Raw genomic sequence first — 243,793 nt, 5'->3', positions numbered from 1 at the left:
ACAGAGAAATCATCAGCACTCACAACATAGACAGTAGGTACTCCTGACCTCTATTTATTACATTACTGTTTGATCTGAAAATGGCTGAAGTTCTTCAGTTTATTTTTTGGGCTATCTGAAGTGTGTTATATAGTTTTGTATAAATGCAGTGCTACACTGTACAAGAAATACCAAATGAAATAGACAAAAGTGTTCACACACAATGAGAAGTCAACCACTGAGTACCTAGAAAGTGGAGACCAACCATCTGACTGCTACTGATGAGTTAACTCCTCCACAGATTTGTATTAGTTTAAGCACAGACAATGGGTTTTCCTTGAGTGATATTGACTTATCTCAGGCCACCTTGCCATTCCCTAAATGCTAATGGCAAATATAGTCATGTCACATCTCAGGTACCTGTGTAATGTTATCCATTTAAAGCACATAGCAGATTTTATATCTTATTAGATATTCACTGTAAAGCCTGCTAAGTTTTGATCAAGTACTTTGTCAGTCGCGATTTCATTTAGCTGCGTTAAACTTTCCTTTACATCACACTGTTCATCAGGAATGGGACCTCAAAGCCTTCATTATCACTAGTTCGCAGAAGAAGAGACTCTGGAGATAAAATTAGGAATAGCATAATTGTTTGACATACATGTTAACACTAACTCAGCCACCGATTCTGAAAGGAACAATGTTAAACTTTCTACAGCAGCAGTCATATGTTTCAGCAAGAGATCCGAAAATTCTGCAAAAGAGCGATTTTCTTAGGATGAAGGAATGGTTTGGTCGCAAATCTGATGGGAAAGAAAATCATTTTCATCTAATTTATTACGCATTTGATGTCTCACCATTGTCACACAACAGTCAAAAGGGAACACCATGTCATGTTATTTCTGAAAGAAAGTAACTGCGTTGACAAATTCAGACTGGAAATTTGAAGTGATATACACAAAAGTGAATATTTGGTGTATACTGCATCCATCAACAAATATATATATATACACTCGGACTTCCATCGCCTTTGCAGATTTTATTTCACAATTGCACAACAAAGTTATGGTTTTCATAGATTTCTGTAACTTGTTTAGGTCCATACCTGACTTTGGATAAATTATTGTTCCTGAATAAACATTGGAAAGGAGTAAAATTTCAAATTATATATGGGTGATTTCGGAAGTTACACTAAAGTTATGAAATATAAGCAATTGTGTAACAGATCTATGTTGTTCATTGGTGTTGGACAATAAGCTACCAGAAATTTAAGAAATGCGTTGCCAAATATCCCAACAGGATATGAGCTTTTCTGCAGATGCACTACTTACATACTTACAAAAATGTAACATAAATCACATATTATGTGCTTATTATAGATGGGCCATCTTCCATCCTCCAGTGATTAAGCAGTTAATCAAGGTAGCAGAAAACCGTTCATGGAACTTCCACATCTTCCATGTCATGTAACAATGAAGTTCAGAACTGTTTAGTATGGTTCCAAACAAAGAAAAATATGTAAGAACAACAAAGCAGACAATCAGCACATTTCATTCAACATACAAAATAGCAGTATGCTTTCGAGAACAAAAATACCATAAAGGAAAACTGTATTGCTCAATTTTCACATGCACAGAAAGAAACAGACTACATGTGATTTGAAAATATCCACTTGGTGAAGGTCAAAATACATGCAGCACTGAATTCCTGATGTGTACTGACACATGATCACCAGAATGGGTTACTAATATGAATACGAAACTATTAATTGAAAAGCCCTTTCAGATCTTGGATTAGTAGCAACAGTTAATTTGTACACAACCTTGATGGCCAGAAACTAATTTTTCCAACTACAATACTGTTTCTCTTGGTGATAACAAATCGTTGAGCGACAGAAGGTGGCATTAAAGAAAGCACTCCCAATTATTCAACATAGGGCAAGGCGGACTGATTGCATAGCCTTACCTGTGGCAATGATGCACCATTTAGCTCAGCATGCAGCAAACCTGTCTGCAGTAACCAAAGAGGAAAGGCTGCTGAAGTAAAATGACTATTCATTATCCACATAAAGAATACCTAGCAAGCAGGAAACATTTCGTTTGTTATTCTTTTCCTAATAAGAAAATAAAGTAACATCCAGTAGTCAGTCATCTGACAAAAAGCTATTTTACAGCTAGCAATGGATAATAAATTTAGCACTTCTTGTTACTTTTACAAAAGTTACAAAAGGTGTGTTTAGTGAAATTGTAAATTTGTTTTACTTTATTAAAAAGCAAAACAGCGGAACTAATTGTAGTATTCCTAAGGAAGAGTAATAGACAAGAATCACAATTCATTAACATAACATGGCATAAAAATCCCACCACTTAATACTATTTCAAGATATTGAAGTTATAGAAACAGCCTTGAGTAACAAATGATGAAACAAGAATTAGTTTAAAATGTCGTAAGTACACATGCGTAAAGCTGTCTCTAAAAACAGTGCTTATCTGCAGACTGATAAAACATGAAGTTTAAACGGTGTAAGCAGATACTTAAAAAGGATTCAAGTTCATAGCATATTTGAATTGCCACAAATTTTCAGAACATTATAATATATACATTTGCATTGTGAACACTACCGGAAAAATACAGGGAGTCCATGTCTTACACATAACTGACAACATATGCTAAGAGTTTTTCCACTAGACATACATCAAACAAGTTAATAAGTACACGGTTAAGAGGGCTGTTTTCAGTCAGTTTAAACATGTCACTTCTTGATAATTCTGAAAAAGAATTTTAAAAAAAAAAGGTCAATTTACATCTCCACATGCAAAAATATACATGTACATCTATGAAAAGTTAATCCCCCATACACTTGTCTTTGGTTTTTAGACACCTCCAGTAAAATATACTTGACAACCATCTGATATCTCATCCTGTAAGAAAGTGCAGAAATACTTTCCAAAACACATTAACAACCCTAACAGAGCATTTGCTCTCAACATCACACTTCTTTAGCTATTCTCATATGTCTGCTGAAAATACAGGCCTAGCTTAACCTGTAAGAAACTTATCACTGCAGCTGTCTTCCATTTATTGCTTTCACCATCTTATATTAAGATGGTCAAATATTTTTGTAAAATTTATTTCCTCTTGAATCGGTCTCCTAGGCTTAACAATAACTCCTAATTATACCTCACATTACTGGATATTTGTTTTATGATCAATATGTGTTACTGCATGGGCCTTGAGACTACCAGACTGAGTAAATGCTTTTCCACAAGCATCACATTTGAAAGGTCGCTCGCCTGTATGTATCCAAACTGGTCTCTTCAAATTACCAGACTCGGTAAACGCTTTCCCACAGGAATCACATTTATACGGTCTCTCGCCAGTATGCACTAATACATGCGCCTTCAGACCACCAGACCGATAAAAGGATTTCCCACAGACGTCACATTTGTATCGTTTTACGCCATTGTGAATTAATGCGTGTACATTGAGATTCCCACGGCTAGCAAATGATTTGCCACAAACGTCACACATGTGTCGTCTCTGGCCAGTGTGTTTCACTCTATGCGCCTCGAGGCTACCAAACTGAGTAAAGCACTTTCCACAAACGTCGCATTTGTGTGATCCCATACCAGTATGTATAAGAGCGTGCACCTTGAGCCTGCCAGGTGTAGTAAACGATTTATCACAAAACTCACATTTGTGTGGCCTTTTGTCAGTATGTATGAGCGAATGAACTTTGAGATTGCTAGAATGAGTAAATGACATACCACAAGTGTCACATTTATGTGGTTTTTCGCCAGTATGTAGTAAGATGTGCTTCTTGAAATTGCCCATCACAGCAAACGATTTCCCACAAACCACACATACGTGTGGTCTCTCGCCAGTATGTATTCGAGAATGCTCCGTGAGATGACCAACTCGAGTAAATGCTATCCCACAAACATCACATTTATGTGGTCTCTCCGCACCATGTATTAAGGAATGCTTGTTGAGACTGCTGGAATCGCAAAAACATTTACCACAAATCTCACATTTGTGTGGTCTTTTACCAGTACTTATTACTATAGTGCTCTTGAGATGTCCAGGCTGACTAGATGATTCCTCACAAATATCAGAAGTGTATGGTATGTGACCATCTGTTTTATTGATAGGTTTACTGGAAGTACCACATTTCTGTAATTTATTGCCACTACTTACTACCTCACAGCACATGAAACCATCATATTCATTAGAAACTGTGCTACACTGATGACTTTCTACGTGTCTAATGCTTCTTTGCACAACAGAATGTTTGCTCAAGCTATCACGTGTTTCAAATACTTCACCACACGCTGTACAGACATGAGAAGGTGGCTGCACACCATCAATATGAATGAACACATGCATTATGAGACTGAATTTTGACAAAAAAGTTTGATTGCATGAACTACACATAAATTGATTAATTTCATTTTTTTTAAGTTGCTAGTTTTTCTACTACATAATGCAGTGTCCTCCTTAGACAGAAACGCTTGTACTGCAGTTCCACTACTGACGAAATGTGCTGATTTCTCTGTAGTAATGTCCAGCTTATCACCTGTTGTTCCCTGATATGTTTCATCAAATACAAAACTACCAGCCTCACTTGCCACTTTCGTCAACCTGAAACGAAAAAAATAATTAGTCAACAATCACAAATTACAATAGGTAAATATTTCCAGGATGCATGTAAGAGAATGTCTATACATTCAATGTTTATGAGATGAAACTGTTTCATCTATGGCAGGATGCTCTCTCTCTCTCTCTCTCTCTCTCTCTCTCTCTCTCTCTCTCTCAATGGAAACCCTCAGCTGCCGACCGGTGTTGTTGATATACCTCGATGGGGACACCTGAAAATGTGTGCCCCGACCGGGACTCGAACCTGGGATCTCCTGCTTACATGGCAGACACTCAATCTATCTGAGCCACTGAGGACACAGGTGAATGGCCCGACTGCAGGGACTTATCCCTTGCACACTTCCTATGAGACCCACATTCCCAACAGTTGGGAATGTGGGTCTCCTGGAAAGTGTACAGGCTTGCACACTTCCTGGTAGACATTGTGGATTGGGCTGCTGTCTTATACTTGTTGCAGAAGTTTTTACACATGCTGTGTGCTTGCTATGACAATTTCCAACTGGTGTGAAAAGAGGAAATACAACAGCTCTTGTCAGAACAGCATATAACTCTTGCTTGTTCAGATGTTCACAGAGCAGGGATAGAGCCATAAGACCTAAAGAAAAATATCCTTCTTCTGGGTCTCTCAGCCACTGATGCTCTGAAGATTGTGGTGGTCCACTGACAGATAATCCTGATGATTCTGTCTTGAGGCCTAAGAACACAGAGATACAGCTACAACAGGAGATAGCTTGGGGTTAATTTGCAATAAAGCAGAGTTCTGCCACAAGGGAAAGATAGGATGAATGTTCCTGTCCCTGTGCCAGATAACATGTTCTCATGTGATCCCTCAGTGGCTGCAGCTGAGTAAGAGGGGCAGTAACGTCTGTATACCCTTTCAACCAGCCTCATATTCAGGACACTGTGGCATAAACATAGAAAATTGATATAACACTGGTCTGTATTTCAAAGTTGTTTTTTTTTTATGCTATCAGCTTTTAGGTAATCTTTTATATTTAGTTCACGCTGAATTGAGAAATGTAATGCACTTTGCTCAATCAGGTCACATTTCTTCGCTATCTCAATATCTAACTAGTAACCTGCTAGGTATGTAAGAGACTCAAGTGTTTGAAATTTGTAAGTTTATTATGAGAAAACAGAATTATTTCCATGTCACAGAGCTCCATTTAATATAAGATATTCAAATTAAGGTAGTTAAAAGATGAAAAGAAACTTCTATTATCTATGTTTTGTTTACGATAAAATGAGATACAATAATAGCTCACAGTGGTGTATACAGAGATGGATGTGACAACTCGAGAGAGAGAGAGAGAGAGAGAGAGAGAGAGAGAGAGAGGGGGGGGGGTTGAGCTGATAGTACTTCTAACTTGTAGAGACCTGTAGGCTAGTATGACTTGAGCTCTGCAGGTGACAGCATCATCGTCACAAAATGAATCGAATGTGCAAGAATCATCCAAATGTAGCAATATAATGCTACATTTGTGGTAAAGTCATCATCCCACACAGGAAGTACAAAATTGATCCTTTTGTGAGACAAAAGTGGCATGCATACTTTGGAGTTAAAATTGGTGATGAGGATAACCACTTTGCACCACATGTATGCTGCAAAATGTGTGTTGAAAGTTTGTGGCACTGGATCAAAAAGCAGTGAAAGTGTATCGATTTGGGTGTACCTATGATTTGGAGAGAGGAAACAGATCATACTACCAACTGATATTACTGCATGTACAAATTTAGAGGTAAGTTAATGACTTGTTCTCACGAACTTAATATGTCTCTCTAGCATGCTTTTTAAATTAATTAGAAGTATCCTATCTGAATTTATTTAATGAATCAATCTACCTTTACTTCTTGGTATAAACCAAAAGAAACAAAGTGAGCATAAATATCAAGATGTTCAGTTTGCCATAAGGCCAGTGGCTCATGGACCAGGAATTCCGATTCCAACACCCCTGACAACTAAAGCGATTTTTCTGGCCAAATGATGATATGCATGAAGAGGATATTAGGTTTACTGGTGACACATATCAAGCCCCCTAAGATTCATGCCAACTAAAATCCCTAACCCAACGTGAAGTGAATGATTTGACATGGGATTTGTACTTATCCAAAGAATCTATCCAGTTACTAGGATCACATTTTCAAGAAAACAGATTGTCAGCTCCTGAAACTACCTTCTATTGGTACTGTAACTGTGAAGAAGAACTACGACGGTTTTTCAGAAAGGATGAATAAGCTTTCCTGGTTCACTGTCATGACATTGGTGTGGTTTCATAGAAGCTTTGGTATAACAAATACCTCTACTGAATGGTGACTTTTCATAGATTCGTTATGTAGAAGTCTGAAAGTTATACTAATCATTTGTAGCATAATTGCTTCTGTTCCAGTGGGTCATTCAGTACAAATCGGTGAAACCTACAGTAATATTGAACGTTTTTAACAGCTCTCAACTATAACACCACAACTGGAAGATTTTTTGAGGCATAAAGCTATGTTTCTGAGCTTAACATGTAATTTTTTTAAAATATGTACACAAGTACGCATTAACACTATTTGTTAGGCACTGTGGACATACTACAGGGTCTACAACGTGGCTACACCAAATATGCATGTTTCCTGTGACTATGGGACAGTCGGGCAGAGAAGCACTATATACCACAGACCTGGGGAGCAAAACCTATCCTGGCAGCATGTTTCCACAATAATAAATCACAAGCTCTCATGGATGCACAGAAAATTCTACTTCCACCACTGCACATTAAATCTGTTTTGTAGTGAAAAAAGAAAGGACATCTACTTTCTTAAAACAGAAGTTCCACATGTCAGTGAGGCCACACTTAATGCAGGTAGATTTGATGATTCTCTGATCACAGATCTCTGATGAAGGATCCATAATTCAATGATAGTCTGGAGGACACAGAGAGGAATGCCTGGTTAGCACTGAAATCAATAATAAAAGTCTTTCTTGGCAGCTATAGGAGTCCAGAGTATGAAAATGCTGTCAAGGAACTCCTGTAAAACTTCCAGGTTCTTTGTGCTTGTACGTCAATAAAAATGGTGCTCAATTCACATTTAGATTACTTCCAACTGTGGAAATTATAGCAAGAAGCTCGGTGAGCAATTTCAGAGAGACATGAAAGTGAATGAGGTGAGATACCTGTATCGCTGTGATGTGAACATGCTTGTGGATTATTGTTGGCGCCCCATGAGAGACATTTCAGATGCAAAACACATTCAAAAGTCCTTGAAGATAGCCTATCCTCCATAAAATGACATTAACGTATGATCTTACGTACATAATTTAGATTTCATCCAAATGCAAGACTGTTTCCAAACTATTATCAGCATATATACTACATTAAAAAAGTTTCTTTGATGTCATATTTTAAAAAGAGGAATAGCACCAAAACTAGAACTGAATGAACAAAATGAGTTACATTTCTGAATTCAGTATGCATGAAATATTAAGAAGCACCTTAAAAAGCTTTCCCTCAAAAATGATGCAGACCAGTGTAATAATACTAAAAAACAAATGGTTAAGAGTTATCACAATGTCATAAAACATATGAGTCATGCAGAGAGAAGTTCAACATTAATGAATTTCCACCAACTGCATGTCAGTACTCAAATAATGCACTTTTTTCTCAGGAAATGTTAAATGTGCTTACAATTCTTCCTTTTCTTTACAATTTCCTACTGCTGTTATATATTCCCACACTTTCCAGTGCCACAGTGAAACTATCCCAAGCAACTATGCAATTTGGACTTAAACAGTGAATATAATGGGGACTGAATACTTTGAAACAGTGGATCATACACTACACAATCAACATAAGTCATTCAAACATTAGCAACATAAAGGTAAACTCCAAGACTCACTCATTAGACATAGGTTATGAAAGTTAGGTTAGGAAACAAAACTTATACTAGGCCTATGTTGTTTTAAATATTTTCAGGGTTTTAATATAGTTATGTGGAACTACAGTTCTCCCTAGCTTTGTACTTCAGTGAAATGTGTAGTTAGTATGGTTTAATTAATATATTTGGTGGAGCTACTGCTATTAAGAATAAAGAAAGACGAAAAAAGCTTCCAGAATGAGATTTTCACTCTGCAGCGGAGTGTGCGCTGATATGAAACTTCCTGGCGGATTAAAACTGTGTGCCCGACCGAGACTCGAACTCGGGACCTTTGCCTTTCGCGGGCAAGTGCTCTACCAACTGAGCTACCGAAGCACGACTCACGTCCGGTACTCACAGCTTTACTTCTGCCAGTACCTCGTCTCCTACCTTCCAAACTTTACAGAAGCTCTCCTGCGAACCATGCAGAACTAGCACTCCTGAAAGAAAGGATATTGCGGAGACATGGCTTAGCCACAGCCTGGGGGATGTTTCCAGAATGAGATTTTCACTCTGCAGCGGAGTGTGCGCTGATATGAAACTTCCTGGCAGATTAAAACTGTGTGCCCGACCGAGACTCGAACTCGGGACCTTTGCCTTTCGCGGGCAAGTGCTCTACCAACTGAGCTACCGAAGCACGACTCACGTCCGGTACTCACAGCTTTACTTCTGCCAGTACCTCGTCTCCTACCTTCCAAACTTTACAGAAGCTCTCCTGCGAACCATGCAGAACTAGCACTCCTGAAAGAAAGGATATTGCGGAGACATGGCTTAGCCACAGCCTGGGGGATGTTTCCAGAATGAGATTTTCACTCTGCAGCGGAGTGTGCGCTGATATGAAACTTCCTGGCAGATTAAAACTGTGTGCCCGACCGAGACTCGAACTCGGGACCTTTGCCTTTCGCGGGCAAGTGCTCTACCAACTGAGCTACCGAAGCACGACTCACGTCCGGTACTCACAGCTTTACTTCTGCCAGTACCTCGTCTCCTACCTTCCAAACTTTACAGAAGCTCTCCTGCGAACCATGCAGAACTAGCACTCCTGAAAGAAAGGATATTGCGGAGACATGGCTTAGCCACAGCCTGGGGGATGTTTCCAGAATGAGATTTTCACTCTGCAGCGGAGTGTGCGCTGATATGAAACTTCCTGGCAGATTAAAACTGTGTGCCCGACCGAGACTCGAACTCGGGACCTTTGCCTTTCGCGGGCAAGTGCTCTACCAACTGAGCTACCGAAGCACGACTCACGTCCGGTACTCACAGCTTTACTTCCGCCAGTACCTCGTCTCCTACCTTCCAAACTTTACAGAAGCTCTCCTGCGAACCATGCAGAACTAGCACTCCTGAAAGAAAGGATATTGCGGAGACATGGCTTAGCCACAGCCTGGGGGATGTTTCCAGAATGAGATTTTCACTCTGCAGCGGAGTGTGCGCTGATATGAAACTTCCTGGCAGATTAAAACTGTGTGCCCGACCGAGACTCGAACTCGGGACCTTTGCCTTTCGCGGGCAAGTGCTCTACCAACTGAGCTACCGAAGCACGACTCACGTCCGGTACTCACAGCTTTACTTCTGCCAGTACCTCGTCTCCTACCTTCCAAACTTTACAGAAGCTCTCCTGCGAACCATGCAGAACTAGCACTCCTGAAAGAAAGGATATTGCGGAGACATGGCTTAGCCACAGCCTGGGGGATGTTTCCAGAATGAGATTTTCACTCTGCAGCGGAGTGTGCGCTGATATGAAACTTCCTGGCAGATTAAAACTGTGTGCCCGACCGAGACTCGAACTCGGGACCTTTGCCTTTCGCGGGCAAGTGCTCTACCAACTGAGCTACCGAAGCACGACTCACGTCCGGTACTCACAGCTTTACTTCTGCCAGTACCTCGTCTCCTACCTTCCAAACTTTACAGAAGCTCTCCTGCGAACCATGCAGAACTAGCACTCCTGAAAGAAAGGATATTGCGGAGACATGGCTTAGCCACAGCCTGGGGGATGTTTCCAGAATGAGATTTTCACTCTGCAGCGGAGTGTGCGCTGATATGAAACTTCCTGGCAGATTAAAACTGTGTGCCCGACCGAGACTCGAACTCGGGACCTTTGCCTTTCGCGGGCAAGTGCTCTACCAACTGAGCTACCGAAGCACGACTCACGTCCGGTACTCACAGCTTTACTTCTGCCAGTACCTCGTCTCCTACCTTCCAAACTTTACAGAAGCTCTCCTGCGAACCATGCAGAACTAGCACTCCTGAAAGAAAGGATATTGCGGAGACATGGCTTAGCCACAGCCTGGGGGATGTTTCCAGAATGAGATTTTCACTCTGCAGCGGAGTGTGCGCTGATATGAAACTTCCTGGCAGATTAAAACTGTGTGCCCGACCGAGACTCGAACTCGGGACCTTTGCCTTTCGCGGGCAAGTGCTCTACCAACTGAGCTACTGAAGCACGACTCACGTCCGGTACTCACAGCTTTACTTCTGCCAGTACCTCGTCTCCTACCTTCCAAACTTTACAGAAGCTCTCCTGCGAACCATGCAGAACTAGCACTCCTGAAAGAAAGGATATTGCGGAGACATGGCTTAGCCACAGCCTGGGGGATGTTTCCAGAATGAGATTTTCACTCTGCAGCGGAGTGTGCGCTGATATGAAACTTCCTGGCAGATTAAAACTGTGTGCCCGACCGAGACTCGAACTCGGGACCTTTGCCTTTCGCGGGCAAGTGCTCTACCAACTGAGCTACCGAAGCACGACTCACGTCCGGTACTCACAGCTTTACTTCTGCCAGTACCTCGTCTCCTACCTTCCAAACTTTACAGAAGCTCTCCTGCGAACCATGCAGAACTAGCACTCCTGAAAGAAAGGATATTGCGGAGACATGGCTTAGCCACAGCCTGGGGGATGTTTCCAGAATGAGATTTTCACTCTGCAGCGGAGTGTGCGCTGATATGAAACTTCCTGGCAGATTAAAACTGTGTGCCCGACCGAGACTCGAACTCGGGACCTTTGCCTTTCGCGGGCAAGTGCTCTACCAACTGAGCTACCGAAGCACGACTCACGTCCGGTACTCACAGCTTTACTTCTGCCAGTACCTCGTCTCCTACCTTCCAAACTTTACAGAAGCTCTCCTGCGAACCATGCAGAACTAGCACTCCTGAAAGAAAGGATATTGCGGAGACATGGCTTAGCCACAGCCTGGGGGATGTTTCCAGAATGAGATTTTCACTCTGCAGCGGAGTGTGCGCTGATATGAAACTTCCTGGCAGATTAAAACTGTGTGCCCGACCGAGACTCGAACTCGGGACCTTTGCCTTTCGCGGGCAAGTGCTCTACCAACTGAGCTACCGAAGCACGACTCACGTCCGGTACTCACAGCTTTACTTCTGCCAGTACCTCGTCTCCTACCTTCCAAACTTTACAGAAGCTCTCCTGCGAACCATGCAGAACTAGCACTCCTGAAAGAAAGGATATTGCGGAGACATGGCTTAGCCACAGCCTGGGGGATGTTTCCAGAATGAGATTTTCACTCTGCAGCGGAGTGTGCGCTGATATGAAACTTCCTGGCAGATTAAAACTGTGTGCCCGACCGAGACTCGAACTCGGGACCTTTGCCTTTCGCGGGCAAGTGCTCTACCAACTGAGCTACCGAAGCACGACTCACGTCCGGTACTCACAGCTTTACTTCTGCCAGTACCTCGTCTCCTACCTTCCAAACTTTACAGAAGCTCTCCTGCGAACCATGCAGAACTAGCACTCCTGAAAGAAAGGATATTGCGGAGACATGGCTTAGCCACAGCCTGGGGGATGTTTCCAGAATGAGATTTTCACTCTGCAGCGGAGTGTGCGCTGATATGAAACTTCCTGGCAGATTAAAACTGTGTGCCCGACCGAGACTCGAACTAGGGACCTTTGCCTTTCGCGGGCAAGTGCTCTACTAACTGAGCTACCGAAGCACGACTCACGTCCGGTACTCACAGCTTTACTTCTGCCAGTACCTCGTCTCCTACCTTCCAAACTTTACAGAAGCTCTCCTGCGAACCATGCAGAACTAGCACTCCTGAAAGAAAGGATATTGCGGAGACATGGCTTAGCCACAGCCTGGGGGATGTTTCCAGAATGAGATTTTCACTCTGCAGCGGAGTGTGCGCTGATATGAAACTTCCTGGCAGATTAAAACTGTGTGCCCGACCGAGACTCGAACTCGGGACCTTTGCCTTTCGCGGGCAAGTGCTCTACCAACTGAGCTACCGAAGCACGACTCACGTCCGGTACTCACAGCTTTACTTCTGCCAGTACCACGTCTCCTACCTTCCAAACTTTACAGAAGCTCTCCTGCGAACCATGCAGAACTAGCACTCCTGAAAGAAAGGATATTGCGGAGACATGGCTTAGCCACAGCCTGGGGGATGTTTCCAGAATGAGATTTTCACTCTGCAGCGGAGTGTGCGCTGATATGAAACTTCCTGGCAGATTAAAACTGTGTGCCCGACCGAGACTCGAACTCGGGACCTTTGCCTTTCGCGGGCAAGTGCTCTACCAACTGAGCTACCGAAGCACGACTCACGTCCGGTACTCACAGCTTTACTTCTGCCAGTACCTCGTCTCCTACCTTCCAAACTTTACAGAAGCTCTCCTGCGAACCATGCAGAACTAGCACTCCTGAAAGAAAGGATATTGCGGAGACATGGCTTAGCCACAGCCTGGGGGATGTTTCCAGAATGAGATTTTCACTCTGCAGCGGAGTGTGCGCTGATATGAAACTTCCTGGCAGATTAAAACTGTGTGCCCGACCGAGACTCGAACTCGGGACCTTTGCCTTTCGCGGGCAAGTGCTCTACCAACTGAGCTACCGAAGCACGACTCACGTCCGGTACTCACAGCTTTACTTCTGCCAGTACCTCGTCTCCTACCTTCCAAACTTTACAGAAGCTCTCCTGCGAACCATGCAGAACTAGCACTCCTGAAAGAAAGGATATTGCGGAGACATGGCTTAGCCACAGCCTGGGGGATGTTTCCAGAATGAGATTTTCACTCTGCAGCGGAGTGTGCGCTGATATGAAACTTCCTGGCAGATTAAAACTGTGTGCCCGACCGAGACTCGAACTCGGGACCTTTGCCTTTCGCGGGCAAGTGCTCTACCAACTGAGCTACCGAAGCACGACTCACGTCCGGTACTCACAGCTTTACTTCTGCCAGTACCTCGTCTCCTACCTTCCAAACTTTACAGAAGCTCTCCGGCGAACCATGCAGAACTAGCACTCCTGAAAGAGAGGATATTGCGGAGACATGGCTTAGCCACAGCCTGGGGGATGTTTCCAGAATGAGATTTTCACTCTGCAGCGGAGTGTGCGCTGATATGAAACTTCCTGGCAGATTAAAACTGTGTGCCCGACCGAGACTCGAACTCGGGACCTTTGCCTTTCGCGGGCAAGTGCTCTACCAACTGAGCTACCGAAGCACGACTCACGTCCGGTACTCACAGCTTTACTTCTGCCAGTACCTCGTCTCCTACCTTCCAAACTTTACAGAAGCTCTCCTGCGAACCATGCAGAACTAGCACTCCTGAAAGAAAGGATATTGCGGAGACATGGCTTAGCCACAGCCTGGGGGATGTTTCCAGAATGAGATTTTCACTCTGCAGCGGAGTGTGCGCTGATATGAAACTTCCTGGCAGATTAAAACTGTGTGCCCGACCGAGACTCGAACTCGGGACCTTTGCCTTTCGCGGGCAAGTGCTCTACCAACTGAGCTACCGAAGCACGACTCACGTCCGGTACTCACAGCTTTACTTCTGCCAGTACCTCGTCTCCTACCTTCCAAACTTTACAGAAGCTCTCCTGCGAACCATGCAGAACTAGCACTCCTGAAAGAAAGGATATTGCGGAGACATGGCTTAGCCACAGCCTGGGGGATGTTTCCAGAATGAGATTTTCACTCTGCAGCGGAGTGTGCGCTGATATGAAACTTCCTGGCAGATTAAAACTGTGTGCCCGACCGAGACTCGAACTCGGGACCTTTGCCTTTCGCGGGCAAGTGCTCTACCAACTGAGCTACCGAAGCACGACTCACGTCCGGTACTCACAGCTTTACTTCTGCCAGTACCTCGTCTCCTACCTTCCAAACTTTACAGAAGCTCTCCTGCGAACCATGCAGAACTAGCACTCCTGAAAGAAAGGATATTGCGGAGACATGGCTTAGCCACAGCCTGGGGGATGTTTCCAGAATGAGATTTTCACTCTGCAGCGGAGTGTGCGCTGATATGAAACTTCCTGGCAGATTAAAACTGTGTGCCCGACCGAGACTCGAACTCGGGACCTTTGCCTTTCGCGGGCAAGTGCTCTACCAACTGAGCTACCGAAGCACGACTCACGTCCGGTACTCACAGCTTTACTTCTGCCAGTACCTCGTCTCCTACCTTCCAAACTTTACAGAAGCTCTCCTGCGAACCATGCAGAACTAGCACTCCTGAAAGAAAGGATATTGCGGAGACATGGCTTAGCCACAGCCTGGGGGATGTTTCCAGAATGAGATTTTCACTCTGCAGCGGAGTGTGCGCTGATATGAAACTTCCTGGCAGATTAAAACTGTGTGCCCGACCGAGACTCGAACTCGGGACCTTTGCCTTTCGCGGGCAAGTGCTCTACCAACTGAGCTACCGAAGCACGACTCACGTCCGGTACTCACAGCTTTACTTCTGCCAGTACCTCGTCTCCTACCTTCCAAACTTTACAGAAGCTCTCCTACGAACCATGCAGAACTAGCACTCCTGAAAGAGAGGATATTGCGGAGACATGGCTTAGCCACAGCCTGGGGGATGTTTCCAGAATGAGATTTTCACTCTGCAGCGGAGTGTGCGCTGATATGAAACTTCCTGGCAGATTAAAACTGTGTGCCCGACCGAGACTCGAACTCGGGACCTTTGCCTTTCGCGGGCAAGTGCTCTACCAACTGAGCTACCGAAGCACGACTCACGTCCGGTACTCACAGCTTTACTTCTGCCAGTACCTCGTCTCCTACCTTCCAAACTTTACAGAAGCTCTCCTGCGAACCATGCAGAACTAGCACTCCTGAAAGAACGGATATTGCGGAGACATGGCTTAGCCACAGCCTGGGGGATGTTTCCAGAATGAGATTTTCACTCTGCAGCGGAGTGTGCGCTGATATGAAACTTCCTGGCAGATTAAAACTGTGTGCCCGACCGAGACTCGAACTCGGGACCTTTGCCTTTCGCGGGCAAGTGCTCTACCAACTGAGCTACCGAAGCACGACTCACGTCCGGTACTCACAGCTTTACTTCTGCCAGTACCTCGTCTCCTACCTTCCAAACTTTACAGAAGCTCTCCTGCGAACCATGCAGAACTAGCACTCCTGAAAGAAAGGATATTGCGGAGACATGGCTTAGCCACAGCCTGGGGGATGTTTCCAGAATGAGATTTTCACTCTGCAGCGGAGTGTGCGCTGATATGAAACTTCCTGGCAGATTAAAACTGTGTGCCCGACCGAGACTCGAACTCGGGACCTTTGCCTTTCGCGGGCAAGTGCTCTACCAACTGAGCTACCGAAGCACGACTCACGTCCGGTACTCACAGCTTTACTTCTGCCAGTACCTCGTCTCCTACCTTCCAAACTTTACAGAAGCTCTCCTGCGAACCATGGAGAACTAGCACTCCTGAAAGAGAGGATATTGCGGAGACATGGCTTAGCCACAGCCTGGGGGATGTTTCCAGAATGAGATTTTCACTCTGCAGCGGAGTGTGCGCTGATATGAAACTTCCTGGCAGATTAAAACTGTGTGCCCGACCGAGACTCGAACTCGGGACGTTTGCCTTTCGCGGGCAAGTGCTCTACCAACTGAGCTACCGAAGCACGACTCATGTCCGGTACTCACAGCTTTACTTCTGCCAGTACCTCGTCTCCTACCTTCCAAACTTTACAGAAGCTCTCCTGCGAACCATGCAGAACTAGCACTCCTGAAAGAAAGGATATTGCGGAGACATGGCTTAGCCACAGCCTGGGGGATGTTTCCAGAATGAGATTTTCACTCTGCAGCGGAGTGTGCGCTGATATGAAACTTCCTGGCAGATTAAAACTGTGTGCCCGACCGAGACTCGAACTCGGGACCTTTGCCTTTCGCGAGCAAGTGCTCTACCAACTGAGCTACCGAAGCACGACTCACGTCCGGTACTCACAGCTTTACTTCTGCCAGTACCTCGTCTCCTACATTCCAAACTTTACAGAAGCTCTCCTGCGAACCATGCAGAACTAGCACTCCTGAAAGAAAGGATATTGCGGAGACATGGCTTAGCCACAGCCTGGGGGATGTTTCCAGAATGAGATTTTCACTCTGCAGCGGAGTGTGCGCTGATATGAAACTTCCTGGCAGATTAAAACTGTGTGCCCGACCGAGACTCGAACTCGGGACCTTTGCCTTTCGCGGGCAAGTGCTCTACCAACTGAGCTACCGAAGCACGACTCACGTCCGGTACTCACAGCTTTACTTCTGCCAGTACCTCGTCTCCTACCTTCCAAACTTTACAGAAGCTCTCCTGCGAACCATGCAGAACTAGCACTCATGAAAGAAAGGATATTGCGGAGACATGGCTTAGCCACAGCCTGGGGGATGTTTCCAGAATGAGATTTTCACTCTGCAGCGGAGTGTGCGCTGATATGAAACTTCCTGGCAGATTAAAACTGTGTGCCCGACCGAGACTCGAACTCGGGACCTTTGCCTTTCGCGGGCAAGTGCTCTACCAACTGAGCTACCGAAGCACGACTCACGTCCGGTACTCACAGCTTTACTTCTGCCAGTACCTCGTCTCCTACCTTCCAAACTTTACAGAAGCTCTCCGGCGAACCATGCAGAACTAGCACTCCTGAAAGAAAGGATATTGCGGAGACATGGCTTAGCCACAGCCTGGGGGATGTTTCCAGAATGAGATTTTCACTCTGCAGCGGAGTGTGCGCTGATATGAAACTTCCTGGCAGATTAAAACTGTGTGCCCGACCGAGACTCGAACTCGGGACCTTTGCCTTTCGCGGGCAAGTGCTCTACCAACTGAGCTACCGAAGCACGACTCACGTCCGGTACTCACAGCTTTACTTCTGCCAGTACCTCGTCTCCTACCTTCCAAACTTTACAGAAGCTCTCCTGCGAACCATGCAGAACTAGCACTCCTGAAAGAAAGGATATTGCGGAGACATGGCTTAGCCACAGCCTGGGGGATGTTTCCAGAATGAGATTTTCACTCTGCAGCGGAGTGTGCGCTGATATGAAACTTCCTGGCAGATTAAAACTGTGTGCCCGACCGAGACTCGAACTCGGGACCTTTGCCTTTCGCGGGCAAGTGCTCTACCAACTGAGCTACCGAAGCACGACTCACGTCCGGTACTCACAGCTTTACTTCTGCCAGTACCTCGTCTCCTACCTTCCAAACTTTACAGAAGCTCTCCTGCGAACCATGCAGAACTAGCACTCCTGAAAGAAAGGATATTGCGGAGACATGGCTTAGCCACAGCCTGGGGGATGTTTCCAGAATGAGATTTTCACTCTGCAGCGGAGTGTGCGCAGATATGAAACTTCCTGGCAGATTAAAACTGTGTGCCCGACCGAGACTCGAACTCGGGACCTTTGCCTTTCGCGGGCAAGTGCTCTACCAACTGAGCTACCGAAGCACGACTCACGTCCGGTACTCACAGCTTTACTTCTGCCAGTACCTCGTCTCCTACCTTCCAAACTTTACAGAAGCTCTCCTGCGAACCATGCAGAACTAGCACTCCTGAAAGAAAGGATATTGCGGAGACATGGCTTAGCCACAGCCTGGGGGATGTTTCCAGAATGAGATTTTCACTCTGCAGCGGAGTGTGCGCTGATATGAAACTTCCTGGCAGATTAAAACTGTGTGCCCGACCGAGACTCGAACTCGGGACCTTTGCCTTTCGCGGGCAAGTGCTCTACCAACTGAGCTACCGAAGCACGACTCACGTCCGGTACTCACAGCTTTACTTCTGCCAGTACCTCGTCTCCTACCTTCCAAACTTTACAGAAGCTCTCCTGCGAACCATGCAGAACTAGCACTCCTGAAAGAAAGGATATTGCGGAGACATGGCTTAGCCACAGCCTGGGGGATGTTTCCAGAATGAGATTTTCACTCTGCAGCGGAGTGTGCGCTGATATGAAACTTCCTGGCAGATTAAAACTGTGTGCCCGACCGAGACTCGAACTCGGGACCTTTGCCTTTCGCGGGCAAGTGCTCTACCAACTGAGCTACCGAAGCACGACTCACGTCCGGTACTCACAGCTTTACTTCTGCCAGTACCTCGTCTCCTACCTTCCAAACTTTACAGAAGCTCTCCTGCGAACCATGCAGAACTAGCAGTCCTGAAAGAGAGGATATTGCGGAGACATGGCTTAGCCACAGCCTGGGGGATGTTTCCAGAATGAGATTTTCACTCTGCAGCGGAGTGTGCGCTGATATGAAACTTCCTGGCAGATTAAAACTGTGTGCCCGACCGAGACTCGAACTCGGGACCTTTGCCTTTCGCGGGCAAGTGCTCTACCAACTGAGCTACCGAAGCACGACTCACGTCCGGTACTCACAGCTTTACTTCTGCCAGTACCTCGTCTCCTACCTTCCAAACTTTACAGAAGCTCTCCTGCGAACCATGCAGAACTAGCACTCCTGAAAGAAAGGATATTGCGGAGACATGGCTTAGCCACAGCCTGGGGGATGTTTCCAGAATGAGATTTTCACTCTGCAGCGGAGTGTGCGCTGATATGAAACTTCCTGGCAGATTAAAACTGTGTGCCCGACCGAGACTCGAACTCGGGACCTTTGCCTTTCGCGGGCAAGTGCTCTACCAACTGAGCTACCGAAGCACGACTCACGTCCGGTACTCACAGCTTTACTTCTGCCAGTACCTCGTCTCCTACCTTCCAAACTTTACAGAAGCTCTCCTGCGAACCATGCAGAACTAGCACTCCTGAAAGAAAGGATATTGCGGAGACATGGCTTAGCCACAGCCTGGGGGATGTTTCCAGAATGAGATTTTCACTCTGCAGCGGAGTGTGCGCAGATATGAAACTTCCTGGCAGATTAAAACTGTGTGCCCGACCGAGACTCGAACTCGGGACCTTTGCCTTTCGCGGGCAAGTGCTCTACCAACTGAGCTACCGAAGCACGACTCACGTCCGGTACTCACAGCTTTACTTCTGCCAGTACCTCGTCTCCTACCTTCCAAACTTTACAGAAGCTCTCCTGCGAACCATGCAGAACTAGCACTCCTGAAAGAAAGGATATTGCGGAGACATGGCTTAGCCACAGCCTGGGGGATGTTTCCAGAATGAGATTTTCACTCTGCAGCGGAGTGTGCGCTGATATGAAACTTCCTGGCAGATTAAAACTGTGTGCCCGACCGAGACTCGAACTAGGGACCTTTGCCTTTCGCGGGCAAGTGCTCTACCAACTGAGCTACCGAAGCACGACTCACGTCCGGTACTCACAGCTTTACTTCTGCCAGTACCTCGTCTCCTACCTTCCAAACTTTACAGAAGCTCTCCTGCGAACCATGCAGAACTAGCACTCCTGAAAGAAAGGATATTGCGGAGACATGGCTTAGCCACAGCCTGGGGGATGTTTCCAGAATGAGATTTTCACTCTGCAGCGGAGTGTGCGCTGATATGAAACTTCCTGGCAGATTAAAACTGTGTGCCCGACCGAGACTCGAACTCGGGACCTTTGCCTTTCGCGGGCAAGTGCTCTACCAACTGAGCTACCGAAGCACGACTCACGTCCGGTACTCACAGCTTTACTTCTGCCAGTACCTCGTCTCCTACCTTCCAAACTTTACAGAAGCTCTCCTGCGAACCATGCAGAACTAGCACTCCTGAAAGAAAGGATATTGCGGAGACATGGCTTAGCCACAGCCTGGGGGATGTTTCCAGAATGAGATTTTCACTCTGCAGCGGAGTGTGCGCTGATATGAAACTTCCTGGCAGATTAAAACTGTGTGCCCGACCGAGACTCGAACTCGGGACCTTTGCCTTTCGCGGGCAAGTGCTCTACCAACTGAGCTACCGAAGCACGACTCACGTCCGGTACTCACAGCTTTACTTCTGCCAGTACCTCGTCTCCTACCTTCCAAACTTTACAGAAGCTCTCCTGCGAACCATGCAGAACTAGCACTCCTGAAAGAGAGGATATTGCGGAGACATGGCTTAGCCACAGCCTGGGGGATGTTTCCAGAATGAGATTTTCACTCTGCAGCGGAGTGTGCGCTGATATCAAACTTCCTGGCAGATTAAAACTGTGTGCCCGACCGAGACTCGAACTCGGGACCTTTGCCTTTCGCGGGCAAGTGCTCTACCAACTGAGCTACCGAAGCACGACTCACGTCCGGTACTCACAGCTTTACTTCTGCCAGTACCTCGTCTCCTACCTTCCAAACTTTACAGAAGCTCTCCTGCGAACCATGCAGAACTAGCACTCCTGAAAGAAAGGATATTGCGGAGACATGGCTTAGCCACAGCCTGGGGGATGTTTCCAGAATGAGATTTTCACTCTGCAGCGGAGTGTGCGCTGATATGAAACTTCCTGGCAGATTAAAACTGTGTGCCCGACCGAGACTCGAACTCGGGACCTTTGCCTTTCGCGGGCAAGTGCTCTACCAACTGAGCTACCGAAGCACGACTCACGTCCGGTACTCACAGCTTTACTTCTGCCAGTACCTCGTCTCCTACCTTCCAAACTTTACAGAAGCTCTCCTGCGAACCATGCAGAACTAGCACTCCTGAAAGAAAGGATATTGCGGAGACATGGCTTAGCCACAGCCTGGGGGATGTTTCCAGAATGAGATTTTCACTCTGCAGCGGAGTGTGCGCTGATATGAAACTTCCTGGCAGATTAAAACTGTGTGCCCGACCGAGACTCGAACTCGGGACCTTTGCCTTTCGCGGGCAAGTGCTCTACCAACTGAGCTACCGAAGCACGACTCACGTCCGGCACTCACAGCTTTACTTCTGCCAGTACCTCGTCTCCTACCTTCCAAACTTTACAGAAGCTCTCCTGCGAACCATGCAGAACTAGCACTCCTGAAAGAAAGGATATTGCGGAGACATGGCTTAGCCACAGCCTGGGGGATGTTTCCAGAATGAGATTCTCACTCTGCAGCGGAGTGTGCGCTGATATGAAACTTCCTGGCAGATTAAAACTGTGTGCCCGACCGAGACTCGAACTCGGGACCTTTGCCTTTCGCGGGCAAGTGCTCTACCAACTGAGCTACCGAAGCACGACTCACGTCCGGTACTCACAGCTTTACTTCTGCCAGTACCTCGTCTCCTACCTTCCAAACTTTACAGAAGCTCTCCTGCGAACCATGCAGAACTAGCACTCCTGAAAGAAAGGATATTGCGGAGACATGGCTTAGCCACAGCCTGGGGGATGTTTCCAGAATGAGATTTTCACTCTGCAGCGGAGTGTGCGCTGATATGAAACTTCCTGGCAGATTAAAACTGTGTGCCCGACCGAGACTCGAACTCGGGACCTTTGCCTTTCGCGGGCAAGTGCTCTACCAACTGAGCTACCGAAGCACGACTCACGTCCGGTACTCACAGCTTTACTTCTGCCAGTACCTCGTCTCCTACCTTCCAAACTTTACAGAAGCTCTCCTGCGAACCATGCAGAACTAGCACTCCTGAAAGAGAGGATATTGCGGAGACATGGCTTAGCCACAGCCTGGGGGATGTTTCCAGAATGAGATTTTCACTCTGCAGCGGAGTGTGCGCTGATATGAAACTTCCTGGCAGATTAAAACTGTGTGCCCGACCGAGACTCGAACTCGGGACCTTTGCCTTTCGCGGGCAAGTGCTCTACCAACTGAGCTACCGAAGCACGACTCACGTCCGGTACTCACAGCTTTACTTCTGCCAGTACCTCGTCTCCTACCTTCCAAACTTTACAGAAGCTCTCCTGCGAACCATGCAGAACTAGCACTCCTGAAAGAAAGGATATTGCGGAGACATGGCTTAGCCACAGCCTGGGGGATGTTTCCAGAATGAGATTTTCACTCTGCAGCGGAGTGTGCGCTGATATGAAACTTCCTGGCAGATTAAAACTGTGTGCCCGACCGAGACTCGAACTCGGGACCTTTGCCTTTCGCGGGCAAGTGCTCTACCAACTGAGCTACCGAAGCACGACTCACGTCCGGTACTCACAGCTTTACTTCTGCCAGTACCTCGTCTCCTACCTTCCAAACTTTACAGAAGCTCTCCTGCGAACCATGCAGAACTAGCACTCCTGAAAGAAAGGATATTGCGGAGACATGGCTTAGCCACAGCCTGGGGGATGTTTCCAGAATGAGATTTTCACTCTGCAGCGGAGTGTGCGCTGATATGAAACTTCCTGGCAGATTAAAACTGTGTGCCCGACCGAGACTCGAACTCGGGACCTTTGCCTTTCGCGGGCAAGTGCTCTACCAACTGAGCTACCGAAGCACGACTCACGTCCGGTACTCGCAGCTTTACTTCTGCCAGTACCTCGTCTCCTACCTTCCAAACTTTACAGAAGCTCTCCTGCGAACCATGCAGAACTAGCACTCCTGAAAGAGAGGATATTGCGGAGACATGGCTTAGCCACAGCCTGGGGGATGTTTCCAGAATGAGATTTTCACTCTGCAGCGGAGTGTGCGCTGATATGAAACTTCCTGGCAGATTAAAACTGTGTGCCCGACCGAGACTCGAACTCGGGACCTTTGCCTTTCGCGGGCAAGTGCTCTACCAACTGAGCTACCGAAGCACGACTCCCGTCCGGTACTCACAGCTTTACTTCTGCCAGTACCTCGTCTCCTACCTTCCAAACTTTACAGAACCTCTCCTGCGAACCATGCAGAACTAGCACTCCTGAAAGAAAGGATATTGCGGAGACATGGCTTAGCCACAGCCTGGGGGATGTTTCCAGAATGAGATTTTCACTCTGCAGCGGAGTGTGCGCTGATATGAAACTTCCTGGCAGATTAAAACTGTGTGCCCGACCGAGACTCGAACTCGGGACCTTTGCCTTTCGCGGGCAAGTGCTCTACCAACTGAGCTACCGAAGCACGACTCACGTCCGGTACTCACAGCTTTACTTCTGCCAGTACCTCGTCTCCTACCTTCCAAACTTTACAGAAGCTCTCCTGCGAACCATGCAGAACTAGCACTCCTGAAAGAAAGGATATTGCGGAGACATGGCTTAGCCACAGCCTGGGGGATGTTTCCAGAATGAGATTTTCACTCTGCAGCGGAGTGTGCGCTGATATGAAACTTCCTGGCAGATTAAAACTGTGTGCCCGACCGAGACTCGAACTCGGGACCTTTGCCTTTCGCGGGCAAGTGCTCTACCAACTGAGCTACCGAAGCACGACTCACGTCCGGCACTCACAGCTTTACTTCTGCCAGTACCTCGTCTCCTACCTTCCAAACTTTACAGAAGCTCTCCTGCGAACCATGCAGAACTAGCACTCCTGAAAGAAAGGATATTGCGGAGACATGGCTTAGCCACAGCCTGGGGGATGTTTCCAGAATGAGATTCTCACTCTGCAGCGGAGTGTGCGCTGATATGAAACTTCCTGGCAGATTAAAACTGTGTGCCCGACCGAGACTCGAACTCGGGACCTTTGCCTTTCGCGGGCAAGTGCTCTACCAACTGAGCTACCGAAGCACGACTCACGTCCGGTACTCACAGCTTTACTTCTGCCAGTACCTCGTCTCCTACCTTCCAAACTTTACAGAAGCTCTCCTGCGAACCATGCAGAACTAGCACTCCTGAAAGAAAGGATATTGCGGAGACATGGCTTAGCCACAGCCTGGGGGATGTTTCCAGAATGAGATTTTCACTCTGCAGCGGAGTGTGCGCTGATATGAAACTTCCTGGCAGATTAAAACTGTGTGCCCGACCGAGACTCGAACTCGGGACCTTTGCCTTTCGCGGGCAAGTGCTCTACCAACTGAGCTACCGAAGCACGACTCACGTCCGGTACTCACAGCTTTACTTCTGCCAGTACCTCGTCTCCTACCTTCCAAACTTTACAGAAGCTCTCCTGCGAACCATGCAGAACTAGCACTCCTGAAAGAGAGGATATTGCGGAGACATGGCTTAGCCACAGCCTGGGGGATGTTTCCAGAATGAGATTTTCACTCTGCAGCGGAGTGTGCGCTGATATGAAACTTCCTGGCAGATTAAAACTGTGTGCCCGACCGAGACTCGAACTCGGGACCTTTGCCTTTCGCGGGCAAGTGCTCTACCAACTGAGCTACCGAAGCACGACTCACGTCCGGTACTCACAGCTTTACTTCTGCCAGTACCTCGTCTCCTACCTTCCAAACTTTACAGAAGCTCTCCTGCGAACCATGCAGAACTAGCACTCCTGAAAGAAAGGATATTGCGGAGACATGGCTTAGCCACAGCCTGGGGGATGTTTCCAGAATGAGATTTTCACTCTGCAGCGGAGTGTGCGCTGATATGAAACTTCCTGGCAGATTAAAACTGTGTGCCCGACCGAGACTCGAACTCGGGACCTTTGCCTTTCGCGGGCAAGTGCTCTACCAACTGAGCTACCGAAGCACGACTCACGTCCGGTACTCACAGCTTTACTTCTGCCAGTACCTCGTCTCCTACCTTCCAAACTTTACAGAAGCTCTCCTGCGAACCATGCAGAACTAGCACTCCTGAAAGAAAGGATATTGCGGAGACATGGCTTAGCCACAGCCTGGGGGATGTTTCCAGAATGAGATTTTCACTCTGCAGCGGAGTGTGCGCTGATATGAAACTTCCTGGCAGATTAAAACTGTGTGCCCGACCGAGACTCGAACTCGGGACCTTTGCCTTTCGCGGGCAAGTGCTCTACCAACTGAGCTACCGAAGCACGACTCACGTCCGGTACTCGCAGCTTTACTTCTGCCAGTACCTCGTCTCCTACCTTCCAAACTTTACAGAAGCTCTCCTGCGAACCATGCAGAACTAGCACTCCTGAAAGAGAGGATATTGCGGAGACATGGCTTAGCCACAGCCTGGGGGATGTTTCCAGAATGAGATTTTCACTCTGCAGCGGAGTGTGCGCTGATATGAAACTTCCTGGCAGATTAAAACTGTGTGCCCGACCGAGACTCGAACTCGGGACCTTTGCCTTTCGCGGGCAAGTGCTCTACCAACTGAGCTACCGAAGCACGACTCCCGTCCGGTACTCACAGCTTTACTTCTGCCAGTACCTCGTCTCCTACCTTCCAAACTTTACAGAACCTCTCCTGCGAACCATGCAGAACTAGCACTCCTGAAAGAAAGGATATTGCGGAGACATGGCTTAGCCACAGCCTGGGGGATGTTTCCAGAATGAGATTTTCACTCTGCAGCGGAGTGTGCGCTGATATGAAACTTCCTGGCAGATTAAAACTGTGTGCCCAACCGAGACTCGAACTCGGGACCTTTGCCTTTCGCGGGCAAGTGCTCTACCAACTGAGCTACCGAAGCACGACTCACGTCCGGTACTCACAGCTTTACTTCTGCCAGTACCTCGTCTCCTACCTTCCAAACTTTACAGAAGCTCTCCTGCGAACCATGCAGAACTAGCACTCCTGAAAGAAAGGATATTGCGGAGACATGGCTTAGCCACAGCCTGGGGGATGTTTCCAGAATGAGATTCTCACTCTGCAGCGGAGTGTGCGCTGATATGAAACTTCCTGGCAGATTAAAACTGTGTGCCCGACCGAGACTCGAACTCGGGACCTTTGCCTTTCGCGGGCAAGTGCTCTACCAACTGAGCTACCGAAGCACGACTCACGTCCGGTACTCACAGCTTTACTTCTGCCAGTACCTCGTCTCCTACCTTCCAAACTTTACAGAAGCTCTCCTGCGAACCATGCAGAACTAGCACTCCTGAAAGAAAGGATATTGCGGAGACATGGCTTAGCCACAGCCTGGGGGATGTTTCCAGAATGAGATTTTCACTCTGCAGCGGAGTGTGCGCTGATATGAAACTTCCTGGCAGATTAAAACTGTGTGCCCGACCGAGACTCGAACTCGGGACCTTTGCCTTTCGCGGGCAAGTGCTCTACCAACTGAGCTACCGAAGCACGACTCACGTCCGGTACTCACAGCTTTACTTCTGCCAGTACCTCGTCTCCTACCTTCCAAACTTTACAGAAGCTCTCCTGCGAACCATGCAGAACTAGCACTCCTGAAAGAAAGGATATTGCGGAGACATGGCTTAGCCACAGCCTGGGGGATGTTTCCAGAATGAGATTTTCACTCTGCAGCGGAGTGTGCGCTGATATGAAACTTCCTGGCAGATTAAAACTGTGTGCCCGACCGAGACTCGAACTCGGGACCTTTGCCTTTCGCGGGCAAGTGCTCTACCAACTGAGCTACCGAAGCACGACTCACGTCCGGTACTCACAGCTTGACTTCTGCCAGTACCTCGTCTCCTACCTTCCAAACTTTACAGAAGCTCTCCTGCGAACCATGCAGAACTAGCACTCCTGAAAGAAAGGATATTGCGGAGACATGGCTTAGCCACAGCCTGGGGGATGTTTCCAGAATGAGATTTTCACTCTGCAGCGGAGTGTGCGCTGATATGAAACTTCCTGGCAGATTAAAACTGTGTGCCCGACCGAGACTCGAACTCGGGATCTTTGTGCCTTTCGCGGGCAAGTGCTCTACCAACTGAGCTACCGAAGCACGACTCACGTCCGGTACTCACAGCTTTACTTCTGCCAGTACCTCGTCTCCTACCTTCCAAACTTTACAGAAGCTCTCCTGCGAAACATGCAGAACTAGCACTCCTGAAAGAAAGGATATTGCGGAGGCATGTCAAAATTCTGGAAAACCTTACACGAATGAAAAAGAAAATGATGGGTGTATAAAGGCAAAACTGCTAAAAAAAAGCCATTTCACGTGACAGTTGACTGTGATCCAAAATGCAGATTTCTTACCCGTGTCACTTGAAAAGTTTGTAATGCAATGCAAAAGAACCATTAATGAAAGGATATAAAATGTGGAGGGGCCAGACAAATGTGTGTTCATAGAGAGGCCTTTTCAGTAGTTGTGAGGGCAACAGTCTGGATGATTGGCCAATATGGTCTAGTAATGTTAGACAACACAGCCTTGCTGTGCTGATACTGCAAATGGCTGAAATCAAGGGGTACTAACAGCTGTAATTTCTACACAGTGCATGCAACTCTTCTATACAGTTAAATAATCCTCCTTGGCAAAATATTCTGGAGGTAAAATAGTCCTCCATTAGGATCTCATGGTGAGACTATTCAGGACAATGTTGTCATCAAGGAAAACAAGACTGGCATTCTAGGGTCAGTGCATGATTCCTTCATCAGGTAGATGAATTAGAAGATTTAAAAAACAAAATCGAAAGGTTGAAGGTAAACATAGTGGAAGATAGTGAAGTGTGGTGGCAGAAAAAACAGGAATTATTGTCATGTACGTACACAGTTGTAAACAAAACGTCAAACAGGGATGACAAAGGGGTAGGTGTAAAAATGAATCCGAAAATAGGAATGCAGATAACAAATTATCATAGTCAAGACAGAAATGAAGCAAACACTCACCACAGTAGTGAAAGTTGTACATCAACTAGCTCTACAGATGATGAACAGATTGAAAGAATGTATGATGAGTTAACAGATATACAGATATTTAAAGAAGATGCGAAATTAATTATGATGGGAGACTGGAATCTGGCAGTGGGAAAAGTACAGAAGAAAAAATTGTAGGAGAACGCTGACTGGGAGAAAGGGATAAAAAAGGAGTAAAAGAGAAAGCCACCTAAAAAGAATTATGCACAGATCATAATTTAATTCAGTTAAGAATCATGTAAAGGGACTGTGTACATGGAAGAGACCTGTGGGCACTAGAAGTTTTTATATTGATTATGTAATGGCACAGAAGAGATTTTAAAGCCAGATTTCAAACTGTATGACATTTACCAGACAAGATATAGACTTTGACCACTATTTATTGGTAATGAACTGTAAATTAAAACCTAGGAAATAGCAAAATGGTACGAAATTTAGGAAATAAGATGCAGATAAATTGAAAGAACCAGAGGATGCTGCATGTTTCACACGAAGTATTAGGCAATGATTGACAGGAAAGGATCACAAAAGAAAATGAACTGGTAGCTTTGAGAGATGAAATACTGATGGCAGCACGTGATCAACAGATAAAAGGGCAAGGTTTAAGAGAAATCTCTGGATACCGCAAAAGATATTTAATTTTATTTACCAAACAAGAAAGTACAAAAATGCAGCAAATGAAGAAGGCAAATGAATACAGGAGTCTGAAAAATGAGACTGCCAGAACGTCCAAAATATCTAAGCAGGAAAGGCTAGAGCGCAAATGTAAGGTTGCAGAATTTGCATGACTAAGGGAAACATAGACACCATCTATAGAAAGCTCTGACAGAACTCTGAAGAAATTAGGGAAGATACAAAATGCTGACAGGTAACGGCAACATAAATATTTCTGAACAAGAGAAATTTGTTAACATGTAATACAAATTTAAGTAGTCATGTGAGATGGTTACTTCCCCATCAGGCACCTCTCCAGGTGTCAGTTAGGGGAAAGCCTCTCATATATACACTCCTGGAAATGGAAAAAACACATTGACACCGGTGTGTCAGACCCACCATACTTGCTCCGGACACTGCGAGAGGGCTGTACAAGCAATGATCACACGCACGGCACAGGGGACACACCAGGAACCGCGGTGTTGGCCGTCGAATGGCGCTAGCTGCGCAGCATTTGTGCACCGCCGCCGTCAGTGTCAGCCAGTTTGCCGTGGCATTCGGAGCTCCATCGCAGTCTTTAACACTGGTAGTATGCCGCGACAGCGTGGACGTGAACCGTATGTGCAGTTGACGGACTTGGAGCGAGGGCGTATAGTGGGCGTGCGGGAGGCCGGGTGGACGTACCGCCAAATTGCTCAACACGTGGGGCGTGAGGTCTCCACAGTACATCGATGTTGTCGCCAGTGGTCGGCGGAAGGTGCACGTGCCCGTCGACCTGGGACCGGACCGCAGCGACGCACGGATGCACGCCAAGACCGTAGGATCCTACGCAGTGCCGTAGGGGACCGCACCGCCACTTCCCAGCAAATTAGGGACACTGTTGCTCCTGGGGTATCGGCGAGGACCATTCGCAACCGTCTCCATGAAGCTGGGCTACGGTCCCGCACACCGTTAGGCCGTCTTCCGCTCACGCCCCAACATCGTGCAGCCCGCCTCCAGTGGTGTCGCGACAGGCGTGAATGGAGGGACGAATGGAGACGTGTCGTCTTCAGCGATGAGAGTCGCTTCTGCCTTGGTGCCAATGATGGTCGTATGCGTGTTTGGCGCCGTGCAGGTGAGCGCCACAATCAGGACTGCATACGACCGAGGCACACAGGGCCAACACCCGGCATCATGGTGTGGGGAGCGATCTCCTACACTGGCCGTACACCACTGGTGATCGTCGAGGGGACACTGAATAGTGCACGGTACATCCAAACCGTCATCGAACCCATCGTTCTACCATTCCTAGACCGGCAAGGGAAGTTGCTGTTCCAACAGGACAATGCACGTCCGCATGTATCCCGTGCCACCCAACGTGCTCTAGAAGGTGTAAGTCAACTACCCTGGCCAGCAAGATCTCCGGATCTGTCCCCCATTGAGCATGTTTGGGACTGGATGAAGCGTCGTCTCACGCGGTCTGCACGTCCAGCACGAACGCTGGTCCAACTGAGGCGCCAGGTGGAAATGGCATGGCAAGCCGTTCCACAGGACTACATCCAGCATCTCTACGATCGTCTCCATGGGAGAATAGCAGCCTGCATTGCTGCGAAAGGTGGATATACACTGTACTAGTGCCGACATTGTGCATGCTCTGTTGCCTGTGTCTATGTGCCTGTGGTTCTGTCAGTCTGATCATGTGATGTATCTGACCCCAGGAATGTGTCAATAAAGTTTCCCCTTCCTGGGACAATGAATTCACGGTGTTCTTATTTCAATTTCCAGGAGTGTAGATGGTTTTAAGGACACAAAATGAGTAGTGTGGATCAAATACTAACATGGACCTAAGTCCCTTAGCGTCTATTTTGATATCCAACAGCAAGTGCTCAATGTCTGTTCATCAAGTTGGTGAAACTGTATACAAGTATGTCTTGTTCTCACAGTCCAGTCCTTAACAAAAGTAATCTCTAGCACAGATCATCACTTCCATCTGTAACTTGAAAAGAATCATTATGGAACAATAGGAAAGATATCCACTATTGCAGGTCCAAGAAAATGTACTGGGATTTCCTGATCATTAGATTTTGGGGGACAAGAAATATTATGAAAAGGAGAGTGAGAGCTTGTCAAATCCTCTTCACAGACTTTACTGGCACACTCAACACAAATTTACTGCTCAAATTAGGCAAACCTAAACAGCTTACCTGTACACTACAAAAATTTGACATCAACATCCTCAAAATAGAAGAGATGCATTTCACAGACAAAAACCACTTCAACACAGAAAACTGCAGGATATACAGGGGAAAACTGCCATCAGAAGGGTAACACAAGGTTTGGTACAGATTTTGAAGCACACAAATCAGTCATAGACAAAATATAATATTTCTGCTCAAAATCGGAAAGGATCTTCACAATAACCTTCAAATCAGGAAGCAGGGCATACACAATCATTAACACACATGCACCAAGAATTACCAAAGAAACAGATTACAAGTAACCGAGAATTTTCGAGAAGACATGGAGGAAATAAACAAAATACCACAAAGACAAATTAAAATTATATTAAGAGACTTCAGTTCACAACTAGTAGTAGGAAAAAGGTACAAGCAAATAACAGGCCCACACACAGTACAAAAAAATGTAGGAACAAAAATGGGTAACATCTCATATATTATTGTCAAAATTTTAAGTTAAAATTTATGTCAACACAATTTCAAAAGCCACGACAGAGATTCACAACATGGAAACACCCAAGAACATATGATGAACATTCCAAATAGATCACATAGCCATAACAAACAAAAACACAAGGGAAATTTTGAATGCGAGAATATGTGAAGTTTTCTTGAAGTCCAGCCATCATTTACTAAAAATTAGGTCATTTCCTGGAAACAGAGACAAACAAAAATTTATAAGATTTTATCTGGAATATTTGGAGATAAGCAAAGGCAAAATTATGCATGAAATTAATGAAAATGATACAGAAAATTGAACAGATCTCACATTGAGAGGTCAAACTCGCAGAAAATGCTAAGATAGATGGTAGAAATCAACTTGTGATTAGGCCATTGAACTAACAATCTGGGCATGGAAGAAGTTTAGCAGCAATAAAACTACTGAAACATGGCAGCATTTCAACTAAGTACAAAATAATTCTCAAAATATATCAGAAGAGTGAAAAAAGCATACATCAAACGTAAAATAAATGAAATTTACGAAAATTTCAAGAGAAATATCTACAGAATAATCAGAAAAAATATAAAAAGTTATCAGACTCCAAACATATGTTTCAAAAGATCAGATCGATCTCTAAAAACAAAGACTGGAAAATTCTGAAAAAAATACTTTGATAAACTGGTCAACTGTGCAAAGCCTAAAAAATTAATTAAACATCAAGAAAATGATACCAAATACAGGTTCTAAACGTCCCACTATCACAGATGTAGAGGGGGCTATAGTTCCACAGGAATGGAAATATGCATTAACCCACACACTGCAGCAAAAAAGCAACAAGACAAGACCTAAATAATTACAGAGTCATCTCATTATTAGTAGTCACTAACAGAATTCTCTCAAGGCATTACTCATGAGACTAGAACAGCAAGGTCATATAATAACAAATGAATACCAAGCACGTTTCTGGAAAGGAAGATCATGTAGTCAATAGATTTGGATCTTGTGAACACTCCTGAAGATCAGCCAGGCAAACAATGCTGTACTCACATTTGTGGATTTTAAGAAGGCCTACAACTCCATAGACAGGCAAGCTACTTGTCACACTAAAACAGAATAACTAGGGCACTCCTATAACAATAACTAACAGGCCCAACATCCAAAGTGAAACTGATGGGGGTAACTTCAGAACCATTTGAGAAACACACAGGTATCAGGGTAGGAGATGGATTCTCACCACTTTTCTTGAACATATTCTTGGGCAACACTGTCCAACAATGGGATAAAAAGCAAAAAGGATTCAGTTAGGGATAACATTTGTAAAGAAAACAGTGACAAAATGCTACACATTTGCAGATGACCTGCCAAAATTCAGCAACAACAGGCAAGAAGCATTATAGCACTTACATGAAGTCTCCACCGAAACAAATCTACATATACCATACAAGAAAACACAAAATCAAGTATCTAAGGGAAAATATACAAAATGTAGGTTAAATTAAGGAATCCAACATAGAAAGAACAGCAAACCTTCAGGAAGCATACAAATTCACATGGACACACTAAAATAAGAGAAAAATATCAAGACACACCAAGTTCAAGACACACCAAGTTCAGGGCACTACAATACAGCTGCACTACCAGAAGCACTCTACAGATAAGAAACAGCCACAGTTGGAGTATCAAGCATTACAGCAGCAGAAAAAAAAATAGAAACCTCAGAAAAAGTTTTTTGAGCCATACTCAATGATGGTATATGGATGAAGAGACAAACCAAAGAATTGTATGAATACACAAACAGGGCCACCAACATGGTAAAAAATGATGGTTTAACATTCTACAGAGGCATGCTTGGAATGAACAACAGATTCACTAAGAGTATTTTTGATGTAGTCACAGTTCAATTAAAAAAACAAATTGGCATCAATAAAACAAATGAAGGTCTAAAACAAGTATGAATCAATAGTACATTTATACATAAAAGGGAAATTGAGAAACAAAATTGTGGACAAGAATTCTAAAGCAAAAGAAAAGAAAAGAAGAAAAGAGGAAAATATGGACAGAACAAAGAAAATGGGAACACAGTCAAAGAGTGGAGAGATTTTGGGAAGAAAAAATAAAGAAGGAAATAAGAAAAATTGAATAAACATGTGACATCCAAATTCAGATGCAGTCTTAAGTATGATGATGATGATAGCAATAACAACATTTAAGTCTAAGGAAATCCTTCCTGAAGGTATTTGTCTGGCGTGTACCCGAACAGAAGCTTCGGACTGTGATGCTACAGGAGAATGCTAAAGATTAGATTGGAAGATCAAATAAAAAAGAAGAGGAAGTGAATTGAATTGGAGAAAATAATTATTTATGTCACTACATGAGTAAAAGAAGTGATCAGCTAATAGGACACATTCCGATGCATCAATGAACTGTCAATTTTGTACAGAATGTAAAAATTGTCAAGGGAGACTGGAGCTTGAATACAATAATCAGGTTGAAATGGATGAGGGCTGTTGTAGTTATGCAAAGGTAAAGCAGGTTGCATAAATAGACTAGCATGGAGAACTGCATCAAACAACAACAACAACAACAGTTCTTCATTATTGAATAGATACTGTCAAAAGCATCCAACATTATGCTAACACTGATAAGAGACGTTACTTTCAATTGTTAAATCCCTTCCAATGGGAGTATATTTAAATGAAGAATTGAGAACTACATTATTTCCACGAGTAGGAGAGTCCACTCAACAGAGTTCAGAATGCCTGATCAAATCTAGCTCTGTCAAGCTGAGACTGTGCCCTGATATTGCCAAGTGAAAAAAAATGCTCATTAACAAGTGTTTTGGTTAAATATTTGTAATCCACATGATCCAGCACCTACAAAAATGCACTGTAAGAAATGGCAGTTATCTGCAGAAATAGGTATTCAAATTTTAAAATGAAGCATTGGTTAATGAAATTAAATGTTGGTTGGAAGACGATATTTTTGTGCTCACTCCCGCTTAAAAGACAATAAATATGCATGTATTCCATATTGTAAAATAAAAGGAGCTTCAGCAAATTACAGAATAATCCAATCACAGGACCATTCTCAAGATACTCCAAAATTATAGTGATATGTTATGGCGATCAACAGACCAAACAATGTTAAGTGAGAAATGGATGAGACACCTTCTGAAGTAGTTGTAAGTGCTCTGATATTGATAACATGAACCCATAGTTGGACGTGTACTCACTGATGGCTCATCTCTGGTGGCAGGATATGCATGTAGACCCAAACATGAGTAACTGTTATTCATTTATTTTTTGGGTCTGAGCACTATGGGACTTAACAGCTCAGGTCATCAGTCTCATTTATTTTTTATTTTTTTTATTTTTTTTTGTGCATGCCGAAAGTTAATATTTGCTTTGTCAGGGATATGTAAGCAGCAGTATCTAGTGTTTGGTGTGAGAAAAGTGAGACAAGTTCAGAGAGCAATGAGGTACAAGAGGTTAAGAAATCAAATTTCCATAACACAAGCAACAATATTTACAACGATTAATTAAAGCTAATATTGTTTTATGATGCAAATTAAGTTGAGCAGATAGTAAACCAATGGTCAACTTCAAATCATTACTGTTGAGTGAACTAGGTGGTAGGGTATCCATTTTTTGGAACAATAAGCTGGTATGCATGATTTCCCTTTGTTAGCCTTCATTCCAACTGTTGGATTACCAAGGTTGATATGTGCCAATTTAAGGTCAAAGTACATATAAAAATGAAACAGATTGTTATAACTGGCTTACTGGGATCTGACACACAGTTTTATGAACAAAAATGTAGTTTTCAAAGATAGGAACATTCAGGTAGCTGAAAGCATGAAAAGGTACAACAAAACTACAAAGAAGGTTGCAGCAACTACCCTTAGAATTTACAGTTGTTTCACTACACTAGAACATGGCAAACAGTGTAGCAGAATGGCAAATGTAAATGTTCCAATTTGCTATTTGCGAGAGGTGCAAGAAATGTTTTCATCCTTCTGATGGAGGTCCATGTATTGATAAATAAAAGAAGGAGACTTTTACAATCTTTCTGGAAATTAGTGCATACAATGTTGACATAGAAGTATTGAAGACTAAAAATAAGTATATAACCTAGAAGGCATTACTGACTTTAGAGCAGAGGCAGAGATTAATTTGGAATTTATAGATCAGGGATTGGACAGTTTAGGCAACATGGAATCAGTCACAACACATAACTTCATGGAAACTAGAGCTGAAAGAATGTTCACAAACTTAACAAAAGGTGGAAAGAAGCATTTGAAAAGCTAAATGACAGAAAAATAAAGATTGGAGGGCTGCCAAATATCAAGCTGTAAAGCATACTGTGTCTGTCTGAGATGATCGCAAAGATTTGCGTAGAACCCCCAAGAAAAATTCATCACAGAGATAAAATATGTAACAGAAAGGGTAAAATACAATTTTAAATGTGACATAAACTCGGTTAAGGAGGGGCTAATAGCCAGATGAGTTAGAATGCTGGAGGTCTCAAGAACAGAAAAACAAGAAAGAATGAAAGACCTTTAAAGTGAGTAAAAATTTTAAAATTTAAGAGAAACAATTACATTAAACAACTGGTTAGAAAAAAAGAATTACAAACCAAATTAAGAATATCACAGTGGATGTGACCGAAACAGGAGAGGAAGCAGGCAATATAAATCAGCTCATACAGGTTGTGCAACAAAACATCAAGGAATCCATACAACAATCTGCGAGCCAACTGTTTAGTATCCATACATTGCTAAAAATTCATGAAATTCCGCTCAAGAGGCAAACTGCTCCCCATTACTTTTGTAAGGAACTAAAATGGATTGTTCCCAGAAATAAAAATGACAAAACACAGATTGCATATGTTGCAAATGAGACAGACAGAGAGTGTGTGACAATGTTTCTGAGTAAGTATAAGTTGAACAGCAGTGCGGTCAGTGTCATAAATTTTGTCTGTAGCTAATCCTATGATAGGATGCATAATGAATGACACACTAAGTTACTGGAAACGTAAGAGGAGTATATGTGGAATGCACATGAGTAATTTTTATGCTGGATGATAGTTTGAAGTCCTCTGATGAACTCCGAGGCACCATTAGAGAAATATATCAGATAGCATACAGGGTATAGGCACTTCAGCTGTCAAAATTTTACAAGAAATTGCCATAGTATTTGTACTAAGTTCCTGAATTTACCTCCCTCCAGGAAAGTTGTCACACTTAAAATACTTTCAGATTGAGACTGGATGAAATCTCCAAAATATTTTATGAGGCATGGGACATTTAGTGGAAAGATAGGACAGATGTCACAGGAGGGTAAGTCGAGAGCGCGACCTTCCTCTGCCCTGTGTAGAATATGCATACAGCTCTCAATATTGCCTACAGTGTCACCGGTTTCTGACAAATGCATTCCCGATGCCGTTTTGTTATGTGCCTGCAAATGCTCCCTGAACTTGCTGGGAGAGCTGGAGATTTACAAGGCCAAAAAGCATGAGTCCACTAGGGTACTCAATGGACAAAGCGATTTTGTGCCCAACACCTACTTTGCTTTGTTCGATAACATACTACGATAACCAAAAAATGCCTCGTGTATTTATACCTTGCCTTGCTTGATGATTTGTGTAGAAAACAGTATGCATTTTCTTTACTTCCATACATTCGTTGTTCTAATCCTGTAACTGATTAAGTCATACCTATTCATGGATTGTATGGCCAGACTAGATAATTTTGTTTATTGACTGTTAATATGTAGTTTAAACGTTTTCTGTGGGAGAAATATCATGATGTATGTAAAGCCCTCTGGTGGTTAAGTACTTATGATCGGCGTGTGCCTACATAACATTCTGGCGACCGACCCAACAGAGGGCACTGATCATTGATCTGTCTTTTCTTCAGCTGTCATTTAGAAATTTTATCTTTCATAGGTAATTTATAGGTTGCTACAGGCAATTTATTATGTATATTAATTTTTGACTGTATAATTCACCATAAAAGTGACAGACCTATTATTTTTATATATTTCCTTTTAATAATTTTATATGGGTAACTGTATTCATCTTTTACTGTATCACAATTTGTTTCTATAATAACTATCAATATTTAAAAGTCTGCTACACGTAATTGACCTAATGTATTTTTATCACATTACATTTCTTACGTAAATGGTGGCTACATCTAAACCCACAGTAGCGACATCTATGTAGGATGTAGGCAAACATATTTCTGGTAGCTACTGTACTTCAGTAGCCAGTTGAAAAAATGACTGTGTGGATGATGTGGCCTATTCTACACCTTATTTTAGATCTGTGTGACGATGCTGTGCCGAGTATATTTATTTGTTTTGATGAAGCCATTATGGCCTTATCACTTTAGGACATGGTGTAGAAAAGGTACGTTTTACCGTATTTTGTCTGCACATTTCCCTGGTTGTGTGATAGTATATTGTGACATGTAATGCTGTATTGCGTTGAAAGATACACTGCTCACAAGGTGTATGTATTTGTATACTGTAGATCTGAGGATGGTCATTACTGTCTGAAACCAGTCATCGTCAAAAGAATTGATATTCTGATCAAAGACTGGAATAAAAAACATTTGGTGAAGAAGTCATAACGGCTAACAAAACTTCACTTCATGAGGGAGTCTGTTTTGCATTGATACACAAGGAAGAAGAGCAACTTGTTGCCAACCCTATTTGGAACAGTGTTGTACTCAGTGTGTTCACTGAACCTATAACAGGAGGAATGGGCGATTTAATCAGGAAAATTAAGGGGGGGGGGGGCTGGCAGTATACTCAATTCCACCCTCAGTAACAGTACTGAAGCCCTTAAATTACCGAGATGTAGAGGAGGTGGCAAGGGTGATTGTGAAGGAAGAGATTACAGGAACTCCAGCTCTAATTTTCACGGAAAGAGGCACTCCGATACATTTAGTTTTTCTTTTCCCTGGCAACAAGTGGCCACTAAAATTGCCCCACTTTTGTATTAGTGCTTTGGGTGCTGAAGTAATAAAGCTTGTAGGAATTGCTCATTTAAGGTAGAGATGACAATACCATATGTGATTTTGATTTGAAGAAAAATATGAGTTTGGTGACATGACTTTCTATAATGTTATCAGGATGTGATAACTCGCATAATGTTTGATTCAGTGTGGCAACTCATCGTTTTGTCACAAAAATGTGAGAGACGACCACAGAAAAAAGCTCTATTTTCCAAATTCTGGCTAAATCACATATTATGATCTAAGAGCCAAACCTCTATGACTATCAATGGCAGTACTGGAAAGGTTCTACATCTACATCTACATTTAAACTCCGCAAGCCACCCAACGGTGTGTGGCGGAGGGCACTTTACGTGCCCCTGTCATTACCTCCCTTTTCTGTTCCAGTCGCGTATGGTTCGCGGGAAGAACGACTGTCTGGAAGCCTCTGTGCGCGCTCGAACCTCTCTAATTTTACATTCGTGATCTCCTCGGGAGGTATAAGCAGGGGAAGCAATATATTCGATACCTCATACAGAGCCGACCACGGTGGCCGTGCGGTTCTAGGCACTCCAGTCCGGAGCCGCGCTGCTGCTATGGTCGCAAGTTCGAATCCTGTCTCGGGCATGGGTGTGTGTGATGTCCTTAGGTTAGTTAGGTTTAAGTAGTTCTAAGTTATCGGGGACTGATGACCACAGCAGTTGAGTCCCATAGTGGTCAGAGCCATTTTGAACCTCATCCAGAAATGCACCCTCTCAAAACCTGGTGAGTAAGCTCCACCGTGATGCAGAGCACCTCTCTTGTAGAGTCTGCCACTTGAGTTTGCTAAACATCTCCATAACGCTATCACGGTTACCAAATAACCCTGCGACGAAACGCGCCGCTCTTCTTTGGATCTTCTCTATCTCCTCCGTCAACCTGGTCTGGTACGGATCCCACACTGATGAGCAATACTCAAGTATAGGTCGAACGAGTGTTTTGTAAGCCACCTCCTTTGTTGATGGACTACATTTTCTAAGGACTCTCCCAATGAATCTCAACCTGGTACCCGCCTTACGAACAATTAATTTTATATGATCATTCCACTTCAAATCGTTCCGCACGCATACTCCCAGATATTTTATGGAAGTAACTGCTACCAGTGTTTGTTCCGCTATCATATAATCATACAATAAAGGATCCTTCTTTCTATGTATTCGCAATACATTATATTTGTCTATGTTAAGGGTCAGTTGCCACTCCCTGCACCAAGTGCCTATCCTTTGCAGATCTTCCTGCATTTCGCTACAATTTTCTAATGCTGCAACTTCTCTGTATACTACAGCCGCATGGAACTTCCGACACTATCTACTAGGTCATTTATATATATTGTGAAAAGCAATGGTCCCATAACACTCCCCTGTGGCACGCCAGAGGTTACTTTAACGTCTGTAGACGTCTCTCCATTGATAACAACATGCTGTGTTCTGTTTGCTAAAAACTCTTCAATCCAGCCACACAGCTGGTCTGATATTCCGTAGGCGCTTACTTTGTTTATCAGGAGACAGTGCGGAACTGTATCGAACGCCTTCCGGCAGTCAAGGAAAATAGCATCTACCCGGGAGCCTGTATCTAATATTTTCTGGGTCTCATGAACAAATAAAGCGAGTTGGGTCTCACACGATCGCTGTTTCCGGAATCCATGTTGATCCCTACAGAGTAGATTCTGGGTTTCCAAAAACGGCATGATACTCGAGCAACAAACATGTTCTAAAATTCTACAACAGATCGACGTCAGATATGTAGGTCTATAGTTTTGCGCATCTGCTCGACGACCCTTCTTGAAGACTGGGACTACCTGTGCTCTTTTCCAATCATTTGGAACCTTCTGTTCCTCTAGAGACCTGCGGTACACGGCTGTTAGATGGGGGGCAAGTTCTTTCGCATACTCTGTGTAGAATCGAACTGGTATCCAGTCAGGTCCAGTGGACTTTCCTCTGTTGAGGAATTCCAGTTGCTTTTCTCTTGTTGATCTCCAAATTTCAAGAACCTACAGGTACTGTCTTTATCGTGACCCACTCAACCAAAATGACATTATTGATAGACTGCATTTGCATCTAAGGTGGAGCTTGTATGAGGCAGAAACTGTGGGGAAAAGGACAACCATCAATATATGTTTAAAACTTCCTGGCGGATTAAAACTGTGTGCCAGACCGAGACTCAAACTCAGAACCTTAGCCTTTCGCGCACAAGTGCTCTACCACGTATGACTCATGCCCCATCCTCACAGCTTTACTTCCGCCAGTACCTCGTCTCCTACCTTCCAAACTTTATAGATGCTCTCCTGCAAAGTTCACAGATTTAATCTTCCAGGAAATTTCATATCAGTAACACTCCGCTGCAGAGTGAAAATCTCATTCTGGAATATATGGTTAGATCATTTTGGAGTATGTGACACAGCAATACTGTGTAGAACAGTAATGGCCAGCACACAGAAAATAACTGAGAATGAGCAACCCCTTTCTGAAGAAAGAACTGAGAGCAGAAGCAGTAAGAAGCCGTTGTCAGAGAGGTATACCGAGTTTCACCACTTCTTAGCAGTTGCAAATTAAGTTTTCACATGTCACTGGCATCAAGTGGAGTCTGTTGTATCCATTTCTGGAAGAGCATTCATGGTTATTTGAGGAAAGGCAATACTTGGCTGCTAATACTTATCTGCTAATGACCACCTTTACTGTGACATTACTACTGGGAATGCCGGGCCAATAGTGTAGAAACTATAAAGAAATCTACACTACTTACAGTCTGTTGTGGAAGAAACACTCCAGCAACATCTCAGTGCAGGAATTATCCAACCATATGTCAGTACATGGTCACTTCCAATCATAGCTGTACCGAGAAAAAACAATCAATGGAGCAAAGATCTATTGCCTATGTGTAGACGTGAGTGCAGTAAATGAGGTTACCACCCCTTACACTTACCCCTTGCCATGAACTCGTGAAATGCTGGGCTAAGTGGGAAACTGCAATTCTTTCACTACAAAATCAGGATACCAACAGATTCTGATAACCCTCAGGACTGCTGAACGACAGCTTTTGGGATATTGTCTGGATAATGTGAGTTTTTATGGATGCCTTTTCGTACATTGAATGTACCCTTCACATTTCAAAGATTTGCCGATTTGTTCTTATGATGGTTGAAATCCACTTCCGGGTTGGTCTATTTAGATGTTACTTTAGTGTTCTCTTGAACCATCGAAGAGCACACTGAGAGGTTAAGAAATGTATTAGACAGGTTGCAAAGTGCCCATCTGAGTTTTAAGTAGGATAAATGTTCCTTTAAGACATCACAAGTTCAGTATTTCGACCATGATATTAGGTTTAAGCTGGATCTGTGGCTTTCAGAAGCAGCAGGCAAGTTCCTTGCTCCTACTAATGCAAATAAGCTACAGTCTTCTAGGGATGGAAAACTACTACTGTTGTCTTGAAAAAGATAATGGTACTGTGAATATGTCTTTAAAAAGCTACTGAAGAAAGAAGTAACCTTTGAATGGTCTGCAAGTGTGAAACCACTATGTGACAAGCTAATGATGTATTGACAAGCCTCAGATTTTGCCAAGAGCATGATGGCAAAGAAAAACCGATAGGTAAAAAACTGTAGGAAAAAAAACTCTGAATCTATGTCAAGAACCCAGTGTGGTGAAATATTTTATTCTTATATTGCTTCATCCCTTTGCATCACAGGTTAATCCTTCTGTATTCAAAAATTGAAAATTGAACCATTAATTAGTTTCAAATATCTGTCTGGCAAAATAATTTTGAACACCTTTTTAAGTCACTTGATGACTATCATTCACACAGATCTATGAACAACAAATACCTACACAAATGCAAGAATGTGTCAAAACTATCAAAAAATAGGTATCTTACCAATAACAAAGTGCTTTGTGTAAGTGGAAAACCTGTTATACATGAATATAAGAAGAAACAATTAAAACAAGTTTCGAATGATAAACACAATTGAACTATAATCATCTATGAAAATAATGATGTTAGTTGCAAACAAAACAACAAAAAAATATATGAAGTGTCAAGAAATTGAAGAGGCTGGTTGTTTGATGCATATCTGACAACTAGGGACAAGCTTAAAAAGTGTAGATGCTACATTTGTTATCGAATATATGGGAAAAATGAACAAAATGTTAAAGTGATGTGTATCTGTTGGGCAGAAGTACATAGGGGAAAAAATCTACTAATAGGTAGGCACACAAAATTAACAGATCGCAGGTCTAAACCTGTTTTTGTAAGTGCTGAAATACAAGAAAAATGATGTTTGATAAAAGTTATCTGAACTGTGTCCATTATATTGCATACATTTTTTAAAATTTTCAGTCTATATTATCTGTTGTGCATCGTATGTGAAATTTTTGTTGCCACACATGATTAAGTAAAAAAGTGTATCATTCCATATATTTGCTATGAAACTCAGTGAAAATACAGTATGCCTTCAGAGAGTTGTTTAATGGATCTAAGTGCCTAAGTTTCTTGACAAAGAACTGCATTTCCTCCATTCTTCAGGTAGACATTCTGTAGCCTCCCATGATCAAATAATGAAGAACCAACCAATTAGTTATTTTTACAATTTGTCTGAAACACAATGAACATGAAATATGTCATGTCAAACTCTGCAGAATTATAGCAATTTGTGACACCTACTTTGAAATTTTTCTACTTCCCAGTCCTGCAATTTCTATGGTTTGTTCTTCAAAGAAAGATATTGGAATCTTTAAAAAAAAATCCGCCAATCATGTTCTTGTCAATGAAGCACTGCATTTTTCTAACTTTTTATTTTCCATTGTGGAGTATATGCCCTTTCATACATAACTCATTGGGAAGGGATGAAGTAAAATGCAACAAAACTGTTGAAGAAATAAAGGGGTGTTCCATTATAGACAAATTATTATTTCCTTTCTTTATGATCATGAAGTTGAATAGCTTTGCCACATAGTTATGAACCAAGTTTTTATTTGATTTTCCATCATATGTTGGATAATCTTGGAGGGTCATAATGACATATCTACAAAACTGGCCACATTGACATATCTGGCCCACCACTGCCTTAATGTTAAAGCTGGGAAACTACTGAATGAATGTAAATCCATTGTAAGAGACATGAGGTATCATGATTATTAGTAAAGTGAATTTGATGGTAGCAGTGATAGTGTTTCTACTGTTGGAAAATTTCTTGTGTCTTCATTTGAAAACACACATACCACAGATATGTTCTTGTGACTCTAAACCCCTAATCTTGCCCCAATGGTCTGAACAACTCTAAGTAATGTAAAACTGGGCATGACTGCAATGAACCCAACCATCACAAACATGGATGTTGATGTCCATATCTTTGTTATGAATATTTAGATCATTTCGTCTTCTCATTCACAGGGAATGAATAGAACCGGTAGCTTTTGACTCATCATTTTCATCAGTTATGGCTACTTCTAAATCCTAAATCTTGTCATGGATTGGAACAAATACAGTATGATGTGGCTCATAAGTTATTGCAAAGTCAACTTTTGGCTTAAAATTAACATTTATTAACTCAAATGGTATAATATCTGAAAGGTCATTAGTGATGGTTTTTTCATTGACAGGAATAGTTTGGTCAGCAAATGCTACAACACTTCCAATACAATCTTTTATGTCCATTTATAACAAAATTCTTGATACGGACTATGCATTCATCTGCTTTTACATTTACGTTAGACTTGTATGTATAAATAAAGTTTTCTAATTTTTTCAACGGTTATTGGCTGACAGGAATCACTATTGTTTTTCCACCACAGTACAGTTTATTTTTTTCATGTGACATGTGGAGCCGAAAATGGCTATAGAAAGCAACCAGTGATACATTTTTGTAACTGCTGTTACAGGTCCAATCAACATTTTCTTGAGGACTGATGACTTGTCACTCAACTGAAATAAGCAGTTCATTTATTACTATAAAAACTGCTAATTAAACGAAAAAAGTATAGTAACCAAAGGTAAGAACTCTCAAGAAAAAGTAAAAATAGAAACTTGATAAACTATAACCAAATTCCATTCAATGTGCAATCATACAACAAAGAGGATGTGAAAAAAACAAGTTTTATGATTGATAACTATATTTTTAATTCAGGATGGTTGAACTGGGGCAGAATCGGTCATCTGAATGTTTACTCTAAAAGTTTGGAACAAGAAAATAATAAGAATTTAGGAAAATGTGCAGAAAAGTCAAAGAGAAAAATAAGAAAAAGTTCCCACTTTTATTGAAAATAAAATGTTATGAACGGATTTTCAAAATTTGCATGGGCTATGCCAGTTAAAGACAAAATATGTACAAATATGACTCTCTTTTGAAATACTTCTGTACCTAAAATGTCCAAGAAATCTATGAACAGATAGTAGTACAGAACTCTACAACAAAGGATTTCAAGAACTGATGAAGAAACATCACATCAACTGTTACTCAAATTTTACAGGTATGAAAGCGTCTATTCTCAAAAGATTTAACAGAACATTGAAAGAAAAGATATGGAAGTGGTTTGCTCTTCAAAGGCAATTATAAATGAGTTCAACTGGTTGATGAGTACAACATAAAACATTAGACAATAAAGATGAGGATAAAAGATGTGAAAAAAGAAAATGAGAAGGACTTGCTGAAGACAGTTTATGTAACAGACTCTGAAGATGCTACATGCAAGTACAGAGTGGGTGATAAGGCTACAATCAGCAAACTTATGGGAATTTTTGAAAAAGGTACACAGCCAACTGGCCAACCGAAATTTTCACAGTTGGAAGTGTTATTGTATCTAGCCCAGTTGCATACAAGTTAACAGCCTTGTACAGTGAAGAATTGAAAGGAAATTTTTATGAACATGAGTTACAGAAAACCACCTATCTTTATGTACATTTGTTGAGAACATTTTCAAAAAGGAAGGCTCTCAAAGTTTGTGTCAACTGGTTAGACTTTGATGATCCACAGAATAATTATGTTAGTACACAGAAAATTATTTTATGATTTTTTTAAAATATAAATGTGTGCACTACGGATGAAAAATTTGCTCTTTCATTCTTTCTAGCCATATGTTACTGCATGGCCACGTGTCTACATTCACAAGTCAGTGAACTGATGACTGTGAATTATCTATTTGACCTAGACAGTGATGAAATGTTTATAAGTATTACAAGTAACAGACAACTATCTGTGGACTGCATTCAATAATTTAAATTTAATTTTGCATCACATAATGTCCATATGGTAGTGCATCTATTTTATTTTCCAAGATGTGTCTTCTCTTGTTGTGGGAGGCCAACACCTTTTTAATGACCTAAATTGAGTAAATTTACTGTTTAACATATCCTTCATGGTTCCATATTTTTCAGACTCAGTATACATATTTTACTTTTTACAAAAAATTTTACTTTTTATGAACAATGAAGACAGATGCTTTAGTTTTGGCAAGAAGACAGAAAATCTAAAAATGAGATTTATTGATGCATTTAGGTTTATGGCCTCTTGCCTCAACTAAGTTTCATTAAAATTGGAAAAAGAAAAAATGACAAACATTATAATATTTTCCAAGAAAATCTAGTCAGTCTAACAATTAGAAGGGGTATCTATCCCTACAATTACATGGGCAGTTGGAAGAAATTTGAAGGAACACAGTTTGCTCCAAAGGAAGAATTTTACAATGAACTGCATGACTGTGAAGAAAGAGATGAAGACTACAAACATGTAAAAATTATCTGGAAAAAACTTGTCAAGAATCATACTGGCTACCTATATCTCTTAAGTGATGTTTTGTTGTTGGCAGACGTCTTTGATAATTTTAGAAAAATGTGCATGAAAACCTACTAGTTGGATCCATCTTGGTACTATACTGCACCGGATTTATGTTGGGATGCGGTTTTAAAAATGACTGAACAACCATTTCAATTAATACATGAACATAGAATGATTCTGATCGAAAAAAAATAATTAGAGGCAGCATATCTCAATGTTGTAGGAGGCATGTGGAAGAAAATAACAAGAATTTGAAAAATTATGACAAAAAAAGAAAAGAAATCAAACTATCTAGCATATTTTGATGCAAACAGTGTCTGGTGTGAGGCATGTGCCAATCTTTGCCATATGGTGGCTTTGAATGGGATAACCCACATGCAATCTTTTGGTGTAAAATATGACAAATTGCAGTCAAATCTTCTATGGGATATATGCTTGAGGTAGACTTAGAACATTTGAAGGAATTGCATTATTTACATGAAGATTTACCACTTGCTCCTGAAAATAAAATTGTGCCTCAGACCAAAGAAAGCAAGTTGTTGACTACTTTGAGTAGCAAACACAACTATGTGGTCAAACACAGAATTCTTAAAAACCATCTGTCTCTAGGGATGAAGATAACAAAATACAGAGTATTACAATTTAACCAGTCTGACTGGCTGAAAAAGTACACAGAGGTGAACACATGAATGTGGACCAAAGCAAAAAATGGATTTGAGAAAAGATTTCTCCAAGATGATGAACAACTCTATGTTGAGGAACACGACAGAACACAAAATACAGAGTGGACATAAAATTGATCTCAGATGTGGACAAGTGTGAAAAACTTGTAGCAAAGCCAAATTTCAAAGGAAGAACAATTAGTAACGAAAATTCGTTGTCCATCCACATGAATAAGACCAAAACTATATTCAAAAAGCTAATTTACATTGTAATGAGCATACTTGATCTATCTATACAACATATGTATGAGTTCCACTAGAATGTTATTAAACCAAAATATTGAGAAAAAAATTAAACTTCATTATCAAGAAACAGACAGCAGCATATACAGCATACAGACTTCTATGAAAACATAAAGTCAGTGATTGATCATTTTGATACAATTGACTACTTAACAGAAAATATCAACAACATTCCACAAGTAAACAAGAAAGTTTTAAACGAGATCGGAGATGAATGCAATGGAAAAAGTTTGTGGTCTTAGAGCAAAAATGTATATGCATAAGGTTATTGATCAAGAGGAGAAAAAATTGAAAGGAGTCAAGATTTTAAGCTACACTAGCTACTCGGTGAGACTACACATTTTCCAGTTAGAAGGCCATGGTGACAAACTTTTCTGTTTTTACACGAATAAGAAAATCCATACAATGAATGTCTTTCAGATAATAGTGTCTTAATTGTTCTTGAGACGCTAATGGTCTCATTTGTTCAATTTCAGAATAAATTCTACCAATTTCTTCAACCCCATTTTGTACATTTGATGAATTTTTTTTGGATATTTTGCTCTTCTGTACACAACTGGGTCTTCACGTATTAAAAATGCCACTTGGTTTGTGTTTTCATCACACACAAGGTTTCTAGGTTTGGTTGGCCTTCAAACGCAAACTCCCAAAATAGGCATAAATAATGAATGGAACCTTTATTGTATGCTGATAATTTTTAAAAATCTATGTATATCTCTCTTCCTGACAATTAACACTTAGTGGTTTGTTCACTAAGCAATTTTCTGTGAGATCATAGAATTTTTCCTTGTTGTAGCAGACCCATGTCACAAATTTTGGTTCTTTATGTTGTGTCAATCGAGTTGAAACAAGAGATGATAGATTTTTCATCCAACAAGAGTGGGGGGGTTCTCCTCTTCTTTAAAATGTAGTAAATTTACATGTTTTTCTTTTTTGCATTTTGTTATATTTGGTGCACGTGCTTGGATGCAATCTGAAGACTTATCTCCATTCTTACCCCTTCGGGGTGACTTCTTTAGTGGTTGTTGTTGTTGACATTTCTCTTCAAATAAACAAACCTTGATGGGAAATTTTTTTCAAAATTTTTGGAATGGCATGTACAACTGAAGACTCAGAATTTTCAAGTTTTTTTTATCAATATCAGCACATACATTTTTGCTCTAACTAACCCTTTATCGATCTTGTTTTACAGGAATGAAAGCAGATTTTATAGACCATATGAAGAATTTTTGATCAGTATTTTTAACACTCTTATTTTTCTGGTAGTTCAGTGTATGATGTGGCTCAATCAATTGTCAGTTATAGACAAATAATTCTGTTTAATGTCTAGCCTGAGCCATGGATAGGCTTCAAAATCAGACTTTTTCACATTCTCTCTTTTCCTCTTTTACAGAATTTAGTCAAATCTCTCTTTTATTATCCTATAGTTCTGTGTTTGAAACTAGGCGCTCAGTCCGGAGCCGCGCGACTGCTACGGTCGCAGGTTCGAATCCTGCCTCGGGCATGGATGTGTGTGATGTCCTTAGGTTAGTTAGGTTTAAGTAGTTCTAAGTTCTAGGGGACTTATGACCTCAGCAGTTGAGTCTCATAGTGCTCAGAGCCATTTGAACCATTTTGTGTTTGAAACCTAAATTCCATAGTTCTTTTGCTTATCTGCATTTTGTAGTCACAAAAGAGGATAACCCTGACCTAGAGTTCAAGATGACTTTGTAGATAATCTTTTACTATTTTTAAAATTGTTTCAAGGAAGTGTATGTTGTCGTCATAATTTATAATTTTCAGTCTGTGAGTAAATGCTTTATTAACAAGATATTGATTAACCATTGTTCTATATCTTTGTCCCTCATACACACTGGTAGAAAATGGGAAGATTTCTTTCGAGGTCTTAGTTTCACCACTTTTGAAGATTTTATCATGATTCTCAGAAAGGTAGATATCGCCAACTTTTTTTCACATGTTTCTTGATAAATGCAATTAAATAGCTTTTTCGTTTTTTAATTAGGAATTAAAAATAACTGTTATGAAGAGAAAAATTGGATAAAAATGCGTAAATTTATGGACTAGAAGTGACATGATGATAGCCAGTTATTATCAAAACCATGTCTTCCAATCTGATCTCTCTCTAGTTTTCACAGTAACTGCATTACAGCCACACATGCTTCAAACTGCTTACAAAATCTGACAACAGAAGGATTCGAGGCAGCTTCCATTCACATTAATATGGGAATGTGTTTCATTTCACGCACAAAATATTCTTCTTCAGTTTTAATTTGAGAGTTCACATTCACATATTGTTTATTTTTACCTCATGTTTTTGTACCCAAAATAACTCCCTCTCCCTCTCTCTCTCTCTCTCTCTCTCTCTCTCTCTCTCTCTCTCTGTGTGTGTGCGTGTGTGTGTGCGCGCGCGTGTGTGCGTGCACGCGCGCACAACCATGCGCACACATGCATGCCAGCAAACTCTATGTCAAGTGAGAGCAAAAAGACCTTCAGCCTCCCTTATTGTCTTAATAAACACCCGAATAAATGAAGCACTTCAGTTAATTCTGAAGTTGGTCTTCATATAGCATCATGAATATAGAGTCAGATGAGTCAAAAACACAAGTTGTTTGTAGGACATTGTGCAACTGGAGCTCATTTTGCACTTTTTGTTTGGAAAAATGATTAAAAATACCCCGTTCCATCATGCACCATGTTTTCTCTTACTTGATTGAGAGTTTATTGCTAAAATTCCCTCATTTTTCCTAGATTTTCCCCAATTTGTTTAAAATGAGCTACATCTCCCTAAAATCGACCATTTCCCTTCCTTAAAGCTTGTAAAATTACAGATAGCTTTGCAGCCCTATGTCTTGGTATTTCATCAACATGACTGTGTCAAGTGACACACTAGAAATTACGTGTAAGTAATCTTGTATTCTCCTACATTTAGTCAATGACCGTACCTTACCATACACCACACCATCATCAGTAAACAGTTGCTGCAGATTGCTGCTCACCCTGTCTGTCAGATCATTTATGTATGTAGAGAATAATCCCAATTCTCCAAAGCACTCTAGACAACATGAGGATAATATAATGAGTTACATTACTTAAGAAGCCTTCAAGCTACTCCCATACCTCAGAAACTACTTTGTACCCTCATACCTTTGTTAACGGTCTGTAATGGGGCATAGTGTCAAATGGTTTCTGAAAATCCAGCTGGACATAATCAGCCTGTTGTCCTAGGAAATCTAGGAATATGAAATCAGCCTATTGTTCTTCATCCCTGATTCAATGAATGTTATTCAAGAAAAGGACAAGTTGAGTTTTACATGAACAATGCTGTCTACATCTGTGCTGATTTATGGACAGAAGCTTTACTGCTTTAAGAAAATTCATTGTACTCAAACTCAGAATATGTTAAGGGTATTAGCCTCTAATTATGTGGGTCCATTTACAGGAGTGGCCTGCACTTTTTTTTTTTTTTCAGTTGATTGGGACTTTCGTTGGACATGAGATTAGCTACAAATGCAAGCTAAGTAAGAGGCCAATGCCACAGCATAGTCTCCATAAAACTGTAGTGGTATTCCATCTGGATCTGTGGACTTACTTGTTTTCAACTCTTCCAGTTGCTTTTTTAAGGCAGGGATGCCTACTTCTACTTCAAGTGGGAGTCTGTGCAACAGTCAAACAAAGGTATGTTTGCACAGTAATCCAGTGTGAATGATTTCTTAAATGGCACATTTAAAACTTCAGGTGATTGGACAGAAGCCTCTGACTGATGTAGTGATTTCGCATAGCACCAGAATTTTGTGGGAACTTGGAAATATCATTTGCGAAGGTGTGACAGTGAAAGTAGTTTTCTGCTTCATATTCAGTCTTCTACATGCAGCAGTTTCTATTAACTTTTCCCTGCTGATATTAGTGCATCCTTTTTTTAAAAAAAACAACAGTGCAACAATCTCTGCCCCTAATTATTTTCTGCATTTTATTATTAAACACCAGTAGATCTTTTTCATCCTTGATCCATTTACCCAGTACACACTTATCCACAGCACATTTTATAGTTAGTTTAAACTTTTCCATAATTTCTCGCTGTCCAACATACTGGAACTCAATGGTCTCCATTAATTGTCTAAGCCAGATGCTAACAACTGCTTATCTGCTGGGTTCGGCCTTAGGTTCTTAGTTTTCATGATTTTTCTGACGTTTTCCCAGCATGTGTGGCCAGTATTGTCAAAGCTTCACCCTCCATGATGCGATTATACCAATGTCATTGTGCCATCATCTTAATTTTATGTATTAGACTTACACTTCTATTCACTCTGGACCACATGCTAAGTGTTCACACAGACACAGCCCTGATCCCTTCGAGGCGTTTGGGAGCAGAGTTCCCTTGTACCATGTTGCACCCACATTTCTTGTTACCATTATTACCTACCTACCATGCTGGTGCCAAGGCCCCCCATCTCCTCTCATGTGCCATGGTGTTGATAAGTCACCCTGGTCTTGCTGTTGGGTGTGATATCTTTCCTTTTATGCCTCATCAAACAAATGACCAGTGCTGCTACCTTGTGCTAAAGAGACTGCACCCTCAGTATCAACTCTAAGATTGAAACATTTTGATGTGTGTTTCGTTTGTTGCATTTTTCTTCTCATCAACACTCGTCACTGCTGCCAGTTTACAGTAAAAGAGTGCTGATGCTTTGTCTAGTATCAACCCATGTTCAAACAGCAAAAAAACTGCCAGTCAATCTATTACATCTGTAATCCACTTGAATCCCCATTTCCAGTCTGGTCCCGAATTGCCAATCTTACATATGCACAATACCCAATATATGGATTGACCAGAAAGCTAGGGTTTGGACAGGAACCACCTACCGCAATACCATTAAAAATGCTTCATTTTCTCTGTAAAGTTTTCCAGAACTAACTATTTAAACTAAATAATTTTCCTTGGCCCAAGCATAGCAACAAACTGGTCAGCGTAAGTCTTCAGCAAAATTACATTGCAGATGCTGGCTTCATATTCCATTTCCTTTCACACCCATCAGCAGTGCAGAAAATTGAACCCTGCCCTGTCAGTGTCTCAGATTATGTACGCCAATTCTTGGTTCTCAGCCAATACTCACCAGGAAAATCTGTGTGCCAGAACTTTACAGCAGTTTCAAGCTGACAATGTGCCAACTACAAACACTGTTAGTAAAATAATCAGAGGACTGATCAATGGATGACCACAAGTCTGTGTTATCATTTGCCTAGTAATAGCCAGCTGTCACTGCACCTACCAATGTGCATAGGTAATTATCTATGCCTTTTCCATCAGGACAGACAATCTGCATTAACAACTCAATGCTACTACTGTAAACCATAGTCTTCTCGGTAACTGAACATATCATTGTCATCCTTCTGTGTGCCTACTCTCAAAACTAAGTCTGCTGCATTACTGCTAACTACCATGTGGATTTCTGCCATTCCACATCCAGCCCTCCAAATCCAAATTCAGACAGTTGCCTCTGGAGTGAAACAATATTAAAAGTGCAAAGATGTCATTGATCAAGATTTACCTTCAACACATGAGGACATATACAACCTCACAACTGCATCGCAAATAAAGTAAGCTATATTGATTCTTATTTACAACACCCATGCAGCTCAAATTCATGCAAATACACTGTGAGTTAGGGCTACAGCACCAAATTAGCCCTATCCTGATGCTTCCAACTTATAAATGCATGTCTTAACTAATACTGAATCACTGGTCACATTATGGCACCACTATAGATGACATTTCCCATTATGGGATCTCTCTTATTATTGCACTGCTGCACATGTGTAAATAATCAGGCTTCACAGCGGTCTTATTGTACCTGTAAATCTAGCAATTACTTGTAACACTTGTGAATTTGAATGCAATAGGCTGCATACTTTTTCTGCTGCATGGGAAACCAGATGGAACTGCATTACCTGGCAGATCCACAATTTCTTGACTGTCAGCACAGACTGGAAAAAACATTACACCATAATGCTTACTGATTTGCAATGCTCTATTCGAATACAGAATTATTTGTGTTCGAGTTTAGCTACTTGGACAGATGGTTCAGACTGTCAGATAGCCCTTATACTGGCAGAATTCACCAACATTCATGTTCCTGAGCTATGTCTGGATTTCAGGCACCCATATTTATTCTTGGCAGTAAGTCTACTGTACTCTATGCATAAGCCATCAATTGTTACCTTTGTCAGTTATGACCACACACTCATCCCCCAGACCTACTGTGTTGCCAATACATCACACAGGTGAGTAATAACAACAACCAATAAGGCATGGGCTTTTCTTTAGAATTTTATAGTTAGTCATATGTTCATTCATGTGGGTCTCCACTACCAGTGTAAGAAAGAGCAAAGTTTGGTTGGTTACGTTCAGTGTGAACCGTTCTCTGCTGGACTAATACCATCTACATCAGCAACCTTATACCTAGGGCATAAAACACAGCTGTTGCCTAACTGTTGTTATACTTGGGCCCAGTTATTCTGCAAGGGATTACATGCAAGTGCATATCTTGGACAACATTACCAATTGATAGATTATGTGAAGAAATAGCTGAAAAAAGAAAGGGAAAATATAGGCAATTTTAATGATTACTGGGATTAGCCTGGAAACAGTTCATAGTTTAGTTGGCTTTTAGAATTGGTTCAAATAAAACTCACTGTTAGATTCATTCCATTAGTTTTAAGCACTACAACCAATATTTTAAAAAAACTCTTCTGCAACCAAACTCCTTCGTATTACATAAACACCCCCCCCCTTATCTCCTAATCAGTACCTGAGGGAGAGTGTGTCACAGTTTATAAACCATTTGTGGGGCAAAACATACTCAGAAAATGCCATACACAGCTGCACCACTGTTGTGTGGCCATTCTCTGCACCCAAGTGCAAATGCATCCTTTGTGGCCTACTGCCACCAGCCATGTGGCCACCACACCACATGTGACACACTACCTGACTCTCTCTCCCCCCCCCCCCCCAACACAATGAAAATATTTGTTTGTAATTATTCATATCGACCATACTCAGTAATGGTAAGTAAGCACCATCAAGACACTACCTTTGTAAACATTGTTGCTCCTTAAGTTATTCAAGACATTTGTACAAACAAAAATTGTAAAATCACCCACAAACACAATGATATACTATACACAGTTACTGTCATGTGATAGTAATGATCCTCCTTTAATTTGTAAGGACACACTTATTTTCAGCTGGGGGAAAATGTTCACACAGACATAAATTTTTGTACAGTGGCAGTGCGGGGTATCAAGAATAACATACTAGAAATCATGGCCAGTGGTGTGTATTTCACACAGTGTGTGTTAACACCATCTTAAATACAGATACGAGCTGCTAATAATACAAATGAAAGAAAAACACATGGACAGATTCTATGTAAACCTCTGCGCACATTTCTACACTGCTATAGGGGGAATGTGTTCCTAGTCACCTGTGTGGCAGTTGTAGTAACGTGAGAAATGCGATTTCCTCCACCACATGTGCTACTTGTTTTTTCAGTTTACAGACATTGTATTTCCCAGCATTTTCTGTCCAGCTCTCATGTGTAAACAGACATAATATGAGTTATTTCCTGTTTACTGAATACTGATTTGAGTTGTTGTGTGAGATTTTATGGCAAATAAGTTCCTATAAACAATGGTAGAAAAGCACTTAATTTGTAAGTGTGATGTTGTCAGTGACCTATGTAGTACTGATGCAAAAGGGATTGGATTGTTAAATGTGGCAGCTTGGTGCTGTATGTTGTTGACAGCATATTGTAAAGCCATGTAAATGTTTGTAGTCACTTGGTGGTACATTGACACATGAGCAAAAAATTACTGCACTTTTCTCACCATTAACTGTTTTATTGGTAAACAGCATAAATCGCTTGCATTCAGGTATTATTGCCACTTATAGAGTGGGCTGCATTGAGAGAAGCTACTTATCACTTGTCTACAATATATCCTCCAAGGTGAGTGTGAATATGTATGATTGAATAGGACTGAGCATGATTAAATCTTGCTGCAGAGGGAGCCAATTTAAAGCTCTGGGTCTCTTCAGATGTTGTGAGTAATGACCCTGGTATGATGCATATGACACCCTTAATCTTCGAAAAGTATTCCAGCCACTGATAGTGGAGAGTGTAAAATCAACATTGCTGAATGCATATCAACAACATGTTACACTTGTGGAGGCACTTCAGTGTAGTATGCAGTTAACAGCTACAGCTGTGGAGCTTTTGTACATAATAGCTCATTCAACAACTGCAAATGAATACTCAATATGCTGAAAATAACTCCACTATATGAACATGACCTCAGTGAACTTATTTTGTCTACTAACATGAGAGAATGAGAGAACTGGACAGAAAATGCTGCAGAGGTACAGTCTGCCTGTAAACTGAAAAGCTAGCAGCACTCAGGATGTGGGAAGTTATCTTTCCTGGAAGAAAGCTACAGCTGCCATACAGGATGACTAAAATCAATTTTACACTAGCAGGTTAGAAAAGTGTGTACAAATTTATGTAGAGCCTGTACATATGCATTTTTTGTGTTAGCATTATTAGTAATTCATATCTGTTTCCATGTAGTGTTAACATACATTGTGGAAAATAATCTATAAACAGATCGATGCTTGAACCATACAATGGCTTCCACCACCATACCTTAGCAAAAAATCTTGTGGACAACCTGAGAAAATTCTGAACCTACATAAAATCACCACCTGGATACAAGACTTCTATTCAGTTACTCATCAACCAGTGTGGGGTCCCAATAGAAGACAGAAAAATGAAAGATGAAGTCTTAAATTTTGCATTTAAAAGTTATTACCAATTTACCATTGTTTGACTGTCACAGACTCGCATATGAAGGACATACAAATAGGCATCCCTGGCATGGAGAAGCAACTGAAAATGTTTAGAACAAGCAAATTGCTAGGTCTGGGCGGAATCTCAATTTGGTTTTGGCAGAGAGTACTTTTCAGCATTCTTAGCTTGTAATTGTCACTGAGCATTCACCCAACACGAAGTACCAAGTAACAGGAAAAACGTGCAAGTAACACATGTATACGAGAAGGGTACAACAAAAGACCAATGAAATTATAGACCCACATGCTTAATGTCAGTTTGCTGCAGAATTCTTGGCTGTATTCAATGTTCCAGTACAATAAATTTTCTCGAGAGGGGAAAGCATGTTTCCACAAATCAGCATGGATTTGGAAAGCATCGCTCATGTGGAACTCACCTTGCCCTTTTCTCACTTGATATGCTACGAACCATGCATGAAGGATGTGGGCAGATTCCACACTAATGTATTTCCAGAAAACATTCAGCATGGTCCCCTACTGTAGACTGCGAACAAAGGTCCGAGAATACAGAATGAGTTCCCAAACATGTGAGTGGCTCAAAGCCTTCTCATGTAATAGAACCCAGTATCTTGTTATTGACAGTGAGTGTTCATCAGAGAGAGAAGTATCATCAGGACCACCCTAGCAGAGTGTGATAGGATTGATTTTGTTTCCTATATACATATATGATGTGATTGATAGAGTGAGCAGCAATCAACGACTTGTGCTGATGATGCTGTAATGTACGGGAAAGCATCATCATTGAGTGACTTTAGAAGGTTACTGGATAAACTAAGTAGAATTTCTGTTTAGCATGATGAATGGCAACTACCTCAAAATGCAGAAAAAAATGTGAGGTAATGCAGATGAATAAAGGAACAACCATGTGAAGCTCAAATATGCTATTAGTGGTGTGCTCCTTGACGAAGTCACAGTTTAAATATCTGAGCATAATGTTACAAAGCGATATGAAATGGGTGTAGCATGTAAGGATGGTAGTATGGACGGCAAATGGGTAAATTCAGTTTATGGGGAGGCTCAATAACTATGCAAGTGTTACAAACATGCTTTGTTAACTCAAAAAGGGAATCCACGGAGGGAAGACAACTTTCTTTCACAAAAAAATTTGGGGGAAATTTAGAGAACAGGCATCTGCAGCAAACTGATAAGAGAAATTCGGGCTCATATGGAGGAATACAGGCGATCATTTTCCCCTAATTCCATCAGCGAGTACAACAGGAAAGGAAACGACTAACAGTGGTATATGGTACTCTCTGCTATACACCATATGGTGGCTTCTGTAGTATGCATGTAAATGTCGAATTTCTCTTACAACAGTATTTTATAAATCCCTATTTATTATTTGTATATTATTTAAATGTCGTTTCTGTATATTTTGATACAGAAAATACATAAAAATTATTTACATATACATGATGTTATTTCATAAGTACTAAACATATTTAATGACTAATGTGAAACTAGCTACATTGGTTATTACTGCTGTTGTTATTACTATTATTATTACTATTACTATTATTATTATTCTTTCCTGTCTCAGACGTTATGTCTGGTTAAAAATGGAAAGTGATGCGGACCTTGATCAAGCGTGACATTCTTGTAACTGTACAGTATGTGTGACATTGTATTTAGGAACTTTCGGGTAATTTAACATGTCTCAATAATTACAGATTTCTGTAGCTGTATATATACATTTGGATGAGCTGCATTGCACTGATGTACTGGTGGATATTGGGTGGTATGACTCCTGTAGTTGATAGTATAATTGGTATGATGTCAACAATATCCTGATGCCACATGTCTTTGACTTCCTCAGCCAGTTGGATGTATTTTTCAATTTTTTCTCCGGTTTTCTTCTGTATATTTGTTGTATTGGGTATGGATATTTCGATTAGTTGTGTTAATTTTTTTTATTGGTGAGTATGATGTCAGGTTAGTTATGTAGTGTTGTTTTATCTGTTATAATGGTTCTGTTCCAGTATAATTTGTATTCATCATTCTCCAGTACATTTTGTGGTGCATACTTGTATATGGGAACATGTTGTTTTATTAGTTTATGTTGTATGGCAAGATGTTGATGTATTATTTTTGCTACATTGTCATGTCTTCTGGGGTATTCTGTATTTGCTAGTATTGTACATCCGCTTGTGATGTGATCTACTGTATCTATTTGTTGTTTGCAAAGTCTGCATTTATCTATTGTGGTATTGGGATCTTTAATAATATGCTTGCTGTAATATCTGGTGTTTATGGTTTGATCCTGTATTGCAATCATGAATCCTTCCGTCTCACTGTATATATTGCCTTTTCTTAGCCATGTGTTGGATGCGTCTTGATCGATGTGTGGCTGTGTTAGATGATACGGGTGCTTGCCATGTAGTGTTTTCTTTTTCCAATTTACTTTCTTCGTATTTGTTGATGTTATGTGATCTAAAGGGTTGTAGAAGTGGTTATGAAATTGCAATGGTGTAGCCAATGTATTTATATGAGTGATTGCTTTGTGTATTTTGCTAGTTTCTGCTCGTTCTATAAAGAATTTTCTTAAATTGTCTACCTGTCCATAATGTAGGTTTTTTATGTCGATAAATCCCCTTCCTCCTTCCCTTCTGCTTAATGTTAATCTTTCTGTTGCTGAATGTATGTGATGTATTCTATATTTGTGGCATTGTGATCGTGTAAGTGTACTGAGTGCTTCTAGGTCTGTGTTACTCCATTTCACTACTCCAAATGAATAGGTCAATATTGGTATAGCATAAGTATTTATAGCTTTTGTCTTGTTTCTTGCTGTCAATTCTGTTTTCAGTATTTTTGTTACTCTTTGCCTATATTTTTCTTTTAGTTCTTCTTTAATATTTGTATTATCTATTCCTATTTTTTGTCTGTATCCTAGATATTTATAGGCATCTATTTTTTGCATCGCTTCTATGCAACCGCTGTGGTTATCCAATAAGTAATCTTCTTGTTTAATGTGTTTTCCCTTTATTATGCTATTTTTCTTACATTTGTCAGTTCCAAACGCCATACTTATATCATTGCTGAATACTTCTGTTATCTTTAGTAATTGGTTGAGTTGTTGATTTGTTGCTGCCAGTAGTTTTAGATCATCCATGTATAGCAAATGTGTGATTTTGTGTGGGTATGTTCCAGTAATATTGTATCCATAATTTGTATTATTTAGCATGTTGGATAGTGGGTTCAGAGCAAGGCAGAACCAGAAAGGACTTAATGAATCTCCTTGGTATATTCCACGCTTAATCTGTATTGGCTGTGATGTGATATTATTTGAATTTGTTTGGATATTAAGTTTGGTTTTCCAATTTTTCATTACTATGTTTAGGAACTGTATCAATTTAGGATCTACTTTGTATATTTCCAATATTTGTAGTAACCGCAAGTGGGGTACACTATCAAAAGCTTTTTGGTAATCAATGTATGCGTAGTGTAGCGACCTTTGTTTAGTTTTAGCTTGATATGTGACCTCTGCATCTATTATCAGTTGCTCTTTACATCCTCGTGCTACTTTGCAACAGCCTTTTTGTTCTTCATTTATAATTTTGTTCTGTGTTGCATGTGTCATTAACTTCTGTGTAATGACTGAAGTTAATATTTTGTATATTGTTGGTAGGCATGTTATGGGGCGATATTTAGCTGGGTTTGCTGTGTCTGCTTGATCTTTAGGTTTCAGACAAATTATTCCTTGTGTAAGTGTATCAGGGAATGTGTATGGGTCTGCAATGTAACTGTTAAATAATTTAGTTAGATGTGAATGTGTTGAGGTGAACTTCTTTAGCCAGAAATTTGCTATTTTATCTTTTCCAGGGGATTTCCTAATTGTGCGTAGAATTAATTGCTTGGGTGACTTCATGTTGCAAAATTATCACTTCAGGCATTTGTGGTATCTTGTATCCACCGTGCATGCCTGTTATGTTGTACTGGGTTTGACCATATGTTGCTCCAGAAGTGTTCCATGTCTGTTATGTTTGGTGGATTGTCTATTTTAATGTGTGTGTTATCTATTGTCTGATAAAATTTCTTTTGGTTTGTGTTGAATGTTTGGTTTTGTTTCCCTCTATTTTCACTTTTTTTGTATCTTCTAAGTCGTTTGGCCAATGCTTGTAATTTCTGCTTCTTTTGATCTAATTGCTCTATCGCTTCTTGTTGTGAGATTTTACCTAACCTTTTTCGTTTTTTTTTCCTCTGACATTTCATTTCTTATAAATTGTGTTAGCTGTCCGAAGTCTTTTCTCAGTTTTTCTATTCTGATCTGTAGCCTGTGTTGCCATTCTGGTTTTGTGGGTTTCTTCTGTGTGTTGGTTGGTTCTGATCTCTGCCTAGTGTGTATATTTAGTGTAGTGAGTGCTCCTATATAAACCAGCAGTTGTAACTCTTCCATAGTTGTGTTTTCATTTATTTTGTTGTGTATGATTGTGTTGATAGTTTTTGTTGTTGTTTCGACTTGTGGGTTATTTGGCGGTCTATGCAAGAATGGTCTAATGTCTGTATTTGCGTCATTGTATTCTATATATGTCAGCTGAAATTTTTCTTCTATATCTAACATGTATGTCACTTCGTGTTCTATTTGTGCTTGTTCTGGTGGCTGTCTTATGATTTTGTTTTCCTCTGATTGTTTAATTGATGCGTGTTGTTCTTTGTTTGTTTGCTCTGGGATGTTTGAGTCCATTACTGTATTTTCTTCTTCTTCTGATTGCACATTATTTTGTTCCAGTATTTGTTGTACTTGTTGTTTGATGTTTTCTAATTCTGACTGGGGTATCCTGTTATTTTTTATTATTACACGGATCTGATCAGCTAGTCACTGTTCTGATAAAAATTTTAATTCTGGGTAATCTGGTAATAAATGTTGTGTATACTTGTGATCTGTATCCAGTTGTGTTGGTTCCTAGGTTTGTTGCTTGGTAATAACAGAACATGAGGTGTCGATTAACTTCATCTGACCATCTCATCCTCTGTCTTTGTTTTCCTTCTAGGGTGGTTGCAGGAAGCATATCCTGCAAAACACCTCTATTTGGATTTAAATCATTTTCCAGTTGGCTAGCAGTGTCGTTACCATTGTGGGCGGGCATAGGGTTCAAGTGTCGTCCCCGACCATGACGGAGCTTGTCCGAGGCTTCTTTAGTTCTCTCCTGAACCAACTATTCACACTAAAAGGGGGGTCAGCCCTATTAGTGGTTTGTTCTTTTCGTCGCCTTTTACGACTGGCAGAACATACCGGAGGCCTATTCGTTTCCTGGGCCTCCACGGGATTTATTATTATTATTATCATCTTTCCTTTCTCAGACCTTAGGTCTGGTTCAAAATGTAAAGTGACGCGGACCTTGATCAAGCGTGACTTCTTTTTAACTGTACGGTATATGTTACATTGCGTTTAGGAACTTTCGGGTAATTGAACATGTATTATTATTATTATTTCTTTACTTTCTCAGACGTTAAGTCTGGTTGAGAATGGAAAGTGACGCGGACCTTGATCAAGCGTCACTTCCTATTAACTGTACGGTATGTGTTATATTGCATTTAGGAACTTTCGGGTAATTGAACATGTATCAATAATTACGGATTTCTGTAGTTGTATATATGTGTTTGGATGTAGCTGTATTGCATTGATGTACTGGTGGATATTGTGTGGTATGACTCCTGTAGTTGATACTATAATTGGTATGATGTCAACTTTATCCTGATGCCACATGTCTTTGACTTCCTCAGCCAGTTGGATGTATTTTTCAATTTTTTCTCCTGTTTTCTTTTGTATATTTGTTGTATTGGGTATGGATATTTCGATTAGTTGTGTTAATTTCTTCTTTTTATTGGTGAGTATGATGTCAGGTTTGTTATGTGGCGTTGTTTTATCTGTTATAATGGTTCTGTTCCAGTATAATTTGTATTCATCATTCTCCAGTACATTTTGTGGTGCATACTTGTATGTAGGAACTTGTTGTTTTAAAAGTTTATGTTGTAAGGCAAGCTGTTGATGTATTATTTTTGCGACATTGTCATGTCTTCTGGGGTATTCTGTATTTGCTAGTATTGTACATCCGCTTGTGATGTGATCTACTGTTTCTATTTGTTGTTTACAAAGTCTGCATTTATCTGTTGTGGTATTGGGATCTTTAATAATATGCTTGCTGTAATACCTGGTGTTTATTGTTTGATCCTGTATTGCAATCATGAATCCTTCTGTCTCACTGTATATATTGCCTTTTCTTAGCCATGTGTTGGATGCGTCTTGATCGATGTGTGGCTGTGTTAGATGATACGGGTGCTTGCCATGAAGTGTTTTCTTTTTCCAATTTACTTTCTTCGTATCTGTTGATGTTATGTGATCTAAAGGGTTGTAGAGGTGGTTATGAAATTGTAGTGGTGTAGCCGATGTATTTATATGAGTGATTGCTTTGTGTATTTTGCTAGTTTCTGCTCGTTCTATAAAGAATTTTCTTAAATTGTCTACCTGTCCATAATGTAGGTTTTTTATATCGATAAATCCCCTTCCTCCTTCCTTTCTGCTTAATGTGAATCTTTCTGTTGCTGAATGTATGTGATGTATTCTATATTTATGGCATTGTGATCGTGTAAGTGTATTGAGTGCTTCTAGGTCTGTGTTACTCCATTTCACTACTCCAAATGAGTAGGTCAATATTGGTATGGCATAAGTATTTATAGCTTTGGTCTTGTTTCTTGCTGTCAATTCTGTTTTCAGTATTTTTGTTAGTCTTTGTCTATATTTTTCTTTTAGTTCTTCTTTAATATTTGTATTATCTATTCCTATTTTTTGTCTGTATCCTAGATATTTATAGGCATCCGTTTTTTCCATCGCTTCTATGCAGTCGCTGTGGTTATCCAATATGTAATCTTCTTGTTTAGTGTGTTTTCCCTTGACTATGCTATTTTTCTTACATTTGTCTGTTCCAAAAGCCATACTTATATCATTGCTGAATACTTCTGTTATCTTTAGTAATTGGTTGAGTTGTTGATTTGTTGCTGCCAGTAGTTTTAGATCATCCATGTATAGCAAATGTGTGATTTTGTGTGGGTATGTTCCAGTAATATTGTATCCATAATTTGTATTATTTAGCATGTTGGATAGTGGGTTCAGAGCAAGGCAGAACCAGAAAGGGCTTAATGAGTCTCCTTGGTATATTCCACGCTTAATCTGTATTGGCTGTGATGTGATATTATTTGAATTTGTTTGGATATTAAGTGTGGTTTTCCAATTTTTCATTACTATGTTTAGGAACTGTATCAATTTAGGATCTACTTTGTATATTTCCAATATTTGTAGTAACCATGAGTGGGGTACACTATCAAAAGCTTTTTGGTAATCAATGTATGCGTAGTGTAGCGACCTTTGTTTAGTTTTAGCTTGATATGTCACCTCTGCATCTATTATCAGTTGCTCTTTACATCCTCGTGCTCCTTTGCAACAGCCTTTTTGTTCTTCATTTATAATTTTGTTCTGTGTTGTGTGTGTCATTAATTTCTGTTTAATGATTGAAGTTAATATTTTGTATATTGTTGGTAGGCATGTTATGGGGCGATATTTAGCTGGGTTCGCTGTGTCTGCTTGATCTTTAGGTTTCAGATAAGTTATTCCATGTGTAAGTGTATCAGGGAATGTGTATGGGTCTGCAATGTAACTGTTAAATAATTTAGTTAGATGTGAATGTGTTGAGGTGAACTTCTTTAACCAGAAATTTGCTATTTTATCATTTCCAGCGGCTTTCCAATTGTGAGTAGAATTAATTGCTTGGGTGACTTCATGTTGCAAAATTATCACTTCAGGCATTTGTGGTATCATCTTGTATGTGTCTGTTTCTGCTTGTATCCACCGTGCATGCCTGTTATGTTGTACCGGGTTAGACCATATGTTGCTCCAGAAGTGTTCCATGTCTGTTATGTTTGGTGGATTGTTTATTTTAATGTGTGTGTTATCTATTGTCTGGTAAAATTTCTTTTGGTTTGTGTTGAATGTTTGGTTTTGTTTCCTTCTATTTTCACTTTTTTTGTATCTTCTGAGTCGTTTGGCTAATGCTTGTAATTTCTGCTTCTTTTCGTCTAATTGCTCTGTCGCTTCTTGTTGTGAGATTTTACCTAACCTTTTTCGTTTTTTTTTCCGAGATTTCATTTCTTATAAATTGTGTTAGCTGTCCTATGTCTTTTCTCAGTTTTTCTATTCTGATCTGTAGCCTGTGTTGCCATGCTGGTTTTGTGGGTTTCTTCTGTGTGTTGGTTGGTTCTGATCTCTGTCTAGTGTGTATATTTAGTGTAGTGAGTGCTCCTATATAAACCAGTAGTTGTAACTCTTCCATAGTTGTGTTTTCATTTATTTTGTTGTGTATGATTGTGTTGATAGTTTTTATTGTTGTTTCGACTTGCGGGTTATTTGGTGGTCTATGCAAGAATGGTCTTATGTCTGTATTTGTGTCTTTGTATTCTATATATGTCAGCTGAAATTTTTCTTCTATATCTAACATGTGTGTCACTTCGTGTTCTATTTGTGCTTGTTCTGGTGGCTGTCTTAAGATTTCGTTTTCCTCTGATTGTTTAATTGGTGCGTGTTGTTCTTTATTTGTTTGCTCTGGGATGTTTGAGTCCATTACTGTATTTTCTTCTTCTTCTGATTGCACATTATTTTGTTCCAGTATTTGTTGTACTTGTTGTTTGATGTTTTCTAATTCTGACTGGGGTATCCTGTTATTTTTCATTATTACACGGATCTGATCAGCTAGTCGTTGTTCTGTTAAAAATTTTAATTCTGGGTATCTGGTAATAAATGTTGTGTATACTTGTGATCTGTATCCAGTTGTGTTGGTTCCTAGGTTTGTTGCTTGGTAATAACAGAACATGAGGTGTCGATTAACTTCATCTGACCATCTCATCCTCTGTCTTTGTTTTCCTTCTAGGGTGGTTGCAGGAAGCATATCCTGCAAAACACCTCTATTTGGATTTAAATCATTTTCCAGTTGGCTAGCAGTGTCGTTACCATTGTGGGCGGGCATAGGGTTCAAGCGTCGTCCCCGACCATGACGGCGCTTGTCCGAGGCTTCTTTAGTTCTGTCCTGAACCAACTAATCACACTAAAGGGGGGTTAGCCCTATTAGTGGTTTGTTCTTTTCGTCGCCTTTTACGACTGGCAGAACATACCGGAGGCCTATTCTTTTCCCGGGCCTCCACGGGTTTTATTATTATTATTATTATTATTATTTCTTTACTTTCTCAGACTTTTTAGAAGTCTGGTTAAGAATGGAGTGACGCGGACCTTTATCAAGCGTCACTTCCTTTTTGCTGTACGGTACATGTTATATTGCATTTAGGAACTTTCGGGTAATTGAACATGTATCAATAATTACGGATTTCTGTAATTGTATATATATGTTTGGATGTAGCTGTATTGCATTGATGTATTGGTGGATATTGTGTGGTATGACTCCTGTAGTTGATAGTATAATTGGTATGATGTCAACTTTATCCTGATGCCACATGTCTTTGACTTCCTCAGCCAGTTGGATGTATTTTTCAATTTTTTCTCCAGTTTTCTTTTGTATATTTGTTGTATTGGGTATGGATATTTCGATTAATTGTGTTAATTTCTTCTTTTTATTGGTGAGTATGATGTCAGGTTTGTTATGTGGCGTTGTTTTATCTGTTATAATGGTTCTGTTCCAGTATAATTTGTATTCATCATTCTCCAGTACATTTTGTGGTGCATACTTGTATGTAGGAACGTGTTGTTTTATAAGTTTATGTTGTAAGGCAAGCTGTTGATGTATTATTTTTGCGACATTGTCATGTCTTCTGGGGTATTCTGTATTTGCTAGTATTGTACATCCGCTTGTGATGTGATCTACTGTTTCTATTTGTTGTTTACAAAGTCTGCATTTATCTGTTGTGGTATTGGGATCTTTAATAATATGCTTGCTGTAATACCTGGTGTTTATTGTTTGATCCTGTATTGCAATCATGAATCCTTCTGTCTCACTGTATATATTGCCTTTTCTTAGCCATGTGCTGGATGCGTCTTGATCGATGTGTGACTGTGTTAGATGATACGGGTGCTTGCCATGTAGTGTTTTCTTTTTCCAATTTACTTTCTTCGTATTTGTTGATGTTATGTGATCTAAAGGGTTGTAGAAGTGGTTATGAAGTTGCAGTGGTGTAGCCGATGTATTTATATGAGTGATTGCCTTGTGTATTTTGCTAGTTTCTGCTCGTTCTATAAAGAATTTTCTTAAATTGTCTACCTGTCCATAGTGTAGGTTTTTTATGTCGATAAATCCCCTTCCTCCTTCCTTTCTGCTTAATGTGAATCTTTCTGTTGCTGAATGTATGTGATGTATTCTATATTTGTGGCATTGTGATCGTGTAAGTGTATTGAGTGCTTCTAGGTCTGTGTTACTCCATTTCACTACTCCAAATGAGTAGGTCAATATTGGTATGGCATAAGTATTTATAGCTTTGGTCTTGTTTCTTGCTGTCAATTCTGTTTTCAGTATTTTTGTTAGTCTTTGTCTATATTTTTCTTTTAGTTCTTCTTTAATATTTGTATTATCTATTCCTATTTTTTGTCTGTATCCTAGATATTTATAGACATCTGTTTTTTCCATCGCTTCTATGCAGTCGCTGTGGTTAACCAATATGTAATCTTCTTGTTTAGTGTGTTTTCCCTTGACTATGCTATTTTTCTTACATTTGTCTGTTCCAAACGCCATACTTATATCATTGCTGAATACTTCTGTTATCTTTAGTAATTGGTTGAGTTGTTGATTTGTTGCTGCCAGTAGTTTTAGATCATCCATGTATAGCAAATGTGTGATTTTGTGTGGGTATGTTCCAGTAATATTGTATCCATAATTTGTATTATTTAGCATGTTGGATAGTGGGTTCATAGCAAGGCAGAACCAGAAAGGACTTAATGAGTCTCCTTGGTATATTCCACGCTTAATCTGTATTGGCTGTGATGTGATATTATCTGAATTTGTTTGGATATTAAGTGTGGTTTTCCAGTTTTTCATTACTATGTTTAGGAACTGTATCAATTTAGGATCTACTTTGTATATTTCCAATATTTGTAGTAACCATGAGTGGGGTACACTATCAAAAGCTTTTTGGTAATCAATGTATGCGTAGTGTAGAGACCTTTGTTTAGTTTTAGCTTGATATGTCACCTCTGCATCTATTATCAGTTGCTCTTTACATCCTCGTGCTCCTTTGCAGCAGCCTTTTTGCTCTTCATTTATAATTTTGTTCTGTGTTGTATGTGTCATTAATTTCTGTGTAATGACTGAAGTTAATATTTTGTAGATTGTTGGTAGGCATGTTATGGGGCGATATTTAGCTGGGTTTGCTGTGTCTGCTTGATCTTTAGGTTTCAGATAAGTTATTCCATGTGTAAGTGTATCAGGGAATATGTATGGGTCTGCAATGTAACTGTTAAATAATTTAGTTAGATGTGAATGTGTTGAGGTGAACTTCTTTAGCCAGAAATTTGCTATTTTATCATTTCCAGGGGCTTTCCAATTGTGCGTAGAATTAATTGCTCGGGTGACTTCATGTTGCAAAATTATCACTTCAGGCATTTGTGGTATCTGTGTCTTTGTATTGTATATATGTCAACTGAAATTTTTCTTCTATATCTAACATGTGTGTCACTTCGTGTTCTATTTGTGCTTGTGCTGGTGGCTGTCTTAAAATTTCATTTTCCTCTGATTGTTTAATTGATGCGTGTTGTTCTTTGTTTGTTTGCTCTGGGATGTTTGAGTCCATTACTGTATTTTCTTCTTCTTCTAGTTGCACATTATTTTGTTCCAGTATTTGTTGTACTTGTTGTTTGATGTTTTCTAATTCTGACTGGGGTATCCTGTTATTTTTGATTATTACACGAATCTGATCAGCTAGACGTTGTTCTGTTATAAATTTTAATTCTGGGTATCTGGTAATAAATGTTGTGTATACTTGTGATCTGTATCCAGTTGTGTTGGTTCCTAGGTTTGTTGCTTGGTAATAACAGAACATGAGGTGTCGATTAACTTCATCTGACCATCTCATCCTCTGTCTTTGTTTTCCTTCTAGGGTGGTTGCAGGAAGCATATCCTGCAAAACACATCTATTTGGATTTAAATCATTTTCCAGTTGGATAGCAGTGTCATTACCATTGTGGGCGGGCATAGGGTTCAAGCGCCGTCCCCGACCATGACGGCGCTTGTCCGAGGCTTCTTTAGTTCTGTCCTGAACCAAGTAATCACACTAAAAGGGGGGTTAGCCCTATTAGTGGTTTGTTCTTTTCGTCGCCTTTTACGACTGGCAGAACATACCGGAGGCCTATTCTTTTCCCGGGCCTCCACGGGGTATTATTATTATTATTATTATTATTATTATCACTATTATTACTATTATTCTTAATTATTGAAAGAATTAGAAATGGTAAATTAAATATGAGTTAAGCGAAAATTTTTCTCTTAAAATGTTAACATGAAAATACTGAAATAACTTTATAATGTAGTACCTTGGCAGTAAAAAAAGTTATTACATCACATATGCACTTGTAAAGTTATTAAGTTTGACCTTGTGATGTATAGTAGTTCAGTGAGAAGAAATGCATTAGGAGTGTTGAAAAATGATGGCATACATGTACAGTCCTTCCTAAAGCCTAGAAAAAAATTTTGTAAACTCATATATCATACAGCTTAAACTGAAACTCTGCCAACAATAAGATCAAGGTGCAATGAGCAGAAGTCAACTGAAACATAATCGTTTGTAATACTGTCAGTTTAAAATGCACAGGAATTTCTACTCTATTAACATTCTAAATAACAGAAGGTACTTGTTAGGAATGTTACTTAAAATAACATTTGTAGATAATTAATACTGACTTGCTAAAATACAATTATATTTAAACCTTGCACGAGTCAGCCAAGGTAGAATAAATGATAGTATGTACTAACAAAATGAAAATGGTAGGGGAAATAATAAAAGTGAAATATATGAATGATTACGTTGAAGACTGAAAAATGTATACATTTAACAACAGGGACTAGAGACTTCACACCAATGTGAGGATTAAATAACTGTGGTACAAGCAGATGTGTACAATTATAAAACTTTTAATAGAGCAGTTCTTGTACGTATTTTTTCGTTTACTTCGAATCTGAAGAAAATTATCAAACATGATTATGGAATGATAACCATTAAACATGAATTTTCCAAAAGTAATGAACAAGTTAACAACCTGCTCTGAACAATCAGCTGTAATTAATGCAAGGTCTGTAATGATTTTCAGACCATGTAGCAAAATCCAGTAAACAAGAAATTGGTGTTAAAATTGATACAGAAAATTTAAAAACTGTAAAGGTTAGTTGAGAGGGAAGAGATATAAGTGCAAATTCTCAAGCAAATATATTGATAATAGACCAAAATAAAGGTGATATTAATGTTGAGATTGTCCATTACAAAATCAGAAATGTAGGCAAATCAGGGAGCCTGAGCTCGACTTCAGTTTGGGAACAGAAACTAACAGTATCAAAAATCTGAAAACTTTAATGTGTCTTATGTAGTTAGTAAAAACGAGAAAACAGTTGATTATAAAATGATTCTGTAGTGGCTAATGAGGGTAAAGTATCAGATGCTGAAGAAGATATAAAATATTTTCTTTTTCTGAATGATGAATTTTTGTCTCAGAAAAATGAAAATGTGTATCAGAGTTGTCAGCAGTAGATAAGTTTTCAGTATTTAGGGCAAAACGTTATTCTAAATCAATTGCCTGTACAAATTGAATCTGGCAAAAATTATCTGACTTTTGTAAACCACTTCAGCCTGACTGGTAGGAGAAATACCTAAATGAATTTTGAAACCAGTTCAAAATTAGCTGGAAAAAGATCTGTGGTAATGTAGTAAATGATGTTCATTTATAAACATATAAATTTGTGTGTGATAGAAACACAACACTGATGTATAAAAAAATCTGCCAATAAGGAAGAATTGAAACACTCTTTCCTCATTTCACTTTTGGTAATGAACTGTTTGATCTTGCTATGTTGCATTGTGTGTATGGATTATGCTTTGCTATGATGACGTGATAATCATTTGATATTTCAGTCTATATTATACTATTATTTATGCTGTGTTATGACTACTTGATAATTATTTGATGGATTTACTACTGATATTGTACTAGGATTGATTGATGACTTGATGTTATGCCTTTTCCTAAGAAATAGTTTGTATTATACTTGCTTCACTTATGAATTATGTTTCATTAATATGAGTTGTTGATATGATGACAATGCTGTGTTCCGTAGTATGATACAAACTATTCTGTGTTTATTTGGTAGTTACTTGGCAATTCCATTAACATGTCAAGGATTTTACTACACAAACGCACAGGCTAACATTCTCACTTTGCATCTCGTGTGTGTGCGAATGCAGCCCTGAGTTGTGCGGCACTATGTTCCATTTTTGTTCTCCAAATACATTATTCTTCATGTTTTCTGTTCATCTGTTACAGTAATACCTTTCCATCATTCCTCTCTTCTCTTTGGCAAGAGGTTGTGGTAATGAAATGAAATTATTATAATTTTACTGTGACTGGACATATCCTAAGATATGGATACATATTTTGCTTATCTTGTGAAATTAAATGTCATTTAGAAAATGAAACCACATTTTGTGCTTACTTAAACATTATGTTTGTAATTCATTTGACATAACTTTCATTATGATTGATTTTGGAAGGGATGAACAAGGTTTTTGTTACTTTTTTGAACAACATTAAATAATTACTGTGTTTTCACAAGATTACAATTACAGTAAAATCATTTAATAGGAAGTTAGGTCTGTTGTTTCTACAGTCTATGATTAATGATTACAGTTATGGACCAAAATAAGAGGGTGTTAAATTTTGTGTTAATGACAGATCAGGATGGAATAATGTTATACAGAACAGCTTGCCCTAAATACCCCATTTCAGCCTTGATGTAACTGTTAATCACTTGAAGATTAGGAAAGTTGTGTGTGAACTGAAGCCATGTAAAGTTACTAAAAATCTTTTGAGAAGTAATGTTTGCATCTGTCATGTTGAGAAATTGTACCAGTTATGATGTTAAAAATGTTTATCAGTTATGAAGTTATATTGAAATGGATACTGATTTGGTGTATTCACAATGTTCCTGGTATATGAGAGGTAACCGTCAGTTCCAGTATTGAGGATTATTATGAAGTAGTAATTGTTATAAAATGAAATGATTATCATGAGCCAGCCACTGTGGCCGAGTGGTTCTAGACATGTAAGTCCGGAACCGCGCTGCTGCTATGGTTGCAGGTTCGAATCCTGCTGCAGGCATGGATGTGTGTGTTGTCCTTAGGTTAGTTAGGTTTAAGTAGTTGTAAGTCTAGGGGAATGATGACCTCAGATGTTAAGTCCCATAGTGCTTAGAGACATTTGAACCATTTAATTATCATAACTTGTTGACATTTTACATGGACAATGATGATGATTGTGATTTTTGAGGAAGATTGTGAGATGATGTGAACAGGATAAGGTCGGTAATGCAACACACACTTTTCTTAGCCAATTTTGGTTTAAAAATGCAGAATTTGTTGTGGTACATCTAAGGAATATTCCCACTTCAGCCCCTTCAGTTTCATGAGGGTGTCAAAAACGACTTTATTTTTGTGCAAACCCACAACATTGCACAGATATTCACAAGCAGCTAGAGTATGTCTACAGAGACCTGCCAGTGAATAGAACATGGAGAGTTGTTGGCTGAGGTATTTGTCATCATCCCAACAAGGTCACTGAAACCTGTCTGATCTTCCATGTGCCAGCCAGCTGTACATAGCTATGACTCCTGCAATGTTGGAACATGTGGACAGACTCACTCACTCAAGGTAATCAGTGAATCACAGTCAAACACCGCACTGCACAACTGGACATTACTGTTGGCAGCTCTGAGATATTTGTCCACCAAAGATGTGTGCCCATTTTGTTCCTCGCTGCCTAACAGAAGAGCATAATGAGCAATGAAGGACCATCTGCGTGGAATTGCTTGTGCATTATGAGGCTGTTTGTGACAACTGTTTGTCAAACAACATCACAGGCAATGAAACACTGGGTCATTACTTTGAACTGGAAACAAAGCCGCAATCCATGGAGTGCCATCACATCATCTCTCCCCTGAAAAAAATCTTCACCCTCAGCTGCTCAGCTGTTAAAGTCATGTTGATGATCTTCTAGGACTGTGAAGGGGTTATTCTGTTTGATATCTCCCTTCATGGTGCAGTGATCAACTCTGAAGAGGATTGTGCTACTCTCAGGAAATTGAAGAAATGAATTCAATGTGTTTGTCTTCCCAAAAAGACAAACAAACTTGGAATTTTCCATGACAATTCAAGGCCTCACATAAGTCTGTGCACCTGAGAGAAGCTCACAAAACTTCAGTGGACCATTCTTCCTCATACATCCTACAGACTGGATCTCGCACCTTCAGAGTTCCATGTGTTTGGCCTACTGAAGGATGCACCCTGCTGGAAGCAGGACATGAATGACAATGAGATTATTGATGCAGAAGGATGTTGGCTCTGACATCAACCTGTAGAGTGTTACCATGTGGGCACACAGGCTCTCCCAATAACGTGGCATAAGACCATTGGATTGATGGAGATCATGTTAAAAAACAGGATTTTGTAGCCAAAAGAGCAGAGAAATATATGGTGTATTACAATCCAGAATAAAACCAACCTGCTTTCAGAAAAAAAACTGTTACATAAATATTGAACACTCCTTGTATTTTAATGTAGTCCGAGACATAACATAGAACATATGGTTAGGGATTATCTGACATGAAATATTGTGGATTATCTTCACTGAGTCATGTAGCATGTATTTAAAGAAAAAAAAACATGTATAATTTATGTGGATAATGCAAAGAGTGCAAGTGGAAAGTGCTTTACATGATGTGTCACACAAATCAAAAACCAATGTATTTCTTTTAGAACAGAACTAATTTGTAACCAAAAACTGAGAAAGTATTATGATGCAACAGAGTTATGTTGTCCACATCACCACTACAAAAAGTAATGAGACAATTAGAAATTAAATAATTTATTAAGAATATTCAAAGTGCCATTCCAGGAAAATGACGCATTTTAAAATCCAATATGAAAGTTTCTGTCCAAAATGTTAGTAATACAGACGCACTGTATTTTATTTATGATATTATAAGCACTGAAATACAACAGCAATATCTGATATAGTTGAACTGAAGTCAAGAAACACTATCTCTACTTTCTTTTACATTTTTTACATGGTAAAGAAATTAAATTAAAGAAAAAATCTCACACCCTTGACTTGCATTTGTTACACAACTCCAGTCTTGGGATCAGATATTGCAATGTTTACTATACAACTCCTTGTGCTGTTCAGGAAGAAATGGCACATCATCAAACTGTCTTCTTTGCAACTGATTAACATGACTGGCCCTTTGATGACATATGGCATGGCATAAATTTGCTGTGGTCTTTCCTTTTTTAAATATATTATCACTTTTGCGCCCTTCTCTTTCAGAGTAAGAAATTTCAATAGCTATATGACATGGATACGTATTAGACAGTTTGATCATACTGCATTTGGAGATCTTACACACATGTATTCACAACAGTGTTTCAGCATTATCTTTAAAATCAAGGAAGTCAGTTGTCTTTAGTGGAATTACATGGAGAGGATTCATAACATTAGTTGACAGAATTTCGGAAGTAAGCACTCCTTGGCATGGTAAGGACCATACACTTCTTATATGACTGTTTGAAATACTTTCTCCATGATTTGACACTTGGAAGAAGTTTAGGGATAAGAAAAAGAGTACTGACAAGGGAACCTCCCCATCGCACCCCCCTCAGATTTAGTAACAAGTTGGCACAGTGGATAGACCTTGAAAAACTGAACACACATCAATCGAGAAAACAGGAAGAAGTTGTGTGGAACTACGAAAAAAATAAGCAAAATATACAAACTGAGTAGTCCAGGCGCAAGATAGGTAACGTCAAGGCAAATATGTGCTCAGGACCGCCGTAGTCGCGTGGTTAGCGAGAGCAGCTGCGGAATGAGAGATCCTTGGATCAAGTCTTCCTTCGAGTGATAAGTTTTATTTTTTATTTTCAGACAATTATTATCTGCCCGTCCGTCAGTCCAATGCGAGGTAACTGCGCCGTAGTGTGGGGACGTTACACCTAAACGGAGAAATTCGAAAACGTTAAAAACATATGTTTTGACAGAGCACAGGGAAAACTGTGCGACTGTGAAACTGTTGCATTCATTTGTTGTAGTTTATGTGAAAAACTCTTGTGTTTGCATCACTTTTTGGGAGTGATTATCACATTCACAAGAAAACCTAAATCGGGCAAGGTAGAAGAATCTTTTTACCCATTCGCCAAGTGTACAAGTTAGGTGGGTCAACAACATATTCCTGTTATGTGACGCACATGGCATCACCAGTGTCGTACAGAATGTATCAGACCTGTTTTCCCGTGCAGGAATCGGTGGACCTATGACCTTGCGATCAAATGTTTTCGGTTCCCATTGGAGAGGTACGTCCTTTCGTCTACTAATCGCATGGTTTTGTGGTGCGGTCACAAAACACAGACACTAAACTGATTTCGGTGAACAGAGACGTCAATGAACGAATGGACAGATCATAACTTTGCGAAAATAAAAAAAGTAAACTTTTCACTCGAGGGAAGATTTGAACCAAGGACTTCTCATTCCGCAGCTGCACATGCTAACCATGGGACCACGGCACTCCTGGGCTTATAGTATCCTTGATGTTGCCTATCTTGCACATTGACTACTCAGTTTATATATTTTGCTTATTTTTTTCACAGTTCCACACAACTTCTTCCTGTTTTCTCAATTGATCTGTGTTCAGTTTTTCAAGGCCTATGCTCTGTGGCAACTGACTAAATCTGAGGGGGGTGCAATGGAGAGGTTCCCTTGTGAGATCAGAATAACACAGAAAACACTGCCAAGGTGAAATGAAACAGAGTATCTGTAGAACTGCTAGTTTTGTGCTAAGGAGTAGTAATGAGAGTTTTAAACCAATAACTTAACAATTATAAATATGTGAAATAACAAATTAATTATGACTAAAGGAGTAGTTATTGATGAGATGATGTTGAATGTATCTGACCACATGATGATTATGTAGAAACATGGACTGACAGATAAAGATGTTAAATGTAGACCTAATGAATAATTAAGTACAGTTGTTTGGGTCTCTCTCTTACTGGAATAATATGGAAAACTGTGAATGCCATTAATACTGGATCCACCAACAGGATATTTTTGTCCCCTGGCACAATTGTAACCCATCTCCCTCCTCTAAGTGTTTTGGAGGTGCGTGAGATTTCATGAGATTTAATATTTCTTGCCTTAGTCCAACTTGAATTAAAAATCAAAATTTCCAGTTGCAGAGGTTTCTAGAAAAAAAAGAAATATCTAGAATTACCAGAGTGACATTTTTGTCTCACTGAATAAAATAGGTGGTGCTAACTGCTACACATTGCTGGCATTCTTTATTTGGTCTGCTGCTACAATGCAGATCTAAAACTTCAAGTGTGACATCTGTGATGGAATAAAACTTCATATAAATAGAGTGGATTAAAACTTCATATTAAACATAACATAAAGGCACTGTGAAGTATTGAGCATCAGTTATTGTCAGTTTCTTGGATGAGCAGATGTTAGTACTGATAAATAATTTTGAAGAAGTTGGATCTCAAGAAAAGTATGTAGAAGTATTTCAATCAATTCTGATTATGATGTAAAACTAAATACAACAGGGAGCTTGAATGAAATGGAGGGCAGCAATATACACCAAAATAATTTACCATTACAATTTTTACTTTGATATGTGATGGCTAGGTAAATATTGTGTACCATTATAAAAGCAATTATAAAGAACACTGAAACTCAGTATAGTCTTAACTACCAGAACATTTTTGTTAATACATTATGTGATGAATGCCTTTGTAAATGCTGACTGAGTGAGTACATAACTGACTATTAAAGTTAATATCTGTTAAAGAGAAAAAAAATCCCTAAAATAAAAAGGCTAAGAAGAAGCTGTAAACATAGCAACTAGAGATGGGATATTTTTGTCCTAAGAGTGGTTTTAGAGGGTTTGAAAAATCCAGCAGTTCCTGTGTTAAATAATTTGGATAATGTGGTTACTCGTTTGTAAACCAACACACTTTTTCAACATAATTTTCATTTAATATTCGAGATTCGTCTTGATCTGAAAGTATAATTCATTACCACGTCAATTTCTAAATTCACTGCATTACAGTATGCCAATTTTGAACAAGTACTATGTACTTGCACTGATTTTGATATGTACCTTTGACAGCTTTTTCAATTTCATTATTACTTACTGCACATACGTAAGAAGTCTACTAACTATGCGCTCTATGTAGAAGAAATAAATGAATTATCTGTAACTGTAAATGTTAATGAATAGTTTCAATGAGACAGATGGAGGTCATTGACTCTCACAACAATTATCTTTAACACTTTTACAAATGAGTCTACCTTAAAACCATTTTAAGATATATAATGTAGATGGCAATAAAAACAACAGCTATGCTTGTAAAGCTCAATAAGGAAAGTTATGCATTACATTTACATGTTGTTACACATATTTATGAAGTTAGGAAACATTTAACACTATTTGTATAAATCTGTCAATGAACTGAAAGAATATTTGAGGTGAGATGGACACAATGTCTTGCCAAGAGCACGAACAGATACAGAACAGAAGGTTTTTGCATGAAGATGAATAACTGATGACAGACTACAAGCTTTAAATGTGTGAAAAGATGAGATTTTTTATGCTTTATTTGGTATGATTATTGTGAACTGAGTGTGTGGCAGATTATGAACAGTTAAGTATTACAAATACATTGAAAAGTATTTTGTCTTACTGTTCAAGTTTATGGTGATGATGAAGTTCTGATTATGCAAGCAATATGACATTTTTGTTGTTGATGATGATGATGATGATGATTATCATGATATGTTGAGACAATTAAGAATAAAGGAAAGACAAACTTGAAATTTATGGAATTGTTATTAATATGTAAGATTTGTGGAAGAACAGACTTAAGTGAAAACACGATCCCTGGAATAGATGAGATTCTGTCCAAATTACCGATATCATGGGAGAGCTAGCCATGATTCAACTAGTCCATCTGGTGCGTAAGATATAGAAGACAGGTGAAATAACCTCAGACTCACAGAATAATGTAATAACTCCAATTCCAAAGAAAGCAAGTGCAGACAGGTGTGAATAACATAGAAATATTGTTTTAATGACACATGGTTGCAAAATATTAACACAAACTATTCACCTATGAATGACAAAACTAGACAAGCCAACATTAAGGATCAGTTTGGGTACTGGAAAAATATTGTAACACACAAGGCATTACTGATTCTGCTACTTACCTTTGAGGATCAGCTAAGGAAAAGCAAAACTACAGTTACAGCTTTTATAGATTTAAAGAAAGCTTTTCACAAGTCAACTGGAATACATGCTTTGAAATTCTGAAAGTAGTAGGGGTAAAATACAGGGAGCAAAATCTTAGATACACCTTGTATAAAAACCACACAGCAGTCTTAAGAGCTGAGGGATATGAAAGGGAAGCAGTGGCCGAGAAGGGAGTGAGACAGGCTTGTAGTCTATCCACAGTGTTACTCAATCTGTATACTGAGGAAGCTGTAAAGGGAAACAAAGAAAAATTTGGAGAAGGAGTTAAAGTTTAGGGAGAACAAATAAAACTTTGAACCTTACTGATGATATTCTAATTCTGTGAGAGGCTGCAAAGGACTTTGAAGAACAGCTGATCAGAATGGACGGTGTCTTGACAGGAGGATATAAGGTGAACGTTAACAAAAGTAAAGCAAATGTAAAGGAGTGTATTCAAATTAAATGGGGCAATATTGAGGGAATTAGGGTAGGAAATGATGTACTAAAAGTAGTAGGTGCATTCTGCTATTTGTTCAGCAAAATAGCTAATGATGCCTGAAGTACAGATGATATAAAATGTAGACTCGCAGTGGCACGAAACATCTAAAATAGATTTAAGTATTAAGATGTCTTTTCTGAAGGCATTTGTCTGGAGTGCAGTCATGTATGAAAGGGAAATGTAGACGATAAAAAGTTCAGACAAGAAGAGAACAGATGGTTTTTGAACTGTGGTGCTACAGACAGAAGAATTCTGAAGATTAGGTGGGTAAATAATGTGACTAGTGATGATGTATAGAACAGAACTAGAGAGAAAACAAGGATAGGTTAATAGGGCAAATTCTGAGACATCAAGGTCACCGATTTAGTACCACAGGTCAGTGTAGAGGATGACCATGAGATGGATACAGTAACCAGCATGTAGGTTGCACTAGTTGTTCAGAGATGAAGACTGCTTGCACACAATACAGTAACATGTAGTGCTGCATAAAATCAGTCAGTGGACTAAAAACCACAAAAACAATAGTACTGATGAAAGTAAGTAAAAGCTGTGAGGATTTTACATAGCCAATCCTAGAGCAAGAAACTAATGTAGGAGTACTAATGCCATCTATAAATAATTTATGTGGGTGGTTACACTACACTCATAAGTAATTCAAGCTAATGAAATTTGTCAAGGAAATTAATACATCTTACACTGAAACTGGAGCAAAAACTAAATCAAGATGGAATGAATGATGGGAGTTAAGTGAAACATGATAATTTTTAATAATATCAGTTTAAAATTCAAGTACACTTTTAACCACTTCCTCTTACTTGTAGTCAACATGTTACAAAATATTTCCAAAGAAATCACACAGAAGCAATTTGTGAGGTTCACTGTATTAAAGCCTAATACTGCAAGTGGTAGAACAGAAGTATGGTTAGAACTTGAGAAAGCTGAATTAATCACATCCAGATTTGAACACTACCTTTAATTTAGCCTTCAATGCTTGTGAATACAGCCTAGGAATGCAACTACTTAGTGGAGAAAGAGAATGAAGAACACAAAATAAAAATTATCAACTACAGATGCAGAATCCCAATAAACAAAAAGCAGACGTATGTGGTGACAGGAAAAAGGAGTGTTGGCAGCAGTGTTACCTAACATAGGTCTAGTCTATCTGGGTTGACGGAAATCAATTTTAGCATCTTACCACAGTGTTCTACAATTTCTATTGATACACAATTTGAGTCATGGACAGTACCATTTCAGGAATTGGGTTATGAGTTAAAATTCATAGCATGTAAACAAAACCTAATAATTCATGAGCTGCAACACTTAATAAGACGTTTAGAGAACCAAAAATGAGACCAACAACTAATAAAAATAAATCTATGTCTGTGCACAATTAAGAAAGTTATTGGCAGTGAAGTAACTGAAAGAATTGTGAAGATTTATTTCATTATCATTTGCACTTTCAAGTGCATCAAAAGCAATCATAGAAGGCAATTTATGAGTAAGGTACATACAGAACCCATGCTGAATCACAATTGGGAAATACTATTAATTCCATGCTACTGACTTTCCTCCAACTATGCAGGGTAGGTTATGAAAGAATTAAACAATTTGTGCTAGGCATATTGCTACATCAGACACTAGTGTGTTGAGTCAACTGTTGTATACATTTGAAGATGTCATTAACATCATTTCATGTTGAATCTATAGGGCACACCCTAGTATGGTCGGTTGGTTGTTTGGGGAAGCAGACCAGACAGCGAGGTCATCGGTCTCATTGAATTAGGGAAGGATGGGGAAGGAAGTCGGTCGTGCCCTTTCAAAGGAACCATCCCGGCAATTGCCTGGAGTGATTTAGGGAAATCACAGAAAACCTAAATCAGGATGGCCGGACGTGGTATTGAACCATCGTCCTCCCGAATGCGAGTCCAGTGTCTAACCACTGCGCCACCTCGCTACACCCTAGTATAGACATCACTCCAGAGAGAGGCAGATACCTTGATCAGAAGAATTCTGATGAATTTTCCAGCTGGGAGAGAAACATGGAAGGCCTAGATAGAAAAAATGGAACATCCACTCATAGAAATAGCTAGTTCCTAGAAAGCACAGTATGACAAACTTATGCACTGCATGCTGTATAAGGTAGAAGGCCTTATAGTGGTCATAAACCACAGATAATCAGCAGCAGCAAACTACAAAATAAAGACATTCCTTCTTGTTTTCAAGGGTCTATGTAGGATAATTGAAACAAAACACCCAGATACAATGGAACTGAAAAACGTTAAGAATGGAAGGAAACAGATGAGAACACAAAAATATTGCATAGGAGATGAGTCAACACAGGGAAAGCATGAAGATCACAACAAAGACAGGATATCACTACTTCTATACTTTGCATTTCTTTTAGTACCAAAAATCCTTGTTCTTAATTTCTAAAATTAAAAGATCCACAACTACATTTGCTCTTCCATGAGCAAAAGAAAAATCATCGATATTATTGAACAAAGTATGTTCTTGTTACTTCGACTGTCTTGTACATGTGGCAATTTCTGTAAATCCAATACTTTAGTATGAAATATGAACAGGTATGTAAACTCTAATCAGTTATTATTCTCTACTTTTTGTATAAATGAGGGACATTCAAAACGACTGTAATCTCTACGAATGGGTAGGCGTAACTGTGAAAGAAAGTATGTGACTGGCTCAAACACTGTCATTTCTTGGAATACATAGGCCAAAGGAGAGAAAAACAGCAATTTGTTTTCAAACAGTTCATTTTTAACTAGGACTTCATATTCAGATCTACAAGGAGAACTCAATTTATTACTCATTTGTGAGTTTGAGGATTTTCAGATATTCTATAGAAGATTATTTTAAACATTTTACTAGGGAGTTCTAAGGGTACTGGTACAACTTGCATGAAGTTACAGTTGAACTGAACCCTTACTCAACTCAGCTCAACTTTTGCAGCAGAATGCACTTGCATGCCAGAATTCTAGTAGCACTTATAGGTTCATTTTTTTGTAAACACACAGTTCTGATTTATTGGGACAGGGAGGGACAGGGAAAGCAGCCATCTGAATCTAGTGTTGATAGTGAGAGAGGTAAAAAAGATGGGCCTAGAGTGGGGGGTTATGCAAAAGATGAAGAAATCATATTTCTCTAAAATAGATTACCATGGTTAAGAATAATTTTAAAGCAATTATTGTTTTACAATTGAAATCAAACTAACCACAAAATACAGCAACAGTTAATTGCACTTTTTAGTGAGTGAACTAGGTGGTAGGGAATTCATTTGCTATTTTTTGTAAAACAGCAAACACTATTATCAATGCAGATCATTTCATTTCAGAGCACCCATTAATTTAGATCATTTACCACTGGAGAAACTCAACTATTAAGCATACTAAGGGGGCCACATATAAATATCAAGAACACAACTGGACAAAATGCAGGAGATATCAATTTCCTTCTATTACAACAGACCTTTTTTGGTATCTGATCTCAGATTTTGAGAGCCAAATTTTAGTCAAACATTCATTAAAATAAAATGTGGTACTACAAAATCAACAGTGAAGTGAAAGTTAAAATGTAGGAATTCCATCTTCAAATGCCTTTCTGAAGAAAAATTCAGCAATGTTATTATTATACAAGTACGAGGTATTAAAGAAGAGCAAACCTACATTTATAGCATTTGTAGACTTAGAGATAGCTTTTGACAATGTTGACTGGAATACTCCCTTTCATAATTTAAAGGTGGCATGAGTAAAATACAAGGAGAGAAAGGCTATGTATTATTTGTACAGAAACCAGATGGCAGTTACGAGAGTCAAGGAGCATGAAAGGGAAGCAGTGGTTAAGAAGGGAGTGAGACGGTGTTGTAGCCTATCTCCAGTGTAATTAAACCTGTATATTGAGCAAACAGTTAAAGGAAACAAAAGAAAAATTTTGATTAGGAATTAAAACTCATGGAGAAACTTTTAGGTCTGCCGATGACATTGTAATTCTGTCAGACACAGCAAAGTATTTAGAAGAGCAGTTGACTGGAATGGACAGTGTTTTGAAAGGAGGATATGAGATTAACATCAACAAAAGTAAAATGAGGCTAATGTAATGTAGTCGAAATAAATCAGGTGATGAGGGAATTAGATCAGGAAATGAGACACTTAAAATAGTTGATGAGTTTTTCTATTTTGGAAGCAAAATTACTGATGATGGTCAAAGAAGAGAGGATATAAAATGTAACTGGCAATAGGAAGAAAAGCGGTTCTCAACAATAGCCATATATGGGAGTGAAACATGGACAATAAACAGCTTAGACAAGAAGAGAATAGAAGCTTTTGAAATGCAGTGCTACAGAGGAATGCTGAAGATTGGATGGGTAGATCACATAACTAATGAGGTGGTACTGAATAGAATTGGGGAGAAGAGAATTTGTGGTACAACCTGACTACAAAAAGGGTTCGGTTAGTAGGACACATTCTGAGGCATCATGGGATTACCAATTTAGTACCAGAGGAAAGTGTGGGGGGTAAAAATCATAGAGGGAGAGCAAGAGATGAATAGAGCAAGCAGATTCAGAATGATGAAGGATGCAGTAATCACTGAGATGAAGATACTTGCACAGGACAGAGTAGCATGGAGATTTGTATCAAACCAGTCTTTGGACTGACGACCACAACAACATGTTATATCTGTTGAAAATAAAAGGATGGATTTATGGAGTTAAAGGGACCAAACTACAAAGTCATTAGTCCATTAATTCTTTCTGTGTCAATCCAGGAATAGTCCCAAGAGAGGAAGAACACAAAAGACAAATCCCAAAGGACTCAATTGCATCTGTTAATCAAAAAAAAACAAGAAAGAGAAGCAAGCAGAAGTGAGGGAAGGGATGAACGTGTGAGAGTTCCCCCTCTCCAGAAAGCAGCTGGTGGCCCCTGGGACATATGTGACTGGAGAGACACTCTCTGCACCCAACTGGTGCTTCCAGACCCTCCATTACCACATGAAAACTAGCTACAAGGACAAGATAAAATCTCAGGCAAGAAATCAATAATGACAAGTCTGTCAGCCATCAGTAGATGTAAAAGAATAACAAGAATTTAAAAGGTGGGAAGGGGTGGAGCCAGGATGGACCATCGAGTGAGGGCAGCTATGGCACTATGTTTCCGAGCAAGTGATGGGGCACTTTTCTAATCTCTCATGCAGCTGACAAGGCTAATGTGCTCTATGTTGTAGGGAAGAGTGAAAACCAGTTTCACAGGTAAAGCATAAAACCAAATCAGCCACTCTGGCATCAACAATGCTATTTTTGAGTTTTATGTTTATTTTTTCTTGGTAAATGTAAGTTGAGTCTACCTCTTGTTGCATAGTCATGGGCAGAGCTGTTTGTGCAGTAATTACCAATGTTATTTTTGATGTGTATAACTGACTGGTAAATGTATTCACATGGAGCAGTTAAAATCCCCAGTGTTTTGAACGGATCTTTACAATGAGCTCGACTAGTATTTTTGGTTATTATTCTTATGGCTCTTTCCTGGAGTTTGAAAACTGTGTTCATGTTTTGTGCATTTGTTCCCCAAAAAAGAATGCCGTAGCTAAGACCTGAGTGTACATATGAATAATATGTAACTAAAAGACACCGCATGTTACACACTGATGATAGGATTCTAAGGGCATAACATGCTGATGACATTCTGTTTGCAAGTACCTTTGTGTGTTCATACCACTTCAACTGAGAATCAATATACATTCCTAGAAATTTTGCATTCGTTACACAGTCTATAGAGGTGCCACCTACATTTAATTTAACACTGACTGTTTCCTCGTCAAACTGAAAGTCATGGCATTGGTTTTCTTTATATTCAGTATCACTTTATTGCTTATTGACCAATCATAAACTTCCTTGAGAGTTTTATTTGCTTTCTCAGCAAGGAGTTCTCTTGTTTTCTCAGTGACTATAATATTGCTGTCATCAGCGAAGAGAATTTTTCCACCATGAGTAGCACTAGTGGGAAAGTCATTGATATATCTTGGTCCTAATATGCTACCTTGTGCAACCCCTATATTAATGTATTTTGATTCTGATAAGTGTTTAATAAATGTTTGAAACTATTTGAAGTATGTGTTATCTCCACTGTTTGTACCCTATCTGCTAGGTACGATCGAAACCAGTCCTTAGCTACCCTCTCGTATTCCTAATGCTTCTTATTTGTTTAATAGAATCTTGTGGTCAACTGTATCAAAGGCCTTAGAAAGATCCAAAAATATGCCTGTGACACACTCGTCTTTATCAAGAGCACCTAGTACAACTTTTGTGAATTCTACTATGGTTCACTCCGTATTTTTGCCACTTCAGAAACCAAAATGTGATTCGCTTAAAAGATTGTATTTATTCAGGTAATTCATTAACCTGTCTTTCATAATTGCTTCTATTATTTTTGAGAATGCTGTCAGCAGGGAAATGGGCTGGTAATTTTCTATGTCTTCTGCATTACCTTTCTTAAGCAAAGGTACAACTCTTGCCTGTTTTAACTGCTCTGGCAATGTCCCTGATGTGAAGGATTCATTTATTATATTTGTTAAGGGGCCTTGTATAATCCCTATACATTGTTTCAGTACACACATTGGTACTTCATCTAAGCCTACTGACTTTTTATTTTTTAGTTTTTGAACAGTTTTATTGACTTCATTCTCTGTGGTTGGAAGTAACATAATTGTATTTGGTGCAACAGGTGTTATATTTGTTTTGGGTAATTTTTGCTGTAACTTCTCTGCAATACTTGAGAAATGCTCATTTTCTAAGTGTTGTGGATCATTTGTTACCTTATCAATCTCCCTTAGCAGTATGTTATTCTGCGATTGTTTGCCTCTCCCCGTTTCCTTTTTTATAACATCCCAGACTGCTCTGCTTTTATTCTCTGCATTATATATTTTTTGTCATTGACTTTTTTGGAGCAATCAGCACCTTCCTACAGATCTTTTTGTATCTGTTATGGAAATTTAAGAATTCTGGATCATTGCAACTCTTTTTCATGGAGCAGAGGTGATTAAGGGCTTGGGAGGACTTCCTAATACCTGCTGTTATCCATCTGTTTTTGTGAGATGTTGATACAGACAAGCATACTTTTGGAAATGCTTTTTCAAAGTTCAATTTAAACAATGTGGAGAATTTAGAGAATTTTGCATTCACATTGGTTTCGCTATACACTTTACCCCAGCTTTGTTTTTCTAGTTCTTTTGAAAAAAATCTTATTTTGATTTCTGATAGATGTCATTTGTAGGCTTGTAATATAGGGCATGACTCAATGCCTGATTTTAGTGTTTTTATTTGACAGTTATGGTCTGATAGTCCGAGATCTTTTACAGCTACATCACATTTTTCCCGGTCCATATTTGTGGCCACATGGTCAATTATGATGCAGTCATTGTAGTAACCCTTGTTGCACTATTGACCAATAGAGACATGCCACAACTTTGAAGGATGTTTATGAAGGTGCTGCTGGATTCATTAAAGATATTAGTGCTGCTGTCAACACAGAATTGTGTTGACCCCTTTGTACTTGAGATTTTATCTAGAACTTCTATTAATTTATTGAAAAAAGTATCCACACTACTGCTGGGAGATCTATACACACACAAAATGATTAATTCCCTGGTGATATCAAGTCCTGTTAATTCAACAGCTGATATTTGAAGGTGTTTGTCTTCATTTACTGTACTGAAGTCATGTCTTGATTTGAACTGTGTCCCTTTTCTGATATAAATGCGTGATCCTCCACCCCTTGAAGTAATTCTGCAGTAAGAGTTTGCCCTTTCATACAATGATAATACTACATGTTTGATTTCTGTGTCTCTACACCAGTGATCAGTAATATAAACTACTGTGCAGTTCACAGATTGGAGCTCAACTTCTAATCATTTTATTTTATTCTTTCATGATTGCATGTTTTGATGGAGGATTGTTAAGTCTGTGAAATGCCCCATGTTAACCTTTCCAATGGTTTGTTTTTCTTTGTGACATCTGGTATGTGTGATATTTGAAGTGTTAAAATCTGCCTTGTGAGTGACTGTTTCAGTATTTTTTTTAAACTGCTGGAGATACTCTTCAAGCAGGGAAACCTGTTGTCTAGATTTATCCTAAAAAAAGACCTACTTTTCCTACCTATGACAACAGGTATTTGACCATGTGTGGCCCGAGATCCACCCCCTATACTTTCATGAATCCACTGTACCAATCTTCCCTTCACAGTCCTGTTTACGTGTAGGCCATGCCTAGTGAAACCCCATTTGTTGATAGTCCCGACAGGCACTAGAAAAACATGAGCAAAGTTCACTGTCCTCAGAGCCATCCCTAACTCCACATTGATTCGCCTCACATCTACATCAAGGTGTGTTCGATCATGACACTGCAACAGCTCAACACAGTGTACGTTGGTGCCATGTGTCAGGGAAGCTATCTTGTCCTATGTCATATGCCCCATCCTTGTCCAAACTGTTTCCCACGCAACCCAATATCACTACATGGTCCTCTTTTGTAAAGTCCATACATAAAGACCCTAGGTCCTCTATCACATGACTTATCCCTACATTTGGCGTGAAGATACTGGTGGCCTGGTACGCTGCCTCTAAACTTTCCTGTAACAGAGAGCCTACACCTCGCCCATGGCTACTACCTAGCAGCAGCACTTCCTTCTTCCTAACACTTTGTACATTCCTAGGCTTCTTGGCCTCAGTTGAAGTGTGCTGCACATTTCCTGGTCCTCATGCTACCTGAGGCTCTTCTCCACTTACCTCTCACAATGGTAGATACTTATTTTTGGCGTTGATGATAAAACTGTTAGATCGCATCTTCTTTCTTCCTATCCTCCTAACAGCTGCTAGTTCCCAACCAACCTCTTCTCACGTATCTCCCTTGATCCTTATCAGTTCCTTCCTTGCTTCCTCCTAATGTGCCCTAAGGGCACAGATTTTCCTTTCCTGCTCCCCAATCAAAATGTTCCTACTGCATACTCTGCAGTTCCAGGAGAGAGCCTCTTCTGTTCTCCAAATCCCCACTGCACCTCCCCCCCCCCCCCCCCCCAGTGAAAATATTTCCTACAAGATTGCAGCAAATCCCTCTACTCACTACCCTATAACACTTACCACATTTCTCACGCATGATGAGTTTCAAAAGAATAATTAAGTTTAAAGAATGTTTTAAATTTGTCAAGGATGCAAGATTGTCTGAGTGTAAACAAAAAACAACACAAAGGTCTTATGTGCGGTGGTTGTTTTTTTTTATACCTATTTACAGATTCAATGACAGAAGAATGAATTTGTAATTACTTTGCTTTCAGAGAATTTACGTTATCAGACGTGTTTGTTCAGGTTTTTAAGCATTTATAATTTGGAAAATTTTGCCCTAGATAGCGTCTATATAACTAGTAAACAATACGAAATGTGTTAGTTAAAAACAATTTAGAAACATTTAATTACACTTTTGTTGCATCAATAGAAGCTGATGAGACTAGTAGCTATCTTTTTTAAATAATTTTGCACTATCAAGAAAACTTGAATAGAATGTTTTGCGTTTGTCACACAAAATTTCGGGTTATGTTGCGATTATCAGGGCGTCAGCTAAAGAACAAGTTTTTTCAAGAACAATCTCTGCTGGGACACTAATATTCAGATGTGTGACTAGAACAGACACTACAGCAAGTATACAGAACAAAGAAAATCTAAATTTCACACTATTTCCTCTTAAATAAGTTCTTTTAGTGGATGAAGAAAACACCTGTGATCTCACTCGGCAGCCATCTTGGACCATGCATGCAATTCTATTTTGCAACTTTTGTGTTGTATATGAAGGACATGGATATCTCTTAATAGTGCATTCACCTCCAAATCAATAGGCAGCTACTACAACTTTATATCATTTGTGTGAATGACTCAAGTGAATTACACTACTGGCCATTAAAACTGCTACACCAAGGTGACGTGCTACAGACACGACATTTAATCGACAGGAAGAAGATGCTGTGATATGCAAATGATTAGCTTTTCAGAGCATTCACACAAGGTTGGCGCGGATGGTGACACCTACAACGTGCTGACATGTGGAAAAAGTTTCCAACCAATTTCTCATACACAAACAGCAGTTGACTGGTGTTGCCTGGTGAAATGTTGTTGTGATGCCTCGTGTAAGGAGGAGAAATGCGTACCATCATGTTTCCGGCTTTGATAAAGATCTGACTGTAGCCTATCGCGATTGCAGTTTAACGTATCGCGACATTGCTGCTCGCGTTGGTCGAGATCCAAAGACTGTTAGCAGAATATGGAATCGGAGGGTTCAGGAGGGTAATACGGAATGCCATGCTGGATTCCAATGGCCTCGTATAACTACCAGTCGAGATGACAGGCATCTTATCCACATGGCTGGAACGGATCGTGCAGCCATGTCTCGACCCCTGAGTCAACAGATGGAGACATTTGCAAAACAACCATCTGCATGAACAGTTCGACAATGTTTGCAGCTCGGAGACCATGGCTGTGGTTACCATTGACACTGCATCACAGACAGGAGCGCCTATGATGGTGTACTCAATGACGAACCTGGGTGCACGAATGGCACAACATCATTTTTTCAGATGAATCCAGGTTCTGTTTACAGCATTATGATGGTCGCATCCACATTTGGCATCATCGCGGTGAACGCACAATGAAAGCGTGTATTCGTCATCGCCATACTGGCGTATCACCCGGCATGATGGTACAGGGTGCCATTGGTTACACATCTCGGTCACCTCTTGTTCACAGTGACAGCACTTTGAACAGTGGACATTACATTTCAGATGTGTTACGACCCGTGGCTCTACCCTTCATTCGATCCCTGCGAAAACCTACATTTCAGCAGGATAATGCATGACCGCATGTTGCAGGTCCTGTACGGGCCTTTCTGGATACATAAAATGTTCAACTGCTGCCCTGGCCAGCACATTCTCCACATCTCACCACCTGAATACGTCTGGTCAATGATGTCCAAACAACTGGCTCGTCACAATACGCCAGTCACTACTCTTGATGAACTGTGGTATCGTACCTGTACATGCCATCCAAGCTCAATGCCCGGGCATATCAAGGTTGTTATTACGACCAGAGGTGGTTGTTCTGGGTACCGATTTCCCAGGATCTATGCACCCAAATCGCATGAAAATGTAATCACATGTCAGTTCTAGTATAATATATTTGTCCAATGAATACCCGTTTATCATCTGCATTTCTTCTTGGTGTAGCAATTTTAATGGCCAGTAGTGTAAATCTTACTCTGAAACTTCTGTACGAACTGTTAATTTTTTAAAATTATGTTATTCACTGACTAAAAGTTTGCCAATTAGTTACAAGGAAAGATTTGGTTACTGCATTCTACAAAAATTTTGCTTAACATTTCAAAGAAGAAAAACAGAAGCAATCAAAATGTCATACAATTGATTTCATCTGTGTTCCATGCTAAAAAGAATCCCAATCTCATTCATCAGAAAACTAATGATGCAGATTTCACATTTTGTAATGTCATTAATTTTATTTTACTGCCGACTTACCTAAGAAGCAAATGGCATAGAACTATTGATATTCTCCCCTGGTGCACATAAAGAGTCAAAACCACACTTACATGTATTATGCAGCCTACTGCCTTACAAGATGTCTCGCTATCAATAGAACAACAAAGTAAGCAAGTAATCAGTATGTTGCATGTAGTTCCCCAATGAGATTATAAGAACCACAACTTCTAAAAAATAATTCAATGAATAATAAAAACGTTACCGTGGACTGTCTCGTGCACATCTTTTTGAAGCTGCCTCCTGAAATATTTCATCACACTATTAGGGAATGAATTAAAAAAGGTAAAGCAGTAGAAAATACCAACAACTAAATACTACTATTCAGGCAAAACTGATACTTCTGGTATATTCCCTATTGATAATATATAAAAAAAATACTTATAGTGTATGGTAAAAAGACAACAGCAGATGCAGAGAATATTTCTAATGAGTACTTCATTACAGATACATGCAAAAAAGTCAATGAGTGAGAAAAAGTAAATGACTCAGTGCATCCACAGAGGCAAATGAGTTCTCACTGTGTATGAGACACTTGTACATTCAGATATGATTGGAGATGAATTTCATCTATGTGTCAATAATATGCTCCATTAAGTTTAAGCATCACCCATGACAATTTAAGGAGGAGTACACATACATGATTAACTCACTGAACAAGTACCACATTCAAATCACCATCGATTTAGACAGATTTACATGTCACAAACACAATACAATGATGTGTACTCTCATTCAAATGAGAATTCAGAAACCCATAATTATGGCCAACATATTGGAATAATTTTCAGTTTGAACACAATGGTGTTGACACTCCTGACTGCAGCCTTGAGCACTTTAATACATGTTTCACATGTAAAGACACTTTCTTACTTCACACATTTAGCAAAGACATGCAGCAATGTGAAACCAGGGAAGGACGACACAGATATGTTTCTAAGCTAGTAGTTTTCCAGAATGCAGCAAATCTGAAGCATTATTTTAATTTTTTGTGGCTTGTTACATGTTTACACTCACTGTTTCTATGCTATACCCACGGGCAATACATATTCTAATGTATATATTTATCCTGAGTAAGCAGGAAACGTTACACACAACAAGGGATCATCAAATGAATGAGGTATTTTACAAGCATTGGTGACAAAATAAAATAGTGAAATGTAGGGAAAATATACAGTTCAACAGATGCAGAAAATCTTCAGCAAACAGATGCAGAAAATCTTCAGCAAACAGATGCAGAAAATCTTCAGCAAACACTAAGAAGCTCCAGTAGAAATTTTAATTCTGTAGTTTCCAGGTGACACTAGAGACCTCAGAGCATAATAAATGGTTGGTTTATATAAAGATGTAGCTAATTCAAAGGTCCTAACTCACAACAACAACAACAACAACAACAACAACAACAACCACCACCACCACCACCACCACCCATTCAACTTCTACTGCCAAATCAAAGCCTCACCTAGATTTTTCCATGCATTGTAGCATTCAGGTGTATGCATACATTTTATTCCTGAAAAGTTTACAATATTATATACCCACCTTCCATTCTTTTCTTTTCTTTTGACTGCAGCAAATAACTTTCTTGATCCATCTACCTTCATCAACACACATTTCACCCCCTGAAGTGGAAAAATGCCTTTGTACTAATGTTTGTCACTATCTTCTCTGTTTCACTTGCAAATGGAGCAAGACAAAAACAAATCTCTATATATTTCCTTACAAGCAATAACTTCTTTAACTTTCTGTTCGCTGTCTTCACTCAAGTTGTATGCTGGTGTCTGTAGAGTCATTCTGCAGTCTAGTGCAAAGGCTAATTCTCTACACTTTGTCAACAGTGTTTCATGAAAAGTGTGTCTTCTCCCCTTCAAGGATTCCTATTTGAGTCAACATAATATTTCCATTATGATTGTGCATTGAAAGAACCTACTGGCATTAGATCTAGCTGCACACTTCTTAAGTGCTGCGATGCAATCCTTTGATCCAACCTAGTGGGGATCCAAAACATTCTAGCAGTACTTAGTTCTGGGTAACACAAGTGATCTGTGTGCAGACTCCTATAAGGATGAGCAACACTTACCTAGAATAAATCAAAGTTGACCATTTGCCTTCCCTACAACCTACTTCATATGCCCATTCCATTTCATACTGCTCTGTAATATTAAGCTTAGATATTTAATTTACATAACTGTGTCAACCAGTACAGTATTATTACAGCATTTGAATGTTATATGGCTGCTTTTCTTACACATTTGTGTTCTCTAACTTTTTTCAACATTTGGAGCATGCTGAGAGTCATCACACCAAAATGAAATGGTAGCATGTTTGTGTGATCCATGTGATCCTTCTGCCTGAGTGATTTTACAAGGAGCATTAAATACTTAATGCAACAAGTTTTTTCTCAGCCAATTTCAGTAGAAAATCTGCAAAATTTGTTGTGGGACATTGTGAAATATTCCTGCTTCAGCCTCTTTCGTTTCATGAAGTTCTGATAGATGGCAGCACTATATGTAACCTTCAAAATGGCGTCTGTAATGGAAGTGGATTAAGAGCTGTCATTGAGGCACTTTTTGCAGGAAACCAGAGCATCGTGAACATTCATTGGTGCTTGCAGAATGTCTACAGAGACCTGGCGGTGAAGAGAGACATGTCAAGTCATTGGGTGAGGCAACTAGAGAAGCTTGCAAAACTTCATAGAATTATTCTACCTCATCCACCCTACAACTCAGTTCCCACAGCTTCTGACTTCCATCTATTTGACTCAGTGAAGGATGCACTCTGTCAAATGCAGTAAGTGGGCGATGGGGAGATTACTGTTGCAGCAAGCTGTTCGCACTGTCAACCAGTGGAGTGGTATCATGCAGGCATACAGGCCCTTCCAGTGAGGTGATGCAAGGCCGTCCCATTGAACAGAGGCTACATTGAAAAATAGGATTTTGTAGCCAAAAGAGTGTGGAATAATATGGTCTACTGGAATCATGAATAAAACCAATCTGCTTTAAGAAAAACAGTGTTGCATTACCTATTGAACACCTGTCTTATAAATGTAAAGTTTAAAACTTCAGCTTTCCTTTTGCTATTTTCTTTTGCTCTGCCAGTCTGGTTTAGAAATGATTGATTAGAAGGCTCCAGCTCGCTTAGCAATTTTATGTAGGTCCTGAATTTTCTACAATTCTTGGCACCTCTTTCTCTTGTCGTATCTCAAGGTCAATGCCATTACATTTAGAATATCTATTATTAAACCTTAAAGCCCAATTGACACTGTAGATTACATAACACCAAAATATTCTGCATACATTACGAACGACCCATCAATGGAACAGAATACTAAAGTCAATGAGGGAAGATTCAACATGGAAAGGGCAGTGATATTGTTTGCTAAAATGATGAGTAACCTGTTATCAACATGTTCTTGTTATCATGGTAGATTTTTGTGCTTGGATGTGTATTTAATTTTTATTTTGATGTTAGCTTAATTTTTGTGGGATACTGTGAAGGTTGCATTAACTTTAGGTTTTACAATACATGGGTGAAGTAACACCCTACACAGGGAATAAATAAGAACATAAATAGTCATTCGGTAAAACTTTGACTTAATAAAATTGCTTCAATAGTTAAAATATTACATTGAAGGATAAAAAATGTTTGTCCTTGTTACTAAGCAATTAGCAAGAAAACGAAAGCCAAGAACAAAGCAAAAGGGCAATATGAATAATCTTGGAAGTATTATTGCTCTTGCTGTTGTTATATATTCTGGAGCAAAGAGATATTGACATTTAGGAAAGCTTCTATGACACTTTAGCTATTCCTCCAGGTTTCCAGCAGTAAGTAGAAATGCTCTTATTATTTTCGTCAAGCATACCAATTGTGAGACATGCTCCAGCAATGAATTTCAACTACCACCTCTTGTCCCTTCATGTTAAAACTATATTGCAAATTTTGATAAATATGAAGGGCCCTCTAATAGAAAATTAAACATTTAGTCTTTGTAGTGCCACATGAGATGTAGTTGATGTTTCATTTACTGTGAACATACCTCTACTGTGAGTTGTCTCATAATGTGACATTCTATTAAACCCCACTGTGAAATGACATTTAGACAGAAAATGGATCGTGACCATTGACCTTCATGAAAAACTCAAGATTAATATTTATTCACTGACCTAATGTCAGTCAGCGGGTACCATCATCAGATTTTTACCTAGGAACATGAAACATGAGAAAGTCTGTACCATTTTGTTAAAAGGAATCCACTTCACAATAGTTTATTAAATATCACTGACTCTGAATTTTGTCACATTACACTTCATCTGGTGTTACTGCCAGAACACTATTATTTTGAGTGGGGTGTCTGAACCACTTTAAAATTTAAAGAAATCTTGGAATGTTTGTAGAACTACCTCTGTGTTGTTAGTTACATCCTGTATATCATTCCAACTGACTGCAAGTTGTGTGTATTCATTACAAGTTTCTGTTTTGAGTTCTTCATAGATCTATTGGTTTGAATTATTAAATTAGTCATAATTTCACTGCATTTTCTTATACACTGTCCAGTCATATTGTGACCGCCAGTTAAAAGCCTGAATAATTAGCTTTTGATTGTGGAGTTCTATGAGACATGCAGGAAGAAGGTCAATAAGTTTCTGTGAGGTACTGAGAGGGATGTGGAGCCATGTCAACTCCAATGCCATGGCCAGGTGCACTAGGTTTCTAGGTTGAGTATCCGAGGAGTGAACAGCCTGGTCCAGTTGGTACCACTGATTCTCAATCAGGATTAAATCCAGGGGGGGGGGAGGGGTGGTTTGGTAAACTCGTATTGCCGCTCTTTGAACAATGAATGTATACTGTGAGCCATGCGACATGTTGCATTGTCTTGTTGGTACATGCCTTCATGCCAAGCAAAAATAAACTGCACTAACAACAGCTGCATACTTGTGTTGATCCACTGCACCTTTCAGGATGATGAGAACCCAGGGGATGCCATGAAAACATTCCCCAGACCGTAACGCTCCAATTGTTGCAGGGTGTTTACTGTCTGATATTTTGTTGCTGTACATGCCAATGGCCATCCGTCCAACAGAGAACAAAATGTGATTCATCTGATAAGGGCATCTATCGCCACTCAGTGAACATCAGCTCTGGTACTAGTGTGGGAAATTCCAGCCTTCATTGCTGATGATAGCTGTCAACACAGCTGCTTGAATCAGACACCTGCTGTGGTGGCCCATACACAGCAACATTTGGTGAATTGTCATTGAGGACACAATATTGGTAGTCCCTCGGTTCACCACAGTACACAATTTCTTAACAGTTGCAAGTCTACTGGCTCATTCACATCTCTGCAGACATCGTTCACTCCTGTCATCTATAGCCCATGGTGCATCACAGTTGTCACAGCATTGGTTTTGGGTAGCATCATGTAGCCATGCACTGCATACTTTAGCAATGGTGGTGTGTGAACAGTTTCCAAACATAGCAATTTCAGAAATGCTTCAACCCTTGGCCTGAAAGCCAATGATCATGCCCTTTTGTATGTCAGATAAATCACTCTGTTTTTGCATTACAATGACTGGAGTTTCTTCCGTGACCTCCCAAAATATTTTATACACTCTGCACTGCTTGTGCCATCATCTGCCATCTGTGAGTGGTTAGTGCTGATATTGAAGGCAGGTGATAATCGCATTGATGTGACTGGGCTGTGTAATACATTCTCAAAGAAATTTACAAATGTTTTTATTTCTGTCATGGTCCTATTACACTTGAAACTTTCGTCTTCTTTTTCTTCAATATCTGCTTCTGTTTGAGTAAGTACCATTGTTACATAATTGCATCTTTCATCAGTCTGTTTAAGCTTCATTTCATATTTTGGGAGCTACATCACTCTTGCTGCATAAATTATTAAAATGTCAAGTTGTAACTTCCTGTCTGGAGCCTGCCTATTTCCAGCTTTGTAAACATTTTGAGATGCAAAACTCATGTAGAGGTAGATACATCAAACACTGAAGATCCAGTGACTGTCAGCTACATTTGGCAACATTATCTTACATGAAGATTAGCAAATGATTTCTATCTTTTATTAGTTTTATTTCTGTAATGAATGATGAGGAAATCAAATGGAATGAGGAAGAAGAGAGAGAGGTTCCCCAAGATGACTATGTTTGGTAAATCAAGTCAGTCATAATAGGAAATAAGATATCATTCCATTCCTGCAACAAAAATATGTTACTGAAGAAAAATTCAATACAAAGAACAAAGTATTGAAAAACTAACTGATACACCTAACAGTCCCATTGTGAACTTCCAGTGCATGCATATTTGTCAAGGGTTACCTTAAGTGCCACAGGGAAATTATCAATTTTTAGAGAGGATAGTCATATATGTGGCTGACTAGCCAGAGAAATGGCCAGATACTAACACTGACGTGCAGATTGTTCCAAACTATAAAAAATAAATGCAACAAAGGATTTGTAGATTTCTGAGATCAATAAAATATGGCAAAAATGGAGACTATGACTTAATGCCTCAATTTGTTAAATGGTGACAATTTGACAAAAAATACATTGATATGGATCTTTAAGAGATATCACTAAATAAATTAATTCCAACAAATGTATCCCATCTGGACTACTAGGAGGCATACAACTTAAGTGTTTGAAGGGACTGAATCATGTATTGTACACTGACTGCTAGTTCCCCTCACATTCATCCATAGTTTCCCCACAGTAATACGAGTCTCTTCCTTTCAAGCATCCTGATACCATGGAGGAAGGTTGTATAGTGCACTGCAATATTTCCCATAAAGCCCTTTGCTACTGGATCTATTTCACAAGCTGAATTCTCCAGCCTGGGTAATATATTGACACACACACACACACACACACACACACACACACACACACACACACACACACACACACTTTTTCCTAAAGTTACAATACGCGTTCTATTAATCACGCTACCTTTGCATCAACTGCAGCTACTGTGTTGTTCATAAGGAATTGGGAAACGACAAAAATGCAGAAAAACTCTTCACAACATAAGTACAGTTTAGTAGGTAGCTCATTATGCAAAGCATTTCATTAACATCTTAGGAAATTAGCCAAACTTAGTAACTTAATACCAGTGTTTGAGTTTTCACCATAAAAAATATGTGGTGCTATATTCATGACACTACATCTCATAAAATGAAATGATGTTTAACATATTATAAGTCTGAGAAGCTGTCCCTAAAAGCTTTTTTCTTTTTACCTTTGTAAAACTTTACTGTGCAGAAATACTGCTGCTAGCTATCTTAATAATGGACAGTATATCAAAAGTAGAGTGGAAACTTTTCTGTTCTCACTGTATGTGGAAGAAAATATTTCTTAATTTTCGAACCCACTGGTTATCACAAACTTCTCTGAGTTCCTCAGTGAAGCTAAACTCAGAAAAGCTAAAGTGAACCCAAATGACTCATATATTCCCATTTTTGTTTTCTAGGTTATCAGTATGACAGATTTCCTCTGATGTAAATCAACATTGTTGTCAACCATTTTTATTGAAAACATCAAAGAACACATTATATAACACACATAAAATGTTGTCATCTGAATTACTGGAAACATTTGTTACAAAGTGAAGCATGATTACACTCTCCTAGAGACCCAAATGCAGAGGAAGAGCACGGTTCAACATCAAAGTACTACCACTGCAGTAACTATTGCGTCTCATCAACACTGCAGTAGCAGTGGAAGTTGTGTCCCAGTCGTTAGTGTTAGTGATATGACCTGGCATCCTTGTATGCAGGTGCCACCAGTGAAGTGTAACTGTAGTAGTCCCACAGTTTATATTTTCTTTGCATCATGTGAGTTAATGGTTATCAGAATTAACTGAGTTATTGAAGTGCTCAAGTCAGCAGAAAGTTCTTTCCACAATAGAATGTCAGTACGATTTTTCAATATACAATTTTTTGCTGTTGAATGTTTACTTCCATTCCACAAGCAGTGGTAAAGAAACTGCATTAGATGAAGTGTTTCTTATTGAAATAATACTAGCCTACATACGAAACATAGAGAAAATATCCAAAAAAGTATTACGTCATGGACCCAGAGTTTCACCTTATTGGGACTGGATTTGTTTTCCTAAGTTTATAAACATAATTATTTTGCAGTAGCTTAAAAGTGAACTGCCCTTTGTGTGCTGTACATTAATCATCTTTTTTGGGTGCACAAAAAATTAATATGCAGCATGCTAAAGGCATTTTTCTTTTAAACTACTGCAGGTTATATACAGCTGCTGCCAAGATAGCCATCATAATAAACTTATCATAGATTTCTTTTATGTAGAGGAATGAGAGTGGTGTTTAGTTAACTATTACTCTTTCTCTTTTCCACTAGATTCTAATAACTTAATGTATTATTTTCCTCCATTTTCTCATCTTCTTGCTAAATACAACAGTAAGTGAAGATTTTCGTTTATTTTCCAAACATGGGCGCTACTTTACCGTGTACATTCCAAGAGCTTCTTACTGATGCATAATATAGTACTATTAATATTCTACCAAAGTAAGCTCTACCAAGATTGTAAAAGCATCCTAGTTCCATTGTTCTGGGATTGAAGAAGTGGAGGGAAACTAAAGCCACTTCTGTCATCAACCTACACAGGGTTTTCATAAGCTACAGGATTTTCACAGATTTTTAAATTTTAAAACATACAGATGTATGTGTACATCTGAGACAGCACCAGCAATAGTCTCCTAAAGTAAATCTTGCTATACTGTATTCCATCTCTTTCCTATGGAATATTCAATACACATTTACTGTGGAACCCATTATTGTGCTAACAAGCAAATGGGTAGTTCTGAATCCTTGTATCTGAAATATACAACTTTCTCAGCAATAATTTCCTTCGCTTTGATACATTCAATGCGAACTCAAACAAAAATTACAAATTTAACTGATATTTTACAAATGTTTACACAGTTATTTATTCACAATCATAACAAAATGGTTATGTCATAGCTCATGAAGACTTTTTGGGTCTTTATCAGTCGTGTTTGCATGCACAACACATGAATATTTGTACTTCCATGGTTTCAAATTATCCTATATTGTTGCTGTCAATACATGTGTCCTCAATACAAATTTATTCACTATGTAAAGAATTAAGTGGTAGCACAGAGCAAAAAATAAGATTATACCTTTAATTTATGTAGATAACTGTAATATGTAGCTTACCTCATCATCTGTTACACTCAGTGGGTCACATACATCAAGAGAATCATTTGCAGAGGTTAAGACCTGCATAAATTGAAAAGCATTAATGGCAAAATGAAAATATAACGAATTAAGAACACAGGATCATAAGCTATGTTTGTAAATACTACACAGAGAAAAAGACAATTTCACTGTTACATTACTTCTGTCTCATATTGTCGTTATAGACAGAAAGTCGAAGCTGTAATACAAACAAAACTTGAAGGTGCATCTCAACTATTGCAGAGACAAAGTTACCAACAGAACCACACATTGCTGTTGTCTAGCCAAGTGTTTCACAGTAACCCTAAGTACTCTTTAATGCAGACACAGGGCATCCCCATGCACTCTTATTTAAATCATAGCCACCTGGACTGCATGAGTCTCTTTGTGAAACTAGTGTGGCCAACAATCAGGGCATACATTAAAACAAAAAGAGTGCTTTAATTCAAATATATTTACATAAGCATCGCAATATAAACCCTTCCATTGTGTGCTACTTTTTCAAGCTGTTCTGGGTGGACTGTTTCCATTGTCATTTCACTTGAATTGTTTACAAATGAATCACTGTCGTCAGAAAAATGATTGTCACTCTTGTGTTCACTTGGACATTCCTCTAAATGTTCCACTGTCTCTTCCTCAGAAAGAACTGTGTGAGAAGAGCTAGCCATTTTGCGCCAGCTAACTTGAACATAATAATTGCAACCTTTCTCTCAACACAACTGCTACAGTTCAAGCTAATACAGGGTTCACTACACAGAAGTCCTATGCATCTCAGGATGTCTAGTACAGTGAGATTTGAGACAGAAGCTTTGAAAAATTGTGTCAAATGAGACTCAACAATGGAGTAGAAAACAAAACTCGCAATGTTGAGCACCACTTGCCACAGGAGTGGAAAGGGTTCAATAACATTAGTCTCTATAACATACATGGTTTAAATAATGTAACATAAGCCACTTCATAATCTGTTCCATAAAAACACGGGAGAACTGCCGGATATCAGTAACTTCCTGCCACGATATTTCGGCGCAGAGTCTTCTGGCCACCTTCAGGTGAATGCCACTGTAGTAGTACTGGCGAGTATGCATTGAGCTCCACTATTTAAAGCCTTCTGAGGCGACACTGCGCATGCGCTGCTCAGCGTGCGCGTTCATAACGGCTCCGTGAGCTGCGCATTGCGCCCTCTACTGTGAAAGCCTGGTGTATCGGTGTCAGGTCGATTTCCATCTTTATGCAGATAACTATGTCGACTACGAAGTTTCTCTATAACAGGATTCCAAGCAGAGTTCAGCTGATAACCGCTATCTCGATTGATGAGAGTCTCGTTGTCAGACAATCTTATTTCCACAAATTCATTGATAATCGAGCTCCAAAAGTTTGATGTATGGGCCAAAATTTTTGTGCCGTCTTAATTCATGGAATGGTCTGTGGAAATACAATGTTCGGCAATTGCGGACTTGGTGGGTTGGAGAAGGCGAGTATGCCGTTGGTGTTCCACAATGCGTTCCCGCACAGTTCGTGTTGTTTGCCCTATATATGATTTGCCGCATTCATACGGAATTTTGTAAACACCTGGTTTACGCAGGCCCAGGTCGTCTTTAACGGATCCCACTAGTGATGAAATTTTGGACTCTCACTTGATACTTTCTCAATATTCTGCCTATCTGTGAAGAAATATTCCCAATAAATGGTAGATAAACAGTCGACCTGAAGGCCTCTTCCTCTTCCTTGTTCCGTCGTTTGTAGGTCTTCATCACTCTGTTCACTTGCCTAGGTGAAAAGCCATTGTTCAAAAATACTTTTTGCAGGTGTTCCAGTTCCGTTTGAAGACTGTTGGCGTCAGAGATAGCATGGGCATGGTGGATCAAGGTTTTGAGAACGCCCATTGTTTGTGCTGGATGGTGGCAACTAGTAGCTTGTAGATACAGGTCTGTATGAGTGGGTTTTCTGTACACCAAGTGACCAAGTGTGCCGTCACTCTTCCGTCGCACCAAGACGTCTAAAAATGGCAGACAACCATCTCTCTCTATCTCCATGGTAAACTTTATGTTTCCATGTATGGAGTTCATGTGACGTAAAAATTCTTGGAGACGGTCCAGGCCACACTGTAAAAGTGTCGTCAACGTACCGCCAAAATACTGTTGGTTTAAAAGTGGCAGAGTCAAGTGCTCTCTCCTCAAAATCCTCCATAAAAAGATTGGCCACCAGGGCAGACAAAGGACTCCCCATGGCGACACCATCAGATTGTTCGTAAAATTCGTTGTTAAATATAAAATCTGTAGAGGAGAGAGTGTGCTCAAACAACGCTGTAATGTCTGCACCAAACATATTGCCAATGAGGTGTAGTGAGTCCACCAGAGGCACCTTTGTGAACTGTGAAACCACATCAAAACTGACCAACAAATCACTACTTTGCAGTTGTAGTGACTGAAGTCGACTGATAAAATCACCAGAATTCTTTATGTGATGTGCACACTTGCCTATCATTGGTTTGAGCAAAGATGCCAAGAATTTTGCTAGGTCGTAGGTGGCTGCTCCAATGTTACTCACAATTGGACGTAATAGCACATTTTCCTTATGGATCTTAGGCAGTTCATATAGCCTAGATGGAACTGAACTGTTTGGTTTCAGTCTCTTGATGACCTCCTTCGGTAGAGAACTATTTGATAAAAGTTCTGCTGTTTTTCGCACTACTCGGCTCGTGGGATCCTTATCGATTTTGTGATACGTTGAATTACATAATAAAATACTGATCTTATTAATATAGTCATCCCTTGGTGTGAGGACAGTAGCGTTTCCTTTGTCAGATTTTAAGACTACTGTATCCACATCTGCTCGTAAGTTACGGAGGGCTATCCTCTGCATGGGCGAGATGTTATTCTTCATTGTTGCACCGTTGGTCAATACATTGCAAGGCTCTCGACGAACTTCCTCCGCTTCATCTGTATCAAGACGGCGTACCACTTCTTCGATGGCACTGATGAAATCCACTAGTGGTGGTGAAACAGGTGTGGGAGCAAAATTCAGTCCTTTTGCTAGCACAGACACACTCACGTCGTCTAAAGTTTTCTCTGTCAAATTAACAACAGATCGTCGAGTTGGAACTTCCTGCTGCATCTGTTTAGAAAGCCTGTCAATCTTGGCAGTTTGCCTCGTCACAGCTTTATCATGGCTCCAGTTTGCTTTAGCCCATGTCATGCCATCCACCCAGTCCATGACAGAGAAGATAGTCTTGCTGCCAATTCCAAATGTATGTGGAACATGTCCTTCGATACAGAATCCAATTCACGCCGAGTAAAACGAATCCTTTCTCTCACCAAAGCCATGCTTGTTTTATGTTTGATGTTATTTGCAGCAGTGGTATTTATGAAATGCACAATTTTGGCAAACGTTGGAATAATGCCCTTGTCTCTGCATCTTAATAAGAATATCAATGAGCTCAGCAGCCTCGCTCTTCTTTCACGTAACTTGTCGAATCTTCGAATACATTCCATCACTTCCTCCCCGTAGAGTTGCTTGATGTGATGTTTAAACCTTTCCTGGCGTACTGATTGTCTGACAACGAGACTCTCATCAATCGAGATAGCGGTTATCAGCTCAACTCTGCTTGGAATCCTGTTGTAGAGAAACTTCGTAGTCGACGTAGTTATCTGCATAAAGATGGAAATCGACCTGACACCGATGCGCCAGGCTTTCGCAGTGGAGGGCGCGAGGCGCAGCTCACGGAGCCGTTATGAACACGCACGCTGAGCAGCGCATGCGCAGTGTCACCTCTGAAGGCTTCAAATAGCGGAGCTCAGCGTGTACTCGCCAGTACTACTACAGTGGCATTCACCTGAAGATGGCCAGAAGACTCTGCGCCGAAATATCGTGGCAGAAGTTACTGATATCCGGCAGTTCTCCCGTGTTTTTATGGAACAATCAGTACGCCGGGAAAGCTTTAAATATCACACTTCATAATCCACTCCTGCTAATGTTGTCACTCTTTTGAATTATATTTCATAGGTAACTTGTATTTCGTTATATTTTCAGTGCAAGAATAATGTACTCAGCTGTTGGCTAGAACCATTTTCACATACATTCATTATGAAATAAAGGCACTGCCATACATGTAAAAAGTAAATAAGAAGAGAAAAATTTAGAAACAAGATTTTGATATACATCAGAGCCTAGAAGCATCTTTTTTGTTGACTGTTATTGAAAAATTTATCTTATAATCTTAACAGCCTATGGATCTCCCACTCCAAACTTTTTATGAGAAAGTAACAATTGCTGTTGAGCTACCTGATAGAGAAGGAACTCAGTTAATAGTTTGTGGAACATTCAACACATATTTTTTAAAGGATTTGAACTGGGATAATAATGCATTGGAAACATTACCCCACTCTTAACGATGTGATTCCAGTGTGAATTTTCCAATGTGTATGCACCAAGACAGCACAACACACAAAATGGAAATATTTTGATATACAGAGCTCAGCCTGGGGAAAAATTAAATTTTACCTTATTGTTAAGGTAAGTGAAAATGAACATAGACTACAATGTGTTCTCACAGTGTATGGGGCTAAATGGCAGACTACAAACTCTCAGTCAGACCTTAGAATGTTTTCTGTCACCTACTGCTTCGTTAATTACTGCAATTTATTGATTAAGGTAAAAAATTACCCTAGATTTGGAGTCAACATTACAGTTTACATCCACTTTTAAGTGCCTAGGTAAGTAAATTCAAAGTCTGGGCAAAGGCATGGGCATACTGACATGGTGATAAGTCACAATTGGTTATGGTAACAGTGTGGCTAGAGGCTGACACACACACTTCTTTTAAATGTACATCAAGAGTATGTTTAACTACTATCACATTTAATAACATTCCTTTACTTGGAATTTTGGCAGAAACTCAGAAATATAAATTATTCATTAAAAGTACAAGGCAGCTAAATGTATTCCTGTAATATATTAATGAAAGTTATTGTAGGACAGAGTTTTTATCAGCCTACATAATTTATAAGAATATGGACTTGTATTAAATGTGAATTTACAGCATCTATCAAATATATGTATTACACAAAATGACTCCTAATAAGAAGGGTTACTAAAGATATTACACATATTGTTACAAGAACTGTTCCAGTTCTATTCCTGACAGTCAGTAAATAGTCTGCAAATAACTGAACATAACCATAGTAAAATAATGCAAGACTACAGGAAAATTACTAGCAGCTAATCTATGCTTCCTTAACTAATGCACCATTTACATTCAAAAATTTGCCAATGATATAATTTTACACCACATGCAATTCATCTGCAAAGTCCATACTCACAAAATTCTCACTTTCTTCTGCTTCCAAATTTAATTCTGGAGGCTCCTTGATAGAACCAAGGGACCCTGAGATTACTAATGGATCTTCAAGACACTGAAAAATGAAAATATAATCTCAATTATAATGTATTGTACACTCCTGTACATATATCACATGACACTGAATATGTTCTTACGAATATCACCATGATTCTAATCATCAATGATTATAATTCTGTATTATTGAGGAGAGACAACTAAACCAGTTTGCTGGCCAGCTATTCTACTACCACATATACATATGAGGTTATTCCAGTGCCACACAACACAATGGCCTTTCCCGTAAGATTCCAACAGGGCTTTCTCTTATGTAACACATTTCATATCATTAACAGACCTGGAATAGACACTGGCCTCACATCCTGCCTCTAGCAACACTATTAGCTATGTTTCAGTCAGTAATCTTTAAAGAAAGACTTAATTCAACCATAACTTCTGGGATCCATAAACTAGGTACATTTCCTGGGGCCTCCTTGTCCTTACAGCTTTTGTGTGAATGGCTTCAGGTATGCATGTCAAATGTCCAGCCCACTGAAGTCTTCTACAGCAGAAACGCAGTGCTGTTTCCAGCTTTCAAGTTCTGAGTGCAAACAACTGCATGCACGAACAGTAGCTATCTACAGAGCTGTGACAACAGTGAGACATTGCTACAAAGATGTTTACAAAACTACATTACATTAGTAGTTGACGTAGGTGTATAAAGCTACCACACGCAGTCCACTGCAATCATCAGTGATCAACTTATGCAGACTCAACTACACTCTTCAGTTCCTTGACAACAACAGGCTTTCTTGTGAATCTCTGGCAATTTCTGCTACTTGTTCATCTTCTTGTCCACCAATATTAATCATGCAATGAACCAAATATCTTCACCAATATTTTATGCAAAGTAACAGTTCTTGTCAAATTTCTTTCACATACTAAAGCCATCACCTTCATGTAGGTCCAATCAAACCATAACTCTTATATTCCTAGATTTTAGGATTTTTTTAAAATAGTGTGCAAAACTATTATTTTCTTATGCTAGCAATTGATCAGTGATACACACGTTTATATTCATATTTAAGCTACTGTTTTCAGACGTGTTACTTTTACATTAGATAATTTTGCCTCGTTAATCCTCTGACTGTTATGTACACGACTTGGTAGCTATGCCCTTTGGTGCTGCAGCACCATCCTTCCAGCCACGCATTGGTTGCTGAATCCTGTTAATGCATCCACAATTTGTCAGCTTCGTGTTTTATAGTAGCGTTTCCATCTATGGCCATCAAGAAAGTCAATAGGAGCAGTTTCACTACCACACCATGCATGGGGGCCTAGGTGGCTGGTTCCCACACTATGCAACATGCAACAGATCACCTGGCAAGATGCAGTTTGTGCACATATAGCATGGAGCTGAATCTTACACCAGACAGTGATTCCACTTTTATTCATTTACATAGTCCAATATTAATGAACATTTGTAATATGCAATAATATGTAAGTATGAATTCACCACATAAATTTCAAGTCAGTAGCTTTCACAGTCCTGAAAGTGTGGTCGGAAAGAATCAGAAGTGCATGTGAAGAATGAATCTTGAATTTTGCCAGCATGTCCTGGAATAGTAGAGAAAGTCATATCCTCTGATTCAGTGGAATAAATACGAAAATTGTCAGTAACTTGTAATGGATCTGGGAGATGTATTTTCTACTGGATTTGTCGATACCAAATTGTGAATGTTTTCTTATATTTTTTTGTCAGAATTTTTATTATAATTTGCCTTATTATATGTTAATTTACTTATATTTTTGAGAGTGAAAGCATATTGATTACTATTAGTAAATGTATCGAAGAATAGCAAAGAGACTGATTACAAGTGGAAGCTTGTGTGTTGTGTAAAATGTCTTTGACGCTGGAGTCGTCTTTGACTATAGTCAGTCAGCAGTTAACTCTTGGTATGTGTTGACAGTAGAACAATGTGAAGGTCGCCATCATAAATAATTTTGAATTATGTTAATATTTTTTTTATATAAACTATAAGAAGAAATTACATTCAAAGAAATGGTATTTGAAGCACCAAAAATGAGCCAAACACACTGAACCAGGTCATTTCTGCAGCCGACAAAGATCCAATGTGGAATCATACTTCCATTAGACAACTGAAGCCAAGACTAATATCGCCTTGTATACATCTAATGGAAAAGGTACTGTCACGAAATATGCCAAATTTAAGTAAATAAAAAATAGTGAGCATACTCCAACTTTGTGTCTCAGCCGGGATAGCATATTTCAACTGGGGACTGTAGCCGGGATTTTGTGTTCACGAGATCTTCAACAGTGCTACGAGGAAGAAAATTTGTGTGTGTTCATACCAGTTTTTTCAGAATGTGTGTTACAGTATTTGTGTTCATCGGGAAGTAAAAGTTTTGGCGAAGAAATGTTTCGGCAAAAAATATAATTTTCGACAGAAGAAAATACTTCAAGAATTTTGGTCAATACTCACATGGATGGAAAACGTGGATTTGCAACAGTAGAAGAGTGTTCCAGATAAGTCACGAAACCCTCGTATTTTGTTAAAACAATATTTTTATCTTGTTTTGTATTGTTGTGTATAAATTTTTTTTTCACAATGACTTATGAGATTTTCGAGAGTATTGTGCCTAAAGTAGAAAGTAGTATTTTAATAGACTTCGAAAATCAGGACAGGGCAAATGAAACAGAAAGAACCGATCAATTTGATTTAAAAAGTTTTCTTGTAAATTTCACGAAAGAAATTAAACATCAGTTGATGACAATAAGACTTACTGGGATGAAAAAATTGATAACATTTTGTTGCAAGTCCAAGCAGTTAATACCCAAGTGGGTGATCTTTCGAACAGAGTTGGCAGTGTTGAGGAAAAAATTGAATCTGTGGAAGCAAAAGTAAATGAAATTGATGCTAAATTGAGCGGTGAAATTAATACTGTAAAAAATGAGTTACTGGTAGATAGGGAAAGAAATTTAATTGATTTTAATGAGATAAAAATGGAAATTAAAAATTTGAATGAGAATACAAAAGTTTTGGTTAAAAATGTAGAACAAGAAACTGACAATCGTTGGGTTACTTGAAAAAAAAAAAAAAAGAGTGCAATGATTTAGAAAACAAAAAATCTGTCAAAGAACTTAGCGAAAAATTTGAAAGTTTTGACACTGAATTTCAAAGCAAAAATCACAATGTCAACACATGCAATCTTGTATCTAATATTCCAGTGAAGCACTTTTCGGTAGATGGACCCTTACATCCCGTTGATTTTATACAGTATTGTAAGGATTGTTTTTTACCTCACTCACCAGATGATATTAAAATTATATTTGTGAAAAAATTCTTGGAAGGGGAAGCTTTGACTTGGGCAAACCAGATTGTAACTGTGGGGATGACCTTTTCAGAATTTGAATCAAAATATCTGGAAAATTTTTGGGATGATCTTAAACAAACTAGAATCAAAAGTGAATTTTTGAATGGGAGAAACTATAGAGAATCAGATGGGAGCATGAAACAATTTTGCAAAAGTGAACTTCAAAAACTTATTCATTTAACAAAACCTTTGGATGACTTGACCAAAATTGATACCTTAAAGAGAAGATCGCCATCAGCAATGCAGTTGAGTTTAGTTCATTGTCCTGATAGTAATGTTGAGCAGTTTCTCAATTATATTGAAAAATTGGATAGGGCAACAACAATAAAACACAGTGGGTTTACTCAGAAAGGTAATGATCAAAAATGGGGAAATGATAACTTTCAAAAAAGGGAACAAAACAATTATCATGGTGTCAGTCAAAATTCAGGGGGATATAACAATTTTCAAAAGAAGGACCATAATTTTTATCCAAAACAAGAACAACATTTTCGCGGAAATAATCAACAAAATAGAGAACACTTTAGGGATCAAAATCACAGAAATTTTGCTAGAGATCAGTACAATAGAAACTACCAACAATCAGGTAATGTTTGGGATAAGAATGGGAACAGAAATGTTGATCAGAGGCATTGGCAGATCCATAATCAGCAGTTCAAGCAGGAACAAGTTGTAATTGAGGAAATAAAAAACGAGTAGACGGCCCCTTGAAGGTCCGCAAGGTTGAGGCAGAAGGTGAGCATGAAGAAAGGACCAATGGATGCGACTATCATAAACCCAAACATGACAGTTCCAAACCTAAGCTAACACATGAGGTTATTAGTTGTTACTTATTGAAAAAATTTCAAGAGGAAAATAATGATATTGATAAAGATAAAATTTTCAGTACACAAGAACATACAGTAGATAAAAGTAATTGTGATTCATTTAATTTGACAGAGTTTTACACTTGGGCAGAAAAGAACAACACTTTGTCAGATGATGTAATTTGTAGTAGTTCAGAGACGTGTGTGAATGAAAGACAGAATGCATATTGTGAGAATGAAATTATTGGTGAAAGGGATCTGGTAACTTTAGAGAGGGGAAATTATATTTTGAGGGATAATTTGAATGTGTATGACCTGAATATGTATAATGATAATGATGTTGATGATGAAGTTGATAATGATGGTAATGATATTGATGATAATGTTGAGGAAAGGTGTTTCATTAGTTTAAATAGGGAGTTGGGTATACACATGGTTGAAAATGGATTAAATAGTGAGAATATTATAGAAATTCCCAGGGATGTTACCAGGATGAATAAGGCTCACAAACTGGGTGTATGTGAAAGTGTGAATTTTGATGTTGTTGGTAAAGAATCTGACTACACAAATAATGACACATGTATAACTTCTAGCCTAAGTGAAAATTTTACAGATACTAATGACACACACACATTTCTTATGAATCTATGGCTGAACAGTGAAACTATTTCTTATGACAAGAACTTTAGAAACATGCTTATTAATGTATGTGAAACTGTATGTCCTGAGTGGTGGAAAAAGATGAGATATTTTATTTTTGAAAAGCTGAAGGATAAGTACTTCAATAGTATACAATGTGATTTGGGTGAAAATTCTTGGCTATTTGAGATAATAGAGAGTACTAATGACAATTTTGTATCTTGTGCAAATTTTATAACTGTGACAAATAATAAATATAATGGTATACCATATGATTATGATAAGTATAGGTTTGGGGAAATTGAAAGTGATTTATTACATGAGGATACAGGTTGTGAGAAAAGTGATCAATTTTGCAGTCCTTATATAAAAGTTCAAATTGGGTCATGGATTGGTAAATGTTTAATTAATACAGGAAGTGAGATCTCAGGAATATCTGAAAGGTTAAGCAAGAAATTGAAAGCAGGGAAAGATTATGTTGAAATGCCAGTTGTTGGGGTAAAGATAAAAGGTGCTACTGGGAAGAGCAGTAAATTGGTAAAAAGCAAGGTTTTAGTGACATTTTTAATTGAAGGCAAGTTTTTCACACATGGATGTTTTGTAATTCAGGAATTTAATGAGGACTTTCTTTTGGGTATGAATTGGATAGTAAAAGTAAATACAGCATTTGATTGGGTTGGGAGAAAACTTTTGATAGAAACTAATGAAAGGGAATACATTCAGACAAATTTTGTGTACACACTTGGTGATCAGAGTAATGGAAATTTTGACAGTATTAATTTACTAAAAGAAAATAGATTGGAGAATATTGAAATTCATAGATTTGATACTGATGAAGTTGAATTTGGGAATTTAGTAAATTTGAAAATTTCAGAAACACAAAATTTATCTGGGGAGCAAAAACAATAGTTAGAAAATCTGCTGTGGGAATACAGTGATGTTTTCAGTGACATACCTGGTAGGGTAAAGGGTTATCAGTGTGAGCTTCAGGTAAAATCTCATGAACCATTTTTCATAAAACCATACAGTATTGCAATATCAAAAAGACCTGCTGTTGAGTAGGAGCTGAAAAAGATGGAAGGATGTAATATAATAGAAAGGAGTATCAGTGCATATAATAATCATCTAGTAATAGTTTCGAAAAAAGATGGTGGAGTAAGATTGGTTTTGGACTCTAGACACTTAAACAAAATTTTGTTCAGACAGACAGACCATCCCGAAAATATTGATGAGTTACTCTATAACTTTACAGATATAAAATATATGTCAAGTTTGGATCTAACTTCGGGTTTTCATCAGGTACCACGTTCGGTTAATTCTAGGAAATATACTGCTTTCTTGTACAATGGTAAGAGTTACCAATACTGTGTTGTGCCATTTGGGTTAAATTCTTCCGTTTCCGAATTTATAAGAGCTTTGGATCATGTACTGGGGCAAGAACTTGCATCTAAATTGATAATTTATGTAGATGACATTTTGGTTACACGGCAAAATTGGGAGGAACATTTTTCGATTTTGAAGTCAGTTTGTGAAAAACTTAGAAAAGGGGGGATGACATTGAAATTAGAGAAATGTAAATTTGCAGTTTCTGAATTAAAATTTTTGGGTCATGTTGTCACAGACAAGAGAATTTTGGCAGATCCAGAAAAAATTAAAGCAATTTCAGAAATTCCTATTCCTAAGACTAAAAAACAATTAAAGTCGTTCTTTGGGTTATGCGGTTATTACCGAAAACATATAAGTGATCAGAGTCTGAATGCACCATGTTTAATTCAGTTACTCAAGAAAAACACTGTTTGAGTTTGGGATAAAAGTTGTCAGGAAGAGTTTGATAAAATTAAGCAAGAGTTGAGGAAGCAACACTTATTACAGAGACCTCATTTTAATTTACCATTTTGTTTGAACTCTAATAGCAGTAATTATAGGCTTGGAGCAGAGTTATTTCAAGAAAGAGTAGAGAATGAAGTTAAGATACATTGTACCACAGCATTTGCAAGCAGAATGTTACTCAAGCATGAGAAAAGTCATAGAAAATCCACACCCTAATGCTTATTGTTTGGTGTATCCTAAGTCAAAGAAATTATTTGGTCTCAGGAATGTTGTATCTTTGAAACTATATAAACAGAAATCATAATTTCAAAATTCCAATAACCTATTATCATCTAAAACAAAAGTCCTCCACTGGAATATGCTTGTTAGAACAAAAATACCTGTACAACCAAGTATGTATATTTGTAAGTATAAATTAATAATTTGAAGTCGCATGTTAATTGAAACTGATGATAAAACACTGTTGTAACAAGAGAATGAGAGATAGATTTATTTTTACTTTTTTACAAAAAAAAGTCTCCCTCGTGAGCATTTCTGAGTTTTCTTTTTTAATTTTTGGAAGCTAAGTCTTCCCTGTGGGTGAAGACATGCATGTGAAGACATGCATGCAAGGGTATAAGTTTCAAAACCAATTTTAGATAAAGCCTCATGATATATAAGCAATTTATTGTTCTTTATACTGATGTTGTGGGGAGTGAAAGTACTCTTCACAAGAATGTGACTTGTAGTAATATTGTAGTAGAGAGGCAAGTGTACATAAATAATTGCAAAAAATTTAGATAATACTGATGTATCTTTAGCTGTACTAAAAGAAGAAAATTATAAGCAAAAAAATACAAAATAAAAAAAACATGAGTAAAAAAAGTTTAAAAAGAAAATCATAATCAAAAAATATAAAAAAGTCATGACTAATAAAATATATAAAAATTAAAAAAATCAGAAGTAAAAAATATATATAAAAGGCAAATATAAAAAACTACACTATATATGTCCAGTATCAATTTTACTGTACAATATGTAAGCATAATGAAATTAACATCAATAAAAAAAATTTTGAGGGAATATTTCAGAAACCTTCTCAACTGTAAAGAACCAATTGAAAAAATGGATTTCAGCAACTCAACTTCAACAAGTCCTAACTCAGAACCACCCACCGTCGAGGAACTACAATCAATCATTTTGAATCTCAAAAACTATAAGGCTTCGGGAGAGAACCAAATTACAGCTGAACTGTGGAAAAATGTCAATAGAAATGCCATAGAATCTCTCCAAAACATATTTGAAGAAATATGGAAAACAGAAAGAATTCCGGATGAATGGAAGATGGCCCCCATTCACCCAATTCATAAGAGGGGATCCAGAACAGACCCCAACAATTACAGAGGGATTTCGCTCCTTGACATAACATACAAAATACTGTCTAAAGTCCTTTTGAACAGAGCAGAACCCCAGCTAGATTGTCAACTTGGAGAATACCAGGCAGGCTTCAGAAAGGGAAGATCCTGCCCAGAACAAATTCTAAACCTCAAAAATCTTATGGCCTACCAAAAATCGAGAGCAAAAGCGTATGTCATCACATTCATTGACTTTCAAAAGGCGTACGACTCCATAGACAGGGAATCTCTAATCTCCATATTAAAAGAATTGAACCTAGACAATAAAACTACAAACCTAATTAGAGAAACCATCACCAACACATACTCCAAAATTAAATTTATGGGAGAACTCTCAGACCTATTTGAGATAAAAACTGGAGTACGACAAGGTGATGGACTCTCTCCACTGTTATTTAACTGTGCCCTAGAAAAAATAGTAAGAGAATGGAAGAAGAAAATCAATAGTGGAATCCGACTAGGAACAAAAAACAAAGGCATCAAGGTTAATTGCCTAGCATTTGCAGATGATATGGCCCTACTAGCTGAAACATGGGAAGAAGCCAAAGAACAGATCCTCGAATTACAGAAACAAGCAGAGAAAATAGGCCTTAAAATTTCTTTTGAAAAAACCAAAATAATCACAAATATAAAAAAGCCAATGAAATATCTTAAAGTAAGAGACCAAAAGATCGAAATTGTTAAAGCATTCAAATATCTTGGTGAATGGATTAGCTGGAACGCCCTTGAGAAAAAAGCAATAGAATTAAGAAGAAACAAAGTTGAACTAGCCTTTCAGCTTACTAAAAATACTTATAATAAAAAGTCCCTCTCATGGAATTCAAAAATAAAACATTACAACACTGTCATTAAACCAGAAGCACTATATGCAGCTGAGACATTATCTATCACTAACCATGGCCCAATTGAAAGGCTAGAGATCAAAGAAACAAAAATATTGAGAAAAATTTTAGGCCCCAAATTTCATAACGACAAACTAATTCATACCAAAAATGAAACACTCTACAAAACCACAGAAAAACTTTCGGATACAATGAGGAAAAGAAGAATTGAGTTTTATGGGCACATTCTCAGAATGAATCCAAATAGACTTACAAAAAGAATGTTTGACTACTTCAGGAATAAAAAATCCAAACCAAATTGGTTTATCCAAACAGAGAAAGACTTAAGAGAACTACACATCACAGAAAAAATGCTCACGGACAGGACCGCAAAAATGATAAGCAAAGACAGAAAAGAGGGATTCCAGCTCCAAAATAGAAAGAAAAGAACGATTGTCATCTCTGATGAGGAAAGAAAAGCAAGATCAGAAAGAATGAAGCAGTACTGGGCGAAAAGAAAGGCACAGAACACACAGAAGTGATTGATTCAACGTACCCCAAAGTTGGGTGAAACGAAGAAGAAGAAGAAGAAAAAAAAAATTAGATCTTATTCTAGGAAATGAGTTTTACCTTTCTGTTATTTTCAATCTGTATGCTGTATATTAGAATATTTCTCGTGTATGTTATATACCATGTACACTCCTGGAAATGGAAAAAAGAACACATTGACACCGGTGTGTCAGACCCACCATACTTGCTCCAGACACTGCGAGAGGGCTGTACAAGCAATGATCACACGCACGGCACAGCGGACACACCAGGAACCGCGGTGTTGGCCGTCGAATGGCGCTAGCTGCGCAGCATTTGTGCACCGCCGCAGTCAGTGTCAGCCAGTTTGCCGTGGCATACGGAGCTCCATCGCAGTCTTTAACACTGGTAGCATGCCGCGACAGCGTGGACGTGAACCGTATGTGCAGTTGACAGACTTTGAGCGAGGGCGTATAGTGGGCATGCGGGAGGCCGGGTGGACGTACCACCGAATTGCTCAACACGTGGGGCGTGAGGTCTCCACAGTACATCGATGTTGTCGCCAGTGGTCGGCGGAAGGTGCACGTGCCCGTCGACCTGGGACCGGACCGCAGCGACGCACGGATGCACGCCAAGACCGTAGGATCCTACGCAGTGCCGTAGGGGACCGCACCGCCACTTCCCAGCAAATTAGGGACACTGTTGCTCCTGGGGTATCGGCGAGGAGCATTCGCAACCGTCTCCATGAAGCTGGGCTACGGTCCCGCACACCGTTAGGCCGTCTTCCGCTCATGCCCCAACATCGTGCAGCCCGCCTCCAGTGGTGTCGCGACAGGCGTGAATGGAGGGACGAATAGAGACGTGTCGTCTTCAGCGATGAGAGTCGCTTCTGCCTTGGTGCCAATTATGGTCGTATGCGTGTTTGGCGCCGTGCAGGTGAGCGCCACAATCAGGACTGCATACGACCGAGGCACACAGGGCCAACACCCGGCATCATGGTGTGGGGAGCGATCTCCTACACTGGCCGTACACCACTGGTGATCGTCGAGGGGCACTGAATAGTGCACGGTACATTCAAACCGTCATCGAACCCATCGTTCTACCATTCCTAGACCGGCAAGGGAACTTGCTGTTCCAACAGGACAATGCACGTCCGCATGTATCCCGTGCCACCCAACGTGCTCTAGAAGGTGTAAGTCAACTACCCTGGCCAGCAAGATCTCCGGATCTGTCCCCCATTGAGCATGTTTGGGACTGGATGAAGCGTCGTCTCACGCGGTCTGCACGTCCAGCACGAACGCTGGTCCAACTGAGGCGCCAGGTGGAAATGGCATGGCAAGCCGTTCCACAGGACTACATCCAGCATCTCTACGATCGTCTCCATGGGAGAATAGCAGCCTGCATTGCTGCGAAAGGTGGATATACACTGTACTAGTGCCGACATTGTGCATGCTCTGTTGCCTGTGTCTATGTGCCTGTGGTTCTGTCAGTGTGATCATGTGATGTATCTGACCTCAGGAATGTGTCAATAAAGTTTCCCCTTCCTGGGACAATGAATTCACGGTGTTCTTATTTCAATTTCCAGGAGTGTATATTTGTCATGTGAAATAATTTCTTTACTCGAATTTTTTGTGTATGAGATTGATGGGGAAGTATCATTGCAACAACAGCCAGTAACAAGTCCACAGATTCAAAGAGTCCAAATTTGGAAGAGGTTATCCGACTGCATCATTAATGTGCTAATTGTGTAATACAGATCCATTACTGAGTGTGGTCGGGATTTTGTTGTATATGTTCATAACAACAAAAGCCCTGGGGAGCAGTTGTAATGGATCTGGGAGATGTGGTATTTTCTACTGGATTTGTCGATACCAAATTGTGAATGTTTTCTTATATTTTTTTGTCAGAATTTTTATTATAATTTGCCTTATTATATGTTAATTTACTTATATTTTTGAGAGTGAAAGCATATTGATTACTATTAGTAAATGTATCGAAGAATAGCAAAGAGACTGATTACAAGTGGAAGCTTGTGTGTTGTGTAAAATGTCTTTGACGCTGGAGTCGTCTTTGACTATAGTCAGTCGGCAGTTAACTCTTGGTGTGTGTTGATGGTAGAACAATGTGAAGGCCGCCGCCATAAATAATTTTGAATTATGTTAATATTTTTTTATATAAACTATAAGAAGAAACTACATACAAAGAAATTGTATTTGAAGCACCAAAAATGAGCCAAACACATTGAACCAGGTCATTTCTGCAGCCGACAAAGATCCAATGTGGAATCATACTTCCATTAGACAACTGAAGCCAAGACTAATATCGCCTTGTATACATCTAATGGAAAAGGTACTGTCACGAAATATGCCAAATTTAAGTAAATAAAAAATAGTGAGCATATTCCAACTTTGTGTCTCAGCTGGGATAGCATATTTCAAACTGTATTGGAGACGCAAAGTCCTTATGCTGGTTCATAAGAGATGTGAAGAAATAATTATTACAAGTTTATTTGGAACAAATATTTTGGCAATTTAACAAATTATGTTTAATAAGCGTTATTAGTCAATCAGAGAGATTTTCTTCAATATCTGAGAACAAGTAGAAAACTCACTGTCCATCACTATAATCAGTCAAGCAGGGAAATACATGTTTCTGTGGAACAAGGTGGTGTACTGCACAAGCCGCACTCGGGAAGTCACAATTGAGTCATCAGTGTGTAAAGTTTTTATGCTGTGACTTCAATGATTTTATGAAAATGTTGCCAAAATGCGTTTTAATCAGTAAAAAAGACCATGGGCGGTTGAAAATTGGCATGTTTTTGGTATATTTTGTTGACATACCAACAAATTGTACACAAAATCAAATTAAAACAGTTTATATACTGACTGAATCAGTATTTAGTGACATCATGAGTTAGATGAACTATGGACTTCTAGTGTCATCTTTTATTTGAGATTAAAGCTTAAACTTTAGACAGAAATGCTTTTACAGTCTACTAGAGATTTGGTTAACATTGGAGTATGGATCTGAAAGGAGTTTTCTAATTTGGCTGTTCTGAGATTATACAACATATATTTTTTAAAACATTTATTCCAAGTAAACAAATCCTATACAGTAAAATGACATTTCATACTTTCAGTTATTTCCTGTTATCGTGCAGTCTAGATGTTTATTAAGTGCTGCCAGAGTTTTAACAGCTTTTCTTAGCTGATTACCGCCTCATGTCACCTACATCTGGAAGCGGAGTATATGGGGTTTAACAAAGTGAATGAAACCAACCATATCTTACAGGATTACAGGCCTGTGTGATATTTCTTTGTATGTACCATACCACTGCACACAGATGCCAGTAAATTTGGCAATACGTCAACAGACATGCTACTCGGCCCTGAGGGTAATCAACAATGCCTGATATAAGCAGCTGCAAGCCTGAGCACTGGCATTTCACAGTGTTCCAAAAGTTCACTACACTATGCCCAAGAATCATCTTGCTCACTGTGGACTCCACAGTTGCCATACAAGTAAATATCCTGATTCACTAACACACTATAGAGCTCTGACTTTTCTGGTGTTGACACTGCCAGGCCAACATGCTCCACACCTAATCTGCTTTGATGTCAGCCTCCATCTCTCCATATGAACCTTGGTCACCATAGATTTTCAACATTCTAGATAATGTATGAATCCTATGATCATGAAATTTTTATTTGCCTGCTTGGCTCTAAATCGGTAGCCAATTCAGTTTCAGATAAGAAGCCCTCTATTACGCGTTTTGTTCAGTCAGAAAAATGATATCTGTTAATAAACCTAATTTAATTTTACTCATGTTACTTTTTGCCACGAATACAGAACTCTTGAAAGACGGTAAATGCACTTCTAATGTAAATCGTAATAGCAATAGCATAGGAATTAAATCATGGACAAGCTATTCTCAGATATCTAGAACTTCAGAAAAAACAACAAGGGTAGCAGCAGCAGTGGGGGTATAAGACCAGCAGGTGAGCCAACATGAGCAACAACACCAACAGCTACTATACCTCGTGAGAAAGCAACAACTATCAGCCACAACACATCCACATCACCACCATTTCACCTAGCAGCAAGCAACATCAATGATGTGGACCAATGCTGTGATTAGCTCGAGGCATGCTGTCAGCCATAAGGATACCAGCTCATCAGAGAACTCTTCCTGCAAACAGGAACCTCCACCACTGAACTTCAAAGATTCAAAGAGCTGTTAGCCAAGTTGAGCAGTTACTATGACCAACAAAAGCATGAGGTATCTGAACAACTGAGCTTTCTTAACTACACCAGTCAAGCAGGTCAGATTTACTTGCAATATACTACTTGACTCCAAGGTATCAGCTGGCGTTGTAAATTTCAGTACACAGCAGATGACTGCTGTAAATCATATGCCAATGTGCTCATTCAAGACAGACTAGCACAAGACACACTGACCAGCAGGTTAAGAGTTGATGTACTGAAGTTATATCACCCCAGTTTAAAAGAGGTACTACCCATGGTGTATACCTATCAAATAACACAAAAGGCTTGAAGGCTGGGGCTCCAGGCCACAGATGGTGATGCTAGCAACAGCTCACCAGGGTTTTGTCAAATGTCACAGGTTTAAAAAACATTACCACAGAGTCTGTCTCCACCACCAAGCAATCTGCATGACTTGGGGAAAATAGTCCACTTTGCAACCTTCTGCAGCAGTACAAGAGCATTATTGGTCCCAAAAGTGGATACCATTAGCACTATCAAAGACAGGGCCTTGTGGATACACCGAGGGACTGTCAAGAAGACAATTCAGGTCCAGCTTTATTCAGTGGCCACAGCAACATTCCTATCAGCCCAAATGTAAACATCACTGGGCTCTCCTCAACTACTGGATTGTTCCACGCCATTAATTGAGTTTGGCCAAACTCCTTTTACTTTAAAAGCGAATGGTTTGGCCAAGTGACACAAATTGGTCACCATACATTTCGGATTCACAGCAGTCGAAAACAAAACTGTTCCATATTATCCAGCATGATCTCTAAACATGTTCTTGCTCACAATCATCGACTATACTCATGTCATCAATGAATTTGTACTGCCACATCAAATCAGTAATTTCTGTTCATTTACCAACCTGTTTAAACAAAAATTAGGACGTGAAAAGGGACTGTCAGCTCACATTCCACTCAGAGTCAACACCAGTCACCAATTATTGTGGACATAACCAAAATCCCATATGGTATTAGAAACCAAGCAAGGCAAAACTTGCCTAAGCGCCTGAAATGTGTTGCAAACAGTGTCATCATGTCATTGGGCTTCCCTGATGGTTATGGTTCATAAACAAGGTGGCTCTCATCAAATTTCTGGTGATTTCAAGGTTACATTGAAAGCTCAAGCCACAGCTGACACATTCTCATTGTCCAAAGTGGAACACTTACTTTCACTTGTACCTGGAGGTTATGGTTGTTCTAAAATAGATTTGTCAGAAGCTTCTAGATCAGCAGGCATAGACCATGGTCATCAACACACCATTTGACCAGTGCACAAACGAATTATTCACAAATCAGGATGGAAGTGCTTGACATAGGTGTTCAGAAGGTCATTGGGTACCTATTCAACACTAATTTTAACCTGATTACCAAACACATACCATTAAGGCAATTTTTGTTCCTGTTCGTCATCACTCAACAGAAAGTGCAGCATCTTAAGCAGTGCGCCCAATTTTGATGTACTTATCAACACAAGATTATTTTTCATTCCAGGAACTACTATGTCGATCAAAATGCACTTCCATGCTGCTAATCTGTTGCCAATAAGATGACCAGCATCCAACAGCTCTCAAAGACCTCTCATTTACAACAGAGCACTTGGCAGATGTGACAACAAGAGATGCCTTTCTCGAAAAAATCCTCACAACAATACATGTCCATGGCTGGCCTCCAATACTTCAACTCAAAAGACTAGAAAAAGAACTTCTCTCCATCCTCGACCAACTTTGGGTACACAAAGGACTCCTTTTCCTGCCAATGGCAGATGTTAGTGATAGTGTAGTTGTCCCTCAAGTTCTCTGACTGGATCTCCTGCCTTAATTAAAGAAAAAACCATTTTGGGACAACCAGAATTAAACATCTATTATGCCATTACACGTAGTGGCGTGACATAAATAACAATATCATAAAAATGATGAAGCACTGTTAGATGTGCGTGACATCACAGCCAGCGCCTTTCCAGTAGTTCTGTTCCTGGCCAGCTCCATAAGAACCACAGTGGTGGCTACATAAGGACTTCATATGACATTCAAGGGTCATATGTGGATGGTCATAATGGATAATGGACTTTCCATCTGTCATCAAGATATCAGCAGCACGTTTCAATCAGGACAACAGGGAACATATTTATTACTCAACCTTTATGTAAGTACGTGTTTCAGCTTCAAATGTGGCCAGCTGAGTTGCAGACGTTCTGTAAAATTTAAAGCATCCACCACATTCCAGCAACAACATTCCATAAACTGGCCAAAGGATATAAAAATGTCTGGTGCATGAGTACATACTGCAGGAGGCAAACTCAGAAACCCTCACCATTTTTCAGCACATAGCACAGAAGCGCCATCAATGTGAAGAGCCCAGCAGAACTACTAAACAGGTCACATGGTGAATGCTCCACATACTACAGCTAGACAACTATCAAGATGGGAACTTGTGAAGCACTCCATTCATGTTTTTCACCATGAAGACATGGTAAACGAGATATACTCAAATATAAACTGTCTGGTCAGTACAAATAAATGAACAAGTATCAGTTTCTCTGAGCATACCACATAAGAAGATAATATAATTGTGATATGGACGCACAAACTAATATTTATGATGGATGATGCCTTAGTGAAGACTTACGAATAAGACTGTTATAATATACACAATAGAACAACTTATCTAGTTGTACGCAGTAGGTGGAAAACTCAGTAATTTAATTTTTGCACAGTTTGGAACACCCACACTTCATGCCATCATGATCACTATTACTGTATTAATGTATATACTGTTTCAGTAGGTGGAAAACTCAGTAATTTAATTTTTGCACAGTTTGGAACACCCACACTTCATGCCATAATGATCACTATTACTGTATTAATGTATATACTGTTTCACTGTTTGTATTAATGAATATTTTTGGGTGTGATACTTGTATGAAAATATTGGTCTATTACAGACTCATGTATAGGAATCAATAGGCAGAAATGTACTGTTAGGGAAGGTAAATCTGAAGGAATGCTGCTCTGTGTGTAGGAGATGGTTAGTATACAAAACACACGTGGACACACAGTGAATGTGTAAATATAGGAGTGGCCATCACTCAGTTGCTAGCCTTTAGATGGTCAACGCCTTTGGAGTGGAAGCGAGGCTAAATTATCTGAAATCTTACCAAAAATAAGCCTCAGATGGATGCAAAACTAGCTTACTGCAGTGTGGAATGGTTTTGCTATCTTCTACAGTGTTTGTGGATGTAATAAAAAATCATATTAGAGAAATTTGTATGCTGAACCTTACTTGTACAACATTGGTGAATGCCATCAACACCACAGCTTAACACGTCGTCATGTCCAGGACATGAACTGTTTTGTTAGATTTGTAAAAGTGTGTGAATCATTATCTCCTTTACTGCCATCTAATAAGTGTGTGAAATTTAATCTTCATGTATTCCAAGGCACTCATTGATCTTAATAATGTAAACTGTGCTAGGAGCTTATTTCTAGACTCCAAGAGTTATGTGTCATAAATGTGAAACCTAATTATGAAAAAGCTGTTTGGTTTTGTTACTAATAATAAATGATGTTCTAACAATAGAGTAAAATCACTTGTGTAGTTAAAGAAAGATTCCATTTTGTGGCTGCATAATCTCAACTGAAATTTTGTTGTTGATGAAAATAGTTAGCATCCTATTCCACTCTATTTTGACGCCATTCTTAAATAAGAGATACCAATGTTGAATATTGTGTAATGCATTTTTGCTTTGAGGCTGTTCCAAACAAGTGTTGCCATGGGTTTATCGGTAGGGTCCCAATATTCTAGAAGTAGGTTCCCTCATTGCTTGAATGGTATTGAGAGAGGGAGGGAGGGGGGGGAGAGGGAGGGAGGGAGGGAGGGAGGGAGGGAGGGAGAGAGGGAGGGAGAGAGAGATATTCTTTCAAAGCTAGACAAACGAGTTAGCAAACATTACTGTGAGCGAGAGCTTTGCTATTCTGTTAATGAATCACATCACTGTGGAGAGCGATAGAAAAACTGTTTACAGATACAAATCACCCCACAAGCAAGATAAATACTACATTGTTCCATTTTATGTATTGAATCCCTGACGTTTTAAAATTATTGACAGGGAATTCTATGTCGAGTTTGGACTTTTGTCCATATTATTACCTGGCTACAAATAATTACAAAAGCTAGGGGAATCACTATTCAAACACTGCTGCCAAACCTATAGTCAACTGTACAAAGTAACATGTTTTTGAGACAAAACGAAACTCCAACTGCTTAAAATCTGTCAGTTGCATGATCATGATCACAAATCCTGTAAAAGGACAACACTAACTTGCTACTGATGTAATGCCGCTAAGTGGTGTATTATGTTGATATGATGAAAGTTTAAAGTCAGCATACGAAATATTATTAACACCTCTTAATCTGGTAATATAATTATTTGATATTCAGCATTAATTGTTTTTTGCCCTGCACAAATGTTCAAGGATGTGAGGAAATCTTTGGGGAAAACACAATAACCATGATAAAATGGCTCACTGAGGTATATGGAAAAGTTTTGAAATCTAGAATGAAAGGGCGGTACGTTTACATCAGAGTAAGAGTAAAAAGTAAACATTTCAAGTGGAAAAACCATGTTCAGTTAAAACATATACGAACTGATAAAGGAATTTTAATAATCATACAGGAATATGGCTGCTGCACATCTTGTAAAGTACTAAAGGTCACCATTCCACAGAAACAGAAGCAATTTTTTTTATACAAAAGGTCATTCTCAATCCTTTGACAGTAGCAGAATGCAATAGTAGTCAAAGGACACCATGTCGTAGCTGCAATTGGGAGTACAGCAACTCAGCATCAATGCATCTCTTGTGACACTGACTGGTGTAACAGTTTTGAAACATAAAATTTGTAAGGAGAACTGTTGATAACTTCATTAAAAGGCAAATATTTGGTAATGCTGCAAATATTTGGTCATAATGCAGAAGTTACACATACAAGCAAGTATATGGTAACATCTGTGCAGCATCAATAGGTCGAGGCCTTATTTTCTTGCTTGATAAGTATATCGTAGCATTATTCAATGTATATTGTGTTCATAGATTTTTTGATGTTAAATTCAATTGTTTTTCATGAACACACTACCAGGAAAACCGATCATTAAAGCTGAAACTGCTACAGAATAATGAACAGTAATTTCCACTGACAAAAGCTTTATATTGTAGTAATCATAGCATAAAACACTGCAGATCTGTGTCAATCCATTGAATGTCTCGTCTTGACAGTCTTAGGCCATGAGAATCCATTTTCATTGACATTCTGGCCCGTAGAATGAAAAACAATCTTGTTGTGGTAAGTACTATGTAACGCCAATCGCTCAAGATGCCTTGCTGTTTATTGAGCGATATGATTAGGCACAAAAAGTGTTGAACAGGTACTCGTGGAACTCATGGCATCTGATAATGTTGACTACTTCATTCATTATTCGCAAATAATTCATTTCTGTGCTGGGTATGTTGATGAAAATAATTTCTGATCTAGAGGCAGTTGCAAATAGGCTTATGGAAGATCTTATTTTGGAACTGCAATAGCCTCCAGCTATTAACTCGCCGACATATGGTATTGCTAAGCATTTATCACAGATGCTAAAACCCTTGGTGGGTTACGGTCCACACCATGTAAAAAACTCGGCTAAGTTTGTGAAAGTACTACAGGGAATGCGGCTGGAAAATGAAGAGCTACTAGTCAGCTTCGATGTGACATCCTTATTCACACGAGTACCAATAGAAGACTCCCTGGCTTTACTCAAAGAACACTTTGAGGAGGATATTATCAAGCTCTTTCGCCATGTTCTAACCACCATCTATTTCAAGTGTGGTGGGAAACCAAAAGCCTTCTACAGGTACATTGACGATACCTTTTGAGTTTGCTCACATGGCAAGCACCAACTGCTAGAGTTCCATCAACACCTCAACAGCATACATGGAAATATCAAATTTACCATGGAGATAGAAGAGAACAGAAGCTTACCCTTTCTGGATATCCTGATCACAAGAAACATGGACGGTATGCTGGGACACGCAGTGTATATAAAAAAACACACACACGGACCTCTGTCTTAACGCCAATAGCTGCCACCACCCTGTGCAACGCAATGCTGTACTCAACATCTTAGTGCACAGGGCCAGGTCCGTCTGCGATAAGGGAAGTTTGCCAGGAGAATTGCAACACCTAAAGGACACCTTCAAGAAAAATGGATACAGTGAGAGACAAATAAGGTGAGCTCTGATGACTGACCACAAGAAGAGAGAAGAGAGACCAGATGAAGACGAAGCAATGGGCTGTGCGTTCTTGCCACACGCGGGTCCTCAGACGTCCAAGATCGCGAGAATTCTCAAGTAACATAAAGTGAAGACCGTTTTCCACACAGCAGGAAAATCAAAGACCTTCACAGTTCAACCAAGGATCCACTTGGTCTGACGGCACCAGGTGTGTACAAGATCGGATGCAATATATAGGACAGACGCAGCATTGCATCTCACAGCGCCACAGTGAACACATTAGGCATGTACACTTGGGTCAGACCAAGAAATCTGCTGTGGCGGAACATAGTATTGACGAGAAGCACACCTTCGATTTCGAGGACACAAAGAAAATATGCAGTACAAACGGATTTTGGGACTCAGTAATCAAAGAGTCCATAGAAATATGGTTACACGACACCCTAATCAACCGCAACCGTGGCTACCATCTCAGCACAGTCTGGGAGCCCGCAATCAGGAAAATCAGAGAAGAACGTTCCGTTCCACCAAGGGCCACGGACGGAGCAGACAGAGACGGACGCCGGGACTCGAAAGCCGCGCAAGTGTCCCCCACCCCTCCCCCCCACTGGCCGATCCAGGCGCATCTGGAGATTCTGCGGGCGCGTGATTGGCTGGGCGCGGCAAGTGGAGAGCGGTCCAGCAGAGATATAAGCCCGCGACCAACGATAAGCCGACACTTCGTCTGAAGATGATTGAGACGCATTCCATCGAAACATTGCTACGAGACGACGATGCTACTCGGCTGACAACCCGTGAAGGTTTCATATATTAATAAACTAGTCAGCTAGGCATAGATCTGATATTTTTCTGGCTGCAGAAAAGAAACGTCTTGTCTCTCTGATAAGACATTATTTAAAGGAAGTGAAGCAGTTACGGTCTCTGATAAATTTAAGTTTGAACATGTCTGCTTCTCAGTGGCATTTTTTGCGCCTAATCATTATATCACCCAATAAACAGCAGATCATCTGGAGCGATAAACTTTATTATTAAGTACGGAGATCTGCTGTCATGATCAGCCTTCAGCAGCTCTCAAAGGCCTACCATTGTCAGAGCAGGTAGCAGATATGACAAATGCATCCTACTACTGTCTTCAGCAGATGAATGTGATAATGGGATTGTGCCTCTGGCCCACAGAATCAATGTTGTGTATTTATTATAGAAAAGCCATTGTGCAATAACTAGTATGAACAACTAGTATGCCATTGTACATATTGGTCCAGCATAAATAACATCACCACCAACACCATCAAGGATTGCATTTTGTGTGCCCCATCACACACAGTACCTTACCAGAAGTTCTACTCATTGACAGCACTACAAGAACAGAGAAGCCTGCATTATGGACTTTACAGGACAATCATGGGGTGGATTTGGGTGGGAATAGCGTACCCCATGTCTCACTTCCCATATGTCATCCAGTTATCCTCATCAGCACAGGCTTCCAGCAGAGCCCTGGGTAATAAAGGGTGGTCCATTGATCGTGACCCGTTCAAATATCTCACGAAATAAGCGTCAAACGAAAACACTACAAAGAAGGAAACTTGTCTAGCTTGAAGGGGGAAACCAGATGGTGCTATGGTTGGCCTGCTAGATGACACGGCCTAAGGTCAAACGGATATCAACTGCGTTTTTAAAAATAGGAACTCCGATTTTTTATTACATATTTGTGTAGTACATAAAGAAATACGTTTTAGTTGGACCACTTTTTTCGCTTTGTGGTAGATGGCGCTGTAATAGTCACAAACATATGGCTCAATTTTAGACAAACGGTTGGTAACAGGTAGGTTTTTTAAATTAAGATACAAAACGTAGGTACGTTTCAACATTTTATTTCGGTTGTTCCAATGTGATACATGTACCTTTTTGCACTTATTTCTGAGAATGCGTGCTGTTACAGCATGTTTACCTGTAAATACCACATTAATGCAATAAATGATCAAAATGATGTCCGTCAACCTAAAATGCATTTGGCAATACGTGTAACGACATTCCTCTCCACAGCGAGTAGTTCGCCTTCCATAATGTTCGCACATGCATTGACAATGTGCTGACGCATGTTGTCAGGCATTGTCGGTGGATCACGATAGCAAATATACTTCAACTTTCCTCACAGAAAGAAATTAGAGGACGTCAGGTCTGGTAAACGTGCAGACCATGGTATGGGTGCTTCGACGACCAATCCACCTGTCATGAAATATGCTATTCAATACCGCTTCAACCACACGCGAGCTATGTGCCGGACATCCATCATGTTGGAAGTACATCGCCATTCTGTCATGCAGTGAAACATCTTGTAGTAACGTCAGTAGAACATTACGTAGGAAATCAGCATACATTGCACCATTTAGATTGCCATCGATAAAATGGGGGCAAATTATCCTTCCTCCCATAATGCCGCACCATACATTAACCCGCCAAGGTCGCTGATGTTCCACTTGTCACAGTCATCGTGGATTTTCCGTTGCCCAATAGTGCATATTACGTCGGTTTACGTTACCGCTGTTGGTGAATGACGCTTCATCACTAAACAGAGCGTGTGCAAAAAATCTGCATCGTCCCGTAATTTCTCTTGTGCCCAGTGGCAGAACTGTACACGAAGTTCAAAGTCGTCGCCATGCAATTCCTGGTGCATAGAAATATGGTACGGGTGCAATCGATGTTTTTCAGATTCTCGATTCTCGGACAATTTGTCTGCTACTGATGTGCGGATTAGCCGTGACAGCAGCTAAAACACCTACTTGGGCATCATCATTTCTTATAGGTCATGGTTGACATTTCATATGTGGCTGAACACTTCCTGTTTCCTTAAATAACGTAACTAACCGGCGAACAGTCCGGACACTTGGATGATGTCGTCCAGGATACCGAGCAGCATACATGGCACACGCCCATTGGGCATTTTGATCACAATAGCCATACATCAACACGATATCGACCTTTTCCGTAATTAGTAAACGGTCCATTTTCACACGGGTAATGTATCACAAAGCAAAAACCCTCCGCACTGGCAGAATGTTACGTGATACCACGTACTTACACTTTTGTGACTATTACAGCGCCATCTATCACAAAGCGAAATAAGTGATCCAACTGAAACATTAATATTTCTTTACATACTACACGAATATGTAATAATAATGGGGGTTACTATTTAAAAATATGCAGTTGAAATCCATTTGCCCTATGGCAGCGCCATCTAGCGCGCCAACCATAGTGCCATCTGGTTTCCCCCTTCAAGCTAGACGAGTTTTGTTCTTTGTAGTTTTTTCGTTTGATGCTTATTTCGTGAGATATTTGGCACGGTCACTATCAATGGACCACCCTGTATATTGCTATTCAAAGCTTATGAGATGAGAACAAAAAGTGCCATCACCCAATTTCCTAGGAGCTTTGCTCAGTGGAAGAGGAGTCAAAATAAGCAGATGTGCCTCCGCTTATCCACATATACTTCACCATTTCTGCAAAAAGGAGTGTCACAATTTATGGCGTATTTTGGAGGTACTTCCTTAATTTTGCAGCCCATGTTTGAAACCCAGTCATTGTTTCTATTTATTTTATTTTTATTGTTTTCATTTATCTAAGCGTGTAGAAGGTTGCCATATGAATGTTTCTTGTCAAATAATGGGATGTACAGGGGTTATATTAATTGTAAAATTACAACTGGATTTCACAATAAGTGTCATATATTTATTACATGTGTGTGTGTGTGTGTGTGTGTGTGTGTGTGTGTGTGTGTGTGTGTGTGTGGTATATTGAGGGGTTACTATATTTTTTCTGATATTTTGTTCTCATACCAATTCCTATATAAGTTCTTATACTGTATTCATATGTTCATTCTTCAGGAAGATTTGATGAATTCCCTTACATGATACTGATCACAGAAACATTTGGAACTTAGGTGTTCTGAACACCATGAGCATCAGGCGAAGGGAGGCTTGCTACAGTGCCATTTCTCCATATAAATTGAACTTAGGAAATAATCATTAACACTGCTGAGGATTTCATGCATTGGCAATAACTTTATGGCAAACCATTGGCAGGGTATGGACACCCAAATACAGCAGATGAAGTCACAATGTCACACGTGTGTAGAAAATCAGTCCGCTCTGCCACAAAAATGCTCTGCTCAAAATCACCATGGCAATGTGTGCACAGTGCACATAGATTTTGCGGGACCTTTTTGTAACACTCCCTTGTTGATTGTGTTAGACTTTTATTGCAAGTTTCCTTTTGCTGCCAATGAACTCGACAATGTCACATAGCACAATTCACATGTTGTTGTCTACTTTCTCCTTCGAAGGTTTGCCTGAAGTCATGGTGCTCGACAAGAGCCCTCAGTTCATGTCAAATGAATGTGAAACATTCTGTGAATGCAATGGCATACAGCATCTAACTAGTGCACCATTCCATCCACAGTCAAATGGCGAAGTGGGTCGTTTTATCAGAACATTCATTCAAGCAGATGGATAAACTCCACACCACACACAACAGGGCTCAAGAATTGCCACTGTTTCTCACCTATCATTCGTGTTCATGAGATGGACCATCAGTGGTGGAATTGCTTCACAGCTGCCGCCATCGGACACTGCTCCACCTGCTCCACCGTCCTCAGTGTCCGGCAACCAAAGGAAAGCTGCAAATATCGCTTCGTGCCTCCTATTGTCCTACTGATGGAGCTGGATCCGCCCATCCTACAGCAGCCAATGCCTTCCACATCTTTGTATGTGCCTCAGGAGGTGGACGCATACCCTTCTGGGCGTTTTCCAGGGGGATGTTTCCACCAGAGTGCAGGATGGCAGCATACAACTGGAAGTCTGACATCCCCTGAAGCCACAGTTCCAGTCCATTGCAGCGTCCATGCTCCTGCCTCCCTTCCCATTGTCACAACTCTTATATGACAATGGTCTGTCACTTTTGGTGGGGAGGAATGTTATGGTGTAAGGTCAAGCGCCACCATACCAGTCGGGAATGACAAAGCAGAGAGAGCTGTGAGAAGATGTCAGCCAATTGAACGCTGCCCGACCCCTCTCCAGGACGACAACATGAAAGCAACGGCCCCTATACAAGGAGAATATATGCGACATCCCCGACTGGTCATGACCAATTGAAGAGTACCTTCAAGATTAGCGAGTTCTATAGCAGCATTGACACTAGTTACTTTGCTAGTAAAATCTATGTAACACCAACTTGGGGATTGTTATACTGAAGATGTTTCTTATTTTGTCTGTCCCCTTTGCTTGAAACACATCTCTGTAACACAAAGTTAAGTACCGCATTTTTTTTTCATTTTATAATAAAACTCATTGATACGAGTTGTTTGAATGTTGTATAGCGATTTGAGAAACCAGGTTTCCTTGACACCCTGTATTTGACTAGGCAGGATTTAACAGCAGCAATGTGCAGACACTGAGAAAATGGCAACTTTGTGCTTTCACCACTAGATGTCAGGGGTGGCGTTAACTGGTTTCATAGTGTTTTCATTTATGTTGGCTGACCGGTAAACTATTTTCCTGACATGTGCAAACAGATTAGAGCATAAACATGAAGAAGTCATGCAAGTATCAATGTTATAGTTTCATTTTTTATGTCTATTACCTACATCTTGATTTAATCATGTTTGGAATATACCAAAGTTTTGTTAGATATGACGTTTGAAATAATATCTGCCAGTTGTGTATGACACAACAGGACTGTGTGGATGCAGTTATTCTTGAAGCGTGTGTAACTTTATGAGTTATTTTTTATTAAAAATTCGATTCTATGGTGGTAATACTTGCGTTATTTTCTTTCAGTATCACCAGAAGAAATACTACAAGAGCTGGAAGCACGTCTGGACATTGATGGTGATATGTCCAATGTAGAAGGATGGTCAAGTGAAGACAATGTTGATGTGACATTTGCTGCACCTGTGAATAGCAACGGACAACAAATGTCAAGTGAATCTGAAAAGGACAATGATTCAATTGTTTTAAAACTGAACTACATGACGAGAAGTAAGCCTCCCTGGCGTCATACTGAGGTTTTCGAGATGCCTCCACCTGCTCTACAATTTGATGCATCCCTGTGGTAAGGGAAAGAAATGGAACCATATCAAATTTCGCAAAACATACCTGAATCCATGTTTGAGTTTATTTCCTCAAGTTAGACTTGTTTTTAAAGGAAACTCTCTAAAAACTAAATCACAAGAAATCGGAATATTTTTTCATTGGTTGGTTGGTTTGGAGAGTAAAGGAACCAAACTACAGGGTCATCAGTCTCTTTTTCCTCATGCAAACAGGTTTCAGTTTAAAACCATACCCAAAAGGAGTCAGAGAAAGTAAAAAGGCGTACAGCAAACTGGAAACCACACTGAAAGAAAAAACGTATGAAGCAAACCAAAAGTGGAAAACGTGCACTAAACGGAAAAAGCGGTGGAAGGCATTAAAATATAGCAGGTGGCCTGACATGGCTGATCGCAACAATAAAAGAGGATTAACCAGCCACTCTGCAACACACTAAAATCTTCAGCAGGAAAACATGAGGCTCCTGCACAGGTGAGTCCTCCGTTATTTGTAGTGACTCCATAAGCAGCCTACAAGCTCTTGACCAGTGCTTTGCTCACCATCTTTTGGTGATGACTATTTAGGAGTCTGTTTATGCCCCTGAAAACATTGGACGTTCAGTGACCCTCATCTGGACCACAAGACATGTCGGGATTCAGGGAAATGAATTTGCTGACAGGATGGCCAAACAGGCTATGGTAGAGGTTTGCATACAGGAGACTGCTCTCCAGTTAGTTTAAACCATGAAGTTTTTAGGGTCTGGAATAATGAATGGCACATCCTCAATACACCATATAAACTACATGTTACCAAAGAGACAACGAATGTGTAGAGATCATCCAAGTGAGTCACTTACAGGGAGTCTATAGTCCTTTCTCCAGCTCCACATCAGCCATGCTTGTATGACTTAGTCACCTCCTGTGTCGCGAGGATTCACTTGACTGTGGTCCACATCTTGTTGGACTGCTGCATCTTAGCTGCCCTGAGGCAGACTTTTAATCTTCCCGCACACTGCCTATGGTGTTAGAAGACAATGCATCAGTGTCTGATCTAGTTGTACATTTTCTTTGAGAGGTAGGTTTTTATTACTCAATCTAATGGCGTGTGTCTGACCTTATCTCCAAGGCCTTAACCCTCCCTCTTTCTTGATTCTTCCTCGCACTTTGCTGTTTATTCACCTTGATGTTCGTCTTTCCCCTATTTGTGTTTCTCTAGCCTCATGCTAAAGACACGATAGATGGCCACCAACTCTGCAGTGAAGACACTGCAGCCATCCAGCAAGAAGAACCATTCAGTATGTCCAGCACGAGCGTAAGCTAAGGCAACACAACCATCGACAACTGAGCCATCAGTGTAGACTATTTCTGAGCCCTGAAACTAGCTGAGAATGGAGGAAAGTTGGCAGTGGATGGCATCAGGACGAAATGAGTATTTGGTGCTCGTGATACGTCCAGACAAAGTTGTGGCCAAAGGCATGGACCATGGAGGTGTACGTGAGTCGACTCAGAGGGAAGGTGACAGAAGGGAAGACTCGAGTTCTTGAGTTCTGGGAGGAGAGACAGGACCTGGACTGCAATTGGAATTGGCAAACTGGGCTCCTGTTGTGGGAGATGGGTTGTCCTGTTAGGGAATAGGAGACAGTAATTTGGATGTTGAGGTGAACTACGAATGTTGGTGGTGTGATGTGTAAGCAGTTGTTACTGCCTTATCCACAATGCAAGAACCCCAGCTTCCACAAGGAGGCTGTTCACTGGACTCGTTTGGAAAGCCCCTGTTGCAAGTCGAGGTCCACACTGGTGTATAGGGTCCTGCAACCGCAATATTGAGGGCAATACTGAACCATATGCCAGGCTCCCATGGTCAAGACCGGACTGCACAAGGGCTTTTTACAGCTGCAGCAGTGTAGGGCAATCTGCACCCAAGTCGGTGTAGCTCAGGCATTGAAGAACGTTGAGATGCTGTCAGCACTTTTCCTTAAGCAGACAAAGATGGAGACGCCAAGATTAAGCTGGTATCGAAAACCAGTCCTAAAAATCGGAAAGTCTCCACTATATTAAGTAGCTGGTCATTGAGGTTAAGTTCCAGATGTGGGTAGACAGTACGACGACGACAGAAGTAAATGACAAGTCTTGGTGGCTGAAAATTGAAAGTCATGAGTGAGGGCCTTTTGTCAGTCAATGTTCACCACTTCAACAGTAGAGGAGCAAAAGGTAATACAAAAGTCGTCAGCATATAAATAAAGGTGATACGGAGGACCAGACTACCGTGGCAAGACCATTAATGGCCACTAAAAAGAGTGGGACACTCGGTACAGATCCCTGTGAGGCCCCATTCTCTTTGATATGATGCAAACTGTGTGAAGCACCAACTAAGTCTGAAGGTGTAAAGTGAAAAAACTTACACATAAAAATCGGGAGCTGGGCCCTGAGACCCCACTCGTGCAATGTACTGAGGATGTGGTGGCACCACGTGGTGTCACATGCTTTGGTCAGGTCAGAAAAGACGGCAATAAGGTGCTGGATGTGGGAAAAGGCCATTCTGATGGCAGACTCCAGGTACACCAAGTTGTCACTGGTGCAGTAACCTCACTGAAAACCGCCTAGGGATACAGCTAAAAGGCCCCAAGACTCAAGGAGCCAACAGAACTAATGGCTCATTATCCGTTCAAGCAGTTTGCACAGAACATTGGTAAGACTCATAGGACTATAGCTATCCACATCGAGATGGCTCTTAATGGGTTGTAGGACTGGAACGACGATATTTTCTCGCCACTGCGACGGGAATTCGTCATCACTCCAGATTCGTTTGAACTCGGCACGGAGGTGGCGCTGGTAATCCACTGACAGATGATTAATCATTTGGGGCAGATACAGTATGGTCCAGAGGATGCATCAGGACAATCGCCCAGGAATCTGAGAAATTCCCACTAACTGAAGGGAACATTATATAGCGCAGGGTGGCGTGAACCAAAAGATTTGTGTTGTCATTCCACCCATTGTTTTAGGAGACAGAAAGGTGCGAGCACAATGCTCAGCAAGATGCTCTGCAGTTGCATCTGGGTCAATGTATACAGCTCCATTTGTGGAAATGCCAGGTATACCTGCAGATGTCTGAGCTTAGCCAAAACGTGGGAAGGAGAAGTTTGTGTTCCCAACACTCATGCTTCCATCATCTGATGAGTTGACAGACCTGGGCGCAATGCTGTTTCCAGTCAACAAGGCACTCCAGGGACGGGTGCCACATATGATGTTGGAGGACCCGCTTACAGTCGCTAATGGCATCTGCAATTTCCAGCGACCACCCAGACACTGTCTTCCACCAGGGGCACCTGAGGAACAAGGGATGGCCAATGCAGCTGTAGCAACAATGGTAGTGGTAATGCTCTGCATCACCGCATCGATGTTGCTATGCAACAGACATCCAACGGCAGTATCGGAGGTGCAAATGCCCCAGTGTGTGTTGCTAAGAGCCCATCTGGGCAAGCATCAAGAGAGCTGATGCTGGGGGAGAACAAGAAGAGTGGAAAGTGGTCACTACAACACAAGTAATTGTGAGCTCTCCAGTGGATAGTCAGTAGAAGGACTGCTGATGGTGAGATCAATGGCTGAGTATGTGCCAAAAACACTGAAATGAGAGGAGGTATCTGTATTTATGAGGCAAAGGTCTAGTTGAGTCAGTAGATTCTCGACATCTTTAGCAAGGCCAGTAATTTTGGTTCTGGCCCACAAGGGTTATGGGTGTTAAAGTCACCCAGAAGTAGAAAAAATGGGGGTTGGGAAATTAGTGAGGCCAATACATGTTGCAGGTGGTAATTTTCTGTGTTGCCCTCACACTGACAGCCACAGCTTCTAAAGGTGTTTGCATGGTCACATGTGCGCTATATACAAGGTAAGGACATAGGTACAGATTCCACCTGACATCCTCTTATGGTCAGCACGATTTTTGTAACACCCCCAGTCACCACGAAGGACGGGGGTCCACATTGCTGGAAACCAGGTTTCCTAAAGAGCAACGCAAAAAGCAGGTACAATGTTTAAAAGTAGCCATAACTCAGCCAGATGGGGGGAAAAGCAAGTGGTCTGGAAATGCGTAAAGTCACCAAGCAGGCAGTTTAGGCCTCAGGGGCACGTTCTGCCACCTGCTGAGGGCTTGTGGTCTCTGTGCCTTTAGTTGTGAGGTTGCGGGGAGATCGAGTTCGTTGGGAGACATTAGGATCTCCACCACATCCTCAGAATTGGAGCCTACCAGAAGTGTTGGTGTTGGAGACACTGGGATCTCGTTCTTCTTTTTAGGCTTCATCGTTCTGTCCTACCACTTTTCTTTCAGTATCTCTGGCTGGGAGGGCTTCGCTGAGTTTGTCTCGGGAACTGATGATGATCACGAAGACCTATGACCAGCAGTGTGCGGCTCCTTCAGCAACTGGCTGGTGTCCGGTTTCACCGCAGCAGAAGCCTTGGAAAGCAAAGTCCCGAGAGATCCCTTCTTGGCCAGAGGAGCCAGGGAAGGCTGCTGCTTGTTCAGCCAAGCAGTGTGGATCAATGTCCCCAATGGCAGAGATAGCGTTGCTCCTGAACGAAATGTTAGGGGAACAACGAGGAATGCCCCCAACCAATAAGGGGGTAGGAGAAGTCCAATGGCCCTTTAGGGGCCACTGTTGGAGGTACAGCTGTTGGGGTTACCATAACCAGAGAGGGCGACATCATCATAGCTACCGCATATGAGATCATGTGCACACGGTTTAGGTGGTCATATTTCCATTTTGCCTCTATTGGTCAACCTGACCAGAGTCTTATATTCCATTATTTTCCTCTTTTTCTGAAAGACTGCGCAGTTCAGCGAACAGGGGAGGGGGGGGGGGGAATGGTGCTTTCCGGACTGCCACAAACGGGAGGAGGGGCACAAGGAATGTTAGTGTGTGAACACCATCTGCAGTCCCAACATGTGGGGCTGGCATTACAAAGGGAGGACATGTGCCCATATTCTCCAAAACTTGAAGCACTGCGTAGGGGGAGGAACATAAGGTTTAACGTCACACCGGTATATCATCACCTTGACGTTTTCAGGCAGCAAATCACCTTCAAAGACCAAGATGAAGGCACCGTTAGTAGCCCTGTTGTCCTTAGGTACCTTTACACATGCTGGACTGGAGCAGGAGATATCTATGGAATATAATGCCTTGGACCATATCTAAGATCTTATGGCAGGTGATGGAGATGGGGACATCACCCAGCTTGCCACAGATGGGCAATGCACGTAACTGGGCAAGGGATGCTGTTTGGATCAAGACTGATGCATTCCTCAGTTTTGATATTCCTGCCCCTTCCCGAAACTTGTCTTCCAAGTGCCCAACGAAAAACTGAGGCTTCATTGTTAAAAAGGATTCCCCATAAGACGTTGTAAAAACTAAGTATCGAGGAGAATACTGCTGTCCATGATCCTGAGCCCAATGTTCCTTGCATGGTGTAGCCAGGGAAGGGAATGACTTGGGGTCATATCTGTTAGCATTATAGTGCTCCTTACCCCGCTTTGACAAACAAAGATGATCCCATTTCTGGACACAACAAAAATGAGGGACTGTGTGATAAGTAAACTGAATCCATGCAGCTCTCCAGAACTTAGTTTGTACCTCTCCACGTGGGTTGCCTTTGGACTTCTTTGTGTCTGAAGGAAAAGGTGATATCATCATAGAGGGCTATGATCACCTCAATATTGGTGGGAAAATGACAATGAGACTTGTCAGATCATTGCTTCAAGGACACAAGATTTACATGGACCACAACTTTACTTCAGAAGGGATACCTGATGCCCTTCATTTGGATGCATGTTTTCTAAGAACAGAAACAATCCAAGTAAGCCATATTCCAAAAAAAGGTGGACTCATTTCAGATGCCGAAACGAAACTTTGTTTTGTTTTAGGACAAAAAACAACTGAAGTCATGAGCGCCCATGTCATCATCTTAGAACACCAATAAGCAAAAAGTTAAAAGCGATTATATGTTAAGCCCAGTCAACAGAAGGAAAGAGCTAAAAACAAGGACTTCCCCTTGGAAAAAGATCCAAAAATTACGCTATACACAGGACAGGTCCCTAACCAAAGATTACACGTCCTGCACCATGCTGCTATGATGGATACAAAGTAAAACATGATCGACAGCACACACATCATTTGTTGAAAATGCCGATAACTCAGACCGCAAACACATACTGGAACATAAGCATTAAAAAAAAAAATAAATAAAAATAAAAAAAAAAAAGGAAATCATTGGGTCAGAAAATGGCGCATCATCAAAGGTTGATGACAATGAGGACAAAGTGGTGGGAACTCACCATGTAACAAACTGCAGTGGCTAAAATGACAGTGCCAAATACACAACCTAGCTAAAGTCATCTCATGATGATACAGCCAAGACGAGGTCAGCAAGGCACAGGGAGAGGTTTAATTTCCCAGAGCTTGTTCCCGTGAAGAGAAGACCAGTGATGATGCAAAGTGACACCATCTGTTGACAGACGGCAGCATGGAGAACATCTGAAGGAATGGAAGAGATAGCAGGCTGACGTACAAGGACTGCAGTCTTGGCAGCAGCATCAGCAGTCTCATTCCCTGTCAGACTGACATGACTAGGAGCCCACATGAAAATTACGGTGGCCCTCTCAACAGCGAGCAAGTGAAGCTTTCTTAGACCCACTGCACTAAGGGATGGGTTGTGTATAGCACACAGAGGCCCTGAGGGGCACTAAGAGAATTGGATTATATGACACAATTAAAAAGCCTGTGTCCCTGGACAGCGACCTTATAGAAAAAGAGCTCTGCTGTAAAAATCGAGCAGTGTTCTGTCAGTCAAAACCGAAACTAGACAGTGCCAATGACGAAGGCACACCTGATACCACACATAGTGTAGGACATCGAGGGACTGGGTACAGTGTGCAGTCAAGTGAGACATGTGGGAGGACCAAGTAAGTTTCCCATTAAGCATGAGTCACAGGAATTTCGTAGTTTCAACAAATGGAAGAGTAACTGGCCAAAGTTATAAAGACAGTGGAAGAAACCCATTGCACTGCAAGAAATTCATACAAACAGTTTTGTCAGTGGAAAAGCAAAAGCCATTGTCGATGCTCGATGAGTAATGACAATCAAGACTTCACTGAAGACATTGCTCAGGGGAACAAGTCCATGGAGAACTGCAATAAATTGCTAAGTTGTCAATGAAAAGGGAGCTTGAAATGCCTTCTAGGAGACAATCCATAATATGGTTAATGACTATGGCAAAGAGGACAATGCTCAGGATGGAGCCTTGAAGCCCCTTCTCCTGTATAAAGGTGTCTGGCATGGCCAAACCCACATGTACCTTGAAAAGTCTGTCTCAAAAATTCATGAAGGAAATGGGGCAGGCAGCCTCAGAAGCCCCACATGAATAGTGTACAGAAGATATCAGTCCTCCAGCAGCCGTTGCAGGCATCCTCCAAATATAATAAAATAAACAGCTACAGTCTGGTATTTCCGCAGAAAACCGTTCATGACATGGTTTTACAAAGTGACAAGATGGTCAACTGCAGAAAGGCGTGCACAAAATTCACATTGTGCAGCGGTTAGTAGATTGCAAGACTCGAGCTGTCATACCAACCAATTATGAATCATCACTTCACAAACACAGTTGGTGAGACAAATGGAGCACTAGCTAAAAGGAATGTGTTTGTGCTTACTGGGTTTAGATATGGGTATGACAGTGGCTTCATGCCAGCGGTTGGGAAATGTAACATAGTCCAAATGCGATTGTACATACATATGAGAAAGTGCTTGCCCACAAGAGAAGGCTGCTGCAACATATGAATGTGAACATCATTCGGCCCTGGGGTGGGAGACGGAGATGACGTGAGAGCATGATCAACTCCCCCACAGTAAAGGCTGCAATGTAGTATTGAAAACTCTGAGTGGAGATGGGTATCACATGAGCCGCCTCCACTTGTTTCCAAGGGAGGAAGGCTGGGTGACAGTGAGTGGAGCTAAAGACCTCTGCAAAATAGCTGCCCAAGGTGTTGGAGGTAGCAATAGGTTCCACAATGACATCATCTAATATGGTCAGGGTGGAAATCAGGGAATGAATCTTAGTACCAGAGAGCCAATGGAGGTTGCCCTACTCAATAGAAGAGGGAGTGAAACTGTTAAAAGAACTAGTAAAGGAAATCCGGCTAGCTTTTTTTGCTATCCCAAAGAAAGTGACAACACTGCACATGCAACTGTTTATAATGAGTACCAGTTTTCTATCATAGGATGATGGTTAAAAATGTGGAGAGAATGTGTCTGCACACATATCACAACATGGCATGCCTCAGTCCACTAGAGACTGGGACATGGTGCAGTTGAGTAGTGGTGCCAGGTATGGAATAATTTGCAGCAGTTAAGGATAATGGTCATAAGGTAGTCTAACTGGTCATCACAACTGGGGAAATGCTGTTCATCATAGGTCCTCATGGAGGTGCCTCCGGTCGCCCTTAGAAAGCTGTCAAATGGGTTTACATGCAGGTGTGGTAGGAGTCAGCAAATGGGAAGTGGTTGCTCGAGTACAAGGCAGAGGGAATTGACCACTCAAGATGACAGGCAACGTTGGTACTGCAGAACGAGAGGTCCAAATGGGAATAGGTGTGTGTGGAGTCTGAAAGGAATGTGAATGCTGCAGTGTTAAGACAGATGAGGTTGAATTGAGTGATAGGTTCAGCAAAGAGGGAATCTCTTGGGCAGGGTCTGAAAGAGCCCCAAAGGGGATAAAGGTCATTATATCATCGAGCAGCAAAAATGGTTGAAGCTGAACTATAAGCTGGAGTAAGTCTACCCCCGTGACAGTCAATAATGACGGTATGTAAACGTTACAAAGAGGAAAGGTTAAACGAGGAAGGAAAGTGAGGACTGCAACAGCTTGCAGCAAGGCATTCAATGAGATGGTTTGGTTATGGTCATCATCCTGAATTACCGGTGTGACTCCACTGACATGGAATGCCATCCTCAGGGAAAAGTCAAACCACACCAGAAGGGTACATGAGAGGTCAAATCACTCATGAAAACATAATTTCGTTTCCTGGAGGCAGAAAACAACTGGATGCTGCATTCCAAGAGCAGCTGTAATTCTTCCACGTTGAATCTAATGTCATGAACGTTCCATAGTACAAGAGTCGTAACAGGGAATGGAGAGGAGGCAACAAACAAAGGGCAGTCATCTTAGTAGCTGCTGAATGCCAGCCTTTGAAGACTCACTGCTCCGTGTCAGGGAAGGAGAAGACTGCTAGCCTTCGTTCGATTTTTTTAAGAGCCTGTACAGTTGGTAGATGCTTGTTGGGGGAAGGACATAAAAAGTCGTTGCGGGATTGTTTGTTTTGTCCTTTGTAGGCTGCTAGTTGTGCCTGCATGTGATTTCGTCGCTGGAGGAGAAGATTTGGTGGCTTGTTGCACAGTTGTAGGTGAAGGAGATGGGAAGAGTAGGGCGATTTCACAACTGCAGTACTGAATTGGAGGCCACAAGTCTGGATGGCCATGTCCTTCGTGGAGCAAAGCACTGCAAGAACGGTACTAAGTGCCAGATGATAAAACGCAAGGCTTTTGAGTTGCCAACAACTTGCAAGTGACAGTGTGGGGTATTTTTCCTTCACCCAGATTTCCTGAATGGCCCACTTATCGAGATACATGGGACACTCATGGGATGAGTGGGCAAGGTCACCACTACAATTCATGTAGTGGGGAGGAGGGGGCAGGCAATTGCCCTCATGAGCATCCCTACCACAAGTCACCCATACAGCTGTGTTTTGACACAACCTGTGTGTAGCTCTAATGTTGACACTACTAGCAACGCATTGGGTTTGGAATATATGGTTGGACCATGATGACTTAATACCCTACCTTGATATTCGATGGAATTATTACTTGATCAAATATGAGAAAAAGAGTGCATGTAGACACTAAGTTCGCATCAACATTTTCTACTACCCGATGGACTGCAGTGACATCCTTGTCAGAGAGATGATGTTTGACTACCCTCTCGGTCAGAGTATCTAGCAGTCAAGTGTAAATAACACCATGTAAGGAGCTTAGTGTACAATGGGAGCGAAACTGTAACTAGTCGCTGGGCTTGAAAATTACAAGTGTTCTCCAGAAGCAAGACAGCAACTGTATCACCTTTATGAATAATGAATGGATTAACTGAAGCAAAAGATTGATCTCCTTTGATATGTGACACCATGAGGAATCAAGGTGCAGCTGGGAGGGTCGCCAAATCTTTAGCTGCATTCCATTTATGTATAATAGGTGCAGACAGATGATTGTGATTGGTTCACAGCGAAAAAAAAAAACAACAAACAGGATTGCCAGTGTCTCCAGTGTGTCTGATGGCACACTCGTTCTGACTGGGGGAGTGCCTTCAGAGGGAACTCACCTGCTCACCTACCTTAGGTGATCTTTCATATCTCAAGTCACGTCCCTCAAACTCCAGACAGAGGGAACAAATTTCCATTTTGGAAGGTGATAGCTCAGGCAGTCACCCCTTCCTGGGCTTCACCTGTACTGGGGTATATGTGAACCCTACCTGTCGATCCATGGCTAGGACATATGCATTACCTAGTCACCTGTTATGCATCAAACTCATGGACCGATCTTTAGGAGCACACAGGGAGGAAGAAGAAACGAATAGAGACATCAAACACTGTAGTGGAGAATAAAGAAAGAGGGAAAAATATGAGGATCTGTTCTGATGATAGGGTACTGAAACTTCACAGCACATTCCTGAAAGTACCCATGACATGTTCCCCAAGTGACGGGAAAAATGACAACGGGAGGATAGACATGCAGCACGCAAAGGGAAGAGGTGCTGAACGATAGGGGCCCTGTAATAGCCAAGCATGAACTCACCAAAGTGGTGAATTCCTGGGGTAAGAGGGGGGGCGAAATAAAAAGAAGAGAGGTCATGGTGCTATTAGCCAGTTCTCTTCGCCCAAAGTTCAAAAAATTTCACCAAACTGTCCAAACGGATATGTTAATAGTAGATCCTAAATTGATTTCTGTGGTTATTTCACAATACTCTCTATTTCACCTATACAACTCCTGTATTTATGATTGTGGAGGATGAAAAACAACAATGACAACATGTATTTCATTTTACAGTTTGGCCTATTTTCTGCTGCAGTGTTTTCACTCCTCTTATGCTTTCAGGCTTACATGTCCTCACTTTGTATGCTTTCTTCACTTTTTCAATGTTTAACTCATCTGAATCAAGATTAAAAAGTGATCACCAGTTCCCAGTACCTGTTAAAAGTTTTTCCACTGTGTTCCTGTATCTGTTATCCACCAAAGTATGATATGGTTGATACACAGTTCTTTCTCCTGGTGATATCTATGTACACGAAAAAAATGAATAAACATTTATCATCTCTCAATTCGACTACACAGTTCATATTTTAAAACAATACTTTCTTCAGTGACTTCTCCTATCACAAAATTCCAACCTTCCATTACAAACTTGCAGCTCTCTTCCTCCTGTAGAGCTTCAGCACATCTATTCTATTACGTTTTCTTTATAAGAGGGTGTTGGCGTATACACATGGACTATTAACAGATCTTTCAGTATGATTTTATTTATGACAGCGATGAGTCTATCTTCTCATAAGTTACTCGTTGTACGCAACCTGCTACCTCATTTCATTCTATAATGCCAACACAGTCGATACTTTTTGCTCTTCTCCTTGAGTAATAAATTTTAACATCTTTGCTCCTTTCGCCCTGTCCTTATCATCAAACTTCACCTAAATCTATCTCATCCATTTTATTGACCTCCATTTCCATCTTGCAGTTTTACAGCTTTCCTGGTTGAAGCAAAGTCAGAACGTTCCAAGTCACAGTAAGCAATCCTTTACACTGAGGTCACAAAAGTTATAGGATAGTGGTACGCACATACGCAGACAACAGCAGTATCATGTACACAAGGTATAAAAGGAAGTGCATTGCAGAACTGTCATCTGTACTCAGGTGCTTCATGTAAAAATGTGTCTGACATGATTATGGCTGCACAATGAGAATTGACAGACTTTGAACGTTGAATGATAGTTGGAGCTATACGCGTAGTGCATTCCATTTTGGAAACCATTGGGGAATTTAATATTCTGAGATCCACACTGTCCAGAGCGTGTCAAGAATGCCACGTTTTAGGCATTACCTCTCATTACAGACAATGCAGTGGTCGGCAGCCTTCACTTAACGACCAAGAGCAATGGCGTTTTCACACAGTTGTCAGAACAGACAAGCAATACTGCACGAAAAACCCATAGAAATCTGTGTGGAACACACGATGAACTTATCCGTTATGACAATGTAGCAGAATTGTGTGTTAATGGGATATTGCAGCATATGGCGACACAACTGCCTCTGCTAACAGTATGACATCGTCTGGAGCACCTTTCCTGAGCGTATCAGTTGGACTCTAGACGAATGAAAAACCATGGTGTGGTCAGACGATTCCCAGTTCCTGTTGGTAAGAGCTGATGGTAGTGTTCAAGTGTGGTGCAGACCCCATGAAGCCATGGAAGTTGTCCACAAGGCACTTTTCAAGCTGGTGGTGGCTCCATAATGCTGTGGGCTGTGTTTACATGAAATGGACTGGGTTTTCTGGTCCAACTGAACCGATCATTAACTGGAAATGGTTATGCTTGGCTACTTGGAGACCACTTACAGTCATTCACAGACTTCACGTCCAAAAACAATGATGGTATTTTTATGGATGACAATATGCGATGTCATCAGACCACAATTGTTTGTGACTGGTTTGAAGAATACTATGGACAATTCAAGAGAATTAATTGGCCGCACAGGTCCCCTCACATGAATTCCATCAAACATTTATGGGTCATAAATGAGAGCTCAATCCGTGCACAAAATCTTGCACTGGCGACACTTTTGCAACTATGTATGGCTGTACAGACAGCATGGCTCAATATTTCTGCAGTTCCAATAACTTGCTGAGTCCATGTCACATTGAGTTGCTAGGCAATGCTGGAGTGAAGCAGAAGGTATTCCGTGACTTCCGTCAACTTAGTGTACTTCTCCTGGGTTGATACTTCTCTAGTAGATTGGCCCATAGATCAAGCCAAGAAACTATTTTATCTCCAGAATGTCCAACAAAAGAAGACACTATCGCATTGCCTTTTACAAAAAAATAGCCATTGAATACTTAACGCATTGATTTCCTGTTGACTTCTGCATGCTAATGCCATTGGCCAAATTATGTCATGTCATCTGCCAGTAAGAGTGATTTTTCATCCCAAGACTAGTTGGGAATTAAGAGACTAACCAGCAAGGTCATCAGCCTCTCAATCCAGGGGTAGTTTATCTGGAATCAGTAATGTACCCATGAAGTAAGTGTTCTGATAATGAAAGTGGAGTGGTAAGACCACGGTACTGGAGGCAATATTGAGGCCAGAGCTGAGAAAGTGTTTATGGAGAAGTGTATGACTTGGTCAGTACATAGCTCAGAGTGAACAAGCAGTCTCCCAAGTCTCAGTCAGTCATGAGAAAATCCTTACCACACATCTGACCCCTGCCAGCCCAATAAAGGGCAAATACAGTCCCAGAGCAAAGAATCTCTTCTAGTCAGTATATTCATAGCTGTAACAGTGAAAAGACTAAAAATGTAATCCACAATAAAAACAAGAGGAAAATAGTTAACGCAGGAGGTGAGTTTCACCAGGGCTCTGCATGCTACAGGAATTGTCCCACCCACAACCATCACCCCCAGCTCCAACGCAGTCATTTCATTAAAGGCATCCACTACTCAACAGAGTGATACCTCTGAAACAGGAAACAGTGCTGCAGGAAAGAAGAAAAACCACGTCTAAAAGCAATTAAAACAGAGTAAGAGAAGGATGAAAGGGTGATCTGGTCAAGGTGATAGGATCAAGGGAATCCCAGGCCCACCATTGGAAGCTGTTCCAAGCCCAAATGTCACGCCACTGTCTTGGTAGCAGCTTAATATCTTTTACCTGAAAATAAAACCACCTTCATAGGAAAAAATGGAGAAACAGTTCAACCATCTTTGAATCATCCATCAATATTAGAGGCTTTGCGTGGAGGACCAGAAGAAGGGGACCTTCCACCAAGATATAAGCTACTGTCTGTAAGCCTCCACTACTACAATGTGGGGATGGTTTGCTATGTAACATAAAACTATGGGTTAGCATGGTGTGACCAATGTGAGGCGACATTTGACAGCGGATTTCTTCTGGGAGAAAAGAAGGAAAAGCACCACACAGTAGCAGTCTCCTTGATAGCACAGAGTTTATCAGAGGGGGCAACAGACAACAAAATGTCATTCCATCTCCCAGTGAGCAGAGGTCTTATTTGTACCCACAAATCAGCACATGGTGTCAGCAAAGCGAATGGGGACATGAGTAATAGCTCATCCAGCTAAGTGCTTGGCCAGTCCATTCCTTGGGATACCTATTTGACTTGAGGCTCAACGAAAGATAGCTGAGCAGTCAGTGTGACTGACTCCAGTGAAAATGCCATTATTAGCAGAGATCACACGGTAACAAAAGCAACACTGGTAAATGGCCTGAAAACAGCTCATTCGGTCACTACATATTAAAATGTGGTCAAGATAGCGCTTTCATTTGCAATGTAAAATCGTGAATGAGGCGTGCGGCCATATCTATATTAGATACAAGTATGGGAATAGCTATTATGGACGCTCTAATAACAGTAAAATAGCCACAGGTATTGTTGAGACTACTCTTTTTAATGACATGTTTCGAAAATATCATCATCAGACTGAATTAACTTAACTCAGTACATTGTATGGTGTCTGTTCCCTTAATTGAATCTGATGGCTTCGGTGTAACTATTTTGAAACCGAAGGCACAACCAATCTACAAATCTGGCAACCATAGTCCATTCAGCATGAGACCAGGGGCTGGTAAATATAGGGAAGAGTACCATGATCCACATCACAAGAGGTGTGGGCCAGGACACAGAGTATTACGTTTCTTCCACGCAGCTAGTCTTTAGCTGATGAGAAGGGGCTTTTTATCAAAATAGAGATCCAAAAAAATGGGACTGCGCAACAACTTCCAAGTGCTGGCTACCTGTCAGGGTTCTAGGTAAATTGACCATGATACAACGACAGAAATAAATGACTTGCACTTCTGTAGGACAGAAATTGAAACCGTGAGAAATTACGTAAATGGAGGCCCTTTGAATGGCGCCTTGGAGATGGTGTTCAGTTGAAGATACTCAGTGGCAGCTGTATCAAATACAAAAGTCGTTAACAAACAGTGCAAAAGCGAACAATGATACAAAAGAGGTCACTAGCCTTTTGAGGCAACGAAGAGTGTGACACTTAGGGCAAACCCTGCTGGACACCACTCTCTCTGCTTCATGGAAAACTGAGATAAGTACAAACTTAAACCCAGAACTAACTGTGGAATAAACATCGATGAATAAAAATCGACAGGGAGCCTCAAAAGCCTGTCATGGAGGATAAGTAAAATACGATGGCAAGTAATGTCATATGTAGGTCAAAAAGACGGATTTCGGATTGCTCTTTCGAACTGGCCCAGATGGTTGGTCATGGATCGGCCCTCCCAGAAACCACACTGAAAGGGGAACAAAACGTTCAGAGACTCGAGAACCCAGCATAATGTGTGGGCAAACCATTCTTTCAAGCAGTTTTCCGAGCATGTTGATGAGCACTATCAGTCGGTAGTTGCCAAGAGAAGTTGGGTTTCTGCCTCTCTTAAGCACTTGGATTATGAAGTATCTCACTATTGTGAAGGGAACACATCTTCAAGACAAATACGTTTTAAGACCATGAGTAGATGTAGCCTTTGACAAACATACAGGTGTTGGATAATCTAATTATGAATTGAATCAGGGCCTCAGGTTGTATCGGGAGAAGGCAAGAGCCTGAAGCAGTTCCCAGTCAGTGAAAGATTGTTTATACACCGAAGCGCCAAAGGAATTGGTATAGGAATGTGAATTCAAATACAGAGATCTGTAAACAGGCGGAATATGGCACATCTGTCGCCAAGACTATACAGGGTGGTCCATTGATCATGACCAGGCGAAATATCTCACGAAATAAGCGTCAAACGGAAACACTACAAAGAACGAAACTTGTCTAGCTTGAAGGGGGAAACCAGATGGTGCTATGGTTGGCCCGCTAGGCGCTGCCATAGGTCAAACGGATATCAACTGCGTTTTTTAAAATAGGAACCCCCATTTTTATTACATATTCGTGTAGTATGTAAAGAAACATGAATGTTTTAGTTGGACCACTTTTTTAGTTTTGTGATAGATGGCGCTGTAATAGTCACGAACATATGACTCAATTTTAGACAAACGGTTGGTAACAGGTAGGTTTTTTAAATTAAGATACAAAACGTAGGTACGTTTCAACATTTTATTTCGGTTGTTCCAATGTGATACATGCACCTTTGTGAACTTTTCATTTCTGAGAACGCATGCTGTTACAGCGTGATTACCTGTAAATACCACATTAATGCAATAAATGATCAAAATGATGTCCGTCAACCTAAAATGCATTTGGCAATACGTGTAACGACATTCCTCTCCACAGCGAGTAGTTCGCCTTCCATAATGTTCGCACATGCATTGACAATGTGCTGACGCATGTTGTCAGGCATTGTCGGTGGATCACGATAGCAAATATACTTCAACTTTCCTCACAGAAAGAAATTAGAGGACGTCAGGTCTGGTAAACGTGCAGACCATGGTATGGGTGCTTCGACGACCAATCCACCTGTCATGAAATATGCTATTCAATACCGCTTCAACCACACGCGAGCTATGTGCCGGACATCCATCATGTTGGAAGTACATCGCCATTCTGTCATGCAGTGAAACATCTTGTAGTAACGTCAGTAGAACATTACGTAGGAAATCAGCATACATTGCACCATTTAGATTGCCATCGATAAAATGGGGGCAAATTATCCTTCCTCCCATAATGCCGCACCATACATTAACCCGCCAAGGTCGCTGATGTTCCACTTGTCACAGTCATCGTGGATTTTCCGTTGCCCAATAGTGCATATTACGTCGGTTTACGTTACCGCTGTTGGTGAATGACGCTTCATCACTAAACAGAGCGTGTGCAAAAAATCTGCATCGTCCCGTAATTTCTCTTGTGCCCAGTGGCAGAATTGTACACGAAGTTCAAAGTCGTCGCCATGCAATTCCTGGTGCATAGAAATATGGTACGGGTGCAATCGATGTTGATGTACATTCTCAACACTGAAGTTTTTGAGATTCCCGCTTCTCGCGCAATTTGTCTGCTACTGATGTGTGCATTAGCGGCAACAGCAGCTATAACACCTACTTGGGCATCATCATTTGTTGCACGTCGTGGTTGACGTTTCACATGTGGCAGAACACTTCCTGTTTCCTTCAATAACGTAACTATCCGGCGAACGGTCCGGACACTTGAATGATGTCGTCCAGGATACCTAGCAGCATACATACCACACGCCCGTTGGGCATTTTGATCACAATAGCCATATATCAACACGATATCGACCTTTTCCGCAATTGGCAAACCGTCCATTTTCACACGGGTAATGTATAACGAAGCAAATACCGTCCGCACTGGCAGAATGTTACGTGATACCAACGTTTGTGACTACTACAGCGCCATCTATCACAAAGCGAAAAAAAGTGGTCCAACTAAAACATTCATATTACTTTACATACTACACGAATACGTAATAAAAATGGGGGTTCCTATTTAAAAAAAAAACCGCAGTTGATATCCGTTTGACTTATGGCTGCACCATCTAGCGGGCCAACCATAGTGCCATCTGGTTTCCCCCTTCAAGCTAGACGAATTTCGTTCCTTGTAGTTTATTCGTTTGATGCTTATTTCGTGAGATATTTGGCCCAGTCACTATCAATGGATCATCCTGTATAAGAAAACAAGTATCTGGTGCAGTTGTTAGATCAGCTACTGTTGCTACAATGGGAGGTTATCAAGATTTGTGCGAGTTCGAATGTGGTGTTATAGTTGATGTACGAGTGATGAGACACAGCATCTCTGAGGTAGTGATGAAGTGGGGATTTTCCCATACAACCATTCACATGTTTACCATGAATATCAGGAAGCCAGTAAAACATCAAATCTCCTACATCGCTGTGGCCAGTAAAAGATCCTGCAGGAATGGGACCAACGACACTGAAGAAAAACTTTCAACACGACAGAAGTGCAACTCTTCCACAAATTGCTGTAGATTTCAATGCTGGGCTGTCAACATGTGTCAGTGTGTGAACCGTTTAATGAAACATCATCGATATGGGCTTTCAGCACAGAAGCGCACTTGTGTACCCTTGATGACTCCACGACACAGATGTTTACACCTGACCTGGGCCCATCAACACCAACATTGGACTGTTGATGACTGGAAATGTGTGGCGGGACAAGTCTTGTTTCAAACTGTATTCAGCGGATGGATGTGTATGGGTGTGGAAACAACCTCATGAATCTATGGACTCAGCATGTCAGCAGGGCACTGCTCAAGCTGGTGGAGGTTCTGTAATGGTGTAGGGCATGTGCAGGTGGAGTGATATGGGACCCCTGATATGTCTAGATATGACTCTGACGGATGACATGTACATAAGCATCCTGTGTGATCACCTGCATCCATTCTAGTCCATTGTGCACTCTGACAGACTTGGGCAATGCAACACCCCACAAATTCATAATTGTTACAGAGTGGCTCCTGGAGCACTCTTCTGAGTTTAAACACATCCACTAGACACTACATTCTGCAAACATGAACATTATTTAGTATATCTGGGATGTCTTGCAACATGCTGTTCAGAAGAGATCTCCTCCCTCTTTTACTCTTACGGATTTATGGGCGACCCTACAGGGTTCATGGTGTCAATTCCCTCCAGCACTACTTCAGACATTAGTCCAGTCCAACCCATGTCATGTTGTGGCACTTCTGCACTCTCGCGGGGCCCTACACGATGTGAGGCAGATGTACCAGTTTCTTTCACTTTTCAGTGTATGATATGTCTTTGATGGAGGGGGGGGGAGGGGCAGGCTGAAACACAAAGATACATCTTCAACTTCTTGTTTCTGCAGTACAGAGGTAGCCAAATAATAAGAGGATAGAGATGCTGTCATGAAGTGTTGCACAGTGTTTAGCAAGAACTGATGCAATGGTAGATAGAACACCCTTAAGGACAAGATCAGGAACAGCTGTTGACCACTGGTAATCTAGAAAACTATGCAGCTTGGCCCACACATGGGATGAAGAAACATACAGTCCCAGGGATGAGGCTTAGCACTCCCAGCATTCGTTCTTACCGTATTTAATTAGATAGCAAGCCTTAGCACAAAGTGACTTAAAAGCACAAAGTGACTTAAAAGTGATTAGCTTGGTCTGCAAAGGATATTGCTAGAGATGTTGCAGGCTTCTTTGGTGATTTGGAACACCTATTGCAATGTCTTTGGTCTACCATGACACCAACTGGTGTAGGAGGGGACATGTAGAAAGGGAAATGGCAGTTCTAGTGGCACGGATGATCATGTCAAAGACGTCTTGCACAAACTCATCAATGCCATCTGCCAGAGAGGGGACAGAAGTAACAAAAGTATACAGGAACCAGTTGGCTCTTCGAAACAGCTGGCGGTGGAAAAGAAGTGACAGGATCACCAGAAATTCATCATTGTCACAAAAATCGTCATTTACTGACCAATGCACTGGAGCCACAAGAATGGTGAAAGATATCATTAGATGAACAGCTGAGAAAGTGTCGTGGACAGCACTGAAGTGGGTAGGAGTATCATCAGTGAGGAGAGACAGATCACTATAACAAGCTGGTAAAACAGAAGATCCCTACCAGACAAATTGGTGCTCCTGCACATAGGTATGCATGCACTAAAATCTCCAAGTGGGAGAGAGGGAGAAAAGCGCCCTACTTGGAGATATGCAAACATTGCAAATGATGATTGCTCAGATAATTTACACTTGCATATCACTACTGCTTCTGATGTGTAAATGGGAATCCACTCACTGTCCGCATGTGTGTGTGTGTGTGTGTGTGTGTGTGTGTGTGTGTGTGTGTGTGTGTGTGTGTGTTTCTCCAGTTCCAGAATAGACGTGAAGGAACCAGAAGGTTTGCTCACATCCCAGGATCACTGCCTATCACTGTGAAGATGGATGAGTAACAGGCGGCCATGGGATCCACAGCCAGCAGTTCCTTGAGCCAACGGCTGGCATTATACCTCTGATCTGTGCATTTCCAGGGAGAGGGTTCCCAAAAGAGAAGTGGTTTCTGAATATGGTTCCATGGGCAACACAAGAGAGGAGGGCAATGGGAGAAATGTTTCCTAAAATACTGAGGTAGTGGGAGTGATGGCTGTGAAATTTGCGTAATTGGTCATAATTTCAACATGATGTAGGTATTCATAGATTATCCGCCAGAAAAATGTATACACTCTTTGTCAAGCTCTATAGAGATATCGATATTGTCATTTGATTTGAGTTATGAGTGTGTTGTAGTATGGTCTTTGGCTCAACAGATGTTAGTACTTTCATTTCGGTATTGAGAAAACAAGATGGCTGGAGCACGCTTGACATTCGAGCAACAAAAATATATTGTGAAGTAGTTTTTCAAGTTTGATTATGCCACTGAAGTGCAATATCAGTGGCGGTGGGAGCTTGAAACAGAACAGCCAACCTGCCTAACAAATGCATCACTGACAAGTTTGAATTGCATGGAACTATTTGTATTACTCACAAAGGGAGACCAGGAAGACAGCGTACAACTACAAGTCCTGCTTCATCGCCTCTCATGTTGGAAACGTTTGTTAATTCTCCACAGAACTCTGCTACGCAATGTGGGGGTTAGAAGTGTAAGTGTATAGAGAATTCTGAAAGCTGCGAAGTGAAAAGTTTACATTCCATGATTACTGCACGCTATTAATGACGACAATCCTGATCGCTGAATGCAATTTTGAAAATGGTATCAGCAAATGGTAACTGGTGACGAACAATTTGTGACGAAGGTTGTATGGTGTGACGTGAATAGGAATAACAGTGTGTACTGGGCACCGGAAAATCAGTATGTTTATTTGGTTAATGTGGTCAACCTACAATGGGTTCATGAATGGCGTGGACTATCATCTAGGAGTTTAGTAGGACTCCTTTTCTTTGATGCAACTGTCACTAGAGAAATGTATCTGGAAATGTTACACACATCAATTTTGTCAGGTATACGTGCACTTTATGGAGCTGATGAAGCAGTCTTCTACCAACAGGACAGGGCGCCACCACACAATCACCCGGCTGCATGAGCTTTCCTGGATGAGAATTTTCTGGGTCATCAGATTGGACGAAGATGGTCCATTGAGTTCCCTCCAGTGTCGCCAGATCTAACACCTATGGACTTTTACTTGTGGGGAACTATTGACGTAAGCCATGCACACTGGAGGTACTTCGCCATGAGATAAAGCGACATGTGCACCAATCTCCACTGTGACACTGACTGACGTAGTTGAGGTGACTGCTCGTCATTCTGTTATGTGTAAAGCCACCAACGGTGAACATTTCGAACATTTAAAGTAACTTCTTTTCTATTTCGAAGATTAAGCAAATAGGTGAATGTGGAAGACCATGTTCTGTACAACTGACAGACACAGATGACCACTGACAGGGACTATCTTCGTTGAGTGATTGTGCACATTTGCCACATTTTGGGTCTGCTGTGCAATGGGATGACATATAGCTGAAATGCAAGCGTCAGAAGCACCTAACAGGCGGTGGGATGTAAAATTTCACTTCAGACTTGTACACCATGAATGTTTTTTTTAGAGGTAATTTCCTTCAAAGGATAAGATGGCTATATCTGTTCTATTATCCTTGGGATTTTTTTTTTTTGGACACATCAGACGAAATGTATGCAACATCACTGAAGATTACCCCATAGCTCCTAATCTGCTTGGAACAAAAGGGTTTGGTGGAAGATGATTCCTTCGACCATATTCAAGGTCTTGAGTAATGGCCACTGGTATAACTGAAACGCTGAAGGTTGGGCAGCAGAGGAGATCTACTGTGCATTATTCCCAATGTTTCAACTTCTCCACATTTATCTTCAATATGTTCCAGAAAAAATAATTGTTATGTCACAGTGAAAGTATCCCCATCAAAAAAGTATATTACTAGTAGTTAAGAGTTAAATGAGTGGAGAAGAGCTACTTTTAAATATTCTGTTTCCCTCATGTGACTGGATTATCTTTGACACTGTTTAGAAAGAAAACCGAAGTTTGTTGTGTTAAAAAGATTAGTTTTCTCTGTCTTGATGGACTATGCATTTTTTCCATCAATAATTTTGTGTGTAATTTGACAGTTTTATTCTACTCTAACAATAATTAAGTTCCCAGGAGTGCTAGTAAGAAAATTAATACTATGTTAGTATCAATTAGTCGATATAAAACTATGACAAAGATGAAACATTGGCCAATATCAACTGACTGCTTTTGTGTGACATGTTCGGAAAACATCAACTGATGCTTAACTGTGTTACTGAATCTCATGCAGAAGAAAATGAATATTCTAAACAGCAGCAAGGGAATTATTGAAGTATACACATATGAAGGGTAGAGAGAGCATTGAGAAACTAAATGGAATGAACTGAACTTCCTGGTCATGCTGGATGAAAATGATTCTAACAGATTCTGAATTATGGACTGTAACTGAGCCTGGAGGGATGTAACCCAGTGGAGGTGCATCAGTTGTTGATGAAAAGACATATACAACACATCAAGGTAAGGCACCATCAAAAATAATATTTTCAATGTGTGACAAATAGTAAATGCATACAAAAAATGATAAATTTAGTAATAGGATAGGAAGAACTTTCAAAAATTATGTGCCCCAAAGGATAGCACATTTTGCACTGTGCAACTGAGATGAAAATTATATTCATTAGGACTGAGGAATTGTGAAGCTATAAAAAATAATGTAGAAATGATAAACAAAACTTAAGCTGTTATAGCAATCATTGGTAACAAAATAAACATTCTGCAATGTCCTTGAAAGCTAATACTGATAAGCAAAGGGACCAAGAATATGTCAACTGCAGAACCATGTGACAAAGGACACTAACAAATGATAAAAGAAGCAACACAAAAAAGTTGCTTTTGCTTGTTACAACTGACACGAAGTCAGCCAGAAGGATTCCTCAAGAAGGGCCAAGAAAATCTGATTTAGAAGATAATGTTAGTATATGGACTGAAACAAAGTGACAAGCTGGAATGATCATTTAAATAACTCACTAGAAAAACTAAACAGTGGAAAATTTGGGATTGAATAAGTATAATATTACGGAAAGGACAGATGGCTGCTCACCACAAAGGGGTCATGTTGAGTCACAGACAGGCACAATAATAAGACCGCTAATCAACTAGGCTTTCAGGCAGTAAGTCTTTCTTCAGAAATAGTAAACACACACACACTGAAACCAGCACCCCCCCCCCCCTCTCTCTCTCTCTCTCTCTCTCTCTCTCTCTCTCTCTCTCTCTCTCTCTCTCTCTCTCTCTCTCTCCCCCCCCCCCCCACACACACACACACGAGACCACTGGCTCTAGTCCTGTGGCCCAACTGCAGAGTGACTATGTTCAACATGAGCATCAATCTGCAGCTGGTAGTGGGGGCAACGAGAAAAAGAGGAGCATTTAAGGGGCAAAGGGGAGGGGTAGTACAGTCGTCACGGGGAATAATTTTCTGCCTGTGAGAGCATGCAGGGACTGAAATAGGTGGTAGTGGGAGTATGGGTCAGACATATATCTCAGTAACGTGCCATAGTAGCAGCAGTAACCCATCTAACAACTGTGCCAGATACTTGCTGTCTTATATAGGCATTGCCGACTGCAAACCCATATTCTGCCTGTTTACATATCTCTGTATTTGAATACACATGCCTATACCAGTTTCTTTGGCACTTCAGTGTAGCTAAATAATGAACCACAACCACGTCATTTAAAAAACGAAGAGAGGGTAAAGTTTATGACTGATGTTGAAGGAAGGAATATATATAATCTTTGGATCTACCACTAAAAACAGAAATACAAACCATGAATAATAGTACAATGGGGATGACAAGAACATGTAATAATGAAAAGAGGTAAGGTAATTTGTAATTTGACATAGGAAATAAAGTCAACAGACACAGAAAATTTCGTATGTGTTGGGAACCAATTATGCTTGTGATGTTTTTTTGCAGATTTGCAATCTCCAGTTTACCTTGATGAGAAGCAAAGGAAGTGGAATGATGGATGGATGGATGCCACATTTCCAGTGATGTGTGATTAAGCTAATAATATAATTTCATATTGTTTATAGTCTTTTGGTGCGAATGTATATTAACTCAGGATTATCTGTAAAGCCAACTTTGAAAAAGCATAGATGAATAAGCTGGCACAATAATGGACCTGTCATGGTTAAGTTCAATTTTCACCAGCAAAGTAGATGAATGAATGTGTGATGGCTTCATTGCTTAAGTAGGAATAAATAGTAAAACATAACATGTTACCTCAGCAATCTTGATATCCTAAACAGTGTGTCAACCGAGCACGTAATCCCAATGCCGTGTAGGCCCCAAAATTTCTTTGATGTATTTGTCCTAGAGCAAGTTTTAAGCACAATGGCATCAGCATACATTTAAAAACCAAAAGGAAAGGTTGATTTTACACAACCGTGTTTTTGGAAACACAAGTAAAATCGTGATGCAAAGACATATCCAATCAAATATTTACTCGACATGAAGAAATGTGATATACGAAAGTGTACTTGTGATTGTTGGTAGCTGACTAATGTACATTAGTCAAAATTTAATTTTTTTATTCGAATGTGCCTGCCTTACATAAAAGAGAGAACGTTAAAAGCACATTGGGATGAGGTGACAGTGCCATGGAGTCACATTGGCCACCACCCTAGGAATGGTTCTTGGAAGGAAATGCTGGGGGGCATGCAGTTAATGAGTTGCAGGCCACCAGACAGTCCCTTTTGTTGTGCCGCTGCTCGAGAATTGAAGCACAGCCAAAAAAACTCAGGAAAGATCTACTGTGGTACAAGACCTCTAGCTGTGACCATTTTCTTCAACCAAGAAGGGAAATCAGAAGGGACACTATTTCTTATGAAGTCCAAGATGGCACTATTGTGCATAAAATGTAGAAAGCTGTATTTCTGGAAAGCGCTAGATGCTATAAATGCTATCTCAAAAAGAGAGTGGGGACCCACACTTTTCGGATGCTTTGATGGCACAAGACTAAAGTCAACAATAACTTCACAAAAACCAAATGTTTACACAAAATAATAACTGCCAACTGCCAGGACTGACTAATATGAATAAACTAGACATCAGACAGAGAAACTGGACAGTGCTGACAAGAACACATTCCACTGGATATATATATATATATATATATATATATATATATATATATATATATATATATATATATATATATATATATATAATATGCAAAGTTTTAAACATGGCTGTTTTGTTCAGTGACCATTTCTAAATTAAAATTGAAACATATGAGCCCTGGGTCACTATTAATTTTAGTCTTATTGACCAGGTTTCAACACTTCTAGGAGTGCCTTCATCAGAATTAAAACAATTAAAATGGCCTATAACATAGTTACAAAGACATTTTTATATAAAAAGTGTAAGTACTGACTAACAATAAGAGACAGAGGCAGTACTTACATGTCACACATAAAATCATCAACAGGCCAAAAGGGCTTTAACCACAAAATGTATAAAAAAAAAAAAGGAATGCATGAGGGCGAGCCACTATGGGCTGCTTGCACCTGTACAGCCACAGGTTGCAACGGACTGAGGCGCCCGCATTACAAGTGTGGGCAGGTGAATATGACAGTGTATCGAAAGTGCCATCTAGTAGCAGCAGGCACAACTTAGCTACTTAACATTCAAGTGTAGACAGACGAAAATTATAATGAATATAGTTCAGTGCATAATGTAAAAAGCAATATTTTGTTTAACAGCGACAGATAAAGTAAAATTTTGTCTGCATCAGAAGTACAGTGTGAGGCATAAAAACGTCATTATAAACAATACAGGAAGTTCTGAATGACACAGCTTGTACAAAGCGAAATAACATGAAATACATCCAATAAACCATTTAATAAATGAAAAATTATGCGTAAACGTAGATAAAGAAAAAAAAAACATTTCGGTAAACTGCACAAGGAGACTCGAAATTAAATGTCAAGTTAAGGCTTTATACCATTGAAGAAATTGTTACTGCACAACTACAGCTGTTAATTGAGAATGAGACTCGTTTCGAGAAAGATGTTTAAAAATCTCTAATTCTTCCAGAATATCTAATTTACGCCCTTTTTCTGAGTGTCCAAAATGTTGATATCGCAAATAGCTTTAGGCGCGTGAGCTTTAATCAGAAGATGGTCGGCAAAAGATAAATTTTGGGGGCTAGTGCAATTTTTTAAAAATGTGTTCTTTATATCTGGTTGTAAAGTCACGTCCTGTTTGCCCTCTGTAGTAAGAAGAGCAGGTATCCCAGACAATCTTATAGACGACAGAACTTTCTAAAGGGGAATGAATCGATTTTAAATTATGAATGAAGTTTTCTTTTTCCAATTATTATTGGTAGAAAATCCAACATTGCAGTTGCATTTATGACGAAGAAGGCGTTGGATCTGATAGAAGATGGGCCCCATGAAAGGAATAGGGAAATACTTTTTGGGTTGGATACAATGATAGAAGTGCCGAAAGTAGTAACTTAGTAGCTTTTTTTTATGTCATCTACTATTCTAGGTTTATACTCGCTATTAACTGCTATCGTTTTGAGTAAATTGATTTCGTCGTTGAACTTTTCTTTTGAAAGTGGAGTTGAAGCTCGGTGAATAGCAGAATGAAAGAAGGCATTTTTATGAGACTGTGGATGAATGGAAGATGGTTAATTGTCCAGAGAATAGCCCAGGGAAGAGTAGCAGCATTTCCTAATGAACATTTCTGTGCTCAGAAGATCCATGAATCAGCCAGTCCAAATGAAGAGCGAAAATGCGAGTTTTCCTTTTAGTGAGCATTCAATGCAAAATTACTTTTTCATAGGGAGCTTACTTTGCTCCATCTTGATCTCTGAGAGCCAGGTTGTGACACCGCCAGAGCAAATGCATCAAGGGACTTTGATGTGCCACCAGTGACTGATTCTGCAGCTAATTCAGTCTCCACCTACAATTTACTATGGTGAAATCGACACACAACCAAGAGATAACTGACAGGGACATTACAGCCATTTTATAAAATTTATAACTTTGAGCTTTGTTGTAAATACTTGCTTTCAGATTCAATGACCAACATGGTCTCAGCTCTGACCATAGGTTCAGCACATTCTCTTCTTTAGTACTTTCTTTTTCTTTCTTTCACTTGTGCCTGTTGTCCCACGGAGACGCAGGGTCGGCATGGTTTATTGGATGTGGCAATGTTAGTTTAACAGGTGGCCACATGGTTCTCTTCTTTAGTACTACCTGTCTTTTTTACTAATATCACTACAATTGTAGTACGACTTTGTGATTGCAACTGCTTCATACCCATGATTATTAGAAACTGATCCCACCCCCCTGATCAGATTTACCTAGATTTTACTAGAATAATATCATAGCTTGTCAAATGTTTTCTTCAATGGCTTAATGGAATAAACCAAATTAATTGTGAGTCTTGTTTCATTTAATAGTCATTTAACTCGTAATTCATTATTTTGGAGGATGAATAATAAATGTACGTCAGGTACAGGACTTAGTTTTCCCACCAACTTTGATTCACACAACTTTAACCCAGCAAAGGTCAGTGAGACCCTTGGTATATTTGGAGAGGAACTGTCAGTCACTGCCGATGCGACAACCACTGGTGGCTACAATGTACGGCAGGGACTACTTCATATGAAAAATAGTAGAGGTTCGTTGGCGGTTGGGGGGAGGAGGAGGAGGATGGTGGTACTGATGTAGCCATCCTTTATGTAGACGTCAACATACAGAAAAAAGGCTTGATGGGTTGAGGAAGATCACATGAAATGAATGAGCAAGAAGCTATTGAGGTTTTGGAGGGATGTGGATAGGGCGTCTCACCCTCAGTCCATATCATAAAGATACCGTCAATGAATCTGATTTAGGTGAGGGATGTGGGATTCTGGGTAGTTGGAGGATTCCTTCAGATGTCTGATTAATAGTTTGGCATGGGATGGTACCACAAAGACACTAATTGTGGTACCATATATTTGTTTGTAGGTGTTGCCTCCAAAGGAGAATTAATTTGTGGGTAAGGACATAGTTGGTCATGGTGACCAGGAAGGAGGCTGTATGTTTGGAGTCAAGACAGTTGGAAAGGTAGTGTTCCATAGCAGCAAGGCCATGGGCATTGGGGATGTTAGTGTATAGGATACAGCATTCACAGTGAATGATTGGCAGTAAAAGAACAGCATCTGTGGAGAGTTTTGGAGATAATGGTTGGTGTCTATATGGCAGCGTAGGTTACAAGTAATAGAATAAATGTATTGGTCCATAAGGGCAGAGATTCTCCCTATGGAAGCACAGTAAGCACTTACAATGGGGATGTCTTGGGTAGTTGGATTTATGGACTTTAGGAAGCATTTAGAAGGTAGGAGCACAGGAATGGTGGGAGTGAACAGAGTGACAGACACAAGAGAAAGGTTCTGGGATTTGAGGAGGGACTGGAGATTTTGCTGGATTTCTGAAATGGTGTCACTGTGTCAGGGTTCATAGGTGGACATATTTGACATTGCATTTCTAACAACAACAAGTCCTGTGGTGGAGCCTTATAAGCAGATAAGATTACAAGGCCAGGATGAGTTGAGGGTGGTGTACTGCAGCTCTTTCTGCTTGTCTAAGGTTGATTTCTTCAATAACAGTGTACATCTACCTCTGCAAGATTATGCTGTAGTTTGTAATTAAATGCCATGCAGAGGGTTCCCTGAACTACCTTCAGGCTATTTCTCTATGGGTCCTCTCTTGAATGGCACATGGGAAATGTGAGCACTTAAACTTCCTGTTCAAGCTCTGATTTATTTTATTATGAAGATCATTATTCCTTAAGCCAGTGGACGTCCACCTCCAGTCCCATCTGATGCAGATCCCACAATACATAGCAACATTCCAAGATAGGGTAGACAAGTGTGGTGTCAGCAGTCTTTTAGTAGACATGTTGCACTTTCTAAGTGTTCTGCCAATAAATCACTGTCTTATTTATGTGACCGTTCCAATTTAAGTTGTGTGTCATTGTAATGCCTAAGTATTTAGTTGATTTACAGCCTTCAGATTTGTGGATTTATAATGTACCAGAAATTTTGTGACTTTCATTTAATACTAATGTGGATGACTTCACACTTTTCACTCTTTAGTGTCAATTTCCACTTTTGCACCATACAGATATCTTTTCTAATTCAATTTGCAATTAGTTCTGATAATTTTATTACTTTACAAAATGGTAAATGAAAGCATAATCTCAAAACAACTCATGAGGGCTGCTCAGATTGTCTCCTTTATGTAGGTCAGAAGCAGCAGGAGGCCTGCAGCTCTTTCTTGTGGAATGCCAGATATTACTTCTGTATTACTTGATGACTTTCCGTCAATTACTACAACCTTTGACGTTTCTGACAGGAAATCACAAATCCAGCCACACAACTGAGGCAATAGTCCATAAGCATGCAATTTCATTAGATGTCGCTTGGGAAGAACAGTGTCAAAAGCCTTCTGGAAAACTAAAAATATAGAACCAATTTGACATCCTCTGTCAATAGCACTCATTAATTCATGAGATTAAAGACATAGTTGTGTCTCACATGAATGATCTTTTCTGAATCTCCATTGACTGTCAATAAATCATTTCCATTGGGGTAATTCATAATGTTTGAACATGATATATGTTACAAAATCGTACTGAAAATTGTAAATTGATGTATGTTATACGAGTCTGTAATTCAGGGGATTACTCCTATTTTCTTTCTTGTGCATTTTTGTGACTTGTGTAGCTTTCCAGTCATTACATGTGGATCTTTTGGTGAGTGAACGGTTGTATATGATTGCTAAATATGGAGCTATTGTATCAGCATATTATGAAAGGAACCTGACTGACATACAACCTGGAAGCTGCTTCACTAGACTGAGAATATCTACTTCTAAGTTACTCATGTTGACAGTCATTGGTTCGAATTATGGAATATTTACTTTATCATCTCTGGTGAATGAATTTCGTAAAACTGTTTAGTAACTCTGCTTCAGAAGCACTGCCATCAGTAACATCACCATTGTTATTGTATAGTGAAGGTATTTATCATATCTTGCTGCTGGTGCACCTTACATATAACCAGAATCTCCGAGTTTTTTGCCAGATTCTGAGAAAGGGTTTTGTTATAACACACAGCCCCCATACCGGTGAAGCTGCTTCGTGTGTGTGTGTGTGTGTGTGTGTGTGTGTGTGTGTGTGTGTGTGTGTGTGTGTGTGGATTCAATTCTTGCTTTGAAGTTCAGTTTATTTGGTATATATCTCCCAACTGCCGTTAATGTTATTTCTCTGAATACAAAACACATCTGGTTTATGATTAAGTAGTCTGATCAGGAGTGGAGACTGTCTCTTAGAAAAGCATCAAGTGTAATTTTATCTGCTTTTTTAAATATATGTACTTTGCATTTATTTTTGGTGGTTTCAGATGTTATGGTATTCAGACTTGCTATAACTGTGTGGTCACTAATCCCTGTATCCATCATGATACCCCCTATTTGCTCTGGATTATTTGTTCCTAAGAAATAGCAGCCATTTAAATTTTAAGTTGACTGCTGAACTCACTGTTCAAAATAATTTTCTGAGAAAGCATTCAGTACCATTTCTGTTGACATTTTGTGCCTGCTGCCAGCTTTAAACATGTATTTTTGCCAACATATTGAGGGTAGATTGAAGCCACCATCAACTATAACTTTATGAGTGGAGTACCTATTTGAAATAAGACTCAAGTTTTCTTTTAAACTGTTCAGCAACTGTATGATGCGAGTCAGGGGTTTCGTGAAAGGAACCAATTATTAATTTATTCCGGTTGTCAAGCAAAGGAACTATCTACTTCAATTTCTCTACAAGGTAAATACTACTGACAGCAATAAACACTCCATCACAAACTGTATTTAATCAATCCATTCTGAACATGGTTAGGTGCTTTGTAAAAATTTTGGCTGACTTTATGTCTTGCTTTAGTTAGTTTCCCATACCTGTAACGATATGAGCTTCAGTGCTTTCTATTAGCACTTGGAGCGACACAGCTATGTCAATTTACAGCTACAATACTGGTTATTGCTAGGTCTACCTTCTTGTGTTTGCCCTGCACTCTGTTAATTGAGGCCCTTTCTGTAGTTTCCCTGAGACCCTCTAATTTAAATAACCACCCAGTCCCCTCCACACAGCCCCCATACCGGTGAAGCTGCTTCGTGTGTGTGTGTGTGTGTGTGTGTGTGTGTGTGTGTGTGTGTGTGTGTGTGTGTGTGTGTGTTTTGAATCATTTACCTATTAAGATTGAATCCTTTACCTATTAAGATTCAACCCTTTACCTATTAAGTGGAATCTGAAAACCCATCAACCAATGGTGCAAGTTGAGGAATCTGTAGCATACCTGGTCACAGAACAGTCTGAGCTTCTGGTTCACATCCTCCAGTCAGTTCTGTACCAAATGACAACAGTCAGTTCTGTACCAAATGACAACAGTCAGTTCCGTCAACAATGCTACAGATGGTGAGATCCGCCATAATTTCGCAAGCAAGACTGGCAGTTTTTGCCACTAAAGCTAGCCACATGAAACAAGACAGAATACCTTCTGATCTGAAGCAACAAGCATCATTAGTACTGACATGAGCCAACACCTGCAGTTGGCTGCGCCCTGTGTTCATGGCATCTGGAAGCACTCTTTCCAGCTCTGGAATGATTCCTCCCAGAATGCACACTGGATTCCTTACCCTACTTGGTAGCCGTATCCCTAGGCAGCCACATTACACACCTAATTTTGGAGCCCCCAACTACCAGTATGGGGGCTGTGTGGAGGGGACTGGGTGGTTATTTAGATTAGAGGGTCTCAGGGAAACAGCCATGAGCCACACTGAAATGTATGAGAGCCCCAGTATTTAAGAGGCAGAGGTTGAACTGAGACAGTAAGGTTTCGACTTGTTAGTCTCAGCCAGTAAGCACAGTGCAACCCCACAAGGAGTTATGGGTGTTAAAATCTACCAAAAGTAGGAAAGGTTTAGGGAGTTGATCAATCAGTGCAGCTAATACATTCAGGGGTACTGCACCATCCGGAGGAATACATTGCAGACAGTTATTTCCTGTGATGTCATTGTGACAGCTACAGATTCCAGAGTGGTTTGAAGGGGCACAGGTTTAGTTCACCATGGACTGAATTTGGGACAAAAATGCGAACTCCACCTGACACTCTATTATAGTCGCTATGGTTCCTGTAATATCCCTTATAGCTGCGGAGGGCAGGGGTCCACATTGCCAGGAACCGGGTTTCCTGGAGGGCAATGCTGACAGCAGGTGTAAAGCGTAACATTTGCTGTAGCTCATCCAGGCAGTGGAAAAAATATCCAAAATTCCACTGTAGGATGAGGTCATCGTGAGACTGGGAAGGCATGGAACATCCAATGTGGTAGTTTACGCCTCGGAGTCACCTGCTGCTACCGACTTAGTGCCTGAGCAGTCTATTACCATCGTGCCTGGCGAGACCTAGGTCCTTGGCGGACGTCAGAATCTCCACCCCCATCCTCAGACACAGAGCTTGTAGGTAGCGGTGGTGTGGGTGCCACCACAATTTCCTTGGTCTTAGGGGTTTTCTTGGCTGGAAGGACTTCAGTGGCTCAGTTTCCAGGACTGAGGATTAGCGTGAAGCCCTACGACCTGTTGCTTTTGGGCTCTTCAGCCATTGGCGGGTGTCAACTTTCTCACAAGCAGAAACCTGGGAAGGGAGTGATCCAAAGGGGGTGGGGGCGGTTGCTCCCGAAGTAGGTGGTGCACGAGCAACAGGGAGGGAAAAGCCCCCCCCCCTCACACCATCAATGGGGCAGGTGTAGTCTTCCGGCTCTGAGAGGTGACTGGGGTTGGCAGAGCTGATGGAGCCAGAACTGTTGTAGCGGTGGCTTAAGATGATGTCAAAGGCACAGGATGCAGGTGTTCAAATTTTCTCTTAGACTCAGTGTAGGTCAGTCGGTCCAGGGTCTTGTACTCCATGATTTTCCTTTCTTTCTGGATAATCCTGCAGTCTGGCGAGCAAGGCAAATGGTGCTGTCCACAGTTGACACAGATAGGAGGTGGAGTACATGGAGTATTGGGATGTGATGGGCGTCCACAATCTCGACATGTGATGCCGGAAGTACAGCAGAAAGACACACGGCTGAATTTCCAGCACTTAAAGCACCGCATCAGGGGAGGGATATAGGGCTTTACATCACAGTGCTAGAACATCACCTTGACCTTCTCGGGCAATGTATCACTCTCAGAGGCCAAGATGAAGGCACCAGTGGCAACTTTACTATCCGTCAGACCCCACTGGACATGCCAGATGAAATGTACACCCAGTCATTCTAGACTAGCGTGCAGCTCATCGTCAAACTGCAAAAAAAGGTCCCTGTGAAATATGATACCATGGACCACAGGGCATGATGGACTTACAGGGCATGATGGTTACAGAAACATCCCCCAGCTTGTCACAAGCGAATAATGCCCATGATTAGGCAGAGGGCGCTGTTTTGATCAAGACTGAGCCAGATCTAACTTTGGACAAGCCCTCCACCTCCCCAAACTCGTCCTCTAAACGCTCAACGAAAAACTGAGGCTTCATTGTCATGAAAGATTCCCCATCAGCTCTCACTCTCGAAAATACAAGGTACCAGGTCGAATAAAATCTGCTGCCATCCTTAGCCTGCCGTTCCTCCCATGGTGTGGCCAGGAAGGGGTACGATTTGGGGTCATGCTTCTGGGCACTGAATTGAGCTCGTAAACACTTAGAGACTGCTGGTGTTTCACCACCAGCAAGAGATGATGGACTACGCTTCATCATGTGTCATCCGCCCTGATGCCATACACTCCTCCCCTTGGCCACCACCCAGCCGCAGCAAAGGCCACCTGGCAGGATGGCCATTGCCGGGAGTCTTGATGCCCCAGAGGCATGGGCATGTACCCCCTGACATATGTGGGGAATTAACAGCACAGGCATCAACAAAGCAAAGCAATCCCTGTGTTATCAGGGGGCTATAACCAACAGGATACATGGTGGCCCCCACCACAAGAGACTGGCTACCATGCTGGACATCAGGTGCAAGGATGTACATGGTAATCGACAATGCAGAAAGTGACACTGCATAGTGAATGGTGGAAAATGCACCCAGGAAGGTGTCCTCGCCCAAGAGATGGAGAATAGGTGGGACTGCTATGCAACAACAAGAAAGTATGATGTTTAGCTTCACCATGCAATAATTGCCACTATCTCCTAAATCAAACAATGTCACAACAGCAGAAAACTTCGGGCCGTAATAAGTCACCTTCCACAGTAGAAACTATCACCCAAGTAACTTACAGCTGGAACAAGTACTTCACTTGTGTGAAGCATTTACTATACTTACTTCAGCCAGTCTTTAGAAGTTTTCATGTCCCTATTCGTTATTACTGGGTGATGTCAGTTGCATAGTTTTGTGGAGATGCTGGGGAAACTGCCCAATGTCTGCAAAGTGCTACATGATCTATTTGATGTGGTCAACAGGCTTCAAGCTTCTGCAGTTATCAGATCTCTCTGGCAATGATTACGGCACCTCTGAAGCATGGTGTCACTAGAAGACCTGAGTACCATGCACTTTGTGATGCTGATTCACATTCACCTGTCAGTAAATAGGTGCCAGTGGTGGAACAGCAAATCTCTGGATGGAAAGTGAGTGTGAGGACTGGTTGTAAAGCTATCCATATACACCTTAACAACAAGTATGAGGTGTTTATTTTTGTTGATAGGATGCCCAAATGAATGTAATTCACTTCATCATGTTGTGATTGGGAAAAAATCTTCCTACATGCTCCTCACTTATGTGGTGCCCCAATGGAAGAAGTGTGGCAGTTCCCTCAGGCAAAAAGCAATCTACTCAGAAGAGAAGACCCACATCAGAACTATGCATTATCCAGGGGCTCATTTGAGATGTGGAATATGCCCTATTGGTATCTACTGACCACAGTAGGAGCAGACAGCTACTAATCATATGTTTCCTATCTGCATTAGTGAGACTGGGAAAATGAAGTCAGTCTAAAAAGAAGATTGCTTGCAAAACACTTGTAAAACCCATGTTAGATTGTTGCTGAAGTGCGTGGGACACCAGAGGACATTCAATGAATAAAAAGTAAAGCGAAGGCAGTCACATTTTTGTGTGACCTCAAGGAAGAGTGCAATGTGAATCATGAAACTACACTGGCACACACTTGAATGTAAAATGTGAATTCTATTTACAAAGTTTGAAACATCAACTTTAGGTGATGAATCTTACTTCTCTCTCTCCTGCAAGGGCCATGAAAACAAGGTTACACTAATTACAGTGAACACAAAGGAGTTTAAACAACCATTTCCCCGCCTTTCCATGTGCCAATGGAATGACAACAAGTCCTAATAATTGGTACCCTTTGCCGTACACTTCACAGTGGTTTGTAGAGTATGGATATAGGTGATGGAAGTATGAATGAGAAGTGTGTTTGTAACTATCGATGAGTCACTTGCACTACTCAATAAAATGAAATAAAATATATACACCATAAGCAATTATTTCATAAATCAATAATTTGTCACCATTTCCAAACATTATCACAGATTGTCATCGTTCCAACTTTCAGATTTCCATTAGGAAATATTTCTAACTGCCAGTTTATCAAAAAGTAGGCTGTTGACATCATTCAGATGAGAAATACACAATGCACATTTTGTGAAAGACTACATAACAATATATTTTAGTTATATCCACACTGGGTGTGAGGTTGTCATTGTGTTAAGTTTGCAAGATAAAAGAAAAACCTAACCACTTACAATGCAACAGTACTTTTCCTTTTAATTAGCACTTTTGCAATATCAACAATTTGAGTATATAATACCCTCAAAAGAAAGAATAAATGTATGAAAGAGTGTACATTTCTATTGCCTGTGGTTACATACATAAAGCTAAGATTCAGTTGACTTTTTCTAACATTAGTTGCCTATTTTGGGTATTTTCATTTGTGGTAGGAGAACAAAAGGGAATAAATATTTGACATATAACAGCACTCATTATATTCCAGTTGAATCTAAAATCATTATTTGCTCTCTATTTGAATTTTTGGTTTGAGAATCATTTTTTAAAAAAATACCACTGAGAAGAAATGGACCTAAGTTTCTAACAGAATACCTTCTGCTGTCAGAACATTTCATGCACCATGAGCTGCAACAAAGATTCTGTAAATTTAAGGTTATTTATAAGTTTATGTTACACAGGAATATCCTCTTAATTTGTTTATTTCCTTGACTACTGACTCATTTGGCTTGAGGCAACGTTCTATTGGTTAATGCTTAGGTGAAGCATTGTGTTACAGGCCTTGAGCAATGCTGTGCCAATTATCTTCACTTTAGGCAGAGTATCCACTGCTTTTACTAAACAATTACTGATAAGGCAAACAATTTTGTTTGTTCCTAGAAATCTCAATGCTGCACAATTTTCACCCTCACAGATGATGATCAGGGCAAACGAAAAATCTCTAAAAGAAACTGTTTTAAGTTTGCAATTATTATAATAGTTCATTAATTAATCTCAGACTTTGATCAGCCTGAATATTTCTATAAACACTCTCAGAAGGACTGAGTAGCGGACTTGATGAAAATTCTGTATTAAATGAAAGCAACTTGTGATTTGCACCATTATGTCAACACTTTGTGATCCATTTATTTGTCAGGTGTAATCCAGATGTGTACTTAAGTCCTTCCTTTAAGTTAACTTTGTGTGTGCTAGAGTGCAAAGGAATGAGTGTTTCCATGTGTCTTTTTAGCTTTGTTTTGTGTTTATTAGCTCAGGTATATTTTACATGGACAAAGAGGCATCTCTCTTCTCCCTCCCCCCCCCCCCCACTTCCTTTCTATGCATTAGGTTAGTAACAGAAATGAGGCCCCACCCCCACCCAAATGGGGACCACATGTTACGTGAACCATTGGGATATTCCACCCTGCTGGTTTTTGGTTCCAATTCACAGTGAGTCATAACCTGTTTTTTGTATGCTCTGAGTGGAGTGACACTTTGCTGATGGATGTTTGTGAATATGGTTCATAGCTCTTAACTAAGCCTTATGCTACCAGTGATAAGATAGCTCCTAGCTTTAACTGCAGTCTTAATGTGTTAAGTTGTTGAGAATACTTCAGTTCTTCGGCCCAAATGAAGCATTCAAAGAAATTCTTTAGGATTTGCTATGCATTACTGATGATAGTGCTTGAGTGTATTATTTTATCCATGGTTGGAGTTTTATTTTGCTCTTTTGGAAATTCTAGTGTGGTGTGCACTCCACAGAATATGGTTAGGCTGAGGAAGGGTGCTTTTAATCGTGTGAGAATGGTGAGGGTTATTATGGCTTCACGCACGTGTGTGTGTGTGTGTGTGTGTGTGTGTGTGTGTGTGTGTGTGTGTGTGCGCACGCGTGTGTGTGGGCCCATGTGTGCGCGTGTCTGTGCATGTGCGCGTGTGTGATTTCTTTTCATTTATTGCACTTTACTTTCCCATTATAGAGTCAGCTTTGTTCTGGTGATGTCCCACGTGTCCTTTATTCTGCAAGCCTTCTGTTCCATGATGCCATCTCTAAATATTGCCTATTCTAGTTCAATTGATTCAACACTAGGTGCATTAATTGCGCTATAGCATTTTTGTGTTTTGTGGGTGCCCTTGGTAACTGCCTTTGTTTATTGGGGACCACATGTACCTTGAACCACTGGGATATTCCACCCTGCTGGTCTTGGTACCAATTCATGGTGATTCATAACCTGTTCATTCTCGTAGTCATGTTCCCTCATTGATTCTACACATTTCTCATCATCTTTTATTTCTAATTAGAATGGTTAAATATGAGTCTGCCGTCTGGTAAATTTGGTTCTTTGTATGTCGTGTGCGCAAATTCGACATTGGGTATGTATCATAATGAGATGTTTCAATCTGTATAGATCTCTTTGTGATTAGTGCTTGGACATAATGATGGTGGTTTGTTCCATTTAACTTTTTTTTTCATTTCAAACTAGACTGGATGAATGAAGTTGTGTTTCTTGTTTCTTTTCCTTTTTTTCCTCATGTACGTCTAGTTAAAATGTGCATCCTAAGTTCAATTTATCAAAGCAGATCAATTTACTTCATGTTCAGGCACCATTTAAGTATTCTGATAGGATCTCCACCCAAAATTCTTTGTGGCTATCTGGGAATAAATGTGTTTAGTAAATGCTCATATTGTGTGTCCTGTTACTTCATTTACAGTCCATCCCCAGTAGCCGAGTGGTCAGCGTGACAGACTGTCAATCCTAAGGGCCCAGGTTCAATTCCTGGCTGGGTCGGAGATTTTCTCCACTCAGGAACTGTGTGTTGTGTTGTGTTGTCCTAATCATCATCATTTCATCCCCATCAACATGCAAGCCGCCGAAGTGGCATGAAATCTAAAGATTTGCACCAGGCGGGCAGTCTACCCGACGGGAGGCCCTCGTCACACGCCATTATTATTATTATAATAATTATTATTACTTCATTTACAGCGCACCAAATAACTGTTTAATTTGCAACTTAATGTGTTTCATGCCTCTGTTCTTTATAATATTAGCTTGCTTTTAAATGCTGCATAAATACCAGCTTTTGACCAATTTTTGAGTTCACTTAACAATACCAAACTCAGCAATTTTATCTAGCTCACTACAGCTGGAATTTGATTAACTTTTCTTTTAAACAAGTACTTTAATTTCCAGTTCAGTCTTTTCTCATATATTAGGAAGGGCTTGGACTGGTGGTGACCTTATAATTTAATTGAGCATTTGTCTCTTTTAGGTGGCTGTATTTGTGCACACACGTTCAGTGGACATGCAAATTGGAACTTAACTCATATGAACTTAGTCAAGCACCAGTAGAAGGTTATAGATGTGTAGCTAACACCATCAACTACCTTTCAAGCCACTACAAGCTCATTGTCAGGTGTGTTACATGAATATAATCTCAGCTATGTGGAACTAAATTGAATATTTGTGGTGCATGCAGAAATAATGGAAATTTAGTTAATGGTACAGAAAATTTTATTAAACAAAAACTTTGTTTCATATACTAACACTGCACTGCCTCATGGTATCCATGACAAATTCATTCTGAGTGTAAATTTTTCAATTTATACACAGTATTTAGCTGCACTTGGTTTCGTACCTATTCATAGCAAATAAACACAGAACGTAAGTACAAACAATTTGAATAATACATATTGCACTTTGCCACATCACAACCCTTTGCTTGAGTGGCACTATGTTACAGAATAAATATCTACCGGCACAGATGATGGCTCCGAGTTGTGTGCTCTTACACTGACATATGCATGAAATATGAATCAAAAAGTACCGAAGACAAACACAAATAGAATGAAATACATTCCACATGATTAAAAACTGTGGATGAGCTATTGTATATAATAGAGCTTTTCTTTGCATGGCCATGTTAAAACAAATATAACAAAGAGCAAACCAATTATGAGAAGATGAACAAAGTCCCATAGTTGTCACACGAATGAGCAAATATACTTATCTTTTTATTTCCTGTTTTGGTGCCAGGAAGTATTGATAATTCTGTGAAAAAGTTGTGGTGATTCTGTTTGTTAAGGATCTTTTGAAGTGATAATCACCTGTGAACACAAACCTGTAACTGTTTGTCAACAATGGAGGCGTGCGTGAATGGACCTCGAGGATAGGTGGTAAAGGTAAGGACTCCAGACAGAAGAGATCAGATGTGAACTGCAATTGTAAGCCCTCAATTGGGCCGCCGATGCGGGAGATGAACCGCTAAGGGTGGGAAAAGGAGACCGTAATTCAGATATGCAGGAGAATTAAGAACGTGTGCAACATCACTGGCGAGTAGTTCTTCAATAGAGGGACTCCAGCCTCCACTATGACACTTGTCACCAGACTCATCCTAAAAGCTCCCGTCACTCGTCCAACACCACAGTGGTGCACTGTGTCGAGTAAACACAATGCTGAGGGTGCTGCAGAACCATAAACCAGACTCCCATATTCAAGGCTGGATTCAACAAGGGCTCTGTAGAGCTGCAGCAGCGTAGAGCAATCCGCACCCCAGCTGGTGTTGCTCAGGCATTGAGATGCTGCCAGCACTTCTGCTTAAGCCAACAAAGGTGAGGTAACCAAGTCAATCGGGCGGCAAAAACCAGTCCTAAGAATCGATATGTCTCCACTACACTGAGTGGATTGTCATTAAGGTAAGGTTCTGGTTTCCGTTGAACAGTACGACATTAACAGAAGTGCATAACACACAACTTTGCAGCTGAAAACTGGAAGCTGTGGGCTACAGCCCATGACTGCGCCTTGGGGATGGCTCCCTGTACTCATCAATCACAAAAACCAGTACTGGAGAAGCAGTACGAAATGCAGAAGTTGTCTGCATACAGCGAAGGTGAGATGGATGACCCCACAGCTGTCACTAGGTCGTTAATGGCCACTAAAAATGAGTGACACTCAATACAGAGCCCTGTGGGACTCCATTCTCCTGGATATAGATGGAACTATGGCAGGCACCAACTTGGATATGGAAAGTACGGAGCGACAGGAAGTTTTGGATAAAAATCGGAAGTGGGCTGTGGAGGACCCACTCATTCAATGTGACAAGGATATGATGTCGCCAGGTCATTTCATACGCTTTTCGTAAATAAAAAAAGTCAGCAACTAGGTGTTGGCATCTGGGAAACGCTGTTCGGATGGCAGACTCGAGGGACATAAGATTATCAGTGGTAGGCAGCCCTGGCAAAAACCGCCCTAGCATGGAGCCAGTAGGTCACGTGACTTCAGGACCCAACCCAACCGCTGACACACCATATGTTGCAGCAGTTTATAAAGAATGTTAGTGAGGCTGATAGCTATCAACATCAAGTGGGTTTTTGCCAGTTTTGAGCGCTGGAATGATGGTGCTCTCCCACCATTGCGATGGAAAGACACCATCGCAACAGATCCAGTTGAAGATGATGAGAAGATGTAGCTTGTAGTCAGATGAGAGATATTTAATTATCTGACTGTGGATCCCATTTGGCCCAGGAGTTGTGTCAGAGCACTGAAGAGCTCCCATTCTGTAAATGGGGCATTATAGGGTTCACTGTGGTTTGAAGTGAATGAGAAAACTTTCGCTTCTATCCGCCATTTGAGAGTGCGAAAGGCTGGGGGGTAATTTTGCAACACTCAGGCTTAGCAATCGCATTTGCATCAGTGGATAACACACCATTGATGATAACACCAGGGACACTTGTTGAGGCCTGGTACCCAAAAACAAATCTGATCTTCATCCAAACTTGGGAAGGTGACGTATGGCACCCAATGGTAAAGACATACCTCTCCCAACACTCCTGTTTCCGTCTTTTTATAAGCTGGTGAACACTGGCATGGAGCTGTTTAAAGGTTATGAGGTGCTCTAGTTATGGGTGTCGCTTATGTCACTGCAGAGCTTGCTGACGCTCTTTAATTGCCTCAGCGACTTCCGGCGACCACCAAGAGACTGGCTTTCACCGGCGGCACCCTAAAGAACGAGGGATCGCGTTTCCTGCCGCAGAAACGATCGTTGTAGTGACCTACTCAACCAAAATGTGGATGGCATCATGTGGCGGAGATTCAACGGTGACAGCAGAGGTGAAGGCTACACAGTCTGCCTTGTTTAAAGCCCATCTGGGTAGGCATTCGTGGACTTGACACCGGGGGAGTGACAGAAAAATGGAGAAGTGGTCACTACCACACAGGTTGTCATGTGCTCTACAGTGGATAGATGGATGAAGGCCAGGACTGCAGACCGAGAGACCAATGGCCGAACAGGTGCCATGTGCCACGTGAATGTGGGGGGGGGGGTAGGTCTGTATTTAACAGGTAGAGGTCGAGTTGGGACAGTAAATTTTCGACATTTCTACCTGTCAGTCAGTAAGCATGGTGCCACCCCACAAGGGGTTATGGGTGTTAAAGTCTCCCAATACATTCAGGGGTACTGCATCATCTGGAGGAAGATAGAACAAGGACGATGCAGGAAATAACTGACAGCCACAGCTTCAAGAGGGGTTTGAAGGGGCACAGTTTCACTAACCGACTGAGTTTAGAACATAAACGCAAACTCCACCAGACACCCTATTATATTCGCTACAGTTCTTGTAATATCCTCTGTAGCCGCGAAGGGCAGAAGCCCGCATTGCCAGGAACCATGTTTCCTAGAGGGCAATGCAGAAAGTAGGTGTCAAGCTTAAAAGTTGCTGTAGCTCAGCCAAGTGGTGGAAAAAAACCGTCGCAATTCCGTTGGAGGATAACGTGATCATGAGACTGGGAAGGCAGTCTACACCTCAGGGTCACCTGCTGCCACCGGATGAGTACCTGTGCGGTCAACATCCATTGTGTTTGAGGGTCCAGGGAGATCTAGGTCCTCAGTGGATGCCAGAATCTCCACTACATCCTCAGAAGCAGAAATTGTAGGCAGCTGTTGTGTGGGTGCCACCATAATTCCCTTGGTCTTGGGGTGGTGGTCTTTTTGGATTTCTCTGACTGGGAGAGCTTCACTGATTCAGTCTCTGAGACTGAGGATGAGCATGATGCCCTACAACCAGCTGCTGTTGGGCACTTCAGGTGTTGTCTTGCCCACTAGCACAAATCTGGGAAGGGAGTGATGCAAGGGACACCTTCCTAGCGAGAAGTGCTGAAGAACAATTACACTTCTCCAGCTGAGAAGTGGGGACTGGTGTCCCCGATGACTGGGGGGCAGTGCACCCAAGGTAGGTGGTGCAGGAGCAATAGTGAGGGAATTGCCACCCCCCCCCCCCCCCACCATCAAAGGAGCAGGTGTAGTCTTCTTCAGGCTCTGAGAGCCGACTGTAATTTGCAGAACTGATGGTGCTACAACTGTTCTCATAGTTGCGATGTAAGACGATGTCACAGCCACAGGCTGTAGGTGTTCGGATTTCCTCTTAGCTTCAGTGTAGGTCAGTCAGTCCAAGGTCTTGTATTCCATGATTTTCCTTTCTTGTTGTAAAATTTTCAGTCTGGCAAGAAAGGGGAATGATGCTCTCTGCAGTCGACACAGATGGGAGGCGGGGCACATGGTGTATTAAGATGCAAAGGACGTCCACAATCTCGAAATGTGATGCTGGAAGTACAGTTGGAAGACATATGAATGAACTTCCAGCACTTATGGCACCACATATGGGGATGGATATATGGCTAGACATCATCACAGCAGTAGACCATCACCTTGACCTTTGTGGACAATGTGTCACCCTCGAAGGCCAAGATGAAGGCACCGGTAGCAAGCTGATTATCCCTCAGATCCAGATGCATGCGCTGGACGAAATGAGCTCCTCGTCACCCTAAGTTGGCATGCAGCTCATCATCGGACTGCAAAAGAAGGTACCTGTGGAATATAATACCCTGGACTATATTTAAGCTCTTATGGGGTGTGATGGTAACAAACATCCTCCACCTTGTCACAAGCGAGTGATGCCAGTGACTTGGCTGAGGATGCTGTTTTGATCGAGACTGACCCAGAGTGCATTTTGGACAATCCCTCCACATCCCCAAACTTGTCCTCTAAATGCTCTACAAAAAGCTGAGGCTTCATCGAAACAAAGGCGTCCCCATCAGCTCTCATACATGCGAGGTGGAGGGGCGAATAAAGTTCACTGCCATCCTTAGCCTGGTGTTCCTCCCACGGTGTGGTCAGGGAGGGGAACAATTTAGGGTCGTACTTCTTTGCATTGCACTGAGACTTGGAATGCTTAGAGACTGCTGGTGTTTCATCACCAGCAAGTGATGATGTGGTATGTTTCATCACGCATCATCCACCCTTATGCCATACACTCCGATCAGGGGGCCTCCCCACAGGTGCCAAGCAGCCACAGCAAAGGCCACCTGTCAGGATGGCCATTGTCGGGAGTCCCGATGCCCCTGGGGGATGGGCATCTACTCGTTGGCATATGTGGGGAGTTAACAGCACAGGCATCATCAGAGTGATCCTTGTGTGGTCAAGGGACTACAACCATTAGGGTATATGGCAGCCCCACCACAAAGGACTGACTACCACGCTGGATATCAGGTGGAAAGGAGCTAAGAAGTCCATTATCGTCATCAGCGCAGAAAACGATATTGCACAGTGAAAGGAAAACGCATCTAGGAGGGTGACCTGGCTCAACAGCTGGAGAATGAGCAGAAGTGCAGATCCATGTCGACGAAGGATGCAAGAGGTCTTAGCGCACGATGGACGCGAAGCACCACGTAAGGCGCCCTTTCCTAATTGGCTTGCTCTTCAGGAAAATTCTGAAAAAGGGAGGTCAAACCCTGCAGGGGATCATCACATAAAGGCTGAAACATGTGAGACTCATTTTAGTCACCACTTACGACAGGAAGGAATATGTCCAGCCTATTCATACCCCCGGATCTGCAGGGGAACATGTTTGTAGGTTATGTTTCTAGTTTTAACCCATAATATCTCCTGTAATAGTATCAGAGTTTTTTGAAAAACCTGTACACTGAAAGAAATACAGAGCAGTTCCAGCATGGTAGGTTATACTGGGTGTCAATAGTTTTGATAGCATGTTATCTACTACAGGTAACCCGTTTTGCCTGAGGGCTTTCAGTGCTCTGTCAAATTCTTTCTGCAGCATCATATTATCCACCCCATCTTCAACTGCCTCTTCCCTTTCAATAACATTTTCTACAAATTTCCTTCCACTAGTTAGCTCATCTATATATTCTTTCAGTGTTTCAACACTCCCTTTCTTGATTAATACTGGCTTATCACCTGAACTCTTGATATTTGTTCAGTTGCTTTTCTTTGCTCTGAGGGTTTCTTCAATTCTCCTGTAAGTGCTAATCATAGTCATGTACATTTCCACATCTTCACATGTATCTCCTCCAGTCACTCCTTCTTTGCCAGTTTTACTTTTCTATCAATCTCATTTTTAAGTAACTGTATTCACTTTTGTCTGCTTCTATTTTCTATTTTATCGTTTCATTAACTGAATATAGTTAACACACACTTAGCTGTAGATCATGATTCATGGTAAGGTATTGGGAAACTAGTTTGCATACAAAAGAAATTGCAATGATTTTTAGTAATGTACACTTCATTTCAGTGAAGCATGGGCAATAAAAGCTGGAAAGGAATAAATATAAAAGCTCCAGGAATTAAGTTTTCAATAAGAGGTGCTGACTTTAGAGTATCTGACATTATTAGGAGTATAAGTCACACAAGAACTCTGACATAGAAACACAAATGAACAGATCAACGCATATAGAAATAAATGAAGGATTGAAGATTGAATAAAAATAGAATGTGCACAATACTGACCAATTGGAAAAAAATCAACAGGCAGACCAAGAAATAGATGGAGGGAGCAAACAAACAACCAACCAACTATAGATGCACTGAGCAAGATGATGTAATAGGTCCTAATATCGTAGGAGGAGGAGGAGGAGGAAGAAGAATATATTCTGCAAATCACTGTCACATTTGTGGCAGAGTGCTTTTTATTATACCATATATCACATTCCTTCCTGTTCCAGCACAGATGGATTACAGAAATAATATCTGCTTGCACACCTCTGTGAAGCTGACGTTTGCCTGATTTTGCACAGTCTTTAGAGGACAGATACAGCAGGAACAGAGGAATCTTCATAATTTCTACCTTGAAAGATGGTTCTTGAAGTATTCCTTGTAGGTTCTCAAAAGATGTACACATTTATCTTATTATGTACACCTGTTAAGATTTTTCAAAAAAAATTTATCCCTTTTCTCCAGTTTTACAAATCTTTGAGCATCTGCCCTGTCCTTTAGTGTACAAGATCAGTAGCTCTATTTAGTGTGAACAGAAAGAAGTCTCAAACACTCAAGCACTATTCAAAGAAGGGTGGAAGGTAAGGGTTTAATATAAGTAAAAAACAAGATAATTAAAGTTGGAGCACAAGCCCAGATTAGAGAAGGAATTCAGCCTTGCCCTTTCAAAGGACCTGTCCCGGCATTTGCCGTAAGTGATTTAGGGAAATCATGGAAAACTCAGATCTGTATGGCTGTTTGGGGATTTGAACCATTCATCCTGAATGTGAGACCAGTGTGCTAACTATTGTGCCACCACACTTGGTATATTCAGCTAAGCTGATTTGTATGCATACTGTAGTTTCCCAATACCTTACCATGAATCACGATCTACAACTAAGCCTATGTGGTGCTTCCATGTCTTATCTCCACACATGGTTACTCCTAAAGTAATTGTATGACATGACTGGCTAGCTGTGACTAAAATCCTGTAGTCAAAGGATACCTTCACTTCACTTCTCATAAACTGCACAACTGTTCAGTCTCGGTGTTAACGCTACTTTCCAGCCTCTGTGCCTGGTATATATTTTGCCAAGATTTAACTGACTGAATATTTATGGAATTTTTACCAGGCAGTCATCTCTCTTGAATAACTGCAGTATCTCAAAAAGCCTGGGATTTCAAACAACGCAACTTCCCACACCATTAGTGTACAAGATGAATAGCAGTGGTCCAAACATTATCTCCTGAAGCACACTATATACTACTCCAGCATCTCTAAATAACTGTTCATACATGATAACCTACAGTGTGCTGTCTGTCAGGATCTTTTGGATAATTGCAAACACTGCTTCATGTTCCATATGAATGTATTTTCTTTAGATGTCAGGTTCGTACTGAATTAAAGTCTTTTAAAAGTCAAGGCCTACTGAATCAGCCTCTCATACTTTGTAAAAGTCATTGGAGATATCGTGTGATGAGCATGAGCTGAACGTCACGTGATCAATATTTTTGGAATTCATGCAGATTTCCAAAGAGGAGGTTCTTTTGCTCCAGATATGTCAATATGCCTGAAATCAGAGACTGTTCCATTATTCTACAATCAAATATTCAGTGACATATGATAGTTGTGCTGTGGATCAGTTCTACACCTGTCTTTATGTGGAGATGTGATCTGTATTCTTGCCCAATCACAGGGAATATACCTTCCCTCAAGATATTTGCAGTAAATTATGGTCAACATCAGAGATAACTCACTCACAAATTCTATAAAGAACTTGACAGGGACTTAATCAGTCCTGAGTCTTCAGAAATTTGAGATGAATTTCAAAACCTCTCGTAACGTTTATTGTGTCACAAACAGCAGTGATATGGCTACTTTAAAAGTCAACAGTCTGTAATTTCCTCCATAAGGAAACATTTCAAGAGATAACTCAAAATATTTTGTTTCTTCTATTTCAGTTTCTCCCACTCCCTAATTTCTGGACACTATTGTTTGAGATACTCACAGCCTTAGTATTGAATTTATTGGGGCTTCAGGACAAGCCCTCTGGCAGTAATTTCCTATAATAGATAATGAAAGTTACTTCTGTTACCCTTCTGGTACAAACTTTTACAGTAACCATCTGGCTAAATGGATTACAGTGTCTTGTACCTCTTGTGAAGTAGGTTCTGTTTCTCATATACATCTTCCTTAGACTGTCAATATCCCAAAGAACTCCATCTTCAAGTATAAAACATTTAAAACTGTGATTTTCCCCAACCAATTATGGGATGATTAAAATATCTTCTAACTGTTACAGCATGACTTGCATGCATATGTACTGCAGAGCTATGGAAAAAGGTTCTGTCTAAAGCTATCAGCTTCTTCTGCAGCTAAGTCTGGTGGCCGGCAGAAGGCTTTAGCTACATATTTTATCTCATTAACAATGCCATTCTGAGTGCTGTTGATTTAAGATTATTGCCTTCCACTACAAATACACTAAATTCCACCATATGCACTTATACTTAAAAACACTGAGACTTGCCCCAAAAATACACACTATTAGGTTACACTTAGCAGAGACTAATGTGTATTGCTGCACATGGGTTCAACTCTTTAAATACCAGGGTTTCGTTGTTCTCCAGCACATCTCATACATAATCCTAAGTAAAAAATAGCTGTGTAAGCCATTATCAAACTAGGGCCTACTGCATTTTGCAGCTTTTTGTGACTGCACATTTGTCTGTAATCTGCCCTGAGTTCCAATGTCTCATATACTGAGAATGTATAAATAATGGAAATTTGAATTCCATCAAGTCTTCACTACATTGCATAAAAAACATTTCACATGTAGCTGAACTTACTTCTGTCTAAGAATACTCCTCCTTTCCTCTTAATTTCAAAGCACTACTTGTGCACTTCGGTAAAAACTCAACCAGAGGTAGTTATATTCCTGAGGAAACGAATGCATTAATAGTCATTAACATGTATTTGTAACTCACCTCCTCCTTAATTATCTGAGGATGAAATTCAGGAACACATAACTGTAACAAAGAAAAACATGGAGAAATAAAATCATACTTGAAGAAATGATGGTGATTAGCTTCATTAATATCACTTCACATGCAGTATATACACTGTTTCAGTACATGAAAAAATTCTTAAATGGAATATCAACAGAAAATAATTTCCTATTACTGTCACAAGACAATGACATAAAATAGTACCTAATTAAAATATGACTCAAAATTATACATTTCACTGAAAGTAACTGATTTGTGATTTCATTACCGTCAGTTATGCATCAATAACACATACATTAGGTAACAGGAAGGAAAGTCTTCAAGGACAAGAAACATGTCAAGATATACATTACTAGCCCAAAGAAGTAACTGCAAGAATCTTCTGCAAAACATACTAACGACAAATTAAGACTAATGCTAATTCACTGACACCGATAATTATAGCTGCTATTGGATTACTTTATATACAAACTAGAAGAGCAGTTTCTTTGGAATAAAATACATTGCTCCTCCTCGTACAATACTACAGGTTGCTTTTTTTAGAACTTGAAATTAAGCATTTATGTAGCACATTTTTGTGTCATACTGGCAAAGTCAAAATCTGTTTAATATGAACATTAACAGTCAAGTAGAATTAATACAGCTCATTTTAAAATCGGTATAAAACAAAGGAGGGTTAAAAAGGTTTTATAATAGTTGTGGTTATTTAATGTCCTGTCTGATATCCACTGGGAAAATGTTACACTTTTGCATCCAAATACAAAACTCCATTCTGAACCCTGGATAGGGATGAATATTCTATATCTATATTATATTTACCTGAAGAGTTGTGTTTGCAACTGCACAGTTCATTCTGATTATAAATCACACATCCCATTATGGAGTACATTCATCAGTAAGAACAAGAATCTTTTGCTCCCTCAAGATGACCAACTATTAACTTAAAACAATATTTTCACATCATACTAAAGTATACTATGTATTTTTTTATACTAGTGATCATGTGAGACAACACAAAGAGATTTGTAAATGCAAATCAGGCAAAATTAAGTTTTTTTTTCAACATACACACACTGGTGCTATTTCAGTATGTTGTCCATGTGGATGCCTGGGAACACCACATATGTAGGTATCTTCATCTAGTGTATGCTCACTGATATTTAGTTCTGTAATTTTTCAGTAATTTTTATTTGTTTGCGACTGAGACACATTAGTATTTATATCATGACAAGTGCAGTTGTTTGTTGTCAACTAGTGACAAGGTTGTTCCGTTATCCTTCTGGCTGGGTGATATGTGATGTGCCTTTTATCAGTTTATTTGAGTACTTAGCAACCACCACAGTTTTTGAGAAGTCCTACAGTGTCCCGGGTAAATCATTTATGCAGATAAATGTTAGGAATGGTCAAGCACTAAACCTTGAAGGATATAATGTTCCAACATTTTCAGACAATGGAAAGTTCAAGCAGGAATATGAGCACTGTAGGAAATGATAGATTGCTACTTACCGTAAAGAGGACAAATTCAGTTGCAGATAAGTACAATTAAAAGACGCAAAAAGCTTTTGGAAACAGTCTTCAACAGAATTAAAAACACACACACACACACACACACACACACACACACACACACACACACACCATTCATTCACATAAGCAAGCACACTTCACACATATGAATAATTCCAGCACGTTGGGCCAGAATGCAACTATGACACAGGATGGAAGCAGCAGTCTGTAGGGAGCAGGGATGGGGAAGGGATAGCAGTGTATGTGTATGGGGAGAGAGGAGTGCTGTCTAGCAGTGTGTACAGGAACTAGAATGCCAACAGGTGCAGTGTCTGGTGGCAAATAAAGAGGGTGCGAGATGAGAATGAGGAGGAGGTAATAGGACAGAGGGTGTGGAAAATATTGGGTGGAGAGTGTGGGGACAGTATGTTACACAAGTGAAGGAGGTGTGGTAAAGATAACTCCCATCTGCAACGTTCAGAAAAGCTGATGTTGGAGGATAGGGTTCACATGGCTCAGGTAGTGAGGCAGCCATTGAAATCAGGCATGATATCTTCACCTGCATAATGTGCCACAAGGTGGTCTACCTTGGTCTTGACCACAGGTTGGTGGTGGCTGATCAGCCTGGTGAACCGCTTGTATGTAGTCATACTAATACAAAAAAGCTGTGCAATGATTTCAGTGGAACTGGTATTTACCAGGCTGCTTTCATAGGTGGCCTCACCCTTGATGGGGTAGGATAAACCTACTTCAACATCCAAGCCATCTGGATCCTCCCCTCCACCACCATCTTTTCTGAACTTTGCAGATGGAAGTTATCCTTACAACACATTTTCTGCTCCTGTAAATACCTTAGCCTCAACCTTCAACCTACAACATACTGCTACACACCCTCCACACAAAAGTTTCCACCCCCTGTCCTATCACCTTCACTTCTCGTCTCCCACACCCTTTGTTTGCTGCCATCTGCCAACACACCTAACCATCGCTCCCCACTTCTCTCCTTTTTTCACTTTTTCCCACCTTGCCCCACAACCTCCTGACAATACACATGTTGGTATTCTAGTCCATGCACACCCCACCACAGGGCTCCTCTCCCCCCACCCCACCCCCAACTGTACAATGCTATCCCTTCCCCTTCCCCTTCCCCTTCCCTGTACCTCCACATTGCTGCTTCCATCCCAAGTGATAGCTGCATTCCGGCCCAAGCTGCCAGAACTGGCAGTCATATGTGCGCGATGTGAGCTTGCTTGTGTGAATGAATGGTGTGTGTTTCTCTTCTTCTGACAAAGGTTGTGGTAAAAAGCTTTGTGCAGGTCTTAATTGTGCCTGTGTGCAACTTAACATGTCATCTCTATGGTAAACAGCAATCTACCTTTTCCTACATTGTTGATATTCATACCCGGATTCTCCATTGTCTGATTTTCTTGAACAGCTTTTTTCCATCCTACAACCCTCTGATATTTTCCTTTGATACTATTCTCTATAGCATTCCTCTTCTCAGTGATTGTTCTTTCCCCTTTTTCCTGTGTTTATTCACCACCTCCCAAAATGCTTACTTCCGAGCCACACTTTAGCAACAATCATCCACACACAACACAGGCTTTGTGATTGTGCAGATTGTTGATGCACCATCTGATACTCCAGATTCTTGCCTCTGATAGTTTTATATTTATTCCTACTACTCCCATTTCATACTAAATCCTGACATACTTTAGTGTTTTATTTTACACACCTTCCCATGCCAAAGGAACTTGTGATCTTCAACCTAACTCACCCTCTCTTCTCTTTTCACAACACACACTCTCTTACCTCATCAGTTACTTTTCTCCCACATTTCTGTATGTTCGTGTGTACTTTTATGTAGTTTCGTGCATTTTTGTGTATTTCCATAGCTTGTGGGTGTTTTTACTTATCTGTGCATGTTTTAGGTGTCTTATGTATTTTTCCACTTCTTTCCTGTTATCCAACTCCTCTCAATGAGCAACACTCACTTTGATAATTTTGATGACATTCCCATTTCCTGTACACCATTTTTGGCAAAGGGAACCATGATTCATCTTCCTGCATCAGTTCCAAAAAGTATCCCTTTCCCTGGCTAAAACTGGATCCCCCCATGCTATTTGTGAAATGCTGTTTAAAACATGGAATCCCCCGAAACAAACTAACCATAAAAATTTCTCTCTCTGGATCCCACCCCTCCTTCCACAATAAACATCACCTTTTCAGACTCCTCCAGTACCCGGGCCTCACAAACCCTTTACTGCAAAAACATCTCCATGGCACAGGCATCCTAGAACCACCTCTGCTACCTCTGCAAACTACTGCTACTGTGCAATTCGTGCTTCTTACATCACATCTCTCAAACTGAATCCCTTGCTCTCCAGCACCTGGAGGAGCATTCCAGACACCAACTTTATAAGTTATCCTACCTGCTGGCATCCTACCGCTGTCTCAGGGTACCACTACCAACCCCTACTGTACTCACAATGTTCCTCCTTGTCCACCTGCCATAGCACCTAAACTCTGGCTAACTGACCTTTTCAACTTTCCATATCCCCGAAACTCCCTACCAACACTTCTCCAAATCTAGCTCTGAAACATTGCTGTAGCAGTGTTGTTAACCATTCCACCAAAACCTTCAGCTCCACAGAAGTTTCAGTCCTATCCTAAGACCTCACCTTTAGCCCTAAATCCAAGTTTAACCAACCTTGTAAAAGACCTGTTCTACTTTTCTTGATCCCTGTAATGGAAACACTTCTTTGCCACCAATCCCTCCAACCAAAACCAAATAAATCATATACTGAGCCCTGCCTCTCCCAGTTCACATCACCACCCAACTGTGATCCTCCCCCTCCCACCTAACCACCTGCTGGTCACCTTTCAGAAAATATTTACCTTCAAATTACCTGCAGGCAAAGGTTCCACAACTGTTGTTCTGAATTGCAGCAACTACCTGGTGGAAGAACTGCCAATTTTCTGACTATTCCACCTATAAACTCTGCTTGAGTGATCCCATCCCAGAAGTCTAACACAGCCTCCATGCCCCTCCTTAAAGCCTGAGGCACTTTCCAAAATTTCTCTGCTGAATCCATTTCCCTCCTCACCCCTATGACACCCCACACACCCACCTTCTATGTGCTCCCAAAATCCATAAACCCAAAAATCCTGGATGCCCCATTGTGGCTGGTTATTGCGCAGCCACTGAAAAAACTTTCGGCCCTCATTAACCAACACCTCCAACCAATAGCCCATAAAATAGCACTAGTTAGAGAACCATAACTTCCTCCACCGCCTCTCCACCATGCCCACCCCTTTACCTCCTGGATCCCTTTTCATCATTGTTAATGCCACTTCCCTATACATCAACATACCTCACGCCCATGGTCTTACCACTTACAGTATCTTTCCCAAAATCCTTCAGACACCACTATCTCATTCCTCATACACCTTATTATCATCATCCTAGCTCACAACTACTTATCCTTTGAAGGGTAGGTAAACAAACAAATTCGCAGCACAGCCAACGGCACCTGCATGGGAACCTATTCCCACCTGTTTATGGGCCATCTACAGAAGACTCTCCAAGCCTTCCAACACAGCAAACCCAAGTCTGGTCCACGATACCCTATTTTCATTCCCTTACAACATTAACAGTTTCTCTCCCATCTGGTCCTCCTCAACCCAGCATGTCACCTTCCTACACCTTGAGTACCTTCTCCCTGATGGCTCCACCCATTCCTCTGTCCACATTAAACCCACCTACAGTACCTTCATTTTGACAGCTGTTATCCCTTTCACACAAAAAAATCCCTCACATACTGCCTCACCACATGGGGATGACATATCTGCAGTGACAAGAATTTCCTTGTCCAGTATGCTGAGGGTCTCCCCAAGACTTTTACAGACATGCACTATTGCCCAGACCTACTCCACAAACAGGTCTCCCATGCCATTTCCCATCACACTCCCAATTTACCCACCACCCCCAAGAATCAGCCATGAATGAGTGCCCACTTCATCGCATAGTACCACACTGGACTGGAACAACTGAAGCTCATCCTCACCAGGGCTTTGATTACCTACCACACCCTGAAATAAGGGACACCTACCCTGAAATCCTTCCCACCCCTCCTAAAGTGGTGTTCCATCACCCCCCAACCTCCATTACACCCTAGCCCATCCTTGTGCCACTCCCACTTCCAACAACATGCAACTAAGATCATATCTCTGTGATAGACCCAGGTATCGCCTGTGAAAGCAGCTATGTCATTCACCAGCTCTGCTGCAATCACTGCACAGCTTTTCATATTGGTATGATTACCATCCAGCTGTCCTCCACGATGAATGACTACTGCCAAACTGTGACCAAAAGCAAAGTAGGACACTGTGGCAGAACATGCAGCTGAACATAACACTGGCTGCTTCACTACCCAAGCCATCTGGATTCTACCCTCCAACACCAGCTTTCCTGAAATGCACAGATGGGAGTTATCCTTACAACACATTCTCTACTCCTGTAAGTATCCCAGCCTCAATCTACAGTAACATACTGGCCCCACACCCAACAGTTTCCACCTCTCCCCTTCACCACCTCCACATTCTCATCTCACAGCCACCATTTGCCAATGCACCCAAGCACCTTTCCCCACACCACTCTTTTTTTTTTTTTTTGGTTCTGTTTTCTCCACTTTCCTGCACATAACTTGCTGATGCTGCACCTGTTGGCATTCTAGTCAATGCCAACTACTCTTCCCCCCTGCCCCACCCCCACAAGCCACACAGTGCTATCTCTTCCAATTCCCTGCCCTCTTTAGATGGCTGCTTCCATCCCACATGATAGCTGCATTTTGGCCTGAGTTGCCAGAGTTGGCAGTCATGTGTACACGAGGTGTGCTTGCTTGTACAAATGGATGAACATTGTGTGTGTTTCTATTTTTTTCTGAAGAAGGCTGTGGCCAAAACCTTTGTGTAAGTTCTTTTAATCGTGCCTGTCTGCAACTTAACATGTCATGTTTATGGTAGGCAGCAATCTAGCTTTTCCTACATTGCTGATATTTTAAGATTTTGTCATTCTATATTTATTCTTGTGCTAAAGACAATCTTCATGTGGAGCAGCGAATGTCCTATCTTCTGGAACTGTAGTTATGTGCATCATTGTTCCTTTCAAATTTCAGTGTATTATTTACAACAGACATCATAAGGGAATAAATATACTGCAGAGCAGTGGTCAAAATGTGTAATAGCAACAGATGTCTACACTATGATCCTGGGTGAACACCATATATCATCTAAGGACTAGTTATCCCACAATATTATTCCATTTGGCATTACTGAATGAAAATATCACAATCATATCGACTTACTGATTTGTTTCTCCCCAAGTTTTGAAATGATTTGAAGTACACATGTGGCTGAACTATGTTGTTTATGCGACCAAAATGTGTCCCTTTTTCAATTTAATTTCTCATCATTATGAACACCAAAAATATCAAAGTTTCCACACTCGTTACGTCTTTGCCATGTGTTACACTTTTAGTTAATGTAGTTCCCCTACATGTGAAACCTGAAAATGATGTCTTTCTGAAATTGAGAGCCACATTAACATATAGTTCCTGAAGACGTGCAGTGGCCTTTTCAGTGACTGCACAATCTACAGTCTTGATGGTTGGTTTAACTAGCTTTGTAATATTATTAAAGATAACACTGAATGAATGAAAGCATGGGTAAGTTATAGTTGTTATATTTCCCAAAGACATGAAGAGCTGCATCAACCCTGTCTTCAGGATGAAAACAACAATGAAAGCAACAGCAACAAAAAACAACAACAAAAACAACAACCAAAGGGTTTGCACAAGCACAGAAAATTGCTAGAGGATTATTTTTTGGTCAATTTCAATCACAACTGAGTTTTAAGGTCATATACTACATTCTTTCTAGAAAAGCCTTTATGGCAGCCAAACTCAGCTCTTGTTACAAAACTGCCACAAGTGTTTTTCAATATTTTGTTATGATCTACTTTACAAAATATTCTGAGCCTGTTTGGAAGAAGTTAGAAGAGCCTATAATTAGAAGTGACTTGCTTATCTTCACTTTCATCAACTGGTTGTTACTTCTGAAATTGGCAGTATTTTATTTTAATATCTTGACTCACTGACAGATTACAAATGTGATACACAGCGCCAGCAGGCTTTTCTACCAAGTCAGCTCAAAATTTTAGTTCTTTGGCTGAATACTATAATGACCAGAAGAGTTACTCTTTTTTGGTGGACTAATTTGTGTGACCTCTTTTGTGGGTAATATGGCAAAAAATGTCTGCTGCAGAAGTATCCAATGCCTGTCAAGTAAATCTAATGACTGTTTTTAATGTTTCTTTTCTATCTCTTCTTTTTAGCAATTGGTAAGAAGAATGCACTGAATTCTGCAGCAATGGATTTCAATTTAACTTCGTTTGCCTCACTATTGGTCATTAATGCACTGAATATCACCTCTAATTGAGTAGATTTATTTCATTCCAAATAATGCTCAAAATTCACTAAATTTTTTTACACAGTGTATAGTTTAGTCTTTTTTGTGATGTGAAATACATTCAGTACTGCATGTAGTGTACCAGTTAATATTTGTCTAGACCTAATCCTCTGCATTAAGTGAAGCTTTTTCCTCCTGGTACAACATAGTTTGATCTCAGATATTATCCATGATTTCTCTCAAGTCCCACCACTGAGAAACTATGTTGCTGTGACACCAGCATATGGATTGTAGTCAAGATTCTATCAGTACTTGACTGTTCAGATATTATGGATGTGGGAGCTATGTGAGACTTTTAAAAATAAGCATTCAGCAAAAGAAACAGCAACAGGAATAGTTAAAAACAAGTAAAATTTTGTGCTTTAATCTGGAATGCTAAAGCTACAATTCAATTCTATGTTACTAATACTTTTGTTTATCAAATATCGAGGTCAATGGGGCTATTTCCTTTTTCACAGTTTCTTCCATCTGTGAATTTAATGGATAAATCGTCTTCATATTCACTTTGAAAAATTACTATTGAACTGTGAATCCCTTCATTGGAAGCAGAATTTATAAATTTTGGGAAAATAATTTTGAAGAAACAGTTAACATTATGCATATGTCACATTTGCTTTTTTATATGGCTACAATGATGTCCAAACTTTTGTGGTTGGCAGGAGAGCCAAAACCGTGTTACTAGAGGAGGCTGAAAGGCACGCGTTTTAGCTCACGCAGGCTGGCGTGAGGTCTGGAACAGGACAAGGAAATTGGAATTTAGAAAAACGGACGTAGCTCGTGGAATACTTAACTTTAATCCATTAATGACGAACGTCACTCTTGACGGTACATAGTTCACAATATCAATAGTAACTGATAATGGCGCCTTGCTAGGTCGTAGCAAATGACGTAGCTGAAGGCTATGCTAAACTACCTTCTCGACAATTGAGAACGTAAGTAGGCAGTGAACCATCGCTAGCAAAGTCGGCTGTACAACTGGGCGAGTGCTAAGAAGTCTCTCTAGACCTGCCGTGTGGCGGCACTCAGTCTTCAATCATTGATAGTGGTGACACGCGGGTCCGACGTATACTAACAGACCGCAGCCAATTTAAAAGGCTACCACCTAGCAAGTGTGGTGTCTGGCAAAGTTTGCGAGAAGTTTGATGGGTGCTAAAATGATTGCACTATTTTATTTTCTTATTTTCACCCTTTGTCCCCAAAAAGCTATACTATTGGATTCCAGTGTTATTGTCATATTAACAATAATCTCAAGCATGTATTTTCACATGTTCTCACTTTTCTTTAGTTATGAATACATGCAAGTGTCAACTGTATTTTTCTTACAACACGAATTGTGTGCAACACATGTCTTCAGACATGCATATAGTTGTCTGTCACACTACACGTTTGGTTAGCCACCTCCAATCTTTAACCAGTTCCCTCAAACTGAAGGATTTTGTCAGACAAAGAACCTTTTCGTTTCATCATTTACATCTAGCTAACAATAAGCCTATCATTTGAGTAGTCTGCAATATGAACAGGCCTAATTACATTTACAGCAATTCTGCTACCACTACCATTTCGCTTTGATAACTGCTGTTATCATTTTTCACTTTTGAATCGCACTCACTTGTGACACTGCAAACTTCGATGCTTGCTGTGCTAAACTAAGTAGACTCTTTGTTATTACACCATTCGTTTTTATTTGATAATTGACAGTGTTGCCAAATAAAGATATGACAAAAGTTAAATATTCACAAAAATGTGTTATACAGTCTCTGATACATCAAGAATTAATAATTTTTTACCTGAATGTGATACCGTGGTATACATATTCGTTGTTGTCATTTGCTTGTAATAACTGATCTTGCTGCACTTCTGTGATGTCTGAAGAACATGCTGCAATCAAAGTGGTACAAGAGAGGGAAAGGACTAGCATTGCTTAAATACTCTCTGCTAAGTTCAATTTAGCACTGACTGATTCTCTGAAACCATGACCATTTCTATGTGTTTGAGTTTACTGTTTATCATATACATATTTCTGTATTAATATTTTTATATACTTTAATTTTAATTCTTAATAAAATAACAACAATCTTTCACTTTCTGTGGCCCCCTGAAGTATCAGGCTGACCTGCATTGCAGGCCGTAATGTTACACCCCTGCACAGACGGTATGTTTCTGACATTTACTCAGTCTGAAATGAGTACTGGGGAACTCTGGAACCAAAGTGACCACTGACTGTGTGTCTGCCCACAAAAAGGCCTCTGTGACAGGCCCTGGCCAACAAGGACTCTTGTGCTTGTGGGTTTGGATTATAAGGATAAGTTACTGTAACAAATATTCTCAAAATATGTAATCATAACATTAACTGATTTTTCTGCATTAAATTATTTGTTTACTTTTAACTTTTAATTCACGAACAAAATGCCAGTTAGTTCTGTATCAACTACTGTATGCTTTAAACACATCACATGCACAGTGATTGCAAGAGGCGATTCTATCAACATGTAACAAACAGAAAATAATCCATTCATACAAATTAAAATGAAAAGTCTTTATACACCACACAGTTTTAATTTACTGGAGAAAGAACTACGCAAAGGTTTATGTGTCAATGGAGCTATAAAATAACCTGCCTTACGTATCAAATAACAATCATGACATATTAACTTTCAGTATAAAACACTTTTCTTCTTAGATCATTTAACTTGTTTGCAATTTGGTAATGTCAATATTTTTAATCATTTCTTTATGAACATGCGGAACTGGCCAATCATTAAATCTTTTCTGTATCACTGCTGACCGCAAAAACGTTTTCAGTCATCTAAGTGCTGAACACCAATGCTCTGAGGTACAAGAAGTAATAGTTATAAGTAAAATCATCCAAACAAGCTTCACAAATTCTGCGAGCATTTCACACATAGGACCACAGTTTTCTCCACTTAAATATTTGTAGATGTCTGACAAGTTGGCAGCTTCCTCTTTCTTCATTCTGCACAGATCTCGATACTTGTCTCTATACAATGTTAGCTTGTCTTTATCAGTATCTGCCACAAACAACTGCAGGGTATGATCAGCACCAGTTTGACCAATAGCAAAAGCCTCAAGTTGTGGAATAAGTTCCAGAACTGTTCAGTCCAATCTACTATTTAGCACAGCCGGAGTCACATCAATTATTTCAAAAAATATTTGTCTGCACATTTGCCCCGGTGTTTGATATGCATCAGGCTCACTGCCTTCCTCGTAATGTTTTAGCATCTTCCTTTTTCTATGCAAAATGGTTAATCAATGTTAAGTTTCTCTGTTTTCCTAATGGTTTCATTCCACACCTCAAAAAATATATCCCCCGTGAAGCTAAACTTGCAGACAAAACTAATGTTTTGATTTCTTGGTATGACAATGACTTTTTCTGAAAAGAATGAAGTTGCTCAATCCTGCCGAAAACTGAAATTAACATTTTCAGGGAAAAATAAATCTGAGTTGATGCAGTTTTGAAAAATATCCACTAGCATTCCCACCAACTTCGCTTTTTACTTCTGACACATCATCCAATAATTGTAACAGAATGTCATAACTACATTTCAATGACTTTATTGATTGTACCGACCCACCACTTCATAAGACAGAATGGCTGCAAAGTCAGTCTGAACGTTCTTTTACAACAACATCTCCATTTTTTTCTTGTAGCGATTGAAACACTGCTAGCACCTTTGGCTAATGTCTTCCAAATGGTATTAATTCATGAAGAATCACCAGAAAGTTTTACACATAACTAATACCTTACATCGCATGTTGTACTACCAAATTCAAATTATGTGCTGAACAATGAACAAATATAGCTCACGGTTCCAACCGAGTAATCCTACTTTGTAATCATGTTAAAAACTGGCATTGCTCACACCATTATAACATTACCCACGACAGCACTTTATATCAAGGGATAAATGTCTTATGACATCCTCGATGATGTCAGACAATGTCCAAGAACTTGTTGCAGATACTTCTTGAAGCCCAAAAAAACTCCTTCAACCTGAAGATTTTTATTGACATATCTGAAACATATGGATAGTTGTTCCATCACTGATACATTGGAAGTCTCATCTAAAGTAAGAGAAAAGTATAGTGCCTCCTTAACATATTTCACATTGTTTTGCTGTACATTGCTGGATAATAACGAGACAATTTCATTCAGTACATCACGAGAAACCCACTCATATGCAGCAGCCAAGATTTCAAGTCAGTAGCATTTTCTGCTCTATGTAACAACTGATTAATTTTTGATGCTTCATCGGTGTGATCACGAACCGTTATTCCTTGCTGACTTAGAAATTGGAGGGATGTTGTCATCTTTAATATTGTCCTGCATGTGAATTTCTCATATCTTCTAATTTGTGTGTCGAGGTAAGGGATGACACATTGGTAACTTGTCTTGTAGTTGCCACAGCAGTCACAGATGAATGGTGAAGTGTATATTTTTCATGAACTCTTAAACATTCAATTGCCTTTTTCTCCTGGGAAAATCCATTTTGATCAAATGCATTACACAAATCCCTGTCTGCAGAAGTAGCAGTTTTTGACGGAAGCACTATACTAGAATCAAAAGCATTTTTACACACACTACAGAATGCTCTGTAAGATAAAATTCTTCTGGGCCTCTGAGTGCACTTTCAATCTATAAAATTGTTTGACATTTCAGCCACTGTTACAAGAGGCCTTTCTCATGTTTGTGCTAAGCTGATTGCTTAACAAATCAATGATCTATATGCTTGAATAATTACTAAATCTTTTAAGTGTTTAAAGAATCTTTCGGGCTTTGGAAGAACATTTATAAACAAGAGTGGGTTCAGTGCCAGTCTTTGGGGATTTGCATTTTATATCCCCCAATACCAGTTTGATTACATTCCAATGAGAATATTATCAGTTTCACCATCTTGTTCCTGTCACATCATTCTAGTTTATGATGTATTATTCTGTGTTCCATATAAGTCAAGACATTAGAAAGCTCACTGGACATACCCTGAAGTTTCTCTTCTTGTTTAGCTCTGCCATGACTTTCCCATTGCCACTGAGAGATAAAAAAACCAAATTTTACTAAAAGATAAAATATCAAATGCATACAAAATAAATGGTACCAAGAAGAAGTGTTTTAAATACGACTGTATATATGATTATAAGGACTGTTTAGAATCTCTTCACAAATGAACAAACTACATCAGCAAGAACTACATAAGAACACTGGAACATTACTAACAGCACTTACTTCCAGAAAACACACACACAATGCTTACTTTACTGTAACACATCCTTTACATTCCGCAATTAGCCAGAGATGTTTTTCTATCCATATGCAATATGTAAGAAATATGAATGCTTACAATGTTCTCGGTTTCCTCTAGTCCCAAATTTAGTTCAGGTTTCTTCTTGGACTCTGAGTTAACTAATTGAGCTTCACGAATCTGAAAAGAAAGCGAAAACAAAATCTTAGTTACAAATGTTTATATCTTTCTGCACATATTACATAGCTCTCAGTATTTTCTTATGCATATCATCCACTATCCACTGATTCTGATCTCTTATGTAAGAAAATATAATGAATCTAATTTTCTGATGAGGTGTTATAATGTATATCAATATGATTTAATCTCCATTCTCAAGATTCTTTGCAAAAAATAATTCACTTCTTTCCTACACAGCATACATAATAGTATTATATGAGGGTGATTTGAAAAGTTCTTGGAATCACCATGAGAGGTCAGCACTAGCACAAGTTGTTCACATGATATTCATTGGACTGTTGCCTGTTAACATGTGCCACATCAGTGCTCTTGGAAGAGAGCTGTGGCAGTGATGTTCCCGTGTAGTGATTTGCGAAGATGGGAAAAAAAAAGTTGAGCAGTGATTAAGTACTTCATAAAGAAATGTATGAAAGCAAAGAACATTCATGGTGATTTCCACAACACACTGGGGGACTCTGCTCCTTCATATCCGACTACTGCCAAGTGGACAAATGAATTTAAATTTCCCCACAGTGGTTGGCCAAGATGTGTCACTACTCCGGAAATCATAGCAGATGTGCACAATATAGTCATGGAGGACCGCTGATTGAAAGTGTGTGAAACTGCTCATGCTTGCCAGATGTCATGTGCAAAGGTATATCACATTTTAACTGAAGAACCGGAAATGAAAAAATTATCTAAAAGATGGGTGCTGTTACTCTTGATGATGAATCAAATGCATGCTGTCACCATGGCAAAATTACACAGACTGAGGTATGAATTGTTGCCACACCTGCCATATTAGCTTAATATGGCTCCATCAGACTTCCATCTCTTCTGAAAATGAAAATTTTGTATGCGGACAAAGATTCGCTTCAAACAAAGAATTGATAGTTGGAGCTGACAACTATTTTGCAGGCCTGGAGGAAGCTAATTTTCGAGATGAGATCAAGGCACTCTAACATCGTTGGACTAAGTGCATTAATCAACAAGGAGACTACACTGAAAACTAAAAAAGTTTCAGTGATTTAAGTACTTTTTTTCTATTCTGTTCCGAGAACTTTTCAAACCGCACTTGTAGTATACGGCGTAAGCAACATGTTGCTCTTTGGCATACTGAATTTGCCTATGAATGATACAACATTCTTCTTTCGATCTTCTGTACCAGTCCTTTCCTTAATGATCATATACTCCATGAGAAAGGTGTTCTGGTAGTCATTTCTTCATTTCTTCTACAAATGAGTTATAGTCTTTATTGTTCACAATATGAGAGTATGTTTGCTAAAAGCATGTCGCTACAGATTCATAATGCAGCAGCTATATGGAACAGCATCTTACCTTAAAACCTTCACACAGCTTCTGATGTGAACAGTAATGGCTTTTTAATCCTTTCTTGTGGTACTCCCTGTTATATCCTAGCCAGTAATGCCACCCGAGCCCGCTGCCAAAAGGTTGGCAGCATCAAAGTCCGGATGCCGTCCGCATAAGCAGCGCCAGCGAGACAGGAAATCGCCGCACGTCTGCGCGCGCCACCGCTGGCTTCTGGTTTCTTAAGCGCTGGAATCGCGAGCGCTAGGACGGTTCTGTATTCGTCGCTCAGTTGTATACTCGCCACCAAATTGTGTACTTGCTAGTCAGTTGTGTGTTCATCGCAGCAGAGTTGTTTGTCGTCAGCCGACGCTGACCTAGCCGCTCCGACTCGAACTAGACAGATTTCTGTAGACACGGAGTTCACTACTGTGTTTCTGTATCTTCGTTAATAAAGATAAGTACCGACTTTTATTTAATCAGAGTGTTTGGGTTTTCATCTTTCTGTTCACTGTTCCAGCGGACCGGTCGGCCCGCTATTAAAAGTGTGGCGGTGACTTCGTAAGCCGTTTCTACAGCGAATTGTTTGTCGCTACGAACGCCGCCACAAAACTCCCAAAGTAACTTTATGATCTGACTATTTTGCATCCTTAACATATTCACTGCTATACGCAAAACTTGAGGACGGTAGCAATGTTGCAATGTGATGCCTCTTTCTATGCTGAATACAGCTGATTTTTACAATTTTCTTTGTTTCATGTTCCAGCCTTTGGACTGGCACTTGGAGTTAGGTTACGGTTTTTACATTATTTGTGCCACTTATTGACGTCCATAACAATACTACAGTCTCTCAGGAAACTGTAAACATGTAGAACTGACAGAAATGGCAGAACGTATATTGAAACATCGTCTGTCAGCAAAATTAAATTCTGTCATAAGTACTGATACAGAGGTGGCTACATAATCATTTACTGTACATTGACATGGCACAATTGGCTTTAGAGTAAATTATAAAGCATGACAAGAGTCTGACTAGTGCTGAAGTGAAATGGACCTCATGTTCCACCATAGATAAATGAGAAACAAGCACATACATCAAAAAAGCTACAGCAGGTCAACAATACCAGAGGCACTTCCCACTAACTTGCTGTAGTAACCAACTGAGGACATGGTGTGCTTCAACTACTGTGGCACTCCACCACAGTCAACAGATCAATAATGAAGTGCTGACTCAATAAACCACTTTTGTTTATCCAAGATGGTAAAAAATAAGTTTTTTGGATACACAGCAATGCCCTTTTATAAATGTAATGTCACAACCCCCTCATTGTGCACTCTAACAGTAAGGTGCTTTTTTCCTTAAAGTTTCCCATCTACCATCATTTTAAGACAATATATACAGGATTTATCCTAATTAATGGCAGAAGTGCACAGAATTGAAAGTACATGATTCTAGATGAAAAAAGTCTCAGTAAGTACAGTTGTTGTTGCTGTTGTTGTTGTCTTCAGTCCTGAGACTGGTTTGATGCAGCTCTCCATGCTACTCTATCCTGTGTAAGCTTCTTCATCTCCCAGTACCTACTGCAACCTACATCCTTCTGAAGCTGCTTGGTGTATTCATCTCTTGGTCTCCCTCTACGATTTCTACCCTCCACGCTACCCTCCAATACTAAATTGGTGATCCCTTGATGCCTCAGAACATGCCCTACCAACCGGTCCCTTCTTCTTGTCAAGTTGTGCCACAAGCTCCTCTTCTCCCCTATTCTATTCAATACCTCCACATTAGTTACATGATCTACCCATCTAATCTTCAGCATTCTTCTGTAGCACAACATTTCGAAAGCTTCTATTCTCTCCCTGTCCAAACTATTTATCGTCCATGTTTCACTTCCATACATGGCTACACTCCATACAAATACTTTCAGAAATGACTTCCTGACATTTAATTCAATACTCGATGTTAACAAATTTCTCTTCTTCAGAAACGCTTTCCTTCCTATTGCCAGTCTACATTTTATATCCTCTCTACTTCGACCCTCATCAGTTATTTTGCTTCCCAAATAGCAAACCACCTTTACTACTGTAAGTGTCTCATTTCCTAATCTAATTCCCTCAGCATCACCCAACTTAATTCGACTACATTCCATTATTCTCGTTTTGCTTTTGTTGATGTTCATCTTATATCCTCCCTTCAACAAACCATCCATTCCGTTTAACTGCTCTTCCAAGTCCTTTGCTGTCTCTGACAGAATTACAATGTCATCGGCGAACCTCAAAGTTTTTATTTCTTCTCCATGGATTTTAATACCTACTCTGAACTTTCTTTTGTTTCCTTCACTGCTTGCTCAATATACAGATTGAGCATCGGGGAAAGGCTACAACCCTGTCTCACTCCCTTCCCAACCACTGCTTCCCTTTCATGTCCCTCGACTCTTATAACTGCCATTTGATTTCTATACAAATTTTAAATAGCCTTTCGCTCCCTGTATTTTACCCCTGCCACCTTCAGAATTTGAAAGAGAGTATTCCAGTCAACGTTGTCAAAAGCTTTCTCTAAGTCTACAAATGCTAGAAACGTAGGCTTGCCTTTCCTTAATCTAGCTTCTAAGATAAGCCATAGGGTCAGTATTGCCACACGTGTTCCAATATTTCTATGGAATCCAAACTGATCTTCCCCAAGATCAGCTTCTACTAATTTTTCCGTTCGTCTGTCAAGAATTCGCGTTAGTATTTTGCCGCCGTGACTTATTAAACTGACATTTCGGTAATTTTCACATCTGTCAACACCTGCTTTCTTTGGGATTGGGATTATTATATTCTTCTTGAAGTCTGAGGCTATTTCGCCTGTCTCATACATCTTTCTCCCCAGATGGTAGAGTTTTGTCAGGACTGGCTCTCCCAAGGCCGTCAGTAGTTGTAATGGAATGTTGTCTACTCCCGGGGCCTTGTTTTGCCTCAGGTCTTTCAGTGCTCGGTCAAACTCTTCACGCAGTATCATATCTCCCATTTCATCTTCATCTACATCCTCTTCCATTTCCATAATATTGTCCTCAAGTACATCGCCCTTGTATAGACCCTCTATATACTCCTTCCACCTTTCTGCTTTCCCTTCTTTGCTTAGAACTGGGTTTCCATCTGGGCTCTTGATATTCATACAAGTGGTTCTCTTTTCTCCAAAGGTCTCTTTAATTTTCCTGTAGGCAGTATCTATCTTACCCCTAGTGATATATGCCTCTACATCCTTACATTTATCCTCAAGCCATACCTGCTTAGCCATTTTGCACTTCCCGTCGATCTCTTTTTTGAGACATTTGTATTCCTTTTTGCCTGCTTCATTTACTGCATGTTTATATGTTCTCCTTTCATCAATTAAATTCAATATTTCTTCTGTTACCCAAGGATTTCTACTAACCCTCATCTTTTTACCTACTTGATCCTCTGCTGCCTTCATTACTTCATCCCTCAAAGTTACCCATTCTTCTTCTACTGTATTTCTTTCCCTCATTCCTGCCATTTGTTCCCTTACACTCTCCCTGATACTGTGTACAACCTCTGGTTCTTTCAGTTTATCCAGGTCCCATCTCCTTAAATTCCCACCTTTTTGCAGTTTCTTCAGTATTAATCTACAGTTCATAACCAATAGATTGTGGTCAGAGTCCACATCTGCCCCAGGAAATGTCTTACAATTTAAAACCTGGTTCCTAAATCTCTGTCTTACTATTATGTAGTCTATCTGATACCTTTTAGTATCTCCAGGGTTCTTCCATGTATACAACCTTCTGTCATGATTCTTGAACCAAGTGTTAGCTATGATTAAGTTATGCTCTGCACAAAATTCTACCAGGCGGCTTCCTCTTTCATTTCTTACCCCCAATCCATATTCACCTACTACGTTTCCTTCTCTCCCTTTTCCTACTACTGAATTCCAGTCACCCATGACTATTAAATTTTCATCTCCCTTCACTATCTGAATAATTTCTTTTATTTCATCATACATTTCTTCAATTTCTTCGTCATCTGCAGAGCTAGTTGGCATATAAACTTGTACTACTGTAGTAGCCGTGGGCTTCGTGTCTATTTTGACCACAATAATGCGTGCACTATGGTGTTTGTTACCCGCATTCCTATTTTTTTATTCATTATTAAACCTACTCCTGCATTACCCCTATTTGACTTTGTATTTATAACCCTGTATTCGCCTGACCAAAAGTCTTGTTCCTCCTGCTACCGATCCCTAATTCCCACTATATCTAACTTTAACCTATCCATTTCCCTTTTTATATTTTCTAACCTACCTGCCTGATTAAGGGATCTGACATTCCACACTCCGATCCGTAGAACGCCAGTTTTCTTTCTCCTGATAACGACATCGTCCTGAGTAGTCCCCACCCGGAGATCCGAATGGGGGACTATTTTACCTCCGGAATATTTTACCCAAGAGGACGCCATCATCATTAACCATACAGTAAAGCTGCATGCCCTTGGGAAAAATTACGGCTGTAGTTTCCCCTTGCTTTCAACCGTTCGCAGTACCAGGACAGCAAGGCCGTTTTGGTTAATGTTGCAAAGGCCAGATCAGTCAATCATCCAGACTGTTGCCCCTGCAACTACTGAAAAGGCTGCTGCCCCTCTTCAGGAACCAGGCGTTTGTCTGGCCTCTCAACAGATACCCCTCCATTGTGGTTGCACCTACAGTACGGCTATCTGTATCGCTGAGGCACGCAAGCCTCCCCACCAACGGCAAGGTCCATGGTTCATGGAGGGTACAGATAAACAAATTATTTGCAAGATGATTGCATCTTCAGGGTTACCCACCACTACCAATATGATTGCGATACGCAGTCTTTCTTTACATTTTTGAGACATGGAGTTGTAAATGAAATGGATACAACAGTATAGTATAGTCCCACTCAGGTCAGCAGTTTGCAGAGCATCAGCTGTGTTGTACGAGTGTTGGTGGTTACGTAGAACATTACAGTAATGAGGAGTATGCTGATATGCCTTTTGTGTACCATAGGGATAACACCAATGCACAGGAATCTACTTGTTTGTATCAAGGATCATATGCTGCCCAAAGGCACCCTGAGGGTCAAATGTTTACAAGGCTACATGAATGCCTCCAAGAAACTGGGAGCTTTGGACATGCTGCGGAATCATGTAAGCCTACACAAGTTACACCTGCGCTTGAAGACATTGTGAAGGAAACATTCAAACACACTCCATAAATCTTGTCAAGGACACTTGCCCCACACATTCCTGGAATGAGTCACAATCATGTTTGAGGAATAATCCATTGTAATATACCCGTACCTCCTCCAACAATTTCACAGTCTTAGTGACACAAACTTTGACCCTAGACTATCCTTCCATCACTGCCTGCAAAAACAAGTTGTAGGCAACCACACATTTCACAACAACACATTGTTAACAGTTAATAACTGTTTCACTCATTATGGTGTGTTTAATTATCACATTCTAATGCTTGAAGTCATCTAGGCTCCAACCCACATGCTGCGCACAAGTCTCCATATCTGCAATGTTTCTCACTGAATGTGTGGTTAGGGATACTTAGTGGTGATTGCACATGTTGCCAAACAAACTTAATGGATGGAATTTCTGTGGCATCATCTTGCTGGCTTGCTTGCAGATGTTCCCTTAAAGCCATGCCAGAGGATTTACTATATGCATGATGGAGCACGTGCATGTTTTGCTGCTATGGTGAGAAGACATCTCATGTGCCCATATGGCTGAAGATGGTTTGCGCAAGGAGGACCTGTACAGTGGACTCCAAGCTCATCGCATCTGAACCCCATAGATTCCCGAGTTTGGAACCAACTTAAAGATTTAATGTATGACACTACAGTTAACACAGTTGAAGAATTGGAGCAAAGACTTCTCAATGCTTGTCAAGAATTTCAAAGTAATCCAGCTGTGTTTGAAAGGAATCAAAATTAATGGCAGTGGTGGATACATGCTTGAATCTGGGTACAAGGATGATGCATTCGACAACTCCTCTGATTAGGGGTAGTCGTGTAACTTTTATGTTTATTCAAACCACCTGCACTTCCGACAGTTTTTCTAATAACCTTTCTTAATGCTGTACAGTGTTGTTAGATTCTCTTAACTTGGATTACATTTAAACAGAATCAAGTCTGATGGCTGATAATCACACGCTCATGATTATCACACAAACAGTTCATTTCCAGACCTACCTTTACTTAGATTTTTTTCTTCTAGTACCATGTATGCATTTATGACACTAATTACGATACACCCCATATAAATACCCCTTGTTTTCATCCTAATCTCCAAAATTACTTCAATTGCCTCAATGAACTATTCGTTTTGGCTGTTGCATTTTCCTCAAAATTTCTTTACCTGTCACTATCATAGTTGCCCATTAGTCTTGTTCATCTCTTCCTCGGCCTCATCTTCAAGCATCAGCTATTTTGCTGTTCAAATAGTAAAATGCAATACCATTAATTTCAGTGTTTGAACGGACATGGTTTTATACAGCAGCGTAGAATTTCTCGGCACTTTAGAAAACGAAACTCACGAGGAAAAAAACACGTTTTGGAAAGATCTTTGATGTGCAGCAACATGTACGCTGCATATTTTCATATTACGAAACTATAAACTCTAATTTCGCCAACAGGAAAAGTTAATGGTTTAAGTTAATATACATAGTGTTGCTACAAGAAAAGCAAAGCTTTCGCATATAATATTTGTCTCCAAGATTAATAAGCTACAAGAGAAGCTAAGCTTTCACATACAATGTTGATTTGTTTAGCACGTTACACTTACGATACATCACAGAAATACGTCAGTAAAATTTTTAATACCAACATAAACTCTTATCTTTTGGGCTCGAAATTCTACTAGATGGCTCATCATCAAAGAGTTGATTTTTAATGAGAGCAAACGCTCTGCGATTTAAGAAATCCATCATACATTCTGGCACATAGTTCATCTTACATAAAAGGAAATTTACTTTGAAAATAATGCTTTTCGAACCACAATTCGCAATATTTTCCCGCGACCTATTAGAAATAGATTCATTTCAGCAGTTGCCAGAGAGCGCCAGGTAAGAGGCATCACCATGCTTGCACGGCTACGGTGACGTAGGAAGCCCCTATGTTTGTACATGTAAAACATTAAAACATCTTTCTTACATTTTGTCATAAAAGAAACAAAACATCAGAGGATACTCCACGAGTGTTGGAATTTCATGAACCATACTAAAATGCATAGTTAGCCTTAAAGCACACATTAGTACATCCTGCTTCCCATGGACTTAGACCTTGACCCGATATTAAGCTTTTCGATGTGATTTTGGGGATATAAATTCCATACGTGCTAGAAAATGAAAACGCGCACTTGAAATGCAGCGAACAGTTGAAACTAGCCAATAGTGAGGAATTAAACACTTTGTTTCAAATAAATTTACTGCCTCAGTAATAAAGCTTAATAAAAGCCAAATTTCTTTGGCAAACCGACAAAAATAACTATTATACTGCAAGGCAATTAATGCTTGACTGTCAGAAAGGTGGAAATAAAATAAAATCTGAAACTAGTAACACATTTTAGCCTTCCGTAATTATGTGAATGTATTTTAATTCACTTGGTAACCCCCAGCCACAGAAATCCATCTTGTTTTTTTCCATTTGACGTGAGAGCAGTAAACGAAGAGGAAACAGAAAAATCACTAAATGTAAACACAGGTCACGTGGAGAGTACCCACCCTCCCCCCCCCCCTCCCCCAACCTTAACTCAAGACTGCTCTTCGCATCAGAATATCAATACATTTTTTTTTTAAAAAAAGACTTTTCAAAAATAAGTTCATTTTTAGCGCACATCTTTTTGAAGAGTCTGATACATAAAATATATATCTTCGAGGAAATGTTAGAGATGTTATTTGGTCTTAATGCCACAACTCTTCAAATATTCTCATACCACACGCCACTGTATTTCACTCTGTGGAACTCAAACTTTTATATTTTGTAACGGATGTCATCAAATTATTTCAGGACAGTGGAAATTAAAATGTCCTGTAGTGCCTCTCCTGCTCCCAGTCTGCCGATTTGACATCCTGCCCCTCTTTAAAAAATAAATAAATAAATATAGGATACCTAAAACCAGTAAAGACAAGAGACATTCAAGACAGTACACATTTCTTCAGTCATTGGGTCATAGCGATTTTTCTCTCTGCTCTTGCTACAGCTTTACATGACATGCTTTCCCTTCTGCGAAAGAACTATTACCTCATCAAAGTTCGTCAAACCTTTTGCTACATGAAAACTTGAAATGTGGTCATCTAATATCAAAAAAGCTGTTAATACAAATAGTACCCAAGACTGTTGTGGTTTCTCGATCTGATTACGTCTATTTTGCCACGGTGTGCTGGATAAAACAAAATAGTCCTTTCTAATATTGCAGCAATTTTAACACACACCAAATATGCGAGACTGTTTCAGCAATAATGATCATTTTTATAGTACGACAATACAGGGCTATTACAAATTATTGAAGCGATTTCATAAATTCACTGTAGCTCCATTCATTGACATATGGTCACGACACACTACAGATACGTAGAAAAACTCAAAGTTTTGTTCGGCTGAAGCCGCACTTCAGGTTTCTGCCGCCAGAGCGCTCGAGAGCGCAGCGAGACAAAATGGCGACAGGAGCCGAGAAAGCGTATGTCGTGCTTGAAATGCACTCACATTAGTCAGTCATAACAGTGTAACGACACTTCAGGACGAAGTTCAACAAAGATCCACCAACTGCTAACTCCATTCGGTGATGGTATGCGCAGTTTAAAGCTTCTGGATGCCTGCAGTGAGCAAAGAAACGGTTGAACGCGTGCGGGCAAGTTTCATGCATAGCCTGCGGAAGTCGACGAATAAAGCAAGCCGGGAGCTAAACGTACCACAGCCGACAGTTTGGAAAATCTTACGGAAAAGGCTAAAGCAGAAGCCTTACCGTTTACAATTGCTACAAGCCCTGATACCCGATGACAAAGTCAAACGCTTTGAATTTTCGGCGCGGTTGCAACAGCTCATGGAAGAGGATGCGTTCAGTGCGAAACTTGTTTTCAGTGATGAAGCAACATTTTTTCTTAATGAACAGACACAATGTGCGAATCTGGGCGGTAGAGAATCCTGACGCATTCGTTCAGCAAATTCACAATTCACCAAAGGTTAACGTGTTTTGTGAAATCTCGAAAAAAAAAAACATTACAGAACACGTGTATCTGGACATGCTGGAAAATTGGCTCATGCCACAACTGGAGACCGACAGCACCGACTTCATCTTTCAACAGGATGGTGCTCCACTGCACTTCCATCATGATGTTCGGCATTTCTTGAACAGGAGATTGGAAAACCGATGGATCGGTCGTGGTGGAGATCATGATCAGCAATTCTTGTCATGGCCTCCACGCTCTCCCGACTTAACCCCATGCGATTTCTTTCTGTGGGGTTATGTGAAAGATTCAGTGTTTAAACCTCCTCTACCAAGAAACGTGCCACAACTGCGAGCTCGCATCAACGATGCTTTCGAACTCATTGATGGGGACATGCTGCGCCGAGTGTGGGAGGAACTTGATTATCGGCTTGATGTCTGCCAAATCACTAAAGGGGCACATATCAAACATTTGTGAATGCCTAAAATAACTTTTTGAGTTTTTGTATGAGTGCGCAAAGCATTGTGAAAATATCTCAAACAATAAAGTTATTGTAGAGCTGTGAAATCGCTTCAATCATTTGTAATAACCCTGTATAATTCACAAATTACCAATACGAAATACCTATTTGGCCTACTACAATCAAAAAGCTTTATGTTAGGAAATAGTTTCACATTTCATTCATATGCTCCAGATTCTCATGCACCAGACCGAAAAGTAGTACAACGAAATTTTTGTATAAATTTGGAATCGTCATATTCTTCCATAATTTGTGTGATGTCCCCGTTTCTTCTCCTTCCTCGTTCTAGCAAACAATCCTGTCATCACTAATTCTGTAACTATTCCTACCACTGCCAAACCTCATTCTCTGGTTAACTTTACTAACCCTGACGCAATCATCAGTTTAGTTATCCAGCGATTATTCTCCGGTTAGCCGTTATTACGTGTTCATACAATGCGTTTTCCGCGCTACTCCCAGAATGGAACTTAAGCGGCTGCTAGCCGGGGACAACAACTGGCCCTGTCTAGTATAGCAATCTGGCCAAACATTTTCTGTCAGAATTTCACTTTCTTGGATACACTGAGAAGATAATAGATAATCTTTTTTGCTTGTTATTCCTGTTAGTAGTTTATTTCCACTCTTGTAGGCCGATTCTATGGATTTCGCTAGTAATTATAACAATGCTGAACATTTGCAAACTGAGTCAACCACATAAACAAGCAGCAATTGGCATGTCCCGGTTCGGATTTATTCCGCTCAGCTCGTATAGCCCCGTCCCGTTTTGCCTCCAGGAAAGTTCAAGTTTAGATGCAACAAGGATTCCTCTGGCAGAGACATCACCTACACTATGCACACATTCAAAAATCAATTTATAATTCATTTGGAAATCAACTTAGAATGTGTTTAAAAATGTCGAAAAACTAGCAGGGGTGCACTTCAAAATCATATGAATAATCGATAGACCGATGTGCGCTGGATACTAGGTGCTTTGTAAAATAAGGTTTTTTCCCCTCAATAATATGAATTTGCCCCCTCCTCTCGAAATTGCCATCTGGTTCAGATACCGCAGTTTGCTGCCCCCCCTCCCCTCCCCGGCCAATAGATCTGGGCCTGCTGCGCACGCGTGAATCTGGCAGGTTGGGCACACCAGTGAAATTTTTCCGGGTACCCCATATGGCTGGTTGCTGCTACTGCTGCTTACACAGCCAACAGCCACATATCTGTAGCCAGAGGCGGGAGAAGGTATTACTCATACACGACTCAACTGGACGTCTGCATGAGCCCGCTCGTAAATGCTTAAATGAATCTAATGTAAACAGTTGTGACGTCACACCTATCGGAGGCAATTTGTTGTTATGAAGCATTGCAGTGTCTTCCTAAAGCCTTTGACACATTTTGCTGTAGGCAGATGCTTGTACGTGCACTGTGTTTTTTATACGGTGCACTTCCTTTGCAATTTAAGTTTTATTTTCTTTTTTTCCCTCGTTCGTGTTTTAATGCTGCAATATTATTCTGCACTAGCGGGATACAGTAATATCCTTTGTTAGGAGTATCGGCTCTTACCAGTCAAAATTACAAAAATTTAACTGAAAACTAAAACAGAAAATTCCCGGAATTCTAAAAAATTCCCGGGTTTTTCCCAGTTTTCCCCCAGATGAAAAAATTCCCGAGTTCTTCCCGGATCTCCCGGTTGTCTCAGATGATATACACCATGCTTAAGTACGATTTGTAGAATATCCATGTATACGTATATTCTTTCATCATCCATGGACCTATTCGGTACATATATCTGTGGTACCTCTTACTTCTGTGTCTATTTTGGATACACTAAGGCACTGAATACACTGTTCATAACAGTTCTTAGTATTACATCTACTCCTGTAATATGCTCGTTGGAGTTTCTGTTCATTAGATCTATTCAGCTGACTAGAACTCTGTTCATCCTTCCATCACATTTTAGCCTATCCATTTCTGTTTTTATATTCTGTTACCAGTCTATGTGATGAAGGGATCCAACATTTCATCCTCTGACATGCAGAATGACAGATTTCTTTTACCTAATGGCAACATCAATAGCCCCCTACTGCAACTCCAGAGACCTGAATGTAGTGTACCTTACACCTGGAATATTTTGCCCCTTATGTGGTTGTGCAGCTTTTTGTAACATAAATAGTTGCGCTGGGTGTTGCTAACACCCCAAATAAAAGCAGCTATAATGACATTGTTGTGCAGCATATCACTGACATGAATATATTTACTTCACAAATTTTTGCCTATTTAGAATGTTATCTCCCAGTACATTATAGTTTTATTTAATATTACTTTAGTATAAAATTGGGTTATTCGAAACATAAGCAATAATTCCCATCTTTTTTACAATAATTTGTTTAATTATTTTTGTTATTCTTCATACTGCATTACAAGTATAAGATATTATACATACAATTAAACATTGGTTCAGTCAACTCATACAAACATTTTATGAAATCAGTCACTATCACTGGCTGCAAGGGGTGTGTTATTGTAACACTTTTCACACACATTTCTCATGTGCTTTACACACATAACTTTTAAACATTGAGCACAGTGCAATTTAACTTTAGTGTCTTTACTCCGAGGGCAAACTGTGCAGTGCCTAGGCTTAAGTATTCTTTGTTCAGGTGGTGGTGTATTGTTGCTGTCTTCAATTCTCGCCATTTTAGCAGCTTTCTGTCTAACTTGTTTAGGTTGCTCTCTTGCACGCTATGGGATTCACTAATGACCTTCCGACATCACGTAAAAATGTTCTTCGGGAAATCCTCTCATTGTTATTATTTGCTTACATAGGTGTTAGTGCAAGCAATATCAATCATTCGGAAAAATAGGGCAAGTGGCCAGCGTCTAGTTTTTCTTGAGGTTGAATACGAAGCGCACATATCATCTATTGTGTCCATACCTGTTTTGGTCTCATTGTACAATGTTATAATTTCTGGTTTCTTTTCTTCCACTGTATTAGTGCCAATGGCACTGTCATGATGCAAAGATGAAAGGAGAATAACGTTTTTTTTCTGTTCTTTGGTACATATGAAACTATTGTGATATCCTTTCTGAATCCAAAAAGGCTGCTTGTAAGTTCACGACCTCTCGTGCAAACAAATTCTGGAGGGAGCTCCCTCTTATTCTTTCTAAGTGTTCCTACTACTGTAAGTTTCTTTTTCAGGAGCTCTTCGGCCAGTGGTATGGAACAAAACCAGTTGTCCAGTGTCACATTGAGTCCTGTACTTTCGGTAGGCCATACAAAACTATTTACTATCTCCTTAGGACAGTGCAAAGGGACCATCTGGCTGTTTCCTAACATAGATGTCTTGCATCACATAAGGTGAAAATTTTCAAACCATGTTTCACAGGCTTGCTTGGTATATTTGTCAGAAACTGATTTTGCCTCTACATGCAACCAGTTGTTCATCTACTGCCGTATATTGAGACACAGTATAATTACTGAAAGATTGACATGAATAATTCAAACACTTCTCTGAATGCAGCTAGGTGATCAAGTTCACTATGCTGTAATCTGTCTCGAATATCATCGAATCTCAAACAATGCAACAAGATATTAAAGTGCCGTAAACTCATTGTTGCACAAAATACTGCAATTCCAAAACCATATTCATCCCATCAGTCCTCCAGATTTTGGTGTCCCGCTTTGTAATGCCCAGCCAATATCAACAGACCCACAAGAGATTTCATTTCTTCCTCATTTGTTGGTTTGGCATAGTGGTCTCTTGTGAAATTTGATGCAATGTGTTGTATGCAAATATTTGTGCAGGATGTAATCATTCTAATTATTACGTCATTTATACAAATTAATATCAGAAAACAGTCCACAGCAGTTTTCGCAGATTTTGCGATAGTTTTCACACCAGGTCTACACTTCTAGATCTTACGTTGCAACTAGGGCAACTTTTCATCCATTTTGTAACCTTATGTTTTCCAATCAAAAATCATGTTTCCTTTCATTATCCACTCTACGTACTTGCAGTTTCAGTTCCAAGTTGTCTTCATCCTCCATTTTCATGTCAACGTGATGAGAGAGAACTTCACAACCGTGTTTCCTCCTGTTCCTCTTCCCCTCCTTCAAAAATTTTGTGTAAGACTTTTTCCAGAAGCTTCCGCACTCTATCTTGGTCTATTTCATTACGAATCATAGCTGTTTTAACTGCACAGAGCGACAAAATACAAGCAGCTGCTACAGAACACAACTGTGCACTTTCTCGTGGCATGGCAACAAAGAGTCGCGCGGGGTTCTGACAACATCCCAAGGCACATTGTTGTGTGTTTCCTTGGAACTTGCACTCTCACTGTAGATTCTATTGTTACTCAAAGCTTTCATATTCCATCCTAGAAAGGTACTGAAGAACATGATGTTATACTCCTATCCAATATGTAATAATCCATTGATAAGGATGGCGGGTGTTCTGAAACCCCATGCGACCGATTAAGGGTTACCTAAGAGGATGCCATTGTCATCAAAGCATACATTACAGCTGCACATTCTCAGGAAATATAATGGCTGTAGCTTTTCTTTATTTGTGCTATTCAAAGCAGCAACATAGCACAATCATGTTGGCTAATAAGGCCAGATACCTATCATTTAGTTTATTGCCCTTGCGGCTTCTGTAGAGGCTGTTGTCCATCTTTAGGAACTGTATATTAGTCTGGCCTCTTTACAGGTTTCTTCTCTCACCTGCCCTAACATGGGGCATTCCAGCATGCAGAAAACACTGAGACAGAGCCTGTATATGTTTCCAAACAAAATCCAAAGCCATGAGGCCACACCTGTACAAACTATGTGACAGACAGCTCACTTTGCAAAATACATTCTCATGATGACTGATAATGAAGAATTTGATGTCTGCATCTGGTTCATAGATGTAATGTTGTGTCTATTTCCTGCAGCATAGACACAATGAGGTAGCTAGGTGCACGCTAAACTAACGCAGACGGGCTTGAAGTTCTGGAACATGAGACTTATTAATGAATAAGAAGAAAAGTACATATAGGTTTGTTACTTAACTTTTAATGAGTCCTTGGAATACATCTCTCTTGAATATTAGTACGCTATAAGCACTGATACAAATGGCGCCTTGCTAAGTAGTAGCTATGGACTAAGCTGAAGGCTATTCAATCTGTCTCTCGGCAAATGAGAGTAAAGCTTCGTACGTCTGGTCGCAAGCTATGTAGTCCGTACAACTGGGCGAGGTCTAGTCCGTGTCTTGTGACCTGCCATGTGGTGGCGCTAGGTTTGCGATCACACAGTGGCGACACGCGGGTCCGACATGTACTACAGGACCGCGGCCGATTTAAGTTACCACCTAGCAAGTGTGGTGTCTGGCGGTGACACCACATGAAGCACACTCACACATAAGTGGAGTCTTGAATAAACAAAACTGGTGATTTCAGGGTTCTGAAAAATTCCCATTTGTGTAAAGTGAAATCACAGTATTCTTCCAAAGTTAAATAGCAAAACAAAAGCCAAAGTTTTAGATTTCATGATCAAGAAATCACTCACACAGGAGAATTGTACAAATTTACTATCATTTAACCATAGGACAGACTCCCATATGGATGACATAGTAATAAGCATACCTGGCATAGACTAACAACTGAAAGATTTGAAAGAAAAGGTCTGGATGGAACCCCAGTTCGATCTCACAAAGAGTACCCTGTGACATTGGCCCCTGACCTAGTTTGCATTTATAGTGAATCCCTTGGCCTGCACAAATTCCCAAGTGACTGGAAAAAACTGCAGGTGATTCCAGTATAAAATAAGTGTAAAAGAATGGATGCACAAAATTACAGACATCAGTTTGCTGCAGAATCCTTGAAAATATTCTTAATTCGAATATAATAAAATTTCTCAAGACAGAAGCTTATGTCCACAAATCAGCATGGTTTTAGAAAACATCTCTTGTGCAAAACTCTGCTTACCCTTTATTTCACATGATATACTGAGAACTATGGATAAAGGGCAACAGGCAGATTCATATTTCCAAATTTCCAGAAAGCATTTGGCATTGTGCCCCTCTGCAGGCTGTTAACGAAGATATATGGAATAAGTTCACAGATATGTGAGTGGCTTGAAGACTTAAGCAATAGAACCCAGTATGTTGTCCTTGATGGCAAATGTTCATCAGAGATGGTTTAATCAGGAGTGCCCCAGTGAAATCAGATAGAACTGCTGTTGTTCTCTATATACATACGTGATTTGGCGGACAGTGTGGGCAGCAATCTGCAGTGGTTTGCTGATGATGCTGTGGTATACTGTAAGCTGTTGAGGTTGAGTGACTAAAGAAACATAGAAGATGACTTCGACAAAATTTCCAGTTGGTATGATAATTGGCAGCTAGCCATGTAAGTTAATGTGGATGAATATGAAGATGAAACCTGTAATGTTCAGATACAGTATTACCAGTGTCTTGTTTGACAGTGCTGAATCATTTAAATATCTAAGCATAACGTTGTTAAGCGATATGAGGTAGAATGAGCATGTGACAACTGTGGTAGGGAAGGCAAATGGTAGACTTCAGTTGATTGGGAGAATTTTAGGAAAGAGTGGTTCACCTACAAAGGAGACCACATACAGGACACTAGTTCAACCTATTCTTGAGTACTGCTTGAGTGTTTTGGTTCCATACCAGGCTGGATTGAAGAAAGACATTGAAGCAATTGAAAGGCAGGCTGGTAGATTTGTTACTGGTAGGTTCAAACAATGTGCTACAGAGATGCTCCGAGGACTTATGGAGATGCTTTGGGAACTCAAATGTGAATCCCTGGAGGGAAGGCAACATCACTCTTGAGAAACAGTTTTGTGAAAAATTTAGAGAACGGGCATTTGAAACTGACTGTTGAATGATTCTACTGCCAGCAACATACACTGCGTGTAAGGACTACAAAGATATGATCGAGAAATTAGAGCTCATACAGAGGCATATAGACAGCTTTTTTCCCTTTGCTCTATTTGTGAGTGGAACAAGAAAGGAAATGACAAGTAGTTGTACAGGGTACCCTCCACCATGCACCATACAGTGGCTTGCGGTGTATCTATGTAGAAGTAGATGTTGCTGTTCGAGCTGCAGAATGCAGCACAGGCATTACTGGCAGTCTTTTGATGAGATGGATGATCAATACTGAACATTATGTTGCAATTTAGGACAATTTGTCACGAACCAGCTAGCATTGGTAGATGAACACAATAAGAGGGCAGACCACATTGCAACAAATAGGTGTTTCACTTTCTCGATGAATACTTCAAGAATTGTTCCACTGCACTGAATTGCAGCAAGTTTACTGCTGCAAGGAAGGCCTGGCCTCCATATTCCCCTGATCTGACTCTTTATGACTATTTTTGAAAGACATTGCCTACTGGAACCATCACATCAAGCTGGAACCCACTTCTATTGAGACACTGCAGTATGGGATGAAAAATTTCAGTGTTTGTTTGTGTCAGCATCATACAGTGCATGAACATTAAAACAAATGTGGTGGGACTGCACAGACTGCTAGCAAAGGAAAAGTTTAAATATCCACACATTAATATAACTTTTGTTGCACTCATCTAGCAATAATAGTTTTCGAGATATTTAATTCTGAAATTGGGCACCCATACATGTATACTGAAGCTCAAAAGTCACCCCACCATTGGTGACACCCGTAATTCATGAGAAGCATGGGAGATTAATGATAGGAAATTATAAATATAGTTTCCAATGTGTGTCTAAGATTCTTTCCACATTCGTAAATGAGGATGTTCATTTCGAGATCTATGGAACACAATGAATAATTAACACAAATGCTATGATGTATTTCATGAAAAATATCAGAATTACAGAGAGTTTCAATAAAGGAAAGAGCTAATGTAGTAATAACTGTGATGTGGTGCTAATCTGGCATTACATGAATTTTCAGTTGGATTCTTGTAATGAATCTTAAAAAACCATTCAATAAAAGATAAAATTTTATTGCAACAGCCTTATCACAAATAAAGCAGTGGAGCAAGTATTGTTTCAAAATGAAGATATATCATTCATTCCAATACTGTTGTTCACTGACAGAAAATAAGTTTTCAGAGTTCTTGTTACAAGCCCCACACTGTAATATTTTAGCATGGAGTAAAAAAAAAAAAAGAATTCTACGACCTACTTGTTTCAAAGATAACTATGCTGAATCTTTCACAGCAGCCTTATCTGTAATAGATTGTATGCAGTAGTGGGAGGCAAAGGGGGCCGTTCACCACACATTTCCAAATCTAACAGTGGAAAATCTAGCATGGACTGTAACAATATTATGAAAAGGAAAGTTGCCACTTACCATATAGCGGTCACCATACAGCGGAAATAATAAGTTGCAAATATGCACAACAAAAAGACGCTCCCAATTAAAGCCATTAAGGTTTTTGTTGACGACAGACAGACAGACAGACACACACACACACACACACACACACACACACACAACACGCGCACACACAGACAAATGCAACTCTCACACATGACTGCAATCTCAGGCAACTAAAACCACACTGCTAGCAGCAGCACCAGTGCATGATGGGAGTGGTGAGGAAGAGGCCAGGGAGGGGAAAAGTGGGGAGTGGGGGAGTAACAGAAAAGGACAGAAATAAAAAGACTGGGTGTGATGGTGGAATGACGGCTGTGTAGTGCTGGAATTGGAACAGGGAAGGGGCTGGATGGGTGAGGACAGTGACTAATGAAGGGTGAGAAGGTAATTCAGTTGCTCCAGTCCTGGGTGGTACTGAATTACAAGGGGAATGCTACTCTGGCCGGATGGCCACAGAGGAGCATTCCCCTTGTAACTCGCCATGGTTTCGAATACCTCTCGTTGTGCCCTGAAATGAGAAATGTCCTGCCCACCATCCTTCCCACCCCTCCCACAGTGCTATTCTGCCATCCACTGAACCTACACAATATACTTGTCCATCTTTACACAACCCCTGCTCCAAATCTCTTACCTCATGGTTCATAGCCCTGTATTAGACCTAGATGTGAGACCTGTCCCATACATCCTCCCACCACCACCACCACCACCACCACCACCACCACCACCACCACCACCACTCCAGTCCAGTCAGTAACATTACCTACCCCATCAAAGGCAGGGCTACCTGTGAAACCAGTCATGTGATCTACAAGCAAAGCTGTAACCACTGTGCTGCATTCTATGTAGGGATAACAACCAACACACTGTCTGTCCACATGAATGCCCACTGACAAACTGTGGCCAAGACAAGTGGACCACCCTGTTACTGAACATGCTGCCAAACATGACATCCTTTGTTTCAATGACTGCTCACAGCCTGTGCCATATTGATCCTTCCCACCAACACCATCTTTTATTAATTGTGCAGGTGGGAACTTTACCTGCATTACATCCTATGTTCCTGAAATCCACCTGGCCTCAACCTTGGTTGACCACTGTCCTCACCCATCCAGCCCCTTCCCTGTTCTCATTCCATCACTACACAGCTGTCATTCCACCATCCCACCCAGTCTTTTTATTTCTCTCCTTTTCCACTACTCTGCCCTCCCCATTTCTCCCCTGTCCTGTGTCTAATCTGCAGCACTTCACTGTCTGCCACTCCCACTATATTATCACACTGCCTCCCTGCCCCAGCCTCCTCCTTACCACCATCAAGTCACCACTCCCACCATGCTGTAGTGCTGCTGCTCATTGCAGTGTGGTTTTAGTTGCCTGAGACTGTGGTTGAAAGCTTTAACTGTGAAAGTCTTTTTGTTGTGCCTACCTGAGACTCAGCATCTCTGCTATATGGTGAGTGGCAACGTTCCTTTTCATCGTATTATTACAGTTCCAAATCTGTAAGAGAACGATAATCAAGCTCCTGGCAGCAGAATGGAGACCACTTTATAATGGCTGAAGATACAGAAATTTGTCACCGAGACTCAATTTAAAGTATTTGGAGTTATGATACTTGTTTCCATTATCTTTACATATTCCACATGCCTGAGCATTCTCCTTCCTGGTGGGGCCTATGGGCCAGTGTGAATAGGTATGATGAAAGAACTTAAATAGAGGAAGGAAAAGGATACACGTGCTGAAGGCAAGAAAAGCCACCACAACCCTAGGATTAAATGATAAAAAAGGTACAAAAAAATTCTAGGTACAGGAAACTGATCTAAAATTTGAGCATACTTCATGATGTGAAAATTCATAAACATAGCTTGTTTCTAACTTCCATTAAGTTCTGATGAAACATGCTAACTTTAAATTTTTGAAAATGTAGAAGATTCTGTCTCTTCCTGTTTTGGTCTTGCTTTAAAGATTGACTGTCTGTAACCTGTCTCCAAACTACAAGTTTTAGCTTTTTACATTAAATATGACAAGAATGTGGTACTGTATGAAGAATCTGACAGAGCTCTTATGCACTTGAATCTTTTATTCAAGTATAATCTTCCTTATTAATTTAGATAGAATTTGGAAGAGTGAATTCTATTTAACATTGTCATAAACTCTCTCTTTATTTACATGTGCTATAAATAAGGTTTAGCGTTTGAGCAACATATTCCGTAAGATACACTAAGGATCAGCATTGCTTCTCATGTTCATACATTTCTTCAAAATCCAATCTTATCTTTTCTCAGGTTGACTTTCAGAACACATTCCATACTTGTGTAAGTAATTACAGTTAGTGTTTTACAAACACTGCTCATTCAACTGATGGTTCAGAAATTCTAGCACCTCTCAGTACTGGACTAATTTAGATGGCACAAGTCTGAACAGCATTAAGCAGGGCCATGTTACCTTATTGTTAATACAGCATACAGAGTAAGTACCTTTGATGTCTGTCTTATGTTAAGGTATACCTCCACACATTCTGTGTTCCTAAAGGTTCTCCTCCTTGATGGGATCTACAGAAAACAATGAATGAATGAAACATGGCAGCTGGAGTAGTTGATATTACTTCAGAATTATTAAGTTCTTCAGGAGAAAAGAAAATGACAAAATTGTTCCGCCTGGTATGCAAGATAAATATTATGTGAAATACCTTCACATTTCAGGACTGATGTAATAATCCCAATGCCAAAGAAGTTACATATTGACAGATATGAGCATTTCTGACCATGTGTTTAATGAGTCATATTTGTAGAACACGAACTTTAATTACACAGGGATGGAATGACTCCTGAAAATCAATCTGGGAAAATATCAGTTTGGATTTTGAAGATATATAAAAACCACGAGAAAAAATGCTGTACTTAAGGAAATAAATTGAACAAAGGCTACACCACATTTATAGCACCTGTAAATACAGATGAAGATTTTGACAACATAAAATAGAATATATTCTTTCAAATTCAGAAGCTATTTGAGATACACTGGTAGGAGTGAAAGTTTATCTACAATGTGTACAGAAACTAGACTGCACTTCTAAGACTAAAGACCCAGAAAGGGACACAGTAGTTATCGAACTAGCAGTACGGCAGACTATAGAAGAACTGAGGTTCAAGGACATTAGTTAAGAACTTGATTTTCTGGTGACATTATAATTCTATCACAGATGTCAAAGTGCACAAAAGATCAGTTGAAAAGAATTGACAGTACCTTGAAACAATGTTATTACGATGAATACACACAGGAGTTAAACAAGGGCAGTCAAATTAAGTCAAGTGATGCTGAGGGAATTAGCTTAGATATGCGACACAAAAAGTAATAGATGAGTTTCGCTATTTGGTCAGCAAAGTAGCTGATTACAGTCAAAGTATACCACATGCAAACTTGCAATAGCAAAAAAAGCCTCTCTTAAAAATGGACATTTGTTAACATCAAATTTAATGTGTGTGTCAGGAAGTATTTGCTGAATGTATTTGTCTAGGACAGTAATGTTGCATGGAAATGATATATGGATAATAAGCTGCTCAAACAATAAGAGAACAAAAGCTTTTGAAATGTGGTGCCACGAATGAACTCTGAAGGTACAATGGATAGACTGCATAATTCATGAAGTGAAATTAAATTGGAAAGAGACGACATTTATGGCATATCTTGACCAAAGATGGGGACTGATTGATAGGACACAGCATGAGGCAATGAGGAATAGTTAGTTTGGAAATTGACAGAAGTGTGTGGGGTGGGTGGAAGAGGGGTTAAAAATTTTAGAGGGACACAAAAACATAACTATGATGATGAGGTTCAAGTGAACAAAGGTTGCAGTGCTTACTCAGAGAGGAAGATACTTGCACAGGATAAAGGAGGAGAGCTACATCAAAACAGTTTTTTAAATGACAAATACAGCAACAATAACATTCAAACATAAATTGGTATACCGTGTCATAAAATATTTTTGGGTGTTTTATTGTCAATGAAAAGACACCTGAAATTCATGAAGGGTTGTAAGTAGTCTCTACTTTCATTCCCTACAGTTATGAAACGACTGTACGAATTTAAAGATGGCCAAACTTCTTGTGAATATCACACGCATGAAGACTGTTGTGAGAAAGCTACCACAGACAGTGCACAATCTGGTGTTTGATGATCTTAAATTAATGATGAATGAATTACTTGAGAGGACAGGAAATCCAGAACTAGATGTTGTATGTTATTCATGAATAATTAATTGTTATAAGGCATCCTACAAGACAGGCACTCCATTTGGTGAATGCTGAGGAGAAGAAAATGTGAAAAGTAAGTTATTAACATTGCTTCGACCATTTTAAAACACAAAATTACTATGTGGACAGATTTGTTAGTACACATGAGATTTGTATCTCCTCTTTCAAACCAGAAAAGAACAATGGACGAACAGCAACTCCTGTGCCAAAAAGTGAAGTCTATTTCTCAGATAGTTATCTGAGATACAAAACAGATTCTGTTAGTGATTTAACTCACATGAGTGACTCAATAGTCGGCAAACTAATCACTACTGTTTTTGGATGAATTGTACAGAAAAGAATTGTCTTCCAAGCACACAAAAATTCTGCTGATGGTGAAGATTTGGCAATGGGGAAACTAACAGTCTGAAGTACATCCAGCCCATTCACTTTATGTTGCATCCTCTTACTGCAATCTTTTTCCCACATCTGAGGACATATGCAGCTGGAAAATGTATTGAGTACAATGTAAACATCATGGCAGCCATACATGACAGCTTTGCTGTCCTTCCTGCGTATGACTTCAGGGTGGATCCTAGTCATTAGAAACATGTTAAGTGTCCCACAAAGGGCCATACATCAAACATAAGTACATTTTTAACCAAGAAACAATTTTTCACATTAAGGTTGGCAAACTTAAACATTACTCTCACGTATTTCATATTGGGTTTAGAAAAGCAATGACAAAACTGGACAATCAATCACAACTTCTATGTTACAGACACATTAGTATGTGGAAAATAACAACGGAGTACAACATAGCCATGAAATTAATGAACATCAGCCATTAAGTGCACTTGTATTTCTTTCCTGAGAAATTAAATGAGGGCAGTAATCTCAGTTGACATAATAAAGCTATATGGAACACACAGCTGGTCCAAATGAGCAAAATTATATTTATAAAATTGTCATGAGGAGCTCCGAACAAGGAACCAAAAGACAAAATACTTCTACCTCCACCAGATCAATACAGGGATACAACAAAGTCAGTAAAGAGCATAGCGTATACATTGATTTTTTAACATCACTGATTGGGGGCCAATTTTGAGCTAACACGGAAAATAAACGCAGTTCACAAATGCACTATGATGCAAACACAGACTTAGGCTACCTTCGGAGTGGATAAAAGTTTCAAAACTTCTCAGGTTTTAAAGGTAACCATTACACAACATCACAGAAACTATCGGTGCTTAGGGTAGTAGAGGTATGCATTTGGATTATCTGCTTAGACAAGATTATGTTTAATAACTATTTCTTAAATGTAGTACGAAATATAGGGAGAAACAGTTAAAGAGAAACAACAAAAGGAACACACATAAAATTCAATTATATGGTTGAGTCACCCACTTCTCATTCTGAAATTAAGAAAATTATATATTCCCCCAAAAATACAGGCTTATGTGGATTTGATGGTGTTTCCTACACAACACTAACAACTTGTCACCACACAATAAGTGGTTTTTCCTCTTAAACATGTAATACATCACTAACCCAGGGCATATTCCCAGAAAGACTGAAATACACTAATGTTGAATATTGTGAGAGCTGATAGGAGAGGTGTCAATAGCTACCAATCCATTTCCCTACTGATACCATTTTTCAAAACTTTCAAGAAGGTGGTGCTCTAGAATAGCATCTCACTTGTGCAACAATAATGTGATTTGTTCCTCACACTTTGGATATCAAAATACAGTGAAATACCTATTTTACACTCTTGTGGGGTCTAGACAAAAAAAGAAAAAGAAAAAAAACAACACAAAACTGAAGAAAATGTAGTCGCGGAAACCATTAAAACCCCCAAAAATATGAGCAAAACCATTTTTAATTGGCATATATGATTAAAAATCATAATCGTCACCAATATATTGTATAAAATTCGTATAAGTAAAGAAAATTAAACGTATAATACAATGTTTATACAATAAGTTTTGGTAATGAATTTCATAAGTCCTTAAAAAATCACAAATGTGTAACAGAAAGTAAATGCTTGTCAAAAAATTGAAACTGGTATCTGTGTATATGGTACTCTAGCTATTTTTCACCATGCTATACATATTATACATCAAAACACGCATTTGTGGGACATATTTCCTTTGTTTTCACCCAGAAAAAAAGCAAAAATTGATGAACATGTTCAATTAGACCGAAAACTGTGAAGTACAATGAAACGTATCAGAATCATAACATGCGAGGGGGAGGGCGGGGGTGTTTTCCTTCAATAGCCAATGGCAGATTAAATGGGTTAAGTAGAATTCAAGCTGAGCTGCTGCATGTTTCCAGCTACTTCATGTCGACACCATTTGGAAACATCTTTTGAAATACAGACACATCTCTCCAAAGCAGTGTCAGTACAGAACAAAGGAAACAATGTTCCAGGCTAGCTACCGTATGTCACTGCCACGTAGCAATACAAACCCTACAACAAAATACTGTAGATTTAAAACCAATTATTGAAATTCTTTGTTAAATGCAATCTTATTCTTTACAACAATGAAACGCACTGCGATGGTTATGACCTGCAGGTCACAAGTCACAATAAATAAATAAAAAAAGAATGAATGATGACAATGTCATTCACTTTGTTTTCGTGGACCTTCAAGAATTAATAATGGAGCAGCACATATTACAGTTTTCTGTCTCTAGATATGGTGTGGCAGATAATACAAAAACAATACAAGAAGTAGTACTGCACACAATGCAAATACACTGAGAAATGTTTGCTGCCAGTGTGGACAGCAACAAAGACAAGAAACAAAGACAGGAACAGATGCAAACCACTGTAAGAAATACAGTTTCCAACAGAAACATATTTCCAGTGGCAGTGAGGACACTGTTTCATACTACATTCTGCTATCACTAGTGGGCTTTCGACTATTGACTTCTGGGAGCGCTTGTGAATGACCACTGTGTGAACTTCGATTATTCATTTCCTTTGTAGTGTGTGATGTATGAGTGCAGTATGCTGTTTCAAAGCAATCGTGCATTGAAAGTACAATACTACAAATACATCACATTTATCATAAAATGTCAATTCATAAAGCATCAACAATGTAAGGCTTCAAGAGATTTAATGGTAACTAATGTGCAGTACTAAATTCAGATGAGTAAACTGTATGGTAATGGCTAACGTCATCGTTAGCCGAGTTCGAAGTTATAAGTTCGCAACTCGCTACATGCCAATACTTTTTTCAACTTAGCATTGTTATCATGTTTGTTATGATCATAATACATGATCTGCAATATTTGACGTTAAGCATTTCTAGCCGGTTGAGAATGAGGGATGAAATAAATATTTGCCTGTTTATTTCCAAATGTGTGGTGATTTCAGAGTGCATGGTTAGGCAGAAACCTTCAAGGGCAGCTTAAATGGATTTGGGTGAAACAAGCAGTAATAAAATTTATACTGTTCCTTGTCATAAATACTTCACTGTTTATTTCTGAATACGTGGAAATTTCTGATTGTGTGGATAGGCAGGAACTTATGTGGACAGCTTAACTTGCTGCAAGTTAAACATTGAGCAATAACATTCTTGTTGTTCCTTGGCACAAATATTTCGCACAATCTGCAACAAACATATTGCTACAGATGAGATTCTCCTATCACTAACACAACCATAAACCTCAAATCGGTGCAATAATGATCGACAGATTGACAGTCACATTCCTGGTCGCCTTCACAGTACCACCGCATCACAACTACATTTGTTCCTACAAAAAGTAGTGCGAACGTACTTGACCCATCTTCATAGCACAGTGAACAGCATCATTGCACAGTGAAGTCAAGTTGTGTTGGCAACGCCAATCATGGATTACATCAGCATTTCCTGTCTCACATCTCCCCTTTCTGAAACAGCCTGAAATATTCCCTTAACTCCATCATCACCCACAGTGTGAACCATTTGTCTTTTGTGCCACTTATAACTCGTTCAGTCACATCAAATATCAATAGGAAGAAAATGGGATGAAGTCAAGTGAGATGTTGAGTAAGAACGCAGAACTGAGTAAACTTTATTAGAAAGAAATGTAAAAACAGGGAATTTTTAGCATTGATATTAGGGGTTTTTCACAGAACCTATGAATTTATGGTGCAGAATCACGAAAAATCAGAGAATGTAAAGTCGAAGTTCTACTGTAGCTGCTCCACGGAAAATTTCATTCATATATTCATTCATCAAATACTGCAATCATTCAATAATAAAATAGAAATTGTTGATATTTTTGTGATCTGCATAGGAAGTTTCACTGTATGAATCACAATATCTTCCTTGTAAAATTATGTTTTATAAATTTATGGTAAAGGCAACAAATGGTTAATGTCTTACCTAACCAAAAGAATGTATAAAGTTATACTAAATAATTCAACCAATGTAAGCACGAGTCTTTTGATTTGGGAAAAAATCATTTCGGACATTCCCCAATGTTCACTGTAAGGTCCACAACTGTTTCTCATACATGTAAATGACATTCCATCTCATATACAACATGCAGAATCAATTCTTTGTGTAGGTGATGCTAGAATTGTTCTCAAAACAAACATATATAAAGTGTTCTGATTCTTACATCTAGAGGTACTAAACCAATGACAAACACACAGTAGGGAAATAATAATTAGGGTGGAAATTCCAAAAATTTTACATGTTCATACTGATGAGATTTTGAAATGCAAAATTTACGAATTTTTTTAACTTATACAACAAGTCAGTTTAACCACATTTGTGCTTTGAATCATTACAAATCTTGGGGCGAGAGAAATCAGTAAGTTAACACATTCGGCTTATTTTCATTGGGGAATGTCATATGAAATAACTTTCTGCAGTAACTCATCTTTAAGAAAGAAAATCCTCTTTGCTCAAAAGAGTGCTGTAAGAATAATATGCTGTTTTCCCCCCATGATCATCTTATAGACATCAATTAAAGGAGTTGGAAATTTTGACTACCGGTTCACAGTATGTTTATTCAATCATGAAGTTGGTAACAAATAATCCACTATAGTTTCAAAGAAACAAGGTTTTACATAGTTACAATAACAGAAAAAGTATGACATTCATTACTCTACATTAAAGTTGTCTTTGTCAGTAGCTTGTAGTCTCGTGGTCTGCACCACTGCTTCACAATCACAGGAACCTGGGGTTCTATTCCCAGCGGGATCGGGGTTTTCTCTGCTTGGAAGAGATAGAGAGAAAGAGAGAGAGAGAGAGAGAGAGAGAGAGAGAGAGAGAGAGAGAGAGAGAGAGAGAGAGAGAGTGTGTGTGTGTGTGTGTGTGTGTGTGTGTGTGTGTGTGTGTGTGTGTGTGGTGAGGGGGGAGGTCGTCTTAATTTCATCAACCTAACTATTCATATAACAGAGATGCTGAGCCACAACAAAAAGACTGTCAAACAACACTGGCAGTCTTTTTGTTGAGCCGATTTGTGACTCAGAATCTCTGCTATATGGTGAGTAGCAACTTGCATTTCATAATACTGTCACTATTCCATCCTGGAGTTTCCACTGCTTTATTATAACTTACTATCCATTATCCATACAAAATTGGTTTCACCAGCCTGTGATTTACCAGGCATGGTCCTTTTAGAGGTGGTATACCCTTGCCTTCCTCATTTCTATGAACAGAATTATTCATCCAGATGTTTGAGGACCTACACTTTAAGATGTATTCCAAACAGAGATGCAACTCAGCATTTCACACATATCAGAAGAGAGAGAAACGGAAAAAAAGAAAATACAACAACTGACTCAGGTTATGTTCCCTAAAATGTTTGAATGCAAAGTCCAACACATAACCACAGAGTCATCAAGAGACAGTTTCTATCTTGGCCAATAAACATGACTTGATATGACATTTAAAATTTGATATTTAAATACTGCACTTCTGTGGCCACTTGTCTACTCAAGCTGAGTGTTCGCTACTGAGTCATTCCATGTCAAATCAACACACTTTCAATAAAAATTTTACCTCACCCTGATAGATTTTGCTGAAAGTTGGTATACTTATAGTGGGTGCTGAAACTAAGAAAAATACCAAATTTCAATTTTTTACCTCAAACCATTCCTGAAATATGGTCATGTAAACTTTTCAAAAATTGGCCAAAAATGTGTGAACAGTCTTTTTTTTAAATTGCTCTAGGAGATGCCCTAATTGAGCTAGAGAACTGGGAAAGGTGTCATTTTGCAGCATTTTTCATGCTCTTTCCAGTGATAGACAACAAAATATAGCTTCTAATTAATAACCTTTTTCAAAATGGTAATTAATATTTTGATTTAATTTTTTTACAAAAAGTACATAATTGAAAATTTTCAAAATATTTCCATAACTACTTCATAGTGTTGTAAATCACATGGCAAAATATAAATGTGGATGATGATGGGTTCATTGTAAAAAAAAATTATTCCGGACTTGTTTTTCACTAACAGCCCTAGTTTGACCAAACTTGCCTTTAAGGTAGTACATCAGTAGAGGACCGTATACATAGGGCTCGATATCTGCACAGTAATTCAGAGAGTGGAGCCATTGTTCAGATGATGTAGTCTGCATTATTAACTTCTAAGGATTTGTGTGCCTACAGCATTATTGTGTACTGTGGTTTTAGTGAAAATCAATTGTTACCTCTGTGTTGACCAATCTGTATCTATTATATTTAATAGTTAATTTTCAAGTAAATCTATACATTGAAGGACAGTTTATAAGTGGTTTTTGTATAAAAATGGAACCAAGTAAAAAGTGCAGTGTTGTAAGAGTGCAGTGTTGTAATCCATTGAAGAAGTCAAATCATTTTATTAGAGACAGGAAAAAAACTGAGAAATGTCACAACATGGATGCCCAAATTATTTCCTCAAATACCAAGTGGTGCCAAGATTTGTGATAAATGTAGGAGAGATGTAACCAAATTGAAAAATATACCAGAGCCCATCAGTGATGAAAGTGTTGAAGAATCTTCTGGATCAGAGATAATTATCCGAGACCAAGACCCTGACTTCACTCCAACTTCAGTAGCTGTTAAAACATTTAACACAACACTTCAAGAACTAGGTGAGTCCCCAATTGACAAGAGAGAACTAACATCTAGGCATTACGCCAAATCAAAAGTGAAGAAAATCTCATCAATGGCACTTAAACTTTTTGTTGCTCCTGAAACTACTACGTCAGATGAATCCGTTCTTGAAAATCTTAAAAGAAACTTTAAAAATTCTATAAGTAGAGCAAAAAAAACTAATGATTCTTACAAGTTTACTTGAAAATAATGAGGGAATTTAATGCTCCTAATTACATTGTTCGGCAGTCCAAAAAAATTTTGAAAGAGAAAGGATTCATGGAAGGTCCAAACCCAAAACCAGGGAAGTGTTTACCAACAGAAACTGTCAAAACTGTACATTCATTTTATGAAAATAATGAAGTTAGCAGGGCAATGCCAGGTATTAAAGATTGTGTGACAATTACAGAAACAAGTGGAAATAAAACAAAAATATCAAAAAGACTTATTTTGTGTAACCTTAAAGAAGCTTACAAGCATTTTAAAGACAAGTTTCGTAACATAAAAATAGGTTTCTCTAAATTTGCTGAGTTGAGACCAAAACATTGTGTATTAGCTGGCCGGAATGGCACACATACTGTCTGTGTGTGCACAACTCACCGAAACATAAAATAAATGACAGAAAATGCCAAACTAAAAACAGTAACAAAAAGCAGCTTAAACAATTATAAGCAGTACATTGCAAAAATGCTTTGCAACCCATCATCAGTTGATTGCAACATGGCAAACTGTGAATACTGCCCAGGAGAAACTGTCATACGTAAAATTTTAAAAGACTCTTTTCATGAAAACTTAATTGAACAAGTTCAGTTCCGACAGTGGATGTCAGTTGACCGATGTAATCTGGAAATTGTTCAGAAAACTTCTGAAGAATTCATAGATTTATTTTGTAGTAAGATGTCGACTTTGATTCGGCATGACTTCATTGCCGAGCAACAACGAACATTCCTTAACTCCACAAGAGAAAACCATATGGAATCTGAATTTGTTGTCATATGTGATTTTTCAGAAAATTATAGTATAGTTCTACAAGGTGAAGCTCAGAGTTTCTACTGGACAAGACAACAACACATTACTATTCATCCTTTTGTTATATATTACAAACAGGAAGACAAAATTGAGCATATGAGCTTTGTCATTGTTTCTGACTGCCTGGAGCACAATACAACTGTGGTTTACACAGTTCAAAAGAAGGTAATTTCATATCTAACAAATTTCAAAAGATTCCAAAAAAAGATATACTATTATTCTGACGGTTCTGCCGCTCAGTATAAAAATAAGAAAAACTTCCTGAACATTTGCCTTTATGAGGAAGACTTCAACATAAAAGCTGAATGTCACTTTTCAGCCACAGCACATGGGAAAGGGCCTTGTGATGGAGTAGGGGGTTCAGTAAAGACTGGCAGCTCGTGCAAGTTTGCAAAGGCCATACCAAAATCAGATCCAAACCGCACGAAATCTGTTTGAGTGGGCAGTAGATAATATCACAAATGTTGATTTTGCATATTCCACTCAAGAAGACTATGCTGCTTCAGAAATATTCTTAAAAAGCCGACTTGAAGAGGCATTGACAATCAAAGGAACACAGCAATTTCACGCTTTCATTCCCAACACTACATCAAAATTAATAGTCAAATACTTCTCAGGTGATATGCAGAGTTGGGAGAGGGAAGTAACTACATCACCAGACAAAGTGAAGTTACAAGATGTATCAGGCTATGTCACCACTGTACATGGCAGAAACTGGTGGCTTGGGTACATTTTAGAAAAAAACGAAGAACCTGATGAAGTGAAAATAACTTTTCTTCAACCATGTGGACTAGCTAAGTCATTCTATCCTGCACATGCAGATGTCCTGTGGGTGTCAGTTGTGGATGTTCTCACAAAAGTGAATCCATTTACTCTGACAGGGAGAACATACATTCTCAATGAAAGTGATGTAAACCAAACCCAGGCAGCTTTATTAAAATGAAATATGTGAAGTTCCAAGGCAATTTATTGGGAAACTGCTTTCAACTCAAAACTTAATTTTTGTCTCAGGTTAGTGTTAGTGTTGTATAGAAAGTTGTTTCAAAATTATTGTTAGTACCTATTGTGTTAAATTCAGCTATGTACAGATACCTGTTACTCAAAAACAAGCATTACATATTTAATTTGTTTAATAGTTCCATTTCAATCATCATGGACCAGAACTATTATGTAAATACTTGTACTTATTCATACTTTATTTCAGTTTGTAGAATGTTCAATTTCTTGTTTTTGTTATATCGGTTAATATACTGTTATAAAATATGCTGATTAGTTTTGGTTTAATAAGGTGATGTTTTGATATTACTAATCCTTTTTTTTTACTTACCTTTCAGTATATTTTAAAGAAATTCCTGTTCGTTAAAGGTCAATTTGGTCAAACTCGGGCCGTTAGTGAAAAACAAGAGTCCGGAATAATTTTCTTTAACAATGAACCCATCATCATCCCAGATTTATATTTTGCCATGTGATTTACAATAGTATGAAGTAGTTATGGAAATATTTTAAAAATTTTCAATTATGTACTTTTCGTAAAAAAAAAAATTAAAATTAAATCAAAATATTAATTAGTATTTTGGAAAAGGTTATTAATTAGAAGCTATGTTTTTTTGTATATCCCTGGAAAGAGCATGCAAAATGCTGCAAAATGACACCTTTCCCAGTTCTCTAGCTCAATTAGGGCACCTCTTAGGACAATTTAAAAAAAGTCCGTTCACACATTTTTTGCTGGTTTTTGAAAGTTTAGACAGCCATATTTCAGGAATAGTTAGAGATAAATAATTGAAATTTGGTATTTTTCTTCGTCTCAGTGCCCACTACAAGTATACAAACTTTCAGCAAAATCTAAGAGGGTGAGGTAAAACAGGTGTGTTGATTTGCATGGAATGGCTACTGTAAAGCATGTTCTATCATTATTGCCCACAACTGAACTTCATATTCTTACTATTCACTGAAAATAATTTTAAATTCACTTTCTTACTTTGACGCTAAGTGCCAAAGAAATGTGTTTTCACTTTAATCAGAATTATCAGAAGTTGTCTCTAATTATTCTTAGAATTCTTATGGAGGCACTCATTATTTACATCACTTACATTTGCCTTAAGGGGGGTAAAATGTCAAACAGGCTGACTGAGCAGGAGAGGCACCACAGAACATTTTAATTTCCACTGTCTATACATTTACAAATAAATCCATAAAACTTAGTCAACATGGCCAGGAAGGATTCAGGGTTCACACCCATTCCAGTGGAAGTTCAAAAACACAACAAAATAAAAATTTTTTACTCGTGAACTATCATCATTTTTTTCACTTACTATTGGCTGCATTTGTTGCTATAGGTACACTTTTCTTCATAAGTAAGAGAGATTCTTTGATGAATTTTGCAAACAAACCACACTTATAGTTTTTTTTTTTTACACTGCTTTTAATGCCATCTGAACAGTATTGACATATGCAGAGAAACGGGCTGGTGATCAGATGCTGTACTTAGGTAGGTGGAACTTTTGTACTGCACAGTGCAATGAGAGACAGTGTACAAACCTTAAGCACAAATTTCTAAAGCCACCCCGCTGCAACTGGTGCTTTATCGGCCGGGAAAAACAATGATAAAGTTTGGAAGTGTAGGAAGTTTATACAAGCAGCAGTGTCAAGTCAGCCCGTGAAGTGTTCACACGGGTATGTAAAGAAACTGTAGTAGGACAAGAGGTGCGAGTGAAATGAACTTTCATCTAGAAACAGCAGCAAGTGGAACGAGGTGGCAGACTATGTAGGCGACTGGTGAACTACAAGAGACGGTGTTTCTACTGCAGTGGACCAGCATCTGGAGCGGTTGGTAGCCGTGGTGGAAGAGGTGGGCTGTATTCTGGTTCAACCTAGGCAGAGCTTAGTGGGCAGACCCACAGTTTCATCTCGCCATGCAGTCAACTGGTCCAGGGCAAAGATAAGTAGTGTTCTACCTAAAGTTGTGTGTGTGTGTGTGTGTGTGTGTGTGTGTGTGTGTGTGTGTGTTTACCAAGAAACTTTGCAGAATGGCTGAAAACAATCAGAAAATGGTAGATGAGAAACTGAAGATCGATTTAGGTAATGCAAATTATGAAGATGATTCAATGATAGGTAATTTCAGTTTTGATATATCACAAACAGAGGACGGTGCTTTACCTGGGTATCTAATTATGGTGTAGATAATGAATTGAGTGTGGAGGAATCCAATGTTAAATATATACCTGTTCCTGTTAAAGAAATGAAACAGGAACCAGTTTGCAAATATTCTCAAACATATGAAGGAGATGGGTTCAGATATAAAATCTTCATTAAATGCTGATATCAACACCAAAATTAATAAAATGGGTAATGACACTGATACTAAAATGAATAAATTAGGTAGTGATATGGATACCAAAATGAATAAAATGGGTTCAGATATAAAAACTTCTTTACGTTCTGAAATAAATGAGATACATACTGAGTTGATCAGGGGTTTACTAACTTGACAATAGAAATGGAAGCTAAAATGGAGGACAAAATTTTGAATGAGAGAGATTCTTGGACAAATGACCCGACTTTGTTCAATAACAATGTTAAAAGTGACATTAATCAGGTCAGAAAAGAATGTAATACTGCCATTGTGGCACTGAAAAGTGAACTAACTAAACAGATTGAGCAAGTTGCTGAGGACAACCAACAGTCAAAGCAACAGTTACATTTAGAATTAAACAAAGTTAATGATAAGGTCCATAATGTAGAAAAGCACTGCGAGGAGACCCACATTGTATTAGCAGATAAAATCAAAGAAGGAAAAGATGTGTGTGCAAAGTTTGGTATGTAAGCTGCTAGTAGTATTACTAACATAGAAACTAACACCAGCAATTCAGTACGAGTGCGAATGAGCAATTGTGTAACCCTGGAAACAGACTAACCAAAGTAAAGCAGTAATGGTTGTGTGGTATCTAATGGTGTTATGAAGTCATCTGAAATTGCATATTTACATCATAGGTAATTTTTGAAATTTGATACCAGTAAAAATGTTAACCCTAAAGGATTCTGGAATGATTTTGATGAGGTTTTGCCAAAAGTATGGCGTGATAAGCAGAAGATTGGATTTATTACTTCAAATTTGATGGGAGAGAGAAGAATTTGGGGAAACTTGGCCTCCGATAAATATGACCGCTTATTGGAGTTCAAACAGGCTTTTTTTCAATAAGTATTGGGGAAAGAGAAAGCAAATGGAGGTTTTAAATAAATTCTGGTCAGGGGAAAAATATGATCCCAAGAGAGAGAGAGCATAAGAAGATGTGTACAGAAATGGGTTACAACTTTGTCCTATTTGAAAGCCAAAGTAGAAACAGAGCAAATTATCATGGGGATTGAAAATAAATTGCTGTTGTATTGGCGAAATAAGATAATTTCTGCACCCAGAGATGACACTGACCGGTTTGTGCATTATTTGGAAAGAGGAAGAAAATACTAGGAGAGATTTTAGGCCTCCCACTAGACCAAATGACAACAGAGCCGAAGTTAATGTAAACAGAATAGGCGTACAGCATGTGAACAGTTATAGAGGCAGATATCGGGGGAGAGGTGGCTCTGCTGGAAATAAATTCAGTGACAGAGTACAACATTTCGATTGCCGTCAGCTGGCCTGATGATGTAATGGGTAGGCACAGCCCAATAGGTGACAGAAACGTCAGAGGCAATGACGTCACACAGGAGGAAAACTGTTAGCAATCTGTAATGATGCTAGCATTTGCAGACTGAAACCATACAGATTAAACCCACTAGCAATGCCTTTTGTAAATAAGGCACCTACTAAACAGCATAGGAGTAGCATAATAGAAAATAGAAGGGTAGAGGAGTATGACACTGCAAAACAAATTGGTTATTCAGTAAATTCAGTAGTTTTTCGTAAAAGGGATAGCTCAAATAAAGATCGCAGGAACCATATTAAGAAGGAACTAAATACAGAAAGTGAAGATACAGATCAGGAGGTGAGGGTGAATTAGCACTGAGAAACAAACGAGAGGCTACCTACAGACGGTGGAATGAACACTATGGAGATACAAGAGGAGGTTGTGCATAGGTTGAATCAAGTAGTTTCCAAGAGTGAGGAAGAAGAGTCGGAAGAGGAAGAATGAGATGATGTAAATAACTCTGGCAATACCTTGGACAGGGTTGCACAAACAAGAGTGAGTACAGAGGGTGAAAAGTTAGAGAGATGTTTCGATTTATCTATAGTGGACAGGATAGTAAAAGCTGCCACTATTAATGAAGTAAAAGGGGATCGAGTTAAGTGTACTTTCCACAAAGCGGTAGGGTTTGACAGATGAAGTAGTGCACAATTTAGTACAGGAGCCTGAGTCTGTAATCAGAAGAGAATATGTTGGACAACCTATAATTGAGGTAATAGTTTTTAATGAAAAAGTTGAGTGTTCAATAGACAGTGGTTACGAGGTGTGTGCAGTGTCACAGGAATTTGTAAATGCTCTTCCTGAAACCAAAGAAGTAACTATTATGCCAGTAAGTGGGTTAAAAATAATAGCAGCCACTGGTGGAAGCAAAAAGGTAGTAAAACAAGAGTTAATGATGCCCATTACTATAGGTGGCGTCCAGATTGAACAGAATTTTTTATTAATGGACTTAGCATTGAAACGTTTGTAGGGGCTGATTTCTTACATAAATACAAAGGGAGGTTAGACTATGGAAAAACTGAGGTGGCAAAAATATACAGGGAAAATTGTATCCATTCTTTTTGTTGGAGAAAAAGGATCTATTGTCAAAGAACTGCCTATACGTTATTGCAAGGCCATGGTAAACAGTGAAGACATAGATGATAATGTAGAAGGGAAAGAAGTAGATCATTCTGGGACAGGAGAAAGTCACTATGTTGATATAAAATCAATCAAGTGGTTGGGAGTCAAACATATACTGGACCTGAAAAGATACTTAATGGAGCAGCAATTAAACAGCAGTAACTAAGATGGCTCAGTGGAGACATTCTTTGCATTGTCAGGTGTTTGACAAACACAAGGCATCCCGAGTTGTTGGCAATATTATTTCCTTTTCGTTTTGTGTTGTCAACCTCACTCTTCATCATTCAGAACTTTTGGTATCATCTTTTCTTCTTCCCTATCTTAGTAGCGAGTGAGGTAAACCTAGTGGTTCCAGTAAGAAACTAAAATACTACCCAGAAAGAGAGAGGAATGAAAGTGAACTGAAAGGCAATACAGTAATGTGATTAATTTTCCGAAGTCTATAACCTGGAAAGAAATTGCTGTAAGGAATGTATTCAAGGCAAGAGAGAACTGCCTACTAAAGAAGTAAATAAAATTGTATATGAGATAATGAAGAGCCACAGTAGTTGGCTAGTGTAGAAGGTGTATTTGCAGAGCCACAGAGGTTGGCATGAGTTAGTTCCAGTATTTTTCTATAAGGAAATTTATGTTCTCTGTATATAGGCGTATGTGAGAAAAAATTTCAGGAGTCACAGAAGCTGGTAGGAACAATTTTCAGTAATTTTATAAGGACTTTTCATTCGTTTTGTATTCTCTGTGTATAATGTATGTGAGAGATGTGCTTCAGAGCTACTGAATATGGATTGAGTGACATTCAGTAATTTTCTAAAATTGTTCTCTCTTTTTTATATAATGTATGTAGGAGATGTTGCAGAACTGTAGAAGGTGGCATGAATGATTTTCAGTGTTCAATAAATTTGTATTCTTTATATAATGTATTATGTTGTTTTTCAGAGCCGCAGATGGTGGCAGAAATAATTTTTCAGTATATTTAATGATGTATTTTTTCTTGACATATAATAGCTCATTTGGGTGAAGCCGTGGAGCTTAATTAGTAAATGCAGAAGACAAATTTTTGCTGAAGGAAAATTCCTAGAGAAAAATATTTCTGGACTTTTTAATCAGCAATATTTATGGCAATAACTTGCTTAATGATTAAAACATACTTTGAAAAGAAGATTTCAGTAGTAGTACTGATGTTGGGTACTGTTAAAATTTTAGAAACAGTTAATTCACTTTTTAATGAGAGGATTAATATGAAAATGCTACTACAGTAAAGTTTGGAAACAAATTTTGAAATAATTCTTTGAAGAAATGTTTACTTTTGAATCTGAGAGTCAAGCTTTGAGAAATATTTATTAGGAATAAATGTGTATGTTAGGTTAGAATGTAAACACTAAGGATGGACACTTAGATGTACTGTATATTGCAGGTATGAAAAAGGTGACAGAACTGGATATGGTACTGAGAGAGAACCCGATGTTGAGACAAAGCCAGATGCTGTATCCGAAACCAGATGCTGTATCCCAGTGACAAGCCCTTATGTGATCCAGGTGTAAGTGTTTGTGATTTGTACCCACTGGCTTCGTCCGTGAAAGGAGTTGAAACCCCCAAGTTGTTGTCAGAACAGTTTTAAGTTTAGAGACGACCCCCACATTGCCGTGTAAAGTTTAGGAAAGGACACCATACATAGCGCCGGAATTATATTTAAGTAAAGTTTTTGGACGCTACTTAAGGGACGAAATAGAATTATTGTTTTTTATTAAATATGTGGAAAACGTAAAAGTTTGATTAGAAAAGAGGTGGTTGTTCCAAGAACTTATGTAAAAATTCCCTTATATGAATGTTTTGTAAATTTAAATTGAGAGAGAATGTTGTAGCATGGGATTTTGAGAGAAAAGAATTGAAAATTTTTTGTATAAGAATTTACTGTATGCCATCAACCCTTAGCCATTGACTATTCATGTAACCGTATATAATGTTCTAATGTAATCTTAGATATTTTGTTTATTTGAGAAAGACTTCAGTTCAACATAGATTTTAGTAAGAACAATTTTCATTTGGCTGTGTCAGTGTAGCTATCAAAATCATTCTTAAACAAAATTTATGGCAATAATAACCGTAAAATATACTCAAGAGAAATTTTAGGTTCTCGTGGGGGTGTGTAACATCATGAGCCAATACGCAATAGCAATTTATTACAGTAAGCTAACTTGAAGTACAGGCTCGTAGCTTTGGAAATGTTGGCAGTGGCAATATACAGCCACTGGTATCTTAGTGTGACTCACTCACACCTGTCACTAGCCCAGCCGTGGGAAGCGCAACCTGTGTTAGTTAGTGCGACAGAATACTCAAGCCCCTAAGAATCTAAATAAACTATATTAAATACTATTCAATTTAGTTAAAAGTCAATATACTGCCCTTTGTCATTAAAAAGAAGAGTGTGTAAACTCTCAGCTTTCTATCTGCTATAGTTTTGGAGTTAGTGGGAATTACATAAAACACCCCAAACCAACACTTAAGACTAAGAAAAAGACTCAGTTAGGAATAATAACAGCTTGTCTTTTAGTATCATTTGAAATCATTACTGGAGTTCACAAAATGTCAGGTCAATTTATTTGGATTTTCATATTAAAAAACTTAACTACCTTACATTTTTGTAGTATAAAAATGACAAATTTATTATTTGTGTTTAATATTGTAGGAGTAAATGAGAGTGTGTATGTGGGACATACGTTAAATTTAAAGATTAAATTTATGTAATACCTTACATAATCATAGCATGGGAAAGATGTTTGTGCCCACTTTGCTGATGACGTATGTCTAAGAGTACTTGCTTTTGTAAGGAGGCAGCCATAATAACAGTTGAAAGTAAAATCATATTCTAAATTTATTCCAAGATTAATTTTCTTTTCGTTTGGTTTTGTTAAGTCTTATATTAGTATTTATTCTTATTCTTATATTATATTCTTATATATTCTTATTATCATATTATTCTTATATTAGTATTTGCATGTTGGAATGACGTAAATGCATCTGTGAATAATGATTGGCGCGAGAATAATCTCAAACAATTCTTCTGACTGGCCAATAACAGTTAAGCAGTTCCTGCGCACCGCTAGAGAGAGATGCTGTGGTAGAAGCAGTATCCAGAGGAGTCGCTAGTCAGCTATCGGATGTGCAGGTCATGTTGAATGCTTCCATTTTTATTATGTACAAAATGAAGAAATAAGTGGCTTCTTACATCCAGGTTGTGTGGCCATAATAGCAGTTGCATTTACAGACAGTTTTGTGAAGTTTGGAAGTTTTTGGATTGTTTTGTTGGAAAAATGACCGCGTGTGAACTTCTGGCCTTTTTAAAATTCCACGTGGCATGTTTCATACTCATCTATGGAATATTTGGTGAGCAATTTCTTTATTAGATATCCACTGAAAAAGGAGCAAATGTGAAACTCTTATATTGTAGCAGAGTAATGACTGTAAATCGCGTGATAATTCGGGTTGGACCTAAGTACATTCCTGGCTGCCTTGTGTGTGTACTGGGTAGTCTGAACTGTGAGTCGAGGACAGTGATATTATTCGTTATATTAAATAAGGGCTGATGGCAAGTTTTATTTTGAACCTAAAGAAATAAAAGAAATTGTTGCAGAATTTTGACATTTTTCTAAAGAGATGGAGAAATTGTCCTCCACCAGAAAATTGTTATAAGATATTACACGATAGTTTGCTACCAGGGTTTACGTGGAATTTGCAAACGTAAATATTGACGATGCTTTTCTTCAACGCTGCTTTTAACACAGTCTGAACAGTATGGAGAGAAACGGGCTGGTGATCAGACGCCGTACTGAGGTATGTGGAATTTTTGTAGTGCACAGTACAATGTGTGAGAGTGAACAAAACTTACGCACAAATTTCGAAACCCGACCCGCTGCAGCAGGCTGCATCAAACCAGTCAGAATACTGATGATAAAAAGAATCAGATCAGAAGACACTCAGTTCTAAGTAAATTCACTACCAAAGCCAATGACTAGTTCATACAGAATTTCTCTAAATTCATTTAACATTTAATCTGGACTCTTTCCTATACTCAACACGAGGTTCAACACACATTTCAGGCACAGACTTCCCCGATTCTTATGTATAAAAAAAAAGTCTGGATTATTTATTACACTGTGTTATCCATACTTCCAGCCATATGGCTAAATTGTGCTAATTCCACAGAATAGTGCACACTGAAACTAAACAATGGTAAGACATACAAGGAAACCACTTACTGCAGAGTCTGCCTCAGTTGATATCTCGTCTGTTACCTCTGCTTTTATCCAAATAATGTTGTTGTAATCCATCGCTGCAGTTCTAAGGCCCTGACAACCAAGGAACAGTACACATATGATTATATTCAATACGCACTGTCAGTAAAAGATACAACTAAAAGGCAGAATTTCTTAGTTCCAAGACTAGCCATAGCACATGCACCAATACATAGGAAATAAATTTAACAATGCCTGAATGCCACAGAGTGCTATGACAAGAACTGATTTACAATTCTTGGGTTATGAAGAGTCAGCTAATACATTATCACAAAATGACATCATGATCACATGCAGCAGAAACATATGTTATTGCTTGCTGAATTTTCTTTGTGTCAATGGTATACTATCATACTGAGATGTACATTCAGTTCTCCACATGTATCGTAACTTCAGCAATGTAGTCAAGCAAAACAACTAATATATGCAAAGTAAATTTTTCATACAAAACGATTTAGGATAGTCAATGTCAATTTTACAAATAATTATTAGTTTAAATGAGCTTGCAAACTTCTGTTACGGAAATGATTGTAGACCTATTTCAAAAATTTCTTTATGTATGCTACATCCAACAGGTTTATAATCCTGCTTTTAGTAATGTACATAAGCAAAAAATAGAATCTGCACTTCCAAATCATATGTGGACCACTTTAATACGTAATCTCTGAACTGAGATGTCATTAAGCACAGATACTTCGTTTATTCCATTATTTACTTGCAGGTTGGCCACAGAATGAAAGTCTACCCTCACAGCATGTTCAGCAGTCTCTGAACGATCCTGCTAGGATGAAATCTCTACCTATTCACTGTAGTCCACACACTGTACTGCGGAACAAATGAATTTTAATTACAACCAAATTTTCACCTACAAAACTAATTTATTGAAATGGCTTCCTTGTAACTGGATATGCACGATGAACGTTGTCATGGTGTGCAACGCTGCGAGTGAAAATGACATCTAAGTAGTAGCTCTTCCTCGTCTAATGACATTTTATACATCTTCCATAAAGCCTTTCCACTGTACTTAATGAAACTAATTTACATCATGCACATTCTAAAGGGCAGCACCAAACAAAAGATAAAATATTTTTACGACATTTGCTATCATTCCCATAAGAACAATATCTGAACTGACTGTGGAAACTTGAGTCTGAAGTATTCAAGAAGAGTGTTTCAGACGCTACAATACGGAGGCACAAAGCTCCTGAACACAGCAAATACTCTTCTCGTATCTTTACGAGCATTATTATATCAGAGGGGGCTATTCAAGATAATATAACGACACTAATATACTGCTTATGTGAACATTTTGCGCCTTCTCTTGTAGAGCGTGAAGTATTGAAGAATGATTTCCACCTTCACTTTATATACTATTGCTTTCACGAACTTCAGGAAGTTACATGTAGATTTTATCGGTTGCAGCAAAATTACCAAACACTTCGAAAACCGCTATAGACCTACATACTCGTCGACTCGGTATTTTTCATATTTGATGTGCAGTATACGTACGTGATGCACATCAAAATACTGATAGAAAAATTATCTACTTCTCTGTTACAATTCAAAAACAGCCTTATCGAGAAGAATGTTTTGTTTATACAAACATAACCTAAAACAATTACATACAAAATTCACACGATGTCCCGTCTCATCATTAAATGCGCAAACTGTTATCCATCCAGAACCGTTCAGATACGGAATAAAATCGCTTGCAAGTGTACCACCAAAGTTACTTCAAATTATTACAATACAGTCATTAACAGTTACGATAGCATAATGACAACGTATTCACAAGTTACTTCTTGAGTCCTATGGAATTGTAACAGTAACGAAATTATGGTAGTAATTTTATTTCAAAATAAATTACTACCTTTCCTTCTTTCATGTTTGTAATCACTTGTCGCTTATTTATTACTTTACCTGAAGGATCCAATATATGCACGTACGTAGTATTCAAGATGGCAACTGTTTGTCTATTGCCAAGGAGGTTCACATAACAGATGGTCGGAGAGACATCTATCATGTGTCAACTGGCCATTTGGTTGCGCAAGTAAATGCTGCAAGTCCTATCCCCGGTGTTTTAGTGAACACACTACTATATTCTGTTCATAATAAGAATAAACCTGATGCAAACGAACACAAATGCGATTACTGGTCAGAAGACTTAGCACACGCACACTGGTGGTGTTACGCTATTGTAAGTAGGTTCTAATTATGTATTACATATCTTATTACTAAGTTACGTTAAATGAAACTTTTAAGATATTCTAATGATTAATAGCCATCAACGTTTTTCTCAGTTACGCTTTATCTATGTAGTTTTTATTTCAAAAATCGTCTACAGTCATAGACTCTGTACTGTTGTGCTCTGACTGTCGCGTTGTTAATAGGCAGTATGAAAATGGCTGACGATGCTTCCTGCTCCGTAGTGAAACAAGTGTGTGGCATACGGTTAAAAGTGCAGAGATATAGGTTGCTTTTAATGTTCTTCATACATTTACAGAAGAATTTTTCCGAGGGACTGTATTTGGTACAGTTGACGTGTAGCTACACTAAGGACGTATAGCAGAATCAGTAGCGTAGTAGATTGATATTCTGGTGCAAGGCTCGGCTTTGTTATTCAGTTTTTTCGTTCAGTACCAAATACAGGGTGGCGCAGATGGATCGGGTGGTTTTGAAGTGGACTGTACGTCTGGAGGGGGGGAGCCAGGTGTTCGGCGACTTCGTCCTGTGGTGGGGGGGGACGGGAAGTTTCAGTTGCAGGCTGGCAGTCAGTCGCGATGGCTACGTGGTCCGTTGAGCATCGTGTTTTCGCAGTGGAAGAGTTCATACGCAATAACGAGTCAATTGTTGCTGTGACGCGTGCCTTTCGCCGGCGTTTCAACATCCCACCTCGCGGTAGTGTTCCTAAGCGAGATACGATATTGAGTTGGGTGCATAATTTCCGCACTACTGGTTCATGTGCTCCAAAATGGACTTCTAGACCGCCAACAATAACAACGCCTGAGAACGTGGAGCGTGTGAGACGCGATGTCACTGCGAGCCCACGTCGATCAACGAGACGTCGTGCTCAAGCTCTTGGAATGTCACGTCGGAGCCTTCAAAGGATTCTTAACGAAGAACTGAAATTCCACCCCTATAAAATCCTGTTGGTACAGAAGATTCTCCCAACAGACCATCTTCAAAGGCTTCAGTTTAGCCAACAGATGTTGGAGTTATTGGAAGATGTAAACCTGATTATCATGATGTCTGACGAGGCTCACTTTCACATTAACGGATACGTAAACAAGCAAAATTGCCGTTACTGGGCCGACACTAACCCAAGAGATCTACACCAACGGCCTCTCCATAGTGACAAAGTGACGGTTTGGTGTGGGGTTTCTAAGGTAGGGATAATTGGTCCTTACTTTTTTGAAAATGAAAGGGAGCAGGCGGTTACTGTTAATTCGCAGCGTTATGTGAACATGATTGAAGATTTTCTTCTCCCACAACTTGAAGAGAACAATTACGACATGGGCAATATGTGGTTCCAACAAGACGGGGCAGCTGCACATACCGCTAGGATATCAATGCAAGCTGTACGCGCTCTGTTCCCTGGCCGTTTGATTTCCCGTAATGGAGATGTCCATTGGCCCCCTCGCTCGCCGGACCTCACGGTATGTGACTTTTTCTTATGGGGCTATTTAAAAGCAAGGGTCTACATGAACAAACCCCGGACCATTCAGGAGTTGAAGGCAGCAATTCACACCGAAATCACATCAATTCCTGGTGATGTGCTTGAGCGGGCAATGCGGAACATTAAGGACCGACTCCAAGAATGCGTCGCTCGAGAAGGAGGGCATTTGATGGATGTAATTTTTAAAAACTAACATTACTATTTTTTTGTTAATAAACTTCCATTGTAACTACACGTTTTGCACTTTATTTCAATCCAATACCTTTACAATTGACAGTTTGACAAGTATTTTAAAACCACCCGATCCATCTGCGCCACCCTGTACCTACATCCCTTACTTCTAGAACTCACCATCATTTCTTATGAATAATACACGCCTTCTTGTTTCTGATTACATACTGCATTTTCATTTCAAATATAGAGTCTTAATTATCGATATATTATGAAAGATTGTTAATAAGGTTTGCTTCAATGAAGAAAACATAACAATTTAATCTTTTAGGACAAAAATGAAAAACTAAATACTCTTTATTTGGAGTATGTCCATTGTTTTATACTACAGATGTAGTAGAATGATAAGTGTAGAAACATGAAAAAGAATCATTTTTACAGCATTGAGCACACCACATAAATGCTGCATTTTTACATTTGTCATTGTACCTTTACAATATGAACCCAACAGAAATGATCTGGAGTCAAGTTAAGGGATCTATCGCGATAAATAACAAAACTGTTAATCTCTCAAACGTACTGGAACTAATGCATGCAGCTTTTTCACAAGTCACTGCCGAACGCGGGTGGAATGTAGAACGGCAGTTCATAAAAGTAGAGGAGAAAATGTGGAGCCTGGGTGGCTTCATGGACTCTGTTGTTGATTGACTCGTTATCGTCGTAGCAGATGACAGTTCCAGAACGGAAATATATTTCTCGGTTTTAGATAAGGAAGGAGTTAAGAGGTTACCAGACGGTTGACTGTACTTAATACTTTAAGTGGCTTCAGTATTCAACATTATGGTGAAATCCGTGCATTATGCGTTTGCATCACACGTAGCTCGCTCAGAAATATTACCCTGATTTTAAGTTAGGAATTTTCGTCACTCTAGTTTGTAAATAGAACACTGTGTGAGGTGAGAATGAGAGTATTTATGGTTTCCACATGGTCGTCTAGAAAGCGTGCAGTAGTGCTGGAGTTTTATCAAGTATTATTTCATTCTCTTTAAAACTTAAGTGACATTCGAAGTTATATTCTTTCTCCGTTCATCTTTTTTTACATCTGAACTGCAACTGCTTACATCACTGCAGTTTAAGTGTACCAGCTGGCTGGGCAGTGCTGCCCAAGTTAAATGCGCCATTAAAGCTGTTCTCCCACATTATTGCTCAATCCATGTGCATATAACACAATATAAAACTTATCCTTACAATCATACTTTAATGTACTGAACACATCTTGGCTTCCTCACCATGTGAAATGAACACTTCACGTGAAAAGAAATCCAATGAGATTGAAGGAAATCGAGAAGGATGCATGGTGTAATGTTTAAATCAGGCTTGTTCGTATAATGAACACAGTATAGTATTAGTATTGAGCTCACTGAGAATCACCTGACATACAGTAGCTGAGTAGTCAGCGTGGCAGAATGTTATGAGGGGACTCGAGTTCGATTTCCGGCTGGGTCGAAGATTTTCTCCGCTCAGGAACTGGGTGTTTTGTTGTCTTCGTCATCATTTCATTCTCACTGACATGCAAGTCACTGAGGTCGTGTCAACTCAAAAGACATGCACCAGGCGGCCAGTCTACCCAGCAGCAGACTCTAAACACAATACACATATATATTAGTACTAATACTTGCACAAGCTTTCTTCTGCAAATCGCTTGGGCAAGTTAACTTCGTGAAATTGCCGCATCCACTTCTGGAAGGGTTTCTACTAAAATCGCGTTATGAGACAGGCTAGTGGGAGCTTGCAATGTGCTGCATTAAAACCAGTGGGGACATCAGCATTGTTGTATTATTGTTGAGGAGAAACCGCGCTAAAAAAATTTAAGAAAGAAGAGGTGATTCGGTGAAGAAATGGTGAGTGTGACGTACATGCTTAAGTTCTCAAGATATCTGAATGAACTAAGCTCACAGGACTCTGCTCAGGTTAAAAACTTTCTGAATAGGTCTTGCACAAGTTTTCAACAACTCCTGTCTAATGTGGAACCAAGTGCTCAAAAACACGATACAAACAAGCAACAAGCCATTTCAACAAGAGGTCGCCTTCTAATTCACCTTCGATTTTTAGCCACAAGTAATAGAATAAACACTTAAACATAAAACAAACGAAATATTTATTTTTAATACCTAATTACACTTAAATTGGTTTATAATTACAAATTAGTTTATAATTAACGATTTTTCACATCGTTCGCATTTGCTGTGAACTCTGTTTGAATGTTTGAAAAGACAATATTCAAAGGTTAGTATTTTGCTATTTTAAATGACCACTCATTCAAACAATTTACTTAAGCAGAACATTTGCAAAATATGTACTTGTGAATGACCTTCTTCTATAGGATCAGATAAACAATTACTTCATCTGACAGAGTGTCCACAGCAGAAATGAAATGTCAGTCATCATATATCCAAGCATTATTGCATCCATCATCTTTTGCTGAAACTTCCAAAATGGATTGTAGGATTATATGTTTTAAGTTTTCTTACTTGCTGCTTGTAACAATGCTCTAAAAGATCGAAAGTAGGATAGTCACCAAACACTTATAATTCGACATTTCTAATATCATTTATCATTTCTAATGGATTATTTGAAATAGTATCAGAATCTGTTTGTGTAATTTTCTTCGTTTTGCAAGGTGTCTTTTTGGCTTCTGTTTTGATACTGTTTTTCCTCCAGAACAGTAGGCCTATTTGCTCCATGCTCAATTTCTTTGCTTTCTGTATCAGATACCAGAAATAAATATCAGAATGTAGTATGTATCTTACTATTCGTTTGTTTAAATTTATATATAACTGTCGGTTTCTATAATTTTAGGTATCTTCGACAGAAGAATGATTACAAATTGCTGATGGTTTTGAAAGTGAAAGGGATTTTCCAAACCATATTGTTGCTATGGACGGAAACCGGCAGTCACATAGGCTCCCAAGAAAAAAAGGTAGTGTGTAGTTTAATCATAGTCAACAGCCTTGCGATAGTGGAAACACCAGTTCCCATCAAATCGCTGAAGTTATGTGCTGTTGGTCTGGGGTAGCACTTGGATCGATGACTATCCAGTCTGTTAACCACTGTTGGCAAGACCGGTGCACTCAGCCCTTGTGAGGCAAACTGAGGAGCTACTTGATTGAGAAGTAGCGGCTCGGGTCTCGGAAACGAGGCATTCAGCTGGGGGAATGGTGTGCTGACCACATGCCCCTCCATATCCGCATCTGGTGACGCCTGTGGGCTGAGGATAACACAGCAATTGGTCAGTATGTTGGGCCTTCCTGGCCTGTTCAGGCGGAGTTTTTAGTTGTAGTAGTTTAATCATAAAGGTACGTGTAGTATTGTGCTGTTATGACTGTTTGGACCTGATTGTGGAATCCTATACTTTGATGTAGGTAGTAATGGTAGAATATATGACGGTGGAGTTTTTACCACAGTACTTTGAATTTACCATTTCATCAAACTTTACTGGGTATAACTGTTCAGGCACTATATATTATTGTTGCTGATGACTCATTTGCTTAATGGTAGAATATATGACGGTGGAGTTTTTACCACAGTACTTTGAATTTACCATTTCATCAAACTTTACTGGGTATAACTGTTCAGGCACTATATATTATTGTTGCTGATGACTCATTTGCTTAATGGTAGAATATATGACGGTGGAGTTTTTACCACAGTACTTTGAATTTACCATTTCATCAAACTTTACTGGGTATAACTGTTCAGGCACTATATATTATTGTTGCTGATGACTCATTTGCTTAATGGTAGAATATATGACGGTGGAGTTTTTACCACAGTACTTTGAATTTACCATTTCATCAAACTTTACTGGGTATAACTGTTCAGGCACTATATATTATTGTTGCTGATGACTCATTTGCTTTAAAAATATATTTCGAAGCGCTATCCTTTTTAGAGGCCAGCAAATACAAAATCGAGCGTTTAATTATCGGCTCTCTAGAGCAAGAAATGTGTCTGAATACTTTTTTCGACTTATCTATACACGCTTTCGAATATTAAAAACTCCATTTCTTCTAACCCCAAGAAAATCAAGGAGAAATGTCAAGGCAATTTGTGCTCTTCACAACTTTTAAATGACTACGTTAGCAAATCATGTTTTTTTACGTTCTTCAGCGTCAGTTGTACCGAAATGCGGCGCAATATTTTCGAGATAGACCTGTTTCTTTATTTAATTCTTGAAGTCCGTGTGTTTTACATCCAATAATACTGGGAAGCAGTTTACTTTAGTATTAACAACCATGTCTTCTCGTAACTCCACACGAATTTCGACGCTGACATTGACAGTGGCATTTTCAATAATACCTAAAACTTCTACAAGTTGAAGAAAAACTCCCAGCAAGTGGAAAGGGGAGAAAACTTGTTGACTTGACTGGAGCCTTTCAAATATAATTTTTAAAACTATTCTCTAAAATATTCCTTGACTAGCTAAATTAACGCCTGTGTTGTTGTTTTTGTTGTGGTCTTCAGTCCAAAGACTAGTTTGAAGCAGCTCTCCATGCTACTCTACCCTGTGCAAGCTTCTTCATTTGTGACTAACTACTGCAACGTACATACTTCTGAATCTGCTTGCTGTATTCACATCTTGGTTCCTTCTACCATTTTTATCCTCCACGCTTCCCTCCAGCCCTAAATTGTTGATCCCCTGATGCCTCAGAATGTGTCCTGCCAACTGATCTTTTCTTCTGTTCAGTACCTCCTCATTAGTAATGTGATCTATTGAGCTAATATTCAGTATTCTTCTGTAGCAACACATTTCAAAAACTTCTATTCTCTTCTTGTGTAAACTGTTTATTATCCATGTTTCACTTCCATACATGCTACACGCCATACGTATACTTTCAGAAAGGACTTCCTGACTCTTAGATGTATACTTGATGTTAACCCATTTCTCTTCTTCAGAAACGCTTTTCTTATGATTGCCAGTCCACATTTTATATCCATCCTACTTCGATCATCAGCAGTAATTTTGCTCCCCAAATAGCAAAACTCATCTACTACTTTAAGTGTCTCATTTCTTAATCTAATTCCCTCAGCATAGCCTGATTTAATTCGATTATATTCAATTATTCTCGTTTTGCTTTTGTTGATGTTCATGTTTTATCCTCCTTTCAAGACACAGTCCATTCTCTTCAACTAATCTTCCAAGTTCTTTGCTATCTCTAGAAAAATACAGTGTCATCAGCAAACCTCCAAGTTCTTATGTCTTCTCCGTTGACTTTAATTCCTACTCCTAATTTTTCTTTTGTTTCCCTTACTGCTTGCTCAATAAACAGATTGAATAACGTTTTTGATAGGCTACAACCCTCTCTCACTCCCTTGAAAGAGAGTATTCCAGTCAACATTCTCAAAAGCTTTCTCTAAGTCTACAAATGCTCTACACGTAGGTTTGCCTTTGCTTGACCTATCTTCCGTGAGAAGACATAGGGTTCAGTATTGCCTCGCACATTTCTACATTCCACCAGAGTCCAAACTGGTCCTCCCCATGGTCAACTTCTACCAGTTTTCCCATTCTTCTGTAAAGGATTCGAGTTAGTATTTTGCAACTGTGACTTATTAAACTCATAATGCGGTAATTTTCACACATGTCA

General features: G+C 39.8%; 1 protein-coding gene across 7 annotated transcripts; it reads right to left on the bottom strand.

The window, feature by feature from the left end:
* Positions 1–1,065: 1,065 nt before the first annotated feature.
* Positions 1,066–236,315, bottom strand: LOC126213198 (uncharacterized). Of its 7 annotated transcripts, none has more exons than XM_049940828.1 (9): positions 236,222–236,315; positions 234,266–234,355; positions 192,378–192,458; positions 178,966–179,007; positions 104,294–104,386; positions 98,955–99,017; positions 89,945–89,982; positions 4,556–4,620; positions 1,066–1,433 (listed from the first exon to the last, which is right to left on the bottom strand). In XM_049940828.1, exons 2-9 carry the CDS (start codon positions 234,335–234,337, stop codon positions 1,417–1,419), a joined length of 471 nt encoding a protein of 156 aa, XP_049796785.1. In that variant the 5' UTR covers positions 234,338–234,355; positions 236,222–236,315; the 3' UTR covers positions 1,066–1,416. The 7 variants fall into 7 exon arrangements, 6 of the variants coding, with proteins under 6 accessions (XP_049796785.1, XP_049796788.1, XP_049796783.1 ...); XR_007541108.1 differs by lacking the exon at positions 1,066–1,433 and adding an exon at positions 75,407–75,598 and having other exon boundaries at positions 4,551–4,620; XM_049940831.1 differs by lacking the exon at positions 89,945–89,982 and having other exon boundaries at positions 1,416–1,433.
* Between the last annotated feature and the right edge of the window lie 7,478 nt (positions 236,316–243,793).

The sequence above is a fragment of the Schistocerca nitens genome, chromosome 11 (assembly GCF_023898315.1).
Source record: "Schistocerca nitens isolate TAMUIC-IGC-003100 chromosome 11, iqSchNite1.1, whole genome shotgun sequence".
NCBI classification, from domain to species: domain Eukaryota; kingdom Metazoa; phylum Arthropoda; class Insecta; order Orthoptera; family Acrididae; genus Schistocerca; species Schistocerca nitens.
The sequence above is the reverse complement of the archived record's forward strand: the minus strand, read 5'-3'. Positions and strand labels throughout refer to the sequence as shown.

Excerpts from the sequence above, each read along its gene's own strand:
- LOC126213198 (XM_049940826.1), bottom strand. The coding sequence starts at position 234,337 with ATGGATTACAACAACATTATTTGGATAAAAGCAGAGGTAACAGACGAG. Across the intron at positions 104,387-178,965 it reads CTCAGATAATTAAGGAGGAG|TGTCTTGAAGATCCATTAGT; the intron begins GTGAGTTACAAA and ends TTCATTTTTCAG. Across the intron at positions 4,621-89,944 it reads TGTGCACGAGACAGTCCACG|GTTGACGAAAGTGGCAAGTG; the intron begins GTAACGTTTTTA and ends TTTTCGTTTCAG.